This window comes from Scyliorhinus torazame, chromosome 13, assembly GCF_047496885.1.
Source record: "Scyliorhinus torazame isolate Kashiwa2021f chromosome 13, sScyTor2.1, whole genome shotgun sequence".
Lineage (NCBI taxonomy): Eukaryota > Metazoa > Chordata > Chondrichthyes > Carcharhiniformes > Scyliorhinidae > Scyliorhinus > Scyliorhinus torazame.
In genome coordinates, this window is record NC_092719.1 from 65,638,631 (window position 1) to 65,926,988 (window position 288,358).

General features: G+C 48.8%; 4 protein-coding genes and 1 long non-coding RNA gene across 10 annotated transcripts in view; 4 read left to right on the forward strand and 1 right to left on the reverse strand.

The window, feature by feature from the left end:
* Window positions 1-27,118, reverse strand: part of cwf19l1 (CWF19 like cell cycle control factor 1) — a 79,305-nt gene extending 52,187 nt beyond the window's left edge. The window contains exons 1-5 of one of the 2 annotated variants that reach the window (XM_072471685.1): window positions 26,983-27,118; window positions 5,973-6,057; window positions 2,143-2,227; window positions 527-628; window positions 158-372 (exon numbers count right to left, since the gene is read on the reverse strand). In XM_072471685.1, the coding sequence (XP_072327786.1) occupies window positions 158-372; window positions 527-628; window positions 2,143-2,227; window positions 5,973-6,057; window positions 26,983-27,005 (510 nt within the window). In that variant the 5' untranslated portion in view covers window positions 27,006-27,118. Of the gene's footprint in view, window positions 1-157; window positions 373-526; window positions 629-2,142; window positions 2,228-5,972; window positions 6,058-6,541; window positions 6,589-26,982 lie in introns of those variants that run through there. The other variant, XM_072471684.1, reaches the window with a different exon arrangement.
* An 8-nt stretch (window positions 27,119-27,126) lies between these two features.
* LOC140388078 (uncharacterized) lies at window positions 27,127-53,534 on the forward strand. Its single transcript, XR_011934080.1, has 4 exons — window positions 27,127-27,748; window positions 39,382-39,546; window positions 43,849-43,892; window positions 53,477-53,534. It is a non-coding gene; the product is annotated as an uncharacterized lncRNA (long non-coding RNA).
* A 2,880-nt stretch (window positions 53,535-56,414) lies between these two features.
* Window positions 56,415-63,966, forward strand: LOC140388077 (troponin I, slow skeletal muscle-like). 2 transcript variants are annotated; one of them, XM_072471686.1, is made up of 7 exons: window positions 56,415-56,577; window positions 60,269-60,310; window positions 60,416-60,547; window positions 61,698-61,787; window positions 61,889-62,065; window positions 63,454-63,559; window positions 63,670-63,966. In XM_072471686.1, the coding sequence occupies exons 1-6, from the start codon at window positions 56,461-56,463 to the stop codon at window positions 63,547-63,549; spliced, it is 654 nt and encodes a 217-aa protein (XP_072327787.1). In that variant the 5' UTR covers window positions 56,415-56,460; the 3' UTR covers window positions 63,550-63,559; window positions 63,670-63,966. The 2 variants fall into 2 exon arrangements, with proteins under 2 accessions (XP_072327787.1, XP_072327788.1); XM_072471687.1 differs by having other exon boundaries at window positions 63,454-63,545.
* A 26,967-nt stretch (window positions 63,967-90,933) lies between these two features.
* On the forward strand, window positions 90,934-127,834 carry LOC140388079 (troponin I, slow skeletal muscle-like). The gene is made up of 8 exons (XM_072471688.1): window positions 90,934-91,058; window positions 93,079-93,098; window positions 103,818-103,862; window positions 108,691-108,822; window positions 114,625-114,714; window positions 114,815-114,988; window positions 117,005-117,109; window positions 127,101-127,834. Exons 1-7 carry the CDS (start codon window positions 90,992-90,994, stop codon window positions 117,104-117,106), a joined length of 630 nt encoding a protein of 209 aa, XP_072327789.1. The 5' UTR covers window positions 90,934-90,991; the 3' UTR covers window positions 117,107-117,109; window positions 127,101-127,834.
* A 25,716-nt stretch (window positions 127,835-153,550) lies between these two features.
* Window positions 153,551-210,454, forward strand: bpgm (2,3-bisphosphoglycerate mutase). Of its 4 annotated transcripts, XR_011934081.1 has the most exons (4): window positions 153,552-153,649; window positions 168,182-168,806; window positions 204,941-207,442; window positions 207,556-210,454. XR_011934081.1 is itself a non-coding variant. In XM_072471692.1 (3 exons), the coding sequence occupies exons 2-3, from the start codon at window positions 168,209-168,211 to the stop codon at window positions 177,886-177,888; spliced, it is 636 nt and encodes a 211-aa protein (XP_072327793.1). In that variant the 5' UTR covers window positions 153,551-153,649; window positions 168,182-168,208; the 3' UTR covers window positions 177,889-180,854. The 4 variants fall into 4 exon arrangements, 3 of the variants coding, with proteins under 3 accessions (XP_072327793.1, XP_072327790.1, XP_072327792.1); XM_072471692.1 differs by lacking the exons at window positions 204,941-207,442; window positions 207,556-210,454 and adding an exon at window positions 177,851-180,854 and having other exon boundaries at window positions 153,551-153,649; XM_072471689.1 differs by having other exon boundaries at window positions 204,941-210,454.
* The last annotated feature ends 77,904 nt before the right edge of the window (window positions 210,455-288,358 follow it).

Genomic DNA, 288,358 nt, shown 5'->3' on the forward strand with positions numbered 1-288,358 from the left:
CTGATTTGCAACTCTACAATTATAGTCTGTTTTCCTGTGCACAAACTGAAGTGCATTATAAACAGTAAAACATAATAACCATGATGCAAATTTTTGATTTCAATTATTCAGCTGTTTTTGTACATTTAATAATAAAAACTTAAACAATGAAACTGACCAGATTATTTCCATATTGCCACACTCCTTTTGGCCACTGCGATGTTAGCAGTATGTCCACACCCTTGAATTTGGAGCTGGCTGTTAACGAGCTCTTCAGCGCGGTCACATCTTTTGATGTACAGCAATAAGCAGGTGCAGGTTCGTGCTGGGCCTCGGTGCCACTCAAGTAAGCAATCTGTAAACCTGAAGCACCTATAAAAACACCTTTACGACCTATAGAAATACAACACACCAAAACTGAAGAAAAAGCCTACCAAAGACAAACCAAATATTTTTTAAAAATTAAATATTAGTAATTGAATCAACAAATGTTTCACAATTTTAAGAATACACATCCAAAACCCAACCTATAAAGTACAACACATACCTAAATATGTAATATTTTCTGCCAATTCGCATCCATCTATATCTGGGAAATATTTTGTTGTCTCCTGATTGTTGGCTCCCAATACATATGTTTGCATGGGAGCTATAAAAAAAACAAACACTTATTAAATGTTATGACCCAAATAATATATTTTTGATAAATCTTACAGGATAGATAATTCAAATCTACTGAATCACTGAATTTTATTGCTTCCACTTTTTTGTTCACAACAGCCCAAGCTTCGATGATAACGATCAACTATCAACCAAAAAAACATTTTAACGTTCATCAAACCAAACGTGTTGTACTATTCTATGATTGATCAAACTGACTAGGATGCATGGAAGTGCACGTTCACTTGCAGTGTACTGAAAATATAAGGTGGCATAGCTTATGCTGATTAGTTGTAAACCTGCAAACCTCTCATTCTCCAAGTTATCACATTCAACACTGTCTCAACCGATCTATTCAGATCCCTTTATTTTGAAATGAAAAATGAAATGAAATGAAAATCGCTTGTCACAAGTAGGCTTCAAATGAAGTTACTGTGAAAAGCCCCTAGTTGCCACATTCCGGCGCCTATCGGGGAGGCTGGTACGGGATTTTGATGTTGGTACTACAGTTATTTTTTGTGCCAGCTCTCAGGCGAATTTAAAATACTCTGCAACATTAATGCAATATGCTCAATCTTCAATATACTTGGTGTAAAATAAAGCATTGGATTATATTAACTGGGCAAGAGTACAATGAATGAGGCAACTAGGAATCAATCACACTTGGTGACTGCTTTGGCTGCAAACAATGTTTTTGACTTAGCATTGTCAACTGAGAGTTCTATTATTTCACATCTAATTTTCAAGGTAATTTCTACTAGTTTTGGTCATATCTTTCTGTCAAGTGGTAATGTTATAGAAAATCCACGCATTCTTCTGTTTTGCAAATCACCGCCAAGAAATCTATAAATATAGAATATCATTTCCATTATCAAAGATTTCCAAAAGTTGCACAATACATCCACATTGGTGCTAATACAATTTCCCTGTAATATGAAGTAGAAGATAAAACTCAGATTGACTGTTTTTGTTTTCTGGATAAGAGGCAAGCGCAAGTAGCCATGGTGTTCATGTTAATGAGATGCAGACACTGAAAGATTTGGGTTTGCCTGAAATCAACTGATATTTTACATCAGCGAGTAGCGATTAAATTATTAAGGTAGCTGCATATCTCAACAAGGAATGAGGAGTTCATTGACAGCTAAATCTCCTGTAAATGTCGCCACAGTCCCAGAGTATAATTGGCTGCATGGAGAGTTGACTGGTGGTGATTTAATCTGAGGGTCACCACACCTCAGGCAAGGGGCAAGGTTGAGAAGGCAGAGCCTTCATGAATAACCTCAGCCGGTACGGAAATCGAACCTGCGCCACATCACGACCTACCCATCCAGCCAACTAGCTCCAACGACCTCCAGCCAAATCCACTAGAAATACCTGGCACACTTAATATCATAATAAAGTACAGGTGCAACACTTTGTAATTAAGTCTGTGGTGATACTAATGATCATCAGGAGTGGTGAGAACTCTGCAGCATCCAAGTACCTTCAAGATTGAAGATTTACCTTTCTTGGCTCCAGTTTTGTACTCTACCCATTCTGATTCAGCCTCTGCTGTGGTACCAAAGAAATTTCCCACACACAACAGCAACTGTAAACATAAAGAAATCATTTTTCAATCCACAGATCTGGTCTTTTCCCCCACTCAAATGTTGATGAATAGTTATTAACTCAAGATGTTTTGAATCACCGAGTTCCAATTTTTGTAACATTCCGAATTAAAATATTGTCAATAACATTATTATTTTTATATAAATCGAATTTATATGCAGAAACTGTCATAGAGAAATTATAGAATCCAGACAGTGCAGAAGGAGGCACCAACCCTCTGAAACAGCACCCTACCTAGGCCAACTCCCCCTCCCCATCTCCGTAACCCATCCTAACCTGCACATCTTCGGACAGTGGGAGGGAATCAGAGCACCTGGAGGAAACCCACAGACACAGGGAGAGCGTACAACTCCACACATTGACCCAAGGCTGTTCTTCTCACTTCCACTTAAACTGAAGTGAATTTTTAAAAAAATTATAAACTTAAGAGTACCCAATTCAGTTTTTTTTCCAATTAAGGGGCAATTTAGCGTGTTCAATCCACCTACCTTGCACATCTTTGCGTTGTGGGGCGAAACCTACGCAAACACGGGGAGAATGTGCAAACTCCACAAGGACAGCGACCCAGAGCCGGGATCGAACCTGGGACCTCGGCGCCGTGAGGCAACAGTGCTAACCCACTGCGCCACCATGCTGCCCTAACTGAAGTGCATTTAACTGTAATTGTTAAATATGAAAATGAAAAAATGAAATGAAAATCACTTATTGTCACAAGTAGGCTTCAATGAAGTTACTGTGAAAAGCCCCTAGTCACCACATTCTGGTACCTGTTTTGGGAGGCTGGTACGGGAATATCTGGTGCAAATTACACAATGAAGGGAACTAACCGTTGGGCAATGAAGAAGAGGACTAACTGTTGGACAATGAAGGGGAGACTAACTATTGGATTCCACAATTGCACATGGGCAAAATGCAACTCCGGGTTAATGTCCAAAACAGACAGCTAAATTATTTTCCTGTAAGAGTTCAAACTTTTTATGGAGCAAGTGTTGGATAGACTGTCTGTACTGAAAGCTGACAAGGCACCAGAACAGATGACATGCATCCAAGAATATTAAAGGAAGTGAGAATGGAAACTGCAGGAGTGCTGGCCAAAATCTTGCAGTCTTCTCTAGATTCATGGAAAGTGCTAGAGGACTGGAGAATTGCAAATGTAGAAGTCAAAAACAATCACACTGTCTCTTTCCACAGATGCTGCCAGACCTGCGACATTTATCCAGCATTTTCTGTTTTTACTTTAGATTTCCAGCATCCGCAGTATTTTGTTTTAGTTTACCAGTAGTGGGCAAGTTTATTCAGAATAAAATTAGTGGTCACATGGAAAAACGTGGATTGATTAAGAGGAGCCAGCATGGATTTATAAAGGGGAAATTGTGTTTAACTAACTTGCTAGATGTCTTTGGGGAGGTAAGGGAAATGCTGTTGATGTGGTGTACTTGGACCTTAAGGAGGTGCTTGATACAGTTTCACAAAACAGACTTGAGAAATGTTATAACTCATGCAATAAAAGGGTCAGTAGCAATGTACATACAAAATTTGCTGAATAAGAAGTAATCGGGAGAGTAATGTTCTCCAGGTCTCAGTATTGGGACCCTTGTTTTTCTTGAAATATATTAGTTATCTCAATCTTGGTGGGCGGGAGCCAATTTCATAATTTCAAAGTTTGTGAATGACACAAAACTTGGAAGTTTTCTAAACTGTAAAGAGGACAGGGTAGAACTTCAGAAGCACATAAATAAGTTGGTGGAGTGGACAGATGGAAGTTCAATGCGAAGAAGTGTGCAATCATGCATTTTGGTAGGAAGAACTTTGAGAGATAATATAAAAGAGGTAAAATTCTTAAATGAGTGCAGGAGCAGAGGAACCTGGCTGCATATATGCATAGATCATTGGAGGTAGTTGGACAAGTGGACAGAGTGGCGCATATAGTATTCTGGACTTAAAATAGGGGCAAAGAGTAAAAGAGTAAGATTATGCTGAACTTATACAAGACACTACTTAGACCCCAGATACCCAGCAAGAGTATTATGTATAGTTCTGCATGCTGCTTTACATTCAACGATTTGTTACCTACATCTTACAAATGAAATAAATGCTAAGTACCATTATAGCAGTTCCATAATAGATTGCAGTATATCTGAAGCCATAGTCAATATCATTCATGCACTTCAAATTATCCAGTAATACTGAAGAAAATATGTACCGCAAAGTTACTTGAGCCTCTGAACAATTCAAAATGAAGGAACATGATAAAGCATAAAATGGTTTACAGAAATAAAGATAGTAATTGAATTTTAAAATTCTGGATTACGGTCTAGTATTGTGTGGTCTGGGAGTAGTTTACAACACAGACTCTCCTCTCTCCAGATTTTGGGATCATAGATTATCATAGAATTTACAGTGCAGAAGGAGGCCATTCGGCCCATCGAGTCTGCACCGGCTCTTTGAAAGAGCACCCTACCCAAGGTCAACACCTCCACCCTATCCCCATAACCCAGTAACCCCACCCAACACTAAGGGCAATTTATCATGGCCAATCCACCTAACCTGCACATCTTTGGACTGTGGGAGGAAACCGGAGCACCCGGAGGAAACCCACGCACACACGGGGAGGATGTGCAGACACCGCACAGACAGTGATCCAAGCCGGAATCGCCGTACTAATACAAAATCTCATTAGGTGAGAAGGAAAATGAGACTCAATCATCAGACATACTAGTGAGCTAGGGCAGCACGATGGCGCAGTGGTTAACATTGCTGCCTCACGGCGACGAGGTCCCAGATTCGATCCCGGCTCTGGGCCACTGTCCGTGTGGAGTTTGCACATTCTCCCCGTGTTTGCGTGGGTTTCGCCCCCACAACTCAAAGATGTGCAGGGAAGGTGGATTGGTTTGCTCAATTGGCCCTTAATTGGAAAAAATGGAATTGGGTACACTAAATTTATTTTTAAAATGAAATACTAGCTAGCTAAGCTGATACAAAATGTGTACGCAGCTCAGCTTCACATGTATTCAACCTGCACAAATATAAGCTCATGAATTGAGAAAATATATTTCTATTCTATCGATAGAGCAAGATTTATTTTCCTTGCACACTTTAAAACATTTTATATTGCATCATGAATCCAAACGTCAAGTCATGCAATGCTTTAAATTTACTAGTAAGAAGTCTTACAACACCAGATTAAAGTCAGGTGAAGGAGCAGTGCTCCAAAAGCTAGTGATCCAAAACAAACCTGTTGCATTTAATCTGGTGTTGCAAGACCTCTGACTGTGCTCACCCCAATCCAACGGCAGCATCTCCACATCATTAAATTCACTAAATGGTGGTCCTGCAGTATCTAGGAGGAACTCAAGATGCAACTAAAATATACATTTCAATAACATGTTTTTAGATTTTTAAAAGCTTCATTGACTTTAAAGATGGCTGTATACTTACAACACAAGTTACAAAAATGGAACCCTATTCCAGATAAAATTATTGACTATTACACGATAGTGTGTTCAGTCCTTAGAAATGACTTTCAATATGAATCCCACTTAACACAAAAACAAAAATGATCTAAACTAAATTACAACTTTTTTAATGGCCAATTTGAATCTTGCACAGAACACAGTGCAATGCACACAACTTTATAACAATCAGATGTTTCAATAATTTTCAATGGGGCATTTACAAAGAAAAGTCACTTGACAAGGCCCATTTGTAGACAATTATGTTCTCACATCAAAATCTCCACTTTTCTTTTGAATTGATCGCACTCTGTTAAACAATGCATTCAGTTTTCCTTCAACATCTCCACAAGCCAATCTGAAAAGTCAAAGAAACATGCACCATTACTTTTTTTGAACAGTTAGCACAATCCAAAAAAATTACACAAGATTAAAACAGGCAACATTTCAGTTAATTGAACACAAAATATAAAATCAGTGAAATAATCACTTATTTCTTTTAAAAAAAAAGAATGTTTGCGATTTTATATTTTATAAAATAACGCAACAAAGTTACAAAATAATACATCACTGTAAGCAAGGAGGAAGGGAACAAACAGAAACGGTTTAATCTACACAAGCACAGAACGGAGGAGAATGACAACAACTGGCTTAATGCAATAATTAGACAGAATTAAGTACTCATGGCCCCACCAGAGTCCAAGGGGAAACAGGATAGGATCAGATGACCGACATTTTTCTGCTTTCCCTCTTTGGTGTCTCTGCACACCACCTCAAGTCGTAGGGGTCAGCTTCAGCTCACATTTAACATGTTCCTCCAAAAATATGTGCTAAAAGATTACCTTGAAGCAGCCGGAGCTACTCTTGAATGCATTTACTTAGCATCTGTTATGTACATCCCTGGAACAGACCAGCTGATATGTCAGAAGATATACAAAAGTGTATTTGAGAATCAGACTAGAGTTAGCATTGTACCTAGGGGCAGCACGGTGGTGCAGCCGTTAGTACTGCTGCGTCACAGCGCCGAGGTCCCAGGTTCGATCCGGGCCCTATCCGTATGGAGTTTGCACATTCTCCCAGTGTTTGCATGGGTTTCGACCCCAAAACCAAAAGATGTGCAGGGTAGGTGGATTAGCCGCGCTAAATTGCCCCTTAATTGGAAAAAAATGAATTGGGTACTCTTTAAAAAATATATATATAATTAGCATCGTACCAACCCATAATCTGTTGAGGCTTGTTTAAAAGATAAAAAGCACTTTCATTTCTCTCAAAAACTGTATCAGACCTGAATATATGTTGCAATTTTAAAATTTTGTCCCATTCGACAGTCAAGTAGCAACATATGAAAATTTTATGAAATAATGACTTATTTAATTCACTTCTCACTTTCTACAAAAAGGAAAAGAGGATAACACTTAATTTCCCCCAGTTCACACAATGGTCACAGCATAGACTCTCTACATTCATCAGAACCCTTCAGACTACATTTCTTCAAACACTTAGGTTCCCATTTCTCTTATGGGCTGAATTAAAGGCCATTTTAATCTGTGCATGGACAGTGCAAGATAAATCTATTTTCTTTCAATCTGTCAAGATTTCTCCACACCTTTCAAATTAACTAACCAAGTTACCACTTTATTATGCCAGCTCCACCTTCGGTTCACCTATTGGCATTTTCTAAAAGGAACTCAAACAAGCCCATTACAAATGCTGTCCCTGGTTTCATTTCGATCACAAACTTCATGAATCGATGGTCATTTAGCGTGGACAATTCACCTACCCCGCACATCTTTTTGCATTGTGGGGGTGAGACCCACGCAGACACGGGGTGAATGTGCAACCTCCACATGGAGTGGCCCGGGGACGGGATGGAACCCAGGTCTTCGGCGCTGTAAGGCAGCAGCGTTAACCACTGCGCCACCTTTGGATGGATGGTCAGATGGGTATTTTAAAGCACAGCAGTAACAGGGGCACCTGTAACATGCATGAATGACTCCCTTAGACAGCTTTACAATCCCTATTCTGGCTGAAGCTCCATCTGTAAGTATCTCACTACAACATTCTCGCACTCCCCGCCCCCGGACACTCACACTCAGAGCGCCCTCCCCGGACACTCACACTCGGAGCGCCCTCCCCGGACACTCACACTCGGAGCGCCCTCCCCGGACACTCACACTCGGAGCGCCTCGGCCGGACACTCACACTCGGAGCGCCTCGGCCGGACACTCACACTCTGAGCGCCTCGGCCGGACACTCACACTCGGAGCGCCCTCCCCGGACACCCACTCACGGAGCGCCCTCCCCGGACACTCACACTCGGAGCGCCCTCCCCGGACACTCACACTCGGAGCGCCTCGGCCGGACACTCACACTCGGAGCGCCTCGGCCGGACACTCACACTCGGAGCGCCCTCCCCGGACACCCACTCACGGAGCGCCCTCCGCGGACACTCACACTCTGGACGCCCTGGCCGGACACTCACACTCGGAGCGCCCTGGCCGGACACTCACACTCGGAGCGCCCTGGCCGGACACACACACTCGGAGCGCCCTGGCCAGACACTCACACTCGGAGCGCCCTCTTCGGGCACTCACACGCTCAGCCACCCTCCCCGGGCACTCACACGCTCAGCGCCCTGCCCGGGCACTCACACTCTCAGCGCCCTGCCCGGGCACTCACACTCTCAGCGCCCTGCCCGGGAACTCACATTCTCAGCGCCCTGCCCGGGAACTCACTCACGGAGCGCCCTCCGCGGACACTCACACTCTCAGCCACCCTCCCCGGGCACTCACACGCTCAGCGCCCTGCCCGGGCACTCACACTCTCAGCGCCCTGCCCGGGCACTCACACTCTCAGCGCCCTGCCCGGGAACTCACATTCTCAGCGCCCTGCCCGGGAACTCACTCACGGAGCGCCCTCCGCGGACACTCACACTCTGGACGCCCTGGCCGGACACTCACACTCGGAGCGCCCTGGCCGGACACTCACACTCGGAGCGCCCTGGCCGGACACTCACACTCGGAGCGCCCTGGCCGGACACTCACACTCGGAGCGCCCTGGCCGGACACTCACACTCGGAGCGCCCTGGCCGGACACTCACACTCGGAGCGCCCTGGCCGGACACTCACACTCGGAGCGCCCTGGCCGGACACTCACACTCGGAGCGCCCTGGCCGGACACTCACACTCGGAGCGCCCTGGCCGGACACTCACACTCGGAGCGCCCTGGCCGGACACTCACACTCGGAGCGCCCTGGCCAGACACTCACACTCGGAGCGCCCTCTTCGGGCACTCACACGCTCAGCCACCCTCCCCGGGCACTCACACTCTCAGCGCCCTCCCCGGGCACTCACACTCTCAGCGCCCTCCCCGGGCACTCACACTCTCAGCGCCCTCCCCGGGCACTCACACTCTCAGCGCCCTCCCCGGGCACTCACACTCTCAGCGCCCTCCCCGGGCACTCACACTCTCAGCGCCCTCCCCGGGCACTCACACTCTCAGCGCCCTCCCCGGGCACTCACACTCTCAGCGCCCTCCCCGGGCACTCACACTCTCAGCGCCCTCCCCGGGCACTCACACTCTCAGCGCCCTCCCCGGGCACTCACACTCTCAGCGCCCTCCCCGGGCACTCACACTCTCAGCGCCCTCCCCGGGCACTCACACTCTCAGCGCCCTCCCCGGGCACTCACACTCTCAGCGCCCTCCCCGGGCACTCACACTCTCAGCGCCCTCCCCGGGCACTCACACTCTCAGCGCCCTCCCCGGGCACTCACACTCTCAGCGCCCTCCCCGGGCACTCACACTCTCAGCGCCCTCCCCGGGCACTCACACTCTCAGCGCCCTCCCCGGGCACTCACACTCTCAGCGCCCTCCCCGGGCACTCACACTCTCAGCGCCCTCCCCGGGCACTCACACTCTCAGCGCCCTCCCCGGGCACTCACACTCTCAGCGCCCTCCCCGGGCACTCACACTCTCAGCGCCCTCCCCGGGCACTCACACTCTCAGCGCCCTCCCCGGGCACTCACACTCTCAGCGCCCTCCCCGGGCACTCACACTCTCAGCGCCCTCCCCGGGCACTCACACTCTCAGCGCCCTCCCCGGGCACTCACACTCTCAGCGCCCTCCCCGGGCACTCACACTCTCAGCGCCCTCCCCGGGCACTCACACTCTCAGCGCCCTCCCCGGGCACTCACACTCTCAGCGCCCTCCCCGGGCACTCACACTCTCAGCGCCCTCCCCGGGCACTCACACTCTCAGCGCCCTCCCCGGGCACTCACACTCTCAGCGCCCTCCCCGGGCACTCACACTCTCAGCGCCCTCCCCGGGCACTCACACTCTCAGCGCCCTCCCCGGGCACTCACACTCTCAGCGCCCTCCCCGGGCACTCACACTCTCAGCGCCCTCCCCGGGCACTCACACTCTCAGCGCCCTCCCCGGGCACTCACACTCTCAGCGCCCTCCCCGGGCACTCACACTCTCAGCGCCCTCCCCGGGCACTCACACTCTCAGCGCCCTCCCCGGGCACTCACACTCTCAGCGCCCTCCCCGGGCACTCACACTCTCAGCGCCCTCCCCGGGCACTCACACTCTCAGCGCCCTCCCCGGGCACTCACACTCTCAGCGCCCTCCCCGGGCACTCACACTCTCAGCGCCCTCCCCGGGCACTCGCACTCTCAGCGCCCTCCTCGGGCACTCGCACTCTCAGCGCCCTCCTCGGGCACTCGCACTCTCAGCGCCCTCCTCGGGCACTCACACTCTCAGCGCCCTCCTCGGGCACTCACACTCTCAGCGCCCTCCCCGGGCACTCACACTCTCAGCGCCCTCCCCGGGCACTCACACTCTCAGCGCCCTCCCCGGGCACTCACACACTCAGCGCCCTCCCGGGCACTCACACTCTCAGCGCCCTCCCCAGACACACTCACTCCCAACGCCCACCCGGGCTCTCCCCAGACACACTCACTCCCAGCGCCCACCCAGGCTCTCCCTGGACACTCACACTCCCAGCGCCCTCCCTGGGCACTCACACTCCCAGTGCCCTCCCGGGCTCTCCCCGGACACTCATACTTTTAGAGCCCTCACCGGGCACTCCCCGGACACTCACTCCCAGCGCTCTCACGGGCTCTCGCCATGCACTCTCACTCTCAGCGCCCTCTCCAGACACACGCACACTCCCAGCGCCCTCCCGGACTCTCCCCGGACACTCACACTCCCAGTGCTCTCCCGGGCTCTCGCCATGCACTCACACTCTCAGCACCCTCCCCGGGCACTCACACCCTCAGCGCCCTCCCCGGGCACTCACACCCTCAGCGCCCTCCGCGGGCACTCACACCCTCAGCGCCCTCCGCGGGCACTCACACCCTCAGCGCCCTCCGCGGGCACTCACACCCTCAGCGCCCTCCCCGGGCACTCACACCCTCAGCGCCCTCCCCGGGCACTCACACCCTCAGCGCCCTCCCCGGGCACTCACACCCTCAGCGCCCTCCCCGGGCACTCACACCCTCAGCGCCCTCCCCGGGCACTCACACCCTCAGCGCCCTCCCCGGGCACTCACACCCTCAGCGCCCTCCCCGGACACTCACACTTTCAGCGCCCTCCCCGGACACTCACACTCTCAGCGCCCTCCCCGGGCACTCACACTCTCAGCGCCCTCACGGGCACTCACACTCTCAGCGCCCTCCCCAGACACACTCACTCCCAACGCCCACCCGGGCTCTCCCCAGACACACTCACTCCCAGCGCCCACCCAGGCTCTCCCTGGACACTCACACTCCCAGCGCCCTCCCTGGGCACTCACACTCCCAGTGCCCTCCCGGGCTCTCCCCGGACACTCACTCCCAGCGCTCTCACGGGCTCTCGCCATGCACTCTCACTCTCAGCGCCCTCTCCAGACACACGCACACTCCCAGCGCCCTCCCGGACTCTCCCCGGACACTCACACTCCCAGTGCTCTCCCGGGCTCTCGCCATGCACTCACACTCTCAGCGCCCTCCCCGGGCACTCACACCCTCAGCGCCCTCCCCGGGCACTCACACCCTCAGCGCCCTCCCCGGGCACTCACACCCTCAGCGCCCTCCGCGGGCACTCACACCCTCAGCGCCCTCCCCGGGCACTCACACCCTCAGCGCCCTCCCCGGGCACTCACACCCTCAGCGCCCTCCCCGGGCACTCACACCCTCAGCGCCCTCCCCGGGCACTCACACCCTCAGCGCCCTCCCCGGGCACTCACACCCTCAGCGCCCTCCCCGGGCACTCACACCCTCAGCGCCCTCCCCGGGCACTCACACCCTCAGCGCCCTCCCCGGGCACTCACACCCTCAGCGCCCTCCCCGGGCACTCACACCCTCAGCGCCCTCCCCGGGCACTCACACTTTCAGCGCCCTCCCCGGACACTCACACTCTCAGCGCCCTCCCCGGGCACTCACACTCTCAGCGCCCTCACGGGCACTCACACGCTCAGCGCCCTCCCCAGACACACTCACTCCCAGCGCCCTCCCCGGGCACTCACACTCTCAGCGCCCTCCCGGGCTCTCCCCGGACACTCACACTTTCAGAGCCCTCCCTGGGCACTCACACTCCCAGTGCCCTCACGGGCTCTCCCCGGACACACACTTTCAGAGCCCTCCCCGGGCACTCACCGGACACTCACTCCCAGCGCTCTCACGGGCTCTCGCCATGCACTCTCACTCTCAGCGCCCTCTCCAGACACACGCATACTCCCAGCGCTCTCCCCGGGCGCTCACACTCCCAGCGCTCTCCCCGGGCGCTCACACTCCCAGCGCTCTCCCCGGGCTCTCACACTCCCAGCGCTCTCCCGGGCTCTCCCAGGACACTCACACTCCCAGCGCTCTCCCCGGGCGCTCACACTCCCAGCGCTCTCCCGAACTCTCCCCGGACACTCACACTCCCAGCGCTCTCCCCGGACGCTCACACTCCCAGCGCTCTCCCCGGGCGCTCACACTCCCAGCGCTCTCCCCGGACGCTCACACTCCCAGCGCTCTCCCCGGACGCTCACACTCCCAGCGCTCTCCCCGGACGCTCACACTCCCAGCTCTCTCCCCGGACACTCCCGGGCTCTCCCCGGACGCTCACACTCCCAGCGCTCTCCCCGGGCGCTCACACTCACAGCGCCCTCACGGGCACTCACACGCTCAGCGCCCTCCCCAGACACACTCACTCCCAGCGCCCTCCCCGGGCACTCACACTCTCTGCGCCCTACCGGGCACTCACACTCTCAGCGCCCTCCCCAGACACACTCACTCCCAACGCCCACCTGGGCTCTCCCCAGACACACTCACTCCCAGCGCCCACCCAGGCTCTCCCTGGACACTCACACTCCCAGCGCCCTCCCTGGGCACTCACACTCCCAGTGCCCTCCCGGGCTCTCCCCGGACACTCACACTTTCAGAGCCCTCCCCGGACACTCACTCCAAGCGCTCTCACGGGCTCTCGCCATGCACTCTCACTCTCAGCGCCCTCTCAAGACACACGCACACTCCCAGCGCTCTCCCCGGGCGCTCACACTCCCAGCGCTCTCCCCGGGCGCTCACACTCCCAGCGCTCACACTCCCAGCGCTCTCCCGGGCTCTCCCCGGACACTCACACTCCCAGCGCTCTCCGGACACTCACACTCCCAGCGCTCTCCCCGGGCGCTCACACTCCCAGCGCTCTCCCGAACTCTCCCCGGACACTCACACTCCCAGCGCTCTCCCCGGACGCTCACACTCCCAGCGCTCTCCCCGGGCGCTCACACTCCCAGCGCTCTCCCCGGACGCTCACACTCCCAGCGCTCTCCCCAGACGCTCACACTCCCAGCGCTCTCCCCAGACGCTCACACTCCCAGCGCTCTCCCCGGACGCTCACACTCCCAGCGCTCTCCCCGGGCGCTCACACTCTCAGCGCCCTCACGGGCACTCACACGCTCAGCGCCCTCCCCAGACACACTCACTCCCAGCGCCCTCCCCGGGCACTCACACTCTCAGCGCCCTCCCGGGCACTCACACTCTCAGCGCCCTCCCCAGACACACTCACTCCCAACGCCCACCTGGGCTCTCCCCAGACACACTCACTCCCAGCGCCCACCCAGGCTCTCCCTGGACACTCACACTCCCAGCGCCCTCCCTGGGCACTCACACTCCCAGTGCCCTCCCGGGCTCTCCCCGGACACTCACACTTTCAAGCCCTCCCCGGGCACTCACCGGACACTCACTCCCAGCGCTCTCACGGGCTCTCGCCATGCACTCTCACTCTCAGCGCCCTCTCCAGACACACGCACACTCCCAGCGCTCTCCCCGGGCGCTCACACTCCCAGCGCTCTCCCCGGGCGCTCACACTCCCAGCGCTCTCCCCGGGCGCTCACACTCCCAGCGCTCTCCCCGGGCGGTCACACTCCCAGCGCTCTCCCCGGGCGCTCACACTCCCAGCGCTCTCCCGGGCTCTCCCCGGACACTCACACTCCCAGCGCTCTCCCCGGGCGCTCACACTCCCAGCGCTCTCCCGAACTCTCCCCGGACACTCACACTCCCAGCGCTCTCCCCGGACGCTCACACTCCCAGCGCTCTCCCCGGGCGCTCACACTCCCAGCGTCTCCCCGGACGCTCACACTCCCAGCGCTCTCCCCGGACGCTCACACTCCCAGCGCTCTCCCCGGACGCTCACACTCCCAGCGCTCTCCCCGGACGCTCACACTCCCAGCGCTCTCCCCGGACGCTCACACTCCCAGCGCTCTCCCCGGACGCTCACACTCCCAGCTCTCTCCCCGGACACTCCCGGGCTCTCCCCGGACGCTCACACTCCCAGCGCTCTCGCCGGACGCTCACACTCCCAGCGCTCTCGCCGGACGCTCACACTCCCAGCGCTGTCCCCGGACACTCCCGGGCTCTCCCCGGACGCTCACACTCCCAGCGCTCTCCCCGGGCGCTCACACTCCCAGCGCTCTCCCCGGACGCTCACACTCCCAGCGCTCTCCCCGGACGCTCACACTCCCACCGCTCTCCCCGGACGCTCACACTCCCAGCGCTCTCCCCGGACGCTCACACTCCCAGCGTTCTCCCCGGGCGCTCACACTCCCAGCGTTCTCCCCGGGTGCTCACACTCTCAGCGCCCTCCCCAGACACACTCACTCCCAACGCCCACCTGGGCTCTCCCCAGACACACTCACTCCCAGCGCCCACCCAGGCTCTCCCTGGACACTCACACTCCCAGCGCCCTCCCTGGGCACTCACACTCCCAGCGCCCTCCCGGGCTCTCCCAGGACACTCACACTCCCAGCGCTCTCCCGGGCTCTCCCTGGACACTCACACTCTCAGCGCCCTCCCCGGACACTCACACTCTCAGCGCCCTCCCCGGACACTCACACTCCCAGCGCCCTCCCGGGCTCTCGCCGGACACTCCCAGCGCCCTCCCGGGCTCTCCCCGGCACTCACACTTTCAGCGCCCTCCCCGGACACTCACACTCCCAGCGCTCTCCCAGACTCTCCACGGACACTCACACTCCCAGCGCTCTCCCGGGCACTCACACTCCCAGCGCTCTCCCGGGCTCTCCCCGGCACTCACACTTTCAGCGCCCTCCCCGGACACTCACACTCCCAGCGCTCTCCCGAACTCTCCCCGGACACTCACACTCCCAGCGCTCTCCCTGGACACACACACTCCCAGCGCTCTCCCCGGACACTCACAGCGCTCTCCCGGGCTCTCCCCGGACACTCACACTCCCAGCGCTCTCCCAGGGCGCTCCCACTCCCAGCGCTCTCCCCGGACGCTCACACTCCCAGCGCTCTCCCCGGGCGCTCACACTCCAAGCGCTCTCCCCGGGCGCTCACACTCCCAGCGCTCTCCCCGGGCGCTCACACTCCCAGCGCTCTCCCCGGGCGCTCACACTCCCAGCGCTCTCCCCGGGCGCTCACACTCCCAGCGCTCTCCCCGGGCGCTCACACTCCCAGCGCTCTCCCCGGGCGCTCACACTCCCAGCGCTCTCCCCGGGCGCTCACACTCCCAGCGCTCTCCCCGGGCGCTCACACTCCCAGCGCTCTCCCCGGGCGCTCACACTCCCAGCGCTCTCCCCGGGCGCTCACACTCCCAGCGCTCTCCCCGGGCGCTCACACTCCCAGCGCTCTCCCGGGACACTCACACTCCCAGCGCTCTCACCGGGCGCTCACACTCCCAGCGCTCTCCCCGGGCGCTCACACTCCCAGCGCTCTCCCCGGGCGCTCACACTTCCAGCGCACTCCCCGGGCGCTCACACTCCCAGCGCTCTCCCCGGACACGCACACTCCCAGCGCTCTCCCCGGACACGCACACTCCCAGCGCTCTCCCGGGCTCTCCCCGGACACTCACACTCCCAGCGCTCTCCCAGGACGCTCACACTCCCAGCGCTCTCCCCGGGCGCTCACACTCCCAGCGCTCTCCCCGGGCGCTCACACTCCCAGCGCTCTCCCCGGACGCTCACACTCCCAGCGCTCTCCCCGGACGCTCACACTCCCAGCGCTCTCCCCGGACGCTCACACTCCCAGCGCTCTCCCCGGACGCTCACACTCCCAGCGCTCTCCCCGGACGCTCACACTCCCAGCGCTCTCCCCGGACGCTCACACTCCCAGCGCTCTCCCCGGACGCTCACACTCCCAGCGCTCTCCCCGGACGCTCACACTCCCAGCGCTCTCCCCGGACGCTCACACTCCCAGCGCTCTCCCCGGACGCTCACACTCCCAGCGCTCTCCCCGGACACTCCCGGGCTCTCCCCGGGCGCTCACACTCCCAGCGCTCTCCCCGGGCGCTCACACTCCCAGCGCTCTCCCCGAGCGCTCACACTCCCAGCGCTCTCCCCGGACGCTCACACTCCCAGCGCTCTCCCCGAACGCTCACACTCCCACCGCTCTCTCCGGACGCTCACACTGCCAGCGCTCTCCCCGGACGCTCACACTGCCAGCGCTCTCCCCGGGCGCTCACACTCTCAGCGCCCTCCCCAGACACACTCACTCCCAACGCCCACCTGGGCTCTCCCCAGACACACTCACTCCCAGCGCCCACCCAGGCTCTCCCTGGACACTCACACTCCCAGCGCCCTCCCTGGGCACTCACACTCCCAGCGCCCTCCCGGGCTCTCCCCGGACACTCACACTTTCAGAGCCCTCCCCAGACACATGCACACTCCCACCGCCCTCCCGGGCTCTCCCCGGACACTCACACTCCCAGCGCTCTCCCGGGCTCTCGCCATGCACTCACACTCTCAGCGCCCTCCCCGGACACTCACACTCCCAGCGCTCTCCCCGGATACTCACACTTCCAGCGCTCTCCCGGGCTCTCGCCATGCACTCACACTCCCAGCGCCCTCCCCGGCACTCACACTCCCAGCACCCTCCCGGGCTCTCCCTGGACACTCACACTCTCAGCGCCCTCCCCGGACACTCACACTCCCAGCACCCTCCCGGGCTCTCGCCGGACACTCCCAGCGCCCTCCCGGGCTCTCCCCGGACACTCGCACTCCCAGCGCCCTCCCCGGACACTCACACTCCCAGCGCTCTCCCAGACTCTCCACGGACACTCACACTCCCAGCGCTCTCCCGGGCACTCACACTCCCAGCGCTCTCCCGGGCTCTCCCCGGCACTCACACTTTCAGCGCCCTCCCCGGACACTCACACTCCCAGCGCTCTCCCGAACTCTCCCCGGACACTCACACTCCCAGCGCTCTCCCTGGACACACACACTCCCAGCGCTCTCCCCGGACACTCACAGCGCTCTCCCGGGCTCTCCCCGGACACTCACACTCCCAGCGCTCTCCCAGGGCGCTCCCACTCCCAGCGCTCTCCCCGGACGCTCACACTCCCAGCGCTCTCCCCGGGCGCTCACACTCCAAGCGCTCTCCCCGGGCGCTCACACTCCCAGCGCTCTCCCCGGGCGCTCACACTCCCAGCGCTCTCCCCGGGCGCTCACACTCCCAGCGCTCTCCCCGGGCGCTCACACTCCCAGCGCTCTCCCCGGGCGCTCACACTCCCAGCGCTCTCCCCGGGCGCTCACACTCCCAGCGCTCTCCCCGGGCGCTCACACTCCCAGCGCTCTCCCCGGGCGCTCACACTCCCAGCGCTCTCCCGGGACACTCACACTCCCAGCGCTCTCCCCGGGCGCTCACACTCCCAGCGCTCTCCCCGGGCGCTCACACTCCCAGCGCTCTCCCCGGGCGCTCACTCTTCCAGCGCTCTCCCCGGGCGCTCACACTCCCAGCGCTCTCCCCGGACACGCACACTCCCAGCGCTCTCCCCGGACACGCACACTCCCAGCGCTCTCCCGGGCTCTCCCCGGACACTCACACTCCCAGCGCTCTCCCAGGACGCTCACACTCCCAGCGCTCTCCCCGGGCGCTCACACTCCCAGCGCTCTCCCCGGACGCTCACACTCCCAGCGCTCTCCCCGGACGCTCACACTCCCAGCGCTCTCCCCGGACGCTCACACTCCCAGCGCTCTCCCCGGACGCTCACACTCCCAGCGCTCTCCCCGGACGCTCACACTCCCAGCGCTCTCCCCGGACGCTCACACTCCCAGCGCTCTCCCCGGACGCTCACACTCCCAGCGCTCTCCCCGGACGCTCACACTCCCACCGCTCTCCCCGGACGCTCACACTCCCAGCGCTCTCCCCGGACGCTCACACTCCCAGCGTTCTCCCCGGGCGCTCACACTCCCAGCGTTCTCCCCGGGTGCTCACACTCTCAGCGCCCTCCCCAGACACACTCACTCCCAACGCCCACCTGGGCTCTCCCCAGACACACTCACTCCCAGCGCCCACCCAGGCTCTCCCTGGACACTCACACTCCCAGCGCCCTCCCTGGGCACTCACACTCCCAGCGCCCTCCCGGGCTCTCCCCGGACACTCACACTCCCAGCGCTCTCCCGGGCTCTCCCTGGACACTCACACTCTCAGCGCCCTCCCCGGACACTCACACTCCCAGCGCCCTCCCGGGCTCTCGCCGGACACTCCCAGCGCCCTCCCGGGCTCTCCCCGGACACTCGCACTCCCAGCGCCCTCCCCGGCACTCACACTCCCAGCGCCCTCCCGGGCTCTCCCCGGCACTCACACTTTCAGCGCCCTCCCCGGACACTCACACTCCCAGCGCTCTCCCAGACTCTCCACGGACACTCACACTCCCAGCGCTCTCCCGGGCACTCACACTCCCAGCGCTCTCCCGGGCTCTCGCCATGCACTCACACTCTCAGCGCCCTCCCCGGACACTCACACTCCCAGCGCTCTCCCCGGATACTCACACTTCCAGCGCTCTCCCGGGCTCTCGCCATGCACTCACACTCCCAGCGCCCTCCCCGGCACTCACACTCCCAGCACCCTCCCGGGCTCTCCCTGGACACTCACACTCTCAGCGCCCTCCCCGGACACTCACACTCCCAGCACCCTCCCGGGCTCTCGCCGGACACTCCCAGCGCCCTCCCGGGCTCTCCCCGGACACTCGCACTCCCAGCGCCCTCCCCGGCACTCACACTCCCAGCGCCCTCCCGGGCTCTCCCCGGCACTCACACTTTCAGCGCCCTCCCCGGACACTCACACTCCCAGCGCTCTCCCAGACTCTCCACGGACACTCACACTCCCAGCGCTCTCCCGGGCACTCACACTCCCAGCGCTCTCCCGGGCTCTCCCCGGCACTCACACTTTCAGCGCCCTCCCCGGACACTCACACTCCCAGCGCTCTCCCGAACTCTCCCCGGACAATCACACTCCCAGCGCTCTCCCTGGACACACACACTCCCAGCGCTCTCCCCGGACACTCACAGCGCTCTCCCGGGCTCTCCCCGGACACTCACACTCCCAGCGCTCTCCCAGGGCGCTCCCACTCCCAGCGCTCTCCCCGGACGCTCACACTCCCAGCGCTCTCCCCGGGCGCTCACACTCCAAGCGCTCTCCCCGGGCGCTCACACTCCCAGCGCTCTCCCCGGGCGCTCACACTCCCAGCGCTCTCCCCGGGCGCTCACACTCCCAGCGCTCTCCCCGGGCGCTCACACTCCCAGCGCTCTCCCCGTGCGCTCACACTCCCAGCGCTCTCCCCGGGCGCTCACACTCCCAGCGCTCTCCCCGGGCGCTCACACTCCCAGCGCTCTCCCCGGGCGCTCACACTCCCAGCGCTCTCCCCGGGCGCTCACACTCCCAGCGCTCTCCCCGGGCGCTCACACTCCCAGCGCTCTCCCCGGGCGCTCACACTCCCAGCGCTCTCCCCGGGCGCTCACACTCCCAGCGCTCTCCCCGGGCGCTCACACTCCCAGCGCTCTCCCCGGGCGCTCACACTCCCAGCGCTCTCCCCGGGCGCTCACACTCCCAGCGCTCTCCCCGTGCGCTCACACTCCCAGCGCTCTCCCCGGGCGCTCACACTCCCAGCGCTCTCCCCGGGCGCTCACACTCCCAGCGCTCTCCCCGGGCGCTCACACTCCCAGCGCTCTCCCCGGGCGCTCACACTCCCAGCGCTCTCCCCGGGCGCTCTCACTCCCAGCGCTCTCCCCGGGCGCTCACACTCCCAGCGCTCTCCCCGGGCGCTCACACTCCCAGCGCTCTCCCCGGGCGCTCACACTTCCAGCGCTCTCCCCGGGCGCTCACACTCCCAGCGCTCTCCCCGGACACGCACACTCCCAGCGCTCTCCCCGGACACGCACACTCCCAGCGCTCTCCCGGGCTCTCCCCGGACACTCACACTCCCAGCGCTCTCCCAGGACGCTCACACTCCCAGCGCTCTCCCCGGGCGCTCACACTCCCAGCGCTCTCCCCGGACGCTCACACTCCCAGCGCTCTCCCCGGACGCTCACACTCCCAGCGCTCTCCCCGGACGCTCACACTCCCAGCGCTCTCCCCGGACGCTCACACTCCCAGCGCTCTCCCCGGACGCTCACACTCCCAGCGCTCTCCCCGGACGCTCACACTCCCAGCGCTCTCCCCGGACGCTCACATTCCCAGCGCTCTCCCCGGACGCTCACACTCCCAGCGCTCTCCCCGGACGCTCACACTCCCAGCGCTCTCCCCGGACGCTCACACTCCCAGCGCTCTCCCCGGACGCTCACACTCCCAGCGCTCTCCCCGGACGCTCACACTCCCAGCGCTCTCCCCGGACGCTCACACTCCCAGCGCTCTCCCCGGACGCTCACACTCCCAGCGCTCTCCCCGGACGCTCACACTCCCAGCGCTCTCCCCGGACGCTCACACTCCCAGCGCTCTCCCCGGACACTCCCGGGCTCTCCCCGGACGCTCACACTCCCAGCGCTCTCCCCGGGCGCTCACACTCCCAGCGCTCTCCCCGAGCGCTCACACTCCCAGCGCTCTCCCCGGACGCTCACACTCCCAGCGCTCTCCCCGGACGCTCACACTCCCACCGCTCTCTCCGGACGCTCACACTGCCAGCGCTCTCCCCGGACGCTCACACTGCCAGCGCTCTCCCCGGGCGCTCACACTCCCAGCGCCCTCCCGGGCACTCACACTCTCAGCGCCCTCCCCAGACACACTCACTCCCAACGCCCACCTGGGCTCTCCCCAGACACACTCACTCCCAGCGCCCACCCAGGCTCTCCCTGGACACTCACACTCCCAGCGCCCTCCCTGGGCACTCACACTCCCAGCGCCCTCCCGGGCTCTCCCCGGACACTCACACTTTCAGAGCCCTCCCCAGACACACGCACACTCCCACCGCCCTCCCGGGCTCTCCCCGGACACTCACACTCCCAGCGCTCTCCCGGGCTCTCGCCATGCACTCACACTCCCAGCGCCCTCCCCGGCACTCACACTCCCAGCACCCTCCCGGGCTCTACCCGTACACTCACACTCACAGCGCTCTCCTGGGCTCTCGCCAGACACGCACACTCCCAGCGCCCTCCCGGGCTCTCCCCGGACACTCACACTCTCAGCGCCCTCCCCAGACACTCACACTCCCAGCACCCTCCCGGGCTCTCGCCGGACACTCCCAGCGCCCTACCGGGCTCTCCCCGGACACTCACACTCCCAGCGCTCTCCCCGGAGGCTCACACTCCCAGCGCTCTCCCCGGACGCTCACTCTCCCAGCGCTCTCCCCGGACGCTCACACTCCCAGCGCTCTCCCCGGACGCTCACACTCCCAGCGCTCTCCCCGGGCGCTCACACTCCCAGCGCTCTCCCCGGGCGCTCACACTCCAAGCGCTCTCCCCGGGCGCTCACACTCCCAGCGCTCTCCCTGGGCGCTCACACTCCCAGCGCTCTCCCCGGGCGCTCACACTCCCAGCGCTCTCACACTCCCAGCGCTCTCCCGGGCTCTCCCCGGACACTCACACTCCCAGCGCTCTCCCCGGGCGCTCACACTCCCAGCGCTCTCCCGAACTCTCCCCGGATACTCTCACTCCCAGCGCTCTCCTCGGACGCTCACACTCCCAGCGCTCTCCCCGGACGCTCACACTCCCAGCGCTCTCCCCGGACGCTCACACTCCCAGCGCGCTCCCCGGACGCTCACACTCCCAGCGCGCTCCCCGGACACTCCCGGGCTCTCCCCGGACGCTCACACTCCCAGCGCTCTCCCCGGGCGCTCACACTCCCAGCGCTCTCCCCGGGCGCTCACACTCCCAGCGCTCTCCCCGGACGCTCACACTCCCAGCGCTCTCCCCGGACGCTCACACTCCCACCGCTCTCCCCGGACGCTCACACTCCCACCGCTCTCCCCGGACGCTCACACTCCCACCGCTCTCCCCGGACGCTCACACTCCCACCGCTCTCCCCGGACGCTCAAACTCCCAGCGTTCTCCCCGGACGCTCACACTCCCAGAGCTCTCCCGGGCTCTCCCCGGACACTCACACTCCCAGCGCTCTCCCCAGACGCTCACACTCCCAGCGCTCTCCCCGGGCGCTCACACTCCCAGCGCTCTCCCCAGGCGCTCACACTCCCAGAGCTCTCCCCGGGCGCTCACGCTCCCAGCGCTCTCCCCGGGCGCTCACGCTCCCAGCGCTCTCCCCGGGCGCTCACGCTCCCAGCGCTCTCCCCGGGCGCTCACGCTCCCAGCGCTCTCCCCGGGCGCTCACGCTCCCAGCGCTCTCACACTCCCAGCGCTCTCACACTCCCAGCGCTCTCACACTCCCAGCGCTCTCACACTCCCAGCGCTCTCACACTCCCAGCGCTCTCCCGGGCTCTCCCCGGACACTCACACTCCCAGCGCTCTCCCCGGGCGCTCACACTCTCAGCGCTCTCCCGAACTCTCCCCGGACACTCACACTCCCAGCGCTCTCCCCGGACGCTCACACTCCCAGCGCTCTCCCCGGGCGCTCTCACTCCCAGCGCTCTCCCCGGGCGCTCTCACTCCCAGCGCTCTCCCCGGGCGCTCTCACTCCCAGCGCTCTCCCCGGACGCTCACACTCCCAGCGCTCTCCCCGGACGCTCACACTCCCAGCGCTCTCCCCGGACGCTCACACTCCCAGCGCTCTCCCCGGACGCTCACACTCCCAGCGCTCTCCCCGGACGCTCACACTCCCAGCGCTCTCCCCGGACGCTCACACTCCCAGCGCTCTCCCCGGACGCTCACACTCCCAGCGCTCTCCCCGGACGCTCACACTCCCAGCGCTCTCCCCGGACACTCCCGGGCTCTCCCCGGGCGCTCAGACACCCAACGCTCTCCCCGGGCGCTCACACTCCCAGCGCTCTCCCCGGGCGCTCACACTCCCACCGCTCTCCCCGGACGCTCACACTCCCAGCGCTCTCCCCGGGCGCTCACACTCCCAGCGCTCTCCCGAACTCTCCCCGGACACACACACTCCCAGCGCTCTCCCCGGACGCTCACACTCCCAGCGCTCTCCCCGGACGCTCACACTCCCAGCGCTCTCCCGGGCTCTCCCCGGCACTCACACTTTCAGCGCCCTCCCCGGACACTCACACTCCCAGCGCTCTCCCCGGACGCTCACACTCCCAGCGCTCTCCCCGGGCGCTCGCACTCCTAGCGCTCTCACACACCCAGCGCTCTCCCCGGACGCTCACACTCCCAGCGTTCTCCCCGGACGCTCATACTCCCAGCGCTCTCCCCGGACGCTCACACTCCCAGCGCTCTCCCCGGACACGCACACTCCCAGCGCTCTCCCGGGCGCTCACACTCCCAGCGCTCTCACACTCCCAGCGCTCTCCCGGGCTCTCCCCGGACACTCACACTCCCAGCGCTCTCCCCGGACGCTCACACTCCCAGCGCTCTCCCCGGGCGCTCACACTCCCAGCGCTCTCCCCGGGCGCTCACACTCCCAGCGCTCTCCCCGGGCGCTCACACTCCCAGCGCTCTCACCGGACGCTCACACTCCCAGCGCTCTCACCGGACGCTCACACTCCCAGCGCTCTCACCGGATGCTCACACTCCCAGCGCTCTCACCGGACGCTCGCAGTTCCAGCGCTCTCCCCGGACGCTCACACTCCCAGCGCTCTCCCCGGGCGCTCACACTCCCAGCGCTCTCCCCGGACGCTCACACTCCCAGCGCTCTCCCCGGACGCTCACACTCCCAGCGCTCTCCCAGGACGCTCACACTCCCAGCGCTCTCCCCGGACGCTCACACTCCCAGCGCTCTCCCCGGACGCTCACACTCCCAGCGCTCTCACACTCTCAGCGCTCTCCCGGGCTCTCCCCGGACACACACTCCCAGCGCTCTCCCCGGGCGCTCACACTCCCAGCGCTCTCCCGAACTCTCCCCGGACACACACACTCCCAGCGCTCTTCCCGGACGCTCACACTCCCAGCGCTCTCCCCGGACGCTCACACTCCCAGCGCTCTCCCCGGGCGCTCACACTCCCAGTGCTCTCACACTCCCAGCGCTCTCCCCGGACGCTCACACTCCCAGCGTTCTCCCCGGACGCTCATACTCCCAGCGCTCTCCCCGGACGCTCACACTCCCAGCGCTCTCCCCGGACACGCACACACCCAGCGCTCTCCCCGGGCGCTCACACTCCCAGCGCTCTCACACTCCCAGCGCTCTCCCGGGCTCTCCCCGGACACTCACACTCCCAGCGCTCTCCCCGGACGCTCACACTCCCAGCGCTCTCCCCGGGCGCTCACACTCCCAGCGCTCTCCCCGGGCGCTCACACTCCCAGCGCTCTCCCCGGGCGCTCACACTCCCAGCGCTCTCCCCGGGCGCTCACACTCCCAGCGCTCTCCCCGGGCGCTCACACTCCCAGCGCTCTCCCCGGGCGCTCTCCCCGGACGCTCACACTCCCAGCGCTCTCCCCGGACGCTCACACTCCCAGCACTCCCCCCGGACGCTCACACTCCCAGCGCTCTCCCCGGACGCTCACACTCCCAGCGCTCTCCCCGGGCGCTCACACTCCCAGCGCTCTCCCCGGACGCTCACTCTCCCAGCGCTCTCCCCGGACGCTCACTCTCCCAGTGCTCTCCCCGGACGCTCACACTCCCAGCGCTCTCCCCGGACGCTCACACCCAGCGCTCTCCCCAGACACTCCCGGGCTCTCCCCGGACACTCTCACTCCCAGCGCTCTCCCCGGACGCTCACACTCCCAGCGCTCTCCCCGGGCACTCACACTCCCAGCGCTCTCCCCGGGCGCTCACACTCCCAGCGCTCTCCCCGGGCGCTCACACTCCCAGCGCTCTCCCCGGGCGCTCACACTCCCAGCGCTCTCCCCGGGCGCTCACACTCCCAGCACTCCCACACTCCCAGCGCTCTCCCGGGCTCTCCCCGGACACTCACACTCCCGGGCTCTCCCCGGACGCTCACACTCCCAGCGCTCTCCCCGGGCGCTCACACTTCCAGCGCTCTCCCCGGACGCTCACACTCCCAGCGCTCTCCCCGGGCGCTCACACTGCCAGCGCTCTCCCCGGACGCTCACACTCCCAGCGCTCTCCCCGGACACTCCCGGGCTCTCCCCGGACGCTCACACTCCCAGCGCTCTCCCCGGACGCTCACACTCCCTGCGCTCTCCCCGGACGCTCACACTCCCTGCGCTCTCCCGAACTCTCCCCGGACACTCACACTCCCAGCGCTCTCACACTCCCAGCGCTCTCCCGGTCTCTCCCCGGACGCTCACACTCCCAGCGCTCTCCCCGGACGCTCACACTCCCAGCGCTCTCCCCGGACGCTCACACTCCCAGCGCTCTCCCCGGACGCTCACACTCCCAGCGCTCTCCCCGGACACTCACACTCCCAGCGCTCTCCCCGGGCGCTCACACTCCCAGCGCTCTCCCCGGACACTCCCACGCTCTCCCCGGACACTCCCGGGCTCTCCCCGGACACTCACACTCCCAGCGCTCTCCCCGAACACTCACACTCCCAGCGCTCTCCCCGGACACTCCCGGGCTCTCACCGGACGCTCCCGGGCTCTCACCGGACGCTCACACTCCCGGGCTCTCCCCGGACGCTCACACTCCCAGCGCTCTCCCCGGGCACTCACACTCCCAGCGCTCTCCCCGGACACTCCCGGGCTCTCACCGGACGCTCCCGGGCTCTCACCGGACGCTCACACTCCCGGGCTCTCACCGGACGCTCACACTCCCTGGCTCTCCCCGGACGCTCACACTCCCAGCGCTCTCCCCGGACGCTCACACTCCCAGCGCGCTCCCCGGACACTCCCGGGCTCTCCCCGGACACTCACACTCCCAGCGCTCTCCCCGGACACTCACACTCCCGGGCTCTCCTCTGACGCTCACACTCCCAGCGCTCTCCCCGGGCACTCACACTCCCTGGCTCTCCCCGGACGCTCACACTCCCAGCGCTCTCCCCGGACGCTCACACTCCCAGCGCTCTCCCCGGACACTCCCGGGCTCTCCCCGGACGCTCACACTCCCAGCGCTCTCCCCGGACGCTCACACTCCCAGCGCTCTCCCCGGACACTCACACTCCCAGCGCTCTCCTCTGACGCTCACACTCCCAGCACTCTCCCCGGACACTCACACTCCCAGCGCTCTCCCCGGACGCTCACACTCCCAGCGCTCTCCCAGGACGCTCACACTCCCAGCGCTCTCCCCGGACACTCCCGGGCTCTCCCCGGACACTCACACTCCCAGCGCTCTCCCCGGACACTCCCGGGCTCTCCCCGGACACTCACACTCCCAGCGCTCTCCCCGGACACTCACACTCCCAGCGCTCTCCCCGGACACTCACACTCCCAGCGCTCTCCCCGGACACTCCCGGGCTCTCCCCGGACACTCACACTCCCAGCGCTCTCCCCGGACACTCCCGGGCTCTCCCCGGACACTCACACTCCCAGCGCTCTCCCCGGACGCTCACACTCCCAGCGCTCTCCCCGTACGCTCACACTCCCGGGCTCTCCCCGGACACTCACACTCCCGGGCTCTCCCCGGACACTCACACTTTCAACGCTCTCCCGCTCATCGCTCGCACGGCCTCGCGCTGGAGGCCGATTCAAACCAACGGTCGTCGGCGCGCGGCGTTTAGGTCACTTCCGCTTGAACCAGGAAGTTAAATCTCCACCTCCGAGTACAGGTTGTTTGGTATGGAGGCCCTCTATGTTGTGATGGTCTTGACGAAAACGCATGGCCGACAGGAAACAGTTTTATTTCACTGACCCCGAAATTCATTCACAGAGAAAGGCAGCAGCTCGAGGTCAAGGACCTTCTCGGCCACCGTGAATATCTGCCTGATGTTGTGTACTCTGAAGCCCATTCGCCCAGAAACTGGCTGCTTCCTGGCCGGGGAGCACTCAGCTCTCCTGGGATAGCCTCCAGCTCTCGACACTTTAACTCGAGCTTCATACCGGTCCTGCCGCTTGCTGTTAACGTTTCAGCGACGTATGGGGAAGGAACAAAGTGTTGCCTGTCGCCAGTGGGGGAGAGGGATCAAGGCTTCCAGTTAGTGTCTCAGTGTTTAGCCAGTCTTATGTTATTAGCAACATGGAGCTCTCAGCACAGTTTAACCACGCCTTCCCCAGGGGCAAACAAGCAGCAAATATGGGACAGCTTTCCTTGCACCCAATTCTGATCCATTTGTTCACAAAGATTCTGACCAACTAGCAACACTTTCCAACCTCCAACCACATGCAAAACAGTTTTCCAGCCTGCCTTTGTTGGTACAGCTGCCACATGGCCCCATTCTGAATGCTTGTCTTGAGCTCCAAGGTGAATGATGGAATCTGCTTGTCGGGGGTTGTTTACACAGCTGCAAAGGAGATTGCCAGTTTGTTTGATAGAATGGAAGAGGGGAAATCTTTTGATTGGAATTTTTGATTTTATATTTTAGAAGGCTTTGTGGCTCAGTCCTAGGACTAGAAGCTCTGGGTTTGAGTCCAACGTCTGGACTTGTTGGCCATGGAAGGAGCATTCAGCCTGGTTCAACGGGCTGATAATCGATCGGGTTGATAATCAGTTCGAAAATCTTTCTACCACTTCCCCCACTTGTATGTATACTCGAAGAGTACTTCAATGGCTCAGCAGATGCACAAATATTAAATCAGTGTGAAAAGCAAGGCACAGGTCCTCTACATCTATTCATATCTGATTCACCATACTGTAGAATGCAGAAGTGGACTTTATCGACTTCACAGCTTCTAAACCCTTATTCAATGCTGGTCATTTTAATGACCTCGCACCATTTAAGGACAGAGCCCTATGATCAATCACTATATTAATAACATACATTTTCATTAGTATCTCATTATCACAGTTGAAGCTGGCAAAAGCTTTTAAACTTACCTGCATAGCCTTCCCCCCAAGATTTGCAGACCGACTTACCTGACATGCTTTCCACTGCCTTGAGGAACCCTCCAGCCTCCACAAAAATATCAATCTACAGGAAAATTGAATTTGGAACAGACATTTAAGTTGCAAACCCAATGTCACTTTAAGTGCGTTTTGGGTCACAACTCGCCATTTTTCGTGACCTGGTGAAAATGACAAGTGATAGGATTTGGAGGGCAAGTAAGAAATTGTGGCCCTGCACACCGCGTTTGGACCTCCTGACACATCAGGAGACAAAATAGCAGTTCTAAATTTTAAAGAACAGTGATGGCCACCTCCCTCCTCTTCAAGCATTAACTTTGTTGAAACGGGCGGCGCAGTGGTACTGCTGCCTCACGGCGCAGAGGACCCGGGTTCGATCCTGGCCCCGGTCACTGTCGGTGTGGAGTTTGCACATTCTCCCTTGTGTCTGCGTGGGTCTCAACCCCACAACCCAAAGATGTGGAGGGAAGGTGGTTTGGCCACGGCAAATTGCCCTTAATTGGAAAAAAATAATTGGATACTCTAAATTTTTTAAAAACATTCTGTTGAAACATTTTCAACCTGAAACATTAAATCTGTATATCCACTAATGCCTGAAATTTTGAGTATTTCCAGCATTTTCTATTTTTATTTCCGATTTCTAGCACCTACAGTATTTGTCACAGCAGCCCTGCGCCCAACACTGAAACACAGGGGATCGTCACCCAGGACACGGAGACACAGGAACGCAGAGGACGGGCACACAGAGGGCGAACACATGGGACAGACACGGGACGGTGACACAGGGACCATCGCACCACGGATCGACACAGGAGACCCCAGACTTTGCCTGTGATGAGGACACAGACTCAGACTTACCGTCACAGCTATCTCCTACAACCTCTACCATTGCAGATTATCACCTTGGTTGGTGTTTTTCGTGATGATGCTTCTGGGACACTCACTAGTGAGCACCACACAGCCGCTCTGGTACAGCAGGTGGAGGTGGGAGGAGCCGGTCGGAGGGCAGCCCGGCCCCAGGAACCAGCTGCTGCCCACACAGGTCCCGGGAATTTCCACGCACAACCATAGACCCAAGTCAGTCGGAGACCCAGGGACGGGAGAAGGAATGACGACCGGTTTCCAGCACCTGCAGACGCAGGTGGAGGAGTGCATCCGCGTGCAGGAGCAGGGAATGGTGCCGGTCATGCTTGCCACCCAGGCCGAAACTGCACAGGTGGCGTCGGCGGTGGAGGCAATGGGGGCGAAGGTGTCGGACATGGGTAAGTGTATGCAAGGCCTGGGACTATCTATGCACGCGGCGTCCGTGGCCCAAGACAGAGCTGTCCACTCACAGGCAACCATGTGCCAGCGCCAGCTGCAGATTGCAACGGCGCTCCTCACCATGGCCCAGTCTCAGCAGGCCATCGGTGAGAGCATCGGCGCCATTGGCCAGGTGCTGGCCGGCGTCGCACAGACCCAGACGGGTGGCGACCTCCCTGAGCTCCATGGCCGCTAACTTACAGACCCTGGTCGATACCAGAGTGGGCCTCCCCTCCAGGGCTTGCTCCCCCGTCCCATGGTGAAGCCTGGGGGCCATCGGGCACCCCGAGGGAGGAGGAGGTGCTGGGGCCCGTGCTGGTGCCTCCTGCAGGGGAGGTCCCGGAACACGGTGGCACCTCGAGCTCCCCCCCCCCCCCCCCCCCCCCCCCGAGTCCCTGGTGCATCAGGTGGGCAGTGGGCAGAACAGGGTGGCAGCACGCCATCCGGGACGCCCGAGGTGCGGCCTGGCCCATCCACGCCGGGCTGCCAAAGGGGACTCTAGTCGCAGGGCAGGAGTCACAACAGTCCACCTCCACATCTGCTGTATCGTCTGGGAAACCACCGAGACGTAGTGTTAGGGCCCGTTAGGCCAGATAGTTAGACACCTAGTAAGTTGGAACAGGTGCAGGGCACAGCTTAGTTATAGGAGCTAGGGCACATGTATAGAACTTTTGTTATTAAACACACTGTAACACCGGTGAGAGCTGCCTCTGTGCTCTGTCTAATGCATGCGGGGGTGGGGCAGGAACTGAGTGCCACTGTGGGTGAGGGGTGATGGAACGTTCAGCCCCGGTGGGTGTGACGTGCGCACCTCCCCACCCCCCCGGACGTCCACACCACCCCACCCCCAGCGAAACGACAGGGCCATGTGATGCAGTGTCCAGCCCGCATACAGGGACCACCCAGGTGGAAGGTGTTACGGTGGCCATGAGTCAGACAATGTCTAACGATGTGGAGCTCAGAGCTCATCGCAGAGCGGGCTGTCATCATCCTCCATGGCATGGACCAGACCCGCTGTCACTAGCAACCATGTGAGCCCAGCCCGTTATGTCGCAGGAGCGGTGGTGTGCATGCGGGTGAAGCAGTGGTGGGGAAGGTGAGTCTCATGAGTGTTGTGGGTGGTGAGGTGGTGCCGTCTGTGGTGTCCGTGCCCATGCTTAGCAAACACCCCCCCCCCAGTCGGTGAAATTTACTCGTCCCATGCGGTGGTGTTGGGCAGCCTCCCGTCCATGTCCAGCCCACATGTCCTGTACATTGCCCTCCCCATCTCATCTGTAGAGGCGTGCCCTTCGTCGTGATCCTCCTCCTCCTTCTCCAGCACATCGCCGCTCTGCTGGGCTACATTGTGGAGGACGCAGCAGACCACAGCGATGCGGCCAACGCTATTCGCCGGGCACTGGAGGGCCACTCCAGAACGGTCCAGGCACCTGACGCGCATCTTCAGCAGCCCAAAGCACCTCTTGACCACACCCCTGGTCGCACAATGGGCATCATTGTAGCGGGTCGCCGCGTCAGTCTGTGGCATCCGTATAGGCGTCATCAGCCACGACCGCAACGGGTAACCTCTGATGCCCAGCAACCAGCCCCGCAGCTGGGGAGGGGGTGTCCCTCGAACATGCCGGGGATAAATGATTGCGCCAGGACAAACGAGTCATGCACACTGCCCAGGTACTGGGCGCAGACGTGCAGTATCTTCATCTGGTGGTCACAGACCACCTGAGTGTTCATGGAGTGATACCCCTTCCTGTTAACCGTGGCACCACCTCTTCCTCTTCGCCCCCCCCGCCGTCTCCCCTCCTCCTCCTCATCGGCATATTCGTCCTGAGGCTCCCCCTCATCTTGGTCCTCCTCCTCTTCCTCCGCCTGAGCGGCTGCTGCCTGCCCCTCTGCGGCCCGCTCCTCTGCTGCCCGCTCCTCTGCTGCAGCCTCTGCCTCCTCTCTGAGATGGCCCTACTCCAGCTCCCACAGGGCTTCATGCAGGGCAGCGGCCCTCGCCTAGGCGGCCAACATCGCTGGAAGATGCCCAAACATTATGATCTGCAAGGGTGGGGGTAGACAAAGTTTCATCATGGTGCATAACGCCCCTCCACAACCAGGTGCCATGGGCATCATTGTAGCGGGTCTCCACCCCCTCCGGGCCCTGACTCCTGTCGGCCATCCCTCCTGCCAGGGTCAGCATTTCATGGCACTGCCCTCACGGGGGGCTGCCATGGGTGCGGGCGGCCCTGGATCTACCCGCCGGTGGGTGCAGATGGCTGGGTGGAGCACCCCGGGGGGGGGGGGGGGGTGGTCCGGCACCCATCCGAATGGCCGAGAGTCCTGGGCTGAGCCAGCATCCGGGATGGGTGCCCATCAGTGTGGCGTCCGTGGCATTGGCACCGTCCTGTCATGGCCAGCCATTCCTGGCCGCCGCATGCCTCTCCTCCCCCCCCTCCCCCGGGAACCCTCACCGACCCTGGGGAGGCCTCTCATTCCCCCCCCCCCCCCCCCCCCCCCCCCCGCAACCACGGCTGTGCCCGTTTCGCCACCCCGAGGTCCCCCCTCGCCGACCCCTACCTTCTCCGGCACGAATGGCTAACAATTTTGTATACCAGCCCTGCATGAAGCCCTGTGGGAGCTGGAGTAGGGTCATCTCAGAGAGGAGGCAGAGGCTGCAGCAGGGGAGCGGGCCGCAGAGGGGCAGGTAGCCCACGCCTGGTCGGAGAATCGGCGGGGATGCAGGAAATTCCCGCCATGCTGATCCGGCACCAGGCCGTGATTCTATGCCGACCGGTGAATCGGCACTAATGCCGACCGCCCGTGCGGTCGCCATGGCGGCGGTCGGGTGTCGCTGAAAGAGGCCCCCACGGCGATTCTCCGTGGTCATCCGGCCGAACTCTCGGTGAGTCCCGTCGGCGTGGTTCCAATCTGGTACCACCCGGTGGGAGCTCGGACCCGCAGCCACGGTGGACGTCCTGGTGGGGGGGGGGGCGCGGGGATTTGACTCCGGGTGTGGCCTCCACGGAGTCCAAGCCCGCGTCGGGGATCTTCCGATCGGCGGACGCCCGCAATCTGGAGGGCCCCTATCTCCTGCGCGGGCCCGCTTTAGTTCTCCGCCATGTTGCGCGGTGCCGGCGCGGAGACAGCCGTCGCGCGGACTCGCACCAACCGTGCAGGGCCGCCTTACGACACCGGAGCAGCTTGCAGCACTCCGGCGCCGTGCTGGCCCCCTGAAGACCGCTGAATTGCCAGGCCAGGAGGCCCGTTGACGCCGGCGTACACCACTCCGGTGTTTACACCGGCGTCAACACTTGGCCGGGATTCTCCGAAATCTCTAGGAGGGGAAGAGTGAAAAGCACCTCACCTGAAAGTCCTATACGGATTCTTTTAAATAGTTGTGATGATTGTGTTATGGGCCAGGGTTTAGAGAATCCCAAAGTGTATCATGGAGTTCACCTGACCCACAACTCTTAATAGATTGTGGTATGGGGAGCACACGGTCCACTCTACAGGTGTGGTACAGCAGAAATGGAAAAGTATTTTTTAAAGCAAAACAATGTTTATTCTATGAACTCAAGTTAACCTTTTTGAAACATACAGTGAACATCTTAGCAACCATCAACTCAAATACAACCCCCAAAGAATACAACACTAAGTAATCCTTTAAGCTTTCCTTCTAACATCCATAAGACATAAAACACCTTTTACCAGAAGCACATCAGGTTAAAGTCACTACTGTTAATAGTTTTAAATCACCAGGATCGATTTACAGTCTTTAGATTACAGAGAGAAACTCATACACCTTCTGGCTGTGACTGCAGCTATCCAGCTCTAAAAACCAAACTAAAACACACCCTGCAGCAAACAGCCTAAAATGAAAGTAAAAATCTGACAGACAACCCAGCTCCACCCACTCCCTGACATCACTGCAGTGGTAAACACCCATTTCTTAAAGGTACTCTCACTACAGATATTTATATACATACCCATTTATAAACACCCATTTCTTAACGGCACTCTCACATGACCTCCGAAATCTCTAGCAGGAGAAGAGTGAAAAGCACCTCACCTGAGCGTCCTATACCGATTCTTTTAAATAGTTGTGATGATTGTCTCTAAGGGCTCCACAGAAGAACAGGGGTCACCTGGCCTGGGTGACCAACGGGGACTCAGCGTAGGGAATCGCCCCAGAGGGTGGAGTCCTCTGAGACTAGAGACATTTTGGGAGCTGGCTGCAGCCAAGCAGCTGCTATACAATTCTTATTAACAATAGTTTGTTGTGTTTATTAATGACGTCTGGGAAAGTGGGTCTTTACAATAGTGCTATTGCAGAGTCCTTCACGTGATCGGATATTCAGCTGAAAGTGTTTTAAGAGAGGGTGATAACTTGACTGCCAAGGTTCAAAATGGTAGGATGGACACCAGAGACAAGATGGTGAGGTGATCTGCCCACTGCCTGACAGAAAGGTCCTTGAGACCTCTGTTTCTCTTTCCACATATGCTGTGAGACCTGCTAAATATTTCCAGCATTTTCTGTTCAAATTTTAGATAAAAGACTACTTGGTGAGGAGCAGGGAGAATTTATTGAATTCTTCCTTTAAATAGTTAGAAAAAAATGAATGAAGAAACACCGAAAGAATGCACAGGGAAGGAAGATGCGCATTAGATTTATAATATAGTGCCTATTAATACAATATTATGATTTAAAAAATATTTGTAATGCTCATAATTACATGTTGTGTTTCTTGTAATTAGCCACTGTCAACAAAGGACCAGTGGCATCTTAATTTGAGAGATTGGTTCTAGATAAATAGACATTTGGTAGTACAGAACTTGAGTATTGCTGAAAAAGGACATGTCGTCAAAACGTTTTGTCTTGCACTCATCAGGATAATTTGCAAGAATACCAAATGTAAAGGGAATAATAATTTATTCTTCATGAAAAAGGGTACTGCTTGGACAAAGTACAAAGAAAAGTACAGCACAAGAACAGGCCCTTCGGCCCTCCAAGCCTGCGCCGACCATGCTGCCCGTCTGAACTAAAATCTTCTACACTTCCAGGGTCCGTATCCCTTTATTCCCATCCTATTCATGGCCGGGATTCTCCCCTACCCGGCGGGGCGGGGGGTCCCGGCGGGATGGAGTGGCGGGAACCACTCCGGCGCGGGCTGCCCCAAAGGTGCGGATTTCTCCGCACCTTTAGGGGCCAAGCCCTCACCTTGAGGGGCTAGGCCCGCACCGCCGACCGGCGGGAAAGGCCTTTGGCGCCACGCCAGCCGGGGTGGAAAGGATTCTGCCGGTCGGCGGAAGTGCATCAGCGGCTGCTGACGTCATCCCCGTGCATGCGCAGTGGAGGGGAGGGGTGTCTCTTACGCGTCGGCCATGGTGAAGACTGGCTGAGGCGGAGCGAAAAGAGTGCCCCCACGGCACAGGCCCGCCCGTGGATCGGTGGGCCCCGATCGCGGGCCAGGCCACCGTGGGGGCACCAGATCGCCTCGCGCTTCCCCCAGTACCCCGGAGCCTGCCCGCGCTGCCTAGTCCTGCCGGGAAGAGAGGTGGTTTGATTCTTGCCGGCAGGACAGGCATTCCAGCAGCGGGACTTTGGCTCATCGCGGGCCGGAGAATCGCCGCGGGGTGCCCGCCGACTGGCGCGGCGTGATTCCCGCCCCCACCGAATATCCGGTACCGGAGAATTCGGTAACCGGCGGGGGCGGGATTCATGCCAGCCCCCGGCGATTCTCCGACCCAGCGGTGCCCCTTAAACGTCACTACCGTCCCTGCTTCCTCCACCTCCTCCGGCAGCGAGTTCCAGGCACCCACTACCCTTTGTGTAAAAAACTTGCCTCGCACATCTCTAAATCTTAGCCCTCGCACCTTAAACCTATGCCCCCTAGTAATTGACCCCTCTACCCTGGGAAAAAGTCTCTGACTATCCACTCTGTCTATGCCCCTCATAATTTTGTAGACCTCTTATCAGGTCGCCCCTCAACCTTCTTCGTTCCAGTGAGAACAAACCAAGTTTATTCAACCTCTCCTCATAGCTAATGCCCTCCAGACCAGGCAACATCCTGGTAAATCTCTTCTGCACGCTCTCTAAAGCCTCCACATCCTTCTGGTAGTGTGGCAACCAGAATTGAACACTATACTCCAAATGTGGCCTAACTAAGGTTCTATACAGCTGCAACATGACTTGCCAATTTTTATACTCAATGCCCCGGCCAATGAAGGCAAGCATGCCGTATGCCTTCTTGACTACCTTCTCCACCTGTGTTGCCCCTTTCAGTGACCTGTGGACCTGTACACCGAGATCTCTCTGACTGTCAATACTCCTGAGGGTTCTACCATTCACTGTATATTCCCTACCTGCATTAGACCTTCCAAAATGGATTACCACACATTTATCCAGATTAAATTCCATCTGCCATCTCTCGGCCCAAGTCTCCAAATGATCTAAATGCTGCTGTATCCTCTGACAGTCCTCATCGCTATCCGCAATTCCTTTGTGTTGTCTGCAAACTTACTAATCGGATCAGTTACATTTTACTCCAAATCATTTATATATACTCCGAACAGGAAAGGTCCCAGCACTGATCCCTGCGGAACACCACTAGTCACAGCTCTCCAATCAGAAAAGCACCCTTCCATTGCTACTCTCTGCCTTCTATGACCTAGCCAGTTGTGTATCCATCTTGCCAGCTCACCCCTGATCCCGTGTGACTTCACCTTTTGTACCAGTCTGCCATGAGGGACCTTGTCAAAGGCCTTACTGAAGTCCATATAGACAACATCCACTGCCCTACCTGCATCAATCATCTTTGTGATCGCCTCGAAAAACTCTATCAAGTTAGTGAGACACAACCTCCCCTTCACAAAACCATGCTGCCTCTCACTAATACGACCCCTTGCTTCCAAATGGGAGTAGATCCTGTCTCGAAGAATTCGCTCCAGTAATTTCCCTACCACTGATGTACGGCTCACCGGTCTGTAGTTCCCTGGATTATCCTTGCTACCCTTCTTAAACAGAGGAACAACATTGGCTATTCTCCAGTCCTCCGGGACATCACCTGAAGACAGTGAGGATCCAAAGACCTCTGTCAAGGCCTCAGCAATTTCCTCTCTTGCCTCCTTCAGTATTCTGGGGTTGATCCCATCAGGCCCTGGGGACTTATCCACCTTAATATTTTTCAAGACGCCCAACACCTCGTCTTTTTGGATCTCAGTGTGACCCAGGCTATCTACACACCCTTCGCCATACTCAACATCCACCAATTCCTTCTCTTTGGTGAATACGGATGCAAAGTATTAATTTAGTACCTCGCCCATTTCCTCTGGCTCCACACATAGATTCCCTCCCCTATCCTTCTGTGGGCCAACCCTTTCCCTGGCTACCCTCGTGCTTTTTATGTACTTGTTAAAAGCCTTGGGATTTTCCTTAACCCTATTTGCCAATGACTTTTTGTGACCCCTTTTAGCTCTCCTGACTCCTTGCTTAAGTTCCTTCCTACTTTCCTTATATTCCACACAGGCTTCATCTGTTCCCAGCATTCTAGCCCTGACAAATGCCTCCTTTTTCTTTTTGACGAGGCCTACAATATCCCTCGTTATCCAAGGATCGCAAAATTTGCCATATTTATCCTTCTTCCTCACAGGAACATGCCGGTCCTGAATTCCTTTCAACTGACATTTGAAATCCTCCCACATGTCAGATGTTAATTTACCCTCAAACATCTGCCCCCAATCTATGTCTTCAGTTCCCGCCTGATATTGTTATAATTAGCCTTCCCCCAATTCAGCACATTCACCCGAGGACCACTTTTATCCTTGTCCACCAGCACTTTAAAACTTACTGAATTGTGGTCACTGTTCCCGAAATGCTCTCCTACTGAAACTTCTACCACCTGGCCGGGCTCATTCCCCAATACCAGGTCCAGTACGGCCCCTTCCCTAGTTGGACTATCTACATATTGTTTTAAGAAGCCCTCCTGGATGCTCCTTACAAACTCTGCCCCGTGCAAGCCCCTAGCACTAAGTGAGTCCCAGTCAATATTGGGGAAGTTAAAGTCTCCCATCACAACAGCCCTGTTGCTTTTACTCCTTTCCAAAATCTGTCTACCTATCTGATCCTCTATCTCCCACTGGCTGTTGGGTAGCCTGTAGTAAACCCCCAACATTGTGACTGCACCCTTCTTATGCCTGATCTCTACCCATATAGCGTTGCTGCCCTGTGAGGTGTCCTCCTGCAGTACAGCTGTGATATTCTCCCTAACCAGTAGCGCAACTCCTCCGCCCCTTTTACCTCCCCCTCTCTCCCACCTGAAACATCTAAATCCTGGAATGTTTAGCTGCCAATCCTGTCCGTCCCTCAACCAGGTCTCTGTAATGGCAACAACATCATTGTTCCAAGTACTAATCCACGCTCTAAGTTCATCTGCCTTACCTGTTATACTTCTTGCATTAAAATATATGCACTTCAGGCCACCAGTCCCGCTGTTTTCAGCAACATCTCCCTGTCTGCTCTTCCTCAGAGCCATAGTGGCCCTATTTTCTAGATCTCCCTCAATTTTTTCACCTTCTGACGTATTGCTCCAGTGCCCACCCCCCTGCCATACTAGTTTAAACCCTCCCGTGTGACACTAGCAAACCTCGCGGTCAGGATATTTATGCCTCTCCAGTTTAGATGCAACCCGTCCTTACACAGGTCTCACCTGCCCCGGAAGAGCTCCCAGTGGTCCAGATAACTGAAACCCACCCTCCTACACCAGTTGTTTAGCCACGTGTTTAGCTATTCTATCTTCCTATTTCTAGCCTCACTGGCACGTGGCACAGGGAGTAATCCCGTGATTACAACCCTTGAGGTCCTGTCTTTTAACATTCTGCCTAGCTCCCTGAACTCCTGCTGCAGGACCTCATCCCCCACGACCTCTGCCTGTTTGCCCTCCCCCTTCAGGATGCCAGCTACCCATTCTGAGACATCCTGGACCCTGGCACCAGGGAGGCACATACCATCCTGGTGTCTCTTTCACGTCCACAGAAGCGCCTTGGCAAATTGACTCTAAATGGTACAGACATTGCCATGGAGAATGCACCAGTTAATGGATGACTGACAGTTAACAGTCAAGCTTTGTTTAAATTCAAACCAGGCAGATTGACTATAGAATCATAGAAGTTTACAGCATGGAAACAGGCCCTTCGGCCCAACCAGTCCATGCCGCCCAGTTTTTACCATTAAGCTAGTCCCAGTTGCCCGCACTTGGCCCATAACCCTCTATACCCATCTTACCCATGTAACTATCTAAATGTTTTTTAAAAGACACAATTGTACCCGCCTCTACTACTACCTCTGGCAGCACATTCCAGACACTCACTACCCTCTGAGTGAAGAAATTGCCCCTCTGGGCCCTTCTGAATCTCTCACCTTAAACCTATGCCCTCTAGTTTTAGACTCCCCTACCTTTGGGAAAAGATGTTGACTATCTACCTTATCTATGATTGGTCAAGGCATCGCCCTGGGAAATGAAGCAGACAATGACTGTCACCTGTTTTGTTTCGGGACAATGTTGCAAAAAGCAGGGCCCTGTATATTTATGTAGGATCCTATATATTCTGTAGCTCTAGCACACATTAGTACATTGCATATAGCTTACAGATCACCACTCTGCAAATGTGAGGGAAGGTAGGGAGGCACTCCTCCATGAATTACCACAGCAGGCATGGGTTTTAACCGTTGGTGTCATTCTGTATTACACACTTAGCCATCTAGCCAACTGAGCCAATCAACCCTTACAAGAAACTGAAGTTTTTTACTGAAGTGCAGAAAGGAGAATCAACTGGAAACGTGGCGTGGTGGAATTCGGACTCGCGCATCCACAGAGACTGGAACCTAACTCCAGCACCTGGGACCAGCAACTAACGTCTAGGTAAGGATCTTGTTTAAATCTACTGATTCTTCACAAATCAGTATCGGTATTGTTTGCTGAATGTTTTAGCTTATTAAAATTGTTAGTATTTTGCCATATATCATTTCTCTTTCTATTGGGCTGAAGGCCCAGAATTAGAAGAACAGTGAGCTCAATTTAGCTACAGTGTTACAGAATTTGAAAGTTAGTAACGATGTTGACGCACTGCAATGTGCTTGTCCCTCACTAGAATACAACTACCACGAACACAGTAGCTCTAGAAGGTAGGTAAAGGTCATACTTGGAGCAGCTGGTGCAGTTCAGGCATTTCAGATAATGGCAAAAGTAATTTTCCAGATGACCTTCATTTTTGTCTCCTTAACCAATCTGTTATGTATTTCAGAGCATGCACTGTTGTGGGTTTGTATACATATGTATTCAACTTCACAGAGGAGCAAATGCAATACTGAAGGATTTGCTTTATTGCACTTAATTATAGTAAATTCTGTTATGCGGTGAAATGTATGTAAATCCTACTTTAGAGAAGCCTACTTTAGAGAAGCATAAGAATTACAGCACAGAAGGAAGTTCATCTGCACTGGCTCCTCAACTAGAGCTCTCTGTTCCAGTTCTATTTTCCTGACTATTCGTCACACCTTCTTGAAGTAGTTTCAATTAATCATACAATTTCATATTTAAAGTGATGATACAGGCTGACAAATTCTACGGAGCTGCTTCCTCCACAAAAATTACTTTATCTAGAAATATTCAGAAATAGGAAGGATGTGATTTCAGTAGAGAGGGTGCAGGGGAGATTCACCAGGTTGTTACCTGGGCTCAGGGTTACAGCCATGAATAGAGGCTGGCTCGGCGGGGGTTGTTTTCCTTTGAGCAGAGAAGGCTGGGGGGGGGGGGGGGGGAGAGACATGATTGAGGATTACAAAATTCTGAGGGACATAGACAGGGTGGAGAGGAAGGAACTTTTCCCTTTCGCGAGGGGGGTCAATAACCAGGAGGCATAGATTTAAAGTAAGGGCCAGGAGATTTAGAGGGGATTTGAGGAAAAACTTTTTCACCGAGAGGGTGGTGGGAATCTGGAACTCACTGCCTGAAAGGATGGTAGAGGCAGGAGCTCTCACAACATTTAGGAAGCATTTACATGTGCACTTGAAACTCCATGACATACAAGGCTACAGGTCAAGTGCTGGAAAATGGGATTAGAATAAATAGATGACTGATGGCCAGCACAGACATGATAGGCCGAAGGGCCCCATTTTTGTGTTGTAAAACTCTTATGAAGTGTGGGGGGAACTCCATTTACATACATAAAGTAATAGAGGTAGAACAAGAGCAGCACAATGAGATTTCCCAGCCAATACCATGGCCCTCAATCAACACTATCAGAATGAATTATCTGATCAATTGTCTCATTTTTCTGTTTTGGGATCTTGCTGTGTATAACCTGGCTCCTAACAACAGCAGGCACTTTCATTCAGAAGTAATGAATTGGCTGTGAAGTACATTGGGACATCCTGAGGGCATGAAAGACTCTAAATAAATGCAACCTTTAATTTTCCTTTAATAGCCATTCACAGTGAAAGATTTAACTTTCTAATAACCCTTGGAGAAGAAATCTTTTGACTTAAACCTTCATTCTTCTGTTGATAACTCACAGACAGTCACCCCTTTTTTTATATTGGGTCAGATCCTGCTGGGGGCAGCAAATGATCATCACCTGCCATTCATTAGACTTGCATTTGCTCTTAGACTTTCTACTTGGTTTTGTGCTGCAAGTTCCTCTTCACAGAGCATTCATTAGAGTATCTAAAACCTGTGTGAATAGAGGAACAACTTTGCATCACCTTAAATCAATAAGATTGAAGAATTGTTAATGAACAGTGTCGAGTCGAAACTAGAAAGTGCAAGTTAGAGTGGTGAATTCAACATCAAATCAGAGACAGGTAGCAAAATAAACAGAGAGAAAGAAAGATTGGATTAATGGATAGATAAAATAGATGAAAAGAAAAAGATTTTAATAATATGCATTTTTTTAAAAATTCCAATAATAATTAAAAGCAGAAGGAATGAGGCTCCACCAGAAAGTGGCACGGTAGCACAGTGGTTAGCATTGTTGCTTCACAGCTCCAGGGTCCTAGGTTCGATTCCCTGCTTGGGTCACTGTCTGTGCGCAGTCTGCACGTTCTTCCGTGTCTGTGTGGGTTTCCTCCGGGTGCTCCGGTTTCCTCCCACAAGTCCCAAAAGATGTGCTGTTAGGTAATTTGGACATTCTGAATTTTCCCTCTGTGTACCTGAACAGGCGCTGGAATGTGACGACTAGGGGCTTTTCACAGTAACTTCATTGCAGTGTTACTGCAAGCCTACTTTTGACAATAAAGATTATTTTTTAAAAAGGTTGTTTGGCAATCATTAAGACTTACCACACTGTTTTAAGAGCAAATATAGACAATCCTAGATTTTTGTAGTAATGGAGTCAGTATCTACAACATTAGGGCAGGAATGGCATACTGCTCAATACATTTGAATGGGGAACCAGAAGGCAAGGTATCATTTTTGCACAGCTTGTGGAGGTATGGCACATCTCAGTCAGCCACATCTGGATTTTCCCAATTAGCTGCACTCCCTGCCTTATTTGTGTGCAAATAACAGTGAGACGAGCAGCATCGTTGGCCTCACAGTCATTTTCACTGTAAAATCTCGATCATTTATCTGTACATATATAAGTCATCATGGTAGATTCTATTATGATATAAAATGCATATCGAACCTTCATTACACAACATTATTTTTTATGCACAGTACAAAGATAAGATGAAAACAGTTTTACTTGATGGACCTTTAGAGGAAACAGCCAGGTCACAAGAAAAGGAATTCAGAGCACACATTCCCACTGTGATAACAGCATGCCTCACATTCCTGGACTATCAGATGGTTAAGCATGTTCTCCTAATTCCTTTTTAAATATCCTGAATTGTATTCACAATTGTCTCTGCATATTTAAACAACATGCACTTAAATAGGTCGCTTAAACTAATGGAAAATATTCTGAATGTTAATTTTAACAGGGTGAGTGCAATTACCAGTTAAGTTAAATATATATTTTTACAGTGACTGCATGGAGTCCTAATTTCTGAAAAATCATTTTTGAAACTTTGCAATTAGGCTTTCTGTCAAAATTTCAATTTATCTTCGTTTTCTTCAGATATTTAATTCAAATGTGGATCTGAAGTCATTGGAAGATAGTGGTGTTTGTATTGATTGCATGGATCACGTTCTTAATTCTTTAATGGTCATTTCAAAGCTTGAAACTGTTCATATCTGTAGCCACAACACTCACCTAATATCACCTTAACATCACAAATCATTTCTATCATTTTAACTCAGTAGTAAAAATAAGACCACAAATAGACCAAGTGGATTTATGCAATGTCAGCTTTTTGTTGCTTTTGAGAGGTCACAGCGGTCTTTTTCACTTTGGGATAGAATACTTAAAAAAATTCCTATCCTCCCTCTCCAATTCCCGTCATATATTAACATTAACGTGTTGCTTGTTGAATCACATAGAAATCCAAGAATTTCAAGGATTGTTATAGGATCATTTTTCCTCCAGTAAGATACAAGATGACGATAGCACAAAATATTCTCCTCCTGCTCCTCGCAAATATAGCAAGAAAATTAAATGTCTTACTGGGGGGAGGGGGTTATTATCTCTGCAGCATTTTATGCGCCAAAGTTATATCCTGACAAAAGGTTGAGCGGGATTTCCTAAAATACCAGTTGTAGATAATTTTGCCTGTGTAGATGGAAAGACACATACATTTTTTTTTTTTGAAAGACACATAAATGGCTTTGTGCAGAGGCCAACACATTGAAAGAGTGGACAAACATTAATAGTTTAGAACAATAAAATATTCAGAAACAGAATTACACAATTTGACTTTCCAGTTCCTAAGCGATGAATAATATATATTTGTATTTGGTAAAGATAGACGAGGGTAGCTTTCAGATTTTAAACATTAATCTGCATTGTCTTTTCTTTGTTTCAAGTTTCCAGTTCAAAGATACTTCTTCATAAAAAAGATGCACAGCTTACTTTTTCCCAGACAAAAGGCTTAGAATGCTGGCACAAAGATGACAAAGTGTTTCCTGATTTTAACTGAGGCCTGTGTGTCAGATGTTGAATGATCGCTAAAAATAAACGATGATGTATTTTCAAGTGTTACAGCTAAATTTATTATCCAGTCAGAGAATAGTTCCATTTGGTGTTCTATAATAAATACTTGCATGTGTCCATTTCACTCCTAGCTTTGTTTCCCAACTAAGAGAGAAGCCTGATTGCCATAAGAAAGGTAAGAATGGTTCAAATATGTATTACAAATGAGAATGAAAGTTAGTAACATACCAATCTATGCACTAAAAAGTAGAAAGATTTGGCAAATTGGGCTATATATCCCATAGTTTTACACTGGTAATTAAAGTAGAACAAGTTATTGTTTTCAGTCATTTGCATTTTGTGTTCAGATTAAACAAACAGTAAAAATAATATAACTGACAGAACTCCATAGTAACTGACGTGTATAAAAAGGGATTCACTTCGAAATAATCAAATTAATTGGTTATTGCCAAAAAAAGCAAATTGATTTATAAGTCTTAAGAATAATTTCATTAAGTTTTTGCAAAGTTAGAAACAGTGAGCAAATGCCATCTGAGCTATTGTTCAAGTAGAATTGTCGTCCCCTCTGCAGCTCCTGAGCCATTATAATCTGACTTTGGCTCTCAGGCAACTCAATTCTGTTTGCACATATATTTCTCATTCATTGATTTCTGATCTTTGTGGTTTCGAAACATATTTTTTAGCATAATTGCTTTGTTTGTGGATAAATCCTAAAGCAAAGCAGCAAGATGAGTTAACAGCAACAGTGGGAGCATGGGTTTAAATTTCTTTTGTGGCCCCGAGACTGAGTGGTACGCAAATGCATTGATCACAAACATTGGAAACACCTAAAATAGAAGAGGAAGTGTGATTGAATCTTTTAGTTGAAATGTTTGTTATCATTGCTCTGTGATATTCTACGAAATGTAATTATCAATCTAATGCATCTGTAATATGTTTAGCACTCTTTCTTATGAATCAGAAATTAACAAACCGCTTTCTCCCGCGTGAATTGATTTTTCACCCTTGTAATTAACTTGGACAAAGACAGACTTCAGAACCAAAAGGGTGAGGTTCCAGTGGGTATGATACTCTTCGACACTAGATGGCACATTTGACTAAAATCACAGCTTTGGAAATAGATATTCAATCTAATAAATGTCTCAGTTTTGATATATGTTTGACATTGGCCAACTTTAACACTGCCACAACAGCTAACATACAGTACAAGATTAATGGGTGGTTGTAGAAGATAATTGTTCATTTTTGACAAAATGGGAGTAATTTTAACCTAATTCATTAGGCAGGAAGCCCATAGAGTTTGCTAGAATGCTGGTTTGACACCCAGGTCAATATTATTTCCATTGATGTCAATAAATGGAAGGGGCATCAAACCAGCATTGCACCCATTCCGATCAGTTTCACAATGGGTGGGTTAAGTTAAAATTGTCCTTCTAAATACCAGCAACAGTATAATTGCCATTGATGGATTTCCAATGTTTGGAACTTTTACTCCTGCTCATATTTCTTATGCTCTTAACTTTCAATTTGTCTATTCAGTAAGCAGCTGAGCCAAATAGCCAGGTTCACCCAGTGGTCAGTACTGAGTAAACTAATCTCAATGGGGGAAATTATAGGACCCTAAAAGCTATCCTCAATGTCCCCTGGGTTCAGGGCAGAAACTTCAGCAGACTTTGCCCTTCCCATTTCCATTCAATGACCTCTGCTGGAATGTATATTGGTGTTGATAGAATTGGGCCTGTCTGTAATGCTCCATATCTTCAAATAACTTGATAAAAGACTCTTGTCAAGGCTCAGACATGAAGAATGGCATTTTAGTGAGGCACCAAAATAAACCCAGTCAAAGAGTCAGCACTTTCAGACAGTGAGGAAGAAAATAAAATAAATGGATAAAGTTCATGTCGAAAAAAAATCCTAAAATGTTATAACTAGCTCCCTAGGTTGACAAGCTGTGTAAATGATGAAGAACGACAGAATCAATACTTGGGCCTAAGGTACTTACGATCTGTCATTACAAATGCAAGAATTTTGGGGGGAATGTGTTTTTAGGGTAAAATGGAGGAATGAAGTGGATTATTTAACCTGTTCTGAATTCTGCTGACAATAAGCCTGGGCAGTTTGGTTGTTAAAAATGAAAGGGGAATCCTAGATTTTCATACTGGAAATGAGATGCATAACATCCACATCAGCAAATAATAATCCCGAATACTTGTGCTCATGGTGGATAGACTATGAATCGCCAAGTCCCAGAGACATTTTGTAAACAGCCAACTTTAAACTGTCTGTTTATTCCCAAAATTGAATGGGGGGGGGGTGGAGGGAAGCATATAGATGATGTAGATGATGACTAATTAGCACCTGGATACAAGGTGCATGTGATTCATGTTGCCATGGAGATGGTCTTTGAAAGGGGAGGAGTCCATAGGAAGCCATTCTTGGATTGAGTTACAGGTTTTCCTAAATATATCACTGCACCTCACAGATAGGGTCAATCTGCAAAAATCCTAGAGAGAGAGAGAAAGGAAGAATAGATATAGAGGCAACAAGTATTTATTGTTCACCATGTAAAAGGCAACAAGTATTTATTGTTCACCATGCTCCGATTCAAGGTCATGAGGGTTTACAAAATGCTGGAAGATTTGCCTAGCTTTGCTAAAGTGAGAGATCTCCAGAATAAGCTACACTGTGAAATGCAAGTTGAGAATTGGAAGCTATCCAGCTGGAAAAGAAATAAAGGAGAATTAAGGGCCTAATCAATCGGCCTTGTCACGCCCGACTCGGTGACACGACGAGGCTGTTAATTCTCACGAGACGCCTCTTGCGATATTTAGATCGATCGGGACAGGAGACGTCGCGATCTGGATCTCGCCCTCACTGGGCGGGATCCAGATTTGCATATTTAAGTGTGCAGTTAGCTTCACTTAAATATGTCTATGCTGGAGTATCCCAAGGCCCAGGATCGAATGCCTGCACCTGGGAGACCTCGCTGTGGCGCCATTTAACACTTGTTTCCACAAATGTGGACTAGGCATAATGACACTTAGGTGGTCTTCCAGGCGATCGGAGACCCTGGGTAGTCGGGGTCTGGGCAGGGTGGTACACTGGCACATTGGCAGTGCCTCCTGGCCTTCCTGGCAGTGCCAAAGTGCCCATTGCCAGGTTGCCAAAGCTGTGGATCGGGCCCGGGTATGCCCTGCCCTTATGATATGTGGTGAGGGGGGCTTGAGGACCCTCTCATCAGTCAGTTGGGGCATTGGGGCAGTGTGCAGGCTGCGGTGGGGGGTTGAGAGATTGGGGCGGCATTTAAAGCTGAGCTCTTCAGTGGAGGAAATGAAGGTAAGTGCGACCTTGGTGGGGCGTTCCTCGCAGAGCCTCCCCCCCCCCCCCAAATAAAAACAAGGTCCCGTTTGATATTGGGGTAATTATACAAGTTCTGAAAAACACCCCGCTATTCGCGCCTAGAACAGGACTCTGGGCGCAATTTAATACCAGGTACGACCCCTCTATTTAATGGCACTTTGGCGCTCTTTCGGCCCCCGGCGGGGAATGCCTCCTGAGATCACACTTTAGCATAATTTCCTGCATTGAGGTGTTCCACTCGCTGGTGCAGGAAGAGATCGGGGCCCCATTTCAAAATGGCACCCCAATCTATCGACCCCTCAAAGCAAGCCCCGGACCCCTCCTAGGCCCCAGCTTACCAATAAAGTGAGACACTGGGAAATATTGGTATTCAGAAGGTCATGATTGGCCTTGAACCCAGATCATAGAAAGCTAGCATGCAGATTCAATAACCAGTTGCAAAGGAAGATGCTCTGTTATCCTTTATTACAAAGGGATTGGCATTTAAGAATGAAGAAGTCGTGCTGAAATTATATAGGGGCTGAGTCAGACCACACATTGAGCACTGCACACAGTTTTCATCACTTTATTGAGGGAAGGATACATTTAAAATGAATGTACTGCAACAAAGGTTCACTAGATTGTTTCCTGGGAATATGGTATTGTCCCTATGAGGAGAAATTGAGTAGATGAGGTCTATATTTCCTAAAACTTACAAGAGTGAGAGAAATCTAATTGAAACAACTGCAATTCTTAAGGAGCTTGAGAGGGTTAGCTATGAGGAGCGGTTGAATAAACTCGGTTTGTTCTCACTGGAACGAAGGAGGTTGAGGGGAGACCTGATAGAGGTCTACAAAATTATGAGGGGCATAGACAGAGTGGATAGTCAGAGGCTTTTCCCCAGGGTAGAGGGGTCAATTACTAGGGGGCATAGGTTTAAGGTGAGAGGGGCAAGGTTTAGAGTAGATGTACGAGGCAAGTTTTTTACGCAGAGGGTAGTGGGTGCCTGGAACTCGCTACCGGAGGAGGTGGTGGAAGCAAGGACGATAGTGACATTTAAGGGGCATCTTGACAAATACATGAATAGGATGTGAATAGAGGGATACGGACCCAGGAGGTGTATAAGATTGTAGTTTAGTCGGGCAGCATGGTCGGCACGGGCTTGGAGGGCCGAAGGGCCTGTTCCTGTGCTGTACATTTCTTTGTTCTTTGGTAGATGCTCAGAAGCTGCGTCCATGGTCTCCGGAGTCTAGAACAAAGGACCACAGTCTCAGAAGAAGGGGTCAGTCATTTAGGACCAGATGGGGAGAAAATTCTTTACTTGTGTATCTTTGGAATTCTCTATTCCAGAGGGATGTGGATGCTCAGTCATTGAGTATGATTAAGATGGATAGCTACATGGCGGCACGTGGCGCACTGGTTATCACTGGGACTTCGACGCTGAGGGCCCGGGTTCGAATCCCGGCCCTGGGTCACTGTCCGTGTGGAGTTTGCACACTCTCCCCGTGTCTGCGTGGGTTTCACCCCACAGCCCAAAGATGTGCAGGTTAGGTGGATTGGCCACGCTAAATTGCCCCTTAATTGGAAAAAAAAGTAAATAATTGGGTACTCTAAATTTATAAAAAAAGATGGATAGCAACTGATTTTTAGTTAAGGAAATCATAGGATGCAAAATTGAAGCTGAGATAGAAGATCAGCTATGATCTTGTTGAATGGTGATGGAACAGGCTGAAAGGGCTGAATGGCCTGCTTTTGCTCTCACGTCTTCAGTTCTTGCATTCAATTACTCAGTAAGTTCATTTGGTGAGTAGCTGAGTCATAAGGATGAGGAAGGTCTTAGGTCGAATCATCTTACTCCTAACAAGCATGGATGGCGAGGCTGCAATTTGTCTCAATGTCACTTCCATTAGTTCCCAGACACCTCTCCTGAAAGTGTACATGTGTGAACACTAGCAGAAGGAAGAATTGAGCTCAGCTGTGGTGGTCTTGTGGAATAGCCTGTTCAGTCTCACTGCCATGGCTCAGAAATAAACAGTCGCCACTGGGCGAGGTACCTTGAGTGAACAGCAGTGCTCTATGAACCATCGTCTTCAGTAGAAAGAATCATAGAATTTACAGTGCAGAAGGAGGCCATTCGGCCCATCGCGTCTGCACCGGCTCTTGGAAAGAGCACCCTACCCAAGCCCACACCTCCACCCTATCCCCATAACCCAGTTACCCCACCCAACAAGAAGGGCAATTTTGGACACTAAGGACAATTTAGCATGGCCAATCCACCTAACCTGCACATCTTTGGACTGTGGGAGGAAACCGGAGCACCCGGAGGAAACCCACACACACACAGGGAGAACGTGCAGACTCCGCACAGACAGTGACCAAGCCGGGTATCGAACCTGGGACCCTGGAGCTGTAAAGCAACTGTGCTAACTGCTATGCTACCATGCTGCCCAAAGGATACATAGCAGAAAGAAAAATAAAGTTCAAAGGAAAAAGAAATTACAGCATTTACATCTCTATAAAAGGGAAAGAAACACCATCAGTACTTAATTGTTAAAGCTGATGAACAATGTGAATCTGCCTGAGCATCCTTACACAAAACTCTCCTGTGTAACAATGGATCAATACAGCTATGGCATCTTGCAGACCAAGATGAAGTTCTTGGGGCTAAAGGGATCAAAGGATATTGGGGGAAAGCGCGAACAGGTTACTAAGCTGGATGACCAGCCATGATCATAATGAATAGCAGAACAGGCTCAAAGGACCACATGGCCTACTCCTGCTCCCATTATCTATATTTCTTCAGTGGAATTTTCCGTTTGGAAGACTAAGAGCTGACGCCAAGATTGAATCGCGAGTGTTCTACATGGACGAAAGCGGTGCCATTTCCGGAGGATTCGGGTGCAGTTAATGGGCTAGGACCGGTACCACGAAGAACTCACACAATTCCAATGCATGCCGACCCTCATTCTCACTAAGATGATGGCATGGGTTGTACTGCAGCATGCCCATTCTGATGATGGGTCGGCTAGGGCCAGAGGATACCTAGGGGAGTGGCCTGGGGGGCCACCCTTACGACCCATGGCGCTAAGTTCACAGTGGGCAGTCAGCGACATGTGCAGCCAGGTGGCTACCTTGCAGGCTGTGGCAACGGTTTGATACTATTTTACGCAAAAATACAGGCCTAGTTTTAAGACCAGAAGACATAGGAGCAGAATTAGGCTATTCAGCCTATCGAGTCTGCTCTGCCATTCAATAATTTGTTTATGATTATTTTTTATACATTTAGAGCACCCAATTACTTTTTTCCAATTAAGGGGCAATCTTAGCATGACCAATCCACCTAACCTGCACATCTTTGGATTGTGGGGTTGAATACCACGCAGGCACCGGGGGAATGTGCAAACTCCACACGGACAGTGACCCAGGGCCCGGATTGAACCCAGGTCCTCAGTGCTAACTGCTGCGTCACCATGCCGCCCTGCACAATTTAACCATGGCTGATACGTTTCTCATCCCCTTTCTCCTGCTTTCTCCCCATAATCCCTTATCCCCTTGTTAATCAAGAATCTATCTAGCTCTGTCTTAGACGCTCAGTGATTTGGCCTCCACAGCCTTCTGTGACAATGAGTTCTACAGATTCATCACCCTCTGGCTGAAAAAATTCCTCATCATCTCAGTTTTAAAGGATCGTCCCTTCAGTCTGAGGCTGTCACTCTGGTTCTAATTTTTCCTACTAGCAGAAACATCCTCTCCACATCCACTTTATTTAGGCCTCTCAGTATCCTGAAAGGTTCAATAAGATCACCCCTCATCTTTCTAAACTCCAACGAGTACAGATCCAGAGTTATCCAATGCTCGTCATATGATGAGCTCTTCATTCCAGGGATCATTCTTGTGAATCTCCTCTGGACCCTTTCCAAGGCCAGCACATCCTTCCTTAGATACAAGGTCCAAAACGGTTCACAATGATCCAAATGGGGTCTGACCAGAATCTTATACACCCTCAGAAGTACATCCCTGCTCTTGTATTCTAGCCCTCTCGACATGAATACTAACATTGCAGTAACCTTCCTAATTGCGACTCAACCTTAAGACAATCTTAAACTAGGACTCCTAAGTCCCTTTGTGCTTCTGATTTCCTAAGTCTTTTCCCATTGAGAAAATAGTTCATTCTTCCTACCAAAGTGCATAACCTCACACTTTTCCACATTGTATTCCATCTGCCACTTCTTTGTCTCCTAGCCTGTTCAGGTCCTTCTGCAACCCCCCTGCTTCCTCAAACTACCTGACCTTCTGCATATATTTGTATCATCTGCAAGCTTAACAACAGTGCCCTCAGTTCGTTCTTCCAGATTGTTAATGTATTGTTGTGTTATGCTTCTTCGTGTAGCATAAGCTGCTTCCTTGATGTATGCTTTGAGAAAGGAAGGTCCAGACTTTGTAATGAGTTCAGTATGTTTATTGATCTATTAACACAGTTCTTAAATGAGTTTGACTCTTCTGCTAATCTAACTGTAGTAACTCAGTCTAACTAAACCAGTCTGCTCTAAGCCACGTGCTGGGTGTGATGCTTCTGATCAACCCTGATGTACTCTCTAGTTTTGGGTCTGTGGAAAGAGGCAGAGCATGTGTGCCCTGTCCATTTTATATGGGTTGTGAAGTGCCCCCTTGTGGTAATACCACCTCTGCGTGTCCTGATTACCCATTGGTTGTGGCCTGTTGTAATGACCCATTGGCTGTTTGTCTGCATGTCATGACATCTCTGGTGCTCCCTCTAGTGGTTACTTAGTTGTAGTGTATTTACATTAACCCTTTGTGTATATACAGTGATCACCGCATGTATACTATGAAAGGTTGTGGTCCCAACACCGACCACTGAGGCACATCACTAATCACCGGCTGCTATCTTTAAAAATAACCCATTTCCCCCAACTCTGCCTTCTGCCAGTCAGCCAATCCTCCATCCATGCCAGTATCTTACCCTTAACACCATGGGCCCTTTAACTTATTTAACAGCTCCTGTAAGGCACCTTGTCAAAGGCCTTCTGGAAATCTAAATAGATCACGCCCACTGGTTCTCCTTTGTCTAATTTCCTTGTTACCTCCTCAAATAATTTGAATAGAACTGATATTAAAAAAAACGTTACAAGTAGGCTTACTTCACTGCAATGAAGTTACTGTGAAAATCTCCTAGTCGCCACACTCCAGCGCCTGTTCGGGTACACTGAGGGAGAATTCAGAATGTCCAATTCACCGCACAAACACGTCTTTCGGAACTTGTGGGAGGAAACCGGAGCACCCGGAGGAAACCCACGCAGACACGGGGAGAACGTGCAGACTCTGCACAGACAGTGACCCAAGCAGGAATCGAACCCGGGACCCTGGCGCTGTGCCGCCCTAATGGGTGCTTCTAAGGTATTGTTCAGATACACTAGATATCTTCATTAACTCAGCGACTGCCAATTAATAATACATTTGGATTTCATAACAACTGGCATTTTTTAAAACTTACTTTTAGTACAGAGGAAAAAGGTGGGAAAAAGGTGAATGAAGGAAACACTTCAATGCACAAAGTAGATCTATACTGTGACTTGAACTAAAGGTGCTTTTATATTCATGCTCACAGATTTCAAGCATGATTTATGTACAGCTGGTTACAAGTCAAACGTCTAGGCACTTCAATATTGTGCGGCATCCATATTAATACTGACAGGCACTCCAACTACAGATTCCATGCAACCAGCTTCAGATCATGATGTAAGGTGATTTTACTGGGTCTATTCTATAGCTACTAAGTTCCCAAAGGGCAGCATTTATGTAAAACTGCTGGGTCTCAAAAAGATCAATGTGATATTAAAGCACCTTAGAGCTGCTGGAGAAGTGTACGAAAGGAAGCTAAGGGAAGGCTGAAAAATAGAAAATGATAGATTAGAAGCAAAGAGAATATGATAATAATTAAGAGGAAAATAACAACATTTTCTTATCGGAAAATGAAACTATCTGAGGAATGCTGTACCATTATATAGTCGAAGGATGACAGTGCAGCATGCAAAAATATGAAGAACCATAGCCTGAAAAATTGAACATGTTCTGAGGTGTGAAGAAAGATACTGGCTGTAACTTAGTTTGCACAAATAGACAAGTGGTGGGAAAAGAAAAAAAACTGTGCCATCACAGAACCCAGAAATGTAGAAAAGGAATTTTCACAAGGATCACTGAAATAATTCTAAATTGGAAATGTTGTTGTTATTATTCTTTGGTATTATTTAATCTTATCGCTATTTTTTCCCCCTCTTCCCATTTCCTGACATTGAGAAGTGAAAGGTGCACTTTAACGATGAACTGTGGCCCGCGGTGACACTTGCGTTTCTAGCTATTTGCGTCTGGGAGCGTGTGTAACATCTCTTGTTGCTGTTGCAGGTCTAGAGCCATAACTCCAAAATGTCTGATCAGTAAGTTTCATTTATTTTTTCTCATAAAGATTTATTTCTAGGACTGTTAGCTTGAAGTCGAGCATTTGCAATCTTCAAATTGCATGCTAGTGGCTGTACTGTTTATTTCATCAAGGTAGCATCTTTGCAAATGAACTGTTCGCCAATCCTGGTTCATTTTTACTAAACCTTACTGTCACAAATGTTGGGCGAGATGCTCTTGCCTCCCCGCGCGTCATGTTTCTCGGAGGTCAGTGTGGCTTGCGGCTGGCTGGCGGCAGGATCTCCTGGCCCCGCCGCTGTCAATGGGATTTGCTATTGGATCCCCCCCACGCTGCTGGGAAATCTGCAATGGTGGTGCGCCGTCAGCAGAACCGGATGATCACAACAGCATGAACAGCCGGAAGATTAGAGCACCTTATTTAAAGGGCACCCCGATCTCAAAGTAAAGTTAAAGGCCTCCCCCTCCCCACCGAATATCGCAACCCCCAGCAGACAAGAGGAACACCCCCAACCCTTCAACACAGAAGGTCAGCCTACCCCCCTCCCCCCCCCCAACCAGATCCCTCCACCACTCAATGGTCAGGTTGCTCCTCCACCCCCACACCATGCAGGCTCCAGGGTGCCCAGCTCCTTATCCCCCCACAACTCAGCCAATCCTCGCTGGCATCAAGGCACCTCCCAATTCCAAGTCTCCATCGCCCCCCTCTACATAATGGGGAGCCCCCCAACCCGGGTTCCCTAGAGGCGCTGCCTCCTGGCAGTACCAGGGTGCCAGGGGAAGTGCCATGTGCATGACACTGGCGTCTGCACCCCTGGCATGGTCATCTTGACTGCCGCAGAGTAGTGGTGATTCCAGCCAGCGTGAACATGTGGCAAACCCGGAAGTAAGGCGTTATTCAAATCTATTAAAATTGATGGCAATCAGGGGTGGAACCTGATTATGTCGCTGGTGGAGGTGCGGGGAAGACCTCATTCAGAAAGCACCCCAGCATAAATCTTGTTATGGCCCTCCCACAAGAGTTAGCAGGCATAATGAGACTGTGGCAAATGGTGTTGGAAAATCGCCCCATAGTCCATCTGCTGCTTCTTTCCCTGAAAATGTAAAAAGAATCTGGCAGACGATATTGTACCAGAAATTAGTGCCCTGCACTTTACCGAACGGATTTCATCTGATAAAATGGGGTCAGTTCATTTAAATATTTTGTTGTGCCACCCCCCACCCCACTTGCTGATATGTTATGAGTCAAGACCAAGTTACAAGGAACCAGCAATTGTTTAAATGGCTGTCCTTCAAACACTGGTAGTTTTAAAAATATGAATGATTTGGGGCGGAACAACGCCTTTCACATGTTGGTTGTTGGCGACCAAAAGCGTGTGCATCAATAGAGGGTGGTTCTATTAAAATAAATGGTTCTCACAAGAACTTATCACTTCTTTGTTAGCCTTCACTGAAGAATGCTGTTCGTGTTGTACTGCTCATAGAAATGGAGCCTCAGTAAACATGCTCCTAATTCACTTTCTGCTCGCTAAGCATAATTGGTCATATGCAGAATATGTGAGACACAGAAGAGACCTTGCATCAAGCACCACAATCTTGCTTGAGGGTGATGCCCTTTTAGGTTTTTGGTCTGAATTTTTTGAACACATCCTGCCGACTCCAGCAGCCCCAATGCCATGCTACACTCTAAAGCCCCAATGCCATATTACACTCTGATTGGCATAAGGCGTGATTTCAAACTTCATGCAGGAGAAATTCCTGCCTGGGAGAGCTTACAGCCAATCAGATTGGTCAGCAGCTCCCCAGTTCCTCCAGGCACAACGATATAGTGGCCGGAAGAGGCACCTGCAGGAAGCTGCCTGGATTAAAGCCCCAGAATCCCGAGAACAGATAAGTGTCAGGGGTCCCAGGGCGAGAAGGTTAGGGAATGTCTGGGGAGGTCACCAGAGGGACAATCAGGATCTCAGGATTGGCCTGGGGGAGGGTGGGAAGGTAGATCCCAATGTCATTGGGCCTTCCAGCCTTCCCACCACCTTGGACTATCATCCACCTGCCAGGCTACAAATTAAGGTTGGGTGGGAAAAAGTCCCTCCGTGGTCATTAAGTGGAATTGAGTGCCTTACTTGGGGAAAGTGACAGGGAGAGTGGGGGGGCGGGGGGGGTGCTACCTGTCCAAGCCCACCTCACCGTAAAATCACAACCAGGCTTGAAAGGGTGGGAACCCGGAGGGATTCTCGTCCATGCAATTACACACTCCCCCACCTCCAGCCTCAGAACCCAGCAGAGGGTGGGCAGGGGGAGTGTAGAATTCTGGCCATTGGTTTACTATAAAAATTGTGAACTCATGCATCCAACACAGGTCTGTGCCTAAATAACTGTTGATAAAAAAATCCACAACATGCATTTTTGATAAGGTATAGGGTATAAGAAAAATTGTTTTTTGTTTATTCTAACCCCACAGTAAGGGCACTCATTTTTCTTCTTACCTTGAAAGGTGCAAATAAAACTGTGCAGTATTTGACTTATCCATTTCACATTCTCCAATCATAATTTTTGAACAATAGAGTAAAGTTATCAACGGAAATAATAGTATTGCCTTTAAACTATCTATTCAGCATGTTACTATTTTCTACTTGTATGATGTTCTCTCTGACATTTCTCTCTCTCTCTTTTTCAGGGAAGAGGTAAGCATTTTAACAGACCTGCCATCATGTTTCTGTGGCAATTGTATTTCTAATTGTTTATGTTTTGTTGATTATTATTTGTAATTTGGACCAATTTTGACAGTTCCCCGACAATTAAAATTCAAATTGTACCATTTAAATTTAAAATTTGTACTCTTTTGGACATTTCTCTAACAATTAAAATTGAAATTTGTACACTTAAAATTTGAAATTTGTGCCAGCTTGGAGAATTCTCTAACAGTTGGATCTATAATATTTCCACAGTACGAGGAAGAGGTTGTTGAGGAAATGGAAGAGACTGAAGAAGTAATTGAGTCGGAGCCAGAACCACCAAAACCAGCACCTCCTCCTAAAGCTGCTCCAGCACCAAGAGCTCCAATGGCTCAGAAAGAGCTAAATGTTAAAGTATGTAGTCAGCTTCCCTGCACTTCCCCTCAATGAGATGGTCATGCTATTTCCAGTCACATGCTAGTTTTGTTATTCTGCAATATTTAAGGGAATAAGTAAATGTATATAGCTATTATATGGGTACCTGTGAATCGCATGTAAATTCTGAAAAATTGTACTAGAACTATAGAATTGCAGGAACTAAGCTTTATCGTACTTTGTTAAAGATGTGCTCGAAACAATGGGAAGAGTTTTACAGCCCCTCCCACCCACGGGATTTTCTGGTCCTGCCAGTCAATGGACTTTTGAATGGATCGTCGAATTTTACAGCTTTTCCCCTCCGCAAAGTGGCCATACAATTTCACCCAATATTTCCCCAGGGAGCCCCGCCTGGACCGTGCCGTGGTATTCACACCACGCAATGGCACAGGACCACATTTCACGGGATGAGGTTTGTCATCCTTTGAGTCAACCCATGAAGAAATGTCAGACTAGGACTAGATTTGGGGTTAGGAAGCGCTTAAGTATTTTTGACACAACTTGTCAGTATCTCTAATGACTTATAAAGTCTGGTTTTCTCCAAAGGAAATTAGGGGCTGGATTCTCCCTCCCTGCCCACCCGCCGCAAGAACGCCACGGGCGAGACCCCGACAATGGAAAAATCCATTGACCTCAGGCGGGATTCTGCAGCGCCAGGCAAACGCGGCCAGAGAATCCCACTCTGAGTTATATCAGCAAACCTTGTGAAATATATTAAAGTGAAGTGTACAGGGCAGAATGTTAGCTGATTGATCCACTGGGAGGGGGGAAAGGAAGGAGTACAGTCACCTTCTAATTGGCATTTCCCAACATTCTGTGGAGCCGTTTCACTCCACAGTGTGTGTACATGTGATGTATTAACAGGTTCCCTGCCACCTGACATCAGCCTGACTGTCAGGCTTGGTTTCCAGGTGGCGGTGGTGGGGAGAAGGCACAAGTTCAATTAGTGGTGGAATTGCCAGGAATAGCCACATCTCATGAAAGAACCTTGGTGGGGTGGGTGGGTGGGGGGGTTTGGTGGGGGAAGGGAGTGGGGTGGGGGAGGGTATTGATGGGGGGAAATGAGAGGAGGATTGGTGGGGGGATGGAGGGGAGTGTGTTGGGGAAGGGAGGAGGTGCATTGAGGAAGGTTGGGGTGCATGGGGGGGAGGGATGGGGTGTATTAGGGAGAGGGAGGGGGTCTGATGAGAATTTGGTGGGGGGAAGAGGTGGTTGTCGTGGGGGAAGGGAGGGAGTGGCTGGTCGGGAGGGAAGGGGGTGTATTTGGGTGGGAGGGGGTCTGATGGCGGCTGTGGTGGGGGAGGGAGGTGGTTGTGGTGAGGGGTGGGAAGGGTGTGTGTTGGGGAGGGAGGGGATTGATGGGAGAATGGAGGGGTTTGGGGGGAAAGGAAGGGGGTTTGGTGGAAGAAACATGGAACCCCTACAGTGCAGAAGGAGGCCACTGGCCCATCGAGTCCGCACCACCCCTCTGAAAGAGAACCCTATCTGGGCCCACCCAAATCTGTCCATCTTTGGATACTAACTGACAATTTAGCATGGCCAATCCACCTAACCTGCACATCTTTGACTGTGGGAGGAAACCGGAGCATCCGGAGGAAACCCACACTGACAAGGGGAGAAAGTGCAAACTCCACACAAACAGTCAACCAAGGCCAGAATTGAACCCAGATCCCTGGCATTGTGAGCGGCTGTGCGAATCACTGTGCTACCGTGCCGCAGGCATCTAGAAGGGAGGTGTGGGCTGGGGAGAAAGGGATGTGCTGGGGGGTTGGTCAGGGAGGTGGTAGGGGAGACAACGGTGAGGTGGTCCAGTCCTGGGGTTGAGGAGGTGTGGTCAGAAACCTACGTTAGTTATGGCGAGAAGGTTGGGGCCTCAATACAGAGGGATTGAAGGGCTCATTCGGGGTTTTGCATTCTAGTCTTCGGAGAAAGATCAGCAATTGGAGGCCTCGGGCGGGCTGAAGGCGATCTAAAGTCAGAGGATGTCTGTTTGTGAAGGTGTTAGCATGACAGGTACACTGGATCTTGGATATTCACCTACATCCAATGGTTCTCACTTTGCTGTAGCTACTAGTTTTCCCAAGGTTTGCGTAACATGGCACCCAGAGTTAAATTTAAAATAGTGCATAAATCTGATGCATTATAATATGTAAATTGCAAACGCAGCAGCTGAGAGTGGGTGGGCCACCTGCTCCCAACCAACCTTTATAAAATTGAACTGGATGGATTAGAGGTGGGTTGGGATCAGGATTCAGATTTTGAATACTTTAACCTCTCATATAATCTGTTTTTGGGAGTCTAGAGTCTAAATATTATCATGGAGCCGTAAAAAAAATTGAACAGAAATATTTTTACCAAAAGAATTATTGGAAAGTGAAACTTGCTACCACAGGGAAATAAAGTGAGGGGGGTGGGATTTTACGGGTGCCCCTCGACGTGTTTTCTTTTTTTTTTAGAAAATATTTCATCAAGGCCTTTATAATTTTAACACTTTTAAACAGAAAGATCCAACAAACACAAAAAAAATCCCACAATAACATAGCCATCACCCTCCCCCCCCCTAATGCACAGACCCTAAATATCATGGTCCATGTAACTACTCCATCTCACAGGCCTCCCTACATTGGTTTTCATACCCATATTTGTCACTTCTATGCCTCCCCCCCCACCCCCGCTGACGGTCAATTTTCCTTGAAGAAGTCAATGGATGGCTGCCACCTCCAAGCGAACCCCTCAATGCCGCTCGGCATTGGCCGCTGGCAGGATCTTCTGGCCTCGCTGATGTCAATGCTATTTTGTGTGGCTCGCCCATCCCTCTGTCGGCGAACCCGAAGCAAGGGGTCGCCTTTGGCGGGACTGGAAGATCCCATCAGCAGGATGGGATCCTGTCCATAGATGTATTTATGGGGAATCTAGATGAACATATGAGGGAGAAAGGAATAGAAAAAGTGAGATAGAGAGGATTGGGAGGAGGCTCATGTGGAGCATAAACACTGTTGTGGTCTCGTTGGACTGAAGGACCTCTATCACCCCTGTACATCCTATGGAGTTGAATAACTTTCTATTTTTAATATGCAACATTAATAATATTAAGTCAGCTCATTAACCAGCTCACAAATGGGTGTGAATGAAAGCATTTTATATGTTTTCATACTTTTGCAGGCTACATTCCCTTGACACTAAGTTAGAAGTATTTTGTTGTGGCCACAGTTTTGTACTTGTATCATACAGATATGTGAGTAAATTCACCTATCATTCACCCCCAGCCGCAAGGAGTATATATTAAAGAATCAGTACTAGATAGTTCTATCTTTTTTTTTATTTAGAGTGTCCAATTCATTTCTTTCCAATTAAGGGGCAATTTAGCATGGCCAATCCACCTACCCTGCACATCTTTGGGTTGTGGGGCGAAACCCACACAAACATGGGGAGAATGTGCAAACTCCACATGGACAGTGACCCAGAGCCGGGATTGAACCTGGGACCTCGGCGCCGTGAGGCAGCAATGCTATCCACTGCGCCACCGTGCTGCGCCGAGATAGTTCTATCTTCATTGTATTTCCTTCAATTATGGCTCTTCATTGAGAAAGTGTGATTAAATATATTTATCCAATAATGATTAACGCCACTTCAATGACACATTTTTATTTGCTTTTATTGTCATGAACAGAAAAGTTGTAAGATCTCTGCATCCCGCAAGCTCCACCTTAAGGTGAGATGAAATTATTTCTCCCAATTTATTACTTCAAATAGTATTTTCAAAAGTTTACATGTGTGTTATTGTAACATTTTTGACTTCATGACAACGTTCACACAGATTCTAATGCTGGGCAAAGCCAAAGAAGACTTAGAAAAAGAAACAGCTGATAGAAATGAGGAGAAGGAAAAATTCCTTGCAGAGCGTGTACCTCCACTCAACTTCACTGGCCTTTCTCTTACTGACTTGCAAGTAAGGCTATATTTGTACTGTATTTCCATTTAAAGCCTTATTCAATCTTGCTTAATGCTTTACCTGGACCTTCAAATGTGCAATCATCTCAGTTTTTGACACCGTAGGGGGAGTTTTGAATCCTCGGCAGAAAGTGGTGGAGCACTCGGGCTGTCTGCTTGGCAGTTGAGGCTGGAGGCCCCGGCCATTTTAAAGCCCAGGCCTTATTAATATGCTGCTGACGAGTTGTCCAACCTAACCAAGAGCAGAGAGAGAGCTTTGGGTTTTTAAAAATGAAGTGGCCCAGAGCCTGGCACACGGGGAAATTGTGGAGGACTCATGGTTCATAACGGGGAAAGAATCCCTGGGCAGGACTGGCCAAAGCTTTCTTTGCAGTACCATGCCCCACCAGACTAGACAAAGATAAGTTTTAAACTTAACCTGATTAGGTATTCGCCAGGTTTTACTGAGTGGAGTGTCTATATCAGCCTCCTAATATCATAGGACCCTACATTGCATTTATTCATGAGGTTCCTATGGAAATCAGGTTGGCCCCTTAGTTGCACAAGATGACCATGTTAAAATGGCGTCTGGGTGGGAAACAGGTGGTTAATACGCCATTTGGATTTTAACTCCTGTTCCCTTGCTTGGGGCAAATTAAAAATTGTTCTGTACTATTTTTGACAGATGAATCCATGAGTTATGGTATATTGATAAGAATATAAACCTTATTTTAGTAAGAATGTTGAATTGAATGGTTATGGAAAGAAACTGAGAAGATTAAGGGCCTAGTGGATGCGTCGAGATGATGAAGGATCATGACAAGTCAAATAGTAACAGAATGTTTCTGTTGGCTAATAACGGAGTGATGAGAGGGTACAACTTTAAGATAACCATAAAAGGAACAAAGGTTCACAGCGGGAGTGGTTAGAAAGTGGAGTTCTCTGTCATAAACCAATATTGAAGAATAGCTCAAACTCCCCTTAGTGTATTTTTGACAGAGGCAAGTCCACTATGAGTTATGCTTTATTAGTGAACATTCTAAAAGGGAATTGGACAAATGATTGACAAATATAAATATTAAAGATTACAGGATGTGATAATCCAAGTGGGGTTAGATGAGGTGGCATTTGTGGAAATACAGACCAGAACTAAACTATTCTTGTTGCAGAATTTATGCAAAGACCTTCATCAGAGAATTGAGATTGTTGATGAAGAAAGATACGACTTTGAGTTCAAAGCTGGCAAGAACAACTATGAGGTACATGACAAATTTTGGCACATTTTAATCTCTGCACCCTTTCATCATAAAACTATGGAAATTTCAGCTATAATATTTTACAACCGTTTTTCTGCAAACAGATTCATGATCTGTCCCTGAAAATTCTTGACCTTAGAGGGAAGTTTAAGCGACCCACATTGCGCAGGGTGCGTGTTTCTGCTGATGCTATGTTGCGTGCCTTGTTGGGATCCAAGCACAAAGTATCTATGGACCTGCGAGCCAACCTGAAGTCAGTCAAAAAGGATGATACAGAAAAGGTAATATTCAGATAATATCTCCTGCATTTCTTTGGACTTTATTATTTATTTATTTTTTATTCGTTCTTGGTATGTGGGTGTCGCTGGCCTGTGCCAGCCCTTGAACTGAGTGGCTTGCCAAGCCATTTCAGTGGGGAGCAGTTAATATTCAACCACATTGCTGTGTGGGCCTGGAGTTACATGTAGGCCAGATCAAGTTAGGACAGCAGATTTTCTTCCATGCCATTAGTAAGCCGGATGGGTTTTTACGACAATCGGCATTGGTTTCATGGTCATCATTAGACTTTTAATTCAAGATATTTATTGAATTCAGATTTCACTATCTGCCATGGTGGGATTTGAACTTGGGACCCCAGAGCATTACCCTGGATCATTGGCTCAGTGACAATACCACTACGCCACCGCCGCCCTCATGTTTATAATGTTTGTTACCTGCCTCAACAGTTCTGTTCATGTTTACAATGAAAATATAGAAATGCTTATTTGAGATAGTCGTTAGGCATAGAATCACCTTCTAGCAACTTCTAAAATATTAACTTCTACACAGATGTAGAAGTTAAATAAATATAGTGATTATGCTGAAAAGTCTTGCTGCGACTTTCACTTCAGCAGGAATAACAGATAAATATATAAACACAGGAATGGCTTGCTCGCTGTTGTGGGAATTAGGTTCTATTGCAGTTTGATCTCTTTTGAATAAAGAAGGCCTTCAGCAAGTTTTGCCAGACTTCCAATATGCCAAACCGCCAGGCTGTATTCAGTCAATTATTGATTAGCATTTTTGGACCAAATAACTTCATTTTTGCAAACATGTTTTTTTTCAAAAGCTTTAGATGCTTTATTCAATCTGAGTTGTGAAAAGAATCCAGTCTTAATAAAATTGATGATCAGGTGGGGAGTATAACAATGCCAAAGAGGGGAGCAGCACGGTGGCGCAGTGGTTAGCACTGCTGTCTCACGGCGCCAAGGTCCCAGGTTCGATCCCAGCTCTGGGTCACTGTCCGTGTGGAGTTTGCGTATTCTCCCCTTGTTTGCGTGGGTTTCACCCCCACAACCCAAAGATGTGCAGGGTAGGTGGATTGGCCAAGCTAAATTGCCCCTTAATTGGATAAAATTAATTGGGCACTCTAAATTTATTTTTAAAAACAATGCCAAAGAGAAAATGCTGGGAAACCTCAGCAGGTCTGGAAGCATCATCTGTAGGGAGAGAAAAGAGCTAACGTTTTGAGTCCAGATGACCTCTTAGTCAAATAGTATAGCAATGCCATATTGCTCACTTAGTGCTACCAAACAAGGTGGATTTCCGCCCCGTAAAATTTAGCACGGTCTAAATATTTTCTTTTATCCTGATCCTGAACAATTTTTTGACATTTTTAAATGGCCCACAGGAACGTAATGTCGAGGTGAGCGACTGGCGTAAGAATGTGGAGGCTAAGTCTGGCATGGAGGGCCGGAAGAAGATGTTCGATGCTGCTAACCAGTGAGTGCTATCAGGTACAAAATACATTAAATGTTACAGATTCAACATCAAAAATGCGATTTAATCTGATTCAGATGGGAGAATATTTATTTATGCCAGACATTGACTTGTGTTTTTTTTACAGGTAATCCATGAGGGACATTTCCACTTCTTTGAAAGTGAAGAGAAATAAAGTTTTTGCTGGTGGCTATACTTGCAGCTCTGCCGTGTTCAGCATGTCACATCCTTACATTATAGAATCTTTTAATAAATGGTATTAATGCTCACAAGCACCTCCTGAGATTCATGTGCAGTGTTAGGCTTCCTAAAATTTTGGTGATTAAAAGCACTAAATGTTAAATTTTGGCAAGGTATGTTGAAAAATGACTTGCTGTCTTGTAACCAAAAATGAGCAGTAAAATATTTACTTTTAACTGGGTAATGTCACTGTCTTGTTTTTATTATTCAACTTTTAATTTCTTAAACATCCACAATTTAGCCGCCAGCTACTTGTTCCAAAAGCTGTAGTCAATGGCCAGAATCTTGTGCTGCTACTGGCAATGGGAAACAAGACGGGCGGGTGCACTTAATTGTCCCCGATATGGAATGTCAGCTACAGTGAAATGAAAATAGCAAATTAAGGTTGCCACAGATTGAACTTCCCGATGGCAAGCAGTGGGAACCTATTGATGAATTAGCATGTCATAAACTTATTAAAGCACAATTTTTCCAGATAAATGGTACCTTTGCAATTAACTCTGCAGTGAACGAGAAACAATTGCCTTCAAATTCACACCTGGTTAATGGTGGCCTGCAGCAGGCGAGGTAGTCTTCCTAATAATAATAATCTTAATTAGTGTCATAAGTAGGCTTACATTAACACCGCAATGAAGTTACTGTGAAAATCCCATAGTCACCACACTCCAGCCCCTGTTCGGGTACACTGAGGGAGAATTTAGAATGTCCAATTCACCTAACAAGCACGGCTTTCAGGACTTCTGGGAGGAAACCGGAGCACCTGGAGGAAACCCACGCAGACACGGGGAAAATGTGCAGACTCCACTGTGCTACCCTGCCGCCTCTGGTGGGTTTGTACTATATAGGTCTTGCTCGTCTTTCATGGGGAGCAATTGGACCATGGGGGAGGAGGCATTCATGCAGTGAGGTTGGGGTAGTGGCTGTGCAAGGGGGATCATGGCATGGCTGACCAAGGGTTGTGCCGGTCCTACAAGGGCATGTGGGGGACAGAGGGAGGAAGCTGGGCTACACAAAGAAGGTCAATATCGACAGATGAGAGATGACGCATGATTGCGGAGCAATCCAAGGTTATAGTGGGTAGGTGGTGTGGTTCTGAGAGTCGAGGGGAATACAGGGCACATCAAGGCTGATGGAATGAGGGTCATGACTGATGGAGGGTAGGTCAAAGGTGACTGAGGGAAGGTGCAGGGTAATGACTTCATGATCCAGGGTCAACATGGGAGAGTCCAGTGACATAGATGTGATAACATGAAGAGTTCTCTAGAGTACAGACTAAGGGTGAAGACGTCTGTGGCGGGGTGACCAGGGCATGGCTGATACAAGGTACAGGGCTCCTGTTTATTCAGACGTTTTCAGGTCAGAAGGGAGGGCCACCTGCTGCCATTACTGGGAAATAGGACTTCTTGGCATTCCTGGGTGGACTGAAGGAGAACCTGCAGGGAGGCATCATAAACCGTAGGGTTCATTCGTTGTCTGCTTTGAGATGTCGCTGTAGAATCACAGATGCTTTTAGGGAAAGATGTACAGTTGTTAGCAGCAGTTGAAATTTTCCATGTTTGGTGAGGCGGGGGAGGGGGGGGCAGTTTGTGGGGGAAGATCTGGAGGTTCTAGCACCAGATTTTGTGTGAAGTCATCCACTCCCACATCCCGACTGATGGTTCTGAAATGCAGGGAATGAAAGCTTTTAAAAATGGTACCTGGACCTTCAATCCTGTGAGGTGGGATCATCAACTTCCTGCCAGCCCTACCACACAATTGTCCAGGCACTTCGCCCATGAATATCTAAATGGAAGGCCGCCGCATGATTGCACGTGACCAGCTATCTCACCCACCTGCAGAAGACCCACACCCTTCCCGCCTTGCCTTCGGGACACTCAACGCTACAAGAAAATTCCTGTGGGAAATGTTCAAGGAATCTCCTTCAGTTGCTGATAACAAAGTGATTTGTTTTTGGTGCAGATTGGTGGAAAGTTAATTCCAACATATACTTGAGGCAAGCAAGAAAGCATTTTATTTGTTGCAGTACAAGCAATAACTTTCCAAACCATGGAAAGACTACAATTTTCATCAGACACGACAATAATTATTGTTTAAATTGCCCATCCTTAATTGCCCTTGAACTGAGTGGTTTGCTAGGCCATTTCAGAGGGCATTTAAGAATCAACCACATTGCAATGGGTCTGGAGCCACGTGTAGGTCAGACCAGGTATAGGTTGCAGATTTCCTTCCCTTAAGGGCATTAGAGAACCAGATGGGTCTATACCGCAATCAACTATGGTCATCATAGTTCTTTTAATTCAAAGTTTTATTGAATTCAAATTTCATCTGCCATGGTGGGAATCAAGCACAGGCCCCCAGAGTGCTGCCCTGGACCTCTGGATTTCTCACCAGTGAAAATACCACAATGTCACCGCTTCCCCGAGGGCGAATATCCATTCACCAAATTAGACAGCAGAAGACTGGGCGGCACTGCTGCCTCACGGCGCCAAGGACCCGGGTTTGATCCCGGCCCAAGGTCACTGTCCGTGTGGAGTTTGCACACTCTCCCCGAGTCTCTATAGGTCTCACCCCCATAACCGAAATATGTGCAGGGAAGGTGGATTGGTGACACTAAATTGCCTCCTAATTGGAAAACTTTATGAAAAAGAAGCCACCCTAATGATTCACAACTGATTTTTTGTGATATCATAGTTCAGTTCAAATACTGATTTCCACTCTCCCCTTCTCGATCTGCTCCCTGTCCAGAATTCCTCCCAACTGGGGAGAAACCCAGCTCTGGGGCGCGATACTCCGACCCCCCGCCAGGTCGGAGAATCGGCGGGGGCTGGTGTGAATCTCGCCCTCGCCATGTCCTGAATTCTCCGTCACCAGAGAATCGGCGGGGGCGGGAATCACGCCGCGCCGGTTGGCGGGCTACCCCCGCAATTCTCCGGCCCGCGATGGGCTGAAGTCCCGCCGCTGTCAACCCTCGCCAGCCGGCGTGGATTGAACCACCTACCTTACCGGCGGGGGCAGACGTCGCGGGCGGGCTCCGGGGTCCTGGGGGGGGGGGTGGCGGGGGGGCGATCTGGCCCCGGAGGGTGCCCCCACCGTGACCTGGTCCGTGATCGGGACCCACCGATCGGCGGGCAGGCCTGTGCCGTGGGGGCACTCTTTTTCTTCCGCTTTCGCCATGGTCTTCACTATGGTGGAGGCGGAAGAGACCCCTTCCACTGCGCATGCGCGGGGATGCCGTGAGCGGCCGCTGACGCTCCCGCGCATGTGTCGCCCGGCGAAGTCCTTTCGGCGCCGGCTGGCGTGGCGCCAAAGGCCTTTCCCGCCAGCCGGCGGGGTGGAAATCAAGCCCCTCAAGGTAAGGGCTTGGCCCCTAAAGTTGCGGAGAATTCCGCACCTTTGGGGCGGCGCAATGCCGGAGTGGCTCCCGCCACTCTATTACGCCGGATTCCCCCGCCTCGCCGGGTAGGGGAGAATCCCGGCCCTGAAGTCTAAACTTTAATGACGTTTGTAGCATCACCTGCCCTCAATTCATTCTGAAGCAAAATCTGGTTTATTCTTAAAAGGACCTGCATTTCTAACCTTGTCACGGGTACATGGCTTCCAAGTGAAATAAATAAGAATTCTCACAAGGCCTCTAATGCTCAATCTCCCACTTCTCCTCCTCCTCTTGTTCCTTCAGAATGGATTTGGAATGTTCTAAATATAATTATACCATTTTAGGTGGTAGCTGGAAGAGCCCTGTTTACATATCATGCTTTTGGTTTATTTTAGACATGGCAGGTGTTTTACATTCAACCACATATAGCAGTGACACATGCAATGTGCTCACATTTATCAACCTGAATCCCTTGGGAGGTATGCAGAATGTGCTGGGAAGACTTTGTTGACATGACTTATGCCATATGCACAAAGAAATAAGTTAATTGTTTAAAGGACAAACTACTTTATGACAGCGTGGAGTTTAATTCACGGAAAACGCAGCTCCAGAAACAAATTTCATTCGGCACCAATGATCCTACTGTTCCGAAGGTGTTTCTCTAGGTTTCTTCCATAACTCAGGTGGAAGATATACAGGGCTCCCAGGAAAACAACATTCAGTCTCTGCGACTTCCAAACATTCCCTAGGTATATTCTAAGGAGTCGAAGTGTCACCCAGACCCTGCACAAGCTACCTCTCATGAATTGTGTCCGACCTATTAGTTTTGTCAACGTTACTCCCAATATTCAAATGTCAAGAAATGAAAAAGCACAGTGTTTATTCATCTTTCCATTCTGACTAATTAGCCTTGGCAGACATGACCTGCACATAGTAAATCCTGCAAAAGTCTCTTCTTTAGCCCTGAAGTGCAGAAACTACCATTTTCCCCATAATATTTGACTTTCTTAGTGTGGAAAAAATAATATTTGACTTTCTTAGTGTGGAAAATGAAAGGTAAAGTAAACACTTTTCCTAACCAGGAGAATGGCTCAGTCAGCAATTGTCCCAAATACCCAAATATACCAAGAACTCAGTTTAAACAATGCACAAATTTTGTCTTGTTTATCATGCTCCACTTCGAATCGATCGTTTACTTTTGAAATTCAGTCGCTATTATTCTGTAGTCAAGGTATATACATTAAGGTCTCTCAAATAACAATTGAATTAATGAGCAAGTAATCTGTTCCTGGTGGAAGAGTTTGTGCAAGGAATGTTTAACAGGAGAACTCCCCATTCTTCTGATAGTGCCATATCCATCTGATACAACTTCATTGTCAAATCTCATTCAAAAACAATGTTGGTATGTGTTTCTGTTTTCCAAGGGCACAATTCACATCAGGCATAATAGTTCACCAGTGAAGCAGTCAGCGCCTAAGCAACAAAGGCAATGGTACCTCTGATGAATTTGTGAGGGCCAACCTCGGCAGATAACAAAGAAGGTCCCATATGTTACTGAAGGGCGCCTTGCAGGATTCCTCCACAGAATTTATTTAAAATGAGCGGGACAGACGTCGGGATCTTGAGCTGCTTACTATTAAAATATAATTTTCTCGTGGAGTGAGCTGCCTGTGGAGCAGGGACTGGCACTGTCAGCTCACCCTGAAGGTGAAGATGAAATAGCCAGATTTGCTAGCATAGCACTGAGTCTATGCCAAAGTAAGGCCCATACTAACTTCCACCCCAATAGCTCTGACAACACAAGATTTGCTCAGCATTGCACCGAAGTGTTAACCTACATTTTGTGCTCAGGTTTGCAGTCAGTTTGAACTCAGAGGCACGAGTGCTACAAACTGAATCCCAATGTTTTACTACTCAGCAAGATTAGTTTTACTTTTGTTAAAGTAACAACCAGCTTTTCCCATTCTATTATCAACCAGCAGTCTTCTGACTTTATACTGGTTGATTTGATAATAGAAATTCATAAATCTTGGTGCATATGCTTTTAGTTTGGATTTAGGGTCATATGTTGAATTTATTGAAAAATCAGAATCAAAAGCCTCCTCCTGCACTGTGACAACTGCTTCAGGTACTATAAATCCAGCCTCAGCTTTTGGGGATGTTTTCTTCCTCATTGATCTCCAAAGAAGATCATTTACAGTGCATCACATTTATTGTCTGATAATGCAGTTTTTCAAAGAATGTGCACCTCTCTCTCTTATTCATTATTAATTAAATATATCATGGACAGAATTTTTTTGCTTTTGTACAGCCTGTAATCAGTTTGTTTTGAGTGGAAGAGGTGTGTCTTTTCTTACCCTTGGAGTGTACATGCAAATTAAATAATTCAGCAGCAAGATTTTGTGAGTTTAAAATAAAGGAGGTTAATTATTCTCGCACACCTCAAAATATCGCAACATCACACACTCAATCTCACACACACATGCAAACAGACACAAAGATTGGATACAGATTACGATGGTACACTTTTGCAGAATGTAGTTAATTCCGTCTCTGTCAGGCCAATGATTTCTTTAATGGGTTTAATGATTTTAAGTTCAGGTGAGGGTTTTATAAAGTGAAGGGTTCAGAGCCGGTTGCGAGGTTTCACTTAGTCAAATGTGTTCCACAGAGCCACTCATCCCCTGACCTCATTACAGCCTGAGTCCAAACATGGTTAAAAGAGCTCAACTCAAGAGGTGAGGTAAGAGTAACTGCCCTTGACATTGAGGCAGCATTTGACTAAGTGGACCAACAATGAGCTCCAGCAAAACTGGAGTCAGTGATAATCGGGGGGAAATTCTCCATTGGTTGAGTGAAATGAAAATTGCTTATTGTCACAAGTAGGCTTCAAATGAAGTTACTGTGAAAAGCCCTGAGTCGCCACATTCCGGCGCCTGTTCAGGGAGACTGTTACGGGAATTGAACCGTGCTGCTGGCCTGCCTTGGTCTGCTTTCAAAGCCAGCGATTTAGCCCTGTGTGAAACAGCCCCTTCTTACCTTGTAGAAAAGAAGATGGTTGTGGTTGTTGAAGGTCAAACATCTCTGCCCCATGACATCACTGCAGGAGTTACTCAGGGTAGTGTCCCAGGACCAACCATCTTCAGCTGCTTCTTTTTTTAAAAATATATTTATTAAAGTTTTTTAACACAATTTTTCTCCCTTACAAACAATAACCCCCCCCCCGTAACAAAAAAAAACGACATATCACGCAGAGCAAGATATATACATGGCAAAATGATATATTTACACAGCTTTGTACACTGGCCCTCTCCCGTACGTGCCAGTTTCCCCAACCCTTCATGTTATCTCTTGCTCATCCACCCTCCCAGGCAGTCCCCCCTTTTCCCCCCCTCTCCCCCCCCCCTCCCAGGACGTCCGTTTCCCCCCCACCCCCAACCCCCCCAAGGTTGCTGCTGCTGCTGACCGACCTTCCTCTAACGCTCCACGAGATAGTCTAGGAACGGTTGCCACCGCCTGTAGAACACCTGCGCAGACCCTCTCAAGGCGAACTTAATCCTCTCCAACTTTATGAACCCAGCCATATCATTTATCCGGGCCTCCAGGCTGGGGGGCTTCGCCTCCTTCCACATAAGCAAGATCCTTCGCCGGGCTACTAGGGACGCAAAGGCCAGAATGCCGGCCTCTTTCGCCTCCTGCACTCCCGGTTTGTCCACTACTCCAAATATAGCTAGCCCCCAGCCTGGCTTGACCCGGACTTTCACCACCTGAGATATTGCTTCCGCCACTCCTCTCCAGAACCCCTCCAGTGCCGGGCATGACCAAAACATATGGACATGGTTCGCCGGGCTCCCTGAGCACCTTCCACATCTGTCCTCTACCCCAAAGAACCCACTTAACCTCGCCCCCGTCAAGTGCGCTCTGTCAACCACCTTAAATTGTATCAGGCTGAGCCTGGCACACGTGGAGGAGGAATTAACCCTACCCAGGGCATCAGTCCACAGCCCTTCCTCGATCTCCTCCCCTAGCTCCTCCTCCCATTTACCCTTCAACTCTTCTACTAGCACTTCCCCCTCTTCTTTCATCTCTTGGTGTATTTCCGACACCTTGCCCTCCCCGACCCATACCCCCGAGATCACCCTATCTTGAACTTCTTGTGCCGGGAGCAACGGGAATTCCCTCACCTGTCGCCTCACAAAAGCCCTCACCTGCATATATCTAAAGGCATTTCCCGGGGGTAACTCGAACTTCTCCTCCAGTGCCCCTAGGCTCGCAAACGTCCCGTCGATGAACAGGTCCCCCATTCTTCCAATCCCCTCCCGATGCCAGCTCTGGAACCCCCCGTCCATCTTCCCCGGGACAAACCAATGGTTATCCCTGATCGGGGACCACACCGATGCTCCCATTGCACCCCGGTGCCGTCTCCACTGGCCCCAGATCCTTAACGTTGCCGCCACCACCGGGCTCGTGGTATACTTTGTCGGCGAGAGCGGCAGCGGTGCCGTCACCAACGCCCCCAGGCTCGTTCCTTTACAGGACGCCATCTCCATCCTCTTCCATGCCGCCCCCTCTCCCTCCATAACCCACTTGCGGATCATCGCCACATTTGCTGCCCAGTAGTAGCTCCCCAGGTTTGGCACTGCCAAACCTCCTCGATCCCGACTGCGTTCCAGGAACCCTCTCCTTACTCTCAGGGTCTTATTCGCCCACACAAACCCCATAATACTCCTACCTACTCTCTTAAAAAAGGCCTTAGTGATCACGATGGGAAGGCACTGAAACACAAACAGAAACCTCGGAAGGACCACCATTTTGACCGACTGCACTCTACCCGCCAGCGAGAGAGATAACATGTCCCATCTTTTGAAGTCCTCCTCCATTTGCTCCACCAACCTCGTCAGATTCAGTTTATGTAGGGTCCCCCAACTCCTGGCTATCTGGATCCCCAGATACCGAAAGCTCCCCTCCGCCCTCCTCAGCGGTAGGTCCCCTATCCTTCTTTCTTGGTCCCCCGCCTGTAACACAAAGAGCTCACTCTTCGCTACATTGAGCTTATAGCCCGAAAACTCCCCAAACTCCCTTAGAGTCTGCATGACCTCCACCATCCCCTCCATTGGATCCGCCACGTACAGCAACAGGTCATCCGCATATAGCGACACCCGATGCTCTTCTCCCCCTCGGACCACACCCCTCCATTTATTAGACTCCCTCAATGACAGGGCCAATGGTTCGATCGCCAATGCGAACAACAGGGGGGACAAGGGGCACCCCTGCCTCGTCCCTCGGTACAGTCGAAGGTACTCCGACCTCCGCCGGTTCGTCACTACACTCGCCATCGGGGCTCTGTAAAGGAGCTTAACCCAACTGATAAACCCTCGCCCGAACCCAAACCTACGCAGCACCTCCCAGAGGTACTCCCACTCTACTCGGTCAAAGGCCTTCTCCGTGTCTATAGCTGCCACTATCTCCACCTCTCCCTCCTCCGATGGCATCATCATCACGTTTAAGAGCCGCTGCACGTTAGTGTTTAATTGCCTGCCCTTTACGAATCCCGTCTGGTCCTCATGGATCACCCCCGGGACACAGTCCTCGATCCTCGTGGCCAGCACTTTTGCCAGCAACTTTGCATCCACATTGAGGAGCGAAATCGGCCTGTACGATCCACATTGCAGTGGGTCCTTGTCCCTCTTTAGGATCAAAGAATTTGTCGCTTCCGACATTGTCGGGGGCAGGGTCCCCTCCTCTCTTGCCTCATTAAAGGTCCTCACCAGTAGCGGGGCCAACAGGTCTACATACTTCCTGTAGAACTCCACCGGGAATCCGTCCGGTCCCAGGGCCTTCCCCGCCTGCATACTCCCCAAACCCTTGCTCAGCTCCTCCAACCCAATTGGTGTCCCCAAACCAGCCACCTCCTGCTCTTCCACCCTCGGGAATCTCAGTTGATCTCGGAATCGTCTCATCCCCTCTTCCCCCGCTGGGGGCAGGGATCTGTACAGCTCTTCATAAAAGGACTTAAATACCTCGTTTATTTTCGTCGCACTCCGAACCGTGGCTCCCCTTCCATCTTTGACTCCCCCTATTTCCCTCGCTGCCATCCTCTTACGGAGCTGGTGTGCCAGCATCTGACTACTCGTAGGTCGCCGCCTGCGCTTTCCTCCACTGTGCCTCCGCCTTCCCTGTGGTCAACAGGTCAAACTCCGTCTGGAGCCGTCATCTTTCCCCAAGTAATCTTTCCTCCGGGGCCTCTGCGTATCTCCTGTCCACTCTCATAATCTCCCCCACTAACCACTCCCTTTCCATACCCTCTGTCTTCTCCCTATGAGCCCTAATGGAGATTAGCTCTCCCCTGATCACCGCCTTCAACGCCCCCCATACCACCTCCACCCGCACCTCCCCGTTGTCGTTGGCCTCCAAGTACGTTTCGATACACCCCCTCACCTTCCCACACACCACCTCATCCGCCAGCAGTCCCACATCCAGCCGCCACAACGGGCGTTGGTCCCTCTCCTCTCCCAGCTCCAGTTCCACCCAGTGCGGGGCATGGTCCGAAACGGCTATAGCCGAATACTCCGTCCCCTCCACCCTCGGGATGAGCGCCCTACCCAGAACAAAGAAATATATCCGCGAGTAGGCTTTGTGTACATGGGAGAAGAAAAAAAATTCCCTGGCCTGCGGACTTGCAAATCGCCATGGGTCCACTCCCCCCATCTGATCCATAAACCCCCGAAGTACCTTGGCCGCCGCCGGCCTCTTTCCAGTCCTTGATTTGGAGCGGTCCAGTGCTGGATCCAACACTGTATTGAAGTCCCCTCCCATTATCAGGCCTCCTATCTCCAGGTCCAGAATGCGCCCCAACATGCGCTTCATGAATCCTGCATCATCCCAGTTCGGGGCGTATACGTTTACCAACACCACCCACGTCCCTTGCAGCCTACCGCTCACCATTACATATCGCCCTCCACTGTCCACTACAATAGTCTTGGCCTCAAATGACACCCGCTTTCCCACCAATATTGCCACCCCTCTATTCTTCGCGTCCAGTCCCGAGTGGAATACCTGTCCTACCCATCCTTTCTTAACCTGACCTGGTCCGCCACCTTCAGATGTGTCTCTTGGAGCATGGCCACGTCCGCCTTCAGTCCCTTTAAGTACGCGAACACTCGAGCCCTCTTCACCAGCCCATTCAGGCCCCTCACATTCCACGTTATCAGCCGGATTGGAGGGGCTCTCACCCACGCCCCGCCGACTAGCCATCTCCTTTTCTGGGCCAGTCCCGTGTCCACGCCTCCCTCCCCCTCCAGTCCCCCAAACAGGGGACCCCCGTCCCGAGCACCTCTTCTGTGACCCATTCCCTTTCAGCCAGTGCAGCAGCAACACTTTTTCCCCGCCCTTCCCCCCTCCCCTCACTAGACCCCTGTCTAGTTTTTTTGCTCCCCCCATGTCACTCCCGTAAGTCAGCTGACGCCTGCTGACCCCGGCTTCCCCCGCCGTCCCATTGACCTCCCCGTGTGGGAGTCTCCCAATCAATATGCATTCCTTCGTTCCCCTTCCTGCCTTTCTTCCCGCGCGCGGGGAAAAAAAACCGCGCCTTCCAAAGCCTGATCCGCCCCCTCTGGCGCAGCTCCTGTCGCGGCCTTGTCTCTCTCCCCCAGCCCATGTAACATTTCCTGCGCATGATTGCCCCCCTGTATACAACAACCATCACACATCAAACCTCAAACATCCCCCCCACCCTCACAAACCCTCTGTTAGAGTCCAACTTTTCGGCTTGTACAAAGGTCCACGCCTCTTCAGGCATTTCGAAGTAATAGTGTTGGCCCTTATATGTGACCCACAGTCGCGCTGGCTGCAGCATTCTGAATTTCACTTCTTTCCGGTACAACGCCACTTTGGCCCGGTTGAAACCCGCTCTCCGCTTTGCAACCTCCGTGCTCCAGTCCGGGTATATTCGGATCTCTGCATTGTCCCACTTACTGCTCCGTTCCTTCTTGGCCCATCTCAGGACCCACTCTCTGGCCGTGAACCGGTGAAACCTCACCACCATCGCCCTTGGTGGCTCATTTGCATGGGGCTTCCTCGGCAGCACCCGATGTGCCCCATCCAACTCCAGCGGCCTCGAAGGGGCCTTCGTTCCCATCATCGCCTCGAGCATCGTGCTCGTGTATGCCCCGGCATCGGCCCCCTCCAGTCCCTCAGGGAGACCCAGGATCCGCAGATTCTTTCTCCTCGACCTATTCTCCAGGTCTTTGAGTCTTCCCGCCCACCTTTGTGTAACGCCTCGTTCTGCTCCACTCTCACCGCCAGGCCCACGAGCTTGTCCTCGTTCTGACTGACTCTTTTCTGTACCTCCTGGATCTTAACTTCGCGGGCCTTCTGGGTGATCCCGAGTCCTTCAATTGCCGAAAGCATAGGCGCCAACATCTCCTTGCACATCTCCTCGCGCTGCTCCTTGAAGCAGCGCTTGATGAACTCCTGCAGCTCCCCTTTGTCCCTGGCCGCCGCCATTTTGTTTTCTTTCCCTCGCTTCTCCCATTGCTCCAGTGCCGCTCCTTTGGCCGTTGCACTTCTGGTCCATTTCACAGAAGTTGGAGGGGGACCTCTCTCTTCCCTTCCCCACGGGTTGCGTCAAAAAAAAGTTCCGTTGGGGCTCCTCTAGCGAGCCTGAAAGTCCGTGGTAGCGGGAGCTGCCGAATCGTGCGGCTTAGCTCAGCATAGCCGCAACTGGAAGTCGTCCATCTTCAGCTGCTTCATCAATGACCATCCCTCTATCATAAGAGCAGAAGTAGGGATGTTCACTGATGTTTGCACAATGTTCTGCACCATATGCAACTCCTCAGATCTTGAAGCAATCCATGCCCTGTGCAGCAAGACCTGGACAACATTAAGACTTGGGCTGATAAGTGGCAAGTAACCCATGCAAGTGCCAGGCAATGACCATCTGAACAAGAGAGAGAATCCCACTATCTCCCCTTGACATTCAATAGCTTTACCATCACTGAATCCCCCACTACCAACATCCTGGGGGTTATCCCTGACTAGGATCTAAATATCATGGCTACAAGAGCAGGTCAGAGGCCGGGAATTCCATGAAGAATAACTCACCTCCTGACTCCCCAAAGCTGGTTAGGACCATCTACAAGGCAGAAGTCAGGAGTGTGATGGAACATTCTCCACTTGCCTGGATGAGTGAAGCTCCAACAACACTCAAGCAGCTCAACGCCATCCAGGACAAAGTTCCCCACTTGATTGGGACCCCATCCGCCACCGTCAATATTCAGCCCCTCCATCACTGATACACACTGGCAACAATGTGTACCAGCTACAAGGTGCACTGCAGCAACTCACCGAGGCTCCTTTGACAGCACCTTTCAACCTGTGACCACTGCCACACAGAAGGACAAGGGATGCTTGGGAGCACCACTATATGCAAGCTACCTTCCAAATCACACACCACCCTGACTTGGAAATATATCGCCGTTCCTTCACTGTCGCTGGGTCAAAGTCCTGGAACTCCCTCCTTAACAGCTCTGTGGGCGTACCCACACCACATGGACTGCAATAGTTCAAGAGGGCAGCCCACCACCACCCTCTCAAGGGCAATTAGGGGCGAGCAATAACAATTCTGGTCTAGCCAGTGATGCCCACACCCTGTGAAAGAATTTTTTAAAAATCTAGGAGATTTCTTTTAAGGTGAACTTTAAAAATTGAAGCAGATTGTGCACTTTGGCTGCTTGATGCTTTGCAACTAATTTCTGAATCTGGTTCACAGACTGACTGAACTGGGGCGAAATTCTCCAGAAAGGGCGCGATGTCCGCCGACTGGCGCCCGAAACGGCGCAAATCAGACGGGCATCGCGCCGCCCCAAAGGTGCGGAATGCTCCGCATCATTGGGGGCCGTGCCCCAACCTTAAGGGGCTAGGTCGGCGCCGGACGAATTTCCGCCCGCCAGCTGGCGGAAAAGACCTTTGGTGCCCCGCCAGCTGGCGCGGAAATGACATCTCCGGGCGGCGCATGCGCGGGAGCGTCAGTGGCCGCTGACGGCATTCCCGCGCATGCGCAGTGGAGGGAGTCTCTTCCGCCTCCGCCATGGTGGAGACCGTGGCGGAGGCGGAAGGGAAAGAGTGCCCCCACGGCACAGGCCCGCCCGCGGATCGGTGGGCCCTGATCGCGGGCCAGGCCACCGTGGGGGTACCCCCCGGGGCCAGATCGCCCAGGACCCCGGAGCCCGCCTGCGCCGCCTTGTCCCGCCGGTAAGGTAGGTGGTTTAATCTACGCCGGCGGGACAGGCATTTTAGCGGCAGGACTTCGGCCCATCCAGGCCGGAGAATCGCGCTGGGGGGCCCGCCAACCGGCATGGCGCGATTCCCACCCCCGCCGAATCTCCGGTGCTGGAGACTTCGGCAACCGGCGGGGGCGGGATTCACGCCAGCCCCCGGCGATTCTCTGACCCGGCGGGGGGTCGGAGAATCTCGCCCGAGATGTTTCTATGACTCTGCTAGATCTGATCAGATTGGGTTGCTCTTTTAAACAACAAAAACATATGGCTTTTAACAAGTTCAAGGCCTGATAGTGATTGATAATGTCCATTCATTCCAATTTACTAAAAATTGCATTTCAGTCTTCCCTTTTGTCGAGTATGAAGCATGGAGGCAGGCAGTCTGTAAACTCCATAATCTTTTGTGTTGGCCATCCATAAACAAAAAGATGTGTGAAATCCATGGATGACTGTGAGAGACCCTAACTTATGTCCACATTTAATTAGATATTTAATGGAGACACAATGCTGTTTGTAGCCGTAAATGCTAAAAGTCTTATGATTTATAGCAACCGTCTTAATAGCTTGTTTGTATCCAATTTGTAAATGTATTGTTTGACATTTTGTAACATGTCATGCATGTACTGGGCATGAGAGATACAATAATGTCTTATAAGGATAGGAGTATTACCTATGTAATGCACAACATATTAATTTACTGTTAGAAGGTATTAATTGACCTATCTGTCTAAGGTCTCAGATCTAATTGCTGTAGCATCTTGAGCTGAAATAGCAAATCATAGTTTTCAGGTAGACTCACAGTCTAATGTACTTTGTAAATGATTGACATTATTTCTTCATTTTTAATATGTATTTTAGATACCAGTCTCTCATAATTACTATCTCTGGCATCAAAATAAATGGTAGCCATGATGTGGAGATGTCTCCACTTTGAGCCGGCAGTTTGCGGTGTCGATGGTAGCCATGATGTGGAGATGCCACATCATGGTATTTATCAAAATAAATACCAGTGCCAGTCAGGAATGCAAAAACTCATCCTAAAGATAGAATTTTCAGTTAACCTTCTAAAACTCTTGAAAATATAACACTTAAAAAAAAAATCCAATGCATGGCAATTGTTTGTAAATGTTCTGCCTGATGTTTGACTCACAAGCCTCAAATTCTTTATCTATATGAGCTGTCAGGTGACCTGAGATATTTAATGATGGAAATTAGATACATTGGATGAGACTCCCTGACCTCCCAGTGGGTGGTTCTTGGCAGAGGAAGGTGATCCACCATTAGCCGGCAGCGGGATCTTCTGCTCCCGCCCTGTCAATTGGATTTCCCATTGAATCTACTCCACGTCATTGGGAAACCTGTGGTGGGGATGCACTGGCGGCAGGACCAGTAGATTCTGTCGCCTTGAACAGCTGGAAGATCTCGCCCAAGGATGTCAATAAAGACAATCGTGTTGTACACTATAAGATACAATTAACATTTTAAAACTATTGCGGATAGATATACAAAAGCTGATCCACATGCTGACTCCCCACATCTATGCTATTTCAAGGGTGTGTGTTGGCGCTTGGAAGAGAGGGGAGGTGCATATTGCAATTGAAAACATTTGGGGAAAAAAAGAGATCTGCTCAGAAAAAAGTGTCTCTGACCGTAGAAATTAAATTGTTTTTTTGTCTCTCCCCACCCTAGATAGACAAATAAATGAAACCATTTGGCACAGTTACATAACAATGTGTTTGCATCCCAACAGCAGACTCTCCAATTTGTTTGGGTTGCAGGTTTAAATGCCAAGAAATATGCAGAAATATTTCTGCACCACTGCCTCGAGCTACTTTAAAAGCTCTGGGCCAGGATTCTCCGAGGCCGCGGTGGGTCAGAGAATCGCCGGTGATGCGGGAAATTCCCGCCACGCCGCTCCGACGCCGGAACGCTATTCTCCGGCGACTGGAGAATCGGCGGCAATCGCGCCTGCGCGGTCGACGTGGCGCTGGTCGAGGGCCGCTGAAAGAGGCCCCCGTGACGATTCTCCGCGGTCGAATGGCTGACTTCCCGCTCAGTCCCGCCGGCGTGGTTCCAACCTGGTACCACCCGGCGGGAGCTCGGACCCGCGGCCATGGTGGCCATCCTGGTGGGGATGGCGGGGGGATCAGACTCCGAGAGGGGTCCTCCACGGCGTCCAGGCCCGCGATCGGGGGCTACCGATCTGCGGGTGCCCGCGATCTGGAGGACGCCTACCTCCTTCTGTGCGAGCCCGCTGTAGGGCTCCGCCATGTTGCCGGGCGCGGAAACGGGCACCACGCACATGCGCCGTCGTGAAGACGGCTTTCGCACGCATGCGCTGACCCGCGCCGGCAGTGCAGGGCCATGCATCGGTGCTGGAGCAGCATGGAGCACGCCGGCACCGTGCTCGCCCCTGAGGGCCGCTGAATCCCTGGGCCAGGAGGCCCATTGACGCCGGCATCAACACTTGGCCGGGATTTCGGCCAAGGAGCCGATTTGTAGGGAGCCAGAGTTGGGGAGGGAGGTGAGGAATGCAGGATTGGATGCTGCATTACCTTCAAGAAAACCAGCCAGGTAGGTATTCCACATCAGACTGCAGTTAAAAAGTGGCGAGGAGGGAGGGAAGAATCAGAGAGGCTCGGCTGAGGGGTTTCCAGGGAGAGCAGCAGCTGGGCGCGGGGGGGGGGGGGATTTGTAGGGGAGAAGGGGGCAAGATGGGCAGATTGGAATCAGGGAATGGGAAGTAATAATAATCTTTATTGTCACAAGTAGGCTTACGTTAACACTGCAATGAATTTACTGTGAAAAGCCCCTAATCGCCACATTCTGGCGCCTGTTCGGGTACACAGAGGGAGATTTCAGAATGTCCAAATTACCTAACAGCACATCTTTCAGTACTTGTGGGAGGAAACCGGAGCACCCGGAGGAAACCCACGCAGACACAGGGAGAACGTGCAGACCCTGCACCGATAATGATCCAAGCCGGGAATCGAACCTGGGACCCTGGAGCTGTGACGCGACAGTGCTAACCACTGTGCTACCCTGCCGCCCATAGTGGGGAGAGTTGCGAGGCTGAGGTTTGAGTGCTCAGGATCAGAAAGGATGGAGGTAGGAATGAATGTTGAAAATGCTACGGCGAGATTGGAAAGACCAGGAATGTTGGGGTTTGCCAGGGAAGTTTGGGAAAATCAGGAGTTGGCAGGCAGGGAGGGAGGAACGGAGATTGAAGGCTGCCTTGATAGAGGAATCAGAAAGACCAGGGAGTGGGTGGAGATAGGGGAGACTGGAGAGTCTAGACTGGTGGAGGATCGTGACTTGGGAACTAAAGGAAGCATGTGGGTTGGGTGGGGCAGAGGTCTCGACTCATTACAGGAGCGGGTTACTGGTTCAGTTAGGGCCCAGGAAAGCTGGCCAACCAGGATTGAACCTAAAATGGAGAACAATGTGAGGTACACAGCCTCATTAAAATATTCAACAGAACCTGGGAGTAGATTGTGCGTCCATGAATGTCTTTCGCAAGTCTGGTTCTTGTGTTTACAACTAAGAGAAGGAAATAGAGAGAACATTTAGACATGTAGGGGAATAAGAAAGCAATAATTCCCACATTGAGAGAAAGGAAGAGAGAGAGAGAGAGTCATTCAGACACAGGGAGGGGAGGTAAATCCTGGCATGAGAGGTTAAAAACTATGACTAATTCATACATGTGAAGAGAAAAATAAACTAGTCCAGCCAAATGAAGAATGAAAGAGAGACAAGTTCAGACCACCGCCTCCCTATCTTTATCAACAGTGCTCCTAATTCTCCTTCCTCCTACTGCAAACAAGTTAACCCTCCACTAAACCACTGCTTCTCAATGGCAGTGGGACTCATGGCCCAGAAAACCATACAATCGTCCTGCCTTCTGCTACCAATGAGCGAAAGGTAAATCATGAGGGATGTAGTGCTAGGCCTCATGGCAACATCGGAAATACCACTCAGCCTGTCAGCCACCTCTCCTTCTCCTCAAATTCAAAGAATGTACCTTGTTTAGACCTCAGCCTACCCAAGGATCAAACCTCAAATCTCTTCATCACTTTAGAAGCTTCTGCAAAGGAGTCAAGAGTCGATTCATTGTGTCCTGCTGTGCTGTGAAAACTTCCTCCCTGCAATGACAGGCTTCCTTTATAGTTGCTGGGGATAGTGTTTCCTGTCAGGAACCGGCCCTGCATTGATAAACTGGCAAGTCCCAGTAGAACGGATCATGGCTACAGAGTTGTTGTGCTGGTAGGCAAAAGTCCTGCCCCAAACATTGGCAGTGAATCAATCAGGGCTGATGCAGGTTCCCCAATTAACCCTTTCATCCAAACCTATTACATTCATTCAAAGCGATGATGCAACAACACAGTATAAATATACTGCACAGCCTATTCAATTTTGAGCAAAAGTTGTTGTTTTTGCCAGAACAATAAAAAGAACGTTTTTGAGAAGCAAAGCCTGTCCCTTACACCTCATGTTCTACTTGTTTCAGACCAGCCGTGCAGTATACGCTGACATTAAATCAAGTTCTAGGAAAGGAGGTAATTTATTGTCATGGCACCAACCCCAGTACAGAGGGTGCTAAACATTGTTTTAAAGCCATTTATGTGCAGCTGTCTTGAATAGCAGTGCTTACAACCATTGCTCCTCATTTAAACACACAGGGCAAGGGCAGGTGGCCTTGAAAGTCACTGCAGGAGCCGAAAGACAAATATATGTCTGCTCATTATTCTTCCAGTTGGCATTCTGTGCATATTCTGGCTGGACATTGGAAGGGTAAGATTAACACCTGTTGCCTCTATGTTAAAAGCCCAGCACACATCAAAGAAAAGAGTGATAGGGGTCTGTGTGCCTCTATTCCAATCAATCTGCACTCCCCACATTTGATGAGTTACACTTGATGCAAAATAGAAAACAAAGCCGTAACAATAGCCTATTTTGTCTGTACAGTGTTGATGGCATCGTGGTATTGGCATTGTGGACTCGTAATCCAGAGATGCTCTGTGGACCCTGGTTCGAATCCCACCATGGGCGGATAGTAAAATTTGAATTCAATAAAAATATGGAATGAAACAATTGTCATATATACCCATCTGAAGTCCTTTAGGGAAGGAAATCTGCTATCCTTACCTGGCAAGGCAATTCCAGATCCATCGCATAGCATATGTGGTTGAATCTGGCCAGCCACTGACGAGCCACTCAGATCTTCCAGTTTCCAATTAAGGGGCAATTTAGCATGACCAATCCACCTAACCTGCACATCTTTGGGTTGTGGGGGTGAAACTCACGCAGGCACGGGAAGAATGTGCAAACTCCACACAGACAGTGACCCGGGGCTGGGATCGAACCCGGGTTCTCAGCACCATAGGCAGCAGTGCTAAACACTGCGCCACTGTGCCGCCCAAGCCACTCAGTTCAAGCGCAATTAAAACCTACAATGGACACATGCACCGTGCAATGGACTCATACACCCCATGAAAGAATAAAGAAAACCTGTCAGACAATGTTTAGCTCCTTTCTCCCTCACGGACCTGCCCTGCAGTTTCCTCTCCAGTTCTGAATCCATGCAATTCATTGTGAATGTTCAACTACATGAGGTGGTAGTCCATAGAATCTGTACAGTACAGAAGGAGATCATTTGGCCCAATCCCCACCTGTACTGTAATTTTGCACATTGATAATGGCCAGACAATCTTACCTGCACATCTTTGGACTATGGGAGGAAACCGGAGTACCCGGAAGAGACACGGAGAGAATGTGCAAACTCCACACAGACAGTCGGAATTGACCTCGGGCCCTGGCGTTGTGAGGCAGCAACGCAACCACTGTGCCGCCCCCTGCTGTCTACTTCACCAAGTAACTGTAAAATAGATAACAAACTGACCTGCCTTTCTAACAGTCACATGATCTACTTTAGCACAATGATCTTTCCTCTTCATCATCTTCGGAAACTTGAATCACGTTTCAAAACCCTCACATTTTTCTACTCTCGTCAATGACAGTTGATTTAACTTTACATTAAATAACAGAATACAAGCACATCAAAGATGTTAAGTTTTGTAAGCACGGAGTGATTGAACTTCTGTTTCATGGATGAGTTTATAACAGAGTTAAATTTGTGAGTAATTTAATTATAAAGAGGAGCATGTTGTTTGAGTACAATACTATTCTCCTACTTGGTGCTATAATCAAACCATGGTCAACTTGAATTCATTAATTCATGCAGACCTCCAGAATCTTCCAGAGACATGTCTGAAATCTAGTAAGTCTTTTGGGAATTGAATTAGTGCTTTTTAAAATATACTAATTTACTCCTGAGGCACACTGGAATGAGTTTTAGAATAATGTTCATGCCCCAAACAAACATTTAAATAAAAATCTTTATTGTCATAAGTAGGCTTACATTAACACTGCAATGAAGTTACTGTGAAAAGACCCTAGTCACCACATTCCGGCGCCTGTTCGGGTACACAGAGGGAGAATTCAGAATGTCCAATTCAGCTAACAGCACGTCTTTCGGGAAGTGTGGGAAGAAACCGGAGCACCCGGAGGAAACCCACGCAGACACGGGGCGAACGTGCAGACTCCACGCAGACAATGATCCAAACCGAGAATCGAACCTGGGGCCCTGACACTGTGAAGCAACAGTGCTAACCACTGTGCTACCGTGCCACCCCTAATGTGCTACGGTGCCGCCCGGGGTCAGCATTTGAATGCTGACCCCTCAAAAGAACTCTCAGGCTAGGATTCACTCCTAAAATTATGGTCCTTATTGAACCATTTTAAATATCACTGGCCAGATGCTGTCATTTCTTTTTTTATAAATTTAGAGTACCCAATTCATTTTCCCAATTAAGGGGAAATTTAACGTGGCCAATCCACCTACCCTGCAAATCTTTGAGGTGTGAGGGCGAAACCCACGCAAACACGGAGAGAATGTGCAAACTCCACATGGACAGCGACCTAGAGCTGGGATCGAACCTGGGACCTCGGTGCCGTGAGGCAGCAGTGCTAACTACTGTGCCATCATGCTGCCCCCGATGCCATCATTTCTAATGGTTTTGGAAGATGAGAGTCAATGCACAATGGGCGGGATTTTCCGTCCACTTTTTCGGCGGGTTGGACTGGCAACGGGGCAAAGAATCGAGTGGAGTCCTTACACGGCTTTCACGATGCTGGGATTGCCCTCAACCCTGTCAATTACATAATAACAATAATCTTTATTGTCACATGTAGGCGTACATGAACAGCGCAATGAGGTTACTGTGAAAAGCCCCTAGTCTCCACATTCTGGCACCTGTTCGGGTACAGAGGGAGAATTCAGAATATCCAAATTACCTAACATCACGTCTTTCGGGATTTGTGGGAGGAAACCGAAGCACCCGGAGGAATCCCACGCAGACACGGGGAGAACGTACTGACTCCACACAGAGTGACTCAAGCCGGGAATCGAACCTGGGACCTTGGCGCTGTGAAGTAACAGTGCTAACCGCTGTGCTACCATGCTTCTCGAATGGGGTTCCCATCATGAAAGGTTGGGAACCCTACTAACCTACATTATCGTCAAGTCAGCGGGCCTCCCCGTAATTTTCTCCCCCCCCCCCCCCCACCCCACACTGGCATGATGTCACATTGGCAGGGTTTACAACAGGTTTCTAGGGACGCACAGGTAAGTACAGCCTCCAGGGGAGAGAGAAGATCTTTCCAGTACTCTGTCAGTGCATGAGCAGTGTGGTGCAGTGCCGAGGGGTAATGCCACAGAGGCGGGGCTTCCATTGGGGAGGCACATGGGCAGGTCCCTTTTTCTGGAGGGAACCCTATGTCTGTGGGGGGCAGTTCCCCATGTGAGTGGGGGAGGGGGGGGGGGGGTCTCCATATCTGTGCGGGGATCCTTGTTTTTATTCTTATTGTGTTAAATTGGGATACCCTTTAAAAACAATGCCCCGATCTCTTGAAGGCCGGGGTTGCTGACGACTCGGGCTCTCCTGTCAGCACGACATTTTGGGACCCGCCTCCAGCAAACTTTTTAACTAAGCTTCTAAGAATATGGAGGGAAAAGCCAGCAGTGGAGCTGGTGGACAACACATCGCTTTTCCCACCTGAGTTGACACTTAGCTAAAAAAAAAGGAAAATTCTGTCCAATGTAACTGTGGATGTCAATCACAAACTATGGGCGACATTAAAATCAGTGCCAACTTTAATCGTTTGTTGCCAGTATTTTAAGTTTATACTTGTTGTACCTTTAAAACCTCTGATAAGTTCGACCAGTTTACTTACTCAAAGTTTTACCCAGGTGTCTTTATTTCCGAGATGAACAAAGGATAAAACAGGTTCACAGTTTAACGCAATTTCATTTACAATTCTATTACTCAAGAAAATATGACTCAAACTCACAGCTGAGCTTTGGGTTTTACCCACACTTAATAAAGGAGGCTGGCAGGCTTCGATCACTCGATGTTGATGTCTTCTCTGGGTTCGAAACCCAGGGCCCTTTCTCCTTGCAATAGTTGTGCCTGGGCAACTCCCAACTTCTCTCTCAAGATCTGTTTGATGCTACTTTCTTATACTGGGAAGCTTGGATTGAATCATATGGAATCGCCCACCACCGGCCATTGTCCTAGCCAGACCCCACTGGTTAATGAGCAATACAAGATACTCCTGTTTATCGATGGTGGTTCATTCAAGACCCATTGTCCTCTGTAACTCCCTTTGTCTGACCAGCCATCAGCTCATTAAGGAGTCTGATGGCTTCTTTTGTCTGTTCTTCGTCCTGCTGTAAAGTTGATCACCTGTGCCTGGAAGTTTGTTACATATTCAGAGACTTGGCATGGGTAATCAAAGTCCATATCGCAATAACAGGTTTATGCTTTGACTTGAGCACTTTTGCAGCCAGTATAGATTCCAGCCAGGGTTTCATGAGGCAGCCTCTGTTCCTGGCCCATGTGCATCCCCTCAGCCTGTCTTCAGTACCACATAGTAAACTACCGACTGGCTCACCAATACTGGCTAATTGCCTCTCTCATCATAAGAACTATATAGAGATATAATACAAACTTGGTATTAAAATGCCATGAATGCATTTTATTCAATTAAATCTGTATGAATTTAGGGCCCAACGCTGCCTTAAGAAATAATTCAAATGAAAATGCATATAAGTGAGATATCATTCTTCTAATATAAGAGTTTCTAAAATTAATTTATGTTGGATTTTCTTCCACAAATGTTCTGTGCTCTTTCAGGCCAAGGGAGCTGGTTCTTGGAAAGTGAACTTTTTTCATCTTTAGTCTGCAGTATTAGCATTGAGCACTCCCAGTCTTGTCCTTTTTACACAGTAATGCACCTGAAGCTACATTCCGAGAAGAGCACTCCAGTGTTTTGTGACATTTCCATTTCCCACAACAACTGTTGTAGGTCGTCTGGAAGAAAGGCTTCTGATATGGTGCAAGAAATTGACACTAAACTTAATTTTTATTATCCCTTGTCATTGATGGGTATGCAATACAACAAGCTATCTCCAGATCAATTTTCATTTCATAAAGAAAAAACATCTGAAAAGGGACAAGATCTTCAAGGAAGTGCCACCATTTACAAACACAACCCACACTGATATTGCTTTCAGCGTGCTTAAACCTAGCCACGGCACAGCTTTGCATCTCCAGATGGATTTTGTGCCACTGTAGATATGTAACATATTTATATGAGTGTGAACCTGATTTGGTTTTTATTTGAAAAGAAGCAGAATGAACTTTGTATTCCCTGGTTTGTCCTGAGTGCTGCTTTACAAAAACTTAAGTTTTTCAAGCTGAAGTGTTGATACTCTGATCACTTATTGAAGTTCCCGTGTGATGCATTTGGATATCAGTTGCATTTCCACATGGGTATCATTACCATCACAGCAGCATGATTAAGGCCTCATGGATGTAGTAACCCTCTCTAAATACACTGAACCAGTGACATCGACCATGTTTTTACCAGCCCTTGGCTGGTAAGAATGGAGGCAGGGGTGATGTTGGAAACAATGTCAGGGCAGCTCCATATGCAGTCCCACTGCCAAAGAACTTTCCCAGTGGCAGACTGAGCAAAATGCTCCCTGCTTTGAGAAGATGGGCAAACAATTTTCATACTTAAAAGCCCTATTAATAGCCATTTTATAGAATTACCATCATTTTACCAATGATGGGGTGACCCCACCCCCTCGCAACCCACCAAACCCCCACATAGGAGATCCCCAGCTTAATGGAGCAGCTTCTCAGGGGGGCATGCCCCAAAGAGGAGGTAACGTGCAGGGAGGTCAGCCCCCATGGACGCCACTGATCTTCCCGGAGGTGCTTCCGCACCCACCCTCACCCCGCTCTGTCAGCACCCCTTGGCCCCTGAAGATTTTTTATTTACTTACCTGTCTGAGGTTCGTGGTCTCAGACCTGCCCCAGCAGCACCTGCCTTTCCTGGTGCTGAGGCTTCGGAGCTGCTGGTCCTCTGATTGAACTGACAGTATCAGGAGGCCTCCTGCCGTCCTTATTTGGACTGCTGTAAAATGGCCGAGGTAGTTCCACTGCTGGCAAGTGCTGGCACTTGGTAAAATTCAGTCCATTTAGTAATAGAGTGCCCAACACTTCAAATGGATAGTTGCTTCAATTGGCCAAAACACGATAGCCATTTACGTAGCATGAAATTAAAAGCTGCCGAGTCGTTTCTTAATGGCTCTGTTTATTCCAGGCAGAAACAACGGCATTTACTCACGAGTCTGCACCTCATACGGGTGCACTGACTACAAACAAGCAAAAGTAAATAACAAAAGCAAAATACTATGGATGTTGTAAGTTTGAAATAAGAGCAGAAAATGCCTGAACTACTCAGCAGGTCTGGTAGCATCTGTGGAGGAAAAAACTTGAATTAACTTTTCAACCAATAATCTTTCATCAGGTGATTGGAACAAGAAATAGCAAGAAATATAAGGGTGAATGACAAAATGATGATTGGCACAAAGTAAAACCAGGGATCCAAAATGGAGTTGAAATACATTTGTTCACGTCACTGAATACTTCCGCATTTGCAGTCAGCATCATAGGAACACAGGAATCATTGGACAAAAATAGATTCCTCCATCTATTTCACCTTCTGCCATCCATATAGTCACATGACAGGATGAGAGTGGAGTTGCTAACAAAGAGTTACAATTAAACTGCATTAATTAGTCTCCAACAGATCCGGATATGAGATGAGGAAAACCCCAGTTGTGGAAAGCATTGGGAATCATGGGCCAAAGGCCCCTGTTCCTCCCAAACACTTAGCATGTCTCCAATTACCTGGACATGGTATCCCAAAATATTTCCGAAAAATATCTAGCGAATTTGAATTTGAATGCATCATTGTCGCCCAGGGAGAACGTGCAAACTCAACACAGGCAGTTACCCAAGGTTGGAATCGAACCTAAGTTAGTGGGGCTGTGAGGCAGGACTCCAACCACCCAGCAACTTCATGTTTTAAAAATCTATAAATTACACACATTTTATTTCTATTTTCCTGGTCTGTATTTCCATCCAGCAGGTATGTTTATCTTTAACTAAAATCAATCAAATAGATTTTAGTTTTACTGAGCTGGAAGATTTTTCAGATTAAGTACAGGCCACCCCACTCTTCCTGACCCCTAGAGCCTACAATTATCAACCTAACAAACAGGCACAAGACTTACTGATCGCCACACCCAGCATTTCTATTTTGCCTGCAGAAATGAGTGTCTTTCTCAAGGTAACATTGTGCAAATGATACCAAAGGCCCCGCGGTTTGAAGTTTAATCTCCTTGTCGCAATAGGATCAATAAAACATATCTGTAAAAACATTTTGCCCCATTTCACGAAGAGTCATAATGTTAATTTGAAGTGTGGGTTTCTGTGCTGAATCACCTGAAGAGTGAGTTGGGTTTATTTTAGCTGGCCCACCTATTGACACAATTGTTCAATGGTCTAGAGTAGGTTGATTTGTTTGATACGAAAACATCTGTTGATGTGATTGATTTCTATAGGCAAACATATAGGCAATATCTCATTCACCATATTTAAAGGTTGTCATACTGGCATCTTCCTGGTTTAGCACATTGGGCTAAATAGCTGGCTTTTAAAGCAGATCAAGGAAGGCCAGCAGCATGGTTCAATTCCCGTACCAGCCTCCCCGAACAGGTGCCGGAATGTGGCGACTAGGGGCTTTTCACAGTAACTTCATTTGAAGCCTACGTGTGACAATAAGCGATTTTCATTTTTCATTTCCTAACTCGGTGGCCAGGATTTTCCACCCCCGTTCGGGTCGGCGGATTTGGCGATGACAGCGGAAAATACCACAGGAAGGACAAAGTCACGTTTCAAGTTGACGGAAGAACAGAAAGTGATTGCCCCCGACCCCGCCATCCCTGTCAGTGGCAAGCTGCGTTGCCCGCTATTCAACGTCAAGAACCTCATTGTAATCAATTAACATCTCATTATTGGGCCCATGTGGCGGAATCATACCACCATGTCAAATAATGCGTCCATGGCAGTGTGATGTCAGAACAGCATGAAGTATGACTGGTCTCAGAAGACATTCACCTGGCGAGTAGTATTCCCAGGGGAGCTCAGAGGTGAGTGCAGCGCTCAGCGGGGAGCGGGTCATGCCAGAGTAATGTTAGGGTGTGCCAGAGTAGAACATATAACATACAGTGCAGAAGGAGGCAATTTGGCCCATCGAGTCTGCACCGACCCACATTAAGCCCTCACTTCCACCCTATCCCCGGAACCCAATAACCCCATCTAACCTTTTTGGGCACTAAGGGCAATTTATCATGGCCAATCCACCTAACCTGCACATCTTTGGACTGTGGGAGGAAACCGGAGCACCCGGAGGAAACTCACGCACACACGGGGAGGATGTGCAGACTCCGCACAGACAGTGACCCAGCAGGGAATCGAACCTGGGACCCTGGCACTGTGAAGCCACAGTGCTATCCACTTGTGCTACCATGCTGCCCACTAATGCCAGTTTGATGCCAGAGTAGTGCCAAGGGGTGCACCAGGGTGAAGATTATTTTTTGGTTTGCTTGTTATGCGCTGGGGCAGTCTTTAAAAATGGTACCGAGGTCAACGGTTCTCTGAATTGATGGCGGGGTGCCCAGAGGCCGCCTGCCAGCAATACGACTGCTTGCCTTCTTTTTCTGCAAAGTTCCACACTATATGGCAGCAAACCCACCCTGGCCATTGGTGGTCTCAATGCCACTTTCCCCACAGGAAATTGGCCTTTGCCGATATCGGAGTGAATCTCACCCAGTAAGTTCAGTTTCTTCTGACAATTTTAATGCCATTTCAGAATTGTTCCACGGTGAATAACAGTGTCTGTGTCATAGACAATTGTATCTATAAAAGGAATGTGTCAGAGAGATGACGGCAGGTATTTGCAAATCACTGGACTACTACAAGAGAAATTACGCCCTGCAATGTCAGGGCAAAGCAATGTGAATCATGTGGTGCTATTTTAACCAACCACTCATGGAAAGTCAAGAATAAAAGCAGCAACAATAAATGCACAACCTGCCTTTAATGCTCACAACATTACAATTCTTCATTAGTCTCCACAACAGAGAGCAAGGTAAGATCCATTTGTGTGAAAAGAACTTGATGCAGCTTCTTAAATGCAACAATTTTTAAACCCCTGTATAATGACTATTAGTTTTAAATTATGCTGTATTCAATATAAAAAAATATGAGGTAACTATAAGATCGTTGCAATTCATTTTTGAAGTTGATATGTATTTAAAATATTCTGCTTTTCACAGTGTGTCTACTTTGATACTTATATTTTTAGCATAATAAGTAATAATTTTCTCACTTTGTGGAATAAGCTATTAACATCCCTTGCAAACTGGTAAAGCTAATATGTGGATCTAAATATTATGCTGCCATAAACTGAAAATAAATTGCTTCCCTTTCCATGAATCTGTTTTAGGTTAGGGGGTCTGAGGATGATAATGACCTTATACGCTGTCTTTGGCCCTGAAGTAGAGTGACAAGCATGGAATATACAGCAGGAACATTACACTTCAAGCTCTAATCTAACTCAACACAAACATAATATATATATGAAAGCAAATATCTAACTTTTCCTGACCCCTAGAAGCTGAAATTGTTATGTAAATGAAAAGATTTACAGCCCCAGAATGAGGGATTTTGTTCCTGGAGCAATGCCTGCTAATAATAAACATCTTAATGTCATTGGATATGACTTGGGAGAAGAGGATAGCAGAATCAATAGTGTCCCTGGCAGCAATGGTGCATGTGGGAGTGTTAAAATGAGACGTTTTGCCCTCATTCATGACCGGTTTCCATTACCGCTCTTTGTACTTGCCTGAGTTCAGCCACAAGCAGGATGCCTGCTCTGGAGGAGTGGCGACTCATTTTCAGTTGCATCATTGGGGTGTGCATGCTCTTCTAACTGCTGCCAAGCAGGGCTTCAATCTGCCAGGAAAGCCCAGGTAACTGTGATCTGAAAATATTTTAATCGGGTTGCTTGTGACTACCTTGCTCCTCCCTGGCTATTTCTCCCAGACCTGATCATGGATATTCTGATGCCCTCCAAATTCCTTACATACCTTATTGCCAGTGGGTGCCGAGCAGTGGCCTCCACCTTCAGTTCCCAGTGAATGTGACTCCCACCCACCAGCAGTGAGGTCATGCTTGTTGGTGTCAGGTGTGTAAATAAGACCCAGACGTTAACATTTCCCAGGGCGTATACTTTGGGGAGGAGGCGCTGGCGGGGGGGGGGGGGGGGGGGGGGGAACCACCATCCATTTTGGATTTCCCACATCCAATTCCCACCCTGAGTTAAAATCAGGGTTAATCAATGTGTGCAAGCCAACAAGCCTTGTTGATCACCAACAGTCTAATACTGTCTGGAGTTACATGTGCAAATTGCCCCCACGTTGAAAAGAATAAAGCAACCTAGGCAATAAATAAGACTGAGCAATGTGATGACCAGCATTTAATACATGAATGACCTTGCCTCTCTAGCGGACCTAATCATGACCTCAAGACATTGCAAAGCATTTCAGAACCAATTGTTTTAGAAGAGCGGTGACTATTGTTATGTTGGTTAACCATAGCAGCCAATTGTACAAAGTTTATTACCATGAACATCCTTTTCAGTTGCTGTTGGTTGGGATATAATCCAAAATATTGGGGGAACTCACTGCTTTTCTTTGAGTTGTGCAGCTCCCACCCAAACAAGCAGACAGGGCTTCACCTTAACGCCTCATCCGAATTAGAGATTAAATGCTCAATTCCTGGAGCTGGACTCGATTCCTCAAACAGCCGATTCAATCCGGAGAACCCATCAGGCTGACAAAAAACATGCTTTATTTTATTTTCATGAGCATGTGTTAAGAAACTCTTAATAGACCTAACAATGAAACCATCTGATACACTTCACATTCAATCAAAAAGAACATAAATACAGGGATTTGCAATTCTGTACAATAAAACACAACAACCGTACTTACATAATAGAATGTGAATGTAGTGCACCAGATTAGGATCTCTTGTGCATGTTGAAAAATAATGAAAATGTATTATTTGAAATAGTTTTCACAAAATGCTATTTTGTTATTGAACAGGTCAAAATGTCAGAAGGGAAGTAAGTACTGGAATTAATCTGGTTCTCTAAATTCTATAAGCAGATTTAGTTTTGAAATACACTCATTTCAGAAGTGATGTTAACATCCATTTTCTGGTTTCTTTTCTCCGCTGTGCAGCAATGTTCAGGTTAGTTTTGATTTTCTTCCAATTTCTTTCTGTGAACATTGCTTTAACAATTGTGATAAGCACATGATAAATTTGAAAAAGCCACAATTCGATAAACTATAGGTAGACTTTGCAAATAATTGGATTCATAGTTACATGGAAGAAACAATTCTTGACATATTCTTTCATAATTTTTTTTGCACTTGTTAAAATAAAATCTGAGAATTAAAAACAGGAATAATCTTTATTAGTGTCACAAGTAGGCTTACAGTAACACTGCAATGAAGTTACTGTGAAAATCTCCTAGTCGCCACACTCTGGCACCTGCTCGAGTACACCGAGGGAGAATTCAGATTGTCCAATTCACCCAACAAGCACGTTTTTCGGGACTTGTGGGAGGAAACCGGAGCACCATGAGGAAAACCATGACCATATGAAATGCTGGGGTGGGAATTTCTTTCTGCCAGTGCAGTGGGGTGGGAGCCCTATCCATCCATGAATGAGGCTTTGAACCCTATCCCAAAATGCAGAGGTGGAGTTATTAGCAGAGGTGAAGCAGGCCCGAGAGTTTACATGGATACTTCAGTGGTGATCCAATTTCTGAGGCACATGAGACCGCGTGTGCTCCACTGGAGGTGCTCCAAATCCTGCCAGGCTTAAAGAAAATAATACGCAAAACTGTCAAAGAAAACCATTCTGCCTCCAGACAAAATGTCCTTTCTTGTCCTTCACCTGTGATAGGTTTGGGATTATTCAGAAGAACAAAGCAGAATTCACACCAGCTCTCCACTGGCTCTCCACAGCATTATTCAACAGACTAGGTGGAATTCCTGGTGAAGGCAAACAACTGCCCTAGCCCACCACAAGGTACAAGGGGATAATAAAATGGAGGGATTATTATCTCCTTCCCTCATGGAAAATGACTACTGGTAAAGCAAAACAACACAGAGTCTTAGTAAAACCAAGCTCCCTCTCTAATTTCTGGGCATCGGTGGGTGATCGGCTCCCTCTTGCCCTTGGATCTCACTGGAATCTTAGGCCATGGGTGCTTTTCTGCTTCTTTCGCCCACTCTCAGCACCATTCACTGCTAGACCAGCTACAGCAAGGACATTGTAAAGTTCATTCTAAGATGGAGCATGTATCCATGTCAATGACAAATCTGGTACAATCAAAATTAGAAATTCTGGGCGCGATCTAACAAGCCCAACGGCAGCAGGGTGCAGTGGGTAGATGCTGGTAGATCCCTCTTCTGGGATCTACCCGGCTCGCAATACCTCGCGATATCTAACGCGGTCTCACAAGATGTCGCGATCTGAATCCTGCCCATTGTGAGATTACAAATCTGCATAGTCGAGTGAAACAGCTAGTTTCACTCTAATATGCTGTCCCATGGTCTACCCAAGGCGTATGAGTCTAACCCCTTTGCCTTGCAGACCTCAGGCAAGCGGCATTCAGTGCTGATCTCCACAAATGGTGACCAGGTGGAATGGCACTCATGGGGGTCTCCCAGGATGTCAAATGCCCCCAGATGTTTGCCCTCAGGGCAGGGTGGCACCCTGGCACTGCTGGTGACACCTGGCCACCTTGGCATTGCCAAGATGCCCAGGTGGCACTGCCGACTGGCAGGGGTACTGCCAGGGTACTAGCTTGCCAGTGGCAAGCTGGCATTTTGCACACAATGGGGATTGTGCCTGGGGTGCCCTGCATGGGTGCGGGGGATGCCAAGGGGGGGGGGGGCAAGGACTCCCCTATAGGTGAATTGGAGCTTTGGGGGAGTTTTATGTTGGTCATCCAACTCACCCAGCAGCCAGTCTACCACTCTATCCACCTACGTGCTACCCTGACCACCTACCACCCTACTCAGCTTCCACCCTACCGACCTTCACTCTATCCAGCTACCACCCTACCATCCAACCCAGCTGCCTCCCTACCTTCTTACCCACTTACTTCACCCACCCTATCTCCCCACACATTTACTTTCTCTCCAGAGTTTTTCAAAGAAGCCTTGGGACATTTAAACTCATACCAGAATATGGCAGCCAGTGCCATAAAAATGGGGTGTGGCTTCTGCATGGTTTCCCTTCAGGATGTCTCCAAGGTTTCCTGCACTGAGGGAGTTTGGATTGATCCTCCATCGGAAGACTGACCAGAAAATTTGGAGGAAGGCAAGTGGGTGATTTTTTTTGTCTGCTCCGAGTCCGAAATAGGCGACCGCATTCTCAGTTCCTGAAACTAAGGGCTCGATTCTCCAGAAAGATTTCCAAGTGTTGTACCGAGCAGGAATTGCCACGAGCTTCCCGGCGCTCAGCCCAGCGAGGTGGCAACGCTATTCAACATTAACAAGGCCTCGCGGGCTTCTTGCCGCAAATGACAGCTCACCAGCTGATTCGCCGAGACTGTGCTCACCAACCCGCGCTAACAAGGTCGAGCAGCACTCAGGTTGCATTTACTCAGCCAACCCCACCAGGTCTCAACAATGGTGCCAAGGAGAACAAGATTTGGAGACGCTGACGTGGGGAGGCTGCTAGACACTGTGGAGTCCAGGAGGGCTGACCTGTTCCCCCGAGGGTCCAGGAGGGTCAGCCTTAGGGTGCTGCCTGGGATGAGGTGGCAGTGGCAGTGAGTTCGGGGAGTGTGACCAGGAGGCCTGGCCTCTTGTGCAGGAAGGTCAATGACCTACACCGTGCAGCACGAGTGAGTAGACACGAACGCTAACCCCCTTACCCCATGCCCTCTCCTCCCCCCATGGGAGCTTCTTCCCCCTACCCCTTCAATCCCACCCCCAAATCTTCCTCCACCCCCTGCTCCCTTCAAAACCCCAATCCCTCCTTCACCACTCCTCCCAACACTTTGAATCACGCGTGTGGCTAACAATGCCCCCTTTGTGTCTCCTCAGGAAAAGCTCTCCCACAATCGCCGGGAGACGGCCCAGACTGGTGGTGGTGTACCAGATATCAAAATCCTGACCAACTTTGAGGAGCAGGCCCTGGAGCTGACCGGTGTGGCCAAGGACAGGGTGGTCACCAACGCAGAGGCGGCGGATGCCGCAGAGGTGAGGAACCACTGAGCCCCACCCAGAGGACCTGTCAAACATGAGTTGTTATTGCCTTACTGACTGACCCATCCCTCCCACTGACCACATATCCATTCTCCCGCAGGTCCTCCAGCCAATGGCGCCGACCCATCCTGGGCAGCCCCCTCTCCAGCCTCCCAAAAGACCACCTTGGAGGAGAGCTCTGAGGATGCCACCATAACAGTCACAGCACAGCTGTCATCCACACCCTTCAACAACGCAGATACACACACCTCGGTGGAAATTGTTAGTGGCCAGGCTTCTGGTGAGCACCACGCTGCTGCTGATGCACATCAGGAGGCAGGAACCATCAGGCGAGACAGCAATCGGACATCTGCCGGATTCCAGGACCCAGCTGGGTCCCAGCTTGATGCTGAGACTGTGGAAGAGATCATCCCGGAGCTGATGGAGACGATAGGGAGTGGCCGGGATATTCAGAGGGAGGTGTCAGCAACACCCCAGCGGATCCATAGCCGCTTGGAGGAGTCTCAGAGTATACAGGCGCAGGAGATGTCGCCGGCAATGCACGGCACTGAGGCCAACACTGCTAGGGTGGCGATCGCAATGGAAAGCCTGGTGCATGACGTTGGCACCATGAAGGAGTCCAAGGCATTGCGCAGTCGGTGACAGCCATAGTTGAGGGTCTCGGCATTTTGTCCGCCTCACTGTGGGATGTCACCCAGTACCATGCTGACCTTGATGAGGTTCTCTGAGACATGTCCTGCTTTCAGATGGGAATGACCTAGGCGCTGCAGAGCTTGTCCCAGTCACAGGTGGACATTGCCGAGGTGCTGCAGAGCATGCTCCAGTCACTGAGGAGCATCGTTCAGGACGTCGACCATGGAGAACCGCCAGGGCTGGCCGAGCCAGGTGATGCAGGGGCAGCCAAGGCTCAAACCAGCTGTCCCTCTGTCCAAGGTGAACCCCAGAGGCCTATGGGCACCAAACTTGAGGAGGGGACACTGAGTGACAACCCAGATTGGTCCAATGGAGTGGCGATGGTGGCCAGCGCTCTGGTGAGGCTGCGTCTCACAGCCAGCACACGGGACAGGGCGGCACAGCTAAGCTTGTGCCGCCAACAAGTGAGCCAGGGCCCTCCAACCTCAGAACCCTCAGAGGATGCCCACCACGGGCATCAAAAGCCAAGAGACGAGGTAAGTAGCTGTCTGCCTCCACCTCAGATGTGCATCCTGGGGACACACATAGACGCAGTGATGGAGCTAGGAGGGCAAAGCACATCAAGGTTCACTGAGGGCACCGGGGGAGAGGCTGGTGGACTGGGGGTGAGGGTGGGGGAGTGGCAGCACCATCAGGAGGGTGGGGAATTGTCAAACACAATAAACACCTTTGTGCACAACCAGTATGATGCCTCTGTCACCTTCTTCTGCAATTCGGGGCGACCCCCGAACCATTGGCCCACCTCTCCAGGCATCTCCCACTCCTCGTGGCACCCACCCTCCAGCCATGGACACGTCCCCGGAGCTGTCTCCCATCCCCTGGGTGTTCGGATGTTGGCTGTTGCGTGTGTGGTGTTGCCTTCCGCAGTGTTCAAGCACAGTGTCAAGGCATCAAGGTGAGATTAGAATGCTAGGCAATGGCTCCCACATGTTACATGGCCCACCCACCCACGGGAATCCACTTGGGATGTGACAAGTGCTCACTTAATCACGATTGCTAATTCCTTATTAGCAATAGCTTTTAGCCGCGCAGCCAGAGACCTCAGCAGTCAGTAGGGGTTACGGATTGCCGTTGGGGCAGACTGGCAGGGACAAGGGTTGCCCCAGGAATGGATACACATGATCCATGAGTTGGCATGGTGGGGCTGTAAGCGTTTACCCCCGTTTGCCCCCTCAGCACACCCCCCACCCTCCAATGGCGGCCCACCCCTGCGATGGGACCCCCACCTCCCGTCGAGTGTCCCCCACCCCCTCCGAGCACTGGGGTGGCATGTCCAGCACCTCCGGGCTCTTTGCCTGTGAGCAAAGATGGCTACTCACCTCCTTGGCTCCCAAAAGAAGCCCTTGCGCCAGGTTCACATTTTTCAAAAGGAATACTAATCAATGCCAAGATGACCACTTGCTGGGGCGGCCGATGAATGACAGTAGGCCTTTGGATATGGGCTGGCTCTCGGTAATTGTATGGAAATGGAGCTTGAGTGGTGATAATTGGTTTCTCACCACAAGATCCCGATTTCGCCTACGTGAGCGGGGCGGTTGCATCGCAAACTGTTTGGTGCCTGGCGCGGTTCTCGTTTTTGGCATTTCCCGCTATTAACCGGTTTAAGTTCGCTTGAGCGAAAGCATAACAAGATCGGAGAATCGGGCCCCAAGTGTTGACACCGGGGCAGGATTTGTGGACTTCAACGACAACAAAATTGGCACCGCACCTGAACCGATTCAGCAACCGTTGAGGGGCTAGCACCGGCGCCACGTGGAACACGACCCATTCCAACACCCATACGACCCATGTTGCTAAGTTCACAGTAGACAGATAGCAGTGTGCGCAGCTACGTGGCTGCCTTGCTGACTATGGCAATGGTGTTCCGTGCCGGCCACCCCAACTCCACAGCTCACCTCCTGGCCAACCCCCCACTGCTCTCCCCGGCTCTGGCAGAAGGCCCCCAGCCAGCGTCAGCACACTGTGGCGATGTTGGACACTTTCTGTATTCCCTCTCTCCCCCTCAGCGGCCACGGCACCTCACCGCCGGGAATTCCCCCCAGTGGAGGCGGAGAATCGCGGAGGCCCCGGAGAATACTGGGTGAGGCCTGCTAATGATGTGAAAAATGGCGTTTACTGTAGGTGCAGAGTGGAAAGACGTCTCTGTCGAGGCATTGGAGAATTGCGATTTGGCATGAACCCAGCGCCTTTCCCGATTCCGGCGTCGGTCGACAGAGAATCCCGCCTAGGGTCTACAATCCTGACGAGAAGATTTGGGCCAATATCATCTGTCTTGATCTAAGAAACAGAGAGATTATCAGGTGCTTTACAAGAGATAGACCAGACATCACAAATTGAATAAAATTATTTGAGTATGTAAATAAATGTACAGAAGAGAGTTATCCATTCAAAGGCATTTGATTAAATTCTCTCCATGACACTTAAAAGAAATGCAAAAAGAAAATAAGTGCTGTTATTGCAATATAGAAAATGCAGCCATCTGAACATAGCAAATCACACAAACAACAATGAAATAAATGACCAAATAATCTGTTTTAGATGTTGGTTGAGGGTTAAGTGATGGCCAGGACTTGTAGATACGTTCACTGTGCCAAATTATGTCGCTGGATTGAAAACAAGCTTCGAAGTAGAAAGCAGGTGATGATAATTTGGAAAAGCTCTGGCTGAAGATTCGGGATTAATGGAATTCCAAAGGGTTTACTATGGATCTTCTGTTCATTTTAAACATACACAGTGGCTGGAGCACTCCGGTCGTTGCGATTCACTTATGCTGCTGGCATCCCATCTCCGCCCATGGGTTTTCTGGCAGCGTGGGGTGGTTACGATGGGAAATCCCATTGACAAGAGGCAGGAATATAGGATCCCACCACCAGCAAATAGCACATGGCTGTGAAACACGCGGCTGGGAGGCCGGAGAATACAGTCCGGTGTGGAGAATGGCAGGGATAGAATAAAATCACCTCACCACAACAAGCTAGAGCTAGATGTCTGTCTATTTATGGTTAAAAAGCAGAAAAATGGGGCAGCACAGTGGCATAGTGGTTAGCACTGCTGCCTGACGGTGGCAAGGACCTGGGTTCGAGCGCGGCCCCGGGTCACTATCTGTGTGGAGTTTGCACATTCTCGTCATGTCTGCGTGTGTCTCGCCCCCACAACCCAAAGATGTGCAGGGTAGGTGGAATGGCCATGTTAAATTGCTCCTTAATTGGGGAAAAAAAATAATTGGGGACTTCAAATTTATATTGAAAAAAATAAAAAGCAGAATATTTAGCCCTTTTATTCAGTGGACTGTTCTCAGGAAAATTGAGAACATTCAAACAATCAGTTGTGCTAAGGAATAGCAGACAGATTTCAATAGGGATTAAATTTTGAGGATAAATGTAAAATAATGAATTTGAACAGGAACTATTGAACATAGGCATATTAAGGAATGTATTTTACTCAGGTTGAGAGTGTGAGTAAAACCAATGTTATACTCTCAGCAGCATTTTCATTTGGGTTAGCAGTCAGAGAACAATATATCAATTGGCTTTGATCAGAAAAAGTGAAAAGGGAAATGGAAATAAAGAGTTCTTATTGATAATACATGAAATTATCCAGCCAATGTGAAACTAATATCAAAAAAAGATCATCAGGAACATGAATGCATCTCAAAGGTATTTATGTATAAGTCAATACCAGCATTGTAACTTTGCATAAATCATTGGTGAGTCCACAATTGGAATATTGTTTACAGGTCCTGACTTTTCCAAAGAACATTGATCGATTGGACACTTCATTGATCAGAATAATTGAATAATGACAAATTCTACAATTGGGTTGAGAGGTAGGGCAGGTTGTGAACAGAGCCGCAATCAGGAGTGCGGGGGGTGTTCATAGAGAGACTGGAAAGATAGGGTCACACAGTTCAAGGGAGGGTCATGCCTTCTTTGTAATCTCCAGAGGAGAACTTCTCTCCCACCCCACTCCCCAAACCAAGAGGAAACCGTGCAAAATTCTAGGCCTCATCTGGCCCAGAATCCAACAGGTTTGCCTGACGGCTCTCCTCCCCCAATCCCTTGCATAAGACTGGTTAATATTGCAGTTTGGATGACATCAATCATACCAGATCTGCATATTTAAATCAGGACCCCACTTCCTTCCTGCGATTTTCCTGCTCGCCTGCTGAAAAGAGTGGGTTAATATGTGCACATGGCAGGAAAGAAATGGGGTCAATGGGGATTATTGACACTCATCTTTTACCTGCCCATCCACCATGTACCTACCAAGTGAGCGCTATTAAACACACGGCCCATGAAACTAGCCACGATTGAGTAACATGGGATTAGTTGACTGATAGAACATAGAACAATACAGCGCAGTACAGGCCCTTCGGCCCACGATGTTGCACCGAAACAAAAGCCATCTAACCTACACTATGCCATTATCATCCATATGTTTATCCAATATAGAACATAGAACTTAGATATTTCAGAGTCTTGCCTTGAGTGTGGGGCAGACAACTCCAGTGAGTGTCAATTGTGGTTCTGGTAACCCCCTTTAGAGTTAATGGCATGGTACATTGCCTGTGAAATAAATAGGATTAATTGCCAAATGAGTTCTACTTTCACATGTTCTTCCTGTCTGAAGCTGAAGCTGTGAGAATTTAGATTTTCCAAGAGCAACTAACTTGTTGGCTACTCTGTTTGTGACTATCAATTTACTCCCAATGCATTTTGGCATAACTTGCATTATACAACACTGTTCAGAATCGCAAGACATCCTGGAACACCTTACGCCAATTTAGTTGCAGCCAATTTAGCTGTTTGAAGTATAGCCACCGTTACAATGTAAAAAACGCGGTGGCTAGCTTCCAAAAACCAATGTAATACTGGCCAGATAATGTATAGCTTCCCTACAGTGCAGAAGGAAGCCATTCGGCTCATTGAGTCGGCACAACCCTCTGAAAGAGCACCCCACGTAGGCCCATTCCCTCCGCCCTATCCCTGTAACCCCACCTAACCTGCACACTAAGAGGCAATTTTTTTTTAGCATGGCCAATCCACCTAACCTGCACATCTTTGGATACAAAGGGGCAATTTTAGCATGGCCAATCCACCTAACCCACACATCCTTGGACTGTGTGAGGAAACCAGAGCACCTGGAAGAAACTCATAGATCATAGAATTTACAGTGCAGAAGGAGGCCATTCAGCCCATCGAGTCTGCACCGGCTCTTGGAAAGAGCACCCTACCCAAGGTCAACACCTCCACCCTATCCTCATAACCCAGTAACCCCACCCAACACTAAGGGCAATTTTGGACACTAAGGGCAATTTATCATGGCCAATCCACCTAACCCGCACATCTTTGGACTGTGGGAGGAAACCGGAGCACCCGGAGGAAACCCACGCACACACGGGGAGGATGTGCAGACTCCGCACAGACAGTGACCCAAGCCAGAATCGAACCTGGGACCCTGGAGCTGTGAAGCAATTGTGCTATCCACAAGGCTACCGTGCTGCCCCCAAACTCATGCAAACACAGGAAGAAAGTGCAAACTCCACACAGGCAGTCACCCAAGGCTACCTGGGTCCCTGGTGCTGTGAGACAGCAGTTCTAACCACTGTGCCATCGTGCCACCCTGACATTTTAGTGATATTGGTTAAGGGATAAATATTGGCCAGAACACAAAGGAAGACTCCCTTGCTCGTCTCCAAAGAGTGGTATCAAATCTTTTACATGAGAGGACAGACGAAACTATTGAGGTTTAACATTCATTCCAAAAGATGGAACATCTGGCAGATCCCCCTGCCTTTGAAAAGGTTTTCATCTCTCCTGAAAACCTTTTTTCTCCTCGACTCCCCCATCAGGCAAACCTATTGGATTCTGGGTCAGATGAGGCCTAGAATGTCAGTTTCAAGTGAATTTTTGCAAAATCTTCTCGTGTCTCTGGCAGTGGGATGAGAAGAGAAGTTCTCTTCTGGAGGTCACATGGAAGCCTTGACCCTCCCATTGAACTAGGTTTGTGTCACTGGGAATTGAATTGCTGCCTTGCAGCTATCTCCGTTAAAGGTGACAGGGAATGGAATGTACGGTAGCACAGTGGTTAGCACTGTTGCTTCACAGCGCCAGGGTCCCAGGTTCGATTCCCGGCTTGGGTCACTATCTGTGGGGAGTTTGCACATTCTCCCCGTGTCTGTGTGGGTTTCTTCCAGGTGCTCCAGTTTCCTCCCGCAAGTCCCAAAAGATGTGCTGTTAGGTGAATTGGATATTCTGAATTCTCCCTCAGTGTACTCGAACAGGCGTCGGTGTGTGGCGACAAGGGCATTTTCACAGTAATTTCATCATGTGTTAATGTAAGCCTACTTGTGACAATAATAAAAATTTTTATTCATAAATACAGTGCAGTTTGAGGGGACAAAATGTCATCCAGTGCTACTGAATATTATGAGAGAGATTTTCTGCCACAATAGGGCACCAGTCGTGCATGTTAGGAAATTATGTGTCCAGTCAGTTTTATGTCGAGAATGTGGAACTGAATTTGGTTGCATGTGCAAAGTGCATCTACAAGTACCCAGAAGTTAAGGCTCCATTTTGAAAACACACACACAGAAAATAAAGCCATATCATTTTGATTTAGTGTCTTTGAACAGCGAGCTATACATACTATGAATGGCTTTTCTTTCCATCAAGGCTACCAATGGCTTTTCTTTCTCTAAAACGGCAATTTTTTCTTGAACACGTTGTGCATCTGTGGCCTTGCAATTTATATTGTCGCTTAGGGACTTGCCAGCTTTTCCATCAGATTTACTTTATATTTATTTATTTACACCGTCTTGTTTCTGTCTGATTAAATACAATATTTTTTTACCGTAAAAGCCAAGAAAATCCAAAGTCACGATTGCACGTAGAATACTTCTTAAGGTAAGAATATGACACAGTGAATGTGATCCTGTGATAAATTCATTTCAAAGTCATTCTATTCAGCGCAGTAACAGATAACTCACCCAAAAGAATACTTCTTACTCTTCATTTGAATTCCTGACAAGACAGACATTGCATCAGTCAGTTGGTATTTAAACTGTGGCAACACTTGATATTGTCTATAAAAATTCCAGAAGCTTTCAGTTCCGGTGTTACAACTCGAGGTAACTCCAATGTTGGTGTACATGAATTATCACCACATTATTTATCTAGCTGCAAAGCAATCACTTTGCAGGCAATGGATGAAAGCCAGGTTAGATTATTGTTAATAGATGAAAGTCACAGTTACAGAGTCTAGGCAGCCTGCTTACACACAATGAACCCATCTGCATGAATATCCTATTACACTCTCAGTGCATAACAGCCTTAACAATGCAGAAAACTACCAGAAACAGACCAACAGCTTCAAAAAGGTAGACAGAACATGACAACTCATGTTGCCATGAAATTGGGATCAATAGCACAGAGCTGTGTGCTGTTTAGGGACAAAAAATGACACTTCTCGAGTGAGTCACGCCAGAGGCGCCCTTGCTGAGGGCAATGACTTGTGCAGTGAACAATTGGAAGAAACATGCAAAACAGACAGATCATGGCATCAATCAGCTTACAAAGCTGATTCAATGCCGTAGACACTTTGGAGCTCAATACTCGGCTTAACACCCTCTCTTGACCTCACACAGCTGAACATACATTCAGCAGCAGGGTGGATTCCCCCCACCAGTGTTATTTAAAGGGACTTTTGACTCTTTACAGGTTCCTTGTTATTTGTTTTTTTTTTGGATTTTTGCTTCGACTCTACAGATGTTTGATACTTTGCACAATCTTGCAAAGTACCGAATGTCGACAGGGAGTGGTGTGAAAAGTGCTGAAAGACTTTTTGCTGAGTTCAAGGTTTCTTCAAAAACCAGTTGCTCTCAGAAATGGATGCACTAGTAGAATTTCTCATTGGAATCGAGCACACTCAGAGAACAGCAGAGGCCATGTGGAGCAGGATAAATTATTGGAAGAAGGAGGAGAGGGAGAGGAAAGGCAGCTGTCAGCAGGTCATATTTCCCCAGAGAGCAACTCTCCAATTGGAACTTCAGTGTAGAACAGTGTGTAAGATGTCTGCTCTTCAGCAAGGCCACCCTCATTGAACTCTGCCACCCGTTACAACCAGAGCTGCAACTTCAAACATAGATGGGGACTGCACTGTCAGTAGCTGTGAAGCAGCCATGACATTTTATGCACAGACTCCTTTCAAGCTGGTGCTGGAGGTCTTTGCAACATCTTATAGTTCATCACATAGTGCTTGGAAGGTACAAGTCTTGGTGGGGTAGAGCAACAAATGGATCTTAATGGACAAATACACAAATCACTAAAAGGTGCACCACCGATTAGTAAGACAATATAAAAACCAAACCAAACACTAGATTTTATTTCAAGAGGGTCAGAATTGAAAACTGAAGAAGTTATGCTCAACCTGTATTGCACACTATCAGGACGAGGAGGGAGTAGAATCATTTTGTTTGTGTTACATCTCAGAGTTGACACGAGGTGCCTGGAAAATGACGTGCATGCAGTCTGTGACACCCTGCATCACGGGTATCCTTAAATTCTTACTAAATCATGTTCTTTCTCCACCTGCTGCTCCCTTAAGAATTAAATATATTTATCTCTCTTGGAATACAGAGCCTCACTGTCCTCCCTACACAACAATGGATGATCAACTGTGGGAAGTTACAAATATCAACAGCTCCAGCCTGTAAGAAACCTGAGACATAGCAAGTACACCAGCATAGTGACCTTCACAGTCACTGGCAGTGCTCTCCTCACGGTGCTTTGAGGTGGAAGATTTCAGTCAGGACATACTTATAGAAATGCAGACAAATTGTTCCATGCTCATGTTCAGATTGGAGAATTTTCCCCTGAGAATAATTCTCCCCCTCCACCTCCTCCTCCCTCCAGCAGCTTGTCCTGCTCTGTGTGGATTTTAGCAACTGTAAAGAACTTATGTAATCATTCAACACTTCTGAACATACTGAAACCACCGATAGAAATCAATCATCAACTAACTTGAAAGTAGTTGATCATTCCTTTAATTAGCTGCTGAGAGCATGTTCAACTCTGCAATGTTATGGGAAGGAATTAGCAGAAACTTTGAGCTTCAAAATAGCAACACAGACATAACATCAGCACTAGATGTTGATTGACATCATAACATGGCAGTTGGCATGCTCCCTGTATGTGCATAAATGCACTCACTAAAATGGTGTTTGGCATGCGTTCCGTGAGAAGTGTTTGTGTGCCATGGATGTCACTTGAAGATAGAACAGCACTCATTGAGTTGAATAAATAGGCTCTGAAGAACCTCTACCAATTCACAAAGACACTTCAGAGTTAATTGGGAAAGACACTGCACCTTATCCAATTATCATAGATTATCATAGAATTTACAGTGCAGAAGGAGGCCATTCGGCCCATCGAGTCTGCACCAGCTCTTGGAAAGAGCACCCTACCCAAGGTCAACACCTCCACCCTATCCCCATCACCCAGTAACCCCACCCAACACTAAGGGCAGTTTTGGACACTAAGGGCAATTTATCATGGCCAATCCACCTAACCTGCACATCTTTGGACTGTGGGAGGAAACCGGAGCACCCGGAGGAAACCCACGCACACACGGGGAGGATGTGCAGACTCCGCACAGACAGTGACCCAAGCCGGAATCGAACCTGGGATCCTAGAGCTGTGAAGCAATTGTGCTATCCCCAATGCTACCGTGCTGCCCCATTCACCAGAAACACTCGTCTTCAACATTCCCAGTTCTTCTTTCCCTCCAATTTGTTTGAATTTGGTGGCCTTCTTCCACTCACCCTCATTCAATGTAGTACTCTACTTCCCTCCAATGTTATGCTGACCCTTTTTGTCCTCTTTTGGTTAATGCAGAGGCCAATTTCCTTTCCAACTCCCACTTAGTTAATGCTGCTCCACTCCATTCTTTCCCAACTTACCTCTAGTACTCCTTGTCTTGGTGGAATGATAGTTAAACCCGATAGAAATTCTTGCCACTTTGATACTGTCTGTTTACAACTGTTTTAATGTTGGATGTTTGAGTTGCTCACCAAACCTCAAGTGGGCACCTTATTTAATGATATCTGACTTTTACAATAGATCAGGTCTCTCATTGGCCTTTCACCTGCTTTCCACATGGAAGCTAATATCCTCACTAAACATTATTCCTCACTGCCCCCCCCCCGCCCCCCCCCCCCCCCCCAAGCACAGCTTCTAACTTCAGTCTCATTCTCTCTTCCCTTTCTTCTTTTCCTCCATTGCCATGTATTTACCTCCCTCTTCTATGTCTTTCATCATGTCTTTCAGTCTTTCACCTGCCTTTTCCCTCTTGCCATATATACTTCAATCGCCCCTTCCCATGCCCTACTTTCCAATCCCTCGCCTCACCATGGCTGAGATTTTCCAGTCCTCCCCACCAATGAGATTTTCCAGTCCCATCGATGGCAACCTTCCCCATGGTGTGTCCTCCGGCGGAGGAGGGTGCAGGTCATGCAAAACACTGTAGACAGTGGTGGGACTGGAAGATCCCGCTGCTCATCGACGACAGGCCACCTCTGCTACTGGGAAATACCCTGTGGAGAGGCTGGAGAATCCAGCCCTATGTATTTCCCTTGCTTCTCCTCCCCTTGTCTACCTCTGCTCACTCCTTACCTCCCATCCTCGTGGTTTCCGTTGCCCTCCACTCACACCTACCATAATCCAGTAGGAAAACATCAGGTACCATGGCCCCAGATTTAGACTGGGGTGCTACCTCTGAAAACTTGAGTCAAGATCTCCCATTCACATAAGCAGTAGTTTCCAATACACAAACTGTCTCAGTTTCTTATGATGTGGAGTTGCCGGTGTTGGACTGCGGTGGGCACAGTAAGAAGTCTTACAACACCAGGTTAAAGTTCAACAGGTTTGTTTCGAATCATTAGCTTTCAGAGCACAGTTCCTTCCTCAGGTGAATGAAGAGGTAGGTTCCAGAAACATATATATAGAGAAAGTCAATGATGCAAGACGATACTTTGAATGCATGTGTTTGCAGGTAATTAAGTCTTTACAGGTCCAAACGGAGCGATTGGAGAGAGGACTTGAGACAATTCACACCACTTTAACCTGTGATTATCCCTCTCTCCAATCGTTCTATTTGGACCTGTAAAGACTTAATTACCTGCAAAGACTCGCATTCAAAGTTTCGTCTTGCATCATTGACTTTGTCTATATATGTGTTTCTGGAAGCCACCTCTTCATTCACCTGAGGAAGGAGCTGCGCTCCGAAAGCTAGTGACTTGAAACAAATTTGGTGGACTTTAACTCAGTTTTTCATGACAATAGTGTGGCGATCACTTTAGAACATATTTCTCAAGTAAAAAACGATAGAAATGATCCCTAAAAGTATGTGGCAGAGCACATAATCTGAAAGTAATTGCATCTGCCCCAATTAATTGGCTGAGTTGGTGGTCGTAGTTTATAAATATTTACGTCACGTTTAATTTATAATGGGCTTTGCAAACAAGTGTTAATGGTTTTCAAGGTAGTTTTAATGGCTGACCTGCCACCTACAGCCTGCCGGTAAATCAGACAAACATTTCCAATATTTTTAAGTAATCAACTTTCCTAAAGGCAAAGGACTTCTGTCTATAGCCTGCATTAAGAATGAGAATGTGATGCTTTGGGAATTCAGAAGTTTTTTTCACCACTGTGACATGCGATTATATTTTATGTGCAGAGTTTGATGCTTGCAAATGCAAGCAAGCAACTGGAGAAAGAAAAAAGCGAGAGAGATACTGAGAAAAATCGTATGCTTACTGAGAGTGTGCCACAATTTAGCACGTCAAGTCTTTCAGTGCAAGAACTCCAGGTAAATTGTGGATTAGTGGTAATGAATACAAACTTGTAAAAACGTTGAAGGGAATGGGAATATTCAGGAGTCAGTCGGTTACTCTGCAATCATCTAAAATTAAACAGCTTGCACGTAGTGTGGGATTTCAAACTTGGTGAGCATTGAAAATTTAAACGTAGACTTTTCTACCAAAACTGCACACTTTAGCACATGTCCAATTTTCTGCTGCCATTACCAGTGGATATTGAAAGTAGCTACTTGGAAAAATTGGGAAAAACTAGGGTAATATGGCACAGTCAACATGGTTTTGTGAAAAGGAAATCATGTTTAACAACTTATTGGGCTTCTTTGAAAAAGTAACATATGCAGTGGATGTACTGCACTTAGATTTATCATGAGGTGCCACATCAAAGGCTATTGTGAAAAAAAAAGCTCATGTTGTAGGGGTAATATATTGGCATGGATAGAAGATTGGTTGGCTAACATGAAACAGAGGGTAAGCATAAATGGGTCTTTTTCTGGTTGTCACGGTGTAACACATGTAACAATTGTGCCACAGTGATCAGTATTGGGGCCTTAACCTTTTACAGTTTGGATGAAGGGACCGAAGGTATGGTTGCTAAATTTGCTGATGACACAAAGGTAGGTATAAAAAATCTGAAAAGGGTACAAGGTGGCTACAAGAAAATATAGTTCAACTAAGTCAGTAGGCGGAAATCTGTCAATTAGAATATATTGTGATAAAATGTTTATTTTAGCAGGAATTATTTTTTTAAAAAGCTATTATCTAAATGGTGAGAGATTGCAGAGCACTGAGATACAGAGGGATCTAGGTGTCCTGGTGCATGAACCACAAATGCTAGAATGCACGTACAGGAAGTAATTAGGAAAGCTAATAGAATGTTATCATTTATTGTATGAGGAATTGAATACAAAAGTAAGAACGTGGGACGGGATTCTCTGATCCTGAGGCTAAGTGTTGACGCCGTCGGAAACGCCATCGCGTTTCTCGACGGCGTCAACACGGCCCCAGGATCAGCAATTCTGGCCCCTACAGGGGGCCAGCACGGCACTGGAACGGTTCACGCCGCTCCAGCTGCTGATCCGGCTGTGGAATGGGCCCGGGAGATGCGGGCATGCGCATTGGGTCCGGCGTGATTTCCGCGCATGCGAGGTGTCTCCCTTGTACAGGGGCCGACGCGGAAGAAAGGAGGCCGGGAGACAGAGGCCGGCCCGCTGATCGGCGGGTCCCGATCGCGGGCCAGGCCACATCGGTGGCACCCCCGGGCGTCGGACCCCACTTCCCCCCCCCCCACTGGCCGCCCCCCCCCGACCTTCAATGCCAAGTTCCCGCCAGCTGAGAGCAGATGTGGACAATTCCAGCGGGACTCACCATTTCCACGACGGCCGCTCAGACTATCCCAGCCCGAGAATCGGCGGGCTGGCCGCATAGAGCGGCCAGCGACCGGCGCTGCGCCAACCACGCTCTGCGGAGAATCGCGTGCCGGTGTCTGGACGACATGGCGTGATTCGCGCTGGTCGCGAAGTTCTCCGGCTCGGCCCCGGGCTGAGAGAATCCCGCCCGTTGTTTCAATTGTACAAGGTGTTGGTGAGACCACATCTGCAGTATTGTGTACAGTATTGGTCTTCCCAATTACGGAAGGATGTAAATGCGTGGGAAGTAGTTCAGAGAAGGTTTACTAGACTATTACCTGGATTGGGAAGGTTGTCTTACGAGGAAAGGTTGGACAGGCTCAGCTTGTACCCATTGCAGTTGAGAACAGTAAGAGGTGACTTGATTGAAACATGTAAGCTCCTGAGGAATCTTGATGGGGTGGATGTGGAGAGGATGTTTCCTCTTGTGGGAGAACCTAGAACTGAGGTCAATGTTTAAAAATAAGGGGTTGTCAATTTAAGACAGAGTGGAGGGGAATATTTCAGACAGAGGTAGATAAATTCTTGATAAGGAAGGGGGTGAAAGGTTATTGAGGGTAGGTGGGAATGTGGAGTTGCAGTTACAGTCAGGTCAGTCATGATTTTATTGAATGGCGAAGCAGGTTCGCAGGGTCGAATGACCTACTCCTGCTCCTAATTTATATGTTTGTATGCTCGAAGATGGATCAGCATATTTAAATGAGACCGAACAACATGGTGACTTCCATTTCTACTTTTTATCACTTCATTTTTATTCAGCATGCATAAAGGAGGCCCAATTCTTCTACAAACTGCGGAAAAGGTGAAAATGTGTCCAAAGAGTCATGTACAAATATATTTACCAAGTCATAATTTTTCTGTTATTTCTGGATTTTATGTTTATTTTATTCTGGCTGGTTACATGACCACTTGCCATTCTGCCATTTGCTTCCCTCTCCACCATGAATTCCTTTCTGACAAAGTGATTGTAAGTCAGAGTCATGTTTAAGTGCGCTCTTGGAAAGTGCAAATGGCTCCTTTTACTTTGCAAGACCTAATGGGGTTGTCAGACTTTAACATTATGGCACTGCTGTGCATGGAGTCATCCAGTTGACATTAATCATCTTGGCTGCCTCTTGCCGCTACTGCAGTCCTGTTTTCCTCCTGGGATGATTTTGCAGAGCTCCTTCCTCTCCTGAGTGGCCTTACGAGAAGCACTTCCATTGAAATTCCCCGCAGATGACCTAACCAACATCTGAATAATAATAATCTTTATTAGTCTCACAAGTATGCTTACATTAACACTGCAGTAAAGTTACTATGAAAATCCCCTCGTCGCCACACTCAGGCACCTGTTCGGATACACTGAGGAAGAATTCAAAATGTCCAAATTACCTAACAGCAAGTCTTTCAGGACTTGTGGGAAGAAACCGGAGCACCCAGCGGAAACCCATGCAGTCACGGGGAGAACATGCAGACTCTGCACAGACAGTGACCCAAACTGGGAATCAAACCCGGGACCCTGGTGCTGTGAAGCAACAGTGCTGGCCACTGTGATACTGTGCCGCCCTAGCTCAGAATACTTTCAGAACTAGTGCAAATCCATGTTTTTGAGATATAGGTTTTTGTGATGCAGACCTTCAATGGTGCAGCAGCCTGCAAGTTTAACATTTAATACATTATTCGTAGATTTGGAATAATTAATGATGGGCTATATCCAAAATATTTAAGCTACCTTTCTTTGACATGTTGATTAGCACACAGCATATTTCCAGCACAATCAATTTTTATTGGGAAATTTAATTGATAATTTGAAGGACAGTGTCTTTGTCTAATATTGTGCATTTTTAATGGTCCATTCCAATGATTACCATGATGTGGAGATGCCGGCGTTGGACTGGGGTGAGCACAGTACGAAGTCTTACAACACCAGGTTAAAGTCCAACAGGTTTGTTTCGATGTCACTAGCTTTCGGAGCGCTGCTCCTTCCTTAGGTGAATGAAGAGGTATGTTCCAGAAACACATATCCAGAAATCCTACCAACTGTCCTGGCTTGATGCAATTCACACCTCTTTAACCTGGGGTTACCCCATCTCTGGATCTGTAAAGATTTAATCACCTGCTAATGGTCGCATTCCAAGCATTGTTTGGCATCTTTGAATTTGTCTATATATGTGTTTCTGGAACATACCTCTTCATTCACCTGAGGAAGGAGCAGCGCTCCGAAAGCTAGTGACATCGAAACAAACCTGTTGGACTTTAACCTGGTGTTGTAAGACTTCGTCCAATGATTACAGCATTGCTTTAGGACTTGGTTCACTTAACCATCAAAACTATCTGAATTTTTAGCATAACGGGGATCTTTGCCTGATGAATGCGAGAATGGCATAATTTGCAAGAAATTCTACTCTGTTAAATAAAAATAGATGTTCAATATTTCAATTGGAATTCTGTTGGGTTTGTGCTGGAAACCATACAACTATACTACTTAGCCCCAGTTCTTCAGTTATACTTGTGGGGAATGTGTGTTGTGATGTGCACAAGGGATCAGTACGAGAAGATCTTTGTTTCCCATTTATAGAAGGAGCTTGGGCATGGTCATCAGAGAAACTAAATTGAAATTTGATAATAATACCAAATTAAGAGTTATGGGAAACTATGAGGATGCATACAGGAGAGGAGAACTTTGGCAAGTGTGATAAATGCAGGATTTTAGATACATTGGAAAATAGACATTTGGCAAGGGTTCAAAGGTTGGGGTTGGAGTGTGTTTGACTGCAGTAGTCATGTTTTTAAAGAAAATCTTGTTTTTCAAGACCAGGAAGTTTTTAGGGGTCAGAGGTGAAATTGACCAGAATAATGTGTTTTCAGCCTGGGCGAGTGCAATGTTGTTTGACTATGGGTGTGTCTGGAAAGTTAATGTGTTTCCTGCCTGGAGAGTTAATTTGTTTTCAGCTTGGGAAGATGACTTCATTGCTAGGTGGAGATAAGGTATTAAGACATTTTTAAGAAAGCATTTTGAGTTGAGTTCTGAGCTGACAAACTCTTTAGACCACACTAAAGGTCTCTTTTCTCGCAGTAGGATAGTCTAAAAAATGTAGTTGTATTTAAAGCAGAGCAGACATGCTGGAGGACAAGGGGGAAGCTGAAACAAATCAGTTGAAACAGTTTTTTGAAAATATCCAGCCAGAGGTTCAAAATGAGAGGGGGGGGAAGTTTAGAGGAAATGTGCAGGGAAAGATTTTCACACAAAGGATGGTGGGTGCCTGGAACGCATTGCCAGTGGAGGTGGTGGAGGCAGGCACAATAGCAATGTTTAAGATGTATCTTGAATGACACAAGAACAGGTGGAAATGGAGGGATACAGGTCGCTTGGGCAATGAGTAATAGGTCTAAACAAGGAATCTGGATCGGCGCAGGCTTGGCGGGCCAGAGGGCCTGTTCCATTGCTGTTATGTTCTTTGTTCTTCTTTGTAGAAACAAAAATCGTTAATCGGGGGACAGCAGGAAGAATAAAGCCTAAAAAGGCAAATGGTGCTTTGGATTTTATGTGCAAGAGATTGAAGTTGAAGCAAGGATGTTGAATGTGGAAGTCATAGGTTATCACATAGTTGGAGTAATATATGGAGCTTTGGTGACATACCGGATTTAGAAGATTAAAGGATTTGGAGCCAGTGGTTCGGGCTGTGGGCAAATTGGGTCAAGCCAGATCAGGTGGGGTCACATGTCGCTTGGAGTGTGGGATAGAACAGCATGCAAAGCCTGAAGCTGGCACATCATAATGCAATGTTATCTGGGTAAGTTTTAAAAAAAACCTTTATTGAATTAATATTGATGTATGGATCATTATATAACTGTCCAGACTTTGGACAACACCAATTTTCAGATAGATGGATTTAAGGTACTCTACCTGTACTGAGGTACTTTTAATACTATCCTCCACAGATTATACTGCACTTTGCACTTTGCACCATCTAGTGGTAAAATGCAGGTATGTACAGCTGCAGTACAATGAGTTCCTGATCGCCACCTGACTGATGCCAGATTGGAGTGGGGAGGGAGGACAGAGAAAAGAGAGGATGGAGACCTTTGCCATCAATAAAGAGGAAGGGAAAAATGAATATGATAGCCAATGTATATCGTTCATATGACTATGGCTTAATTGGAGCTTTGAGGATAAGTTTGCTGAGAAATTATATATTGGGAATCATTTTCACCCTCATCACCTAATTATGGTCATATGGCAGAGCAGATTACTCATTTACCGTATAACCCATCAACTTTCATTCCATCTGGCAGTGAAGGTGAAAATGACTCCCATGAAGGGAATGCAAAGAGGGGGCCAAAAAAAAACACGATTTAGGTGTCCTCTGGCCATCCTGACTATATTATTTTGGAATGTTCCAGAATATCTGCAAACAGTTCCACCAGAAGATTGATAGCGTTGACGCAGAGCGCTATGATGTTGAGATGAAAGTGTCCAAGAATGCCAAAGAGGTGAATTATTTAGATCTCTTTTTATGGAAGAAGACTGGAGCTGTAAACTCTTGAGGTCAGATTGAAGAGTGTGGCTAACAATATATTCTATTATATTCAGATTGAAGGCTTAAACCAGAAGATCTTAGATCTCAAAGGCAAATTCAAACGTCCTGCCCTACGTCGAGTCAGAGTATCTGCTGATGCAATGCTGGGTGCTCTTGCAGAAACCACTTGTAAAACCTCCATGGATTTGAGATCAAACCTAAAATCAGTGAGGAAGGAAGAGGAAAAGGTATGAAGCTGCTAAAAACTCAGATACTGTTATTATCAATAGCTTTGGTATCTCATATTATTGTTACTGCAGGTTTAGGCAAATATTGCACTGATTATATTGCCATACTTTTTGATGAAACTCCTGTACTCTATGGTTTGTTCTACTTAGCGAGTTTGCAGGTCAATGTCGTGCGAAGCTGCTGCACTGAAACTATCTGCTCTTGAAGGCAGAAATGAAGCACATGGGCCAGTGCTGATAGATTCTGTGTCCCCTCTTCACCATTTAGTTGTTCCTCCTTTGCATTTCCTCTTTATGTCTCCATGTCTTTTCTTTTCTCCAAGTCATTTCTTGTTTCATTTACTTCCGCTGTCCTTTCTACCATTCAATTGTTTTCATTATCCGTGTTTTCTCTTATCATCCCTTTTCCTCCAATTTGCCTACTCTGGCCTCAGAAGCATTGGGCTAGGCAACCGTGAGTGGAATGTGAGTTCCCCGGGACATCCTGGGCCCTGGGGTCCTGCAGTATAAGGTAGTCTGGCCAGTTCACAGATGAAAAAAAAGGCAAAAGCATGGTGCCAGATGGACGTTGAGTTCTCTGATCTCAGACAAGCATCCACACTGAGTGGCTGTAGCCTGGACTGGCTCCGTGGAGTTTGGGGGTGTGAATCCTCCTTCTCCTGCCTCACAAAGATAAAGTCAAACCAACCCGCTGGTTCCCCTTCGGGCCACACCAGCTGACGATGTAAGCAAGGCACACATTCCAACCAGTTCTATCCTAAATTTTTTATGGAATCCTCTGACGACTTAAGGCTCCTATTTAAATATATTAATCGATTGGCGCCCCCTCTTCATGCAGCTGTTCAGGCCACCTATTGGGTGGAACCCAGCAAAATGGAACTGGTCAGAGTGATGCTGAGAATGGGATAAATGTGGGATTCCACATTATTTTCATAGCATTCCCACTGGTTTCCTCTGGAAAGGAATCCTCAAAATTCAACCCTGTATATCTTCAATTTATGGCTTTATCACCATTTTTTTCTGCTGCATCTCTTTCTGTCTTTGCTCTCTATTCCACTCAAAGTAAGATTACTGGCAGTTATTCAAATATCATCACAGGTCTTGTTGAGGTGTTGCATTTACTGCTGCCTGTAAAGTGGTTATTGAGTTTCAATCAAATTTAACACTATTTTCAACAGAAAACACACAAGCAAAAACATACGTTTCTGCCCTCCTACTCCTGAATCGCTTAATACCTGACCAGGCACAGAGACAGAGTGAGGATAAATGTAGACCAAATAAAAGCAAATACTGAGGATTGCTGGAAATCTGAAATTAAAACAGAAAATGCTGGGGGAACTCAGCAGGTCAGGTAGTTTCTGAGGAAGGGCCGTTTAGACTTCAAATGTTAATTAACTCTGTTTCTCTCCACAGATGCTGCAAGACCTGTTGAGTTTATCCAGTATTTTCTGTTCTTATTTATTATAAATGTTGACCAAAGTCTGTGTCACAATCTCATTGGATCCATCCAGATTATGCCAGTCTTCTTGTCACCCGTTGCCATTTACATCTAACATTCTCATAGTTCTTTCACAGGAATCGTTCTTTGCAACGCAACATTTTAAGATATCACACTTCAACCAATTAACGAATGTATCTTTCAATGAAACCATTACAATTCTAGGATATTTATTTGATCATACATTTAATATTATTCATTTTCACTAACGCCACTTCATGGAATGGCATTTTCATGTACCTTAGGAAACATCTTAAGCATTTAATAATCATTGTTTGCAGTGTAAATTTCAAGGAGGATCTCAACAGCAGAACAAAAAATGAACCCAAGAAAGTTACTCATACTTCGGATGTTGGCACAAATGCGTATTTAGCTATTTTAGTCTACCTTCTGATGATCCAGAAAATTAAATATACACATTGAACAACCAGTACATAAAGCTCAAGAAACCATATGATATGGTCATGCTTCATTTTAAGATGAAATTTGATTGAATGCATATTCCATTCTATCCAAAGGAACACAAGGCAGAAGTCCATGACTGGCGTAAGAATGTGGAAGCAATGTCTGGGATGGAAGGAAGAAAGAAGATATTTGATACTGGTGCTGCTCCTCAGTAACAGGTATGCATCTAGGGAGCAGCCAAGAAAATTATTTTCAGCCCCCACATGATAAAAAAGCTAAGTCCTTCAGGTGGAGCAAAAGCAGGAATTGTTGAAAATACATTGAAGGGAAAAGGCCAGTTAATGTTTTAAAATATCACCTTCTGACCTTAGGGAGCTCACCTTGACAAAGAACAGGCCGTGCTGGAGAGGTGAGGTTGGCGCAGGTTGAAGATCAGTGGGGGATCACCTCGACAGTTGCTATTGGTCTATCAATGACATAACCAAACAACCATAAACTTGTACATGTTTTTCTATCTCCTTAATCCTTGACCTGTTTTTCATGCAGAACAATCACAGCAACAGGCGGCTGGTTTAGCATACTGGGCTAAATCGCTGGCTTTGAAAGCAGACCAAGGCAGGTCAGCAGCACGGTTCAATTCCTGTACCAGCCTCCCCGAACAGGCGCCGGAATGTGGCGACTAGGGGCTTTTCACAGTAACTTCATTGGAGCCTACTTGTGACAATAAGCGATTTTCATTTCATTTTCAAATGATAAGAATGGCAAGGGCAGTCCCTACCAGCTGGATGAGGGAGGAGAGATGTTGGAGGATAGCATTGTCAACTGTATCGAAGGCTGCAGATAGGTTGAGAATCACTATAGTCAACTGTCACATAAAATGTCATTTTGTAACTTTGATGTGGGATGTTTGAAACAATTGGGAAGTGGGGGGAGGGGTTGCAGAAACTTGATTGGAGAGATACCACCATGGAATTTTAGGAAAGGTGGGCAGGGATATAGGAGGCAGCAACATATTCAAGGAGTTTGGAGAGAATATACGATGAGTTTGAAGATGGGACAGTAACTTGCAAGTGGGGTCAAGGATGCGTTTTGTGAGGAAAGGGGTAAATTTTCATTTCTTTAGTACCTCTCTCAAATTCCAGAATGTCTCAAAGTGACTTACAACCAATGAAGTATTTCTGAAATGTAATTACATCATGGGTTGGATTCTCTGGTTGCCGACGCCGGCGTTCGGCGATAGGGCGGAGAATCCAAATTCCCGACAGAATCGGGGGCCGCTCCCGCGATGCTCCGCCCCCTCCAAAGCGGCGTACTCTAGAAGTATGCCGTGCCATGTATCCGCGGCCTCAGGCCATTGCCTGAGGCCCGTCACCCGATGCTCCGCCCCGACCGGCCGAATTCCTGATGGTGTGGGACGCATGTTGTCTCACCTGTCGGGAACTCGGTGTGACGGCTGCGGACTCAGTCCAGCGCCGCCACAGTCGGGGAGGGCTGATCCGCGGGCAGTGGTGGACATATTCGGGGCTGGGGACACCATGGTGGGGCGGTCCGGGGCGCGCAAGCTGGCCGAAGGGGGGGACTATTTCCCGGGCCAGGTCCGCGAGCGGCATCCGCCAAGAAGCATGGCGCGGTGCAGTAGGCCGCCGCCGTGCACATGAGCAGCCACGGGCCTGGCAATTCTCCAGGCCATATCGGCAGCTGGAGTCGGGTGCTCTACGCTGCCTGCCTGCTTGCCACCCCCAGAACGGAGAACCAGTGGCTGTGCCCGACAATTTATCCGTCGTGAAACGCCACCGTTTTCATGCCAGCGTGGGGGACATAGTCTCCAGAATGGAGAATCCAGCCCCAAATCTATGTAAACGCTCTGGGCTCAGTTTCCAAAGATGTGTGCATGTGTGACTTCGAAGTCAGCGACCTTCAGTTGTGGTGACATCATTGTGATGTTCTTTGGTTTCTGAATGAGGATGGCTTCGAAGTGTTGTGTCTCACAAAGGACATCACGCTAAGTTTTGAACAAAGCTAATTTATTTACACAACTAAATAGATTTGACTTGCTTGCTGAGATATAAAAAATTACAGATTCACTAAAACAATGGTTCTAATTACAGAGCTCCTGATAACACGACTATTCTCTAATTCGCCTAACGTCCTTCTCCCTGAATCAATAACATCACGTGATCCACATGTATGCGCTTGATCTCCATCTAGTGGTTGGATGCAAATACAGTAAATTGTTCACCCTTCATTATTCTTACAATATACATATTGTCACAATCATGGAACATTTTCTTCATTGTGAGGACTGCGAAAGATTATGGCAGCTGCACTGGAGTCTGCAGCAGTCACCCATCTGAGAATCAACCAGTGATCAGATGACAACTCTACCTCCATGGAACCACACTACCCTGGTTGGAGTGGGCGACAAATTGAAAGGGTTGTTCACACAGGTTTTTGAGCACTGAGATCTGGCTCGCAGGCGGCTTCCTCAGAGGGCTTTCAGGATCTGATGGGCAGGCTGCTGATTGGGGAATACCCAGATTCAGATCATTTAGTAGAATGGTGATGAGGCTAAAGGTGCTGTTACTCAGGGCAGAAACTCAGGCTGGGCATCCAGGTTTCTTACCTCAGCACACCATGTGAGTGACACTAGGCTGCCCGGGCAAACATTTCAGGGATACAGAAAATAGTGGCTTCTTGTCAGGACCAAGTTAGAAAAGGAGTAGCCGACCTCTCTCGATACTAATCTCCTGGTTATAACCAGGAGCAGTACTAGAATAGGAGAAAGAAAGGCACACCTTCGGACATTCTGAGAAAGCACAATGTGAAGAGAATGTTCTAAGGCTGGTTTAGCTCAGTGGGCTAGATAGCTAGTTTGTGATGCAGACCAAGGCCAGCAGCGCGGGTTCAATTCCTGTACCAGCTCAGAATTCTGAATTCTCCCTCTGTGTATCTGAACAGGCGCCAAAATGTGGCGACTAGGGGCTTTTCACAGTAACTTCGTTGAGTGTTAATGTAAGCCTACTTATAACAATAAAGGTTATTTATTTATTTATATATATTCCTTTTCCCCAGAGTCACATAATTTACTACTCTTTCAACACTAGGGCGGAACTTGGGGTAGAAGCCGCTGGCCCCAGGGGTGGATTCCTGTCGTATTTTTAAGCTTTTAGTGAAAAAATGGTCAAGGAGCGGGTCCCACGGCATCACATTGACAGGGTGGGCTCTGTTGAGCATGCCCTAACAGCAACTTAGGTTTTTGAAAGATCAAGATGCTTTTTTAAATGGTGCCCTAATTTAAAAAAAATAAAAATGAATCCCTCCCTCTCAGAATCTCCCCACCACATTGACATGGGTGGCCCCTCCAGCACAGAGCCCCCGTCCCTGGATATGGAGCACCCCCCCCCCCCCCCCCCCCACCCCCCAGCTTGGAGCCACCCCAGTGATAGTGATATTTCAATATATTCAAATAAGAATCCTGACGTTCAACATTGGGATATCCGTTACGCCATTGGCAGGGCTAGGGAGAATCGTAAAGGGAATGTTGCTGGCATAGAACACGTTTTGGGACTCCCATGTGATTTCCATACCCACCACTGATCATTCCACCCCCCACCCCAACCCCAACCCACCCCTGTCCATCCCCCTCCCACCCGAAACACCTCCTAAAATATCACATCACATTTACACTTTTGGCCTTACTGACCATGCAAGTTTGAATGAGTGAGTACATAATTTTTTTCAGGCTGAGGCACTTTTCGCAATATTTCTGTTCAATATAACCAGGTGCAGGGTGGCTGGAAAGGATGATCTGTTGTGGCCTCCCCCGGATGCACCAATCCAACTACATTTAGTAGAGGGCCAAAAAGCTCACTTGTGTTTAGGCCCACGCAATCACAATGTCAAAGACAGGGGACTGTGGTGATATGCCTGTAAGCAATATCATAGACAGCTGGTAGTGCGGCTTCCAACCAGCATAGAACATAGAACATAGAACATTACAGCGCAGTACAGGCCCTTCGGCCTTCGATGTTGCGCCGACCTGTGAAACCACTCTAAAGCCCATCTACACTATTCCCTTATCGTCCATATGTCTATCCAATGACCATTTAAATGCCCTTAGTGTTGGCGAGTCCACTACTGTTGCAGGCAGGGCATTCCACGCCCTTACTACTCTCTGAGTAAAGAACCTACCTCTGACATCTGATTTATATCTATCTCCCCTCAATTAAAGCTATGTCCCCTCGTGCTAGCCAGCACCATCCGAGGAAAAAGGTTCTCACTGTCCACCCTATCTAATCCTCTGATCATCTTGTATGCCTCAATTAAGTCACCTCTTAACCTTCTTCTCTTTAACGAAAACAGCCTCAAGTCCCTCAGCCTTCCCTCACAACGTCTTCCCTCCATACCAGGCAACATTCTGGTAAATCTCCTCTACACCCTTTCCAATGCTTCCACGTCCTTTCTATAATGTGGCGACTAGAATTGCACGCAATACTCCAAATGCGACTGCACCAGAGTTTTGTACGGCTGCAACATGACCTCATGGCTCCAAAACTCAATCCCTCTACCAATAAAAGCTAACACACCGTATGCCTTCTTAACAACCCTCTCAACCTGGGTGGCAACTTTCAGGGATCTATGTACATGGACACTGAGATCTCTCTGCTCATCCACACTACCAAGAATCTTACCATTAGCCCAGTACTCTGTCTTCCTGTTATTCCTTCCAAAATGAATCACCTCACACTTTTCTGCATTAAACTCCATTTGCCACCTCTCAGCCCAGCTCTGCAGCTTATCTGTGTCCCTCTGTAACTTGTAACATCCTTCCGCACTGTCCACAACTCCACCGACTTTAGTGTCATCTGCAAATTTACTCACCCATCCTTCTACGCCCTCCTCCAGGTCATTTATAAAAATGACAAACAGCAGTGGCCCCAAAACAGATCCTTCTGGTAACTGGACACCAGGCTCAACATTTCCCATCAACCACCACCCTTTGTCTTCTTCCAGCTAGCCAATTTCTGATCCAAACTGTTGAATCACCCTGAATCCCATGCCTCCATATTTTCTGCAAAATCCTACTGTGGGGAACCTTATCAAACGCTTTACTGAAATCCATATACACCACATCAACTGCTTTACCCTCATCCACCTGCTTGGTTACCTTCTCAAAGAACTCAATAAGGTTTGTGAGGCACGACCGACCCTTCACAAAACCATGTTGACTATCTCTAATCAAATTATTCCTTTCCAGATGATTATACATCCTATTTCTTATAAACCTTTCCAAGACTTTGGCCACAACAGAAGTAAATCTCACTGGTCTGTAGTTACCAGGGTTATCTCTACTCCCCTTCTTGAACAAGGGGACATTTGCTATCCTCCAGTCTTCTAGCACTATTCCTGTAGACAAAGATGACTTAAAGATCAAAGCCAAAGGCTCAGCAATTTCCTCCCTAGCTTCCCAGAGCATCCTAGGATAAATCCCATCCGGCCCAGGGGACTTATCTATTTTCACACTTTACAGAATTGCTGACACTTCCTCCTGATGAAGATCAAGCCCTTCTAGTCTAGTAGCGTGAATCTCAGTATTCTCCTCGACAACATTATCTTTTTCCTGTGTGAATACTGACAAAAAATATTCATTTAGCACCTCTATCTCCTCGGACTCCACGCACAACCTCCCACTACTGTCCTTGACTGGCCTACTCTTACACTAGTCATTCTTTTATTCCTGACATATCTATCGAAAGCTTTAGGATTATCCTTGATCCTACCTGCCAGACTTTTCATGTCCCCTCCTGGCTCTTCTTAGCTCTCTCCTTAGCTCCTTCCTAGCTAACTTGTAACTCTCGAGCGCTCTAACTGAACCTTCACGGCTCTTCTTTACATAAGCCTCCTTCTTCCTCTTGACAAGTGTTTCAACTGCTTTAGTAAACCAAGGTTCCCTCGCTCGACCACTTCCTCCCTGCCTGACAGGTACATACTTATCAAGGACACGCAGTAGCTGTTCCTTGAACAAACTCCACGTTTCCATTGTGCCCATCCCCTGCAGTTTTCCTCTCCATCCGATGCATCCTAAGTCTTGCCTTATCGCATCATAATTGCCTTTCCCCAGATATAACTCTTGCCCTGCGGTGTATACCTATCCCTTTCTATCACTAAAGTAAACGTAATCGAATTGTGGTCAGGTGGCGGAACAAACACACCATGCGGTCTCAAGACAGTGGCCATGTGACGGTACAAGTGAAGAGAGTGCTAGGTGTAGTTCTAGAGGAGTACAAAGAAACTCCATGATAACTTGCTCTGTAACAGATCGCTAGCTTACCATTTGCGATTCAATAAAGATCCTGGTTTGTGTGGTGATATGCATCACTGTAAATACACAAGGGGTTAATGTAGATACACTAGGACTGAATAAACACTAGAGGGAGCACCAGAGACATCGTGACACAGAGACATTCAACCAATAGGTCAGTAAGATAGGACACGGCCATTGGGCAGTCAAGACACACCCAGTGGTGACACTACCACAAGGGGGCTACCCATATAAAAGGACAGGGCACACATGCTCTTCCTCTTTCCATAGGCGACACTCAGAGAGACAGGGGCAGATCAGGAAGCATCACACCCACTGCATGGATTAGAGCAGACTGGTTAGTTAGATTGAGTTACTATAGCAAGATCAGCAGGAGAGTCGAACGAAAGAGAATTGTTAACTGTTCAATAAATGTGTTAAACCTATCTCCAAGTCTGAACCTTCCTTTGTCAGAGTATACATCAAGGAAGCAGCTTATGCTGCAAGAAGAAGCATAACACAACAGTTTGGACAAGTCAAGTCATTTGGTAGATTCCTTTTTTAAAAAATATATATATTTTATTCAAAATTTTGTGGCCAAACATAACAATACATAGTTTTTCTTTTGAACAACAACAAAGCAATATAAATAACCGTGGCCAATTTTAAACAAATAAATAAATAATATATAAACAGAAACATAAACAAAACTGAGTGGCAACTGCCTTGTCAAAAATAGTTACTCTTCAAAGATACAATCCAACAATCCAATATACATTACCTATAACAAGTGTCTATACATATACAATGACATCCCTGAGAGTCCGTCCGGTTCCTCCCCCCCCCCCCCCCCCCCCGGGTTGCTGCTGTTGTCTTCTTCTTTTCCATTCCCTCTATCTTTCTGTGAGGTAGTCGATGAACGGTTGCCACCGCCTGGTGAACCCTTGAGCCGAACCCCTTAATACGAACTTGATCCGTTCTAACTTTATAAACCCTGCCATGTTGTTTATCCAGGTCTCCACACCCGGGGGCTTGGCTTCCTTCCACATTAACAGTATCCTGCGCTGGGCTACTAGGGACGCAAAGGCCAAAACATCAGCCTCTCTCGCCTCCTGCACTCCCGGCTCCTCTGCAACCCCAAATATAGCCAACCCCCAGCTTGGTTCGACCCGGACCCCCACCACCTTCGAAAGCACCTTTGCCACCCCCACCCAGAACCCCTGTAGTGCCGGGCATGACCAGAACATGTGGGTGTGATTCGCTGGGCTTCTCGACCACCTCCCACACCTATCCTCTACCCCAAAAAATTTACTGAGCCGTGCTCCAGTCATATGCGCCCTGTGTAGAACCTTGAATTGTATCAGGCTTAGCCTGGCACACGAGGACGATGAGTTTACCCTACGTAGGGCGTCAGCCCACAGCCCCTCCTCAATCTCCTCCCCCAGCTCTTCTTCCCATTTCCCTTTCAGCTCATGTACCATGATCTCCCCCTCGTCCCTCATTTCCTTATATATGTCCGACACCTTACCATCCCCCACCCATGTCTCTGAGATCACTCTATCCTGCACCCCCTGCGTCGGGAGCTGCGGGAATTCCCTCACCTGTTGCCTCGCGAAAGCCCTCAGTTGCATATACCGAAATGCATTCCCTTGGGGCAACCCATATTTTTCCGTCAGCGCACCCAGACTCGCAAACGTCCCATCTACGAACAGATCTCTCAATTGTACTACCCCAGCTCTTTGCCATACTCCAAATCCCCCATCCATTCTCCCCGGAACAAACCTATGGTTATTTCTTATCGGGGACCGCTCCGAGGCTCCCGTCTTTCCCCTATGCCGTCTCCACTGCCCCCAAATTTTCAATGTAGCCACCACCACCGGGCTCATTTGGTAGATTCCTTGCGAGACAATGAACACCAAACATAACGGCCTCCCTGGGATGCACAAATTCAACTACATTTAGTAGCGGGCCAAAAAGCTCACTTGTGTTTAGGCCCAGGCCATCACAATGTCAAAGACAATGGACGCGATCTAACGAACAAATAGAATCCCATTCTGGGTGGGATTAGCAGGTCGTTCCCAGTGCTGTAAGCGCTATCGGATGGCACTGTTACTTATTTGGGCCTCAGCAGAGAACGCCCCGCCGAAGCCGCACTCAATTGCATTTCCTGAACTGAAGACATCCATTTGGCAGTGTAGGAAGAGATCGGAACACCATATAAAATGGCACCATGATCTCTTGGCCCCCTGAAATGAAATGAAATGAAATGAAAATCGCTTATTGTCACAAGTAGGCTTCAAATGAAGTTACTGTGAAAAGCCCCTAGTCGCCACATTCCGGCGCCTGTTCGGGGTGGTTGTTACGGGAATTGAACCGTGCTGCTGGCCTGATCTGCTTTCAAAGCCAGCGATTTAGCCCTGTGCTAAACAGCCCCATGACCCATGGGCACTCCCACTCACCTGTTCGGGGCTCCTTGAGCCCCCCCGCACTCTACCTCATATGGGCAGGGCCCAATCGGCAGCTCAGACAAAATGCTGCATGGGCACTGCCAGACTAGCACCCTGGTAGTGCCCCTGCCAGCCGAGCAGTACATCTGGTTACCCTGGTAATGCCAAGGTGGCATACAGGTGGCACTGCCAGGGTGCCAGGCTGGCAGTGCATGGTGCCCAGCAGCACAGGCAGTGCCAGGGTGCTACCCTGCCAATATTCCAACCGCCTGGGAGCCTCAGTTTGCCCACCGCTCAAGTGCCATTCTGTCTGGTCTCCATTTGTGGGGTCTCCTCGGTGAGGCAAGTAGATCCCGAGGGCTGGTTAGATCTGGCGTAGTCAAAGTTAAGTGAGCAGTTCACTCACTTAACTATGCAAGTCTGGATCCCGCCCATTGTGGGGTGTGATCCAGATCACAACATCTCGCGAGATCTTGTTAGATCTCAGGGGGCGCCACGACTGTCGGGAATCCTGGAAGAGGCCTCTCGTGGGATCTACCAGCAGGATGCAGCCCGTAAATCGTGCCCAGGGAGTTCTGCACTGGCCTGTCTTACAATTCTTATTATTTTGAACAGCACATTAGTATAAATATAATTGTGTAATATTGTTCCCTCCCCACTTACCAAATTAGAATATGTAACTCCCAGCACAACACTGAAGAGGATGTGATTGGTGGAAGGCACTATTCTGTGCATTTTCGGGATGTTACCCTAAAATCCCATCCCAATAGAAGATGCTCCTTTTACATTTTTATTCAGGCATTGTCATATTTCAATTCATAAGTCTAAATAAAGAGTAATTTGTTTCATGGTACTTGGTTTACCTTACATAATAATTTGGTTACTTTAGCAGGCATAATTCCAGTTCTGGAAACACCAGTAATTTCCAATACAGTTACATTAGATTTGCACATTGGCACAAGCAATTTTTTCCCTAATTAGAGAAAAAGTGCCATCCACAAGGTGGGATTTATTCAGTTTGCTCAGTAAGAAACTGGAAACTCTGGATTTACTGCCTGAGAAAAATATCAGGGGAGCAGATAGCAGGTCTGCTTTGGATCTCACTGCATTGATTAAGTTTGGCTCTCTATTATTCTTAATTCAGCTCGTGCAAAAGTACTAACAGACCTGTTCAAAAGCAATAGCTAAAATGCAGTATGCTACAGATAGCTAAATTCTACTAAAGATTGTAATTTTCAGATAAAAATGGTGAAATGAATTGCACCATACTGGCAAACATTTTGCAAACAGCCTTTTCGTTAGGCCCTATACTAAACTAAAAATATCTTTATGCACTCACGGCAGCTCTATCTATATATAGGTTGCAGCTGTAACAAGAGCAACTGGCTATTTCTTGAACCTGCAATGGCGCCAATCTTTGCTGGCAGACAGTAATTGGTTTCTTAATATTTATTCCACCAGATCTGCTGACGAGAGCTTGGAAATCATTCAGTTGTCATTCACAATTTATCCCAATCAATCTCAAAAAAGGTAACCTTTTTAATTAAAGATCACTTTGGAAAGTGGATGTTATGCACTCCGTAAAAGGAAGGTTTATCTGAAAGACAGGATTCCAACTGAGAAGTGGGACCTCATTTACAATGCTGAATGGTATGTTCAGTAAGAACAGTTGCTGGATGAGTCTTCTGTACACGGATTTATGAAAATGATGATGAAGATGGAAAACAGATGGTATTAACTCCCTCCGCACAAAAAACTTTGCAACTTTCAACATAAGTACTTATTTTCCTTTCATAGAAATTAACTCATGTAGCATTGAGAATTGTACTAAAGTAAATCTAGAGAATTGTACAGAACCAAAAGAATTCTACTTAATTCACAGCTTTAAAAAAATGTCTTGGTAATGTTTTGGAATTTATTGGTAGAGAGCTATTCAAACCACAAAGGACATAATTGTTACGGAGCCAACAATTTCTTTGGTTCCTTGGTTCAATTGTTTGTAAAATATCTCAAACGCCCCAGTTTCCATTCAACTTACAATCTGTATATTGGTGATATTTTAGTATAATTATTCAGAAATCATCTGTAAAAGATAAATGTTATTGTTGGATTGTCCTGATCTCAACACTGGCCACTGGCCCATATTTATTTTTAAAAGATATAATTGCTCGATTCTAATAAAGGTGTAAATATAATAGATATCATTTTGACTTTTTTTTAAAGAAAAATAATTAAATTAAAAGAATGCTATAGGTATATGTTGAATTGACTCATTGCACATTTTGAGGTTTACAGGTCTGTGTAATTATGTGTCAAGCAGGATGTAAGGGTATATACCAATAATTCTTGACAGTTGACAAGGGCAAAGGTGAGCAGATAGAGATTATTTTGTAGGTAAGAATTTCCCTGTATCATGTATCATGGCAATTAGCAGCTATAAGGTGATGGAAGGAGATAGTGAGTCAGGAAAATTGTCACAGCTCCTCTACTCTATATCGATAAAACAACATAAAATATGTCAGAGAAACCCATACTCAAACTATACAGACTTATACAAGAAAAATGGAAAATGCTGGATAAACTCAGCAGACCTTTTGACAGAAGGATCATTTAGAGTTATAATTTTAGATCTAAGTGATGCTTCTGTAGAAGGACTTGCCGTGTATATCCAACATTTTCTGTTTTTTTTCACATTTCCATCATCCACAGTATTTTGCTTTTATAAACAGACTCGCCGGGATTCTCCAATAATGGGCTAGAAAACGGGCGTGAATCACTCCGGACTTTTTAATAGAAAGTCCGGGGTGATTCTCTGTTTTTAAGGGAGCTTGCAGGGACCCGGCGTGCGTCGCCGGGCTCCTGCTGCTGATACGGGGCCCTGCACTTTCGGCCCTACCTCGCGAAACATGGCGGTCCCATACAGCGGGCCGACGCGGAAGAAGGTAGCTCCTGCCGGATCATGCGTGCCCGCCGATCGGTGGCTCCCGATCACGGGCCTGGCCGTCGTAGAGGCCCCCCCCCCCGGAGACTGATCACCCGCCCCCACCAGGACGGCCACCGCAGCCGAGACACCGAGCTCCTGTCGGGTGGAACCATATGAGAGCCATGCCGGTGGGAACTCGGCCGGTCGACCGCGGAGAATTGCCACGGGGGCCTCTTTCAAAAGGCCCCCGACTGGTGCGGCGACGACCGCACGTGCACGGCTGCCGGCGATTCTCCAGTTGCCGGAGAATCACGTGAAGGCGTCGCGGGTCCAACGTCCCATTTTCCGCCCCCGTGTCAGGCACAATTGCCGCGCGTGGGCTCGGAGAATCCCGGCCTTAGAAATGAGTCTGATTTGGCGATCTTCCCCATGGGACAGGTAGGCCCAATGCCCACCTGATTGGTCCCCGAACCCCGTTTACATTAGACCAACGAGCAAGCATCAACAGTTCGCCAATGAGGGCTATTTGAATTTCTGCTAGCTGCTGAACACATGGTGAGAGTGGGGGTACAAGAGGAGTAAAGGGCTGACTTGGAGAAGGGGACAACTGGGAAGCGGATGGGGGGGGGGGGGCGTTGAATGAGATAAGAGAGGCATGTGGGAGAGGTAATGTATAGGAGGGGGAGGGAGAGCTGTAGACCACAAGTGGAAGGGGGTGACTGTGAGAGGGAGAGGACAACAAGGAGAGGGTCCTATTGGGCTCCCTCCACAGTTGCTGCCAGACCTGCTGAGTTTTTCAAGCATTTGTTTTTATTTTTCAGAGAGAGCTTGGCTTTCCTGGATGCAGCCAATCTGGTGGCCAATTTCAGGGCAAACCAATTTACTGCACAAAACATGAGATAAATATTTTATTTGAACGTTCACATGGCTTGATGCCTATTTCAGGTGAGGGCCATGGACACGTACTTTTGAAACCAATACCAGTAAGGCGGTGGCAAACGCCTGGTGCAGATTATGCCTGTATGTGCTACTTGCCATACTGAATGTTTGAGTGTAAAAAGTGAAGAAAATCCGTAAAAAGTTAAAACAAGCATCAGATTTCCAGACCAAAGTATTCTGGTCACGTAGGTGCAAGGGAGGTATTCAATTTTCGGAAGCAATGAAGGTAAGAGCAACAACTTCTCACCTTGGTGTTAAAACTATGGGGCCGACCAGTGAGTTTGGTGAAGTGGGTGGAAAATTCGTCGAGAATCGGAAAACGCAATTCTCTCCGGCGAGATTGTGATGTCCGATTTTCCAGACCTCTTGCCAGTGGCGTGATGAGAAATCCGCCGTGTAAAGTTGGCAACCTCATTATAATACCTTATATCATTAGCGAACCGTCCCACCGGGACTTCCCCACTCACTGAATATTCAGCGGTCGCCGGCATGCTGTATAAAAACGAGAACCTGGTGACCTCACCTTCGGAGGGGATATCGGAGGTGAGCGCTCAGGTCGCCATTACCATCCAGGTTGCCAGTTGCAGAGGGGGCAGCGGAGAGGGCACGGCAAACCCAGATGGATTCAACCTGGGACCGGAGAGTGGGTTCAATCTCGGCATCCCAGGCGGGGGTGGGATTGCTCGCAGGTCTTAGCATGTCTGTGAGTCTCTGGTGTAAAAGCGGCCTGGTGGCTGGTATGCAGGCAAAGCTCTGCATTCCCTCAATGCTGGGCTTGTGCCGATCTCACTGCTGAGGGATTGCTCTTCTAGACTGGCAACTAGAAAGTGGGTGGGAGCAGGTGAATCCATAGGGTCAGCACTGGGGCGACTGTGAGATAGGCTTCCTACAATGCAGAAGGAGACGCTTCAGCCCATCGAGTCTGAACTGACCCTCCGAAAATGCACTTTACCTAGGCCCACACCTGCGTCCTAACCCTGTAAACCTGAGCATTGATTATGGCCAGTTCTAATCTGCACTTCTATGGACCAGGTTCTTGGGTGAGAGTCCCTTGAGAGGCCAGGAAGCATGGGTAGAGTGGGGGACTCTGATAAGGGGTGTTTTCCAGCCTTTTGAGGCCTGACAACCCTCACACAGGGGGGAGGACAGCTGCACTGAGAATGAACCCCCACATTTAGGCAGCACTATGAAGGCAGAGGGCATGAGCTGTGTGGAAGTTCAAGGCCATTGGTTATGGAGGTCAGGTGGCCAGGTATTAGTTTCTGGGAGGCTGGCTGTTCCAGTTGGAAGGCATGTTTAATCCGCAGCCCATCTGAGCTGAGGGAATGAGGGTGCCCTCCAAGGATGAAGCTGACATTCTAATTACAATCTTCACATGAATCAGATGTGTTTTGTCTGCCCAAGGGGAGACCAGTTGCCTGATCAGCTCCCAGACCCTTCCTTGTTGAGTCAGTTGTGGCAATTAAGTCAGCATTGCAATGCATGAGTGTGCCACTGATTGGCATCCACTTTTTAATCCTAAGGCTCATACGCATATCTACATAACAGAGTTGTGACCCCCAAATGCAAGGCGCAATGGAGAAGTCTCTCATCACTCACCCCTTTCAACTGATGACAGGGGGCATCAGCTAGGTCCGCTATGAGGTTTTGAATGCAGGGCCATTGAATGCACTTAATTACTCTAACACCTCATGCTTCGGGGGGGGGGGGGGGGGGGGGCGGAGGTGTTGGTTAGGGACCGCTGAGACTCTCAAGGGTCAAAGAACTTTATTCAGGTAGAGTTAAGAGGGATGACTGGGGAGAAGTGGCTTTTGTGTGATAGAGTGAGGCTGAGGGCAGAGGTGCTCACATAGGGGGAAGCACATGGGTGGATGTCCCAGATGCTGACAGGGCTAAGGATCAGGGCACTGTCAGGAATCCTCATCGCCAACTTTGATGTTCTCTTCCTTTCAGTTTATGATTCTGGAGGATCATGGAGCCAGCTGAGTTGGCAATTCTATTGATTGCGATTGACCAGCAGCAGCAACATGGACGTGTGGCTGCATGCAGCCAGGAACAGCAACCTGCAGAGGAGATGGAGGCTGGGTCCTTTGCTCTCACGGGAGCAGGGCCACAGATGGCGGAGCATTGAAGGAGACACACATGGCCAACTCAATTCCAACATAAAATTTCCTACCTCCAAATGTCTGAGCTTCAGTGCCGGGGAAGACTGTGTCTGTCCCAGGGGACGATGGGCCTCCTGTGACAGGTGATGCAAGAGTTGTCACCACATGGACTGGGTGTTCACCCAGTGCCTGTGGTCCTCAAAGCTACTGCCGCACTGAACCTCTATGTCAGTAGCTCGTTTCAAGACAGCACGAGTGGCCAGTGACTACGCAATGTGCATCATGCAAGTGTGTGCCTTTTTCCTGGGGAGCGTCCATGATAGTTACATTGTGCAGCACTTGCAGATCGCAGCTGTCTTTGAGGGACAGAGTGGCTGGAGGGATGGCTCCTCAGAGACAAAGTGTACCCCCTCAGAAGGTGGCTGGTGATGCCAGTGCTGAGGTTCTAAACACATGCTACAACGAGGTCCATGCTTCAACACACGTGTTGGTTGAGCAGGTGATTGGGCTGCTTAAGATGCAATACTGGTGCCTGGACCGGTCAGGGGAGGGGTCTCCAATAAAATCCCCAGAGGGTGTCATGCTTCATTGTGGTTTGCCGCGCTTGTCACAAGCTGATACTGCAGTGGGGACAGCAGCTGAGAGCAGCTTGACCAGGAGGAGATGAAGGAGCGCAACATCTCCTCATATGAGGAGGAGGTCGAAGAGGGCAGTGAGGGTCAACAGGGGGAGGAAGGGAAGGAAGACCTTAGGCGATGGCAAGCGTCCACATGGAGCGAAGATCTAGGGATGCCCTCATAGAATCTCGGTTCGGGGATAACCATGTCGAGGGAATGAATAGCTCTCCCACCATGGTGTCTGGCATTAACTGACGCATCTGGTGCTTGCGGGAGTTCCTCATGATGGTTCCTACATTCATGTGCAGGGCGCTAAAGCCACACACTGCAGGAGAATGATGATGACTTGCAATTAGAACAGAATGATGCTTCTCTCATCCTCAGTGAAAAGTCTGGCTCCTGCCTGACAGAGAGCTGAACACGTTCTGTCAATGACTGGGCTTATCATGGGGTTCAGAGACACTGGACAAATCTCAGCAACTGGTGTTTTTCTCCACCTATGTACGAGGTGGGCATGCTCTCAATACTTTGTCAGCCCTTTACATCCTCATCACTGGAGAAGAGCAGCAGACATGAGAGGCATGAGTGTTTGGGGAATGGGTGGGGTACCTTTCATGGACAGTTGGGAGGTGCCCATACCAGCAGCAGCACATAGTTACTGTGTCCTCATTGTGGGGAGTCAAGACACCCAGGATTCGGACGGTGTTCTTGCAGAGGAAACAGTGCGCTGGCCCAATTTTGTTACATTATTATTGAGCAGAAAATATGGAAAAGGTACGGCAGTGTGGGAGGAGGAGGCGTCAGAGTCATTCAGGATGGAGGGAGCCCCTTGTGTGGGGACGTGTTTAGGGCTTTAGCAACAGCCTCTCTCCTGTTTTCGCCAGGCAGGTTTACAACAAACCAGTGGTGATGGCATCCCTTTGGAACCAGCCTAGGGCAGCACGGAGCAGAAGTGGATAGCACTGTGGCTTCACAGCATCAGGGTCCCAGGTTCGATTCCCGGCTTGGGTCACTGTCTGTGCAGAGTCTGCACGTTCTCCCCGTGTGTGCGTGGGTTTCCACTGGGTGCTCCGATTTCCTCCCACAGTCCAAAAACGTGCAGGTTAGATGGATTGGCCATGCTAAATTGCCCTTAGTGTCCAAAACGGTTCGGAGGGGTTCTTGGGTTACGGGGATAGGGTGGAAGTGAGGTTGGTGCAGATTTGATGGGCCGAATGGCCTCCTTCTGCACTGTATGTTCTATGTTCTAGGCGACACTTGAAACAGTTGACCCTCTCTGTCGCTATCGAGACGTGCGTTGTCCATGAGCATGCCAAGAATCGTTACTCCCACATCAGGGCGGCAGAAACTGCAAAGCTGGCCTCCCACGAGGCAGAAAGAGTGCAGGCCATTGCACAGATGCAGGGCCTGAGCATCGAGGAGAGTGGCCGTTTTGCGCGCTTTCCTCGGATCACTGTGCATGCGCGCCACAACCGTGTGGACGAGACCGAAAACCCGACTGCGCAGGTGCATACGTCAGCCGACTGCACTGCGCATGCGCGATGGCGCATGGATCGCGCTGACGTCAGCGTCATGACGTGCCCGAATTGTGGCTCCGCCCACTTAAAGCGGCAATGTCCGGCAATACCCAGCCGATGTCTCCAGTGTGGCAAGCTTGGCCACTACGCAGCCCTCTGCAGATCCGCTCCACCGCTCAGTAGCCAGTGATTCCAGCTGCGGCACAGAAGTATCCGCTCAATACAACAAGGCATGCCAGATTCGGATCCCGACAGCCCAACGGATCCTGATGCTGACTGCCTCAAGTCTCCATATCGGGTGGGCATCATAACCACACATGAGCTGGCCTCCACCATACCTGCGCAATGCCTCTCGATCCTCAGTGTGGATCCCGACGACGAGTGGTGTGCTGTCCTCACAGTTAACAAGGCTTGCATCCGATTTCAACTGGACACCGGCTCGTCTGCGAACCTCATCTCACAATCCGACCTCGATACCATCCGTGCCCGACCAAGCATTCTTCCACCGGCCTGCCAGCTCCTTGCCTACAATGGCAATGCCATAGCTGCCAGTGGTTCGTGTCAACTAGGGGTATCCAACAAGGTGATCAAGGCAGCGTTACGATTTGAAATCGTCAGGCCTGACAGGGCGTCCCTGGTAGGTGCTCGCGCCTGCAAGCTCCTGAACCTGGTTCAGCGAGTCCACACCATGTCATCGTCACCGGCGATGGCCTCGCCCGATGGAAATTTGCAAGCCGACATCGACGACATTATCACGCAGTACCACAGTGTATTCGATGGAATGGGCACGCTCCCATACAAAATACTGCTCAAGCCGAACGCCACCCCTGTAATCAATGCACCACGCCGGGTGCCGGCGCCCCTCAAGGATCGTCTGAAAAGACTTCCGGGTGCGGCTATGCAGAGCTAGGTCGCATTATTCGGTAGCCCCCGCTTGGAACGGACCTTTGGGCTCTTTTACAGGGCCCCCACGGCATTTGTTTGACATTGCCCGGTGTGGGAAGAAGACTGCAGCATGCCCCTGACAGTGTCCCCCAGAAATGATATGTCTTTTGGCTACCAGACCCGGCAGAAACAGTAAAAGATTTGGCTTGAGCTGCAGGAATAGACAAAGGCCTCTTCCAGCATGCAGGCGGGGTAAGGGCAAGCTTAAAGCTGCAATCTGACTTGACTCTATGAAAGGTGAATTCTAGCAGCAGAGGGAACAACTGTGAAAAGATCTACCAAGGCCATTGAAGAAGCAGGGACGAGGCTTCCTGTGGCGGCCATGGAGGAGTAGGTCGCGCATTCGGCAGCTCCCATCTGGAACCGACTCTCAGACCTTTTTCAGGAGTTTCCATAGACCTTTTGGGGCAGACTGGTGAAGCGAGCACTGCCAAAAGGATTCCCTCTCGACTTCCGGTTGCGGCTATGCGGAGCTAAGCCGCACGATTCGGCAGCTCCCGCTACCACAGACTTTCGGGCTCGTTAGAGGAGCCCCAACGGAACTTTTTTTTTTGACGCAGCCCGTGGGGAAGGGAAGAGAGAGGTCCCCCTCCAACTTCTATGTAACGGACCAGAAGTGTAACGGCCAAAGGAGCGGCACTGGAGCAACGGGAGAAGCGAGGGAAAGAAAACAAAATGGCGGCGGCCTGGGACAAAGGGGAGCTGCAGGAGTTCATCAAGCGCTGCTTCGAGGAGCAGCGCGAGGAGATGCGCAAGGAGATGTTGGCGCCTATGCTTTCGGCAATTGAAGGACTCGGGATCACCCAGAAGGCCCACAAAGCTAAGATCCAGGAGGTACAGAAAAGAGTAAGTCAGAATGAGGACGAGCTCATGGGCCTGGCGGTGAGAGTGGAGCAGAACGAGGCGCTACACAAGAGGTGGGCGGGAAGACTCGAAGACCTGGAGAACAGGTCGAGGAGAAAGAATCTGCGAATCCTGGGTCTCCCTGAGTGAGTGGAGGGGGCTGATGCCGGGGCATACGCGAGCACGATGCTCGAGGCGATGATGGGCACGAAGGCCCATTCGAGGCCGCTGGAGTTGGACGGGGCACATCGGGTGCTGGCGAAGAAGCCCCAGGCAAATGAGCTGCCAAGGGCGATGGTGGTGAGGTTCCACCGGTTCACGGACAGAGAGTGGGTCCTGAGATGGGCCAAGAAGGAGCGGAGCAGTAAGTGGGACATTGCAGAGATCCAAATATACTTGGACTGGAGCACGGAGGTTGCAAAGCGGAGAGCGGGTTTCAACCGAGCCAAAGCGGCGTTGTACCGGAAAGGAGTGAAATTCGGAATGCTGCAGCCAGCGCGACTGTGGGTCACAGACAAGGGCCAACACTATTACTTCGAAACGCCTGAAGAGGCGTGGACCTTTGTACAAGCCGAAAAGTTGGACTCTAACAGAGGGTTTGTGAGGGTGGGGGGGATGTTTTGGGGTTTGATCTGTGATGGTTGTTGTATATAGGGGGTCAATCACGCGCAGGAAATGTTACATGGGCTGGGGGAGAGAGACAAGGCTGCGACAGGAGCTGCGCCAGAGGGGGCGGGGCGGGCTTTGGAAAGGCGGGAAGGGGAACGAAGAAATGCATATGGATTGGGAGACTTCCACGCGGGGAGGTCAATGGGACGGCAGGGGAAGCCGGGGTCAGCAGGCGTCAGCTGACTTACGGGAGTGACATGGGGGGAGCAAAAAAGCTAGACAGGGGTCTAGCGGGGGCGAGGGGAGGGAGGAAGGGGGGGGGGAAAAGGGTTGCTGCTGCACTGGCCGAAAGGGAATGGGCCACAGAAGAGGTGGTCGGGACAGGGGGTGAGGGAGGCGTGGACACGGGACTGGCCCAGAAAAGGAGATGGCTAGTCGGCGGGGCGTGGGTGAGAGCCCCTCCAATCCGGCTGATAACGTGGAATGTGAGGGTCCTGAATGGGCTGGTGAAGAGGGCTCGAGTGTTCGCGCACTTAAACGGACTGAAGGCGGACGTGGCCATGCTCCAAGAGACACACCTGAAGGTGGCGGACCAGGTCAGGTTAAGAAAGGGATGGGTAGGACAGGTATTCCACTCGGGACTGGATGCGAAGAATAGAGGGGTGGCAATATTGGTGGGAAAGCGGGTGTCATTTGAGGCCAAGACTATTGTAGCGGACAATGGAGGGCGATATGTAATGGTGAGCGGTAGGCTGCAAGGGACGTGGGTGGAGTTGGTAAACGTATACGCCCCGAACTGGGATGATGCAGGATTCATGAAGCGCATGTTGGGGCGCATTCCGGACCTGGAGATAGGAGGCCTGGTAATGGGAGGGGACTTCAATACAGTGTTGGATCCAGCACTGGACCGCTCCAAATCAAGGACTGGAAAGAGGCCGGCGGCGGCCAAGGTACTTAGGGGGTTTATGGGTCAGATGGGGGGAGTGGACCCATGGCGGTTTGCAAGGCCGCACGCCAGGGAATTTTCTTTCTTCTCCCATGTACAAAGCCTACTCGCGGATAGATTTCTTTGTTCTGGGTAGGGCGCTCATCCCGAGGGTGGAGGGGACGGAGTCTTCGGCTATAGCCGTTTCGGACCATGCCCCGCACTGGGTGGAACTGGAGCTGGGAGAGGAGAGGAACCAACGCCCGTTGTGGCGGCTGGATGTGGGACTGCTGGCGGACGAGGTGGTGTGTCGGAAGGTGAGGGGGTGTATCAAAAGGTACTTGGAGGCCAACGACAACGGGGAGGTGCGGGTGGGGGTGGTATGGGAGGCGTTGAAGGCAGTGATCAGGGGAGAGCTAATTTCCATTAGGGCTCATAGGGAGAAGACAGAGGGTATGGAAAGTGAGAGGTTAGTGGGGGAGATTTTGAGAGTGGACAGGAGATACGCAGAGGCCCCGGAGGAAAAATTACTTGGGGAAAGACGACGGCTCCAGACGGAGTTTGACCTGTTGACCACAAGAAAGGCGGAGGAACAGTGGAGGAAAGCGTAGGGGGCGACCTACGAGTATGGGGAAAAGGCTAGTCGGATGCTGGCACACCAGCTCCGTCAGAGGATGGCAGCGAGGGAGATAGGGGGAGTCAAAGATGGAAGGGGAGCCACGGTTCGGAGTGCGACGAAAATAAACGACGTATTCAAGGCCTTTTATGAAGAGCTGTACAGATCCCAGCCCCCAGAGGGGGAAGAGGGGATGAGACGATTCCTAGATCAGCTGAGATTCCCGAGGGTGGAGGAGCAAGAGGTGGCTGGTTTGGGGGCACCAATTGGGTTGGAGGAGCTGAGCAAGGGTTTGGGGAGTATGCAGGCGGGGAAGGCCCCGGGACCGGACGGATTCCCGGTGGAGTTCTACAGGAAGTACGCAGACCTGTTGGCCCCGCTACTGGTGAGGACCTTTAATGAGGCAAGAGAGGAGGGGACCCTGTCCCCGACAATGTCGGAAGCGACAATTTCTTTGATCCTAAAGCGGGACAAGGACCCACTGCAATGTGGATCGTACAGGCCGATCTCGCTCCTCAATGTGGATGCAAAGTTGCTGGCAAAAGTGCTGGCCACGAGGATCGAGGACTGTGTCCCGGGGGTAATTCACGAGGACCAGACGGGATTTGTAAAGGGCAGGCAACTAAACACCAATGTGCGGCGGCTCTTAAATGTGATAATGATGCCATCGGAGGAGGGAGAGGCGGAGATAGTGGCAGCTATGGACACGGAGAAGGCCTTTGACTGAATAGAGTGGGAGTACCTCTGGGAGGTGCTGCGTAGGTTTGGGTTCGGGGTAGGGTTTATCAATTGGGTTAAGCTCCTTTACAGAGCCCCGATGGCGAGTGTAGTGACGAACCGGCGGAGGTCGGAGTACTTTCGAGTGTACCGAGGGACAAGGCAGGGGTGCCCCCTGTCCCCCCTGTTGTTCGCATTGGCGATCGAACCATTGGCCATGTCATTGAGGGAGTCTAATAAATAGAGGGGGGTGGTCCGAGGGGGAGAAGAGCATCGGGTGTCGCTATATGCGGATGACCTGTTGCTGTACGTGGTGGATCCAATGGAGGGGATGGTGGAGGTCATGCAGACTCTAAGGGAGTTTGGGGAGTTTTCAGGCTATAAGCTCAATGTAGGGAAGAGTGAGCTCTTTGTATTACAGACGGGGGACCAAGAAAGAGGGATAGGGGACCTACCGCTGAGGAGGGCGGAGGGGAGATTTCGGTATCTGGGGATCCAGATAGCCAGGAGTTGGGGGACCCTACATAAACTGAATCTGATGAGGTTGGTGGAGCAAATGGAGGAGGATTTCAAAAGATGGGACATGTTACCGCTCTCGCTGGCGGGTAGAGTGCAGTCGGTCAAATTGGTGGTCCTTCCGAGGTTTTTGTTTGGGTTTCAGTGCCTTCCCATCGTGATCACTAAGGCCTTTTTTAAGAGAGTAGGCAGGAGTATTATGGGGTTTGTGTGGGCGAATAAGACCCCGAGAGTAAGGAGAGGGTTCCTGGAACGCAGTAGGGACCGAGGAGGGTTGGCGCTGCCAAACCTGGGGAACTACTACTGGGCAGCAAATGTGGCAATGATCCGCAAGTGGGTTATGGAGTGAGAGGGGGCGGCATGGAAGAGGATGGAGATGGCGTCCTGTAAAGGAACGAGCCTGGGGGCATTGGTGGCGGCACCGCTGCCGCTCTCGTCGACAAAGTATACCACGAGCCCGGTGGTGGCGGCAACGCTAAGGATCTGGGGCCAGTGGAGACGGCATCGGGGTGCAATGGGAGCATCGGTGTGGTCCCCGATCAGGGGTAACCACCGGTTTGTCCCGGGGAAGATGGACGGGGGGTTCCAGAGCTGGCATTGGGCGGGGATTGGAAGAATGGGGGACCTGTTCATCGACGGGACGTTTGCGAGCCTAGGGGTACTGGAGGAGAAGTTCGAGTTACCCCCGGGAAATGCCTTTAGATATATGCAGGTGAGGGCTTTTGTGAGGCGACAGGTGAGGGAATTCCCGTTGCTCCCGGCACAAGAAGTTCAAGATAGGGTGATCTCGAGTGTATGGGTCGGTGAGGGCAAGGTGTCGGAAATACATCAGGAGTTGAAAGAAGAGGGGAAACGCTAGTAGAAGAGTTGAAGGGTAAATGGGAGGAGGAGCTGGGGGAGGAGATCGAGGAAGGGCTGTGGGCTGATGCCCTAGGTAGGGTTAATTCCTCCTCCTCGTGTGCCAGGCTCAGCCTGATACAATTTAAGGTGGTCCACAGAGCGCACTTGACGGGGGCGAGGTTGAGTAGGTTCTTTGGGGTAGAGGACAGATGTGGAAGGTGCTCAGGGAGCCCGGCGAACCATGTCCATATGTTTTGGTCATGCCCGGCACTGGAGGGGTTCTGGAGAGGAGTGGCGGGAGCAATATCTCAGGTGGTGAAAGTCCGGGTCAAGCCAAGCTGGGGGCTAGCAATATTTGGAGTAGTGGACGAACCGGGAGTGCAAGAGGCGAAAGAGGCCGGCATTCTGGCCTTTGCGTCCCTAGTAGCCCGGCGAAGGATCTTGCTAATGTGGAAGGAGGCGAAGCCCCCCAGCCTGGAGGCCTGGATAAATGATATGGCTGGGTTCATAAAGTTGGAGAGGATTAAGTTCGCCTTGAGAGGGTCTGCGCAGGGGTTCTACAGGCGGTGCAACCGTTCCTAGACTATCTCGCAGAGCGTTAGAGGAAGGTCGGTCAGTAGCAGCAGCAACCTTGGGGGGGGGGGTGGAAGGGGGGATAGGGGGGACTGCCTGGGAGGGTGGATGAGCAAGAGATAACATGAAGGGTTGGGGAAACTGGCACGTACGGGTGAGGGCCAGTGTACAAAGCTGTGTAAATATATCATTTTGCCATGTATATATCTTGCTCTGCGCGATTTCTCGTTTTTTTTTTGCTACGAGGGGCCCGGGGGGGTGGGGGGGGGGTTATTGTTTGTAAGGGAGAAAAATTGTGTTAAAAAACTTTAATAAATATATTTTTTTTAAAAAAAGGATCGTCTGAAAAAGCAACTACAGGATCTCCAAGACCAGGGCATCATCTTGAAGGTCAGGGGGCCAACTGACTGGGTCAGCTTCATGGTCTGCGTAAAGAAGCCATCAGGGGAGCTCCGCATTTGCATTGATCCCAAGGATCTAAACCGCAACATCATGCGGGAGCACTACCCAATCCTGAAGCGCGAAGAGCTAACCAGTGAGATGGCTCATGCCAAATTCTTCACTCAGCTGGACGCTTCCCGGGGTTTTTGGCAAATACAGCTGGATGCGTCCAGTCGCAAGCTGTGCACGTTCAACACCCTGTTCGGCCTGCAACTGTTACAACCGCATGCCTTTCGGTATCATATCTGCCTCCGAAGTTTCATCGCATCATGGAGCAGATGATGGAGGGCATCGAGGGGATACGAGTATACGTGGACGATGTGATCATCTGGTCCACAATGCCCCAGGAACACATCGCTCGCCTCAAGCGGGTCTTCCAGCAAATTCATGAACATGGTCTCCAGTTCAACAGGGCCAAGTGCTCATTTGGTCAATCTGATATAAAGTTTCTAGGCGACCACATCACGCGGCCAGATGCCGACAAGGTCTTGGCGATCAACACCATGAAAACCCCGGGGGACAAGAAGGCAGTCCTCTGGATGTTTCCTCGGGATGGTCAACTTTATCGGGAAATTCATTCCCAATATGGCATCCCACACCACGGCCCTCCGCCATCTCGTCAAGAAGTCAACGGAATTCCAGTGGCTGCCCACATATGAAGCGGAATGGCGTGAGCTGAAGGCAAAGCTCACCACGGCCCCAGTTCTAGCGTTCTTCGACCCAACCAAGGAAACCAAGATATCAACTGATGCAAGCCAGGACGGCATTGGGGCTGGCTCTTCCAGCGAGATGACTCCTCGTCCTGGGCTCCAATGGCGTATGCCTCCAGGGCCATGACGCCCACTGAGCAATGGAATGCCCAGATCGAAAAGGAGTGTCTGGGTCTCCCGACAGGAATAGTCAAGTTTCATGACTACGTTTACGGCCTGTCGAAATTCACGGTGGAAACGGACCACAGGCCTCTAGTCCACATAATCCAGAAGGATTTAAATGACATGACACCTCGGTTACAGCGAATTCTTCTTCGACTCCGCCGCTATGACTTCGAACTTGTCTACACGCCAGGCAAAGAGCTGATTATTGCAGATGCCCTAACCCGGTCCATCACCACACCGTGTGAACAAAGTGACTTCATCTGCCACATAGAAGCACAAGTGCAATTGTGTGCCACCAACCTCCCAGCCTCTGACGAACGGGTGGTCCAAATTCGTGAGGAAACAGCCAAGGATCCTTTACTGCAGCATGTGATGCAGCACTTACCCATGGCTGGCAGAAGGGACAATGTCCCCGATTCTTTAATAGAACATAGAACATAGAACAATACAGCGCAGTACAGGCCCTTCGGCCCACGATGTTGCACCGAAACAAAAGCCATCTAACCTACACTATGCCATTATCATCCATATGTTTATCCAATTAACTTTTAAATGCCCTCAATGTTGGCGAGTTCACTACTGAAGCAGGTAGGGCATTCCACGGCCTCACTACTCTTTGCGTAAAGAACCTACCTCTGACCTCTGTCCTATATCTATTACATCGATTTCGGCGTGAGAACAGCTGGTGAGTCAGTTTCAGCGGGAGCATTGCGGAAGGAGGTTGCTGGGAGGTAAGTCAACCTTTAAAAGCACTTGTCTTTGCAGGGGCAGGCCAGTCGATTCGGCGGGAGAACAGCTGGTGAGTCAGTTTCAGCGGGAGCATTGCGGAAGGAGGTTGCTGGGAGGTAAGTCAACCTTTAAAAGCACTTGTCTTTGCAGGGGCAGGCCAGTCGATTTCGGCGGGAGAACAGCTGGTGAGTCAGTTTCAGCGGGAGCATTGCGGAAGGAGGTTGCTGGGAGGTAAGTCAACCTTTAAAAGCACTTGTCTTTGCAGGGGCAGGCCAGTCGATTTCGGCGGGAGAACAGCTGGTGAGTCAGTTTCAGCGGGAGCATTGCGGAAGGAGGTTGCTGAGAGGTAAGTCAACCTTTAAAAGCACTTGTCTTTGCAGGGGCAGGCCAGTCGATTTCGGCGGGAGTGGAGCTGGCTGGTTAGTCAATTTCAGCAGGAGCTGAGAATTTTTCTTTTTTTTTAAATTAGTTTTTTAGGCGGGAACAGGAAGTCCACCCGCGGACGTCTGGGAAGACCCTCACCAATAAATTCTGGTGGAGAGGAAACCCGAGACACTACACGTGTAGTGTCTCCCACCCGCCCTCCTCCTCTAACCTAATAATAAAACCCATTGGTGTGAGGTAAGTACCATATTTTATTATATTATTATTTTTTATAAAAATTTAATTTAGTTGTTAGCCAGATCTTGGTAGAAAGTTAGAGGAATGGCAGGGAAGGGAGTGCAATGTTCCTCCTGCAGGATGTTTGAGGTGAGGGATGCAGTTAGTGTCCCTGCTGATTTTACCTGCAGGAAGTGCTGCCATCTCCAGCTCCTCCAAGACCGAGTTAGGGAACTGGAGCTGGAGTTGGAAGAACTTCGGATCATTCGGGAGGCAGAAGGGGTCATAGATAGCAGCTTCAGGGAATTAGTTACACCAAAGATTGGAGATAGGTGGGTAACTGTAAGAGGGACTGGGAAGAAGCAGTCAGTGCAGGGATCCCCTGCGGTCGTTCCCCTGAGAAACAAGTATACCGCTTTGGATACTTGTGGGAGGGACGACTTACCAGGGGTAAGCCATGGGGTACGGGCCTCTGGCACGGAGTCTGTCCCTGTTGCTCAGAAGGGAAGGGGGGAGAGGAGCAGAGCATTAGTAATTGGGGACTCGATAGTCAGGGGCACAGATAGGAGATTTTGTGGGAGCGTGAGAGACTCACGTTTGGTATGTTGCCTCCCAGGTGCAAGGGTACGTGATGTCTCGGATCGTGTTTTCCGGGTCCTTAGGGGGAGGGGGAGCAGCCCCAAGTCGTGGTCCACCTTGGCACTAACGACATAGGTAGGAAAGGGGACAAGGATGTCAGGCAGGCTTTCAGGGAGCTAGGATGGAAGCTCAGAACTAGAACAAACAGAGTTGTTATCTCTGGGTTGTTGCCCGTGCCACGTGATAGTGAGATGAGGAATAGGGAGAGAGAGCATTTAAACACGTGGCTACAGGGATGGTGCAGGCGGGAGGGATTCAGATTTTTGGATAACTGGGGCTCTTTCTGGGGAAGGTGGGACCTCTACAGACAGGATGGTCTACATCTGAACCTGAGGGGCACAAATATCCTGGGGGGGAGATTTGTTAGTGCTCTTTGGGGGGGTTTAAACTAATGCAGCAGGGGCATGGGAACCTGGATTGTAGTTTTAGGGTAAGGGAGAATGAGAGTATAGAGGTCAGGAGCACAGATTTGACGTCGCAGGAGGGGGCCAGTGTTCAGGTAGGTGGTTTGAAGTGTGTCTACTTCAATGCCAGGAGTATACGAAACAAGGTAGGGGAACTGGCAGCATGGGTTGGTACCTGGGACTTCGATGTTGTGGCCATTTCGGAGACATGGATAGAGCAGGGACAGGAATGGATGTTGCAGGTTCCGGGGTTTAGGTGTTTTAGTAAGCTCAGAGAAGGAGGCAAAAGAGGGGGAGGTGTGGCGCTGCTAGTCAAGAGCAGTATTACGATGGCGGAGAGGATGCTAGATGGGGACTCTTCTTCCGAGGTAGTATGGGCTGAAGTTAGAAACAGGAAAGGAGAGGTCACCCTGTTGGGAGTTTTTTATAGGCCTCCTAATAGTTCTAGGGATGTAGAGGAAAGGATGGCGAAGATGATTCTGGATATGAGCGAAAGTAACAGGGTAGTTATTATGGGAGACTTTAACTTTCCAAATATTGACTGGAAAAGATGTAGTTCGAGTACAATAGATGGGTCGTTTTTTGTACAGTGTGTGCAGGAGGGTTTCCTGAAACAATATGTTGACAGGCCAACAAGAGGCGAGGCCACGTTGGATTTGGTTTTGGGTAATGAACCAGGCCAGGTGTTGGATTTGGAGGTAGGAGAGCACTTTGGGGACAGTGACCACAATTCGGTGACGTTTACGTTAATGATGGAAAGGGATAAGTATACACCGCAGGCCAAGAGTTATAGCTGGGGGAAGGGCAATTATGATGCCATTAGACGTGACTTGGGGGGGATAAGGTGGAGAAGTAGGCTGCAAGTGTTGGGCACACTGGATAAGTGGGGCTTGTTCAAGGATCAGCTACTGCGTGTTCTTGATAAGTATGTACCGGTCAGACAGGGAGGAAGGCATCGAGCGAGGGAACCGTGGTTTACCAAGGAAGTGGAATCTCTTGTTAAGAGGAAGAAGGAGGCCTATGTGAAGATGAAGTGTGAAGTTTCGGTTGGGGCGATGGATAGTTACAAGGTAGCGAGGAAGGATCTAAAGAGAGAGCTAAGACGAGCAAGGAGGGGACATGAGAAGTATTTGGCAGGAAGGATCAAGGAAAACCCAAAAGCTTTCTATAGGTATGTCAGGAATAAGCGAATGACTAGGGAAAGAGTAGGACCAGTCAAGGACAGGGATGGGAAATTGTGTGTGGAGTCTGAAGAGATAGGCGAGATACTAAATGAATATTTTTCGTCAGTATTCACTCAGGAAAAAGATAATGTTGTGGAGGAGAATGCTGAGCCCCAGGCTAATAGAATAGATGGCATTGAGGTACGTAGGGAAGAGGTGTTGGCAATTCTGGACAGGCTGAAAATAGATAAGTCCCCGGGACCTGATGGGATTTATCCTAGGATTCTCTGGGAGGCCAGGGAAGAGATTGCTGGACCTTTGGCTTTGATTTTTATGTCATCATTGGCTACAGGAATAGTGCCAGAGGACTGGAGGACAGCAAATGTGGTCCCTTTGTTCAAAAAGGGGAGCAGAGACAACCCCGGCAACTATAGACCGGTGAGCCTCACGTCTGTAGTGGGTAAAGTCTTGGAGGGGATTATAAGAGACAAGATTTATAATCATCTAGATAGGAATAATATGATCAGGGATAGTCAGCATGGCTTTGTGAAGGGTAGGTCATGCCTCACAAACCTTATTGAGTTCTTTGAGAAGGTGACTGAACATGTAGACGAGGGTAGAGCAGTTGATGTGGTGTATATGGATTTCAGCAAAGCGTTTGATAAGGTTCCCCACGGTAGGCTATTGCAAAAAATACGGAGGCTGGGGATTGAGGGTGATTTAGAGATGTGGATCAGAAATTGGCTAGCTGAAAGAAGACAGAGGGTGGTGGTTGATGGGAAATGTTCAGAATGGAGTACAGTCACAAGTGGAGTACCACAAGGATCTGTTCTGGGGCCGTTGCTGTTTGTCATTTTTATCAATGACCTAGAGGAAGGCGCAGAAGGGTGGGTGAGTAAATTTGCAGACGATACTAAAGTCGGTGGTGTTGTCGATAGTGTGGAAGGATGTAGCAGGTTACAGAGGGATATAGATAAGCTGCAGAGCTGGGCTGAGAGGTGGCAAATGGAGTTTAATGTAGAGAAGTGTGAGGTGATTCACTTTGGAAGGAATAACAGGAATGCGGAATATTTGGCTAATGGTAAAGTTCTTGAAAGTGTGGATGAGCAGAGGGATCTAGGTGTCCATGTACATAGATCCCTGAAAGTTGCCACCCAGGTTGATAGGGTTGTGAAGAAGGCCTATGGAGTGTTGGCCTTTATTGGTAGAGGGATTGAGTTCCGGTGTCGGGAGGTCATGTTGCAGCTGTACAGAACTCTGGTACGGCCGCATTTGGAGTATTGCGTACAGTTCTGGTCACCGCATTATAGGAAGGACGTGGAGGCTTTGGAGCGGGTGCAGAGGAGATTTACCAGGATGTTGCCTGGTATGGAGGGAAAATCTTATGAGGAAAGGCTGATGGACTTGAGGTTGTTTTCGTTGGAGAGAAGAAGGTTAAGGGGAGACTTAATAGAGGCATACAAAATGATCAGGGGGTTGGATAGGGTGGACAGTGAGAGCCTTCTCCCGTGGATGGATATGGCTGGCACGAGGGGATGTTAAAGATGAGCTGACGGTTGTGGAGGGAATCCTTCTGAAACTCGACAGGATCGTTATTCCTCAAAGCATGCAGGCAATGGTGCTGGGTCAACTCCATGAGGGTCACCTTGGAGTCGAGAAATGCCGACGCAGAGCTCGGGAGGCGGTTTACTAGCCGGACATTAACCAGGATATTGCCAACACGGTCCTCAACTGCCCCACCTGTCAGAACCGTCTCAACCCAAGGAAACACTGCAACAGCACGAGATCGTGACCTCTCCGTGGTCCAAAGTAGGTATAGACCTTTTTCACGCCAAGGGGTGGGACTACGTACTCCTGGTCGACTACTTCTCCAGTTACCCAGAAGTGGTGAAACTGTCCGACCTCACGTTGAAGGCGGTCATCAAAGCCTGCAAAGAAACGTTCGCCAGGCACGGAATACCGCTCACGGTAATGAGCGACAACGGTCCATGCTTTTACAGCCAAGAATGGTCTGATTTTGCACAGTCCTACAACTTCCGTCACGTTACCTCCAGTCCCCACTACCTGCAAACGGGAAGGCCGAGAAAGGGGTCCATATTGTCAAGCGGTTGCTGTGCAAAGCTGCAGACTCAGGCTCCAACTTCAACCTGGCAATGCTGGCATACAGGGCAACCCCACTGTCTACTGGGTTGTCTCCAACGCAGATGCTCATGAATCGCACTCTGAGGACCACAGTTCCAGCCATCCATGTTCCAGACCTTGACCACCTCACGGTACTACAAAAAGTGCAGCAGTCCTGGGCCCAACAGAAGGGCACACATGATGCTCATGCCACAGATTTACCTGAGCTGGCTCCAGCCGATCATGTTCGCGTCCAGTTGCCTGAGGGCGGTTGGTCAGCCACAGCTGTTGTTGTCAAACAAGTTTGTAGCCATCTGGGATGGCCACGTCCCGATTACAAAATGGACACCTGCAAAGAATGCAGGGAAAATTGGACAATGCTAAGAAACAAGCAGGTGCAAGCTCTGTCTGTTGATTAGAACCTTAAACTCTCAGACAGGACAGAAACTACCAAACAATCTACATACTAATGAGCCATCTCCGGGGACAAAAGGGAAACATTTAGATACACAATGTTAAGGCAGACTCCCCGGCACCACAAGAAGCTAAGACAAAGCAGATTGACAGTCACTAGGACACGCCCAGCGATCAGGGAACCACCCCCCTATTGGAGGAAAATCGATACAGATGATTGGGAAAGACCCAATTAGTTGAGGCCAAGTTCAAGGCCCGCCCAAAAGCACGCGAAGCCCTTTTCCGTATAAAAGGTATCCCCCAAGGGAGAAACGCCCTCCTTTGGCTTTGGCTCTCACCGAAGAGAGAGACCTGCCAAGCAGCTGCATCAAACCAAGTAAGTCCCAAGTCAACGCACGTTACGAGATAGACACTCCTAGTTGCTACCCTGTAAACAGCTCAACCCACCAGCCTCAGAACCGAGCAATGGCCATTGTTCCTCTGACTGAGTGGGCGCCCGAAGCTAAGTATAGGCTTTAGTAATAGTGGTAGTTTAGTTTGTAGAGTTTATGCATGAGTAGATTTGACTGTGTGCAAATAAATGAGCATTGCTTGAGCATTGCTTTTGAACTTACTAACTGGTGTTTCGAGTCATTGATCAGTATTCAGTTCTGAACCTTGTGGCGGTGTCGAAAGATACCTGCCGACTCTTGAACAAACGTGATTAAACAGAACCAAATTAAGAGCCAACCAAAAGTTAGCAACAAGTTGCCCCGAGGTCTTTCATTGTTCTCATGGCTGATGGCTCCCTGCTACGGCGCAACAGACGGGCATTGCGAAGAGCTCTACGCCCACCACCTGACCGCAGTGCTCTGCCGGCTATCATGCTTCCTCCAGATGTACCCTGCCACGAGGCCACCGATCTGCCAGCGATCCTGCCGGCCCACGCGACCACCGCAATGGCAGCGATCCCACCTCTCCACATGCAGGCGGCTCCTGATCCACCTCTGCGGTGATCGACAAGAATTCGTCGCCCACCACAAAGACTGAATCTGTAGACTTAACTTTTGTAAATTTTTGTGACTGAATCCATCGACTTAACTCTTGTAAATATTGCTTAGTTTGCCATGTATCTGCACTATCGACACCTTCCCATGTATATACGTTTGTTCAATCACCGTTTGTATATAGTCAGGCATATATATATATATATATACACACCTCTGTATTTATTTAACTCAAAAAAAAGGGGAGATGTCATAATATCCACTCATGTATATAATGAGATGCAGACAGGCAGTGATTGACATATAGGATGACCAGAAAGCATACAACACAGCACAGCCAATCACCAGACAGGACTCTACCATGAGAAAGCCAAAGGGCACTAGGTTTCCCGCTCTCTCGGGACCCAGCTACTGAGACAGTCAGAGTCCACGAGCGAGCAAGCACAAACACCATTGGTAGCTAGTAAGTCTGGTCAGGCTACTACAAGGTCACTAGTCAGATCAGTATAGTGTCGACCCACAGCTGAATATATACAGCAGTTCATCTAGTTGAATAAAACAGTGTTGGATCTTCTCCTGTGTTAGACGTGTTTCTACCGTCCCTGCATCGAGTGCAGTCAACATCGAACCAACCTGCCCAACACATCACTGACCACCTAACTTCCCCTCCTGGCCCCCATGTTAGCTTATATTGTCAAGCATTCCCTCTCCTCAGATACTGTCTCCCTCTGCTTCAAATCTGCCGCTACCCCTCTCGTGAACAACTCACCCTTCCCTCCTCCGTCCTTGTAATGCCCACTCCAATCTTTCTCTCCTCATTCGAGTCCTTGAACATTTTGTCACTTTCTTAGTCTGTGCACATTTTCCTGAAACTCCATGGTCGAACCCATTCAATCAGCTTTCTGCTCCATCAAATTAACAAATGTGATGAAATGTGATTGTGAGTGTGATAAACTATCCCCCCTCACCCTTCTTGATTTGTCAGCAGGCTTTGTCATGTTTGGCCACACCATCCTCCCTCTAATCCCGGTCATCGGTTTCTCAGCTGGGTGGGTCTGCCCCTGCCTGGTTCCCTTCCTATTGATCCAGTCATAGTCAGAGAATTACTGCAACAGACTCTCTTCCCACTCATACCAGTGTTACCTCTGGAGTACGCCAGGATCTATCCTTGCCCCATTCAACTTCTCACTGGCATGGTATCCCTCAGTCATAGCCAGAAACATGTCAGGTTCCACACACATGCTGACGAAGGTTTGCTCACCTTCACCACCACCTCTCTCCACAGCATTTAACTTCACGTTGCTTCCTTCCTAACCCGGGTGGCACCGCAAAGCCAGCTGTAGCATTGCCAGGGTGCCAGTGATAGCGTGATCGGATGCACAACCAAGGGTCAGGGCCTGTAGAGGTCCATGCTCATGAAAGGAGGGTGGAGAGTGGGAATGAAGTGGGGTGGGGGCGGGGGGGGGGAGGGGTTGCAGGGCAGGAATGAAGGGGCCTCCAGAAGGTTGGGAGGTAGTGCCCATGTGTGTGGGGGATGACATTGCCTGTGGATGTAGGGGTCTGGGGGATCCTCAAGCCCACTTAGAGATCAGGTCACCCTTTCAAAACAGTAGCCCGATCTCTGAGGAGCTGGTCTGGCCAGTGAGTTCAGCTCCCCAGTGATTAAAATAATTTGAAGTGTGGGCTAGCCGTGAGAAACTCTCAGGGCCCACAAAAGTGACTAAGTACTGTGGGGAATGCGTCGACAGAGCTGGGGAGAAACTCCCAGAAAAACCCATCACAAATGACACTGTAGGCGTGGACCCGGGGCAGAGGTACCTACAATGTATGTAATACATAATCCTAAAATCTGCTTCCAGCAAAACATAATAGGTTGTAAGGCATCATGGTTTTTTTAGCCAACTAGCTTGGCCACATACGTGAATCCTTAGTTCCTATGGACGTACACTGAAATGGCTTATTCTGCAAGATGTCTTTTATCAGTCGCTGCCCCGATGGAATGCTGCTCGTAACAGAGAGATGCAGATAAGGTAGTCCTAGTCTATCACTACCCAGGGAAGCCAAGGACAGTTGATAACTAATACTTGTTATGGAATTGTGTCCAGCCGACATGGGCTGTATGTATAACTGTATGTATGGAATTGTGTCCAGCTGACATGTATAAATATTGATGATTTCGTTCGTTCAGTGGAAAGACGCATGGTATGCCCAGCAAATTGCTCCCGTTAGTGTAGTAAACTGTTTGATGTTGAAGTTCATGCAAGTGTTGAGTGATTGTTCTGAATTAATTCCCACTAACAACATTTAGAAACCTTTCCGTTAGATCGTGCCCAAAGATTCAACAATTTTAAAGCAAGAACAGGGTGTGTGTGTGTGTGGTGGGGGGGGGGGGGGGGGGGGGGGATAAAAGGGAAAGAAAGAAGAATACATTTATATAGTGCTTTTCATGACTATTGTATGTGTCAAAGCATCTTACAGCAAATGAAGTACTTTTTGAAGTGTAGTCACTATTATAGTGCAGAAGACTCAGCAGTCAATTTGTGCGCCATAAACAGCAATGACCAGGTAATCTGTTTCTGTGATGTTGATTGAGCGATAAATAATGGCCAGGGTAACACGGATAAGTTTTCCAAAATAGCAGACCGATTACTTTCATGTGAGAAAGACAGGGCTTCAGTTTAACAACTCATCTGAAATATACTCCTTCATCATACCCGCATACACCATTTGGACTGCAGTGGTTCAACAAGGTGGCTCACGACCACCTTATGAATGGCAATTAGGGATGGACAATAAATGCTGGCCGAACCGGTGTTGCCCACATCCTGTGAAAGAATAATAATAAAAAACAATGCAACATCAACACTGTACTACACAGGAATGGCAACCTTGAGTTTATGCTCAAATCCAGGAGTGGGTCTTGAACTCCAAGCTTTATAATCCAGAAGTAGGACTGCTACCAACTGAGCCACAATTGACACTCATACTCTAATAGGGTGGAGGGAAGACAAGATTAAATGATAAAAGCATTGATGGTGAAAGGCAAAATGAGATATTAATGGAAGAAGTAAGGAAGTAAAAGATGGGGCTTTCAAATTTTAAGCATTTGCAATATTTTGCTTTTGTATTAAAGTTCAAATAAATGACAAAAAGCAGTGGTGAATTTAATATTAAAATTAATGCATGAGGTGAATGAATAGTTTTTTGAGTTGTACTGTTCTTACCTCTGTTTTAAAATTGGAATGAAAGAGTCATAAATCTAATTCAAATTCAAATTAATGGTCACCAAAGCTTACCAGTTGACATTGCATGCTCCTTCCCCAGGAAGTGAGGCAGGCAGCCAACATGAATGACCCCATCAGCTGCGTTCAACCTTGACGTGTTCATGGGTGCTGTCCCTCGTATACTTGCACAGAATATCCCATACCTTTTTCAATAATGCAAAAACTGCACATTCTAGAAAGCTAAATATTAAAACAGAAAACATTAAATACACACAGATGTCATCAACAGACAATTATGAGAAACATTAGTAAACCAATTCATATGTTCTCTTTACAAATGCTGACAGGCTTGTTGTACAGGGCAGCATGGTGACACAGTGGTTAGCACAGTTGCTTCATAGCTCCAGGGTCCCAGGTTCGATTCCTGACTTGGGGTCACTGTCTGTGCGAAGTCTGCACGTTCTCGCTATGTCTGTGTGGGGGTTTCCTCCGGGTGCTCCAGTTTCCTCCCACAGTCCAAAGATGTGCAAGCTAGGTGGATTGACTAAGATTAAATTGCCCCTGGAGTCCATAAATGACTAGGTGGGTTTACGGGGATGGATTGGAGGTATGGGCTTAGGTAGGGTGATCATTCCAAGGGCCGGTGCAGTCTCGATGGGCCTCGAATGGCCTCCTCCTGCACTGTAAATTCTATGATTTTTAGAATTCTCTTTTCATGCATCAACAACTTTGATCACTGATGCGACCATCAATTCACTCAAGGACTCGTGTCGGAGTAAAACTGTGGTTTTAATTAACTATCAACTTTGCCTGCCTGTGACTCTTATACTCCTTCAAAGGGGCTGAGCCATGGACTGATCCGGTACATGCTCCAACCTCCTCCAACATCTTCCCCTGTGGGTGAAGCCATACAATGGCCCACAGATAAAACCCACAGGGTTAATAACATAGAACATAACTGGCGAATTAACTGTATTTACATTCACCACAATCACATGCTGCCAGACCTGCCTTGTTTCTCAGCACTTTTGTTTTCATTTCAGATCTCCAACAACTGCAGTATTTTGCTTAGATTTCTACAATGTTTTTCACATAGTAAACTGTCCCAAGGCACTACACCGGAATGTTACAACCAAATTTGACACCAGACCGCAGCAAAATATTACAACAGAAACATTTTGTCAGAAGTATAGGTTTACACGGGCATCTTAAAGGAGGAGTTCTAGAGCTTAGTTGAAAGCAAACCATGCCTTGATCAGAATCTTTTTCCAATCAGAAGAAAAATCCAGTAAAACCTGTCCGAACCGTTCATGTTTGTCTTGAAATAGAACTCCAGTGTTACCGGTACCATTATTACTCATTTTTACTGGACATTTTTAATTGGCAGTGATATGATTCAAACTGTTTCCCTTTCCACGCACACTGTATGTGCTGCTCAGTATTTCTGATTCAAACTGTATCCCTCCTCACAGACACTGCCTGTGATGCTCAATATTTCCATCAGTTTCCGCTGGCTGTCTCGCCTTTCCCGCAATCGGGCTCCCTGGCCAATCAAGGAGGGACCACTGTTTGTTTCCCGCGCTTTGATTGGGCCGCCTGCGGCTCGCTGTCAGAGCGACAAGCGGTGATTGGTCAGCACCGGTTACTGGGCTACGGCGGGCCTGGTGGGAGCAGCTGAGGGGAGAGGCCCGGGGCCGCTCACAAGGAAGGTGTCGGGGCGACGGAGGCGGTGAGTGGCGGCCTGGGGGCGGGACAGGGACGGAGAGGGTCCAGCGGAGTCTGTTAAGTCGGGGTCTCTCAGCCGTTGCCAGTGGGAGAGATCGGAATTGGCAGCAAAGGGTGGGTTCTTTGTCGTTCTGTCAAGACTGAGCTCTTGTCAGCTGCAAACCAAGATTGGACAGCAGCAGAAAATCTAATATCATTAGAACATTACAGCTCAGTACGCCCTTCGGCCCTCGATGTTGCGCCGACCTGTGAACCCAATCTAAAGCCCATCTACACTATTCCATTATCATCCATATGTTTATCCAATGACCATTTAAATGCCCTTAATGATGGTGAGTCCACTACTGTTGAAGGCAGGGCATTCCACGCCCTTACTACTCTCTGAGTAAAGAACCTACCTCTAACATCTGTCCTATATCTATCTCTCCTCAATTTAAAGCTATCATATCCAATAACTTCCCCACCTACATCCATTCCATAGTTACCAGAACCCTCCCTTTTTCTGAATCATTAGAAAGTGGCTTGTAAGGCAGGGACTAATGCCACTGGATTGTTATTTAAGGAGATGGGGGAATGAGGGGACAGCAGCAAGTTGAGAATTGTGCCCAACCCTCTCCTGTTGTAATTTTTGAGCTTTTACAAACTTAAACAGTATTTGCAACTTTTCTGTCATTATTATTTCTGCAGGTACAGTGCAGGGACATTTTTGATAAAGTCTTACTGGTTTTCATTCAGATTAATGATCTGTTGTATTTTCATGTACTTTTGGGTTTAAACAGTGTAGCCTCTAAAGAGGCAGAGCGAAAGTAAAAGTGAGAAGTAAATGTTAATTTAAAGTTTTTTTCTCTTTTTAAAATTTGAAACAATTCACATACTGAATGCTGAAGCCTCCACCCTTATGAGTTCACTTTTTGGTCAAGAGAGTCAGTCAATAGTCATGATTAATTGTGTAGGAGTACTTGTACTGTTACTTACAAGTCTTCACTTTTGTGATGAATTTACTTAATGTGAAAATGCAACAACTTGGTGAAAGTCATTGAGGCCCCTGGTTAGCACTTTTCATAGACAGCAACTTATGGCTATTTGCAATTCTCGGCCGACCTCATTTCCAAAATTTGCTGACCGATGTGCGCATTAATAATAATAATAATAATAATAATAATAATAATAATAATAATCTTTATTAGTGTCACAAGTAGGCTTACATGAACACTGCAAATGAAGTTACTGTGAAAATCCACTAGTTGCCACACTGCAACGCTTGTTTGGGTACACTGAGGAAAAATTCAGAATGTCCAATTCACCTCACATGCATGTCTTTCGGGAATTGTGGGAGGAAACTGGAGCACCCAGAGGAAACCCATGCAGACACAGGAAGAATGTGCAACTCTGCACAGACAGTGACCCAAGCCAGGAATTGAACCTGGTTCCCCGGTGCTGTGAAGCAACAGTGCTAACCACTGTGCTACCGTGCCAATCATTATTAATGGTGTTTGTCATTAGGATACTATGGGCATGATTCTCCACTCCCGTGCCGGTTGGGAGAATCGTCTGGGTCGCCTAATTTTCCCGCGATGCCGGTCCGACGCCCTCCCCCGATTCTCCCAAGCGGTGAGAACGGCCCCGTCGAGTTCCACGCGGTGCAGGCCAGAGAATCGCCCGAGACACCCAAAATGGCTATTCTCCGGCACCCCTGCTATTCTCAGGCACGGATGGGCCGAGCGGCCAGGCCAAAATGGTGGGTTCCCCCTGGCACCGTCCACACCTGGTCGCTGCCGGCGGGAACAGCGTGGGAACGCTGGGGGGGGGCGGCCTGCGGGGGGGGGCGGGGGGCTGGGGGGGGATCCCTCACCTGGGGGGGGCCTCAAATGGGGTCTGGCCCGCGATCGGTGCCCACCGATCGTCGGGCAGTCCTCTCTGAAGGAGGACCTCCTTTCTTCCGCAGCCCCGCAAGATCCATCTGACATCTTGCGGGGCGGACTCGGAGAGGACGGCAACCATGCATGCGCAGGTTGACGCCAGTTATGCAGCGCCCACCGTGTCATGTATGCGGCGCCGCCTTTACGTGGCGACAAGGCCTGGCGCGTGTAAATGACGTGGCCCCGCCCCTAGCCCATTATCGGGCCCTGGATCGGTCGGGATAGGTGCCGTTTCGCGCCGTCGTGAACCTCGATGGCGTTCACGACGACGTGGGCACTTCGGCGCGGGAGTGGAGAATCCCACCCTATATTTTCCCCAACAAAATATGACTGTAGTATTGAGAAAAGTTGGGCATGAGAGGAGCAGAGTGAGCACATTCCATTACCATTCCTAAATTTCTGTAATTCAGAAAGCATTTGCGAATGATGTAAAGCTAGGAAAGGATTGAAACTGATCCTGAAATTGCAACAGTAGAGGTGTTGTGAAGCCACTTCGGAGCTGATCACGAAAACTGATACTGGTGTGCCAAAGTCCGTAGTGCTCTTGGGCTGCACTGGGAATCACAGTTTATCAGTGACTACTTAAGTAGTTTTGGAGAGGAAGAGGAGGCAGAAAATCATGAGTGTCTACTGGTCAGCAATTATTGGAAATAAATTTCTGATTTTCCAATTTATGTTGGTAGGTTTACTTTGATCAAAAAGTACACATGACTTCACGTCTTTAAATGAAAGCACAGGATAAAACTTGATTGTAGCACAGTAATGTGTGCACCATTGCTGGAAGGCTTGGGTGCTAATGGAGTTCTAGTGCATTGTAATTCAAGGGATTAAGATATAATTGCAACTCTACCTTTTTTATCAAAATGTTGACGCATCTTAAGGAACTTCTTGTGATAAAAAATCGGAGCAGTGTTTATCTTGTAATGTGCATGTTACTACATTAAGATAGCTTCAAGTTAATACTCTAAATTGATCAATATTTCAATACTTTCATCCCTCAAAGTTGCCACCCAGGTTGATAGGGTTGTTAAGAAGGCGTATGGTGTGTTGGCTTTCATTAACAGGGGGATTGGGTTTAAGAGCCGCGAGGTTTTGCTGCAGCTTTATAAAACCCTGGTTAGACCACACTTGGAATATTGTGTCCAGTTCTGGTCGCCTCATTATAGGAAGGATGTGGATGCTTTGGAGAGGGTGCAGAGGAGATTTACCAGGATGCTGCCTGGACTGGAGGGCATGTCTTATGAAGAAAGGTTGAGGGAGCTAGGGCGTTTCTCACTGGAGCGAAGAAGGAAGAGAGGTGACATGATAGAGGTGTACAAGATGATGAGGGGCATGGATAAAGTGGATAGTCAGAGACTTTCCCCCAGGGTCCATGGCTGTCACGAGGGGACATCATTTTAAGGTGATTGGAAGAAGGTATAGGGGAGATGTCAGAGGTTGGTTCTTTACACAGAGAGTGGTGGGTGCGTGGAATGCACTGCCAGCAGAGGTGGTGGAGTCAGAGTCATTAGGGACATTTAAGCAACTCTTTGACAGGCACATGGACAGCAGTAATTTGAAGGGGTGTAGGTTAGGTTAATCTTAGATTAGATTAAATGGTCGGCACAACATCGTGGGCTGAAGGGCCTGTACTGTGCTGTACTGTTCTATGTTCTATTTTCATCCCAGTATTGTGAAATCTAGGTTAATGGCATTGGTGATCATTTTCATATTCATTCTTACTTGTGTATCCAATGAATCTGAAATATTAGTTTGACTACTGGTAATTCAAAGTCTGGGCCCAGTGAAGTTTAAATGTGTTTTACTATTTTGAGGTTTATTCTGTAATAAAATTATGTGAATTGAGTTGTAATGGTTAGAGGGAATGCTGTTTTATCTCAAATGATATAAACCACAAACAAATATATACCCACACACAATTTCACAGTTCAAATTACAGTGCTTGATTGATTCAAGATCGTTGTATTTTGAGAGTACTTTGAATGTAGAAAATACATGCCAAAGTGTTTCAGAGGCATAATTTAAATAAGAAAATCTATACCCACATGAATCTGTTATCTGTGTCAATGCATTGAAAAGTAATGGTGTAAAATAAAATTAATCTGAGAAAATCTCCCTCACGTTCCACCAGTCTTGATTATACTTCTTTCAAAAATATGTTTTTTTTATAAGATGCCTGAGAAAATAGCACAGTTCTAACAGTTTGTCCTTTGTCATTTGTACTTTTATTATTTATTTCTTTTTTTTTAAAAATTTGTTTTTAGAGTACCCAATTCATTTTTTCCAATTAAGGGGCAATTTAGCGTGGCCAATCCACCTACTCTGCACATCTTTGGGTTGTGGGGGCAAAACCCATGCAAACACAGAGAGAATGTGCAAACTCCACACGGACAGTGACCCAGAGCCAGGATCGAACCTGGGACCTCGGCGCCATGAGTCAGCAGTGCTAACCACTGTGCCACTGGGCTGCCCTTTATTATTTATTTCTAACACTTCAGATAATTAGCCTAATGTAGGTAAACTATTCGTAGTCTTTTGTGCATATAGATAATTTATTGATGCCACCTGATTCCCTGGCCTTGAGGCCAAGCTATGATTTGGTGATGTACCCTGATCTTTTGACACTTTCTCTTCTTTGAGCATCTCATCTTCTTCCACCTCTCTCAGCTCTCATTTAAAGTTCTCATTCTCTACCACTCGTCCAAGTATCTAAAAATGTTGTCACTGAAATATGTATATAATATATATATAGTATGATAAATGCTTTCCCCACTTAGCTTTTGCAGCAAGGCTCTTCTCATCCTTGGTAATTTCAATGTCTACCTCAAATCATTGTTTTCTCTCTCCTCTCGAGTTCACGGCTTTCTGCCCCCTCTTTAATCTCTCTCCACAAAAAATCCCCAGTGCATATAAACAGCAGCCCCCTTGAGCTTCCATCTCATTTGGCCTAGTCATCACCACCATTAGTCTCTTAACCCACACTGCCTGGCCAACATCCATTCCAGTGGAAATTCGCAACAACAAGCTATCAGGAAGTAGATGTTGTTAATTAGGCCAGCACTTTTATTGCCTATATCTAATTGCCGATGAGATGGTGTTGGTGAATTGCCTTCTTGAACCATTGCAGTCCATGTAGTGTAAGTGCACCCACAGTACTGTTAGGAAGTTCCAAGACTTTGGCCCATTAACAGTGAAGGAATGGCGATTTGTGTTTCCAAGTCAGGATGGTGAGTGGCCTGAAGGGGAACTTCCAGGTGGTGATGTTCCAATGTATCGGCTGCCCATGTTTTTTTAAGTGGTAGAGGTTATGGATTTGTCAAAGGAGCCATGGTGAGTGCTACAGCGTATCTTGTAAATGGTACACACTGTGTGTCAGTGGCGGAGAGAGTCCACGTCTAGGTTGGTGCAGGAGATGCCAATCAATCGGTCTGCCTTGTCCTGGATGGTGCTGAATTTCTAGAGTGTTCTGAGAGTTGCATTGATCCAGGCAAGTGGAAAATATTCCACGACTGACTTGTGCTTTGTAGAAGGTGGATATGCTTTATGGAGTCAGGAGGTGAATTACACTCCACAGAATTCTTATCCTCTGACCCGCCCTCGTAGCTACAGTACTTGTATTGCTGGTCCAGTTCGGCTTCTGGTCAGTGGCAACCCCAGGATGTTGATAGGGGGTATACAATAATGGTAATGCCTTTGAATGTCAAGGTGAATGGTCACTGCGTGGTACTTGTATGGCTCAAATGTTACTTGCCACTTATCAGGCCAAGTTGTAAAATGTATCTAAACAGTGTTTCTCTCTTGTGTCTTCCTATTCTAGCTAGTTCTCAACCTGGGTGATGCGGAATATGCATAGGCATTTTATGATGTAAATCTTAAGCAAATGACAGATTTGGTGAAAGCAAATCTTTAGATATTTTACTGGGAAGTTGGGAAGCATATAAGGGAGGAATGAGTAGAGGGTTACAACAATAGATTTAGATGAGGAACGATGAAAGGAGACTCGAGTGGAGCATAAATGCCACCATGGACTGGTTAAGCCAAATGGCCTGTTTCTGTGTTGCATATCGTTTTTAAAATACATTTAGAGTACCCAATTTATTTTTTCCAATTAAGGGGCAATTTAGCATGTTCAATCCACCTACCTTGCGCGTCTTTGGGTTGTGGGGGCAAAACCCATGCAAACACAGGGAAAATGTGCAAACTCCACATGGACAGTGACCCAGAGCCGGGATCGAACCTGGGATCTCGGCGCCGTGAGACTGCAGTGCTACCACGGCGCCACCGTGCTGCCCTGTGCTGCATATCCTAAGTAGAACATAGAACAGTACAGCACAGAACAGTCCTTCGGCCCTCGATGTTGTGCCGAGCCTTGTCCGAAACCAAGATAAAGCTATCCCACTCCCTGTCATTCTGGTTTAGCACAGGGCTAAATCGCTGGCTTTGAAAGCAGACCAAAGCAGGCCAGCAGCACGGTTCAATTCCCATACCAGCCTCCCCGAACAGGTGCCGGAATGTGGCGACTAGGGGCTTTTCACAGTAACTTCATTTGAAGCTTACTTGTGACAATAAGTGATTTTCATTTCATTTTCATTTTCATTTCATTTCCATGTGCCTATCCAATAACCGCTTGAAAGTTCCTAAAGTGTCCGACTCCACTATTACAGCAGGCAGTCCATTCCACACCCTAACCACTCTCTAAGTAAAGAATCTACCTTGGACATCCCTCCTATAGCTCCCACCCTGAACCTTGTAGTTATGCCCCCTTGTAATAGCTACATGCACCCGAGGAAATAGTCTCTGAACGTCCTCTCTATCTATCCCCCTCATCATCTTATAAACCTCTATTAAGTCACCTCTCATCCTCCTCCGCTCCAATGAGAAAAGCCCGAGGTCCCTCAACCATTCCTTCTAAGACCTATCCTCCAAACCAGGCAGCATCCTGGTAGATCTCCTTTGTGGAGGATTCTGCTATGTCAAGGCTGACCAAATTCAAACTAGAAATTGATGCTCCTAGTAGGATTGTTTTTTTTCCATCTTTGGGTTGCAATTTTATTAAAATAGCTAACAGCACTATCACAATGCATTTGTATCAGCTGTTGTTGTCTCCTATCCCTCTGCATCACTCCTTCATGGCTATGATATTTAACCAGGCAGGTTACAGCAGGCAGAATGAATGCATGGAGGGGAAATTTAAAATCCATAGCAGATATAACTGAATTGGAGAGAGAGTTATCAATCAAAGTGTAAGAACCGATAGTAATTGCTATTATTATTACATTTCACAATTGCTGACGTAAGGAAGAACAGGGAAGGTATATGTTTATTGCCAGCAGTTGATGCTAGGGGAAAAAGTTAATTGAATTTTCTAATACTACCTTGGAATTTTTGTTTGGTGGGAGTGGCAAGTTTGGAAGCATCATCTTGTCACCTTGTATATGGGTGGATATGGTAAAATTGCATTCTCATTTGACATTGATATCCTTGACCTATTTCCACAATCTCAACATTTTTGATGTTTTCAATATTAGCAATGCAATAGCCATCCTGTTTACCTCTTACAAAACTCGGGAGCAAGTTGATCCCGAGCAGACCATCAAAATTGAAAATTGTTCGCGACTGAGGATAGGAATGAGCTATTTTTGCAGTATTAGTCTTCTGAAAATCCTGCCTTTTCTGATTTTTAAAGTAATTGCAACTTTTAGAAGGGTGCCTTTTGGACATTACCAGAAAGTTTGTGAAGTGTAATAATGTTAAATACATTAAGCTAGCCTTTTATACAGAAGAAGCAGCTTTTGTTTCTTTGGACACATCCAAGTCCCTAAAAAAAATTGGCCCAAATTATATTTTTTGTCATAAAGAATGAGCCATTTTCAGCATATGCTGGGTGAAATCTGCTTGCTGCTTAAATGACTTGAGATGTAGTCTGTGCAAAGGGAAAAATCGAAATTGTTTACTGGATTAAAAGTGAAGTCATTTGATACTGTAAGCAAGCTAATCAATGCATTACAATACATCATACCAGCATTTTGATTGCTAACTGCCCCTGAATTGATAACTGGATTTGGAATATTTTGGGCATTCTACCTGAAAAATATTGATGCTTTTGAGTGTTCGGAGAACAGAAACATAATAATAAACCCAGCACTTGTAGAGCTAAACTTATTTTACAGAAGAAACTTACGGGGCTTGATCCATATGACACTGATTTTAAAAAGAAGGAATATTAATTTCCTGCTGCAGATGAAATTACCAGTGTAAGTAGGAATTTTAGACTTGGCTACACCATGACCTCTCCTGTGTGACTGATATGGTTGGTACAAGGCCAATGTCCTGAGTTCATTCCTTTGCCTCACTCAAGCTGTTCAGAGTGCAGTTTTCCAGGTAAGAACAGTTAACTTAGAAAATGTAATAATTCCAATTAGATATATCTGCTGGTAAACGTAACCTGGTTTAGATTTGTCGAAGTGCTTCTGAGTTGAATGTGAACAGTTTAGTATCTCTCCCATGCTACTTGTTTCTATAAATGGCTCTTTTCATAAATCTGCTCAATAAATTAGCCTGTTCCAAAAAGTGTCTAACGTTTGTTGAAATGTCTTTCAATTGATGTGATATGTACATCAATTCTAAGTAGCATCCGATAGCAAGTTTATAGTAACAGTGTACTACACTACATGCAAAATGTAGTCTGACACAACTGTCAGAACATGGACTGATGTGATTTGCATTTTGCAATGAAAACAAGATGTGGCACTTGGAGGAGGCATGCAAATTGTTTTAAAATTGTGACAGCATGGATCTACAAAGAAAAGGACACTTTTTTCCTTGTTAGTGTCTTTTCTTCCCTTGCTCTGAATTTTCTGTCCTTTGTAGTTAAAGAGTATCTTAAAGAGAAGAGTGAATTCAGAGGAGTTTAGTTGTGTGTGTGTGTGTGTGTGTGTGTGTGTGTGAGGAGGGGGAGGGAATTTACAGAGAGAGAAACTGAGTGTTCGGGATTGGAGAGGTGGGCTGGTGATATGGGAGAGGGTGTTATTGGGCAAGAGAAAAGTAGAGATGGTGAGGTACGGATCCAAAAAGAGATTAAATGTGTGTGAGGAACTGGGGACCAGGAAGCGGTGTAGGCCAGCAAGGATGGAAAAATGGGTGAATAAGACTTGGGCCTGAATTTTCACTCCTGAGTCAGGAGCGTAAAGTCAGGAAAATTCCCGACTCGACAAACGTGGCTCAGAAGAAATTACCCCAGGTGGATTCATTTTTGTTCTGGAGCAAGCGTTAGTGGGAGTCAGGCTGACTGCCCCAACAAAGAGTTTGGAGGCAGCCACAGGGCTGCTGGGTGCAGAGGCTTGCTCTGTGAAAGACCTGCCTGGTGCTTCTGGACTTCTTCCCAGCTGTAAAAAAAAAAAGAGCAATTAAAAAAATAAATAGCTTTCTAGTTCTTATCCCCCATGTCCCACCTGTGCTGACTCCTGCCCCCATGGCCCATCATATCCTCCATACCGATCTATGCCACTGTACCCACTCCCCATGGTTCCTCATGTCTTCTATATCAAACTATGCCCCTGTACTTACCTCATGGCCCTTTATAGCCCCTATGCCAGTTTAGCATCAATTCTTGCCCTCACCCAACACCTTTTGCACTCATGCTGTCATGGGAGTGTCCCTTTAAGGAATGTTTTGTCTTATCACTTGGCTTCAGTGATGCCAATGTGTGGGTGGAGCTGGGCTGTGGCGCTGGGTTTCACTTTCATTTTTGAGCTGGGAGCTGTTGACTGGCTCTGAGTATTTTGCTTTCGTTTTCACATTTTGGCTGCCGGATTCAGACAGAGAAGTCTTGTCCTGTCTCTCCCTCTCTCTGAATTTTAAAAGCTGTTTCCAGATGACTTGATAACCTGAAAAGAAATAACTGCTTTCTGGAAGGAATTCAAACCTGATGTTTTGAAAAGGAAACAAGAGTGTATACTAGGTCTTGAGTGCTGTGCTCTGGGCCACACCTTTGAAAAGGGGTTTCTGGTTTATGGGATCTTGTTACTAAATTGGAACAGCTTAAAGGGGGAATTTATTAAGGGTTATACATAGAGCACTGTAGCTGTGTGGGGTATTTATGTTTGTAGCTGTTAAAAATGCTTACTGTGTGTGGCTTTATAAAAATTAACGAAATTTGTAGAATAAACTTTGTTTTTTATTGAAAGTGCTTAAGGCCTCTGTTGAATAACACCTGAAAGGTAGGCCCTTGTGTTCCCCGTAACCAAAATTAATAAACAGTTGTAGGTCAGGTGAACTCAATGATATACTTTGGAGCTTTCTAAACCCTGGCCCATAAGAACACTCTACATATCAACTCACCCAGTATCAATGGGCAGAACCCAGGACCGATGATGAGATGGAATGAAAGTAAATTTTAAGTGCCTATTGGAGACTTCAAAAAACAATTTCATTCATAAAAACACTCTTCGTAAAAACCCATTCATTATTCATTATCCATTTATATTCCTTCAATGTTATAATCCCTTATAAAAACATTTTATTCAAGTGCTTAATCCACTCTAAAACAAACATTTGTTTTCATTGCACCAAATCAAAGATTTTGGCACAATTTACTGGTTGCGTTGTGCACGAAAGGCGGCACGGCCGGTAGGTGCACTCTTCTGGGATCTACACGGCTCGCCACACCTCGCAAGATCTAACGGGGTAGTGTGAGGCGTCGTGATCTGAATCCCGTCCATTATGGGCGGATCACTATCGGGCAAATCTGCATATTAGAGCAAGACAGCTAGTCTCACTCTAATATGCACTCACCTGATCTACCGAAGCCCTGGGTTCAAACCCCATCACCTTGGAGACCTCTGGTGAGTGCCATTCAATGCTGGTCTCCACAAATTGGAAGCAGACAGAACAATCCCAGGGATTGGAGGCCACCAAATTCTTGTCATATGGGCAGGGTGGCACTGCCAGGGTACCACGCTGGCATTTTCCTTGTGGTGGAGATCGGGCCTGGGAGTGCCCGCGCGTGTGAGGTGGAGTGCAGGGGGAACCTGAGGACACCCTTATAGGTGCGTTGGTGCTTTTGGGGGGGGGGGGGGTTCGGGGGGTCACATTGCAGAGGGGGGTTGAGCAATTGGGATGCCATTTAAAAACGGCATCCTGATCTCTTCCTGTACTGAGGAGTTCCGGCGATCGGAGCTCCTCAGGGCAGGAATCAGGACTAAGTGGGCATTCTCTGCTGAAGCCCTAAATTGAAACAGAGTCCCGATAGATAGGGTGGGGTTTCTCGGCAGCACGAGTGCCTGGAAACACTCAACTAAACGCTCTCAATACAGGACTTTGTTCCAACTTGATTAGATTGCACACTTTGTGAACACTTGGAGCTTCAAACTTTGTGAACACTTCAAACTCGCAGCTAATAGGCACCCCACTGTGATAGCAAGACATTGTGAAATCAGTTATGCAGCACAAATTCTATGATAATAGACCTCTGGTTTATGCCAACAGAGTTAAATTGCAAGCACTGATGTCTTTTTAAACTGCAGAATGTTCTTCTTCATATTTGAAGGCAAGGATATTTAAATGCCTTGACAGTTCTGGTGCGTTTATACACTTTTTCTGAATAGAATCATAGAACTTACAGTGCAGAAGGAGGCCATTCAGCCCATCCAGTCTGCACGGCCCTTGGAAAGAGCACCCTACCTAAGCCCATACCTCCACCCTAAACCCACGCTATCCCCGTAACACCACTAACCTTTTTTGGACACTAACAGAAATTTAGCATAACCAAACCACCTAACCTGCACATCTTTGGACTGTGAGAGGAAACCAGGGCACCGGAGGAAACCCACGCAGACACGGGGAGAACTTGCAGACTCTGCACAGACAGTACCCAAATGGGATTCAAACCTGGGACCCTGGAGCTGTGAAGCAGCTGTGCTAACCACTGTACTACCATGCTGCACATTCATGTCTACTGTTAACAATCTCTAGTGGCACGGTGGCATAGTGGTTAGCCCTGCTCTCTCACAGCGCCACGGATCCAGGTTCAATTTCGGCCTTGGGTGACTGTGTGGAGTTTGCATGTTCTCCCCGTGCCTGCGTGGGTTTCCTCCAGGTGCTCCGGTTTCCTCCCACTGTCCAAATATGTGCAGGTTAGGTGGTTGGCCATGCTAAATTGCAGGTTACGTGAGGTTATAGGGATAGGGCAGGGGAGTGAGCATAGGTAGGGTGCTCTTTCAGAGGGTCGGTGCAGACCTGTTGGGCCAGATGGCCTCTTGGAACCAAAGGGAGCTTGAGCTGTCCCGAAGGCTACCATACCTCTTAAAGGTAATCCTAGCTCTCCAAAGAACCAGGTAAATTTAGACTTTATCCTGAAAACTGTAAAACTCACAAGTCTGTGAACCACGAATGTTCAAAGTACAACCTGCATTTGTTCTTCCCAGAGACAATGGCGGGTGCTGGATCCAGGAGAGGAACTTCTGAAATGGGACTCTGGCACCATTTTGGCTAAGCCAGGGATCTCTGTCTTTATTAAAATTCAGACTTTGGTGTTGTATAGTATGTGGGAACAGAACAATTTGCCCATTATTTTTTTATCTGTTGCATAATCCTGAGTCTCTGCCTTGTCTTCAGTAAGCAATGGAACATCAAAGTTTCACACTGACAATAATTTTAACTGAAATTATTTTGTAACAGGTGAACAAGTGAACATATGAGCAAGTGGTAACAACCTGGAACTCACTGTCGAAAGGATTGTGGAAGTGGAGACAATTGGTGATTCCATGGCACTTGAGGGAAATAAACTTTGCAGGGCTCCAGGGGTAGAATGTAGGAATTGTCTTCATTCAATTCCTCAACAGAGCCAGGACGGACCTGATGGATCGAATGGCTCTGTGACTTGTATAAATCCATCTAGCTCTTTGAAGATTAACCACTGCAGTCGTTGAAACTGGCTTGAATTAATTTTCTTGAGAATGTGAAACAACGCAAAAGGTTCATACAGCTAAAACTCATTCAATATCCCTAGAAATTGTGATCAAGACTGCTTGGATTTGAATAACTGTGTTGACCTTCATTTGAAAATAATTGGCTGCCGTGTACATAACTGAAGAACGCTCAATCTTTCTTTGTTAGAAAGTAGCTTTGTTCCACTTGAAAGACTTGCGGGTAACCATAAAATTTGAACCATTTTATGTCGAGTTAACCTTCAGATTGTATCTTTTATTGGCTTTGCTACCTTATGTTATCCTGTCTCGGAACAGGAAGCCCTTACACATCATTCTTTTCTTTAAGCACATTACTTTCGAATCCTGCTGCTTTTGCCGAGGCTGATTCGGACCTAATTGGAAAGAAGAAGTACACTGCATCAGACCAGAGATGTCTGACTTGAACATTTGAATTTAGGTTTTACTGCATTGCTTTCTGTGAATGTGGATTCTTAAAAATTCATTTACGGGATGTGGGCGTCGCTGGTTAGCCCAGCATTTATTGCCCATCCCTAGTTGCCCTTCAGAAGATGGTGGTGAGTTGCCTTCTTCAACAGCTGCAGTCCTTCAGGTGTAGGTACACCCACTGTGCTTTTAGGGAGGGAGTTCCAAATGTTGCCCCAGTGACAGTGTAGGAACGGCGATATATTTCCAAGTCGGGGTTGTGAGTGATTGTTGGGTTTTGTTCCCTGATAGCAAGTATGACGTGAAATAAATCGGTAGCAGCATGTGCTTTGACTTTTGTTCTTTGACTGATTTTGACCTGATCTAAAATAGCAAACTGCTAACATATATGAGCCTTTTGAAAAGTGTTCTCTACTCCCAGCTTGTTACTGGTCAAAGATCACAGGGCAACCAACGGAAATGTCTCAATGTATCCTGAAAGTCTACTTGAATATTGGCTTTGACCTCAACAGCTGGGAAGCATGCACATGATTGCCCACAATGGCAAGCCCTGCTTCACTGTGGTGTAGCTACTTTTGAAGCAGTAGATGAAGAAGGCCAAAAATGCAAGAGTAAGAAGTAAGCTCAAGAAGGCACACAAACCTTCATCAACTATGGAGCGACCAACTGACTGACTGCTCATGTGGAATGTGAATTTTCGATTTTTTTTTTTTTTCTCCCCCTTCTTAATGATGTTTGTCTCTTGGCCTTTCTTTTTTTTTCACCTCCTTTACCTGCACTGATTTCACCCCTACCTCTTACAACCTGTTATTTCCATCTTCTTTTCCTCCTCTCCTTTTTATCCTCCCACTTATCCCCTCTTCCCTCTCTTACGCCCTCTCCCATACCCTCTCATCTGTCCTCTCCATCCCTACCCTCTCTCTCTCGCCCCCTCTCTCTCTTCCTACCTTTCCCCCCCTCCTCGCCCCCCCCCCTTGACATCCCCCCTCTTTCTTGCTCACCCCTTCTCTCTCGCCCTTTCCCCCTCATCCTTCCCACTCTAAGGGCCCAACTTTAGTAGTGTAGCTTTGATCAGGTGTTTGAATAAGCATGTGGCTCGTGTTTCTTATTTCTTTTAAGTATCTTAATCTTAACTGTTTTTTAATAATTTTCTGTCATATTTAATATCTTCAGTGGTTTTGTATCTAGTCTATAATGACCACATTTCTATGCAATTCTCAACAGATTATTTATTCTGTTTTTCAGAAGCTTTTGAACTACTCTTAGATCAGTATGACATTCAAGCTGGTGTTGTTGAGGCATGGCGAAGGTGCGTGGAACAAAGAAAACAGATTTTGCAGTTGGGTTGATCAGAGATTGACTCCCAACGGTATCAAAGAAGCCCAAACATGTGGAAAAGTCCTAAATGAAGCAGGATTTGAATTTGATCTTGTGTTTACATCTATTTTGAGCCGATCTATTGAGACCGCATGGCTAGTTTTGCATGAGATGGGGCAAGAATGGGTACAAACTGAGAGCTCATGGCGACTTAATGAGCGTCATTATGGAGCATTAATCGGTCTTAACCGGGCAGAGTTGGCCTCAATTCATGGAGAAGCAAAAGTTAAGCTTTGGAGAAGAAGTTATGATATCACTCCACCCCCTATTGATGAATCGCATTCATACTTCTATGAAATTTACAATGATCGGAGATATAATTATTGTGATGTTGTAAAAGACAAACTACCCAAAGCTGAGAGTTTGAAGGAAGTTCTTGAAAGATTGCTGCCTTATTGGAATGATGTAATTGTGCCGGAAGTGAAAAAGGGGAAATGCATTCTAATATCTGCACATGGAAACAGTGCCAGAGCTCTGCTCAAATATCTGGAAGGTAATATAATATAAGATATATATTTTTATTTCCTTGCATCATAATTGAAAAAGTGTCATAATGTCTGTTGTGCTTTGTCATGGAATGTTGAGATGGACATGGGCAAATTTCTGACCTCCATTTTCACTGGGTCTTCTTGTTATGGAGGGCATACGTACTATAGAAAGAATGGATAGGGGGGAACTCTAGCTTGAAGAAAGTGCAGGGACAAGAGAGGATATGAATTAGGTAGGTAATTTTCCCTTACTGTGTAATTTGGGAACATGTATCCCCATGATAAAGCCAGTAAAGCTCTGAAATAGTTTATACAGCAACATCCTAGTCAATTGTTAGAGGCTTCAATGAGCTGGATTGCATTGGTATTAGCTACCATTGTTCAGGCACTCTGTGTAAAGAAAGTGTTCTTAATAGACCATGAGAATACTGTTGCTGCTGGAACTTTCCCTATGTCCACAGCAACTTGGCTTCTTTAATTGGGCAGGCCCAGTTTTCGTCGAGGAAAAACAAAGTGTGCAAATAGCGGAGGAGAAACAAATGGTGGCTGAAAGTTCTTTCAAAAATTAGTTTGGATGTTTTGATTCGTCCATCTTGCCCCTCCTTTATCTTATTGGTAGATTCTCTGGGATAGAGTTTGATGATTGGTTGTTTCCATTCAAAGTTTATCTGCTTGCCTTCCTCTCATTTGACTGTTGCAGTGCCTACCTGTTCAATTATAGTTTGCTGATTTTCCAAACACAATTTGAACCCGTTGAGAATATCTGTGCCATGTTATTAAAGTCCAATCTGAAATCTTGCATATCTAAACTTTTTCGAGGAAAGATTAAGAAATATTCATTCAAATATGTAATAGATAAACACCTAGAAACTGAAAACAGCATAGAGTAATCAGCATTGATTTTAAAAGGGATGGTCATGCTTAATCAATCTTATTGAGTTCTTTCAAGAAGCCAGAGTAGACAAAGGAAATGTAATAGATGTAATATATTTTGAATTTCACGGTGCAACCGTGGTTAGCATTGTTATCTCACAGTGCCAGGGACCCGGTTTCGATTCCGACCTTGGGTGACTGTGTGGAGTTTGCACGTTCTCCCAGGGTCTGCGTGGGTTTCCTCCGGGTGCTCCGGTTTCCTCCCACAGTCAAAAGATGTGCAGGTTAGATGGCTTGGCTATGCTAAATTGCTCCTTAGTGCGGTTATGTGCGGGCATGGGGTGGGTGGGTGGGTCTAGGTCAAATGCTTTTCAGAAGGTCGGTGCAGACTTAATGGCCTCCTTCTGCACTGTAGGGATTCAATTCTATGATTGATGACTTCAATAAAACACTGCATTGTAGACTTATGGCCAACATAGAACACATGGAGTCAGGTTTAGCTCAATTGGCTGACAGCAAGTTTGGATGCAGAGCAAGGCCAACAGTGTGGGTTCAATTCCTGTAACAGCTGAGGTTATTCATGAAGGCCCCGCCTTCTCAACCTTGGCCCTCGCCTGAGGTGTGTTGATCCTCAGGTTAAATCACCTCAAGCCAGCTCTCCCCCTCAAATGGGAAAGCATTCTATGGTCATCTGGGACTATTGCAACTTTACTTTATATTGTACAAGCAACCTTATCTTTTAGATATGACATACAGCTTGTGTTACAGAGAGTGAAATTAACTTGTGACATTTAGAAATGGCAGAACATCCAAAGCTAAATTTGCAACGCATTCATTTATTAATAGAGTGCTGTGTGCAAGAGAGACTGCAGTTGAACTGTCAGTGTGAGATGAGCCTCATAAATCTAATCATCCAATCATTAGGGAGGGAACTGCAATCTTTTTTTAAGCAAGCTCTTTTAAAGCATTTTGCATCTTGTAATGTCTTTTGAAACCATAAGCTGATTGTCAATACTGCCACATTGGCAGGATTGTCTATCCTTGAGTCTTAAAAATGTAGATTTAGGCCCCAAAATGGATTTGACCACAGACACTGTCCAGAATATCAGATAAGTGATTAAACTGAGGTTTGGCTTGCTTGCTCATATGGACATTAAAAATGCCTGTTGCATTATTAGAAGAGCTGTGGATTTTCCTTAAACCTGATTTATTCCACAACCAATATCGTTTGAAAGCAGATTATCTGGTGATTCACTTGTGATCTGATGTGCATACATGGGTTGTTCCATTTGGGATAAATAACTTCAAAATCTTCCATTAACTACAAAACAATTTGAAGCATCCTGAGGATATGATGAGGCATTAACACTGGCAAGGTGGCATTTTGCTGTGAATTTCAAACATCTTTTGTCTTTTGGCCTGGCCAATATCACTGATCGCCACTCCATCCATCACCTTAAACTTTCACTCCCTCCATCACCAGTGCACAGTGGCAACCGTGCATACCATATACACGATGCACTGCAGCAATTTGCCAATGTATCTTCAACAGAAAACCCGCAACCTTTATCACCTAGAAGGACAAGGGCAGCAAGATGCATGGGAGCACCACCGCCTGCAAGTTCCGCTCCAAGCCACACACCACTCTTACTTGGAACTATATCACCGTTCCTTTGTTCTGGAATGTAATTGCACCTACACCAATTGGACTGCAGCAGTTCAAGAAGTGAACTGCCACCTTCTCAAGAGTGTCTGGGGATGAGCAACAATTGCTGCCTAGTGTTCTCCATAAATTACCTGACACTTTGACCAGTTTATTAGCAAAATGTTTTACCCAAGAGCCTTTACTTATGAGATGAACAAATTTTATTCACAATCCTCTCACTCTCACAAATATGACTCAGACTCACAGCTGGGCTCTAAGTATTATCCACATTTAGTGAATCAGGCTGGCCAGGCTACGATCATTCGATGTGGATATCTTCTCAGGGCTTGGAACCCAGGGTCCCTACTTGCGATAATTGTGCCTGGGGACTCCTAGGTTATCGCTGACTATCTGTTCTAATCTTCCTTTTTTTAAACTTGTTCTACTCCCACTGAGTCACAGGTATACGCCCACACTTGGCCTGAGTTTTATTATTCCATCCAGACTTAAACTCATTAATGGGAATAAACAGGATAGACCTATTCAATCAGGGTGATTCAGACAAGATCCATTGTGCTCTGAAACACTCTTGCCTGACTAGCTATTAGCCCATTATGGAGTCTGATCACCTCTTTGTTTGTCATTTGTCCTGCTACAAAGTTGATTACTTGTGTCTGTGTGGTGAATGTATAATTACTGATAATTCACCAGTGCACTGTATTGTGTTATGTTATTAACCCTGTGGGCTCCACCTATGGGCCATTGTGTGGCTTCACCCACAGATGGATATGTTGGGGCATGTACGGGCTCCGCCCATGGCTCCACCCCTTTAGAGGAAGTATAAGAGCAACTGACCTGCGGGACCGCCTTCAGTATTGTACCAGTCGCAGGCAGGCACAGTTCTAAGCTGATTAATACCACGGTTTACTTCTCCACGTGTCTTCGAGTGAATTGATGGTCGCATCAATTTAATCAGCTTAAAATACTACTATGGAATCAGCCCTCAAACCTGACAGACTTGAACTCGATCCACAGGCCGCGGAGGCGAAAGACATTTTTTCATATTGGCTTCGATGCTTCAAGGCCTATCTCGCCGCGTCGTCTACGCCATCCATCACTGATGAACAGAAGCTGAGCCTCCTCCATGCATGGGTGAACCATCGCATTTCTGTCCAGCTCGACGAAGCTGCTTCCTATACAGAGGCCTTCGCACTATTTGAACGCCTCTACGTGCAGCCTGTGAACGCGGTCTACGCGTGACACGTCTTCACCACTCGCCAGCGCACCGGGGAGTCGCTAGATGATTACCTACGCGACCTCACAGCCCTCGCGCGCAACTGTAACTACCAGGCCGTTACGGCCACTCAGCACATGGAGCTCGCCGTCCGAGACGTTTACGTGGCGGGTGGCCGATCGAACTATGTGAGACAGCGCCTGCTCGAAAAAGGGGCCCAGGACCTGGCCGACACGGTAAAACTGGCTACCTCTCTGGAGGTCGCTTTTCAGAGCCTTACTGCGTTCCCGGCCGACCATGCGACCCCCTCGTGCGCCCCCGACCAGAGACTACCCCAGGCCTGTGCCGCGCGGCCGCCCGCCCATCATGGGGGGCTACCCTGAATTTTTGTGGCCAGTCCCAACACCCCCAACAGTACTACCCGGCCCACAACGCGAACTGCAACAGCTGCGGGCGAAAAGGACACTTCGCCAAGGTCTGCCTGGGAGGTCTAAGAACTCAAACTCACAGACCCGATCCACAGATTCACAGGCCCGCAGACCCCGCAAGGTGTCAGCGTGTCTGCCGACTCCGCCTCCCCGCAAAACACGTGCGACTCATGGGGGCCGCCACCTTGGCCATTCTCCCCCACGCGGCCGGCCACGTGCGATCCATGGGGTCCGCCATCTTGGATGCCATCTTCCTCACCGCCCGCCACACTCGACCAACGGGGGCCGCCATCTGCTACGCCGCTTGACGCGTACGACCTACATGGACAGCCATCGCGGGGCCGCCTCAGCACCTCCGATCACGCCGCCGGTTACCCACAACTCAGTGTGGTCACCCTGGACCAGTCGTGACCCAAGCACCTCCGGAGCACCATGATGGCCGTCCGGGTTAACGGTACTCCGGGAGCACAGAGAGCTTCATTCACCCGGACATGGTAAGACGCTGCTCGCTCCCAATATTCCTGATGCAACAAACCATCTCCCTTGCCTCTGGGTCGCACTCAGTGCAAATCCAAGGGTGCACTACTCCAACCCTAGCGATACAGGGCGCTGAACATAGAACATTACAGCGCAGTACAGGCCCTTCGGCCCTCGATGTTGCGCCGACCTGTGAAACCACTCTAAAGCCCATCTGCACTATTCCCTTATCATCCATATGTCTATCCAATGCCCATTTGAATGCCCTTAGTGTTGGCGAGTCCACTACTGTTGCAGGCAGGGCATTCTGAGTAAAGAACCTACCTCTGACATCTGTCCTATATCTATCTCCCCTCAATTTAAAGCTATGTCCCCTCGTGCTAGACATTACCATCCGAGGAAAAAGGCTCTCACTGTCCACCCTGTCCAGTCCTCTGATCATCTTGTATGCCTCAATTAAGTCACCTCTTAACCTTCTTCTCTCTAACGAAAACAGCCTCAAGTCTCTCAGCCTTTCCTCATAAGATCTTCCCTCCATACCAGGCAACATTCTGGTAAATCTCTGCACCCTTTCCAATGCTTCCACATCCTTCCTATAATGCGGCGACCAGAATTGCACGCAATACTCCAAATGCGGCCGCACCAGAGTTTTGTACGGCTGCAACATGACCTCATGGCTCCGAAACTCAATCCCTCTCCCAATAAAAGCTAACACACCGTACGCCTTCATAACAACCCTCTCAACCTGGGTGGCAACTTTCAGGGATCTATGTCCATGGACACCGATATCTCTCTGCTCATCCACACTGCCAAGAATCTTACCATTAGCCCAGTACTCTGTCTTCCTGTTGTTCCTTCCAAAATGAATCACCTCACACTTTTCTGCATTAAACTCCATTTGCCACCTCTCAGCCCAGCGCTGCAGCTTATCTATGTCCCTCTGTGACTTGTAACATCCTTCCGCACTGTCCACAACTCCACCGACTTTAGTGTCATCTGCAAATTTACTCACCCATCCTTCTACGCCCTCCTCCAGGTCATTTATAAAAATGACAAACAGCAGTGGCCCCAAAACAGATCCTTGTGGTACACCACTAGTAACTGGACTCCAGTCTGAACATTTCCCATCAACCACCACCCTTTGCCTTCTTCCAGCTAGCCAATTTCTGATCAAACTGCTAAATCACCCTGAATCCCATGGCTCCGTATTTTCTGCAGTAGCCTACCGTGGGGAACCTTATCAAACGCTTTACTGAAATCCATATACACCACATCAACTGCTTTACCCTCATCCACCTGTTTGGTCACCTTCTCAAAGAACTCAATAAGGTTTGTGAGGCACGACCTACCCGTCACAAAACCGTGTTGACTATCTCTAATCAAATTATTCCTTTCCAGATGAGTATACATCCTATCTCTTATAAACCTTTCCAAGATTTTGCCCACAACAGAAGTAAGGCTCACTGGTCTATAGTTACTGGGGTTTGTCTCTACTCCCCTTCTTGAACAAGGGGACAACATTTGCTATCCTCCAGTCTTCTGGTACTATTACTGTAGACAAAGATGACTTAAAGATCAAAGCAATCTCCTCCCTAGCTTCCCAGAGAATCCGAGGATCAATCCCATCCGGCTCAGGGGACTTATCTATTTTCACACTTTCCAGAATTGCTAACACCTCCTCCTTATGAACCTCAAGCCCTTCTAGTCTAGTAGCCTGAATCTCCGTATTCTTTTTTTCAAAGAATAATTTTTATTAAAGGTTTTCATAAAATATCAATAACAAAATGAGAAAGAGGGGTAAGTACAAAGAATCTCCGTATTCTCCTCGACAGCATTGTCTTTTTCCTGTGTGAATACTGATGAAAAATATTCATTTAGCACCTCTCCTATCTCCTCGGACTCCAAGCACGACTTCCCACTACTGTCCTTGACTGGCCCTACTCTTACCCTAATGAGCACGCTAATTACCTTAGTGAGTATGCTAATTTTCAACTATATGTCCTCCCAGACCTCTGCGCTTCTTTCCTTTTGGGACTCGACTTCCAGTGCAACCTCAGGAGCCTAACTCTTAAGTTCGGGGGGTCCCTGCCCCCGCTCACCATATGCAGCCTCGCGACCCTAAAAATCGACCCCCCCCCCTTCGCAAACCTCACTGCCGATTGCAAGCCAGTAGCCACCAGAAGCAGGCGGTATAGCATGCAGGACAGGACGTTCATTAGGTCCGAGGTCCAGTGTCTCTTGCGGGAGGGGGTCATGGAGGCCAGCAATAGCCCCTGGAGAGCTCAGGTGGTGGTCGTCAAGACCGGGGAAATGTTCCAGATGGTGGTTGATTACAGCCAGACCGTTAAACGGTTTACGCAACTCGATGCGTACTCCCTTCTCCGGATTGCAGACATGGTAAATCAGATCGCGCATTACCGCGTGTTCTCCACGGTGGATCTGAAGTCTACATACCACCAGCTCCTAATCCACCCGGAGGACCGCCATGACACAGCGTTTGAGGCAGACGGCCGCCTTTTCCATTTCCTCCGGGTCCCCTTTGGCGTCACGAACGGGGTTCGGTGTTCCAACGAGCGATGGACCGAATGGTAGACCAGTACGGGCTGCGGGCCACGTTTCCGTACTTGGACAATGTCACCATCTACGGCCATGATCAGCAGCACCACGACGCCAACCTCCAACGATTTCTCCAAACCGCCCAAAGACTCAACCTCACCTACAAGGAGAATTGCGTTTTCCGCACAACCAGGCTAGCCATCCTCGGCTACGTCATGGCCCAACCCTGACCGTATGCGCTCCCCCCTACAACTCACTCTCCCTCACTGTCCCAAGGCCCTGAACAGGTGCCTTGGATTTTTCCCCAGTATGCGGACAAAGCCCGCCCACTATTTAAGGCCACCCTCTTTCCACTGGAAGCTGAGGCCCGCCAGACCTTCAGCTGCATCAAAGCGGACATCGCCAAAGCCGCGATGCGCACGGTGGACGAGTCCGTCCCCTTCCAGGTGGAGAGCGACGCCTCAGAGGTCGCTCTCGCCGCCACCCTCAACCAAGCAGGCAGACCGGTAGCGTTCTTTTCACACATCCTCACCACCTCTGAAATTCGACACTCCTCGGTCGAAAAAGAAGCCCAAGCCATCATGGAAGCCGTGCGGCACTGGAGGCACTACCTCGCTGGTAGGAGGTTTACCCTCGTCACTGACCAACGATCGGTTGCCTTCATGTTTGACAATATGCAGCGGGGCAAGATCAAGAATGGTAAGATCTTGAGGTGGAGGTTCGAACTCTCCACCTATAACTACGATATAGCATATCGTCCTGGGAAGCTCAACGAGCCCCCAGATGCCCTGTCCCGCGGCACATGCGCCAGCGTGCAAGATGACCGTCTACGGGCTATCCACGATGACCTCTGCCACCCGGGAGTCACCCGGCTCGCCCATTACATCAAGGCCCACAACCTGTCCTACTCCAGCGAGGAGGTCAGAGCTATAACCTGAGACTGCCAAATCTGTGCGGAGTGTAAAGCGCACTTCTATCGACCGGATAAGGCCCACCTGGTAAAGGCATCCCGGCCCTTTGAACGCCTCAGTATCGATTTCAAAGGGCCCCTCCCCTCCAATAACCACAACACGTACTTCCTTAACATCATAGATGTTAGGCAGCACGGTAGCATTGCGGATAGCACAATTGCTTCACAGCTCCAGGGTCGCAGTTTCGATTCCGGCTTGGGTCACTGTCTGTGTGGAGTCTGCACATCCTCCCCGTGTGTGCGTGGGTTTCCTCTGGGTGCTCCGGTTTCCTCCCACAGTCCAAAGATGTGCAGGTTAGGTGGATTGGCCATGATAAAATTGCCCTTAGTGTCCAAAATTGCCCTTAGTGCTGGGTGGGGTTACTGGGTTATGGGGATAGGGTGGAGGTATTAACCTTGGGTATGGTGCTCTTTCCAAGATCCAGTGCAGACTCGATGGGCCGAATGGCCTCCTTCTGCACTGTAAATTCTATGATGAGTTATCCCGCTTCCCGTTTGCCATTCCCTGCCCCGATATGACCACCCCCACTGTCATTAGAGCCCTGCATAGTGTCTTCACCCTGTTTGGTTTCCCCAGTTATGTCCACAGCGACCGGGGCTCGTCGTTCATGAGCGACGAACTGCGTCAGTACCTGCTCAGTAAGGGCATCGCCTCGAGAAGGACTACCATATAACCCCAGGGGAAACGGGCAGGTGGAGAGGGAGAACGCGACAGTCTGGAAGACCGTCCTGCTGACCATGCGGTCCAGGAATCTCCCAGTTTCTCACTGGCAGGAGGTCCTCCCCGATGCGCTCCACTCTATTAGGTCCCTCCTTTGCACGGCCACAAACCAGACTACTCATGACCGCTTGTTTGTTTTCCCTAGGGGAGCTACCTCAGGGGCCTCGCTTCCGCCCTGGCTGATGACACCGGGTCCAGTCCTCCTCCGAAAACACGTTCGGAGCCTTAAGACCGACCGCCTGGTAGAGAGGGTCCAGCTCCTGCACTCCAACCCACACTATGCGTACGTTGAACACCCCGATGGCCGGCAAGATACCGTCTCCCTCCGGGACCTGGCGCCCGCAGGCTCCACCACCACTACCACTACTGCAACCGCCACGCTATATCCCGCCCATCCTCCCATGTTCAGCGCCCCCACCTCTATATGGTTCCCATGCTCCTTCCCACCCGCCGCACCGGTCCACAGGAATGAAGCTCCGGAAGAGCCGCTCCCGGAGTCCACGCCTGTGCCCGCTCCGGACCCACTTCCACAGCCATCCGAAGCGGCTGCAACACCAGTGCTTCGACGGCCGCAATGTACGATCCGGGCACCGGACCGACTGAATCTATGAGCCCGCCATCCCCAGCGGACTTCATTTTTTGAACAGGGGGTGAATGTGATGAATGTATAATTACTGATAATTCACCAGTGCACTGTATTATGTTATGTTATTAACCCTGTGGGCTCCACCTATGGTTGTGGGCTCCACCTATGGGCTATTGTGTGGCTTCACCCACAGGGGGATATGTTGGGGCATGTACGGGCTCCGCCCATTGCTCCACCCCTTTAGAGGAAGTATAAGAGCAGCTGACCTGCGGGGCCGCCTTCAGTATTGTACCGGTCGCAGGCAGGTTCTAAGCTGATTAAAACCACGGTTTACTTCTCCACGTATCTTCGAGTGAATTGATGGTCGCATCAGTCTGGAAGTTAGTTACATACTCATAGCATGGTCTTGTTCGTTTGTGTAAACATGAGTGGATAATCACAAAGTCCATATTGCGATAATAAGTTCATGTGTTAATTTGAGTGCTCTTGCAGAGGCCAATGTCGATTCCAGCCAGGGCCTCATTTGGCAGTTTGTATTCCCAGCCTGTGTGTCTGGTCAGCTTGTTCCCAGTACCACATTAGCTAGCGATGCTCACATGAAGGAATTCAAAAAAATTTGGATTTCAATGGAGTGAATCAAAAGACTTGAGGGATTTGTTAAATTTCAATGGGTATTGGAAGAAATAGCATATCAGAGTATTGAAGAGAGGGAGAGATCAAATCTTGACATTAAGCTCCAGATGGAAATTAAGATTACCATAAATAATGAGGCACGTTAGATCAGTCTGGATGTCACTAACTGTAAGGGCAGCAAAATAATGTATTAACAGCTCCAGCTAGCTCCTCCTAGAAACGTCACTACCAAAAACGTCACTACCAAAATCAAGTGGTATTGCAGGGGCCTGTATTTATGATTTGACTGAATGAACTGAAAGATGTGGGTTGAACTTGGGCATTTAAACAGAATGTCACCATTACCTATCTTTGAGTTCTGTCCTTGCCAGCTCAAGGTTTGTTCACAATTGATCCTTTGTTTTCATATTTCCACGTACGATGATCCAACCAAATTAACCTTGAGCAACATTATATTTCTTTGTTGAAAGCACTAGATTAATAACTTCTTGAAGACCTTTTTCCGTCAACGGGTGGGGCAGAATCTGCATCAACGACCCTTCAGAAGACAGCAAGTATCTCATCAAGCACCCCATCAGTGTATTTCACTCAGGTAAGCAGCAGAATGAAGCCATCCATCCTAAGGAGTGTAGAAGGAACAGCACATTGGACGATGCATTGAGCACGGGGATCAGTAGCAGATGGAGATGAAGAATACGAAGGAGACAGTTCACCAAAGGCAGAGATCAATTCCTTCAGCAGATGTGGAGGTCAGGAATCACAATCTCTGGAGCCTAACATTTAAATAAATAGGATATGTTTTTCAGGGGGTTGTGCAACAGTGAATTTGGTACTCCACAGCCTGACAGTATCGAGGGTATGCTGTCAGCCTTGGAAATAATGGTAGTTTCAGACATGCACTGATAGGCGTGCTTGATGAGATACTTGCTTTCCTCTGGAGGCTCCTTGATGTAGGTTCTGTCTTAACCGTTGAGAGAAAAATAGGGCACAGTTAGGGCAATGTCTTCAATAATTTATCAATCTGGTGCCAGTAGATGTAATGCTGCTGTTGAGATTGACCAGGTTCGATCACTGTGTGTGAGAAGATATATAGGAAGGATCAGTTGTAAACAAACCTTGAGCTGACATGGATTGATCTCAAAGATAGGCAACTTGGGCATTCTGGTAACTCCAAACTTTCAAACCACATGTTTAATCTCTAACCAAGGCAGTTTACTTCCAGTTCTATAAATAGTTTGCCCACTCCCACCTTTTGTGCTCTGAAACCATTACCTCTTATCTGTAACTCGTCATCTTCAGGCTGTCGACCCTCCCGTCTTCAGAATCCCCATTCAGAGGGAGGCCAACGCCCTTGCCTTTGCCTCCCTAATCGCTCGCCGAAGAATCCTGCTTGGCTGGCGATTACCAGCATCACCCAAAGCTGCAGACTGGCTGCCCGAACTGTCGAAATTTCTCCAACTGAGAAAATCAAATTTGCCATCCAGGGATTGGAAGAGGGCTTCCAGAAGATGTGGAAGCCAATCACCAACTTGTTCCAGGATCTGTTTGTATTGAACAGCCAAAAGAGCAGAGGGCAGGGTGGGGGGAGAAACAGACGAGCCATGGTTAGCAACGGGAAGGGAGCCGAAGGGGCGCGTAAAAACCCGCAAGAGGCACAGAGCTGGGGGGATAAACCTAAGGGCAAAAAGAAGACGCGAGGGTATGGCAACAAACAGAGAAGCACAAGCCAGGACCATTAACAGGCAAAGCAGCAGAGGCTGATCGGCCAAATAAGGCCTGCAGCCACCAAAGAGAGACCAAGTAGACAATTTTAAAAGGTACAGCAAGCCTAATCTGTTCGCACTCGGGTGAAATTGCTTAATTACTAGAACCGTATCCTGACTACCTTCTGTAAAATACTTCTCACGGATATTACACCTGTAACATAACATTCAAACTTAAAATATGTAATATAAAACGAATTGTCAAATATTTAATGTGAAAATCCAATAAAAACGCTTTTTAAAAAAAAAAGAAGAATCCCTATTCCACCCCATACACATTAACTCATTCAGAACTCTGTAGCTCATATATATCATAGAACAGTACAGCACAGTACAGGTCCTTCGGCCCATGATGGGTAGCACAAGTGGCTATCACATGGTTTCACAGCGCCAGGGTCCCAGGTTCGTTTCCCCACTGGGTCACTGTCTGTGCGGAGTCTGCATGTTCTCCCTGTGTCTGCGTGGGTTTCCTCCGGGTGCTCCGGTTTCCTCCCACAGTCCAAAGACGCGCAGGTTAGGTGGATTGGCCATAATAAATTGCCCTTGGTGCCCAAAAAGGTTATGAGGGGTTATTGGGTTACAGGGATAGGGTGGAAGTGAGGGCTTAAGTGGGTCAGTGCAGACTCGATGGACCGAATGGCCTCCTTCTGCACTGTATGTTCTACGTTCTATGATGCTGTGCCGACCATTTATTCTAATCTAAGATCAACCTAACCTACACCCCTTCAATTTCCTGCTGTCCATGTGCCTGTCCAAGAGTCGCTTAAATGTCCCTAATGCCTCCGACTCCACCACCTCTGCTGGCAGTGCATTCCACACACCCACCACTCTGTGTAAAGAATCGTCCTCTGACATCTCCCCTATACCTTCCTCCAATCACCTTAAAATTATGTCCCCCCCATGACAACCATTTCTGCCATGCGAAAAAGTCTCTGGCTATCCACTCTATCCATGCCTCTCATCACCTTGTACACCTCTATCATGTCACCTCTCTTCCTTCTTCTCTCCAGTGAGAAAAGCCCTAGCTCCCTCAACCTTTCTTCATAAGACATGTCCTGGTAAATCTCCTCTGCACCTTCTCCATAGCATCCACAACTTTCCTATAATGAAGCGACCAGAACTGGACACAATATTCCAAGTGTGGTCTAACCACGGTTTTATAAAGCTGCAGCAAAACCTCGCGGCTCTTAAACTTAATCCCCCTATTAATGAAAGCCAACACACCATATGCCTTCTTAACAACCCTGTCAACCTGGGTGGCAACTTTGAGGGATCTATGTACGTGGACCCCAAGATTCCTCTGTTCCTCCACACTACCAAGAATCTTGGACGTCATTTTCCGACCCCCCGCCGGGTCGGAGAATGGCCGTAGGCCGCCGTGAATCCCGCCCCCGCCCCCGCCGAAGTCTCCGTTACCGGAGATTGGGCGGGGGCGGGAATCGGTCCGCGCCGGTTGGCGGGACCCCCCGCTGGATTCTCCGGCTCGGATGGGCCGAAGTCCCGCCCAGAAATTGCCTGTCCCGCCGGCGCAAATCAAACCTGGTATTTACCGGCGGGACCAGGCAGCGTGGGCGGGCTCCGGGGTCCAGGGGGGGGGGCGCGGGGCGATCTGACCCCGGGGGGGTGCCCCCACAGTGGCCTGGCCCGCGATCGGGGCCCACCGATCCGCGGGCGGGCCTGTGCCATGGGGGAACTCTTTCCCTTCCGCCTCCGCTACGGCCTCCACCATGGCGGAGGCGGAAGAGAGTCTCCCCACTGCGCATGCGCGGGAAACTGACAGCGGCCGCTGACGCTCCCGCGCATGCGCCGGGAAACTGTCAGCGGCCGCTGACGCTCCCGCGCATGCGCCGCATTTCCGCGCCAGCTGGCGGGGCAACAAACGCCATTTCCGCCAGCTGGCGGGGCGGAAATCCCTCCGGCGTCGGCCTAGCCCCTCAATGTTGGGGCTAGGCCGCCAAAGATGCGGAGCATTCCGCACCTTTGGGCCGGCGCGATGCCCGTCTGATTGGCGCCGTTTTTGGCGCCAGTCGGCGGACATCGCGCCGTTGGGGGAGAATTTCGCCCCTTGCCTTTCATCCTGTATTCAGCATTCAAATTCGACCTTCCAAATTGAATAACTTCACATTTATCTAGGTTGAACTCCATCTGCCACTTCTTAGGCCAGCTCTGCATCCTGCCAATGTCATGTTGTAACCTGCAACAGCCCTCGATACTATCTACAACTCCACCAACCTTCGTGTCATTGGCAAACTTACTAACCCACCCTTCCACTTCCTCATCCAAGTCATTTATAAAAAAAACAAAGAGCAGAGGTTCCAGAACAGATCCCTGTGGGACACCACAGGTCACCGACCTCCAGGCAGAATACTTTCCATCCACTACCACTCGCAGTCTTCTTTCGGCCAGCCAATTCTGTACCAGACAGCCAAATTTCCCTGTAACCCATGCCCCCCAACTTTCTAATTGAGCCTACCATGGGGAACCTTATCAAATGCCTTACTGAAATCCATATACACCACATCCACTGCCCGACCTTCATTAATGTGTCTCGTCACATCCTCAAAGAATTCAATGAGGCCTGTGAGGCATGACCTGCCCCTCACAAAGCCATGCTGACTATCTTTAATCTAACTTTGATTTTCTAAATAATCATAAATCCTATCTATCAGAATCCTTTCCAATATTTTGCTCACCACTGGTCTGTAATTCCCAGGGTTTTCCCTATTCCCTTTCTTGAACAGGGGAACAATATTCACCTCCCCCCAATCACCCTGTACTACTCCAGTGGAGAATAAGGATGCAAAGATCATCGGCAATGGCGCCGCAATCTCCTCCCTCGCTTCCCTTAGTAACCTTGGGTATATCCCGTCAGGCCCAGGAGACATATCTATCCTGATGCTTTTCAAAATTTCCAGCACATCCTCTTTCTTAATATCAACCTGTTCGAGACTATTAACCTGGTTCCCACTGTTCTCACTAGCAACAAGGTCGCTCTCTCTAGTGAATACTGAAGCAAAATATTCATTTAGGGCCTCCCCTACCTCCTCAGACTCGAGGCACAAGTTCCCTTCACTACCCAAGTTCCCTTCACTACCCCTGATCGGCCCTACTCTCACTCTGATCATCCTGTTATTTCTCACATAAGTGTAGAAGCCTTGGGGTTTTCCCTAATCCTTCCCGCCAGGGCTTTTTCATGCCCTCTTCTAGCTCTCCCAAGTCCATTTTCGAGTTCCTTCTTGGCTACCTTGTAACCCTCTAGAGCCGTGCCTGGCCCACTGGCTGCTTGTGCCTCAGCGTATTGACATTAAAATCTTCACCCTGATCTTCAAATTTCTCCTTGGCCACACTCAAAAGTTTGTTACTCTTCATTTTATTACCCACTTAAAACTGATATTTTTCAGATTCTATTTCTCAAGCCAGGAGAAGATCAGGAAGAACACAATTGGACCCCAAAACTTATGGGTAAAGTCATTAAATCAGTTTCATTTCAAGCATTGATAGAAGTCAATAAAACAAGACGTTGAAAAAAATTAAAAACAGTTAACTACATAAATTCTCTAAACTTTTGTTTTATTCTGTCTCATCTTCCAGGAGTTTCTTTCACCAGTTGTTTGATCACCTCTCCTAATATCGCTTAATTCCTTTTAAATGTTCATCACTCATCCCTGGAAATATTCTCTTAAATCTTTACTGCATCCTCATTAATCCCTCCACATTCTTCCTAAATTGTGGTGCCCAGAATTAGACACAATATTCTAGTTGAAGCCAAACCAAAGTTTTATATAGGATCATCATAACTTCCTTGCTATTATACTCTATGACCCTTTATGTTGCAGATATCTTGTTCATAGTAATATTTTGGATGTAATTCTTAGTTCCTGGAAGACCTAAATCATAAATTTAAGGTAATTAAAATACAGAGCTTTAGGGATTGCCAGAACATCTCGTAAAATGGCATATCAAAGGTGACCTTTGTTTGTTTAGTAAATTCAGAATAGAAGAGATAGAGCTATTATAAAAACAGGCAGATTTGCTTTGCTAAAGAATTGGAGACGTAATGTCTGCAATCCTTGTAAAGGCAATCCAGAGAGATGTTTTAGTTTTTGAGTTAAGCGCTAGATTAATTGTAAAGGCAATCCAGAGAGGTGTTTTAGTTTTTGAGTTAAGAGTTAGATTAATTTAAAGGTATTCAGTGAACCCTGCCTGAAAAGCTGTTAAAACCCACTTACTTCATCAGATGAAAAAGACATTGTAAATGAGGGGTAATTAACCTAAAGGTCAGTTTGAGGACATCCTAGAGCAAGCTATGTTGTTCTGGAGATGGCTGGAGCTGAGGAAGGTTCTCTGGTTCCAATGAGTGTTTGTTGAAAGAGTTCGTTGCTGTTTAGACCTACTATGATTTGCAACTCACTGAGAGAAGGTAGCCAAAGTCAGTAACAGTTAGCTAAACCTGCACTGTATGCAGGGTAAAAGAACTAACTTCTTTATTCACTGGATGGAATGTAAGCGAGGTGTAATCAGTTTGAATTTGTGAGGGAATGGATGCTGGGAGATTACCTAGTTTAAAACTAGTTGGAAAACCTCCTGTGGCCCCTACAGAGTCTTGTAGTAATGGAACAAACAGATTAACTTGGGAGTATTGGAAAAATACCCAAAACAAAGGACTGAGATGTTGGCGGTCAAGAAAGGGTAAATAAAAGTTTTACCTTTGAGAACAGCTGGACCTGAGGAGAATTCTCCAGAGGATTCTGGCGTACTGATAGATGGCTCCTTCAGAAGTAAGATTGATTGATTGATTAATTTAAGATTGACATATAAGCAAATTCTTGGGAGAAGAAAGTAAACCTTAGTGCATAATGTGCACAATGATAAACTATACTGGTAATAGTGTTAAGACTGTTTGTTTTGTTTAATTATTTTATGTACAATAAGCCTGTGCTTTGTTTTAAAACATAGTGAAATCTTGCTGTGTAGCTCTAGTGATGAAAATGAGGCGTTCGGATTTCTCTTTAAATATTAAAGGTCCCTAACTAGATCATAACATCATTTATAAAGCTATGTATAAAGCCTAGGATTCCAAATGTCTTATTGGCTTCTTTCTCAACCTGCCTTACCACCTTCAACAATTTGAGCATAAGTAACCCGAGGTCCATCTGCTCCTACACCCCTTTCAGAGTTGAACCCTTTATTTTACATTGCCTCTCCTTGTTCGTGCTACCAAAAGAAACAATTTTGCACTCCACCTGCCATTTGTCCAACCTTTCCACCACCTTGTCTAAATCCTCTTGAAGTCTATTACTATCCTCCTCCAAGTTCACAGTACTTACAAGTTTTGTATCGTCTACAGATTTTGAAATTGTGTCCTATACACCAAAGCATAGGTCATTAATAGAGTTGAAGAAAAACATTGGTCCTATTAGCAATCCTAGGAAACCCCAGTATATATCTCTCTCTGGTCCATAAAAAACCTAATTCGCCAATATTCCTTGCCATTCAGCCGATTCATTGTGACATTTTACTGCCTTTTAGAAGTCTATGTATACCATATCACCCACGTGAGCCTCATCAATCCTCTCTGTTACCTCATTTAAAAAAAACTTGAACAAGTTAGTTTTTAAAAAATATTTTTATTCTCCTTTTTCACATTTTCTCCTAAATTTACACCCACCAACAATAAGCAGTAACAAATACAGTGTCATCATAGAATTTACAGTGCAGAAGGAGGCCAAACCCCATATCAACAACAGCAATCCTATCCTCCCACCAAACCCCCAAATAGCAGCCCGAATGTTAACATAAATAAACAACAAAAAGGAATCAGGAATCACCCATAGTCACCATTAACACAAAGAGCACCCCCCCCCCCCCCCCCCACCCAACGTTCGAGGAATCCAATTCTTGAAAGTGCATAATGAATAACGCACATGAATTGTAGAACCCCTCCATCCTTCCCCTCAGTTCAAACTTAACCTTCTCAAGAGGTAAGAATTCCAGCAGGTCCCCCCACCATGCCAGGGCACAGCGTGGAGAGGTTGATCTCCATCCCAACAGAATCCGCCTTCGGGCAATCAACGAGGCGAAGACTACAACATCTGCCTCCGCACCCGTTTCCAACCCCGGCTGATCTGACACCCCGAATATGGCTTCCCGAGGGCCCGAGTCCAGTTTCACGTGCACCACTTTAGAGATTACCCAAAAAACCTCCTTCCAGTAATCATCCAGTTTTGGACAGGGCCAAAACATATGAACGTGGTTTGCGGGGCCCCCCCGCAATGTTCACACACATCTTCTACCCCCTCAAAGAGCTGGCTCATCCTCACCCTTGTAAGATGTGCTCTATATACCACCTTCAGCTGTATCAGCCCCAACCTCGCACACGAGGTGGAGGCGTTCACTTTCCTGAGCACCTCACACCAGAACCTCGTCCATACTTTCTCCCAACTCTTCCTCCCACTTTGCCTTGATCCCTTACAGCAGTGCCTTCTCCTCTTCCAAAAGAGCCCCGTAAACCGTCAACACTATCCCCTTCTCCAGAACCCCTGTCGCCAGCACCTCCTCCAGCAATATGGAGGCTGGCTCCACCAGGAAGCTCTGTATCTCCTTCCTGGAAAAATCTCGAACATGCATGTACCTGAACATTTCCACCTGCTCCAGCCCATACTTCGCTCACAGCTCCTTCAATCCTGCAAACAACCCCCAAGAAACAAATCTTTTAGTGTCTTAATCCCCTTCTCCTCCCATCTCCGAAAATTTCCATCCCACTTCCCTGGTTCAAATCTGTGGTTCCCCCGAATCGGCATTCCCCTTGACCCTGCTCCCAACCCAAAATGTTGGCGAAGCAGCCTCCAAATTCTCAATGAAGCTATTATAACCGGACTCCCTGAGATTTCCTCGGGGCCATCGGGAGCGGCGCTGCTGCTAGCGCCTTCAATCCTGACACAATCTCTCCTCCATTCTGACCCACTGGGAATAATACATCAGGTTCGGAAGACCTAAACCCCCTGCCTGCCTTCCCCTCTGTAGCAGCACCTTTCTAACTCTGGCCACCTTCCCTCCCTATATGATGAACAAGTTAGTTCGACCAGATTTGTCTGTGTTAGTTTTTCTTAATTTGCATTTATCCAAGTGACTATTAATTTTTGTCCCCAATTATCATTTCTCTGCATCAGCTTTCATGTGATATGTAGCTGCCCGTTTTATCAGATTGTCTATGTCCTCCTAATGCATGTTCCTGTCTTCTTTGCTGCCCATTACATTTCCAAGCTTGTATCAGCTGAAATCTTTGAAATTATGTCCTCTGGTGTCCCTCCATGTTTTTTGAAGGTGGGGTTAGTATATTTTAAATGCGGATCGAGCCTCGCTTTGAAGATGATGCCCCGATCTCTATGGAGCTGGCCTTGTTGGCTCTATCAGGCCCTGCCCTGCCAGACACATCATTCAAACCACTTAGTGCACAGAAATTCTGGTCTGAACATGTGTCTGTCCTTCTGGGGATACATATGCCGGTTTTCAGTCAGAGCCTGACGCTCTGGCAAATATTGGGAAAATTCCACACCATGTGTAATTTTCATCCTTTGATCAGTCTGACCTGTTCTACCATAGACCATTTATGATTCCAAAGTTTGTGCCACTAAATCAGTGTTTCATCAGTAGATCTTGTATTATTTTGAGTGTTTGCATGTGTACAATGAAGCAATAAACATGCGAAAGCAAGGAATAGTTACTGCTGGTCAATTGCTACAAGTGCACAGAGCTTTTGGTGAGACCACATCTGGAGTAATGTGTGCAGTTTTGGTCCGATGTACTTGCATTTGAGGCAGTACAATAAAGGTTCACAATATCGATCCCTGTGATGAGGGGGTTGCCCTATGATAATAGGGTGAGTAAATAGTGTCCATATTCATAGAATGATAGAATCCATACAGTGCAGAAGAAGGCCATTCGGCCCATTGAGTCTGCACCGACCCTCTGGGACCCTAGGCACACTCCCCCTTCCTATCCCTGTAACCCCACCTAAATTGCACATCTTGAGACACTAAAGGTCAATTTACTTGGCCAATCCACCTAACCTGCACAGCTTTGGACTGCAGTAGGAAACCGGAGCACCCGGAGGAAACCCACACAGTTGTTGGGAGAACATGCAAATTCCACACAGGCAGTGATCCAAGGCCAGAATCAAACCCGGGTGCCTGGCACAGGGGCAGCAGTGCGAACAACTGTGCCACCTGTCTGGATTTTAGAAGAACGAGAGGTGATCTCATTGAAATGTACAAGATTTTGAAGGGGTTTGATAGGGTAGACCATGAGACATTGTTTCTGTTGGTTGGGAAATCTAAAACACGGGGAACCGTCTTGGGATAAAGAATCAATGATTTGGGACCAAAATGAGACAAAATTACTTCACTCACAAGGGTTGTGAATCTTTGGAATTCTGTACCCAAAAGATTGTGGATGTGCCATCACTGATTACATTTAAGATTGGGATAGACAGAGCTTTTGCCTCTCGGGGAACTGAAGAATTGTGGAGTGGGCGGGCAAATGGAATTGAAGCCCAAGATCAGCCATGATCGTATTGAATGACGGAGCAAGTTTGATGGCCCCTGTGGTCTATCCCTTCTCCTATATCTAGTGTTCATCTGGTTCTGAAGCAAGAGATGTTCATTAATTCAGTGCAAACAAGTTGACTAACAGAATGCAGTTTGCAGTATTTAAGCTTAATTTATGTTATAAAATCTAGAATTCAAATATTTAGTCTAGGATTAAAATATCCTTCGTTCTGTTTGTCTTTTGTACAGTCGAAATACGGATGTGCCAACTATTTGAAAAGATTGCTACATTATCTTCAACTTTTTCCCCCTGTATTTTGTATGTGAAATATTGTGATGTACTTCGTATTTTAATTGAGCACCAAGTTAGGGAAGAATATCTCACTAACCTGAGCTGTAGAGTTGGATCTGTATATGTCGTGAGAACTGGGGCGAGATTCTCCGACCCCCCGCCGGGTCGGAGAATCGCCGGGGGCTGGCGTGAATCCCGCCCCCGCCAGTTGCCGAAGTCTCCGGCACCGGATATTCGGCAGGGCGGGAATCTCGCCGCGCCGGTTGCCGGGCCCCCCCGCGCGATTCTCCAGCCCGGATGGGCCGAAGTCCCGCCACTAAAATGCCTGTCCCGCCGGCGTAAATTAAACCAACTACCTTACCGGCGGGACAAGGCGGCGCGGGCGGGCTCCGGGGACCTGGGGGGGGGCGCGGGGCGATCTGGCCCCGGGGGGTGCCCCCACGGTGGCCTGGCCCGCGATCGGGGCCCACCGATCCGTGGGCGGGCCTGTGCCGTGGGGGCACTCTTTCCCTTCCTCCTCCGCCACGGTCTCCACCATGACGGAGGCAGAAGAGACTCCCTCTACTGCGCATGCGCGGGAATGCCGTTAGCGGCCGCTGACGCTCCCGCGCATGCGCCGCCCGGAGATGTCATTTCTGCGCCAGCTGGCGGGGCACCAAAGGCCTTTTCCGCCAGCTGATATAGGCAGTATCACATTACTGCCACCAGAGGCTGATAGAGTATTTCCATAGCCTGCAAACTCTCCCAGCAGTCAAGGTAATTGAACTGGTCATCAAAGAGCTGGGGCTGGATTCTCCGCTGTCGGGATGCTCCCTTTTGCCTGCAGCCCGGGGGTTTCCCGACGGCATGGGGCTGCCCCACAATGGGGAACCCCATTGACCAGCCGGCGTAACGGAACATCCCACTGGCGGGGCGAAACAGAAATGTGGCACGGCAGGGCGGAGAATGCAGCCCCTGGACTTTTTGCTATGAACTACCAGCCTTATGACTTATGGATGAAGGCACAGTCTCTAATTGTGGAGCAACTAAAATCAGGAGGCCAGAATTCGAGGAACCCATAATTTGGAGGCTTATGAAGGATAGGGAGGGTCAAGGCCACGGAGCGATGTGAAAACAAGGTTCACAATTTAAAAATTGAACTGCTGCTTCACCATTGGCCAGAGTAGGTCAGTGAGCAAGTGGTGATGGGTGAAGCGGATTTGGTGCGAGTTGGGACATGAGCAGTAGAGTTTACCTCAGACATTCCAGGAGTTGAATGTGAGTGGTTCACCAGTACAGGGGACAGTTAAGTCAAAGGTAGCAAAGGAATTGCTGAGAGTTTCAGAAGCTGAGGCAGGTCAAAGTAGGGTGATGGTGTGCAGATGGAAATAGGCAATCTTAGTCACGCATCTGTAGTTGGAAGTTCATCACTGGGCCAGATATGACACCAAGGTTGTGAACAGTCAGGCTCAGTCTCATAAATTGCCAGGCAGCAGTGAGTAGGGAGTGGAATTTGTACCGGGGACACAATCAATGACTTTGGTCTTGTCAGTATTTAAATGGAGGAAATTTCTGTTCATCCAGTACTGGATATTAAGCCAGGATGATATGACACTCAGAGGGAAACCTTGAGGTGATGGTGTTCGCACACACTTGCTACCTTGGTCTTTCTCGGTCAACTCCCTGATGCCCTCGGCTTGTTTTGGAAAATATAATGAGGGAAAAAAATTAACAGATTTTGGAGAGATTTGAGTTAGTTAAAGCAAGTCAACAAAGGCAGATCATGTTCGATAAAGTAACGGAACAGCGACAGGTTTAAAGGTAATGCAATGGATGTTGTTTATCTGGATTTTATGAAAGCATTTGACAAAGTACCATATAAAAGGCTGATTAAAATTGAAGCTCGTGTAATAGAGGCTTCAGTCTCAGCTTGTATTAAAACATTGGCTTAAGGACAGAAGGCAGCGAGTTGTGATAAATGGGTATCTCTCAGGCTGGAGGATATTTACGAGTGATTTTTGCAAAGAGTCAGTGCTAGGGCCACTGCTTTTTTAATATATATAAATGACTTGGTACTGTAATACATAGTAATATTTCACAATTTGCCTATGAAACTAAACTTGGAAGTTTGGCAAACGGTGAAAGTGATACCAGTCGACCACTGGGCAGATTAGCCAGGATGGGCAGACGATGAAATAAGGAATTTAATACAGTGACGTGTGAGGTCATGCATTTTAAGAGAAGAAATAGGGAGATGTGGTTTATACTTAATGGCATAGTTCTAAAGAGTGCAGGGATCTGGGCTTTGATGGTGACCGGACATATTGGCCCACACCATCCAGGCAGTGTCAAAGAGGTCACATCTAACATTGACTGTGATTTAAACTGTCCACTTGCCATTTTATGCTGGAGCCCTTGCACCTTCCAATGCCAGCTCCAGCAGAAATGTAGGAAAGAATAGAGTCAAGTGGCAAACTGCCAAGTGTAATTTCAGCGCAATCATGCCCCCTTTTCTCATCATGAATTAAAGATATGCCCCTTAAAGTATGACTTTAGTGCATTGACTTACATTAGTTTAAATGAAGCTGTCAACCTTCAAAACTGCATGATCTCATCCTAGTGACAGTGCTAACCCCCATCCCCGGCATTGTTCAGCCCCCTGACAGATTTGCCCACCCTCCCCCAACAATATTCACCCCATCAACCATGTTCATCCCATTTTCTCATCCCTAATAGTATTCAACCCCTGACAGTGTTCACCTCTCACATCCCCCAACTGTGTTCACCCCTCTCAACCCTGACTGCGTTCACCCCCACTTTCAACCCCCGACAATGTTCACTCCCAACCCCCAACAGTGTTTACTCATCTCTCTGACCCCGACGGTGCTCACCCCTTCTCTCTTAGCCCTGACAGAGCTCACCCCTCTCTATGACTCCACTAGCGGTGCTCACCCCCTCTCTCTGACCCCCGACGGTGCTCACCTCTTCTCTCTTAGCCCTGACAGTGCTCACCCCTTCTCTCTGACTCGACTAGCGGTGCTCACCCATTCTCTCTGACTCCACTAGCGGTGCTCACCCCCTCTCTCTGACCCCTGACGGTGCTCACCCCTTCTCTCTTAGCCATGACAGTGCTCACCCCTTCTCTCTGGCTCTACTAGCGGTGCGCACCCCTTCTCTCTGACTCCACTAGCGGTGCTCACCCCCTCTCTCTGACCCCCGACGGTGCTCATCCCTTCTCTCTTAGCCCTGACAGTGCTCACCCCTTCTTTCTGACTCCAATAGCGATGCTCAACCCCTCTCTCTGACTCCAATAACGATGCTCACTCCCCTCTCTGACCCCACTAGCGGTGCTCACCCTCTCTGCCTCCAATAGTGATGCTCACTCCCCTCTCTGACCCCACTAGTGGTGCTCACCCCTTTTCTCTGACCCCACTAGCGGTGCTCACCCTCTCTCTCTGCCTCCAATAGCAATGCTCACTCCCCTCTCTGACCCCACTAGTGGTGCTCACCACCCCACCCCACGAATGGTGCTCACGCCCCTTCTCTGACCCCCACGACCGGTACTCACAGCCCTTCTCTGACTCAATGAACAGTGTTCATGTCCCTTCTCTGACTCCACTAATGGTGCTTACCCCCTCTCTCTGACCCCAATATTGGAGCTCACCACCGCTCCCTCCCTCATCCGATCACCCAATAAAAATGCTCAACAAACTCCCTACACTCTCCGAAATGCTGACTCTTCGGTTATTGGGCAGACATGAACCAGGGATTCTGGAAGCTGAGTCAGGAATGGTGTAGGAGAGGTTTAACACTGCCTGGTGGGGGGAAGGGGGCATTGCCGGGTTGGGGATGAACATTATTGGTAGTAGGGAGAGATTGGACATTGCCACGAGAGGGGTGAACATTGCTGGGGCACTGGAGTGTTTTGACACTCCAGCTGATTTATTTAAAGTTTCGCTGGTTTTATACCTGTGATGAAAAACCCTAAGTAAATCTGTGTAAAACACCAAGGTGAGTATAGCGCAAACAGCCCAAGTGCCCATGTTCTGGCCACCTGACTCCACTGATATTGGAATAATGGAGCCAGCCTGGCTGATTCAAACAAGCAATCGGTACTTGCGATGTAAGGACTGCAAATCTTCAGGATCCGGATGCACATCAGTGACCTAAGTGAGTCAAAGACCTCTCCCCATACTGGGGGATTTACGCCATTGTGACATTGGTAAAGTATATGGGATTTCGAACCTCCTATTGAGAGATATTGAGTACAAAAGCAGAGAAATTCGATTGAATCTTTCAAAAGCACTGGTTAGGACACATTTTGAGTATGCCCAGTGCCATTCGCCACACTTTAGAAAGGTTTTGAAGATCCTTGAGAGAGTGAGGTGGTGCTTCTATGCATGAGGGAATTTACGAGGTTAGGTTGGAGAGAAGGAGATTGAGGGGTGATTTGACAAGAGGTGTACAACATTATGACAGGTTTGGATAAGGTAGACAAAGAAAAGCACCGAGGGAATGATGCGCATCATAAGAAATGTCCCTTTAATATTTAATTGTGCACAGGCAGTTTCCTCATTGTGTGGTCCCTTTAATTTTGTTTGCGCGGTCACGCAAATGCAATATTTATATAGACCGAGGCCTGCGTAGTATCCGCAACCATGTATCTGCACAGCCTAGTGAGATCATTGACCACCTGATGGGCGAGACTTTAAACTGAGGATCTGTCTGTCATCTCAGGTGAATGTAAAAGATCCCATGGCGCTATTTGAAGAGATCAAACTTTATTTCTCGATCTACATCATTAAATTGGATGATCTGTTTTTTAAAAATTGCGGTTCATAAGATTTTGCCTTGTGATGCCATGTGAAAATTAGTTACTGTGTTTTCCCTCATCAGAATAGTGATTGCATCATGACCAGTGCACATGACCATTCGCTCTAACTGCACCTCTGTATTCGATATCAACTCAAAAAGTGACTTGAAACGGTATTTGTGATGCTTTTGCATTTTGCTACCATTGATAGAACAATGTAGCAGTGCAAACAATGAATGAGCCTCCATTTCATTGGGAACTTGCATTTGGCAATAGCAACAATGTTGCCTGTTGGTGCTCATTGTACAGAGTAGGAGACCATTTGTTCCGATCATGTTTCCACTTAAGAGTCAGGGTAAAGTATAGCCATGGTCGGCGAGCTTCGATCATTTTAACTGTTAAATAGGGCATCTTACCTGTAGTTTAGAGTAAAAGTTACCTATTGAAATAGTGTTTAGACAATGCTGCATTTAATTTGTTTGTTCAGTAACAGTCTTAAAACTTTACATTTCATCATGTTATCATTTCAGTCATTCACTGGAAGTTCAAATTTCTTTTTGTAAAGTTATAGGTTTCTACAGGGATCATAACAGCTTTCGTGGTCATTTTTATGTGGATACATGTGATGTAAATTTATTGTTCACTTATGAGGTTGCATGTTAATTAAGGTAGCAACTGGTGTTGCAATAGTGGGACCACAATTGGTCTCACAACTGGGGTAACAGCATCAACATAAGCTCGCTTTCTAGCATCAACCAATGGAACCAAATGAAGGAGACAAAATATCAGTGGGTTTCAGTTCCTGTTCGCAGAATCACAGAATAATACAGCGCATAAGAGGCCCTTCGGCACGTCAAGTCTGCACAGATACATGAAAAACACCTGACCACCCACCTAATCCCATTTGCCAGCACTTGGCCCATAGCCGTGAATGTTATGACATGCCAAGCGTTCATCCAGGTACTTTTTCAAGGATGTGAGGCAACCCACCTCTACAGCCCTCCAAGGCAGTGCATTCCCGACTGTTTAATTGACTTATGTTAGAAAACATGCTTATGTTGATACTTTTACCCCAGTTATATGAGCTTTTGCTGTGAATGTAAACAGACTGTGCCTGAGGAATGGGCTATTGTGATGCCAAACTTGTGAAGTCTTACTCCATCTCTGGAGCAGATGGAATCCCTACTGGAATTCTGAAACCTGGTGGAAATGCACTCTTGGCACGGCTGCACAACCTCCCATCCCTCAAATGGGAAGACCAGTTTGAGTGAGCGCACATCTGCATACTGAAATTCTATGATTGCTGTTGGAGTGATTTTGGTTTTGGATTGAAGACGGTGTAGTTAAACAGTTTCCTGACTGTTCTGTAGATTATCTCCATGCCTGTGAATAATTAGTTAGAGGTGCGGTGCAATATTACAATGAGGAAAATGAAGAGGAGAGTTGGTTTCAATGACACAGCCTCGTTAGACCCCAGTTTTCACTGAGATGGGGTTTGTGGTGGTTTGTGAGAATCATGGCTTGCATGTCACTCTGGAGTAGGTGGAGGATGGTTACAAATTACTAAGGGCAGCCAAATTTAAGGAGGATATTCCATAAGCACTTGCGGTAGACAAGAGTCAAAGGCTTTTGTGAGGTTGAAAGAACCATGTAAAGAGGTTGGTGCTGTTCCTTGCAATTTTCCTTGCTGTGCAGTAAAGATATATCTGTGATGCCTCTTGCTGGGTGAAAACTGGAACTGCAACTCCGAAGAGAGTTATTCAGTCACTGGGAGCAGGGAGCTAGAAGGATCCTTGTCGTGATCTTCGCTGTGAGTTATCGCAATCAGATTTGCCTCCCTTCTCTATAGTCATGATCACAGCATCCATTAGATTACCCAGCATTCACTCCATTTCCCATTTGAGAAAGCAAGTAAGGCAGTCCAACAGCATAGAATCCCTACAGTGCAGAACGAGGCCCATCGAGTCTGCACTGTCCTTCCGAAAGAACGCTCCATCTAGGGCCACTCCCCCTCCCTATCCCTGCAACCCCGCGCATTGACAATTGCCAATCCACCTAATCCACACACCGTTGGACACTAAAGGGCAATTTAGTATAGCCAATCCACCTAACCTGCGCACCTGTGGAAAGAAACCGGAGCACCCAGAGGAAACCCAAGCAGAACAGGGAGAACGCGCAAACTTCACACAAACGGTTACCCAAGGCCAATGTCGAACCCAGGTCCCTAGCGCTGAGGCAGCAGCGCAAACCCACTGTGCCACCGTGCAGCATCCTCTCCTAAGCCAACGTGCCCAGTGTCAAAGCGCTGTATGGGACATATCTTTCAAATGCCTCGCACCAGACTCCCAAAGCAATTGTTCTACTCGGAACTTGGCCATGGTACTGGTCTCACAGGACGACTGTGGAAATACTTTAGGAATGTCCTTAAAGCATTCCTGAATGGATCAAACATTCCTGCCGACTCATGGGAATCCATGGCTTGTGACCGATCAAAATGGAGAAGGTTTATTTGTGAAATCAGCAAACACATCGAGAGAGATTATTGGGAACACACGGAGCTGAAGTCGAGACTCCAAAGAGAGTACACAAACCTCCAAACAGAGGGCCGGATTTTAACATGCCGAGGCCCTAAGCACTGTCAAATTTAAGAGGCTCCATAGCAATACCAAAACGTATATGAATCTACAGTGACACAAATCAGCACTTACAACTTGGAAGCAGCAATACAACCTGCACAAAACTTCAAACTTTTTTGGGGAAGCAAAGTCACCGATGATGTCGGAAAATTATCAGCTATAAGGTTTATTATTTTCTATGCACATAATGCTTCGTGCAGACAGCGTTTCTTGCAGAATTGTTGTTCACATTTCTTTCTTAATGCTTTTCAGTCGCTAAAATGACTTTTCTCCAAAGTAGTTTATTACCATTAGACTCACTAATAATAATCTGTATTGTCACAGGTAGGCTTATATTAACACTGTAATGAAGTTACTGTGAAAAGCCCCTAGTTGCCACACTCCGGCGCCTGTTCGGGTACACAGAGGGAGAATTGAGAATATCCAAATTATCTAACAGCACCTCTTTCGGGACTTATGAGAGGAAACCGGAGCACCCGGAGGAAACCCATGTAGACACGGGGAGAACGTGCAGACTCCGCATAGACAGTGACCCAAGCAGGGAATTGAACCTGGGACCCTGGCTCTGTGAAGCAACAGTGCTACCCCCTGTGCTATCGTGCCGCAATAAGAGCCACAATAGTGCTTCTACATTAAAGAAGCCAACTAAATTTCATCTTGGATGATGATTTTGTCGCAGAAAGTTCCTTTATCTGAATAATTTTCCTTGATATAAGCTTGGAAGTGCTTTATTTCTCCAATGAGGTTAACACCGTCAGGATAATTTTTCATCAGAAGCTCTATACCTCCACACATTCTAAGATATTCCAGACCTTTGCTGCCTCCTTGGGATCTCTGGCTTCTCACATGCCTATTTTGCTTTAAGTCTACTTCCTGCAGCTTTCTCACTTCAAATTTGGAGCCTTTCTCTGCTCCTCACTCTTAGTTTCACTGAACTGGTTCTTTTTTAGTTTCACTGAACTGGTTCTTTTTTCCACATTTCTGTTCTTTTCTTAACTTAAATGTCTTCCTTGGAATGTCTCCTTTTCCTTTAAGACCTGCGCCTTGCAGTTTCCTCTCCCATTAGAGTCCTGAGAACTTGAGATCCAAAACTCACTCAACATTCACTGTTACTTTGGGCAGCACGGTAGCACAGTGGTTAGGACAGTTGCTTCACAGCTCCAGGGTCCCAGGTTTGATTCCCAGCTTGGATCACTGTCTGTGCGGAGTCTGCACTTTCTCCCCATGTGTACGTTGGTTTCCTCCGGATGCTCCGCTTCCTCCCACAATCCAAAGATGTGCAGGTTAGGTGGATTGGCTTTGCTAAATTGCCCTTAGTATCCAAAAAGGTTCGGTGGGGTTGCTGGGTTAAGGGGATAGGTTGGAAGTGTGGACTTAAGTGGGGTGCTCCTTCCAAGAGCTGGTGCAGATTCGATGGGCCGAATGGCTTCCTTCTGCACTGTAAATACTACGAAAACTTTCACTTTAGACAAACTCATCCAAGAATCTTAGACTAATTTTCCTCAGCAATCTGCTATGTATGTCCTATCAAAGAGATGTAAATTGTTGCTTTCACCTTGGAGCATGATCATCAACTGAACAAAAAACTGCTGATCTGTCTCTATGGTCCCTCTTGCTAGACCCCTGCTGATTAGCAACAGCAATTTTTTTCTACCTTATGTTTATTTTAACCTTCCTAACCTATTTCAAGTGTTGTTCCATCTTATTAAAATGCAGCTATACAAAGTCTCCACTCTAAAATTAAACTAGACCCAGATTTAATATTTTTAACTTTCAAATTTTAAAAAACTTAAAGGTATATCTTATTCCTAACACCCATAAATACACATGGACAGCATGGAGGCACATTGGTTAGCACTTTTTCTGCACAGCACCAAGATTCCAGATTCAATTCCGATCTTGAGTGACTGTGTGAAGTTTGCACATTCTCCTGGTGTCTTCGTGGGTTTACTCCGGGCGCTTTGGTTTCCTCCCACACTCTCACGATGTGCAGGTTAGGCGGGGTTACGGAGATAGGGTGGGGGAGTGGGCCTCGGTAGGGTGCTCTTTCAGAGGGCTGGTAGAGACTTGATGGGCCGAATAGGCTCCTTCTGCACCTATTCAGATAGGGATTCTATGGTAACTTACCTAAAACTATCTCTAGTTCCTAACACTTTATAATAATGAGACAGGTAAACCTTAGACAAATTATTTTAACTCAATCCTTTATGTTTAATAGTAAAAAAAGAAGTAAGAAAATACAATACAGATAGTTCAACTATATATATATATATATATATATATATAATATATATATATATATATATATATTTACCTGGTGTTAAGGAGAGAAAGGGAGATCCTTGTGCAACTCGGACCAGGCACAACTGATTGTCCTATGCAAAACTTTCTAATACAACTGTATCATGGATTATGACTGCATCGTGTGTGTTTTTCACATTTCATTTGTTTTTAGAATTTTTTTAAAGGCGGGCATTAACTTTTTTTTCAAACGTTCATGTTTATTATTGTCTTAAAATCCATTTAAGGCATTTTTATTTACCGATCGAAGCATCTAAATGGATCCTATGACTGTCAGAAGTCCAGGGAAAGGGTGAACCCAAATATCAGTTTTTAGAGTTTTTTTTCCCTCTGACTGCTTCATTTTTCAACTGATTATGTGAAAATTGAAATTTAGTCCTGTTTTGAGACCCATCATTATGTGAGGTCCTAAACAGCTTACTTAGTTTATGTTTAAATCTGGCATTATTCAAACACCTCATCTGACTTCAAGCACCACCTGCTGCACATGTCTGGCAGAGTCTGCAGAGTGCGCACTGGAGTTGTAAGACCCCTGAGAATCCCCCCACCCCATTTAACCACTGTGCTGAGGTTTCCAGCATATCAAACTCAGATGAGATTAACCTGTTGTTAAATTTGGTATATGGATGTAGTTTGAAGAGAGAAAGAAAATGATAGTTATTTGCAAAGTGATAATATTCATAGAGATTTGGTTTTGAAGTTTGTTTTTTTAACCTGTAAAGAGTTAATTACCCTACTTCCCCTTCTAATTTTTTAATGTATTCATGTTATGAGTGTGAGAGCGACCATACGGACTTAGTGGCACTTACGAACACTAAAACTCAGTAGAAATGTGAGTTAAAACTTCTCAGGTGCAAATAAGAATCTGTTTTATTTGTCTCTATTAATTACAATTGAGAATCATTTAAATCTTATTCTCTATAAGTCCAGCTAGCAAAAGGACTCAAAGGGAAGCAATTTTGTAGACAATTCAACTTTCAAATAATACAGAAATGATTTTCTTGCTTACGGCAAACAGCTTGCAATAACTTCAAAAGTCAGAGTTAGAAAGTGAAATATGAAAGACAGAGAAACAGCGAATAGTTAAGTCAAAGTATAGATTGATTCATGAAATAAAAAATGGCCGAAGAGACAGCACGGTTATACCAAATCATATCAGGATTTAGCCATCTGTCTACAACCCAATGTAATTCTAATTGCTTTGGATTAACATCAAATATGTTTGATTCGACGCTCAGCCGTCTGTCATTAATAGGCAACATTAATTTAAAATGTATTCTTGTATGAGCTATGGAATGCGATTCAGCTTCCTTATCGCATACAGCTTGAACCCGTTTCTTGCTGACTTGTTTGTTAGGACAATGGTTTCTATGCTGTGTCATGCTAAATATGTGTTTTGAAGTGACCTGAGGTTATGAGTGAGTTTTAAAATGTGTATTTAATAGATTAGGGGCTTAATGCTAAATAGCTATCTTTCACCTATCACTTTTACCTATTTTACCTATCAGGTGTATTAGAAAATAGCTGGCTTCTACATTGGGCATGCTCAGTGCATTAAGATGCCACAAAACAGCCATCCTGGTGTCAGCCTGTCTTTACAAGTTGCTCCTAAAATGTAACACATTTTGGTGGTGAGGAAGGGATTAAAGTCCAAAAATATTTGCAACAAATGGCAATAGCGACTGTGATAAACAAAACAATTTAGTTCCCAACAATCGAGCTGCTACTTGGCGGCAATTTTGGCTGGATTATGAGAGGCCTGAGCTTCAAACTGTCTCCCCAGTGAATGGGGTGCTGCATGATCCGATTGCCCATCTGATTCAAATACTGATTACACTGGCTTTGACAAATACAACAAACACCCCATCCCAACCACCCCCTACAAGGTGGGTGCAACAGACTTTCAGAATCCATCAAAACAGAGTGGAAGCATGTTTGGCCTTGATGCAGAGGGGCAGCCGAAAAAGAAGATACCCCCACCATCAGCCAGTGCTTTAAGGAGCAGAGGGAAACACTTGGAAAAATCACTTATGTTGACATTTCCACTTACTGCTGGATGCTGTAATGCTTTTTTGTTCACAAAACTTTGTGCATCCCTACCTTGCCCTTGTGTATGTAACTCCTAATGACTACCCATGTTCTACCTTCAGCCAGTTTCTTAAATATACAAGATTTACCGTGAATCCACACAGTTTTGACTTTTAACATCTCTTGTCAAATGCCTTTTGGAAGATTAGGCTTAAATAGTCCTTTAGGGATGTCGCTTCCTGAAAAATTTGAAATATGTTCTTTCTCGCTGATATATTGCCTGCTGTGCTGACTGGCAGCAGGTGATATAATTTAAACCTTTCTTTCAAAGGTTAGTATCTTGCATTTAATCACGGCAGCACGATAACATAGTGGTTAGCACAATTGCTTCACAGCTCCAGGGTCCCAGGTTCGATTCCCGGCTTGGGTCACTGTCTGTGCGGAGTCTGCATGTTCTCCCCATGTGTGCGTGGGCTTCCTCCGGGTGCTCCGGTTTCCTCCCACAGTCCAAAGATGTGCAGGTTAGGTGGATTGGCCATGCTAAATTGCCCTTAGTGTCCAAAATTACCCTTAGTGTTGGGTGGGGTTGCTGGGTTATGGGGATGGGCGGAGGTGTGGGCTTGAGTGGGGTGCTCTTTCTAAGACTCGATGGGCCGAATGGCTTCCTTCTGCACTGTAAATTCTTTGAATACACGTTATTTTGTTTAAACATCATTGTACAGTTTTTTTGATGTTTGTGTTTCACAAATGCTGAGACATTCAGCCCGTTTTTGGAGACTGCAAGTGTTGACCGATCGGCTGATCCATAAAGTATTCAATCTTCGAAAGCTACTTAACTTCAGCTACACTAAAAGTGTACTGCCTATAACATTCTTGCTATAATGCATTTTGCTGCATGCTGTATGTCATCTCTTATAGATCATATAGTCTTTCTAACTGATATCCAGTGTGTTCCTAGACACTTGTTTCAAATGCTATTCCATCTGTTTCTGTACTTTCATCAGTGACAATATATGTTTGCATCATCTAGAATGTTCACTCTACGCTAGCCTCAAATACCGCATTTTTCAATCAGTTTAACTCTCTCTTGCTGCAAGTGGGTTTCCATAGTCAGTTAAGTGTGTTTCCTTCCCCTTTGCTGGAAATGTAAGTTCCTAGGTTTATAAACTCATACACCTACTTACCATCATTGTTCTCATTTATCAATCTCCTTTCAGCTTTCTGTACTATTCTGCAAGGTAGATAAACATGTTACACTTACAGTCCTTTTCTTCTGAATTATAAACTTTCTGTTTAATATTTATGAAATTAATTACTTAAATAAAAAACAACTGTATTTTTGAGAAATTACTTCTCAGAATGCGATCTGTGGAATTCACTATCCCAAAGAGGTGGATATTGGGACATTGAATAAATTTAAGGAGGAGATAGACAGATTTTTAATCAGTAATGGGTTGAAGGGTTATGGAGAATGAGCAGGAAAGTGGAGTTGAGGCGAGAGGAGATGAGCCACGTTTGTGTTGAGTGGCTGAGTGGGCTCGAGGGGCTTAATTGCCAACTCCTGCTCCTAGTTCTTATGAACAGCTTAGATGTTTAGAGAGAGACATACATTGGTATTGCCAATATCTCAAGTACCGCTCTTATCTGTTCTAGTTCTAATGCCGATTCATCCCATTACTGGAGGTTTTTAATAATCCTGATGTGTGGGTGGGGAGGGAAGTAGGCAGTGGAAACAAATTGCGATACCATATATGTGGCATGTTTTACAGAGCAGCACAGGTGATAGAATTTAAACAAAATACTAACCCTAACCCTTCCCTTCCCCCCAACAGCTAACAGTGACCAATTCTCAAAAATGCAATATAAACAGTCGCCATCTTCGATAGAACTCCTCAATCGACCCCCTCATAGTGCATTTGACCTTCTCGAGGTGCAAAAACTCCATCAGCCACGGCAAAGAACTCAACGGTGTCGTCAACCTCCCGCCAACAGAATCTGTCTCCGTGCCACCAACGAAGCGAAGGCTAGGACGTCTGACCCTGCCCCTGTCCTCCGTTCCGACACCTCGGAAACCCCAATAATCAGCGCCACTGCACAGGGTTCCAACCCTACATTCAGGATCGGCGATCTGATGTCAAAGAAGGACCTTTAGAGCCCCATCAGCTTGGGACACAACCAGAACATGTGGGTGTGTGGTGCGCGGGCTGCCTCGAACATCACTCGCACCTATCCTTCGTCCCTTCAAAGAAGTGGCTCATCCTCGCTTTAGTGAGGTGCGCTCAAAATTTTATTTTCAACTGAATGAAGCTCAGTCTTGCGCAAAATAATGTCACGTTCACCCTCCTCAGCGTCGCACACATCTTGTTCCAATATCAGTCCAGTTCCCCCCACCTATTTCACCTTCACCCCCTCCACCAAACTCAACTCCTCCCCCGCTATTCGCCGGTATATACTGGAGGTGTTACCCTCCACCAATCCTGAGCAGGATAAAATCCGCTCCAACAAGGTAGATGGCTGTACCACCGGGAAAGCCGGAAAGCTACTTACCTAGCTCCGCACCAGGAGGTCCCTAAACCCGTCAGCATCCATAAGTCCATACTTCTCCATTAACTCCTCCAAGCTGGCAAATCGCTGCTCTAAAAATAATTCCCCCAACCTACTCCAACCCTCTCTCTGTGCATCAAATGTGGCATTCAACTTTGCCAGCTCGAATAGGTGATTGGCACAACTGGGAGCTAGCAGTGAGGCTACCCAAACTGAAAATGTTGGTGGAGCTGCCTCCAGATTTTTAACATGGCCATCACCACTGGATTTGTTGAATACTTTGCTGGTGCCATTGGAAGTGTTGCCCCCAGTCTTGTCTCCCTAACTGATTCCAACTCCATCTGGACCAAAGCGCCCCCGGATCCCCGCACTTTCTCTGCGTTAGCTGGCCAATAATAATATCACAAATTTGGCAATGCCAGGCTCCCTGCCTGTATCTCCCTCTAAAGCACTCCCCTCCAAATCCTCTGGGCCTTGCCAGCCGAAATAAACCCCGTGATAAGCCGGTCGACGTCTCGAAAAAACGACTTGGGCAGAAAAACCGGGAGGCACTGGAATAAAAATAGGAATCTCGGCAAGACAATCATCTTAATCGACTGTACTCAGCCCGCCAGCGACAACGGGAGACCATCCCACCTCTGCAGGTCCTCCTTGACCTTCCCCACCAAACCCGTATAATTCAGTTTCCAAAGCCACCCTCAAATGGTTCATTTTTTTATTGTGAATTATAGCAGATCATTTAATTGCTGTTTGTTATGATATGTATGTGATCGTGTTAAGGTTTTTCTTGTTGGATTAATAGTAGTGAGTGTTTTCAAACAGCAGATCATTATTGGAGAAATTGCACTTAATTGCAGACATGAATCATGCAAAGACCAATAGAGATTTTTCAGTGCCAAATTCTTTTGAGGTGCCACTAAAAATAGGACCAGTTAGATCATTTGACTGCCTTTTTTGGTACTGTAGTTATCTAGTATACTTCACACTACTGTAGAGCTTTGTAAAGGTTTCCTCATAGTAACCCATTATTCGCAAACTTGCCTCGTCAAGGAAATCTTCAGGATACTGTTGGTCTTCAAATTTCTACTTTTGATTGACGTATTTTTTTCCCCAGATATTCCAGATGATGAAATAGTTAATGTGACCCTGCCTACTGGAGTGCCAGTTCTTTTGGAACTGGACAAGAACCTTCATCCAGTTAGACAACATGAATTTTTGGGTGATTGGAAGGCCATCCAGGCAGCTATCAAGAAGGTGGAGGATCAGGGCAAAGCAGCAGTTCCAGGAAAGTGTGACAATTAACCCGCATATGCCAATTAACTCTCAATCTATGACCTTTGGAGGAGAGGTGTAACTAGAAATCATTTTTTTTTAAAAAAATATTTGGATGGGAAATTTATTTTGTTTGGAAAGCTTTTTGTAGATTTGCTGCAGTTGGTGAGAATATCTTAGTTTTGGCACTGGAGAATATGTTGAGTTTTATTTGCTGCCTTGCACTAAAGTCTTAATAAGGCTATTAATTTAAAAAGCTAAAATTACATATGTCTTCATACACAGGATGATAGTTCTAGTACTGTATCAAGGATTCTTCAAGTAAAAATAATTACAAGATGTAGTTAAAGTGATGTTAATTATAAATTTGTAATTTAAGCTGTGATGTACCTCCTTGGGAAGCTCTGCTATGTTAGTTAGGAATTTCAGAATTCCATGAATCTGTACTAGATTTGAGACCATGGGCTGAATTTTAAGCAGCTCGTCACAGCAGAACCCATGATGACTGGGCCCACTTAATCATAGCAAAGTCTCCCGGTGGCGAGAAAACCTTCCCAATTACGTAGGATGGCAGAAGGTGCTGATGCGAGATTCTGGGCCAGCAGTGGCAGAATATCAATCAAACTCATTAATGAGCCAATTGACACCTATTATTCTTGAGCCCACTGCAATTTAGTCTTCATCAATTTTCTCCCAGCCAGTTCTCCAACCAATGGCAGATACCTCATTGATCTGACAAAGTCCGGCTTAATGCCCAAGAGGTGAAAATTCAGCGGTTTAACCCATGGTGCCAATCACTTCCCAAAATTCCTTACCAGGCAATTTACTGATTATCAACATAATTTAAGACTGTGGGCGGGATTTACCCACCAACCCGCTGCATGTTTTTCGGAAGCGGAGGCAGCCTGCCATTGTCAATGCTGCACCCCTCATCGCCTATGTGCCATCAGTGGGACCAGAATATCCCGCCGGTATGAGCAGCCGGCAAATTCCACCCTGTATGTCGGAGATTATTGTTTTCCTCGAAAAGATTATCAGGTTTTCTTATTCTAACAAGGTCCAAATAGTCTAATGAAAACAAATAATTAAAATGAAATGAAATGAAAATCGCTAATTGTCACAAGTTGGCTTCAAATGAAGTTACTGTGAAAAACCCCTAGTCGCCACATTCCGGCGCCTGTTCGGGGAGGCTGGTAAGGGAACTTGAACCGTGTTCCTGGCCTGTCTTGGTCTGCTTTAAAAACCAGTGATTTAGCCCTGTGCTAAACCAGCCCCTAAAGTGAGAAGTAATAGGATATCTAGTAATCAATGAACATTTACAGATCCTCTGGGTGTTCTGAAAGTGACTAAACATTTTAAGACTTCCCTGAAGAAATGACTCTCAATCCCCTCTATACAGCTTTCTGCCTTAATTATTGGAAAAATTGGAAAATCCTTAATCAAGTTCTTGCCTCTGGAGATCTTAACCATGCTATTTGAAGTATCCGGAATCTGAACAATTCCAACAGTATTAATGGAAATTCATTGGAAAAACAAGTACAGAATGTTATTTACAATAAGAAGATTGAATGGGAAATACTCAGTGATCGGTGTAGAAAACCTGCAGGAAATAACATCTTGAAGCGTAGGAGAATGCTCCTGTACTGTAGTCTGCACATAAATAGCACTTAGACATTTTACATTTTGGAGTTTATATTACAAATTTGTTTTGGCTATGAAACCATAAGCATTTTTTGAGCTTTATGTAACTTATTAAATGATTAGAAATAGAAAAATATTTTTCTTTATTGGTGGAAGGCTTAAAATACTGAAGATCTAGTATTCATGCCTCCTATGTTTCCCCAACATTGCCTCCACCCATGGCTCACTTAAGCTTATTCCATGAGGCACTCAGCTGTCCAGACCAGAATATCCCTTGGACTTATTGCTTGACTTGAACTGAATTGATTCATCTTGATGGAAGTAATGTTAAAGATACTACAATTGGCCTCAGTATCTCTAGATTAAGGAGAGGATTTTTAGTTCTTTGATATCATTGATCCTTCCTCGATTACTATCCAGCAATCCATGTTTAAGTTGCATTGTGTTCGTATGCATTCGTTAAGGTATTGGACACTTGGATGAAGTACTGGAGGACAATTCATGCCCACTGAACTACTCTCCAGCAGGTACCTTTGGGGAAAATGCACAAGTGCAAAGTTCATGCCATGAAGAATGAAGATTAAGCCAAGCAACAGAATACATCACACTATTTTTGTTGTATGGTGTTCTAATCGCAGATGGAGAGAGATGGAACTCTGGTATTGAATGAATGAAATGAAATGAAAATCGCTTATTGTCACGAGTAGGCTTCAATGAAGTTACTGTGAAAAGCCCCTAGTCGCCACATTCCGGCGCCTGTTCGTACCAGCCTCCCCGAACAGGCGCCGGAATGTGGCGACTAGGGGCTTTTCACAGTAACTTCATGATGTCATGGACATTCATACTCGACATTATCTTCTTCATTGCTGTTTCATGTATTCATGTCTGCCGATTAAAAGTTAAACAAAATTGAACGGTTAACCTATTTGTAATGTGACTCTACTAATCCTGTGAATGAGGGTTCAAATACCACCATGTCAGTTTGAGAACTTCTATTTGGTTTAAACAAAAATCTAGCTTTTTGTTTAAACCAAGAGACCATTAAAGCTGTTGGATTGCTGTTTTAAAAAAAAAAAAATCCAACTGGTTCACCAAGGAAGGAAGGAGGGGAAGGAAATCTGCTATTCTTAACTGATTGGGTCCATAGGTAAATGCCTTTTGAAGTGGCCTAGCAAGCCATTCAGCTGAATCTTAACTGCTGCAAAAAGTGTGAATTAAACTGGCAGCTTACCCTGTTCAGACTACTGTGGTTCACGAAGGCCTATTAAGGGCAGTTAGGGATAGACAATAAATGTCATCGTTGCCAGGGTGTTGACCTCTCTAGACTGGATAAAAACATGCCATTTTAACAGTACAAGTAAAGAGTATATCAGTCTTTCCATTTGGTCGATCTGAAGAATTTAGCAGCATTATCAGAACTATTCCATTTACTTCCGGTCTCCATTGGTATTTATCTTCAGTATAGTCTGTGCATACCATAATAAAATTTCAGTTTGAGTCTTCAATTTAAATTATTACTTTGTTATTTATTACATTTGTAGGTACTGTATATGAAAATATTGAAGATTGTTAACCTACCTTCTTGTGTCTGGGGAATAAGGTCAAAATGTTATTATGGTGTTATAGTTTATGTAATGAAATGTATAATTGCATTTTATGTTCTGTTTGCTGTATAATACTGTGTTTGCTGAAAAAGTATTTTGTGTGATCCATTATATTTTCATTGTTTGAATGCCCCCCCAAAAAAATGTTTAAACTCTTTAGGCAAATTCATTTGTAGCTGGAAATTTTAATTGCTAGAGATTAGCCACTCAATTCAACCATCCTTTATTCTAAATGGGAAGCCTAGTGGATTAGGCTACAGCAATGTTAGTAAAATTTTCTTGATCTGTCCTTTCTTAAGCATGATGCAGCAATGAAATTCCCAAATTTACACATTTTTGTTCAAACCTCTGTTATATTTATCCTTGATGGGATAAGTGGTTGATCATTTAAAACTGGGATGAGGAGGAATTTCTATCTTGAGAGTCATGAATCTTTACAATTCTCTACCCCAGAGACCTTGGCTGTTCAATCATCGAGGGTATTCCAGGCTGAGATAAATGGATGTTTAGGGCGGGATTCTCCAATCCCACGGCAGAGTGTCCACGCCGTCGTAAACGGCGTCACGTTTTACGACAGCGTGAATGGGCCGCTCCCATGAATAATTCTGGCCCCTCCAGGGGACCAGCACGGCGCTGGAGCGGTTCGTGCCGCTCCAGCTGCAGATCCCGGCGCGAACTGTGCGCCGCAGGGTCCGCGCATGTGCAGTTGTGCCGGCGCCAACGAGGATCTATGCAATGGCACCGGCGCCAACGCGCACATGCACAGTGGCCTCCTTGAATGCGCCGGCTGTGACGCAACATGGCGCAGGACTACAGGGGCCGGCGCGTAGGAAAGGAGGCCCCCAGCCACAGAGGACGGCCTGCCGATCGGTGGGCCCCGATCATGGGAGGCCTCCCCAGGGTCGGAACCCAACCCTTACATGGCGAGGTCTCGCCGGCCCACAGCAGGTTAGAACGGCGCCGGTGGGACTCGGCTCTTTTCTTACGGCCGCTCGGCCCATCTGGGCCGGAGAATTGGTGGGCTGGCCACATAGAGCGGCCAGCAACCAGCGCCGCGTCAACCACGCTGGTGCCAATTGCGCAGATTCTCCGCTCTGCGGAGAATCGCGTCGGGGCGGCGTGGCGCGATTCGCGCGGCCCGCCGGCAATTGGTCGGAGAATCCCGTCCCTCGGCTCCAGAGAAATCAAGGGACATGGGGATCAGGCAGCAAGGTAGAATTGAAGTCAAAGATCAGCCATGATTTTGAAAGGCAGAGCAGGCTGAAACAGCTATAAAGCTTGTTCCTGTTTCTAGTTATTATTTTCCTATTTGATTACTGCGTTAGTACAAGCAAGATATTTTTAAGAATCATATTCTTATTTCTTATTTTTTGAATGGAGAATGTCTGTGTAGTATGCACTTGCATTCAAAAAATGGATTGAATTCAGTAGGCCAGATTGTTTCTCCATTTGCCCACACATCAGAAATTCCCAATGTATATCATGGAGAAGGTTGACTGCCTCAAGCTATATGGAGGGGAGAAGATACTGATATTTTCATTGTGTAGTGATCTAATGAATGATGGTAAAGAATACTGTTAACAGATAATTGCACTAAAATGTTCTTCCTCCTGTCCTTCAGCTCGATAAGACATTGATCCAGATCACAAAGTTTGTTGTACAAGCCTTTAATTAATCACAGAATGTTTTTCATTATTGTAAATTCTTCTCAAATATTTTGTCTTTGCTTTCTAAGTGAGGTGAATAAGCAACCAAATGAATCCTTTTTATAAGGTGATCCTTGAGTTGGAAATGCTGTAATGGTAATAATACCTGTCCTTTCTTGTTACAGAGAAGTCAGAGTAACTTCCCTCTGCATCGTTACAAAAAACTCATCTGATATGACATTTTCTCTGAGTAGGCACGAGAGTTGGTTGATCAAGTTTGAGAATTGACTGTTGTGATTTAAGTCTTGTTTAACCTTTCAAGTCTTGTATGATGTTTTAAGAGCATGTGTGGTTCACCACTATAGTAGTATTAAAATATGATTGGTTGTAATGTTGTCAACATTTATAGTCATTAACTTGTACTACTTAACATTTTATGTTTATTAAATAGTTTTCATCATTAAATGTGTAAGTATTGCCTTTGTTGAGTCAGTTATCTTTTGTTTTACTATTTTGAACATGTAATGAGAAATCTGGATGATTTTAATTTTTTTCAACGAAACTAACATAATCATAACCTATCAAACGGTAAATGTCAATGATAGAAATGTGTAAAATAAATCCAATTAAAAAGAATCTGCAGATGTGGGTGTCACTGGCATGGACAACATTTATTGCCCATTCACAATTGCCTTTGAGAAGGTGTTGAGCTGCAAACTTGAATTGTTGATGTACAAGTGGTGAAGGTACTCCCACAGTGTTTTTAGGTATTAGTTCCAGATTTTGACCCAGTGACAATGAAGGATTTGAGAAAAATGTCTAAACCGGCATGGTATACGGTTTGGAACACAGATGATGTACTCGTGTATCTGCTGCCTTATCCTTCTCGGCAATGGTCATAGGATTGGAAGGTGCTGTCAGAAGCCTTGGCAATTTGCTGCAGTGCATCCTGTAGATAGTAAACCGCGTATCCATGTGTGTTGATGGTGGAGGATGTCATTGTTTATGGTGGTAAATTGGCTGCCAATTAAGCAGGCCGCTTTGTCCAGCATAGTGTTCAGATTTGACTACTGCTGCAGCTGCACCCATTCAGGCAAGTGAAGAATATTCCATAAATCTTGTTTTGACCTTGTAGGTAGAGAGGCTCTAGGTGGTTAGACTCTCTTTTGTATGATGGGTATTGCCTAGCACTTGTGTGACACAAATGTTACTTGCCACTTATCCACTTAAACTTCAGTTTTACCAGGGCACCATGGTATCCCACTGTAGTCAAAAGCCTTTATGTTGAGGGTAGTCAAACTCATTCTATAACAAGGAGAAACTGTTTCCAATGACAGGAGAGTCAGTCACCAAAGGACACAAGAGTTTAGGTACCAAAAAGAAAATGCTGGAAAATCTCAGCAGGTCTGGCAGCATCTGTAGGGAGAGAAAAGAGCTAACGTTTCGAGTCCAATGACTCTTTGTCAAAGCTTGCAAGTGTATTGGAAGCGGATTTATAGTAACTTTTGAAAGGAGTGCTTGAGTGCTGTCAGAGCGCACTGGGCTACTGCTTCAGCATCTTTGATTTCAAACAGACTTGTAAACTCAATGCGGCCTGCCAAACCTGGACAGTCAAGTGACTGATATTTGAAAAATGTTGTAAAGCTGCTCCGATCCAATTACAAAATCGTACCTCCCTGCATTTCTGCTGTGAGCCTTAACAACTGCAAATGAGAGAGAAACTAGCCTGTGATTGGACGAGCAGCTAAGAGTAGAAATGTAAGCATTTAAGGTCGCTTTTCGGGGCTCAGATCATGAGGCAGCGCAGCAGTGGTTTAATCCCAGGCAAGGAAGCTGGAGCAGTGAATGCAATGTTAGCATTCATGTTGAGAGGGCTAGAATACAAGACCAGGGATGTACCTCTTGAGGCTGGATAACGCTCTGGTCAGAATCCATTTGGAACATTGTGAGAAGTTTTGGGCCCTGTATCTGAGGAAGGATGTGCTGGCCTTGGAAAGGGTCCAGAGGAGGTTCACAAGAATGACCCCTGGAATAAGGGCAGCACGGTAGCATTGTGGATAGCACAATTGCTTCACAGCTCCAGGGTCCCAGGTTCGATTCCGGCTTGGGTCACTGTCTGTGCGGAGTCTGCACATCCTCCCCGTGTGTGCGTGGGTTTCCTCCGGGTGCGCCGGTTTCCTCCCACAGTCCAAAGATGTGCAAGTTAAGTGGATTGGCCATAATAAATTGCCCTTAGTGTCCAAAATTGCCCTTGCCCTTAGTGTTGGGTAGGGTTACTGGGTTATGGGGATAGGATGGAGGTGTTGACCTTGGGTATGGTGCTCTTCCCAAGAGCCGGTACAGACTCGATGGGCCGAATGACCTCCTTCTGTACTGTAAATTCTATGATAAAGAGCTTGTCATATGAGGAAAGGTTGAGGACTCTGGGTCTGTACTCGCTGGAGTTTAGAAGGATGAGGGGGGATCTTATTGAAATCTATTGGATACTGCGGGGCCGGGATAGAGTGGACGTCGAGAGGATGTTTCCACTTGTAGGAAAAACTAGAACCAGAGAGGACAATTTCAGACTAAAGGGACGATCGTTTTAAACAGAGATCAGGAGGAATTTCTTCAGCCAGAGGATGGTGAATCTGTGGAACACTTTGCTGGAGAATGCTGTGGAGGCTAAATCACTGAATGTCTTAAAGACAAGAGATAGATAGGTTCTTGTTTCATAAGGGGATCAGGGGTTATGGGGAGAAGGCAGGAGTATGGGGATGAGAAAAATATCAGCCATGATTGAATGGCGGAGCAGATTAGATGGGTCGAGTGGCCTAATTCTGCTCTTATGCCTTATGGTCTTATCATGATGGTGGAGTTGAAGCAGAAGCTAGCTGGAACAGTGGTGGGTTGCTGGAGCTGTGGGTGCACTGGTATCTGAGTAAGTGAATGTCTGGAGAGTGTGTGGGGAGGGTGTGCGGGGGAGAGCCTGAGGGGGGTGGGGGAGAGTGCCAGAGCATGGTGAGGAGGCGGGGGAGAGCGCCAGAGTGTGGCGAGAGGGGTGGAGGAGAGCGCTCCAGTGTGGCGAGGGGGGTGGAGGAGAGTGCAGAGTGTGCCGAGGTTGGTGGGTAGGGGAGAGCGCCAGAGTGTGGCAATGGAGGTGGAGGAGTGTGGCGAGGAGAGTGGTGGAGAGCACTAGAGTGTAGTGAAGGGGGTGGAGGAGAGCGCCAGGAGGGGCTAAGGTGGTAAGGGAGAGTGCACTGAGTTAGGAAAATGTGCGTTTAAGTGTGAGACAGCCCTAGCAATATGTAGTTGCACGTGAGAGTTAAAATAAACAGAGATAGAAAATTTAAGACATGATAAAGACATGGAGATAGAAAATATAAAACAAGAGTTGAAAGCTGCAAAATTTGATTTATTTAGGGGTGCAAAAGAATCAGATGCATTTGGTACATTCCAAATGGAAACTGAGAAAGCTTATCCAGAAAAGGGGCTGGTTTAGCACAGGGCTAAAGAGCTGGCATTTAAAGCAGACCAAGGCAGGCCAGCAGCATGGCTCAATTTCCGTACCAGCCTCCCCGAACAGGAGCCAAAATGTGGCGTCTAGGGGCTTTTCATTTGAAGCCTACTTGTGACAATAAGCGATTTTCATTTCATTTCATTTCAGAAAAGGAGTGAGCTGTAAATGAATGAAGCTCAGCTCAGAAAGAATTTAAAAGGCTGAATAAGCGATATGCTAAATTACAAGCAGTCGTAAAAGCATTGCATCAAATGAGGAAAGTTTTTCAACATCAACCCACCGATCAGTCGAAATGTCAGCATGAGGTAGCTAAGTTGAAGTCACAACTCCACATCTGGTGGGATCTGATGTACGCCTTTGGAGCTGAAGAACCAAAAAATGTGGAGGAAGGTGAGGTAGATTGGGGTGAACTGGGTGAAGCCGCGCAAGAATACGTTGATTGGGAGGAAGGCGAGAGGCCAGACCCTCCTCCCTGGTCTGAACATCCTAGCCACACCGCTCCACAACCAGTTCCCATGAATCCCATCACAACAACATAAATGGGGGGCATGGAGTATGACAGGTCGCATACAGTGGCCCAGTTAGCAGAAATAGCATAAAAAAGATCCCGGGAAAATGAACCATCTGCAGATCCTCATGAGTTCTTAAATTATGTCCATCAACCACTCACGGTTCTTCCCGGGTTAGGTGCAGATGAGGAGATAAAACTTTTGTTGATGTGTGTTTAGGTTCGGCTATTTGCTCAGCCTTACCAGATCCAGGGGCAGCACTCAAAAGTAAAATGACCTTAAGGCTGCGGAATACAGTAGAGGACTTGGTAGAAGGTCCGAATAAGTGCAGGCAAAGGAAAGGGGAACATCACATGTCCTTTGCTAATTGCCTGTGCACACTGGTGTTCCAAGGATGTGACACGACAGTGAAGAGCATCGGAACACCTGCCTTCCTCGCAGCCAATCCCAGTTAAGAAGGGCAACAGTGTGAATGTCAGATATTGACTGCGTGTGTGGCAAGGGGGTGGAAGAGAGCATGAGAAAGGGAGTGGTGAAGAGGTGGCGAGAGCACGAGAGAGTGTGTGGCGAGGATGAATTGGATTGGATTTGTTTATTGTCACGTGTACCTAGGTACAGTGAAAAGTATTTTTCTGCGAGCAGCTCAACAGATCATTAAGTACATGAGAAGAAAAGGGAATAAAAGAAAATACATAATAGGGCAACACAACATATACAATGTAACTACATAAGCACTGGCATCAGATGAAGCATACAGGGTGTAGTGTTAATGAAATCAGTCCATAAGAGGGTCATTTAGGAGTCTGGTGACAGTGGGGAAGAAGCTGTTTTTGAGTCTGTTCGTGCGTGTTTTCAGACTTCTGTATCTCCTGCCCGATGGAAGAAGTTGGAAGAGTGAGTAAGTCGGATGGGAGGGATCTTTGATTATACTGCCCGCTTTCCCCAGGCAGCGGGAGGTGTAGATGGAGTCAATGGATGGGAGGCAGATTCGTGTGATGGACTGGGCGGTGTTCACGACTCTCTGAAGTTTCTTGCGGTCCTGGGCCGAGCAGTTGCCATACCAGGCTGTGATGAAACCCGATAGGATGCTTTCTATGGTGCATCTGTAAAAGTTGGTACGGGTCAATGTGGACATGCCGAATTTCCTTAGTTTCCTGAGGAAGTATAGGCGCTGTTGTGCTTTCTTGGTGGTAGCGTCGACGTGGGTGGACCAGGACAGATTTTTGGAGATGTGCACCCCTAGGAATTTGAAACTGCTAACCATCTCCACCTCCGCCCCGTTGATGCTGACAGGGGTGTGTACAGTACTTTGCTTCCTGAAGTCAATTACCAGCTCTTTAGTTTTTCTGGCATTGAGGGAGAGATTGTTGTCGCTACACCACTCCACTAGGTTCTCTATCTTCCTCCTGTATTCGGACTCATCGTTATTCGAGATCCGGCCCACTATGGTCATATCGTCAGCAAACTTGTAGATGGAGTTGGAACCAAGTTTTGCCACGCAGTCGTGTGTGTACAGGGAGTAGAGTGGGGGGCTAAGTACGCAGCCTTGCGGGGCGCCGGTGTTGAGGACTATTGTGGAGGAGGTGTTGTTGTTCATTCTTACTGATTGTGGTCTGTTGGTCAGAAAATCGAGGATCCAGTTGCAGAGTGGGGAGCCAAGTACTAGGTTTTGGAGCTTTGATATGAGCTTGGCTGGGATTATGGTGTTGAAGGCGGAGCTGTAGTCAATAAATAGGAGTCTAATGTAGGAGTCCTTGTTTTCGAGATGCTCTAGGGATGAGTGTAGTGCCAGGGAAATGATGTCTGATGTGGACCGGTTGCAGCGGTCTGCGAATTGCAGTGGATAAAGGCGTTCTGGGAGTATGGAGGTGATGCGCTTCATGATCAACCTCTCAAAGCACTTCATTACGACTGAAGTCAGGGCCACTGGTCGGTAGTCATTGAGGCACTGTTATAACCTGCCTACTTACCATTGGCTGGGGACTAATGACAATCCCACAATCCTGTGGGAGTATGAGCTTCCCCAATGAGGAGGGCGGAGAAACCATTAGTAAACTCCAAGTATAAATAAAGCTGGCCAGTTTGGAAACAGCAGGAAGGAGTGTGCAGCAAGGGAAGTTGCTGCTGCTGTTATATATGTTATTGTAAATAAATGTTATTACTTTGTATCCTTAAAACTCGTGATGGATTCTTCGTGGCCCTCACAAAAGGCACGTTGCCTGGTTCTTCTTTGGTACCGGTATGATGGTGGTCTTCTTGAAGCAGGTGGGGACCTCGGAGTGGAGTAGGGACAGGTTAAATATTTCCGTGAATACCTCTGCCAGCTGGTCCACGCAGGCTCTGAGTGCACAACCAGGGATCCCGTCTGGGCCCGTCGCCTTCCGAGGGTTCACTTTCAGGAAGGCCAATCTGACTTCGGAAGCTGTGATGGTGGGTATGAGTGAATTATGGGCTGCTGGGGCACTCGCCAGCGGATTGTTGGTTACCTGCTCGAATCAAGGGGGTGGGGGAGAGCGCAGGAGAGAGTGTGGGAGTCTGCAAGAGCAAGCGTGGTGAAAGTTGGGGTGAGTACAAGTGAGTGTGACGAGGGGGTTGGGGAGAGCTCGAGAGAGAGAGAATGTGACAAGGGGTGGGGGAGAGAGTGACTGTGGCGAGTGGGTGGGGGAGTGTGCGTGAGAGAGTGTGACAAGGGGTGGAGAGAGTCCGAAAGAGAGAGTGTGACAGGATTGGGGGAGAGAAAGAGTTTGACAAGGGGTGGGGTAGAGCACAAGAGATGAGTGTGATAAGGGTGGGGAGAGCCCGAGAGCGAGTGTGGCAAAGGCTGGGGAGAGCCAGAGAGAGAGTGTAACAAGGGGTGGGGAGAACCCAAGAGAGAGTGTAACAAGGGGTGGGGGGGAGAGAGAGAGTGTGGCGAGGGGTGGGGAGAGAGTGACTGTGGCGAGTGGGTGGGGGAGTGTGCGTGAAAGAGTGTGACAAGGAGTGGAGAGAGCCCGAGAGAGAGAGTGTGACAAGGGGTGGGGGAGAGAGTGACTGTGGCGAGTGGGTGGGGGAGTGTGCGCGAGAGAGTGTGACAAGGGGTGGAGAGAGCCCGACAGAGAGAGTGTGACAGGATTGGAGGAGAGAGAGAGTTTGACAAGGGGTGGGGGAGAGCACAAGAGATGAGTGTGATAAGGGGTGGGGGAGAGCACGAGAGTGAGTGTAACAAGGGGTGGGGAGAACCCGAGAGAGAGAGTGTAACAAGGGGTGGGGGAGAGAGAGTGTGGCGAGAGGGTGGGGGAGAGCATGAGAGAGAGAATGTGGTGAGAGAGTGAGTGGCGTGGGGGTGGGGGAGAGCATGAGAGAGAGTGTGGGGAGAGAGTGATTTGTGGCTAGCGGTGAAAGAGCGAGAGAGTGAGGGTGGCGAGGGGTTGGAGGGAGAATGTGGCGAAGGGGTGGGGAGAGAGTGAGTGTGATGCGGGGGTGGGGGAGAGAGCAAGAAAGAGTGGCGAAGGGTTGGGGGAGAAGGTGAGAGAGTGCGGCGAGGGGGGGAGAGAGCAAGAGAGAGTGGCGAAGGGTAAGGAGAGTGCGAGAGTGTGACAAGGGGTAGGGAGAGTGTGAGAGTGTGACAAGGGGTGAGGAGAGCTCGAGAGAGAGAGTGTGACATGGGGTGGGGGGAGCCCGAGAGCGAGAGTGGGGGGAGGGTAAGAGTGCGAGAGAGAATGTGACAAGGGGTGGGGAGAGCAAGAGAGAAAGTGTGACAAAGGGTGGGGAGAGCACGAGAGAGAGAGTGTGACAAGGGATGGGGAGAGCCCGAGAGAGTGTGACAAGGGGTGGGGGAGAGTGCGAGAGAGAGAATGTGACGAGTGGGGAGAGCAAGAGAGTGTGACAAGGGTTGGGGAGAGTGCAAGAGAGTGTGTGTGACAAGGGGTGGGGGTGAGCACGAGTGAGAGAGTAGCGAGGGCATGGGGTAGAAAGGGCGTGGGGGAGAGTGAGTGTGGCGAGGGTGTGGGGGAGAGTGAGTGTGGCGAGGGTGTGGGGGAGAAAGTGAGTGTGGCAATGGGGCGGGGGTGAGAGAGAGAGAGTGGGGCGAGGGAGTGGGGGAGGGGGCGAGAGAGAGTGTAGCAAGGGGTGGAGGGGACAGTGAGGGTGGCGATGGGGTGGGAGCGAGAGTGAGTCTGGTGATGGGGTAGGGGAGAGTGAGTCTGGCGATGGGGTGGGGGAGAGAGTGAGTGTAGCGCTAGGGTGGGAGAGAGAGTGAATCTGGCGATGGGGTGGGGGAGTGAGTGAGCGTGGCAATGGGGTGGGAGAGAGAGAGCAAAACGTTTCTCCCCATTTATACTCCAGTCCACTCATGATTTGAACATGTCTAACAATATCTCTTCTCAACCATCTCTTACAGGAGGACAGCTCCAGCATTGCCTCTCTCTGCACACAACTGAAGTGTCATCCTCGGAATTATTCTTGTAATATTTTTCTGCGCCCTTTCTAAAACCTTCACATCATTCCCATTGAGGTTCATTGAAGGTTCAAAACCTATGTGCTTTTGTACTCTGTGCCCTTGTATATTAAACATAGTGTTTATTAATAGCTTTGTCATTCTGTCCTGCCATCTTCAATGATTTATGCACATCTACACATAGGACCCTCTCTTCTGCATTTCCTTTGGAATTGTACTCTCTATTTTATGTCACCTTCCCGCCCTCTTCTTACAAAAATGTATCACTTCACACTTCTCTACATTAGATTTCATTGCCATGTGTCTGCCTATTCCACCAGACTGTCTATATCGTAGTAAAGTCTGTCGCTATCCATCGAAACATAGAATCCCTACAGTGCATAAGTAGGCCATTTGGCCCATTGAGCCTGCACCGACCCTCTGAAAGTGCACCCTACCTAGGACTCTCCATATACCATTCCACAGTAAGAAGTAAGTGAAGTTTTCTCTAATCCATGTTGTTTTATTAGATTGTGGTAAATAACTAAACCATTATGTCATGAAAAGCTAGCTATGCTGAAGACTAATGTTTTAAAATACCACAAGGTTCAAATGAAAATGGGCTGGATTCTCCACAGCCCAGCCAAATACCGGAGAATCCAATTTCACGCCGAAATCGGGCCCGCTGCCAGTCCTTCGATTCTCCGGGACCCGAGAATAGGTGTGATCGTGGAGTACTCCGTGCAGCTAGGGGCCCATTGCCAGAGGCCACCTCAGCGATCCTCCACTCCCGACCGGCTGAGCTCCCGACGGCGTAGAACTAACCTGGTATTGCCAGTCAGGATGCTGGCGTGACGGCTGCGAACTCCGTGGGGGGGGCAAGGGGGATCGGACACCAGGGGGGGGGGGGGCTTATAGGCGGCCGGGGGATAGATCTGCATGGTCAGGCGGCCGATCGGGGGGGGGGGGTCTAGTTTTTATGTGTGGCTCTGCGGTCCGAGTCCGCCATGGCGTTCGCCGCGGCCTCTGAAGGCCGCCGCCTTGCGCATGCGTGGACTCAAAACCGGAAGTGTGGGGGCCCGTGTCCGCAGCTCAAGCTGCGTGAATTACTCTGGGTCCTTGCTAGCCCCCTGTGTTGCTCTGTTTATTTGGTTCTAAATATGGCGGTCAGTATGGTCGCCTTCCTTAATCCTAATTACGTTTGCTTTAGAATCGCCAGGTATCTTTCGATACTGCCACAAGGTTCAAACCCGAATACTGATCAAAGAGCCGATACACCAGTTAGTTAGTTCAAAGCCAATAATATTTATTTACACACACAGCAATATTTACTCATGCACAAAATACTACAAACTAAACTATCTCTAACGCTAACGCCTATACTTAGCTTCGGGTGCCCACTCAACCAGAGGTACAATGGCCGTTGTTCGGATCTGAGGTTTCTGGGTTCGAAGTGGTACAGTAGAACAGCTAAGGTCGTCCGTCTGGTCGCGAGCGTTGACCTTGGACTTACTTACATCAGGTGCAGCTGGTGGAAGGGTCTCTCCGCTTTGAGAGCTAATTCAAAGTGAGCGATTCTCTCTCGGGGCCTTCTTCTTATACCTGAAAGGGGCTTCGCGCGCTTTTGGGCAGGCCTTGAACTTGGCCCCAATTAATTGGGCCGCATCTTGATCACTCGTATTGATCTTGACCAATAAAGGGGTGGTGCCCTGATGGCTGGGCGGGTCCTATGTGGCCGTTGGCCTTGCTTTGTTTATGCTTTCGGTTTAGGGAACTGTCTTTCCTTTGTTCCCGGAGATGGGCCATCAATATGCTAATAGACCTACAGTTTCAGTCTCGTCTGGGAGCTGCGGTTCCACTATGCATACAGGCTCTATGCCTGCTTGCTTTCTTAGCATTATCCATAGTTCCCTACAATCTTTGCAAACATCTATTTTGTATTCTGGAAGTGGCCATCCCAGATGGCGACACATGAAGGGCATTGAATCAGCTCATCTTTTTTGCAGGAATCTGCTGAGTAAAACGGCAACGTCTTTACACCAGCTTGAGGTCATAGTCCCATTTTGGGAGAATCCAGCGCAATGCCTACTGGCACTAATATTTTTCACTTACAAAGCACAATTTTACTGATGTTTTGGAGACCATAATGATTAATACATCAAAAACAATGTGGTCGTACATTTAGAAATGAAATGGCCAGCACAACTGCACAGAGCTCCTGTACCTCAAAATTTCCCACTGCACTGCTGTTCGAAAGGGGATTGGATGAAAAATTGAAACATATTGGCAAGGCTATGGAGAAAGAGCAGGAGAGTAGAGCTAATTGAACAGCTCTTTCAAAGGGATGACACTTGGCACAATGGGCTGAATGGCCTCCTTGTGTGCTATATCATAGAATTTACAGTGTAGAAGGAGGCCATTCGGCCCATCGAGTCTGCACCAGCTCTTGGAAAGAGCACCCTACCCAAGCTCACACCTCCATCCTATCCCCACAGCTCCACCCTATCCCCGTAACCCCAACTAACCTTTTTTGGACGCTAAGGGCAATTTAGTATAGCCAATCCACCTAACCTTCACATCTTTGGACTGTGGGAGGAAACCGGAGCACCCGGAAGAAACCCACGCAGACACGGGGAGTACGTGCAGACTCCGCACAGACAGTGACCCAAGCCGGGAATGGAACCTGGGACCCTGGAGCAGTGAAGCAACTGTGCTAACCACTGTGCTACCTTGCAGCCCAATTTTATTTGATATGCCATATCATTTTAGGATATGCTCCGTTCCTCTTCGGTTACTACTTTAAGCAAAACAAATTCTGATGGTAAAAATATTGCTAAAAAAAAGAATGTAAAACTTAATCTAAAAACTGAAGTGACAGGCAAAGGAAATTTATATTAATATGCAAGATTTATGTTTGGATATGTAGATTGGTAGATGCAATAAAGGAAAAATAGAGATTATTTTGCAGAATTCTCAAGGTGAAGTTTATCTATTAGATTACGAGTTATATATAAAGGTATAGTTAAGAAATAGAAATTGGGGAAAAATGGTGGATTGTTCAGTACAGTACAAAGGCTACATACCAACAAAACCATTGCTTGTGATCTCCCTCCATGTGGGAGATTTCTTATCCATAACTCAGCAAGACTGGAATGCAGTCTAATAGACTTGTTTCTGGTCATACCAGGCATACCTTCCCCAAACTTTCTTTGGAATCTTCAAAGTGAGCATTATCAAAGCTGATTCGACAGTTTAATTCTTTGGAGATAGGCAATGAGAAGGCTAAAACCACTCAAGATCAATCAGCAGTCAGGTATGTTTCCTGATAATTGTGAATTCCTGAGTAATGGTATTTTGGGAACTTAATCTACCAACACTGATATGTTACGACTAGAGCCAATCCTCATTCAGTATTGCAGATCACTTTAATTTGATTTTCCATATATCTGACTCACAAGTCTCTAGGTGTACTATGTTTTACTACAGTGAAGATAGTCTTGCAAAACGTTTCACTTCATTGGTGACAAATTAGTTAAACATGCTATCTGACCGTGATTACATAGTTCAATTTTGTACTTTAACTTTAAACTGACTGTATGGTTTTAACTACTTCATTAAAGCAGATCCGTTGAGTTTTAATTATTTATTTATTTTTCTGAGGATTTTTAACTTGGACAGGTTGTTTTTGATAACACTATTGTCCTTTTTTCGACAGCTGTGGGGATTACTCACAAGCCTGTACAAAACCAATCTCTGATAGAATCGCAGGACACCATTTTACAGATGGTAATGATACCATTTCAATATGGGTATTTAAAGGTGTTCTCTTAAGAATTGTTGCTCCAGTTAACCAATGTTACATCCGGACTGGAGAGCCAATTTGCAGGATGGAGTTGATGAACTAGCTGAACTGATAAATATTGCTGATGAATAAAGTGTTTTGTGAAGCATTTTTTGGTTCCATTGGTTGATTAATACGAAATGTACCTTTTTCTTTAGTTGTTTGTTTGTTAATTGACGTTTGGCCTATGTTTATTTATGTTTGTTGCAGTAAAAGTCTTTAAAGTGTAAGTTTGTCTTTCAGTTTATTTTCTTCATCGTTGTGAGGATTCCTTTCTTTTCAAAAGTTATTTCTTTCTTTTGTTGCTCTTTTATCTAAACCACATGCCGCGAGTATGTTCCTTGTATTGGACAAATGACCACACAACCAGTATGTTAGTTCAATTATTGTTTATTATTAAACACAGGCTTGGTTCTATGCATAATAATCTACACGCAGCTACTTATTAAACTACATCTGACAACTGAAATGACCTTTACTTAACTTCCAAGTGACCTGCTCTGTGCAGGTTAGATAAGGCCTTTATCTGGATCCTCGCATGTATCGGCTGGAAGTCTTCAAGTTCGTCTCAGCTGCTGCTCGTCCTTCAGGTAGCGATCGCAGGTCCTTGAAGTTGGCTGGTCGATAAGCTGTAGTTGGTCGGAGCAGAGGCCGGCCCCAAAAGAGGCCGAATACTGGTTGAGCAGATTTTCTTATCCTGCGATCTTTCACGCTCTTTTGGGCGGTCCCAACTCGGGATCCAATGGATCGATAGGGTTTCGATCACCCTAATCGATTCTGGCCAATTAGGGGCGGGTACCTCAATGACTGGGCGGGTCCTAGCTGCTATTGTCCAAGGCACGTATGCACTCCCAAATAGGGTAAATAGGTCCCGTCCCCCCGAGTCTGCTACTATTGCTACGTTTCGATCTGTGTCCCATTGTCCTGGTGAAATCGGTGATTGACCTTCAGCAGGTGTGAGTTTCAGTTAGGTCTGGTTTCCCTCTGCACAATACACAGGGACTGTGTACTGTCTGTCCCAACCTGACCATAATTCCCATTATGCTTTGCAGGCGACCATTTTAGATGGTCACAGTTTGAGAATCGTACCACTAACCACTCTCATTAAATAATTTTCTTTATTGAAGTTATTTTTTTAAAAATAATATTTTATTGAAAATTTTTGGTCAACCATCACAGTACATTGTGCATCCTTTACACAATATTATAACAACACAAATAACAATGACCTATTTTATAAACAGAAAATGAATAAATAATAAATAACAAAAATGAAAACTAACCCTAATTGGCAACTGCCTTATCACAAGTAACACTCTCCAAAAATATAATTTAACAGTCCAATATATAATTATCTGTAGCAACAACCTATACATATTATACAGGATATATTAACAACCCTGAGAGTCCTTCTGGTTCCTCCTCCCCCCCCTCCCCCTCCCCCCCCTCCCCCCTCCCCCCCACCTGATCCTGGGCTGCTGCTGCTGCCTTCTTTTTTCCATTCCATCTATCTTTCTGCGAGGTATTCGACGAACGGTTGCCACCGCCTGGTGAACCCTTGAGCCGACCCCCTTAGAACGAACTTAATCCGCTCTAGCTTTATAAACCCTGCCATGTCATTTATCCAGGTCTCCACCCCGGGGGGCTTGGCTTCTTTCCACATTAGCAATATCCTGCGCCGGGCTACTAGGGACACAAAGGCCAAAACATCGGCCTCTCTCGCCTCCTGCACTCCCGGCTCTTGTGCAACCCCAAATATAGCCAACCCCCAGCTTGGTTCGACCCGGACCCCCACTACTTTTGAAAGCACCTTTGTCACCCCCATCCAAAACCCCTGTAGTGCCGGGCATGACCAAAACATATGGGTATGATTCGCTGGGCTTCTCGAGCGCCTTGCACACCTATCCTCCACCCCAAAAAATTTACTGAGCCGTGCTCCAGTCATATGCGCCCTGTGTAATACCTTAAACTGAATCAGGCTTAGCCTGGCACACGAGGACGACGAGTTTATCCTGCTTAGGGCATCTGCCCACAGCCCCTCCTCGATCTCCTCCCCCAGCTCTTCTTCCCATTTCCCTTTTAGTTCATCTACCATAGTCTCCCCTTCGTCCCTCATTTCCCTATATATATCTGACACCTTACCATCCCCCACCCATGTCTTTGAGATCACTCTGTCCTGCACCTCTTGTGTCGGGAGCTGCGGGAATTCCCTCACCTGTTGCCTCGCAAAAGCCCTCAGTTGCATATACCTGAATGCATTCCCTTGGGGCAACCCATATTTCTCGGTCAGCGCTCCCAGACTCGCGAACTTCCCATCCACAAACAGATCTTTCAGTTGCGTTATTCCTGCTCTTTGCCACATTCCATATCCCCCATCCATTCCCCCCGGGGCAAACCTATGGTTGTTTCTTATCGGGGACCCCCCCAAGGCTCCAGTCTTTCCCCTATGCCGTCTCCACTGTCCCCAAATCTTCAGTGTAGCACCACCACCGGGCTTGTGGTGTAGTTCCTCGGTGAGAACGTCAATGGGGCTGTCACCATAGCCTGTAGGCTAGTCCCCCTACAGGACGCCCTCTCTAATCTCTTCCACGCCGCTCCCTCCTCCTCTCCCATCCACTTACCATTGAAATATTAGCGGCCCAATAATACTCACTTAGGCTCGGTAGTGCCAGCCCCCTCCTATCCCTGCTACGCTGTAAGAATCCCTTCCTCACTCTCGGGGTCTTCCCGGCCCACACAAAACCCATGATGCTCTTTTCAATCCTTTTAAAAAAAGCCTTCGTGATCACCACCGGGAGACACTGAAACACAAAGAGGAATCTCGGGAGGACCACCATCTTAACCGCCTGCACCCTCCCTGCCAGTGACAGGGATACCATATCCCATCTCTTGAAATCCTCCTCCATTTGTTCCACCAACCGCGTTAAATTTAACCTATGCAATGTGCCCCAATTCTTGGCTATCTGGATCCCCAGGTAATGAAAGTCCCTTGTTACCTTCCTCAACGGTAGGTCCTCTATTTCTCTATTCTGCTCCCCTGGATGCACCACAAACAACTCACTTTTCCCCATGTTCAATTTATACCCTGAAAAATCCCCAAACTCCCCAAGTATCCGCATTATTTCTGGCATCCCCTCCGCCGGGTCTGCCACATATAGTAACAAATCGTCCGCATACAAAGATACCCGGTGTTCTTCTCCTCTAAGTACTCCCCTCCACTTCTTGGAACCCCTCAACGCTATCGCCAGGGGCTCAATCGCCAGTGCAAACAATAATGGGGACAGAGGGCATCCCTGCCTTGTCCCTCTATGGAGCCGAAAATATGCAGATCCCCGTCCATTCGTGACCACGCTCGCCATCGGGGCCCTATACAACAGCTGCACCCATCTAACATACCCCTCTCCAAAACCAAATCTCCTCAACACCTCCCACAAATAATCCCACTCCACTCTATCAAATGCTTTCTCGGCATCCATCGCCACTACTATCTCCGTTTCCCCCTCTGGTGGGGGCATCATCATTACCCCTAACAGCCTCCGTATATTTGTGTTCAGCTGTCTCCCCTTCACAAACCCAGTTTGGTCCTCGTGGACCACCCCCGGGACACATTCCTCTATTCTCATTGCCATTACCTTGGCCAGGATCTTGGCATCTACATTTAGGAGGGAAATAGGTCTATAGGACCCGCATTGTAGCGGGTCCTTTTCCTTCTTTAAGAGAAGCGATATCGTTGCTTCAGACATAGTCGGGGGCAGTTGTCCCCTTTCCTTTGCCTCATTAAAGGTCCTCGTCAATACCGGGGCGAGCCAGTCCACATATTTTCTATAGAATTCGACTGGGAATCCATCCGGTCCCGGGGCCTTTCCCGCCTGCATGCTCCTAATTCCTTTCACCACTTCTTCCACCTCGATCTGTGCTCCCAGTCCCACCCTTTCCTGCTCTTCCACCTTGGGAAATTCCAGCCGATCCAAAAAGCCCATCATTCTCTCCCTCCCATCCGGGGGTTGAGCTTCATATAATTTTTTATAAAATGTCTTGAACACTCCATTCACTCTCTCCGCTCCCCGCTCCATCTCTCCTTCCTCATCCCTCACTCCCCCTATTTCCCTCGCTGCTCCCCTTTTCCTCAATTGGTGTGCCAGCAACCTGCTCGCCTTCTCCCCATATTCGTACTGCACACCCTGTGCCTTCCTCCATTGTGCCTCTGCAGTGCCCGTAGTCAGCAAGTCAAATTCTACATGTAGCCTTTGCCTTTCCCTGTACAGTCCCTCCTCTGGTGCTTCCGCATATTGTCTGTCCACCCTCAAAAGTTCTTGCAGCAACCGCTCCCGTTCCTTACTCTCCTGCTTCCCTTTATGTGCCCTTATTGATATCAGCTCCCCTCTAACCACCGCCTTCAGCGCCTCCCAGACCACTCCCACCTGGACCTCCCCATTATCATTAAGTTCGAAGTACTTTTTGATGCACCCCCTCACCCTTAATCACACCCCCTCATCTGCCATTAGTCCCATGTCCATTCTCCAGGGTGGGCGCCCTCCTGTTTCCTCCCCTATGTCCAAGTCTACCCAGTGTGGAGCGTGATCCGAAATGGCTATAGCCGTATACTCCGTTCCCCTCACCTTCGGGATCAACGCCCTTCCCAGCACAAAAAAGTCTATTCGCGAGTAGACTTTATGGACATAGGAGAAAAACGAGAACTCCCTACTCCGAGGTCTGCTAAATCTCCACGGGTCTACACCTCCCATCTGCTCCATAAAATCTTTAAGTACCTTGGCTGCTGCCGGCCTCCTTCCAGTCCTGGACTTCGACCTATCCAGCCCTGGTTCCAACACCGTATTAAAATCTCCCCCCATTATCAGCTTTCCCATCTCTAGGTCCGGAATGCGTCCTAGCATCCGGCTCATAAAATTGGCATCATCCCAGTTCGGGGCATATACGTTTACCAAAACCACCGTCTCCCCCTGTAGTTTGCCACTCACCATCACGTATCTGCCCCCGTTATCCGCCACTATAGTCTTTGCCTCGAACATTACCCGCTTCCCCACTAATATAGCCACCCCCCTGTTTTTCGCATCTAGCCCCGAATGGAACACCTGCCCCACCCATCCTTTGCGTAGCCTAACCTGGTCTATCAGTTTCAGGTGCGTTTCCTGGAACATAACCACATCTGTCTTAAGTTTCTTAAGGTGTGCGAGTACCCGTGCCCTCTTTATCAGCCCGTTCAGCCCTCTCACGTTCCACGTGATCAGCCGGGTTGGGGGGCTTCCAACCCCCCCCCCCCCTTGTCGATTAGCCATCCCCTTTTTCCAGCTCCTCACCCGGTTCCCACGCAGCTGTATCTCCCCCAGGCGGTGCCCCCCCCGCCCATCCCCTCCCATACCAGCTCCCCCCTCTCCCCAGCAGCAGCAACCCAGTAATTCCCCCCTCCCCCCCCCCCCCCCCCCCCCGGCTAGATCCCCCGCTAGCGTAATTACTCCCCCCATGTTGCTCCCAGAAGTCAGCAAACTCTGGCCGACCTCGGCTTCCCCCCGTGACCTCGGCTCGCACCGTGTGACGCCCCCTCCTTCCTGCTTCTCTATTCCCGCCATGATTATCATAGCGCGGGAACCAAGCCTGCGCTTCGCTCTTGGCCCCGCCCCCAATGGCCAACGCCCCATCTCCTCCACCACCCCTCCTCCCCCCATCACCACCTGTGGAAGAGAGAAAAGTTACCACATCGCAGGATTAGTGCATAAAACTCCTCTTTCCCCCCTTTTTAACCCCCTCTTCGCCCCCCACATTCGCCCCACCACTTTGTTCAAACGTTCTTTTTAATAACCCGCTCATTCCAGTTTTTCTTCCACAATAAAAGTCCACGCTTCATCCGCCGTCTCAAAGTAGTGGTGCCTCCCTCGATATGTGATCCACAGTCTTGCCGGTTGCAGCATTCCAAATTTTATCTTTTTATGAAGCACCGCCTTGGCCCGATTAAAGCTCGCCCTCCTTCTCGCCACCTCCGCACTCCAGTCTTGATGAACGCGGATCACCGCGTTCTCCCATTTACTGCTCCGGGTTTTCTTTGCCCATCTAAGGACCATTTCTCTATCCTTAAAACGGAAGAATCTCACCACTATGGCTCTGGGAATTTCTCCTGCTCTCGGTCCTCGCGCCATCACTCGGTATGCTCCCTCCACCTCCAACGGATCCGCCGGGGCCTCCGCTCCCATTAACGAGTGCAGCATCGTGCTCACATATGCCCCGACGTCCGCTCCCTCTGCACCTTCAGGAAGACCAAGAATCCTCAGGTTGTTCAAAGAACAAAGAACAAAGAACAAAGAAATGTACAGCACAGGAACAGGCCCTTCGGCCCTCCAAGCCCGTGCCGACCATACTGCCCGACTAAACTACAATCTTCTACACTTCCTGGGTCCGTATCCTTCTATTCCCATCCTATTCATATATTTGTCAAGATGCCCCTTAAATGTCCCTATCGTCCCTGCTTCCACTACCTCCTCCGGTAGTGAGTTCCAGGCACCCACTACCCTCTGCGTAAAAAACTTGCCTCGTACATCTACTCTAAACCTTGCCCCTCTCACCTTAAACCTATGCCCCCTAGTAATTGACCCCTCTACCCTGGGGAAAAGCCTCTGACTATCCACTCTGTCTATGCCCCTCATAATTTTGTATACCTCTATCAGGTCGCCCCTCAACCTCCTTCGTTCCAGTGAGAACAAACCGAGTTTATTCAATCGCTCCTCATAGCTTATGCCCTCCATACCAGGCAACATTCTGGTAAATCTCTTCTGCACCCTCTCTAAAGCCTCCACATCCTTCTGGTAGTATGGCGACCAGAATTGAACACTATACTCCAAGTGTGGCCTAACTAAGGTTCTATACAGCTGCAACATGACTTGCCAATTCTTATACTCAATGCCCCGGCCAATGAAGGCAAGCATGCCGTATGCCTTCTTGACTACCTTCTCCACCTGTGTTGCCCCTTTCAATGACCTGTGGACCTGTACTCCGAGATCTCTTTGACTTTCAATACTCTTGAGGGTTCTACCATTCACTGTATATTCCCTACCTGCATTAGCCCTTCCAAAATGCATTACCTCACATTTGTCCGGATTAAACTCCATCTGCCATCTCTCCGCCCAAGTCTCTAGACAATCTAAATCCTGCTGTATCCTCAGACAGTCCTCATCGCTATCCGCAATTCCACCAACCTTTGTTCGTCTGCAAACTTACTAATCAGACCAGTTACATTTTCCTCCAAATCATTTAAATATACTACAAAGAGCAAAGGTCCTGTCATGATATTCAAACACACACATCATGATGGACACACTAACAGGCAAATCAGAGTACACAACACCACAACCAATCACAGACAAGAACACCAACCACATAAAAAGCACGAGCACGACACCTGGTGGTCAGTAGGTCTGGGGAGAAGGGAACAAGAAAGAGCTGTTAAAACATCACAAGCAGGGAACCCCCACGTGCAGAGTGCAAAGACCAAACTGTAAATAGTAAGTTTAAATAAAATAGCGTTGTACCATATGCAACCGTGTTGGCTCATCTGTGTGTCAGAACACCCAACACCACATGGTACAGGAGTGGATCGATACCTGCCTACTAACCTGCCATTCTGGACATGGACCACACCGACAAACCGCAGCCGATGCAAGTCGCGGGGAACCTAGGTACCAACTGGAAGCTCTACAGGCAGCGATTTGACCTGTACATCCGTGCCACCGAAAAACAGAATGCCTCGGATGACACGAAGATTGCAATGCTCCTCTTCTACGCAGGTCAGCACGCCACCAACGTCTTCAACTCACTGGTGTTCGAAGAAGGCGAAAACCAAGCCAAATATGACACGGTCATCCTCAAACTGGACCAGCACTTTCAAGTTGAAGTAAATGAAAGTTTTGAAAGATACCTCTTTCAGCAACGCCTGCAAGGTAAGGAGGAGCTTTTTCAACCCTTCTTGACGCACCTCCGGATTCTAGCGCAGTCCTGCGGTTACGGCACCACCACAGAGTCCATGATCAGGGACCAGATTGTTTTTGGCGTTGCCTCTAGTGGCCTACGCCAGCAGCTTCTTAAAATGAAAAGCCTCACCTTAGCGTCTGCTGTGGAAGCCTGTGTCCTCCACGAAAATGCTACCTGCCGTTTTGCCCGATTTCAGGCGTCCGAGTTGGCACGGAGGGGGTCCCCAGCCGTCGAATCGGCAAGCCAGGCCGCCCACGACGTCGAACGCATCCAGGCCGTCGATTACTTCCCGACCCACGGCCCGGACGACAGCGGCCGCTTCCCGCGCTTTTCGCGGTCTCCCGCGCAGGTGCGCGCCAAAAATAATGGCCACAACGAGGGACGCACTGCGCAGGCGCGCCCACCGCAAGATCGCACTGCGCATGCGCAGTGGCGCAACGAACGCCGTGACGTCATGACGTGCGGCAATTGTGGAGCTCTACATTTAAAAGGGCAATGTCCTGCAAAAAACCGACAGTGCCTCAGATGTGGCAAGATGGGCCACTACGCAGCCCACTGTCGTTCGGCTCAACCCATGGATCCGGCGCATCCTCGACAATCTCGCAGACAAGTCAGGACCGTCCAGCCCACGCATCAAGACTTCCAGTTAAGTGATGCAGATGACCAGGATGCCTTCCGCGTTTCCGTCATTGATGTCAACAAGGTCAATGCCATCAATCCAGCCGATGAGTGGTGTGCCACCCTGACGGTCAACCGATCGCGCGTCGCCTTCCGTCTGGACACCGGCGCATCCGCCAACCTGATTGCTTACTCTGCAGTCCAGGCCATGAAGGTCAAACCACCCATCACGCCATCCCGGCTCAAGATGGTTGACTATAACGGGAACGTCATCCCGTCCATAGGATCTTGCCAGCTACAGGTGACTCACAAGATGTACACGGCCACACTCCCCTTCGAAGTTGTCGGCTCATCAAAGGACTCGTTACTGGGCGCACAGGCGTGTAAGGTCCTTCACCTGGTACAGCGCATTATGTCTCTCTCTCCAGATGAGATATCCGACTTCCCGGATGCTGAGTTCCACGCAAATCTCCATTCCCTCCTTGCTCACAACCAGGAGGTTTTTGAAGGCATGGGGACATTGCCATACACGTACAAGATTCGACTCAGACCGGACGCCATCCCTGTCGTTCACGCACCTCGCAGGGTTCCTGCGCCACTCAAAGACCGCCTCAAGGCACAACTGCAGATTCTTCAGGACCAAGGGGTCCTATCCAGGGTCACGGAGCCCACGCCATGGGTCAGCTCCATGGTCTGTGTAAAGAAGCCCTCTGGCGAGCTCCGTATATGTATAGATCCTAAAGATCTGAATAACAACATCATGCGGGAACACTATCCCATCCCGAAACGAGAAGACCTCACCAGCGAGATGGCGCGAGCCAAAATATTCACTAAATTGGATGCGTCCAAAGGATTCTGGCAGATCCAACTGGACCCGGCCAGCCGAAGACTATGCACATTCAACACCCCTTTTGGCAGATTCTGCTACAACCAGATGCCATTCGGCATCATTTCAGCATCTGAAGTTTTCCACCGCATTATGGAGCAGATGATGGAAGGCATCGAAGGGGTACGTGTATATGTGGACGATATCATCATTTGGTCCACCACTCCGCAGGAACACATGCATCGTCTACGACGTGTCTTTACCCGCATACGACAAAATGGCCTGCGTCTCAACCGTGCGAAGTGTGCCTTCGGCCAGACGGAGCTGAAATTCCTCGGGGACCACATCTCAAGGTCAGGGGTCCGTCCCGATGCAGACAAGGTTAGCGCCATCACAGCCATGCCACGACCGGCTGACAAGAAGGCTGTCTTAAGATTCCTGGGCATGGTCAACTTCCTTGGGAAGTTCATTCCCAACCTGGCTTCTCATACAACAAATATGCGCCATCTCGTAAAAAAATCGACAGAATTCAACTGGCACCAATCGCATCAGCGGGAATGGGAGGAGCTCAAGCACAAACTGGTCACGGCACCAGTGCTGGCCTTCTTTGACACGACTCGCCCTACAAAGATCTCAACAGACGCCAGCCAATCTGGTATTGGAGCGGTACTCCTGCAAAAAGACAGCACGTCGTCATGGGCCCCGGTTGCATATGCCTCACGAGCCATGACCCCTACCGAACAGCGCTACGCGCAAATCGAAAAAGAATGCCTGGGCTTGTTAACTGGACTGGACAAGTTCCACGACTATGTGTATGGCCTGCCACGATTTACGCTCGAAACTGACCACCGCCCCCTGGTCAACATCATTAACAAAGACCTGAACGACATGACTCCTCGCCTCCAGCGCATCTTACTTAAACTCAGGAGGTACGATTTTGAACTGATCTACACTCCGGGGAAGGAGCTCATCGTGGCGGACACTCTTTCCCGAGCAGTGAGCACACCACCAGATGCGGAGGGGTTCGTGCGTCAAATTGAGGCACACGTAACTCTGACAGCAGCAAATCTGCCAGCTGATGATCCTAGTCTGGCCCACATACGCGCAGAGACGGCGACTGACCCCCTTCTGCAGCGAGTGATGCGCCACATGACGGAAGGGTGGCTAAAAGGGCAGTGCCCCCAGTTTTATAATGTGCGAGATGATCTCACCAACATAGACGGGGTCCTTATGAAATCACACAGGATCGTTATTCCGCACAGCGTGCGCCAGATGATTCTTCATCAACTACACGAAGGCCACTTGGGCGTCGAAAAATGCAGACGAAGGGCCCGGGAGGCGGTATATTGGCCGGGTATTAATGAAGACATAGCCAACATGGTGCTCAACTGCACAACCTGTCAGAGGTTTCAGCCGGCGCAACCTCCGGAAACACTTCTACCACACGAGATGGTGACGTCCCCCTGGGCGAAGGTGGGTGTTGACCTATTTCACGCGCTCGGCAGAGATTACATCGTTATTATAGACTACTTCTCAAACTACCCGGAAGTCATGCCTCTCCATGATCTGACGTCGTCCGCAGTCATTGGGGCCTGCAAGGAAACATTTGCTCGCTATGGCATTCCAAGGACTGTCATGTCAGACAATGGACCCTGTTTCGCCAGCCGTGAATGGTCGTCCTTTGCCGCAGCATATGGTTTCACTCATGTGACATCCAGCCCTCTGCATCCACAATCGAACGGGAAGGCTGAAAAGGGTGTCCACATCGCCAAGCGGCTCCTGTGCAAGGCGGCTGCTGCCGGATCGGACTTTAACCTTGCCTTGCTGGCCTATCGATCGGCCCCGCTATCCACGGGTCTCTCGCCAGCGCAGCTACTAATGGGTCGCTCCCTCAGGACGACGGTACCTTCCATCCTGGCACCAACAACAGACCATGAGGCGGTTCTTCGGAACATGCAACTGCAGCGTGATCGCCAGAAAAGTCGGTACGACACACGAGCGACGGACCTGCCCCCCCTGTCCTCCGGAGACAAAGTACGCGTCCATCAACCGTATGGTGGCTGGTCAGCACCGGCCGAAGTCCTCCGACAAGTGGCTCCCCGCTCGTTCCTGGTTCGCATGCCGGATGGTTCCGTGCGTCGCCGCAATCGGCGCGCCCTTCGCCGACTTCCACGCTCACAGCCACACAGTACGCACACGCCAGATCCTCAACAGGCTTCCGAGGATGACTTTGTGGAGCTGCCGCACATCACGCCCTTTCCATCGCCACCCATGGCCATGCCTGCACAGCAGCCGGTGGTTCTTGATCCACCCTTGAGGCGGTCAACCCGAACTCGTCGCAAGCCCATTAGACTGGACTTATAATACCGTTCATATGTTTAACAAGTTGCACAATTTTACATGATAACCTGTTGTTGTTTATCGTTCCAGATGTCGTCTGACTGGACAACTGTTCAAGTTTTTTTTTTTCTTCTTCTCTCGTTCGCATTTATGTTATGTTATGTTATGGTACAACTTGGTTCATGTGACGCACCTGACATCGCCCCATGTACATAGTTCCGTCATATGCACATGCTGCACACGACACACACACACTCTTAGATGCACTCACGACACGATCATATTTATTACCACGTAGGCACATATCTTTGTAAAAAGGGGGGATGTCATGATATTCAAACACACACATCATGATGGACACACTAACAGGCAAATCAGAGTACACAACACCACAACCAATCACAGACAAGAACACCAACCACATAAAAAGCACGAGCACGACACCTGGTGGTCAGTAGGTCTGGGGAGAAGGGAACAAGAAAGAGCTGTTAAAACATCACAAGCAGGGAACCCCCACGTGCAGAGTGCAAAGACCAAACTGTAAATAGTAAGTTTAAATAAAATAGCGTTGTACCATATGCAACCGTGTTGGCTCATCTGTGTGTCAGAACACCCAACACCACAGGTCCCAGCACTGATCCCTGTGGAACACCACTGGTCACAGCCCTCCAATTAGAAAAGCATCCCTCCATTGCTACCCTCTGCCTTCTATGGCCTAGCCAGTTCTGTATCCACCTTGCCAGTTCACCCCTGATCCCGTGTGACTTCACCTTTTGTACTCCTTGCGTTGTTCTCCAGTGCCTCCAACCTTTCCACACATCGTTTCTGATGTGCCTCATGCATCTCCGTCTTCACCACCAGGCCCTGTATGTCGTCCTCATTCTCGGCTGCCTTTGCCTTCACGACCCGAAGCTCCCGCTCCTGGGTCTTTTGTTCCTCCTTTAGCCCTTCGATCGCCTGTAGTATCGGGGCCAACAGCTCTTTCTTCATTTCCTTTTTGAGCTCTTCCACACAGCATTTCAAGAACTCTTGTTGTTCAGGGCCCCATGTTAAACTGCCACCTTCCGACGCCATCTTGGTTTTTGCTTGCCTTCCTTGCCGCTGTTCTAAAGGATCCACTGCAATCCGGCCACTTTCTCCTCCTTTTTTCATCCGTATCCAGGGGGGATTCCCTTCTGGTTTACCGCACAGTGTTTTTAGCCGTCAAAATTGCCATTGGAGCTCCTATCAAGAGCCCAAAAGTCCGTTTCACCGGGAGCTGCCGAAACGTGCGACTCAGCTGGTCATCGCCGCACCCGGAACCTTTATTGAAGTTATTAATGACTTTTTTATTTATGACCCTTAGTTTTGAACTCATCTTCTCTAAGTCTACTCTATCGTACTCTTACTAACTTTGAAGCCTCCAATCAATTCATCCCTTGTGGTGAATGTCCCTATAAGGTCAGAATAGCAGAATAAGGATCACATAGCCTATATGAACAATCAAGACTCAGAATATGGAATCACCACAGGGTGTGGAGCCTTCTTAGCCAAAGAGACATTTTGGGAGCTAGCTCAAGCCATATGGCTTATTGACAAATACCTTTTGTGTTCATTAACAAAGTCTGTGAAAGTACATCTTTTCATCTAGCAAAGAGGATAAATTATCCTGACACTGCCTCTGGTCCGACACCTGTGAGTATCCTGTTTTAAGCAAAGTCTTTCAAAAAAAAGTACTCATCAGAATACCCCTTTGGGCAAATAGACCCACTTAATTCACCACAGAGGACTGGACACAAGTCAAGCACCTTGGGTATTATTTCCAAGCAAACAAAATCAGGAAGGATGTGAAATGCAAAGCAATTCTCCTTAGTGTTTGTGGAATTAAGACCTATAACCTTATTCCCAGTCTTGCAGCCCCAAGCGGGCCCAACTCCAAATTATGTCGTGAACTGGTGGATTTAATGAAGGCTCAATTGCAACCTCAACCATCAGTCATACTCCAATGATTCAAATTTAAGTTGAGTGTGAGAGCCCCAAGTGACTATTTATTGGAATATTGTGATTTTGGTGCTCTCATAATTGGCATGTTACAGGATAGGTTAGTCTGTGGTGTGAACAATTACACTATTCAATGCAGATTGCTTGCAAAGGTCAACATAAATTTTAAACGAGCAATGGAGATAGTGCTGTCGATAGAAAGCGTTGAAAAAGTTGCACAAGAACTGAAGAGCGCACAAAATGGCGGCGTTCACCAGTTAGGGTAGGTGCCTGCAGCCAGTCATGACACTAAATCTGCCGAAGCAACCACGAAGAGGGAAACAACATCAGCCATCAACAAAACAAAAAGGTACAGAATAGGCAATCAGCCAGTAGTGATTCAAGGGGAATGTTGCCAAAGTGGAAATAACCACACTCCTGAATCCTGCCGGTTTAAAGAGGTTGAGTATTATTATTGTCACAAAAGAGGATTTTTAATAAACCAGTGCAGAGCTAAATCAAGATCACCAAGTAATCAAACAACCAAGATGTTACAAGTATGCAATGTGGAAGAGTTTAGCACCAGTGATTCTAGTATTCATTCTATTTACTCCAAAACCAGGCAAGATAGACCCTGTTACTATAACGTTCTGGGTAAATGGAAAACCTCTTAGCATAAAAAATGAATACAGGGCCATTAGCCACTGTGATGGGTGAGCATACATTTCAGTACCTAAGAGATGGAATACGAACATTAAATCTGAAGAGTACTTCTCCTGAGTTGAAGACTTATACGAGAAAAGCAATAGAAATAAAAGGAACCACAATGGTGCCTGTAAGCTATGGACAACAGTATACCCAGCTCCCAGCGCCAATAGTAACGGGTGAAGAACCAGCTCCAGTTGACGGAAGGAAATCAAGTTGAATTGGGCCGACATTTTTCAAGTGCGGGAAGGGAGATTGCTTGAACTGATAAGAAAATACAAGAGTGTTCTCCATATGACTTCGGCAAAATCAAAGGTTACAAGGCAAGATTTATGTGGATCCACAGGTGACTCCCCGATTCTTTAGGACACGACCGATACCATATGCCTTACGAGAGAAAGTGGGTATTGAGTTAAACAGGTTGTAAGAACTAGGCATTATCCAGCCAGTTCATTTCTCAGAATGGGCAACACCCAGAGACCGCATATTGAAACCGGACAAGACCATCCACATTTGCAATTATAAGCTTACAGTTAATAAGGCCCCAAAGCTGAATAAATATCCAGTCCCAAGACTTGAAGACCTGTATGCAAAACTGGCAGGAGATAAATCTTATCCAAAGCTGGAGATATGAGTCACACAGACCAACAACTCGAATTAGATGATGCTTCCCGGGGATATGTCATGACCAACACACACAATTCCATTGCTTACACCTACCTTTCTGCGTGTCTTCGGTATGTGCAATATTCAAAAGGACAATGGAGAGTCTGCTACAGGGGCTACCATAGGTTGTAGTACACCTTGATGATGTCCTTGTAACTGGATCGACAGAGGTCAAGCATCTAACAAACTTCAAAGAGGTTTTAAAGAGTTTTCAGGAGGCTGGAGCTCACCTCAAGAAAAAGAAGTGCACCTTTCAATTACTGAGGTGACCTACCTGGGGCACTGTGTAAATGCACAAGGATTACACCCCATAGAAGACAAGGTCATGGCGATGAAGGGGGGCCTGTCGCCAAAAATACAACTGAACTCAAATCGTTTTTGGAGATGGTAAACTACTATGGACATTTTGCCGAACACATCGCCGATATTGGTTCGCTTGCATATTGTGCTGAAGAAACACTATTGTTGATCTTGGAAGACTCCCCAGGAGGAAGCTTTTAGCAGTGCAAAGCTGTATTCCTCAAACCTTTTAATACACTTCCACCCATCTAAAACAGTGATATTGGTTTCCGATGCTTCTCCATACGGTGTTAGTGTAGGGTATATGTCAAGAACCCTCTGAGGCTGTAAAAGACTATTCAAAAATCGAGAATGAAGGACTATGATGGGAAAGATGGAGTTAAGAGCATCAGAAAACCTACCTGCCTCGTAGACAATTACGAAGGGGAACAGCATGAATGTTCGGGCGCCACCGCCCCAGCCGTAAACATTTTTTTTCAAGGCACAGAAGGCAGATGAGTGTTTGAAACAAATCAGAGATGGAGTATTTCCAGCATCTTATAACAAATGGAAGCTAACATAGAGATAGAGGATGGTCTCTTCCTTATGGGTATGTGGTGCCGATCAATGATGGGTATGGTAAATGATGCGGCAACCAAATGACTACTGTTAACACTTTAGATTTGCAAAATCTGGATGCACAATTGAGAATTTTAACAAGACAAGTGAAAAGTATATTCGGGAAATTAAACAAAAACATTAAACAAGAAACTGAAGGAAATGAAGAAACAAGTCAAGCAGAATTAGATATAGTGAAAATACTGGAAGGACATTCAAAAACAATTATCCAGGTAATAAAAGGGAAGGCTGATGTTTCAGACCAGAATCAGAATCAAATTATTTGCAGTATGTATGGAACTTGGATGATAGAGCAATTGAGGGAAAATTTGGAAGAAGTGAATAAAGGATTAGTGCCATCATGGATTAGCAATGAGCAGTTACAAAATTTGACCAATAGAAACATTATCTGAAAATTACAGGGTGCCAACTCAGCCAGCTAACTAAAGTTTAGTCCAATGAAGAATGTAAAGGGATCAGTGGAGAAGCAATAGGAAAGGTACTGGGAATTCCCATCATCCACCTGAAGAGTCTGGTGTGAGGGTTTTTGAGGTAGAAAACATTGGGATCATCCAGCATAATATGTGAATGAGACACAAAAAAAATGCTCCTAAAGATATGGGCAGCACGGGAGCATAGTGGTTAGCACAGTTGCTTATTGTGCTAAACAGCTTCAGAGCTCCAGGATCCCAGGTTCGATTCCCGGCTGGGTCACTGTCTCTGCGAGTCTGCACGTTCTCCCCATGTCTGCGTGGGTTTCCTCCGGGTGCTCCGGTTTCCTCCCACAGTCCAAAGATGTGTAGGTTAGGTGGATTGGCCATGCTAAATTGCCCTTAGTGTCCAAAACATGTTAAGTGGGGGTTACTGGGTTAGGGGAATAGGGTAGATACGTGGGCTTCAGTAGGATGCTCTTTGTAAGGGCCGGAGCAGACTCGATGAGCCGAATGGCCTCCTTCTGTACTGTAAATTTTATGATTCTATATGCGGTAGAACAGAACAAAACATTAGAAGGAACTATGATGAACAAATATCAGCAAGGCCAGCAAAATTATAATCTGTCCATATCCAATATATCGCTCCGATCAAGCCAAGCATGAATTTAAGACAAATGAGAATGTAGCTTGTACCCTAGAAGTTAGAGCCTTAAAAACAGAGATCACAAGGAGAATATTGTGTTACCACCTCACTGAAGGGACCAGAATATGCCCTGTTGAAAAACACACATTTTGCATAAAATCCCAGGTTTCAGCTGGAATCGGTAATATTGTGTTCATAAACGGAAACAACAGCAAATTGATGTCACGGAGGAAATTAAATCAGAATTTAAAGATTATTGGAAAAATATGTGACAAATATACAACTGTTGCCAGAAACTTTAAGAAATATTAAAAAGCGCCTGAAATATGCTTATATAAATTGTCAGAAGGTATGACAAGAAGTAAGTATCATCAAAAGCGACATAAATAAAATTAAAGAATCTAGTTGGTGGGTTGATATTTGGAACTGGGGAACAAATGTAGTTATACTCATGGGAACAAATTATTGCATTTAGTAATAATAGCCATACTTATTATTTTATTGTATAAACTTACATTATGATTATGATTATGTTAAAGCATTGCAAAGTTAAGATGGAAAAGAGATTAGTGATGGAGTTTCTGTTGCAAAAATGGAAAGGATTGATGGGAAAATTATATGCCAATGAATATTATTAATATAATCGCTCTAAGTAGCTATGATTAATCATAACGCAGCTTGGACTTGAATGTCTGCCCAATGGGAAGAACTGGCTAAGGATTTCTGTGATCCACTTTGCTTAATTCAGTGGACCAAAGGGGGGAATGATGGGAAAGACGGCCAACATTGTGCCGTGGGGCATGATGGTAAAAGAGGCTGACAGATTTGTCCATGTGAAAAACTGTCTCTTTGCAGAATTAATTTCATAGGAGCAGACAGAACGGCGGCTTGCAACTGGACATATTGCTGATAACATTTTGTTTTGGACCAGAAAGAACAAGGCTCTCCCAAGGACAAATAAGGCCTGTAGGTCGGAAGACTGTTTATATGAATGAACTATAAACTACAAGCGAAAATAATATAAAATAGCAGAGACTTACGAGATTCAACAGCGATAACCCTGGGATGAGCATTAGGACCCTGAGTTTGAAGGCTTACAGTGCACCCCCTCCAGAGTGAGCCTGGCCAAGTTCTCTCTACCAGGTAACATGTTTTGGTTCAAGTTGTGCGTCTTGAAACTCATGTAACTGTTTAAATAAGAAACCTTAGTGAATTAAATAAACATTTTAAAAAAAAAATCAAACTTGTAGTGAATATCAATTTGACTGTGTCATCATAGTTGATGCCAGCAGAGGGCAGCAACACCTATCAATAGACTGACGTCAAGAATGTCCACCAGTACTTGACCACAAACCGCTCTTGGGTCTCTTCAAAGAGGACAAGGCTACCCTGCTGATCGCCGTGGCAAGAATTCAACGATGGGTGTTCATTCTGTCTGCCTATGAATATACTTTCAAGCACTGACCAAGATGCACATAGCAAATGAGGATGCTCTTAGCCTTGCAAGAAAGCACCACCCTTAAGATGTGGAGCAGAAGTAGGCCATTTGGCCCATCAAATCTGCTCCACCATTCAACGACATCATGGTTGATCTTACATGATAATCCACTTTCCTGCCATATCCCCATAACGATTGGTTATAGAATCATAAGACGCAGGAGCAGAAGAAGATAATTTGTGATTCCAGTACTGCTGACTTCAGCAGATAAATACTTGGTTTTGAGATTCTGGTGTTCTGCACTTGGCAGAGAAGCTTCCTGGTTTCCGTTTCAGCTGTGGTCTTTGCTGACTTGGATTACTTCAACTATCAGAGAGAGAGATGGAAATATACCTGAAAGAACCTTTTTGCAGGGGTGCTGGAACTGCTGGTTGGCATTTTGCTTCCATGTCACACACATTTTGACCTCCACTATTTGTTCTCACACACACACATGGACCAGCTTATCAGCTGGCATTTATCCCAGTCTTTGTATACTCCTGGAAGGTAAAATCCACAAATCCATCTGGACGTTACTCACAGGATGTTTCTTGATGAGATGATACTCATCTCCCAATGCTTCCAGTGGTGATGGCAATTATTTCTGTAAGCTTTAGAAGTGCCTTGTCTGGAAACAGGGTGTGGTTCCTTTGTATTTCTCAGTGCATCACTCGTCTGTAATCCAGCCAGTGACTGACTTCACATCCTCAGTCATCTTTGGCTTGAATGTCCATTTAAAAACATTCACAGGTCTTAAGGAAGGGCATGGCGGCATGGTAGCACAGTGGTTAGCACAGTTGCTTCACAGCTCCAGGGTCCCAGGTTTGATTCCCCGCTGGGTCACTGTCTGTGCAGAGTCTGCCCGTTCTCCCTCTGTCTGCGTGGGTTTCTTCCGGGTGCTCCAGCTTCCTCCCACAATACAAAGATGTGCAGGTTAGGTGGATTGGCCGTGCTAAATTGCCCTTAGTGCCAAAAAGGTTAGATGGGGTTACGGGGATAGGGTGGAGGTGTGGGCTTGGGTAGGGTGCTCTTTTCAAGGGCCGATGCAGTCTCGAAGGGCCGAATGGCCTCCTTCTGCACTGTAAATTGTATGTATGTATGAAATCTGTCGTCCTTACCTGGTCTGGCCCACATGTGACTCCAGATCCACAGCAATGTGTTGGCTCTCAACTGTCTTCTGAAATGGTGGGCAGTTAGGGATGGGAAATAAATGCTCGCTAAGCCAGCAACGTCCATATCCCGCAAATGAATTTTTTTAAAGTTCAATATTTTCTGACATAATTTGGTGTTATTCCTACATTATTATGACATTCGTTAACTTGTGTTGATTTAATGATTTGTGAATATGCGTTCCTTGAGACTTTTGCTCCTCTACCTTATTTAGACTCTTATTAACCAAGGTGTTGGCCTCCTTATTCCTCCTATCAATAAAAGCTCCACTTCACATTTAACCATCTTGAAAGTAATTTGAAATATTGGTACAACTAGGCAATCTATCATGAACACAAACTCTTAAAGCTGTTAAAGAAGCTCACATAGAGGCCTCTCATGGGGAATGACATTCCTCAGGGAAGGGAACCTGCCATAAATTTGGCCTGGACTGCATGTAGCAAGTTGGCGCTGCAGGGTTGACACTTAATGACCTCTGGGGTCAACCTAGCAAGTCACTCAGTTGTACCATTTTTTCAAGAGAAAGGCCCTTCACCACCACCTCTGGTCAATTCAGTCCTGTAAATGTAAAATTTTCAGCACTGTCCACACCTCAAGAACAAATGTTTAAGAAAAACAAATGTTTGAATGATTAACAGCTCATTTGCAGACAAAATCAAAGAGGTCCCCAGCCTTGAGGTTAGGTTAGTTTTTAATGACCCTACTGGAATATTTTGGTGCATTTTATTGCCCATTTTGCGGCAGTTGTTTATCAATAATATAATGCAACATTAAGATTCTTTTTAGCAGCACACATAACCTTGTCGTATTTAAATCAAATTGTGACAATTTTATGCTCTGTCACTCTAAAATGGAATTCTGAAGTTTCTTAACAAACCTATAATAAACCTTGGTCTGATGTTCGGAGGTCATGAACTCCCAGTTGCCAACAAACCCCGAGCTTCCCTCACGTAAGCTGGCCTGGAACTGGTTGCACATACGCTGTTTGATTATTTTTCATTCCTCAGGCCAAGGACTGGCCTTGGGCAAAAGAGAGAAAGAAGAACGGTGCAAAAAGGTAAATCAGATGACGGAGAGCGGAGCACCGTTGCTGTGTATTCCCCCAGGGAGCAGGACACTTGAGACAGATATGGAGAGGTCCCAAACCAGGGAGGGGGACAGAGAGAGGTCCCAAATGGAAGGCCCAGGAAAGGAACAAAGATAGAAGTAAGAAATAGGTCTTGTTAAGCTAAAGGAAAGGAGCAGAGAAATAGGCTCCAAATTAAGGAACGAGCTGCAGAGAGCAGATTTCAAGTAAAGTGGGCATGAAAGAAGTCCCAGAGATCCAAGCAAGCAACCAATGCTGCAAGCTGTTAGCGCAGTTGTGCTCTGCTTGGCATGGCTGAAGGTCTGAAATTGTGCTTGGAAAGTGACGCTGGAGGAGAAATAATCTCAGAGGTTGCGATTGAAATCCTGTGAGGTGGAATTTTATTGAAGCATCCGAGGGAGAGTGACCTTTAAAGAGAATTCCAAGGTGAGATGGCCTTGATGGCCTGAGTTGGCCTTGATAGATTGGAGAGAGTTACGTAAAGGGATGGCAGTGGATAGGCAATGGAAAACATCCGATCCAAGGAAGGAGCATACATATTGGCCACCAGGTCGGAGAATCGCCGGGGGCCGGCGTGAATCCCACCCCCATCGTGTCCCGAATTCTCCGCCACTGGAGATTCGGCGGGGGCGGGAATCGCGCCGCGCCAGTCGGCGGGCCCACCCCCAGCGATTCTCCGGTCCGCCAGCCGGCGTGGATTGAACCACTTTTTGAACAGCGGGACAAGGTGGCTCGGGCGGCTCCGGGGTCCTGGAGGGGGCCCCGGGGGGTGCCCCCACGGTGGCCTGGCCCGCGATCGGGGCTCACCGATCCTGTGCCATGGGGGCACTCTTTTCCTTCCGCCTTCGCCATGGTCTTCACTATGGCGGAGGCGGAAGAGACCCCCTCCACTGCGCATGCGCGGGGATGCCATGAGCGGCATGCAGGGATCCTACAGCAAGATCTGGACAGGTTGGGCGAGTGGGCAAACCAATGGCAGAAGCAGTAAAATTTGGATAAATGTGAGGTTATTCACTTTGGAAGTAAAAACAAGAAGGCAGATTACTACCTGAATGGTTGTAAATTGGGAGAGGGGAGTGTGCAGCAGGACCTGGGTGTCCTTGTGCACCATTCGCTGAAGTTAATATGCAGGTGCAGCAGACGGTAAAGAAGGCAAATGGCATGATGGCCTTCAAAGAGAGAGGTTTTGAGTTCGGGAGTAGGGGTGTGTTGTTGCAATTATACAGCGCCCTTGGTGAGGCCACACCTAGAATATTGTGTGCAGTTTTGGTCTCCTTTTCTGAGGAAAGATGTTCTTGCTCTCGAGGGAGTGCAGCGAAGGTTTACCAGACTGATTCCAGGGATGGCAGGACTGACGTATGAGGAGTGATTGCCTAGGTTAGGACTGTTCTCGCTGGAGTTCAGACGAATGAGGGGGGTTCTCATAGAGACTTATAAAATTCTAACAGGACTAGATAGGGTGGATGCAGGGAGGATGTTCCCGATGGTGGGTGTGTTCAGAACCAGGGGTCACAGTCTGAGGATTCGGGGTAGACCATTTAGGAGAGAGATGAGGAGACATTTCTTCACTCAAAGAGTGGTCAGCCTGTGTAATTCATTACCACAGGAAGCAGTTAAAGAACAAAGAACAAAGAAAATTACAGCACAGGAACAGGCCCTTCGGCCCTCCCAGCCTGCGCCGATCCAGATCATTTATCTGAAACTGTCACCTATTTTCCAAGGATCTACTTCCCTCTGTTCCCCGCCCGTTCATATATCTGTCTAGATGCATCTTAAATGATGCTATTGTGCATACCTCTACCACCTCTGCTGGCAAAGCATTCCAGGCACCCACCACCCTCTGCGTAAAACACTTTCCACGCACATCTCCCTTAAACTTTCCCCCTCTCACCTTGAAATCGTGACCCCTTGTAATTGACACCCCCACTCTTGGAAAAAGCTTGTTGCTATCCACCCTGCCCATACCTCTCATAATTTTGTAGACCTCAATCAGGTCCCCCCTCAACCTCTGTCTTTCCAACGAAAACAATCCTAATCTACTCAACCTTTCTTCATAGCTAGCACCTTCCATACCAGGCAACATCCTGGTGAACCTCCTCTGCACCCTCTCGAAAGCATCCACATCCTTTTGGTAATGTGGCGACGAGAACTGCACGCAGTATTCCAAATGTGGCCTAACCAAAGTCCCATACAACTGTAACATGACCTGCCAACTCTTGTACTCAATACCCCGTCCGATGAAGGCAAGCATGCTGTGTGCCTTCTTGACCACTCTATCGACCTGCGTTGCCACCTTCAGGGTACAATGGAACTGAACTCCCAGATCTCTCTGTACATCAATTATCCCCAGGACTCTTCCATTGACCGTATAGTCCGCTCTTGAATTAGATCTTCCAAAATGCATCACCTCGCATTTGCCTGGATTGAACTCCATCTGCCATTTCTCTGCCCAACTCTCCAATCTATTTATATTTTGCTGTATTCTCTGACAGTCCTCCTCGCTATCTGCAACTCCACCAATCTTAGTTTCATCTGCAAACTTGTTAATCAGACCATCTATACCTTCGTCCAGATCATTTATGTATATCACAAACAATAGTGGTCTGAGCACGGATCCCTGTGGAGCACCACTAGTCACCTTTCTCCATTTTGAGACACTCCCTTCCACCACTACTCTCTGTCTCCTGTTGCCCAGCCAGTTCTTTATCCATCTACCTAGTACACTCTGAACCCCATACGACTTCACTTTTTCCATCAACCTGCCATGGGAAACTTTATCAAACGCCTTACTGAAGTCCATGTATATGACATCTACAGCCCTTCCCTCATCAATTAACATTGTCACTTCCTCAAAGAATTCTATTAGGTTTGTAAGACATGACCTTCCCTGCACAAAACCATGCTGCCTATCACTGATAAGTCTATTTTCTTCCAAATGGTATCCCTCAGTATCTTCTCCAACAGTTTGCCTACCACTGACGTCAAGCTCACAGGTCTATAATTCCCTGGATTATCCCTGCTACCCTTCTTAAACAAAGGGACAACATTAGCAATTCTTCAATCCTCCGGGACCTCACCCGTGCTCAAGGATGCTGCAAAGATATCTGTTAAGGCCCCAGCTATTTCTTCCCTCGCTTCCCTCAGTAACCTGGGATAGATCTCATCCGGACCTGGGGACTTGTCCACCTTAATGCCTTTTAGAATACCCAAAACCTTCCCTTCCTTATGCCGACTTGACCTAGAGTATTTAAACATCCATCCTTAGCCTCAACATCCGTCATGTCCCTCTCCTTCGTGAATACCGATGCAAAGTACTCATTAAGAATCTCACCCATTTTCTCTGACTCCACGCATAAATTCCCTCTTTTGTCTTTGAGTGGGCCAATCCTTTCTCTAGTTACCCTCTTGCTCCTTATATACGAATAAAAAGCTTTGGGATTTTCCTGAACCCTGTTAGCCAAACATATTTCATGACCCCTTTTAGCCCTCTTTATTGCACGTTTGAGATTTGTCCTACTTTCTCGATATTCCTCCAAAGCTTCATCAGATTTAAGTCGCCTAGATCTTATGTATGCTTCCTTTTTCATCTTAGCTAGTCTCACAATTCCACCCGTCATCCATGGTTCCCTAATCTTGCCATTTCTATCCCTCATTTTCACAGGGACATGTCTGTCCTGCACTCTAATCAACCTTTCCTTAAAAGACTCCCACATTTCAAATGTGGATTTACCCTTAAAGAGCTGCTCCATTCCACATTCCCTAGCTCCTGCCGAATTTTGTTATATTTGGCCTTTCCCCAATTTAGCACTCTTCCTTTCCGTCCACTCTCGTCTTTGTCCATGAGTATTCTAAAACTTGCGGAATTGTGATCGCTATTCCCAAAGTAATCACCGACTGAAACTTTAACCACCTGGCCGGGATCATTCCCCAATACCAGGTCCAGTATGGCCCCTTCCCGAGTTGGACTATTTACATACTGCTCTAAAAAACTCTCCTGGATGCTCCTTACAAATTCTGCTCCATCTACGCCTCCAACACTACATGAGTCCCATTCAATGTTGGGGAAGTTAAAATCTCCGATCACGACCACCCTATTGCTCCTACATTTTTCTATAATCTGTCTACATATTTGTACCTCTACTTCATGCTTGCTTTTGGGAGGCCTGCAGTAAAGTCCCAACAATGTTAGTGCACCCTTCCTATTTCTTAGCTCTACCCATATTGCCTCAGTGCTCGAATCCTCCATCGTGCCCTCCTTAATCATAGCTGTGATATCATCTCTGACCAGTAATGCAACTCCTCCACCCCTTTTACCTCCCTCTCTATCCCTGCTGAAGCATCTATACCCTGGGATATTTAGTTGCCAGACTTGCCCTTCCCTTAACCAAGTCTCCATAATACCAATAACATCATATTCCCAGGTACTAATCCAAGCCCTAAATTCATCTGCCTTACCTGCTACACTTCTCACATTGAAACAAATGCACCTCAGACTACCTGTCCCTTTGCGTTCTTCATCTCTTCCCTGTCTACTCTTCCTCCTAGTCACATTGAGTTTATTATCTAGTGCCTTACTGGCTTTAGTTGCTGCCTCTTTACTGACCTCTAACTTCCTAATCTGGTTCCCATCCCCTGCCACATTAGTTTAAAACCTCCCCAACAGTGTTAGCAAAAGCACCCCCTAGGACATTGGTTCCAGTCCTGCCCAGGTGTAGACCATCCGATTTGTAATGGTCCCACCGCCCCCAGAACCGGTTCCAATGTCCCAAAAACCTGAACCCCTCCCTCCTGCACCATCTCTCAAGCCACATATTCATTCTGACTATTCTTGAATTTCTACTCTGACTGTCTCGTGGCACTGGTAGCAATCCTGAGATTACTACCTTTGAGGTCCTACTTTTTAACTTATCCCCTAACTCCCTAAATTCTGAGTGTAGGACCTCAACCCATTTTGTACCTATATCGTTGGTGCCTATATGCCCCACGACAACTGGCTGTTCGCCCTCCCCCTTCAGTATGTCCTGCAGCCGATCCGAGACATCCCTGACCCGTGCACCCGGGAGGCAACATACCATTCGGGAGTCTCGTTTTCGACCACAGAAACACCTGTCTACTCCCCTTACGATTGAATCCCCTAGGACTATAGCCCTGCCAGTCTTTTTCCCGCCCTTCTGTGCAGCAGAGCCAGTCACGGTGCCATGAGCCTGGCTACTACTGCCTTCCCCTGGTGAGTCATCTCCCCCAACAGTATATCAGTTTTGGAGGGAGATGATTGCAGGGGCCATCTGCACTGCTTTCCTGCTCTTTCTCTGCCTTTTGGTCACCCATTCCCTGTCTCCCTCACCAATCCTAATCTACGGTGTGACCAACTCACTGAATGTGCTAACCACGACCTCCTCAGCAACGCGGATGCTCCAAAGTGAGTCCATCCGCAGCTCCATAGCCATCATGCGGTCTAACAGGAGCTGCAGCTGGACACACTTCCTGCACATGAAGGAGTCAGGGGCATCGGCCGCATCCCTGAACGCCCACATTGAGCACGAGGAGCATAAAACGGGTCTGGGATCTCCTGCCATTTTACACTGATTACAAATTAACTGATTTACAAACTGATTACAAATATTTTTTTTTTAAATATATATTTATTAAAGTTTCTAACACAATTTTTCTCCCTTACAAACAATAACCCCCCCCCCCCTCCCATAACAAAAAAAAGAAACGAGAAATTGCGCGGAGCAAGATATATACATGGCAAAATAGTATATTTACATAGCTTTGTACACTGGCCCTCACCCGTACGTGCCAGTTTCCCCAACCCTTCATGTTATCTCTTGCTCATCCACCCTCCCAGGCAGTCCCTCCTTCCCCCCCCCCCCCCCCCCCCCCCCCCGCGCCCCCCCCCCGCCCCCCCCCCCCCCCCCCAAGGTTGCTGCTGCTGCTGACCGACCTTCCTCTATCGCTCCGTGAGATAGTCTAGGAACGGTTGCCACCACCTGTAGAACCCCTGCGCAGACCCTCTCAAGGCGAACTTAATCCTCTCCAACTTTATGAACCCAGCCATATCATTTATCCAGGCCTCCACGCTGGGGGGCTTCGCCTCCTTCCACATTAGCAAGATCCTTTGCAGGGCTACTAGGGACGCAAAGGCCAGAATACCGGCCTCTTTCGCCTCCTGCACTCCCGGTTCGTCCACTACTCCGAATATTGCTAGCCCCCAGCTTGGCTTGACCCGGACTTTCACCACCTGAGATATTGCTCCCGCCACTCCTCTCCAGAACCCCTCCAGTGCCGGGCATGACCAAAACATATGGGCATGGTTCGCCGGGCTCCCTGAGCACCTTCCACATCTGTCCTCTACCCCAAAGAAACTGCTCAACCTCGCCCCCGTCAAGTGAGCTCTGTGAACCACCTTAAAGTGTATCAGGCTGAGCCTGGCACACGAGGAGGAGGAATTAACCCTACCCAGGGCATCAGCCCACAGGCCTTCCTCGATCTCCTCCGCCAGCTCCTCCTCCCATTTACCCTTCAACTCTTCTACCAGCGCTTCCCCTTCTTCTTTCATCTCCTGGTGTATTGCCGACACCTTGCCCTCCCCGACCCATGCACCCGAAATCACCCTGTCTTGAATTTCTTGTGCCGGGAGCAACGGGAATTCCCTCACCTGTCTCCTCACAAAAGCCCTCACCTGCATATATCTAAAGGCATTTCCCGGGGGTAACTCAAACTTCTCCTCCAGTGCCCCTAAGCTCGCAAACGTCCCGTCAATGAACAGGTCCCCCATTCTTCTAATCCCCGCCCGATGCCAGCTCTGGAACCCCCCCGTCCATCTTCCCCGGAACAAACCGGTGGTTACCTCTGATCGGGGACCATACCGATGCTCCCATTGCTCCCCGGTGCCGCCTCCACTGGCCCCAGATCCTTAACGTTGCCGCCACCACCGGGCTCGTGGTATACTTTGTCGGCGAGAGCGGCAGCGGTGCCGTCACCAACGCCCCCAGGCTCGTTCCTTTACAGGCCGCCATCTCCATCCTCTTCCATGCTGCCCCCTCTCCCTCCCTAACCCACTTGCAGATCATCGCCACATTTGCTGCCCAGTAGTAGCTCCCTAGATTTGGCAGCGCCAACCCTCCTCGGTCCCTACTGCATTCCAGGAACCCTCTCCTTACCCTCGGGGTCTTATTCGCCCACACAAACCCCATAATACTCCTACCTACTCTCTTAAAAAAGGCCTTGGTGATCACGATGGGGAGGCACTGATACACAAACAGAAACCTCGGGAGGACCACCATTTTGACCGACTGCACTCTACCTGCCAGCGAGAGCGTTAACATGTCCCATCTTTTGAAGTCCCCCTCCATTTGCTCCACCAATCTCGTCAGGTTCAGTTTATGTAGGGCCCCCCAACTCCTGGCTATCTGGATCCCAGATACCGAAAGCTCCCCTCCGCCCTCCTCAGCGGTAGATCCCCTATCCCTCTTTCCTGGTCCCCTGCCTGTAATATGAAGAGCTCACTCTTCCCTACATTGAGCTTATAGCCCGAAAACTCCCCAAACTCCCTTAGAGTCTGCATGACCTCCACCATCCCCTCCATTGGATCTGCCACGTACATCAACAGGTCATCCGCATATAGCGACACCCGATGCTCTTCTCCCCCTCGGACCACTCCCCTCCATTTATTAGACTCCCTCAATGACATGGCCAACGGTTCGATCGCCAATGCAAACAACAGTGGGGACAGGGGGCACCCCTGTCTCGTCCCTCGGTACAGTCAAAAGTACTCCGACCTCCGCCGGTTCGTCACTACACTCGCCACCGGGGCTCTGTAAAGGAGCCTGGCACACGAGGAGGAGGAATTAACCCAACCAATAAACCCTCCCCCGAACCCAAACCTACGCAGCGCCTCCCAGAGGTACTCCCACTCTACTCGGTCAAAGGCCTTCTCTGCGTCCATAGCTGCCACTATCTCCGCCTCTCCCTCCTCCGATGGCATCATCATCATGTTTAAAAGCCGCCGCACGTTTGTGTTTAATTGCCTGCCCTTTACAAATCCCGTCTGGTCTTCATGGATCACCCCCGGGACACAGTCCTCGATCCTCGTGGCCAGCGCTTTTGCCAGCAACTTTGCATCCACATTGAGGAGCGCGATCGGCCTGTACGATCCACATTGCAGTGGGTCCTTGTCCCGCTTTAGGATCAAAGAAATTGTCGCTTCCGACATTGTCGGGGGCAGGGTCCCCTCCTCTCTTGCCTCATTAGTCTACATACTTCCTGTAGAACTCCACCGGGAACCCGTCCGGTCCCGGGGCCTTCCCCGCCTGCATACTCCCCAAACCCTTCTCAGCTCCTCCAACCCAATTGGTGCCCCCAAGCCAGCCACCTCCTGCTCTTCCACCCTCGGGAATCTCAGTTGGTCTTGGAATCGTCACATCCCCTCTTCCACCCGCTGGGGGCTGGGATCTGTACAGCTCTTCATAGAAGGCCTTAAATACCTCGTTTATTTTCGTCGCACTCCGAACCGTGGCTCCCCTTCCATCCTTGACTCCCCCTATTTCCCTCGCTGCCATCCTCTTACGGAGCTTGTGTGCCAGCGTCCGACTAGCCTTTTCCCCAAACTCGTAGATCGCCCCCTGCGCTTTCTTCCACTGTGCCTCCGCCTTCCCTGTGGTCAACAGGTCAAACTCCGTCTGGAGCCGTCGTCTTTCCCCAAGTAATCTTTCCTCCGGGGCCTCTGCGTATCTCCTGTCCACTCTCAAAATCTCCCCCACTAACCTCTCCCTTTCCATGCCCTCTGTCTTCTCCCTATGAGCCCTAATGGAGATTAGCTCTCCCCTGATCACCGCCTTCAACGCCTCCCTTACCACCCCCACCCGCACCTCCCCATTGTCATTGGCCTCCAAGTACCTTTCGATACACCCCCTCACCTTCCCACACACCACCTCGTCCGCCAGCAGTCCCACATCCAGCCGCCACAGCGGGCGTTGGTCCCTCTCCTCTCCCAGCGCCAGTTCCACCCAGTGCTGGGCATGGTCCGAAACGGCTATGGCCGAATACTCTGTCCCCTCCACCCTCGGGATGAGCGCCCTGCCCAGAACAAAAAAATCTATCCGGGAGTAGGCTTTGTGTACATGGGAGAAGAAAGAAAATTCCCTGGCCAGCGGCCTTGCAAACCGCCATGGGTCCACTCCCCCCATCTGATCCATAAACCCCCTGAGCACCTTGGCCCCCGCCGGCCTCTTTCCAGTCCTTGATTTGGAGCAGTCCAGTGCTGGATCCAACACTGTATTGAAGTCCCCTCCCATTATCAGGCCTCTTATCTCCAGGTCCGGAATGCGCCCCAACATGTGCTTCATGAATCCTGCATCATCCCAGTTCGGGGCGTATACGTTTACCAACACCACCCGCGTCCCTTGCAACCTACCACTCACCATTACATATCGCCCACCATTGTCCACTACAATAGTCTTGGCCTCAAATAACACCCGCTTTCCCACCAATATTGTCACCCCTCTATTCTTCGCGTCCAGTCCCGAGTGGAATATCTGTCCTACCCATCCCTTTCTTAACCTGACCTGGTCCGCCACCTTCAGGTGTGTCTCTTGGAGCATGACCATGTCTGCCTTCAGTCCCTTTAAGTGCGCGAACACTCGAGCCCTCTTCACCGGCCCATTCAGGCCCCTCATGTTCCACGTTATCAGCCGGATTGGAGGGGCTCTCACCCCCCACCCCCCTGCTGACTAGCCATCTCCTTTTCTGGGCCAGTCCCGTGTCCACGCCTCCCTCACCCTCCAGTCCCCCAGACGGGGAACCCCCGTCCCGACCACCTCTTCTATGTCCCATTCCCTTTCGGCCAGTGCAGCAGCAACCCTTTTTTCCCCCCCTTCCCTCCCCCCCGCTAAACCCCTGTCTAGCTTTTTTGCTCCCCCCATGTCACTCCCGTAAGTCAACTGACACCTGCTGACCCCGGCTTCCCCCGCCGTCCCATTGACCTCCCCGTGTGGGAGTTCCCCCTCCCACCTTTCTTCCCGCACGTGGGAAAAACAAAAAACCCCGCGCTTTCCAAAGCCCGCTCCGCCCCCTCTGACGCAGCTGATGTCGCGGCCTTGTCTCTCTCCCCCAGCCCATGTAACATTTCCTGTGCGTGATTGTGATTGACTCCCTATATACAACAACCATCACACATCAAACCTCAAATATCCCCCCACCCTCACAAACCCTCAGTTAGAGTCCAACTTTTTGGTTTGTATAAATGTCCACGCCTCTTCAGGCGTTTCAAAGTAGTAGTGTTGGCCCTTGTATGTGACCCACAGTCGCGCTGGCTGCAGCATTCCGAATTGCACTTCTTTCCGGTGCAACACCGCTTTGGCCCGGTTGAAACCCGCTCTCCGCTTTGCAACCTCTGTGCTCCAGTCCGGGTATATTCGGATCTCTGCATTGTCCCACTTACTGCTCCGCTCCTTCTTGGCCCATTTCAGGACCCACTCTCTGTCCGTGAACCGGTGGAACCTCACCACCATCGCCCTTGGCGGCTCATTTGCCCGGGGCCTCCTCGCCAGCACCCGGTGTTCCCCGTCCAACTCCAGCGGCCTCGAAGAGGCCTCCTTGCCCATCATCGCCCCAAGCATCCTGCTCGCGTATGCCCCAGCATCGGCCCCCTCTGTTCCTTCAGGGAGACCCAGGATTCTTTCTCCTCGACCTGTTCTCCAGGTCTTCGAGTCTTCCTGCCCACCTCCTGTGTAGCGCCTCGTTCTGCTCCACTCTCACCACCAGGCCCGAGATCGCGTCCTCGTTCTGACCAACTCTTTTTTTGTACCTCCTGGGCCTTCTGGGTGATCCCTAGTCCTTCGATTGCCGAAAGCATAGGCGCCAGCATTTCCTTACGCATCTCCTCGCGCTGCTCCTCGAAGCAGTGCTTGATAAACTCCTGCAGCTCCACTTTGTCTCTGGCCGCCGCCATTTTGTTTTTCCCCCCAGTTTTTCCCGTTGCTCCAATGCCACTTTTGTGGCCGTTACACTTCGAGTCCCTTTCATAAAAGTTGGAGGGGGACGTCCCTCTTACCTTCCCCACGGGTTGGTATCAAAAACATTTCAGTTGGGGCTCTTCTAACGAGCCCGAATGTCCGTGGTAGCGGGAGCTGCCGAATCGTGCGGCTCAGCTCCGCATAGCCGCAACCGGAAGTCAACTGATTACAAATATAATATCAAATAATGAATAAGTGAAAGGAATAAGGAATTTACTTACCAATCACAATACTTACCAACCCACGAAGAGTTAAATTTCTCCCAGCTACTTACCTTCCCGACAGACGCCTGCCACTGCTCCCGCCGAAAATCTGAAGGCCGCTTCTCCTGCAAGGTAAGTTTTTAATGGGTAAACTTACCTTCCCGACAGACCCCTGGCCACTGCGCCCGCCGAAAATCTGAAGCTATAACTTGCAGATTAAAAAAAAAAGAAAAGAGAGAGCTTACCTGATATTCACTCACCCCCTTAGGTTAGAGGAGGTGGAAGGGTGGGCGACACTACAAGTGTAGTGTCTCGGGTTTAGCAACCACCCAACTTAAATAGAGGTAAAAATCAAGCACTTAAGCACCTACCTGATTCCCAAGCTGCACTCCGGCTCCCTCTCCCTCTTCCGCTCCCGGAAATGAAGGCTGCTGGAACCTGGGGGCAAGTTTAAACACGTACCTGAATCCCAAGCTGCACTCGCTACCCTCCGGCTCCCTCTCTCTCCTGCTCCCGAAAATGAAGGCCGCTGAAACCTGGAGGCAAGTTTAAACACGTACCTGAATCCCAAGCTGCACTCGCTGTGCTCCGGCTCCCGCTCTCTCTCTCCCTCCTGGAAATGAAGGCCGCTGGAACCTGGGGGCAAGTTTAAACACGTACCTGAATCCCAAGCTGCACTCGCTGCACTCCGGCTCCCTCTCTCTCTCCTGCTCCCGCAAATGAAGGCCGCTGGAACCTGGGGGCAAGTTTAAACACCTACCTGAATCCCAAGCTGCATTCACTGCGCTCCGGCTCCCTCTGTCTCTCCCACTCCCGAAAATGAAGGCTTCTGGAACCTGGAGGCAAGTTTAAACACCTACCTGAATCCCAAGCTGCACTCGCTGCGCTCTGGCTCCCTCTCTCTCTCCCGCTCCCGGACAAAAGGCTAAAACATTGAATACATTCACGAGGCAGCTAGATATGGCACTTGAGGCGAATAGGATCAAGGGTTATGGGGAGAAAGCAGGATTAGGCTATTGAGTTGGGCGATCAGCCATGATCGTGATGAATGGCGGAGCAGGCTCAAAACTGAATGGCTTCCTCCTGCTCCTATCTTCTATGTTTCTATGAGATCCTCACATGTGGAAGTTGGGAGTCCTTGTGAGAAAAGCAACGTTTACAGTGCGATTTGTTGGCTCACAATGTGATAAACACCTGGGTGGGTTGTTGAGAAATCCATGGAATTGGGTCTGGTCCCATCTGTCATTTCCTCCGTAGTGTGGTGTATTTGAACACAATTTTCTTGTTAATTCACATCTACCTCATACTTAGCCTGAATGTTAAGAGTACACAACAGGCATTGTAAATTATTTTATCTTTCTGAACTTGTGTTGTAAAGTTTTTTTTACTTTGTTCCAAACCTGTAGAATCTTGTGGCTTTATTCACTTAGTAAGTGTCTTGAATCTCAAATTATCAATACTTTAAACAAAACTACCATGTATCACTTCTTCCTAAATGCCTTGCACCATTTAAAGTCTGCTAGTCAAACTGCTGCTATACCTGTTCATCCACCAGGTGGAGTGCTAGCCAGACATGCAGAGATTGGAAAAATGACGTGCATAGTACACTAATTGACAGAATAAAACATCCAGTGTTCAAGTGCCTTGTTTTCGGCTTTGTTTCAGAGGACACATGCAGTGTATTGAATTTCTGTGAATGCAGCCCAGCCGGTTATCTTTTTCTAATGATCAAGTGAACTAAAACATTTTTGTTCTAAAGGCTGGGCAAGAATGTTTGAAAATGACTTGTACCAAATTAATATATGGACTGTAAGGCTGGTCCTTCAACAACTGTGTAGTCCTAGCTATTGAAGAGAATAGGTGTTTTGTTGAATGGAAACAACTTTGATTAATGCTAACATATTTCCTGCTTATGGAAAAGAGAAGGGGCCACTGCACCTTGCCATCACTGAATTGTTTAAATCATGGGTGGAAGTAATGGGATTAGCAGTCAGCAGTAAAGATGCTTATTACTGATCTAGAATAAAGCTGCCCACAAAGACTTGGCTAATTCTGTGGATTTGACCTTTCACGGCATCAATTTCAGTCTGATCCCATCCCTGGATCTCTGGTGATCAGCGGCAGTGATCTCGTCAAGTGAGCTCAATAGCCAATCACAGTGAAGGCCTCTCTCAGCAAACCAGGGTGTAACCGGCAGGTTTTATCACTGACTTTCTAGTAATTTTACAGCAAGTAGGATAAAAGTAAGGATACACATACGGGATTAAGGTGCGAAATAATAAACTTAAAAACTAATTTGTATATCTTTCAAATCCCTGGAATTGTTCTCATTGAATGGAGAAATTTGACATTCCGCAAATATACACATGATTTATGAGGACCAGACAGGTTGTGTGGCAGCAATTATGACTTACAATGCCATTAAAACCCCAGTTACACATTATTCAACTCGGCATAACTTCTTCAAATCATAGAATCACGACTGTGCAGACGGAGGCCATTTGGCTCATCGTGTCTGCACCAACCCTCTGAAGAACACCCTACCCAGGCAAACAACCCCACCCAGTAACGCAGTAACCCCACCTAACCTTTTTAGACACTAAGAGGAAATTTGAGCATGGCCAATCCACCTAACCTGCACATCTTTGGACTATGGGAGGAAACTGGAGCACCTGGAGGAAACCCACGTAGACGCTGGGAGAATGTACAAACCCCATAAAGACAGCGACACAAGGTTGGAATTGAACCTGGGGTCTCTGGCGCTGTGAGGCAGCAGTGCTAACCACTGTGCCACCACGCTGCCCAGTATTCCATAAAAAGTGAAAGTTTACACCAGATCAGTGATTTCTAATTGACTTCCAAGTGTGAGAACTTTAGTACACCCTGCGAAGGAAGAGCAAATCAGTGACAGCAGCTTCTGAATTTCAACGTGCAAACCTGCAGGTCTACGAATGTCAGAAATCACTGTCCATGTTGCATTGTAATGATGATGATCTGGGCCAGTGTTTCACGGCACCCATATTTTAATCTGCTGATTGATGTCTAGTGGCTTCAGGAAATCAGTCAAGTATTTCAAACATCATAAACAAAATTAGGAGATAACTGATCGACAGAAATTATGTGATCAACTTCGTGAGACCATAAGAACTAAAGAAATAGAAGCTGGAGTAGGTTATTTGACCCTTTAAGTGTGCTCTGCCATTCAAGAATATCATGGCTAATCTTCTACCTGAGCTCCACCTTCCCAAACTATCCCCATATCCCTTAATTTGCTTAGTACTCAAAAATATATCAGCATCAGTCTTCAATATACTCAATGGGTGGGAATTTCCCGTTATTCCTGCCAGCAGGATCTTCTGGTCTCACTGACGGCAACACCCCACTGTGGTCCCCCAGCAGCGAAGGGTGCAAAACACAGGGAAGCCCCCACAAGCCAACCTGTAATGCTGGGGTGGTCCTTGAAGACACCGGGGATCTCTGAGTGCCCAGGGTGCAGCTGTCATGCACGCTCCCAGGGTAGCGGGCACACACATGAATGATCCTCAGGTGGTGGTCGCACAGGATTTGGACATTCAGGGAGTGGAACCCCTTCCTGCTAAAATTGGGCATGCCCCGATGCCCCGGTGCTCTCAGGGCAACATGCGTGCCATCGATCACCCCCTGGCGTATGACCTGGGGCATCCCAGTGAATGCATAAGAACCTGCAGCCCGGGCATCTTGGTGGACGTGGTCCAGATCTTGGGTGATATAGCCTGATGCCTGGGCAAACAGAGCATCCGTCACCTCCCGGATGCACCTGTGGGCTGCAGATTGTGATATGCCACACAGGTCCCCGCTCGCGCCCTGGAATGATCCAGTGACGTAAAGGTTTGGGGCTAGAGTGACCATCATGGCCACCAGGAGCGGGTGTCCTCCTCCGCCACAGAGTGCCATGTCCATGAGGCTCTGCTCTGTTTGGTAGGACAGACAGACTGCAGCTGTCATTGCCCTATTTCGGTTCTCCACAATATTTAAAGATGGCTGTAAGGCCTCACAGACACAAAGCCCCTCACCCCCCAGGACCAAGGACGACCCCCTACCTGGAATGCTTCAGCCCCCGACCAAGTCCAACACCCCCTGAGGGGTCTCCCATCTCCCGGAGCACTGAGTCAGCAGCTCTGGTGCCCTTGAGCTGCATGTCGTAAAATAGAAATGTTTACTCACCCGTCAATCACCCTCCGTAGACATTGCACCAGCTTTACGTTTTTGAAAAGGACTACTAACAATTCCCGCATGACTTCCCGCTGGGGAGTCAGGTAATTCCCGGCAGGCTGCGACATTCAACTTCAGTCTCGCTAATGAGATTGAAATGAACTCAAATTCTCGTCATTTTTGGCTGTGATCCGGATCTCACCACAGGAGCCGGCTGGGTGAATGGCAAAATGGTTTGTGCCTGCCGCGAATCTCGATTTTTCCCTCACCCGCTGCGCCCGGATCCGCACTGGGCGCGACATAGTCTCTGAATTGCGCTCAAGGAGACCTAAACTGCACACAGTACTCCAGACGCGGCCTCACCAATTCTCCGTATAATTGTTGTCAGACTTCTTTATTCTTATACTCCCATCCATTTAAAAAGGAAACAGTTAATTTTGTTTGCTTTCTTAATTGCCTGCTGTACCCGCCTGTTATCTTTCTGTGATTCCTTTACAGGTCCCTCTGAAAACAAACATTTCCCCGTTTCTCGCTATATAAAAATTATTCCACTTTTTCGTTTTTCCTTCCAAAATGGATAACTTAACATTTTGCCACACTGTAATTAAGCAGCCATGCCCTTACACATTTGCTAAACTGTTTATAGCCCTCTGCATTCTCCTTGCTCATTACTTCACAAACATTTTCCTCATTTGAGTGATCAATATTGATTATAAATAGCTGAGGCCCAATTATTGATCTTTGTGATGCCCCAGTATTTATCGCCTGCCAACCTATAAATACTCCATTTGTCCCTCTGACTTGTTTTCTGCCCAGTAACAAATCCTCAATCGATGCTAATGTATTACCCCATCCCACGAGTACTAGTTTTGTTTAAATAATGTTTAATTTTCCAAAGATTATTTCTTAAAATAGGCTAGATCCTTTAATAATTGCTCAATAGATTTGAAGTTGCCACAGCTGACCCTGATTAAATGTATTATCCAGAAAGAAAAGCAACAAACTGATTTTTAAAAATTATTTCATGGAATGTCCAGGGCCATCATACATTTTCCATCCCTAATTGCCCTTGCGAGCTGCCTTATTGAACCTCTGCAGACCGTCCTGTGCAGATACACACACAGTGCTGTTAGGAAGGGAGTTTCAGGATTTTGATCCCATGGCAGCGAAGGAAAATCACTATAGTTCCAAGTCTGAATGGTGTGTGGATTGGAGCGGGGCGGGGAGGGGGGCATGGAGTTTTCCACCCCACCGAAGTCAATGGAATTTTGAATGGCTCGCCGCATTTTCCAGTCTCCACCCGCTCCGTGACAGGGTCATAAAACTCTGCCCCATGTGTCTACTACTCTTGTCCTTGTAGGTATTAGAGGTCCAAGGCTTGTAAAGTGCTGTCTAAGGAGCCTTGGTGAGTTGTTGCAGTGCAATCTATATACAGAGCACACTGCTGCCGTTGTGCATCAGCAGTTGAGGAAGTGAATGTTATTGTAAATGGGTTGCCAATCAAGCGGGCTGATCTGTCTTGGATAGTGTTGAGCTTCTTGAGTGTTGTTGCCGGTGCTCTCATCCAGGCACATGGAGAGTTTTCCATCACACTCCTAACTTGGGATGTCCTGGGACTGAGATGATTGGCCTCCATCAGCCACAATCAATTTTCTTTGTGCTAGATATGACACCAACCAGCAGAGACTTTCCCCCCTGATCCTCATTGATTTTGATTTTGCCACGGCTCCTTGATGCCACATTCGACCAAATGTTGATGTCAACACTAGTTATTCTCACCTCCCTCTTGATTTCAGATCTCTTGTCCGTGTGTAGAACAAGACTAATGAGGTGTGGAACTAGGCCCTGGCAAAACAAACTGAGCATCAGTGAGCAGGTTAATGTTGTGTAAGTGCTGTTTGATTAGCACTGTCAACATCACCTTGCTAATGATTGAGAGAATGCTGATGGGGCCATAATTGGCCCGATTGGATCCCTCCTGTTTTATTGTCAGGACATACCTGGACAATTTTCCATGTTGTTGGGTAGATGCCAGTGCTGTAGCTGTACTGAAACAGCTTGGCATGGGGTAGCTCAGGGTACGGCTAGTTCTGTAGCACAAGTCTTTAGTAGTATTGCCAGGATGTTGTCAGGGCCCACATGCAGCATTCAGTGCCTTCGGCCATTTCTTGATATCACATGGAATGAATCAAGTTGGCTGAAGCTGGGGGTGCTGGGAGGTGGCCGAGATGAATCATCCACTCAGCACTTATGGCTGTGGATGGTTGCAAATGCTTCAGCCTTGTTGTTTGCACTGATGTGCTGGGCTCCCCCGTCATGGAGGATGAAGATATTTGTGGAGCATCCTCCTTCTATTAGTTGCTTAATATTCCACCACCATTTACAATTGGAAATGGCAGGACAGCAGAGCTTTGATCTAATCTATTGTTTCAGGGATCCCTCAGCTGTCTATCACATGCTGTTTAGCATGCAAATAGTCCTGTGTTGTAGTTTCACCAGGCTGACACCTCGGGCGTGAATCCCGCCCCCGCCGGCTGCCGAATTCCCCGGTGCTGGGGTTTTGGAGGGGGCGGGAATCACGCCGCGCTGGTCGGGGGCTGTTGGCAGTGGCCCCCCCCGGCGATTCTCCGGCCCGCGATGGGCCGAGTGGCCGCCAGTTTTCGGCCGGTCCCGCCAGCGTAAATCACAACAGGTCTTACCGGCGGGACATGGCTCCACGGGCGGCCTGCAGAGTCCTCGGGGGGACACGGGTGGATCTGGCCCCGGGGGGGTGCCCCGACGGTGGCATGGTCCACGATCGGGGCTCATGGATCCTCGGGCAGGCCTGTGCCGTGGGGGTACTCTTCCCCTCCACATCGGCTGCTGTCAACATCCGCCATGGCTGGTGCGGAGAAGAACCCCCCTGCGCATGCGCTGGGATGACGCCAGCACACGCTGGCGCTCCCGCGCCTGTGCCAACTCGCGTTGGGCGCGGAGGCCCTTCAGCGCCGGTTGGCGTGGCGCCAAGCCCTTCCATGCCGGCTGGCACAGCGCCAAACACTGCCTAGCCCCTGAAGGTGCGGAGGATTCCACACCTTCGGGGCGGCCCGATGCCGGAGTGGTTCACGCCACTCCTCGGCGCCGGAGTTGCCCGCCCCGCCGGTTCGTGGAGAATCCCACCCCTCATTTTTTAAAATGCCTGGTGCTGCTCCCAGTGTGCCCTCCTTCACCCTTCATTGAATTAGGGTTGATTTCTTGGCTTGATGGTAATATGTAGAAAGGGGAATATGCTGTGCCCTGAGGTTACAGATTGTGATTGAATGCAATTCTGCCAGTACCGATGTCTCACCTTGCCTCATGGATGACCAATCTAAGTTGCTGTATCTGTTCTGAAGTCTATCCTATTAAACGCGGTGGTAGTGCAGCACAACGCAATAAAGTGTGAAGGCTGGTCTATGCAGTGGTCACTCCTACAATACCTGTATGGAGAAATGCTTCTGTGACAGTAGTTGGTCAGAACAAGGTCATGTAGGTTTTTCCCCCTCGTTGATTCTCTTACCACCTGCTGCTGACCCAGACTGCCAGTTATATTCTCAGAGTTGGCCAGCTCAGGCAGTAATGGTGCTACCGAGCCATTCTTCATGATGAACATTAAAGTCCGCCACCCAGATTGCATTTTGTCCCCTTGCCACCTCCACTGATTCCTGCAAGTGGTGTTCACCATGGAGGAGTACTGATTTCTTAGCTGAGGGAGGGCAGTAGGTGGTAATCAGTAGGCGGGGTTACCTTTCCCATGTTTGACCTGATGCTATGAAACTTCATGGGATGTGGAATCAATGTTGAGTACTCACTGTGCTGCCACATCTTTTGGGCCTACCGTGCCGTGGGACAAGACATACCCAAGTGCTTGTAATGGTGGTATTTGTGTCATTGTAAAGACTAACTCTGTAAGTATGACTACATCAGGCTATTGCTTGACTGATCTGTGAGACTGCTCTCCCAATTTTGGGACAAGCCCTCAGATATTAATTAGGAAGACTTTGCAGGGTCGACAGGGCTGGGCGTACAGTTGTCATTTCAAATGCCACAGTTTTATTCTTTTTTGACTTTTCTATCGTGTTCTGGTCCAACTGAATGACTTGCTAGGAACATTTCGGAGGACTGTTCCAAGTTTGCCACCTTGCTGTGGGTCTGGAATTGTGTGTAGGCCAGACCAGGTAACATAGAACATAGAAAATACAGCACAGAACAGGCCCTTCGGCCCACGATGTTGTGCCGAACTTTTGTCCAAGATTAAGAACAAATTCATCTACACCCCATCATTCTACCGTAATCCATATACCTATCCAATAGCCGCTTGAAGGTCCCTAATGTTTCCGACTCAACTACTTCCACAGGCAGTGCATTCCATGCCCCACCACTCTCTGGGTAAAGAACCTACCTCTGACATCCCCCCTATATCTTCCACCATTCACCTTAAATTTATGTCCCCTTGTAATGGTTTGTTCTACCCGGGGGAAAAGTCTCTGACTGTCTACTCTATCTATTCCCCTGATCACCTTATAAACCTCTACCAAGTCTCCCCTCATCCTTCTCCATTCTAATGAGAAAATGCCTAGCACCCTCAACCTTTCCTCGTAAGACCTACTCTCCATTCCAGGCAACATCCTGGTAAATCTCCTCTGCACCCTTTCCAAAGCTTCCACATCCTTCCTAAAATGAGGCAACCAGAATGGCACACAGTCCTCCAAATGTGGCCTTACCAAGGTTTTGTACAGCTGCATCATCACCTCACGGCTCTTAAATTCAATCCCTCTGCTAATGAACGCTAGCACACCATAGGCCTTTTTCACAGCTCTATTCACTTGAGTGGCAGCTTTCAAAGATCTATGAACATAGACCCCAAGATCTCTCTGCTCCTCCACATTGCCAAGAACCCTACCGGTAACCCTGTGTTCCGCATTCATATTTTGCCCTCCCAAAATGGGCAACCTCACACTTTTCAGGGTTAAACTCCATCTGCCACTTCTCAGCCCAGCTCTGCATCCTATCTATGTCTCTTTGCAGCCGACAACAGCCCTCCTCACTATCCACAACTCCTCCAAACTTCGTATCGTCTGCAAATTTACTGACCCACCCTTCAACTCCCTCATCCAAGTCATTAATGAAAATCACAAACAGCAGAGGACCCAGAACTGATCCCTACGGTACACCACTGGTAACTGGGCTCCAGACTGAATATTTGCCATCCACCACCACTCTCTGACTTCTATCGGTTAGCCAGTTCGTTATCCAAGTGGCCAAATTTCCCACTATCCCATGCCTCCTTTCATTCTGCATAAGCCTACCATGGGGAACCTTATCAAATGCCTTTCTAAAATCCATGTACAGTACATCCACTGCTTTACCTTCATCCACGTGCTTGGTCACCTCCTCAAAGAATTCAGCAAGACTTGTGAGGCAAGGCCTACCCCTCACAAATCCATGCTGACTATCCCTAATCAAGCAGTGTATTTCCAGATGCTCAGAAATCCTATCCCTCAGTACCCTTTCCATTACTTTGCCTACCACCGAAGTAAGACTAACTAACCTGTAATTCCCAGGGTTATCCCTATTCCCTTTTTTGAACAGGGGCATGACATTCGCCACTCTCCAATCCCCTGGTACCACCCCTGTTGACAGTGAGGTCGAAACGATCATTGCCAACGGCTCTGAAATTTAATCTCTTGCTTCCCATAGAATCCTTGGATATATCCCATCAGGCCCGGGGAACTTGTCTATCCTCAAGTTTTTCAAAATGCCCAACACATTTTCCTTTCTAACATGTATATCCTCGAGCTTACCATTCTGTTTCACACTGTCCTCTCCAACAATATGGCCCCTCTCATTCGTAAATACTGAAGAAAAGTACTCATTCAAGACCTCTCCTATCTCTTCAGACTCAATACACAATCTCCCGCTTCTGTCCTTGATCGGACCTACCCTCGCTCTAGTCATTCTCATATTTCTCACATATGTGTAAAAGGCCTTGCGGTTTTCCTTGATCCTACCCGCCAAACATTTTTCATGCCCTCTCTTAGCTCTCCTAATCCCTTTCTTCAGTTCCCTCCTGACTATCTTGTATCCCTCCAGTGCCCTGTCTGAACCTTGTTTCCTCAGCCTTACATAAGTCTCTTTCTTCCTCTTAACAAGACATTCAACCTCTCTTGTCAACCATGGTTCCCTCACTCGACCATCTCTTCCCTGCCTGACAGGGACATACATATCAAGGACACGTAGTATCTGTTCCTTGAACAATTTCCACATTTCAATTGTGTCCTTCCCTGAAAGCCTATGTTCCCAACTTATGCACTTCAGTTCTTGTCTGACAGCACCGTATTTACCCTTCCCCCAATTGTAAACCTTGCCCTGTTGCACGCACCTCTGCCTCTCCATTACTAAAGTGAAAGTCACAGAATTGTGGTCACTATCTCCAAAATGCTCCCCCACTAACAAATCTATCACTTGTCCTGGTTCATTACCAAGTACCAAATCCAATATGGCCTCCCCTCTGGTCGGACAATCTACATACTATGTTAGAAAAGCTTCCTGGACCCACTGCACAAACACCACCCCATCCAAACTATTTGACCTAAAGAGTTTCCACTCAATATTTGGGAAGTTGAAGTCACCCATGACTACTACCCTGTGACTTCTGCACCTTTCCAAAATCTGTTTCCCAAACTGTTCCTCCACATCTCTGTGTGGTGGTATGTATTAGGGGTAGTACGGTACCCAGTGATGCCGAGAGGTTATTGGTGGACAGACACTGGATCCGGATTGGATTTGCCGCCCGCTGGCTCCACCCAGTAAGGCGGAGTATAAGAACCCGGGTTCTTCCAGCAGCCGCATTCTGTAACCAAGCTGTTGGGGAACAAGTGTGCGTCATAAAGCCATCGTTTGACTTCATCTCTTCTCGCCTCGTGAGTGATTGATTGTGTTACACTCTGCTGCTATTGGGGGGCCTATAGAAAACTCCCAACAAGGTGACTGCTCCTTTCCTATTTCTGACTTCAACCCATACTACCTCAGTAGGCAGATCCTCCTCGAACTGCCTTTCTGCAGCTGTTATACCATCTCTAATTAACAATGCCCCCCAACTCTTTTACCACCCTCCCTAATCTTATTGAAATATCTATAACCAGGAGCCTCCAACAGCCCTTTCTGCCCCTCTTCTATCCAAGTTTCCCTGGTGGCCACAACATCGTAGTCGCAAGTACCGATCCATGCCTTAAGTTCACCTATTGGTATACACACTTCAACCCATCTCCGTGCCTGCAAGTACTCTCCTTTGTCAGTGTTACCTTCCCCACTGCCTCACTACACGCTTTGACGTCCTGAACATCGGCTACCTTAGTTGCTGGACCACAAATCCGGTTCCCATTCCCCTGCCAAATTAGTTTAAACCCTCCCGAAGACTACTAGAAAACCTCCCTCCCAGGATATTGGTGCCCCTCTGGTTCGGATGCAACCCGTCCTGCTTGTACAGGTCCCACCTTCCCCAGAATGCGCTCCAATTATCCAAATACCTGAAGCCCTCCCTCCTACACCATTCCTGCAGTCACGTGTTCAGCTGCACTCTCTCCCTATTCCTAGCCTCGCTATCACGTGGCACCGGCAACAAACCAGAGATGACAACTCTGTCTGTCCGGGCTTTTAACTTCCAGCCTAGCTCCCTGTGGTAGTATGTATTAGGGGTCATGTGGGACTGTGAAGCCGTGATGCTATTGGCTGACAGATCCCGGGTCCTGGTTGGCTGTTGACCCCTAGCTCCGCCCTGAAGGCGGAGTATAAGAACCCGGGCTTGTCCCCGCCGCTCCAGTCTGTTGCTGAACTGCGGGGAACAAGTCACGCTTAATAAAGCCTCATCGACTTCATCTCTATTCGTCTCTCTCGTAAGTCATTGTGCGCTACAATTTATTAAGCGTCCTTAAAGGACTATGGAGCTCAGGATCGCCCCGGAATGCTTGCGGATCAGCCCCCACGCAGTGAACTCAGCAGAAGTTTTTAAACACTGGCAAGCTTGTTTCGAAGGCTACCTCCGAACGGCCCCCGGCCGGATCACAGAAGACCAGAAACTGCAGGTCCTGCACTCAAGGGTAAGCCCGGAAATTTACCCTCTCATAGAAGACGCAGAGGATTTCCCGACGGCGCTCGCAGCACTAAAGAGCGTCTACGTTCGCCCAGTGAACCAGGTCTACGCACGCTACCAACTCGCAACGAGACGGCATAGTCCCGGAGAATCGTTAGAGGAGTTCTACGCCGCGCTGCTAATTTTGGGACGGGGCTGCAGCTGCCCGCCGGTAAATGCGACTGAACACACGGACATGTTAATTCGCGATGCGTTTGTGGCAGGTATGAACTCTCCCCAAATCCGCCAAAGACTTTTAGAAAAAGAGCCGCTAGGACTCTCAGAGGCACGGGCCATCGCAGCTTCCCTAGATGTGGCCTCGCAAAACGCCCGCGCCTACGGCCCCCGACCGCGCGGCAGCCCCTTGGTCCGTCGCGACAAACCCCCCCCCCTCACAGGCTTGCGCGGTTAAGACACCAGATCATCCTGGGGGGGCCCGCTGCTATTTCTGCGGGCAGGCGAAACACCCCCGGCAGCGCTGCCCGGCCCGCGCAGCGATTTGCAAGAGCTGCGGCAAAAAGGGCCATTTCGCGGCTGTGTGCCAGTCCCGGGGGGGTTGCCGCTGTCCCCGGAGAAGAAAGAGTCCAGCGCATCCCAAACGCTCCCCAACCCCACCCAGCGCCCCATGTGCGACCCGCGGGCGCCGCCATTTTGGGTCCCGGCCACCACGAGGGGAGGATGGGCGCCGCCATCTTGTGACCCCCCAGCCATGTGCGATGCATGGGGGCGGCCATTTTGTCCACCCCCGACCACGTGCGATCCGTGGGGGCGGCCATTTTGTTCAACCCCGGCTGCGTGCGATTCATGGACACCGCCATCTTGGATGACAACAAAGGACCCCAGCATCGACGGCTCCATGGGGTCCGAAGAAGACGCTGAGACACTACGACCACATCTGGCCTCGGTGACGCTGGATCAAGCACGGCCCCGGATGCTCCAGACGACGACAACAACGGTGCTGATCAACGGACACGAGACACCATGCCTGATCGACTCCGGGAGCACCGAAAGCTTCATCCACCCCGACACGGTAAGACGCTGTTTTTTGACCATCCGTCCCAGTACGCAAAAGATTTCCCTAGCTGCAGGATCCCACTCCGTAGAGATTAAAGGGTTCTGCATAGTGACCCTAACGGTGCAAGGGAGGGAGTTTAAAAACTACAGGCTCTACGTCCTTCCCCAACTCTGCGCGCCCACATTACTGGGATTAGATTTCCAGTGCAACCTGCAGAGCCTAACGTTTCAATTCGGCGGCCCAATACCCCCACTCACTATCTGCGGCCTCGCAACCCTCAAAGTTGAACCGCCATCCTTGTTTGCAAACCTCACCCCGGATTGCAAACCCGTCGCCACTAGGAGCAGACGGTACAGCGCCCAGGACCGGATATTTATTCGGTCCGAAGTCCAGCGGTTGCTGAAGGAAGGCATAATCCAGGCCAGCAATAGTTCCTGGAGAGCACAGGTGGTAGTAGTAAAGACCGGGGAGAAGCAAAGGATGGTCATAGACTATAGCCAGACCATCAACAGGTACACACAGCTAGATGCGTACCCTCTCCCCCGCATATCCGACATGGTAAATCGGATTGCCCAATATAAGGTTTTCTCCACCGTGGACCTCAAGTCCGCCTACCACCAGCTCCCCATCCGCCCAGGTGACCGCAAGTACATAGCCTTCGAGGCAGACGGGCATCTATACCACTTCCTAAGGGTCCCATTTGGCGTCACAATCGGGGTCTCGGTCTTCCAACGGGAGATGGACCGAATGGTTGATCAACACGGGTTGCAGGCCACGTTCCCGTATCTCGACAACGTAACCATCTGCGGCCACGATCAGCAGGACCACGACGCCAACCTCCAAAAATTCCTCCAGACCGCTAACGCCTTGAACCTCACATACAACGAGGAAAAGTGCGTGTTTAGCACAAACCGGCTGGCCATCCTGGGATACGTAGTACGCAATGGGATAATAGGCCCCGACCCCGAACACATGCGCCCCCTCATGGAATTTCCCCTCCCCCACTGCTCCAAAGCCCTGAAACGCTGCCTGGGGTTCTTTTCATATTACGCCCAGTGGGTCCCCCAGTATGCAGACAAGGCCCGCCCACTAATACAGACTACTACCTTCCCCCTGTCGACAGAGGCTCGCCAGGCCTTCAGCCACGATGCGCGCCATCGACGAGTCCCTCCCCTTCCAGGTCGAGAGCGACGCCTCCGATGTAGCTCTAGCGGCCACCCTTAACCAAGCGGGCAGACCCGTGGCCTTCTTCTCCCGAACCCTCCACGCCTCAGAAATCCGCCACTCCTCAGTGGAAAAGGAAGCCCAAGCCATAGTGGAAGCTGTGCGACATTGGAGGCATTACCAGGCCGGCAGGAGATTCACTCTCCTCACTGACCAACGGTCGGTAGCTTTCACGTTCGATAATGCACAGCGGGGCAAAATTAAAAATGACAAGATCTTAAGGTGGAGGATCGAGCTCTCCACCTTCAACTACGAGATCTTGTACCGTCCCGGAAAGCTGAATGAGCCGTCCGATGCCCTATCCCGCGGCACATGTGCCAACGCACAAATAGACTGTCTCCAAGCCCTCCACGAGGACCTCTGCCACCCGGGGGTCACTCGGTTCTACCATTTTATAAAGTCCCGCAACCTCCCCTACTCTGTGGAGGAGGTCCGTACAGTCACCAGGAACTGCCACATCTGCGCAGAGTGCAAACCGCACTTTTTCAGGCCGGCTGGAGCGCACCTGATCAAGGCTTCCCGCCCCTTTGAACTCCTCAGTCTGGATTTCAAAGGGGCCCCTCCCCTCCACCGACCGCAACACATACTTCCTGAACGTGGTGGACGAGTACTCCCGTTTCCCTTTCGCCATCCCCTGCCCCGACATGACAGCGGCCACAGTCATTAAAGCCCTTAGCACCATATTCACACTGTTCGGTTGCCCCGCATATATCCATAGCGACAGGGGGTCCTCCTTCATGAGTGACGAGCTGCGCCAGTTCCTGCTCAGCAAGGGTATAGCCTCGAGCAGGACGACCAGCTACAACCCCCGGGGGAACGGGCAAGTAGAGAGGGAGAACGGCACCGTCTGGAAGACCGTCCTACTGGCCCTACGGTCCAGGGATCTCCCAGTTTAACGGTGGCAGGAGGTCCTCCCGGACGCTCTCCACTCCATCCGGTCGCTGCTGTGTACCACCACTAACCAAACGCCTCATGAGCGCCTCCTTGTCTTCCCCAGGAAGTCCTCCTCCGGAACGTCGTTGCCGACCTGGCTGGCGGCCCCAGGACCCATCTTGCTCCGGAAACATGTGCAGGCGCACAAGTCGGACCCGTTGGTCGAGAGGGTTCACCTCCTCCACGCGAACCTGCAGTACGCCTACGTGGCGTACCCCGACGGCTGACAGGACACGGTCTCCCTGCGAGACCTTGCGCCCGCCGGCAACACGCACACCCCCCCGACACCGATCACCCCCTCCCTGCCACCGGCGCACCCCGCGAATGCCCCCTTCCCGGGAGGATCAGTCCTCCTCCCGTGTCCGACCAGGAGTGAAACAGAAACAGACACCAAAAAGCTCCCGGAGACGACAACGCTGGAACAAGCACCTGCACCACCACCGGGGCTGAGGCGATCGACAAGGAAGACCAGACCGCCCGCTCGACTCGTGGCATCGGTGTAACACAAGAATGCTGTTGGACTGTAACGAAAATGTTCTTTTCCTCTTACGAATATTGTAAATAGTTCACAAACCCTGTACATAGCCCAGTGTAGGGCTAAGATTGTAATGACATGCCAAAAAAAAAAAAATTTTTTTCCTCCCAGGACCAGCCTTGTAAACCCTTACCACCATGTGAACCACCACCCCGCCGGGTTCATTTTTAACAAGGGGTGAATGTGGTAGTATGTATTAGGGGTCATGTGGGACTGTGAAGCCGTGATGCTATTGGCTGACAGATCCCGGGTCCTGGTTGCCTGTTGACCCCTAGCTCCGCCCTGAAGGCGGAGTATAAGAACCCGGGCTTCTCCCCGCCGCTCCAGTCTGTTGCTGAACTGCGGGGAACAAGTCACGCTTAATAAAGCCTCATCGACTTCATCTCTATTCGTCTCTCTCGTAAGTCATTGTGCGCTACACTCCCTTAACTTGCTTATTACATCCACACCCCTTTTCCTACCTACGTCGTTGGTACCAATGTGCACCATGGCTTCTGGCTGCTCCCCCTCCCCCTTAAGATCCTTCTATGAAGACACGATCCGAAACATCATGGACCCTGGCACCTGGGAGGGAACAAACCATCCGAGAGTCTCGCCCGTGCCCACAGAACCGCCTGTCTGTACCTTTAACTATTGAGTCCCCTATAACTAGTGCTCTCCTAATCTCCCCCCTTCCCTTCTGAGCCCCAGAGCTGGACCTCGTGCCAGAGACCCGGTCACTGCAGCCTACCCTTTCTAGGTAATCCCCCCCAACAGTATCCAAAGCGGTATACTTATTGTTGAGAGGAACGACCACAGGGGAGCACTGCACTGACTGCTTCCTCCTCTTCCCACCTCTAACTGTTACCCAGCTACCTTTGTTCTCAGGTGTAAATATGTCCCTGTAGCTTCTATCTATCACCCCCTCAGCTTCCCGAATGGCAGATTTCTTTCCCTACAAGGACTTGAGAAAAGCGGATGGGTTTTTATGACAATCGAGGTAAGTTTCATGGCATCATTACTGAAACAAGCTTTCAATCCAGATTTCTTAGATGGTGGGTATTTCTGTTAACAAATGACATGAAAACACTGGCGACTCTGCCCCTAACCCGTGGATCGGCAAAACATATGCCAAATAGTTATTTCCTAGAATATTATATGTTGATGATATGCCAACATGGGTTGTACAGTGGTTAGCACTGCTACCTCACAGCGCCAGGGACCCAGGTTCGATACCGACGTTGGGTGACTATTTGGAGTTTGCACATTCTCCCCATGTCTGCGTGAGTTTCCTTCAGGTGCTCTAGTTTCCTCCCACAATCCAAAGATGTGCATATGAGGTGGGTTGGCCATGTTAAATTGCCCCATAGTGTCCAAAGGTTAGGTAGGGTTTTGGGAATGGGCGGGTGAGTAAGCCTGGGTAGGGTGCTCTTTCAGAAGACTCGATGGCCAAATGACCTCCTTCTGCACTGTTCGGATTCTATGATTATGTGGAAAATACTCTCAAGGACTTTCTGTTAAGTGATAATGCATCTAGTCACCTAGGGTAGAAAAGAAATGCAACTTTCTGTTGTGAATAACTATTCACCCAACCCAAGTATTTGACTATCTTTGCAGTAGATTCCATGCCTAGGATAAATGTCAGAAGTGTTGTATAGGAACATTCTTTTTGGCTCAGATGTAAAATGATTAGTTAGGTATGAAAACTTCCAAACAAGTATTAACTTGTGGTGTTGTTTACCCTCTGCAACCCCAGCATCCTCACACAAGCTGAATGATCTGTGCACATTCAAAACAAAACAAAAACATGTCAAAAATCTCCAGGAGCTTTGTCAATGTCAGAAAAAGAGAAGGAAGATTTGACTTTTTAAAATCTTCCTCAGCGGTTCAGTCTACTCGAGTTTCCCAGTCAAATTATCCTTTTGTGATCTTCAATTTTGCTTTCAGAATTGAATCCTCAAAGATAGCTACTGGGGAATCAACTCAGATTAGTGCTCCCTTTGTCAGGATTGACTGTGTAATAATAATAATAATCTTTTATTAGTGCCACAAGTAGGCTTACATTAACACTGCAATGAAGTTACTGTGAAAATCCCCTAGTCGCCAAACTCCGGCGCCTGTTTGGGTACAGTGAAGGAGAATTCAGAATGTCCAATTCACCTAACAAGCACAGCTTTCGGGACTTGTGGGAGGAAACCACAGCGCCTGGAGGAAACCCATGCAGACTTGAGGAGAAGGTGCAGACTCCGCACATACAGTAACCTAAGCCAGGGACCCTCGTGCTGTGAAGCAACAGTACTAATTGTGTGCTACCGTGCAAGTAGCACATAGCCAAATCTAAGACTGAAGAGGAGAACTGGATAAAAACAGGAAATGTAGGAAAAACTCAGCGAATCTGGCAGCATCTGTGGAGAGAGAAACAGAATTAATGTTTCAAGTCCCTATGACTCTTCTTCAGGAATTCTTCAGAGCAGGTGAGCTGGATAGCCCAGCTTCCCTCTTGTTACCATGGTTACGCTAATTTAACGACCCAATGAAGATCACTTTTCCGATTAACATCAACAAAACACAGAATAATGAGCATTTCTTGGCTGCCATATTCACCTACCTATGTGCAGTTACCGATATAAATCTATTGTGTGTAAGTGAATTATTTTATTACATACCTTCAGAGAAATGTAAAACTTCTATTCAGATCAGTAATGATCATCAGTGCTTTTTCATTCTTATTATTTTCTATTCTCTGCTGAAAACATTGACTGCCTCTCCATGAGGTACCTCAGGCATGACCCCAGAAGAAAACAAGAGTTTAGACCAATATTCTTATTCCCCTGTTTTACTGGTGTTCCATTTTAAAGTGTTCAAGACCAGCTCAGACCAGTATTCTTATTCCCAAATTTAGCTGTTTTCTCCTTCTGGGCTTTTTCAGTGATGGGAAGCTTTTGAATTCTGTGGGATGGAGTAGGTGGACATTGCAGTCAAGCTTGAAGCTGATTGTCTGATTTGTATAGCTTCACTATACAGCCTTCCTCTGACATTTGGTAACCGGTTACTGACTGGATTTTTATTGTCAGTTAAAGTTTCCAGTCTTCTTTCAAATTTAATCTGATAGGTATGGAAATTCAGCTGGTGAGGCAACCTGGAAACTGAGCCCAGAATGGGCGGCACGGTAGCACAGTGGTTAGCACTACTGCTTCATAGCGCCAGGGTCTCAGGTTAGATTCCCAGCTTGTGTCACTGTCTGTGTGGAGTCTGGACGTTCTCCCCGTGTCTGCGTGTGTTTCATCCAGCAGCTCCGGTTTCCTCCCACAAGTCCCAAAAGATGTGCTCTTAGGTGAATTGGACGTTCTGAATTCTTCCTCAGTGTATCCAAACAGGCGCCGTAGTGTGGCGACTAGGTGATTTTCACAGTAACTTCATTGTTAATGTAAGCCTACTTGTGACTATAATAAAGATTATTATTACTAGAATGCACTGGAAACTGCCAATTTTCCTGTGATGTTATGCTCACTAGCACATTCAAGCAGCATAATCAAATGTATTTGATTACTGACTGCAGCAGGGCATCCTCCAGCATGACAATGAAGAGTGGGCTTGCAAGGAAATGAGCTCTTCAGCAAACTGATTTAATAATCATGGCCTGTCTTCTTAATTGGTTTCAACTGACTACGGGTTATGTACCAAGGGCAGATCTTAAAATAATGAAAATGGATTCATGTGAACAAGGGTGCCTGAACCTCCTGGTGTACTGTGTTGACCATTCTAAAATGGTGCAACCAGCTGGAACTCACCACTCTGCCCCAGACCCGTAACCAATTTTGTGGGCAAACACTTTTGGAACAATTCAAAAAGATCACAGATACTCAAACACAAAGCGTTTGTAGGCATAACCCACACTTAAAATTCCAGTCTTTTGAACTATTTCATTTCACCCTGCCCAGATTCCACTGCTTTCTACTCAAAATCATATGGGAACTGTCCATGCCATGAAACAATGATGTATGTGGTGCTATGATAAATTTGATGAAAGAGCGCTCCCATTTTCCTGCTTTACTCAATGGGATTGCCTATCACTTTGAATGCAGCATATGCATTTCCAGTGTTTGATTTTAATGGATGGCAAATCATACTGGCTGCGAATTACCTGCACTGCACTCTCATTGTGCAAAGGTCCGTGCTGACTGAGCTAAACCATAAGACTTGCTCCTGCAGGCCAGGAAGTTCCTCAGATTGGCTTTACTCAAAGTGTTTTGGTTCATGGGGCTAGACTGTTTAAATCATTTGGTGGGAAACCTGCAGGATCAGATGAAATGCTGGTTTTACACGCCACCAAATATTACCAGGGACTTTCGCTAAAGTAAAAGTGGTGGAGTGGGGCCAGCTCCAAGAAACTTCTCGACTATGGACATGCAATAAACCAGTAAGCCTCTTGTTTCCCAGTAATTTAACCGATCATGGTATTTATCCATATGGCTGTTCCTTTTTTCCAATTTGTCATTTGCATAATGGCATGAGAACCATTTAGCCCTTTACTCCCAGCATCAAATAAAAATATTGGTGGGTTATTTTGGGAGGAAGGTGAAGGAGGTTCCCACTGATGGGAAAAGTAAGAGAACTGTGCCCTTTACACTCTAATGCACACATACCCTAAGGCAGTCTCTTACTGTGTTTCATACTTAAATAGGGGAAATACCACGGGAAATACCATGTATAATCATAACACAGTTGGCAAGGCAACCAGTTGTCACAGAAAAGTGAATGGAATATGGTCCCCAAAACACAGTGAGAGAAAGCATTTGCGAGAAACAGAATTTTACTCAGTCCTTGTTAGCGATTAGCAGCATTTTTGTGTATTACAGATAGACAGAGGATGTTGGTTTTCCATTTTCATGGAAACAGTGTAGAATATTGCAGAATATATTCTCAAAAACAGTGGGCGGGATTCTCCGGTCGCCGAAGCGGAAATCGCGTTCTGCAATTGGCCAGAGAATACCAGTTTACGACCAAATCGGGGACAGGCCGCTTTCATGATGCTCCTCTCCCTCCAAAGCGGTATACACACAGAGTACGTCGCGCGCTTTATCGACGGCCTCAGGACGTTGCCTGAGGCCCACACCCCCGATGCTCCACCCCCAACCGGCCGAGTTCCCGACGGCATCGGTCGCTTGTGGTATCACCCGTCGGAAACTCGACGTGGAGGCTGCGGACTCAGTCCAGTGCCGCCAAAGTCGGGGGAGGGCCGATCCGCAGGCAGGGGGGACTTTGACAGGGGCTGGGGCACTGTTGGGGGGTGGTCCGGGGCTCGTGAGCCGGCCAAAGGGGGGCACTATTTCATGGACCGGGTCCGCGTGCACTGGCGCCATGTGTATCGGCCCGGCTATTGCAGGCTGCCACCGTGCGCAAGCGCGGCCACGGACCTGGCAATTCTCCAGATCATATCAGCAGCTAGAGCTGGGTGCTCGAAGCTGCCTGCATGCTAGCCCCCAGCTAAACAGAGGATCAGTGGCCGTTTTACACCAAATTTTCAGTCGTAAAACGCCACCGTTCTCACGCCGGCATGGGGACATAGCTTCAAAATCAGAGAATCCAGCTCAATACTTAAAAGCCCCTTGTGTGAATTTCTATTGAGGGCATTCAACCTCCCGCATATCCCTTGGAACTCTGAAGGAGGAGCTGCAGAACGCACAGAGAAATAGCTCAACTGACATTTGCACTGTTGTTCCAGGGGGACCATAGCGGCCAGCATGAAGTTTGCTGTCCGTCCTTCTGTCCATTCATGTTGTAAGACTATGAGTGATACTGGCAATTGTGATAGCTACGTCCCAACGTGTTGATATTTAATACAAAGTTGGGAATTAGAAAACAACTGCCAAACATAAAAATAAAGGCTGATTTTACAAATGCTAGCGAGCCTCACCCACCAGACACGCAACCTGAGGAATCACGGGGAGGCCACCATCACGTTCTTCCCATTTGAATAAAAACAGCTTGGGGTGTGCCCCCCTCCAATTTTCTGATCTGCTTGGCGGCCAGTTCCGTGCATTCATTATATTCTATCTACAGAATTAATGGAAAAAAAGACAGGAGTAAATATTCCTTTCATAAATTAAATATTCCGCAAATAATGCAGCAATGTGGAATGTGCATGTCATGTATTTTTCCACTTATTGTATGCATGTTTGTGGAATCTGCACGTTCTCCCCTTGCCTGTGTGGGTTTCCTCCGGGTGCTCCGGGTTCCTCCCACAAGTCCTGAAAGACGTGCTGTTAGGTAATTTGGACATTCTGAATTCTCCCTCCGTGAACCCGAACAGGCGCCGGAATGTGGCGACTAGGGGCTTTTCACAGTAACTTCATTGCAGTGTTAATATAAGCCTACTTGTGACAATAAAGATTATTATTATTTCATGCAATGATTCTTTGGGGATATTTTTGGAATAGCCCCATGATACTACCAGGAACAATCAAATCCAGTCATATCACAATGGTCTCAAATTTTCACTGAAGTGAACATATAGCTCCAGATTTCTGTTTCCTAACATTTTATAAGTGGGGCTGGCTAGCTCATTGGCTAGACAGCTAGCATGTGGTCAGATTAATGTCAACAGCAGGGTTTGTTCCCAGTTCCGGCTGAGATAGACTAGGGGCCTGCCTCCTTGTCCTATCTGTATTAAAATATCATCGCACTATGCTGTGGATTTACAAATAATCACCTGCTTTCGGGCAGGGAACTGAAGAAAACTATTTAATCTGCTGCGGTGGGCTGTTTAAATGTTTCTGCAACTGTGCATATTTTCTTTGGTCATCCATTCGCCTGACTTAAGGAACAATCACAAAGATTCTGTTACAAATGTCATGCCTTATGACTGGCAGCTGGACAATTTAGGAGGCAGCTCCAAACATAGTGTTTTGCTTGTGCTGTTGGGAGGACTTTAAACTAACTCAGCAGGGGTGTGGGAACCAAGAGGAAATATTAGACAGGAATACCAGGATGCACAAAATACTGGGAGAGACAGATAGCTCTAGTACAGAGAATAGTAAGTTAATAGGTGAAGTCGGAGTAAGGGAGAAAGTAATGATGTCTAAATCAGGGTTACTGTGCAAGTATGTGAATGCATGGAGTACAGTGAATAGGATTGGGGTTGTGGAAATATGATGTTGTGGTGATAACAGAGACATGGCTCAAGGAAGGGCAGAACTGGGTGCTAAATATTCCTGGGTACAAGGTGTTCAGAAAAGAAAGGAAAGGAAGGAATGGAGGAAGGGTGGCCGTATTCGTAGCTGATAAGGGAGAGAGAGGAGGTAGGACACAGAGAGGCATGACTGCGCTGCTGATCCTGACACATGCTGGGGTGAAATGGGGTGGGGTGGGGCGGGGGAATGGGCCGTGTGGCCGGGGTGACCCCCCCATGGGCCTAGTGCAGTTCCCAGGCACGCCATCTTGTTGCGCACCCACTGGCCCCTGGTTCTGCATAGTGACACCGACTGTATGGGTGCCCCCACCAGTCTCCACCTTCCAACTTTACAGCTTAGCCCCCACCCTCTAACCCACCAAACCCACATCACACCCTCCACCATGCCACCCCTCCCTGGCCGCCACCCGCCAGCAAGGCATCATGCAGCCCACTCAAGGGCAACGCCGCCAGTAGCTGATACGGGGGCACCAAAAGGGGGCCACGGAGCAAAGTGCTGGCAAGGACGGTGCCAGACGATGGTACCCCTGGCAGCAGGGACAGGCGCCAGGGCCAGAGGCCACCACAATGCCAGGCGCCGATGGGCCAGGGGTGCGGGGTTGGGAGAGGGAGACATGCGGGGCCAGAGCTGCAGTGCCAACCAGGGGCACCGTATAGCCTGTTGGACCTGGTTGGGCATGGCGATACGCACTATGCTAACATGTCAGCCTTTAGCCCCTGCATTCAGTGGATCTTGGAATTCAACCAGCAATGGTGGCCTTCCTGCTCGTCTCTGCAGCCCTGGGGGATGCCCTGGGCTGTACGAGCTGGAGCTGCTCGAGGAGGAGGAGGAAGCTGCAGCAGTGGAACCTGCTGAAAAGGAAAGGAGGCAGCCACCCAGGATGGAGAGCCGGTCGGCCAACAGGCCGAGGGGGAGGTGCAAAAGAGGTGCCGCATGAGGCCTTGTGTGTACCGGCAGCGTCTGTCATTCGAGAACCTGCCGCACCGGGCATGCCATTGAAGACTCCCGCTGAGCAGGGCGACAGTGCGACATATCTGCCAGATTACTGTGTGCCTGGCACTGTGGGGAACGGGGCAGAACACCCACTCCCGGTGGCCATCAAGGTGACAGTCACACTGAACCTTTGTGCCATGGGGGTCCTTCCAGGTGCCGAGTGGGAACCTGTCCAGGATCTCACAGAGCTGGGTGCACAGGTGTATCCGCACCATCATGGAGGCCCTATATGTCCATGCTGCACAGTATATTCATTTCAATGTGGACTGAGCCCACCAGGATGCCTGGACAACGGGATTCGCTGACATCGCTGAGATTCTCCGGGTCCAGAGGGTGATCGACGGAATGCTTGTCCTCCTACGAGCACCTACAGATAACGGGCCGCTCTACACAAACTTTCCACTCGATGAACGTGCAGCTGATATGTGACCATCAGCTGTGCATCTTGCATGTCTGCGCCTGATACCCGGACAGTGTACACGACGCCTTCAGCCTGGCACACTCGATGATTCCTGACATGTTCGAGACACCCACCCCCTGACTGGTGGGTGGACTGGACTCCTGGGCGACCGGGGTTATCCACTGCGGTCGTGGCTGATGACACCTATCCAGAGGCCATAGACCGTTTCTGAGACCTGTTGTAACGACGCCATGACCTGACCAGGTGCCTGGACCGCTCTGGAGGGGCCCTCCAGTATGATCCTGAGAGCATCGCCTGCATTATGGCAGTCTGCTGCATCCTCCACAACAGCGCACAGCAGACGGGAGATGTGCTGCAGGAGGAGGATGAACGCCAGGCCTCGTCCGACGAGGAGGATGCGGGGGAGGGTGACAATGGGCAGACCATGGGGCCCAGGCAGGCATGGGAGGTGGCACGACATGTGCACCAGGGGCAAAGCGCACGGATGCTCTGATCGCTTCCAGGTTCACCAACTAGGTGAGGGAGGGGGTGGGTGAAACTGGCAGGGGGCACAGACACTGCATCCCACCCTCATACCCCATCCTCCTGCCAACTTGGGGGGGTGGGAGGGGAGGTGGGGACAGGGGAAGGGAGACTAGCCAGTGGCATGGACCCCACAACCCCCCCATCCTCTTCCCCTGACTACCTACTCGCCTGCAACCTCTTCCGTGATACATACCTGCCGCATTACGGTGTGTGGGCCTTGGGTTGGCAGTAACAGCGGGTCTGGTCCATGGGATGGAGGATGATGACAACCCGCTCTGCGGTGAGCTCTGGTGCTCCGCATCGTTTGACAACGTCTGACTCTTGCCCACAGTAGCACCTTCCCTCCATCCACCTGGGTAATTCCTGCACGCGAGCTGGCCATTCCATCACACGGTCCCATCGGATCCCTGGGGTGAAGGTGGTGGGGACGGTCAGGGGGAGCGCGGGAAAGGGGTCGAGCCCAGCTCTCCCACCCTCAATGTCTGCCCATTCTCCTCCGCACCTCCTCTCTGGCCCGCCGAGACCAGCCCGCCCTTCAAACCCATCAAATATAGCACCAACGCCGGTTGCAACAGTGTTTTAAAAAAAAATTTATTCTACATTTTCACATTTTCCTTCAAAAAATTACACCCCACCCACAAACAGTAAACGGTAACAAATACAAAATCAATCCCCTTAACAATACCAATGATCCCATCCTCCCACCACTCCAAACAACAGCCCACCTGTCAATATATACATCCAATAAACCAAACCCTCCCACGGTGGAAACAAAAGAGAAAAAGAAAAAGGAGTCCGGGACCGCCCATGGTCACCATTAACCTATAGAGTCCACTACCCCCTCCCCCCCTACACTCAACACCATCCAGCCTCTGAAAGAGTACCGTGCATGATACCCAAGAGTTGTCCGTCCCCCCCCCCCCCCCCCCGTCCCCCCCCGTCCCCCCCCGTCCCCCAAGTCTCCAGCTCCTCCCGTCCACTGCCTCTTGTAAAACTCCTCCTCCCAACCTCGGTTCCTTCCCCCCAACTTTCCACCCCGGCTAGACCACTCGGACCCTGTTCTGCCAGGCTCCGATGGCCGCAGCCCCTCCCCCCACCTCACTCCCGTTCACTGGCCGGCTTAAACCGGCCAGCGTGGAGGCCCCCTTTCCCCCTTGCCCGGCCCTAGGAAAGCCCAGAGATCCCCTTTTAGCACACAAACCCCGCATATCCACCTACACCCCAAAGAGCCCTCATTTCGAGTGAAAGTCCCATCCCTTCCCTTGTCCAAATATATACAACATTGGCGCCTTTAGCCCCTACACCCGCGCGCAGTGAAACAAAAAAGAAGAAAATACAGTCATGAGGTTACATCGGCACATGGCCATTTCTCAATTTGTCAGTTCTGCCACAGTCCTTCTGCCTTCGCAAACTCCTCCGCTGCTTGCGCAATTCCAAAATAAAAGTCCCTGAGCTTATAAGTCACCCTCAGCTTCGCTGGATATACAATGCCGCACTGCACCTTGCTAATGTACAGTGCCCTCTTCACCCGGTTGAAGGCAGCCCGCCTCCTCGCCAGCTCCACCGTAAAGTCCTGGTATACACGTATACCAGCTCCAGCCCACTGCACCACCCGCTTCTGCTTGGCCCAGCTCAGGACCTTCTCCTTCACACCGTACCTACGGAAGCACAGAGTCACTGCCCTTGGCGGCTCACTCGCCTTTGGTACAGGCCTCCACGACCGATGAGCCCGATCCAGTTCATAGCGGGAGGGCTCCTCCCCCTCCCCCAATAGTTTTGCCAGCATCGCGGCAAAATGCTCAGTCGGCTTCGGTCCTTCAACTCCTTCGGGCAGCCCCACAATCCTCAAATTCTGTTGCCTGGATCTGTTTTCCAGGTCTTCCATTTTTCCTCGCAGATCCTTGTTAGTATCCATCACCTTCCGCATCTCCTTCCCCATCGAGGCAAGTTGATCACCGTGCTGCAATAACGTCTCCTCCACTTCCTTCAGCGCCTCCCCTTGCTCCCGCACCTCCGCCACTGCGCTCGCCACCGCCGTCTTCACCGGGGAAACTGCCTCCTCCACCAGCACACTCAAAACCTCCCTCATCTCCTTCCTCACCGTCTCCATGCATTCCGCAATCTGCGCAAACTGCTTTTCGAATTCCGCAGCCATCACCTTATTTATTCCTTCAGCCGTAAGCACTGCGGCCTCCCCTGGTGCTCCAGCCTCCATTTTCTTTACTGACCCCGCGGTGACCTTTCCACTCCCCAATGGACTTTCAGCCGCTTTTTTCACGGCCGTGTTTTTTGCTGGTCTTCGACATTCTTCTCCTCTGTGCTGTCTCCCGACTTTTACTGCCTTCGCTGGCCCTAGGACTGGGCGTTAACTCCCGACAATGCCGTTCCCGAATGGGAGCCCTCCAACGCGCGGCTGCCTCCCGCCGTCACCGGAAGTCAGGTTGCAACAGTGTTAACAGGTGTTTAATGTGCACAAATATGTACAGATACATGCCCTAGCCCCTATAACTAAACTGTGCCCTGCACCCATGCCAACTTAACTGGTGTCTAACTTTCTGGCATTTCAGGCACTAACGCTATGTCTAGGTGGATCCCCAGAAGGTAGAGCAGGAATGGAGGTGGCCTGCAGTGATTCCCGCCCTGCGATCTGAGTCCCCGTTGGCGGGTGTCTTCTGGGGCACCCGTGCCTGGATGGGTCCGCCTGCTGCTCGGGTGTTCCAGTTGGCTTGGTGCTGCCTTGTTCTGCCCACCAGAGACGCCGGGGCGAGGAGGGGGGGCAAGTCCAAGGTGCTGTGGTGTTCTAGCACCTCCCCTGCGGGGGTCACCAGTATGGGAGCCATCACCTCCTCCTCCTTCGGGGTGTCCGATGCGCCGGGCTACTCCATGGGACGGGGGTGAGAGCGGAGCTATCCACTGAGGCTCCCCCACCACCTGGCTAACCCACTTCATTAAGGCCCGCAATCTGCCCTTCTCCACTGAGGAGGTCAAGGCAATGACCAGGGACTGCCAAGTCTGCACTTCTAGTAAAGGCCTGGTAAAGGCCTCCTGGCCCTTTGAATGCCTAAGCATTGACTTCAAAGGGCCCCTCCCCTCCACCAACCGTAATATATAATTCCTGACCGTCATCAATGAGTACTCCCGCTTCCCCTTCGCTGGCCCCTGCCCCGACATGACCTCGGCCACTGTAATAAAGGCACTGCACAGCATCTTCACACTGTTCGGCTTCCCTACCTACGTCCACAGTGACCGGGGCACATCGTTCATGAGCGATGAGCTGCGTCAGTACCTGCTCAGCAAAGGCATCACCTTGACCAGGACTACGAGCTATAACCCGCAGGGAAACGGGCAGGTGGAAAGGGAGAACGCAACGGTATGGAAGGCCGTTCTTCTGACCCTCAGGTCTAGAAGTCTCCCAATCCCCCGCTGGCAGGAGGTCCTCCCCGACGCCCTCCACTCCATCAGGTCACTCCTCTGCACGGCCACGAACAAGACCCCTCACGAAAGGTTGTTTATCTTCCCCAGGAAGTCCGTCTCCGGGGTCTTGCTTCCATCTTGGCTGACAACTCCAGGACCAGTCCTCATTGTTCTCCGGAGGCACATGAGGAGCCATAAGATCGACCCCCTGGTCGAGAGGGTCCGGCTGCTCCACGCCAACCCCCAGTACGCCTACATCGCGCACCAGGACGGTCGGCAAGATACGGTCTCCCTACGGGACCTGGCGCCAGCTGGTTCTCCTACCAACGCGCCCATAGGTGGCCGGTCTATATATGGACCCAATGAGGGCGGAGCCAGAGGCGGAGGCTTAAGCTCCAGACACAACGCCCCTGGAGTCACCACCTGCAACAACCATGCCCGCCACACCGCCAGAGCTGAGGAGGTTGAAGAGAAAGATCCGGCCTCCAGATAGATTGAATATGTAATGACCCCACGTCACCCCCGCTGGACTTGATTTTTTAACAGGGGGTGAATGTATTCACCTAATGCATGCATGATACTGTAACCTATGACCTATGACCTGGCAGTGGTAATACGAGCTGCTTCCAGGTACTGTAACCCCGGTGGGCTCCGCCTCTGGCTCCGCCCTCATCGGGGCCATATATAGACCGGCCGCCTATGGGCGGCATTCATCTGTACAACTGTCTCTGGCGAGGCAAGTTCATGACTAATAAAGCCTAATGTTCACTCGCTCTCTCTGCCTCTCGGTGAATTGAAGGTATATCAATGGTGTTCCGCAGGGATTAGTGCTGGGACCTTTGCAGTTCATCGTATATATAAATGATTTGGAGGAAAATATAACTGGTCTGATGAGTACGTTTGCAGACAACACAAAGGTTGGTGGAATTGCGGATAGCGATGAGGACTGTCAGAGGATACAGCAGGATTTAGATCGTTTGAAGACTTGGGCCGAGAGATGGCAGATGAATTGTAATCCAGACAAATGTGAGGTGATGCATTTTGGAAGGTCTAATGTAGGTAGGGAATATACAGTGAATGGTAGAATCCTCAAGAGTATTGAAAGTCAGAGAGATCTAGGTGTACAGGCCCACAGGTCACTGAAAGGGGCAACACAGGTGGAGAAGGTAGTCAAGAAGGCATACGGCATCCTTGCCTTCATTGGCCGGGGCATTGAGTATAAGAATTGGCAAGTCATGTTGCAGCTGTCTAAAACCTTAGTTAGGCCACACCTGTTATGGAGGGCATTAGCTATGAGGAGAGGTTGAATAAACTCGGTTTGTTCTCACTGGAACGACGGAGGTTGAGGGGCGACCTGATAGAGGTCTCCAAAATTATGAGGAGCATAGACAGGGTGGATAGTCAGAGACTTTTTCCCAGGGTAGAGGGGTCAATTACTCGGAGGCATAGGTTTAAGGTGCGAGGGGCAAAGATTTAGAGGAGATGTACGAGGCAGGTTATTTACACAGAGGGTAGTGGGTGCCTGGAACTCGCTGCCGAAGGAGGTGGTGGAAGCAGGTACGATAGTGACATTTAAGGGGCATCTTGACAAATACATGAATAGGATGGTAATAGAGGGATACGGACCCCGGAAGTGTAGAAGATTTGAGTTTAGACAGGCAGCATGGTCGGCACAGGCTTGGAGGGCCGAAGGGCCTGTTCCTGTGCTGTACATTTCTTTCTTCTTTGTTCTTTGTATATATGATAGCATCAGATTTGGGTAAGAAAACAGAGGCCGAATAAGTGACATGGTAGCACAGTGGTTAGCACTGTTGCTTCATAGCGCCAAGGTCCCAGGTTCGATTCCCGGCTTGGGTCGCTGTCTGTGCGGAGTCTGTATGTTGTCCCCGTGTCTGTGTGGGTTTCCTACGGGTGCTCCGGTTTTCCTCCCGCAAGTCCCGAGTGCTGTTAGGTAATTTGGACATTCTGAATTCTCCCTCTGTGTACCCGAACAGGCGCTGGAATGTGGCGACTAGGGGATTTGCACAGTAACTTCATTGCAGTGTTAATGAAAGCCTATTTGTGACAATAATAAAGATTATTATTATTAAGTCGGTCCAATAGCTAATGACATATTTGCCTGAAAAGGAATAACTGAACCTTCCTATACTTTGAAGAAGTCATGAAGTCCTTTGGCACCTATTCTAACCAATAAGCGACAAGCAAGCAAAATTTCACAAGCGAGTTCAAAAGCCTGAGGAATCCATAGACTCTTTTCGAAATGAGTGCTATAGATTGTGCTGAAGGTTGTGCTTACAGGGATCTTAAGACTGAGTTGATAAGGGACACACAGTAGTGGGAGTGGCTGATGATACTCTTTCAGACGTACTCCAATTTAATAAAGATCCAACTTTGCAAAAAGCCACAAAGAAAAGGCCCTCCAACAGGGAAGAAGGGCCTCGGGATAAAATGGTGGCCGGCCAAGGCCAAACCGCCCAGTACGGGGAAGGGCACCAAACCCCCCGGCGAGCTATGGGCCTAGAGCCCAGCCGGGGCAGTTACAAGCAAATAAGATGAAATAGAACAAAATCTCAAAGGAACACCTGAATCAAAGGGGGGTAGGGGGAGGAGAGGGAGGGGGGGGGGGGCAATCGACAGGGGGCAAGAGAGAAAGCGAGGGGAAAGAACTTTACATATGTAAATACATGACAATCACCTTTTGTAAGCTATATATTCCAGTAAAAATATTGCACGATAACGGGGGTGGGGTGGTGGGGGGGGGGGGGTGGGGGGGCGGTTTGGGGGTTATTTCCAATGTTTGGCCTTTGTAAATTGTATCTGGTCTACACAGATTTGTTTATTTTGTATTGTATAAAATGAAAAACTTTAATAAAAACATTTTCGAAAGAGAAAAAAATAAACAGTTATTGTTCAATGACACAAGTCTCTCGACCTCGTCATGATACAACATGCAACCATACGATCTACTGCATTATCAGCTGGAGCCTAAACTTGATAGTAACTTGGAATTGCTAACAGGAACAGAAGTGCATCCAGCTGAGTGACTCAACACTGCCAGTTACCAGTAAATACATGTAACAACGTTACAAGATGTAGTTTGATTGTAAGAATTTAAAAGGTCCTTGTAAAATGTTCAGAACATTTCCTTGGGGGTGATTGTTAACTATCAACAATGATGCGAAATACTGATCTCAGACTGGCCATACATAATGTGTAATAGAAAACTAGCATTTCATTTGCCTTTCAAAGATTTTTTTTCTGTTTACATTCAACTTTTAAAATTTCTGGCCAAGGCTTTCCGCTATAGGTACAATCGATGATCCAGGCACATTTTGCACACAAAATTGCACTCGTTTTCAGAAATACTTTTTTATAGAATCATAATATTTTCCAGCTCAGAAGGTGGCCATTCGGCCCATTATGTGTGAAGGCTACATGGCTAGTCCCATTCCCAAGCCCTATCTCTGTAGCCCTCTAAATTCATCACTTTCAATCATACGAACAGCTCTCTTTTGAAATCTCCTATGGAATCCACCTCCAACACTCCCCCCAGGCATCACAACTCTCTTAATAAAGATGTTCCTCCTCATCACACTTCTAACTCTCTTGCTGACCATCTTGAAATTGGGACCCTGAGTCATTGACTTACCCACTAGTGGAAACAGAATATCCTTCTTTGCCTTGTCAAAATTGTTCATAATTTTGAACACCTTAATCTTTTCTGCTCTCAGGAGAATAAGCACAATTTCTCTAATCTTTCCTTGTATCAAAAATTCATTTCAGTAAATCTCCTCTGCACTCTCTCTAGGGCTTTAACATCCTTCCTTAAATAGGTGCCCAGAACTGAACACAATACTCCAAATGTGGTCTGACCAATGATTTGGAGAGGTGTAGCGTCGCTTCCTTGCTTTTATATTTTATATCTCTATTTATAAACACAAAGATCCTATAAGCCGTCTTAACAACTGTTTCTGCTTGTCTGGCCAGCTTCAGAGAATTATGCCCTTGAACCCCAAGGTCCCTCTGCTCCTGCCCTCTTCTCAAAGTTGTACCATTGAGCCTATATTGTCTCCCCATGTTTCTTCTCCCAAAATGCATTACCTCACATTTCTCTGCATTGAAATCTATCTGCCAGGTGTCTGCCCATTTGACCAACTTGTCAATGTCCGCCTGTAGTCACTCAACGTCATCCTCACAATTCACTATATTCCCTAGCTTAGTATCATCTGCAAATTTAGAGATATTTCCCACAACACCCATTTCTGAATTGTTTATATAAATCAGAAAAAGCAAGGATCCCAACACTAAGCCCTGGGGAACATCATTTCAACTCATTTCCAGTCTGAGAAATGCCCAGCTATACCTACTGTTTAGTTCATGGAAGTGGTTACACAGGAAGCATAAGGAATGAAAGATTTATTTGCAGCAGGACAAAGACTTATACACTGGGCCCAGAAGGGTCTACATGCCCAGCCCACACTCAGGCTGGGATTTTTGATTTGCTTTCCCACTGATGAGGGAGGTCCGCCCCTCAGTGGGGAAGCTCATACTCCACGAGCCTTATCAGCTCGGCCCCATGGGTCTCTTGGAGGTTACAACACCTATCTTCTGTTTCATATCTTTTAGCCAACTTCTAATCCATGTCACCAAGGATCCATCAATCCCAAACATTTCTAATTTGCTAACCAACCTGCCATGTAGCACCGTATCAAATGCTTTCTGAGAGTCCAAAGATACAACATCCACAGCACTACCCTCAAAGAACTCAATTAAATTTATCAGACACGATCTGCCCTTGACAAAGCCATGTTGACTGTCTAGTATTAAGTAATTTTTCTCTAAGTGGACATTTATCTCATCCTGTATTATTTTTATTTTTTTTATTTTTTTATTTTTATAAATTTAGAGTACCCAATTCATTTTTTTAAAATTAAGGGGCAATTTAGTGTTGCCAATCCACCTACTCTGCACATCTTTGGGTTGTGGGGGTGAAACCCACGTAAACATGGGGAGAATGTGCAAACTCCACATGGACAGTGACCCAGAGCCGGGATCGAACCTGGGACCTCGGCGCCATGAGGCAGCAGTGCTACCCACTGTGCCACCGTGCTGCCCCACATCCTGTATTATGGCCTCCCTCAGTTTTCCCACTATTTCTTTATTTATTTAAAAAACATTTTTGTGCACCCAAATCATTTTTTTCCAATTAAGGGGCAATTTAGAGCAGCCAATCCACCTACCCTGCACATCTTTGGGTTGTGGGGGCGAAACCCACGCAAACAAGGGGAGAATACACAAACTCCACACGGACAGTGACCCAGAGCCAGGATTGAACCTAGGACCTCGGCGCCGTGAGACTACTTGGCTAACCCACTGCGCCACCGTGTTGCCCATGTTTTCCCACTATTTATGTCAAGCTGACAGGTTTGTAGTTTCCTATGTTATCCTTTGCCCCTTTCTTAAAAAATTGGGTCACATTTATAAACCTCCAGTCCCCCGGGACTAATCTTCTGT

Coding starts and splice junctions, on each gene's coding strand:
- bpgm (XM_072471689.1), top strand. CDS start 168,209: ATGACATTCAAGCTGGTGTTGTTGAGGCATGGCGAAGGTGCGTGGAAC. Junction 168,807..204,940: donor TCTGCTCAAATATCTGGAAG/GTAATATAATAT, acceptor TTTTTTCCCCAG/ATATTCCAGATGATGAAATA.
- LOC140388077 (XM_072471686.1), top strand. CDS start 56,461: ATGGAAGAGACTGAAGAAGTAATTGAGTCGGAGCCAGAACCACCAAAA. Junction 56,578..60,268: donor AGAAAGAGCTAAATGTTAAA/GTATGTAGTCAG, acceptor TGTCATGAACAG/AAAAGTTGTAAGATCTCTGC. Junction 60,311..60,415: donor CCCGCAAGCTCCACCTTAAG/GTGAGATGAAAT, acceptor ACGTTCACACAG/ATTCTAATGCTGGGCAAAGC.
- LOC140388079 (XM_072471688.1), top strand. CDS start 90,992: ATGCACAACCTGCCTTTAATGCTCACAACATTACAATTCTTCATTAGT. Junction 103,863..108,690: donor CACGTAGAATACTTCTTAAG/GTAAGAATATGA, acceptor TTTTATGTGCAG/AGTTTGATGCTTGCAAATGC. Junction 114,715..114,814: donor TGTCCAAGAATGCCAAAGAG/GTGAATTATTTA, acceptor TATTATATTCAG/ATTGAAGGCTTAAACCAGAA.